This window comes from Rissa tridactyla, chromosome 1 (genome assembly GCF_028500815.1).
Source record: "Rissa tridactyla isolate bRisTri1 chromosome 1, bRisTri1.patW.cur.20221130, whole genome shotgun sequence".
Taxonomy (NCBI): Eukaryota; Metazoa; Chordata; class Aves; order Charadriiformes; family Laridae; genus Rissa; species Rissa tridactyla.
The window spans coordinates 181,800,001-182,041,070 of record NC_071466.1 but is presented as its reverse complement, the minus strand read 5'-3'; the positions used below and the strand labels follow the sequence as shown (position 1 = coordinate 182,041,070).

The 241,070-nt window shown below is 42.5% G+C and overlaps 3 protein-coding genes across 5 annotated transcripts; all 3 read left to right on the top strand.

The window, feature by feature from the left end:
* The first annotated feature begins 19,319 nt into the window (after window positions 1–19,319).
* LOC128909573 (mucin-1-like) lies at window positions 19,320–20,006 on the top strand. Its single transcript, XM_054201460.1, has one exon. It carries the CDS (start codon window positions 19,320–19,322, stop codon window positions 20,004–20,006), a length of 687 nt encoding a protein of 228 aa, XP_054057435.1.
* A 310-nt stretch (window positions 20,007–20,316) lies between these two features.
* LEMD3 (LEM domain containing 3) lies at window positions 20,317–73,920 on the top strand. Of its 2 annotated transcripts, XM_054191540.1 has the most exons (13): window positions 20,319–21,971; window positions 43,579–43,616; window positions 45,976–46,042; window positions 54,807–54,874; window positions 56,691–56,770; window positions 56,851–56,999; window positions 58,784–58,885; window positions 59,918–60,020; window positions 60,264–60,442; window positions 67,734–67,815; window positions 72,293–72,398; window positions 72,541–72,619; window positions 72,871–73,920. In XM_054191540.1, the coding sequence occupies exons 1-13, from the start codon at window positions 20,417–20,419 to the stop codon at window positions 73,032–73,034; spliced, it is 2,772 nt and encodes a 923-aa protein (XP_054047515.1). In that variant the 5' UTR covers window positions 20,319–20,416; the 3' UTR covers window positions 73,035–73,920. The 2 variants fall into 2 exon arrangements, 1 of the variants encoding a protein (XP_054047515.1); XR_008464874.1 differs by lacking the exons at window positions 72,293–72,398; window positions 72,541–72,619; window positions 72,871–73,920 and adding an exon at window positions 65,960–66,085 and having other exon boundaries at window positions 20,317–21,971; window positions 67,734–67,816.
* Window positions 73,921–76,077: 2,157 nt separating this feature from the next.
* On the top strand, window positions 76,078–164,551 carry MSRB3 (methionine sulfoxide reductase B3). Of its 2 annotated transcripts, none has more exons than XM_054191567.1 (7): window positions 76,078–76,323; window positions 95,997–96,030; window positions 109,722–109,830; window positions 111,630–111,707; window positions 122,656–122,684; window positions 156,683–156,780; window positions 161,834–164,551. In XM_054191567.1, exons 1-7 carry the CDS (start codon window positions 76,093–76,095, stop codon window positions 161,996–161,998), a joined length of 744 nt encoding a protein of 247 aa, XP_054047542.1. In that variant the 5' UTR covers window positions 76,078–76,092; the 3' UTR covers window positions 161,999–164,551. The 2 variants fall into 2 exon arrangements, with proteins under 2 accessions (XP_054047542.1, XP_054047532.1); XM_054191557.1 differs by having other exon boundaries at window positions 95,997–96,123.
* Window positions 164,552–241,070: the final 76,519 nt, after the last annotated feature.

Here is a 241,070-nt window from a genome sequence, read left to right as displayed (position 1 = left end):
GAACCATAGGGTTGGCAGGGACCTCTGGAGATCATCTAGTCCAACCCCCCTGCCAGAGCAGGGTCACCTAGAGCAGGTTGCACAGGAACGCGTCCAGGCGGGTTTTGAATGTCCCCAGAGTTGGAGACTCCACCACCTCTCTGGGCAGCCTGTGCCAGTGCTCTGCCACCCTCAAAGTAAAGAAATTCCTCCTCATGTTTAGGTGGAACTTCCTGTGCTCAAGTTTGTGCCCATTACCTCTTGTCCTGTCACTGGGCACCACTGAAAAGATCCTGGCCCCATCCTCCTGACACCCACCCTTTAAGTATTTATAAGTGTTGCTAAGGTTCCCCCTCAGTCGTCTTTTTTTCCAGACTGAAGAGACCCAAATTCCTCAGTGTTTCTTCATAAGAGAGGTGTTCCAGTCCCCTGATCATCTTGGTAGCTCTCTGCTGCACCCTCTCCAGCAGTTCCCTGTCCCCCTTGAACTGGGGAGCCCAGAACTGGACACGGAAACAAAGTTCATAGGAGACAGCCGCCTGGTACACGTGGTGTTTGGGCTAGGGGACCATCACCAAGATGGCACTTGGGTGCAGGGGGTCCTGGTGGCCAGCCGGGCCACAGAGCTAGCCACCAGCCCAACGGTGTAGCAGGGATGGCTCTTCCCACTTCCCCCAGCGAACTGCGCAGTCAATGGGACAAGGCCTTTCACCTTGCATTTGCCCGAAGGTCTCAGGAAACAGTGGAGAGACTCTGAAAAAACACTGAAGTGTTGCCATTTAGACAGAAATTAGAACTGACTCAATATAGAAACTTAGTAAAGCCGAAAGAATTTTCTATTCAAAAAGCTATTTAAACAGAATCATGCCTTTTAAAGGAAAAAATAGTTTCTCATTTTGCTGGTTTCTTTCATAAGAAAAAAGGCAAACTTTTTAAAAAACATCTAAAACTAAGCAGGATAGGAAAAGTCTGAGTAAAACCCCCAAGTTTCTATGTGTAATGTTCTGGAAGGAGCAGGAGGGTACTCTCTGCCTCTGAATGTTTCCTTGGATGCTGCTGTGCTCCAAACCATCCTGTTAGTGTGACTGCAAAAGTCGCCTCTGGATTAACTGCCTAAAACTGAATTCTTCAGGTCATGGAAAACAGCATGAAGTTGGTCTTGCTTTTCCAGACTGATCTATCGGAGCAGAGTTTGCCATGTCAGCTCACACACCTGGGAAAGGTGCTGAGCTGCGTCATTATTTTTCATTTTCATGTGTGAAGAGCGTAGTCAAAGTGGTAACAGTGATTCTTTTTAAGCAAAAAGTGTAAGGTTCAACACATGAAATAACTTTGCCCTCCTGATGACATGCTGTACTATGAGTTTTCCTCCATCTCCTTCTGAGGAACCTTCTGCCGCCATCGCTGGATGGCTTCACTAATCCCATATTGCTGTTCCTGTCCTGGAGCAGGCATCTGTCCCTCATTTCTGCTGTCCTGCCTCCTCAGGATTTTATTGAAAAATTTCCCAGAGCAGCATGCACGCGTACCAGAGAGAAACACGCACGCCCACATATTGTGTGTATGTATGTATATATGTATACATTCATAAATAAGCTGTAATTATGAAGCAGAACATTAAAATGACACATGTCCATTTCCTATATACAAGTACATGTAAGGCACCTGCTCACCTCCCAACACTTCCCAACACTTTTCCTCCCAGCTTCACTGCATTTTACAATGGGAAGCTGGGACACGGGGAGGCAGCGACTCACACAAGTTTACCCAAGGCACACATTTGCGGGCAAACATTGTCTGGGACACAGTTTCCTAAATCCTCAGTTGGATCCCAGGTAACTTGCACAGCCGGAAAAGCTTAGGCTCTGAAACCTGGAGTCAGCGTACGTACTCTAACAGAAACGCGCCCACTTCTAGATGCTTATTAGATAAGGGTGATTATTTACTATTTTTATTAGTTATTGTTATTTGTTTTGTGTAAAAAGCCATACACACTCACCTGTGCGTACCCCTGACTGACTACATCCAGTTCCAAGGATAACCGCGGGGGAGGCTGCTCTCGGATTGATGCTTCCCGCCTGCTGAGAGCCCTCAGCCGCTGCTTTCACCTCCTCCTGCCCGCTCCGGGAAGGCGGCTTCCCGGGAAAACGGCTGTCCCGGGAAAACGGCTGTCCCGGGAAAGCGACTCCCCTGGGAAAGGGGCTCCCCGGAAATGGGGCTCCCCGGGGAAGCGGCTCCCAGAGAAGGCGACTGCCCGGCAAAGCGGCCCGGCCACCCGGCCGCGGGCGGAGGGGCCCGGGGACGCCGTGAGACTGCCGGTGCGAGGGCGCCCTCTGCCGGCCGCAGCCGCCCCCTGCAAGCCCCGGCGGGGGGGGAAGGGGATGGGGCGGGGGGGGGATGCCGCTCACTGCTCTGTCTGTCGCGGACCTTCCTGAGTAATCGGCTAAGCAGGTAGAGAGATCAGCCTTCAATAGGTGTTCAAAGCAGGTCCCACGCCAAATAAAGTTACGTCATGGGGAGACTCGGGATAGCTGTAACAGAACAGATATTAATTATTTCGGAAATTTACTGCCCAGGGGTTTGATTTTAGAAAGCAGAAAAGTATTTTGATTTTCAGAATTAAATACGATTAATTTTTCTTTGCTTCAAAATATACAGGAAATTTTAATTTTGTGACTAAAGAGAAATGTAGTGGGGAAAAATAACATCAGAATTATAAAGCTTTTAGGAAGAGGTTAAAATGGGACCTTAATATAGGTAAGAATTATGTATATTCTAATACGATGATTTGCAATGTTATTTATCACTTAAAGGAGCTATCTTAAGATCTAGCAAAGGAAGGGAATTTAATAGCCAAGTAATAACCCTGGAACATCATTTCTGAAACTGTGATGGTAAACACTCCTGAGTAAGAAATGCAGTGGCGATCTGCAGAAATAAGTAGTAAGTAGCGACTGAAATACTGTCCAGTGGATACGTATTTGTATCTACAGACTACCTGTGCCCATATACGCATCCGTATATGTTTTCACACCCTGTGTCTCTTCTCCAGCGACATCTACCAAGGCTTAGGTGAGCCCCATGTTTGTGCTGAGACTGGCCTGTTGCACCGCAGCGTCTGTTCTCCCAGGTTTCTCTCTCCTGTAGTATTGTACAACAATGAGGTTCATTGAGGACAGGGTTTGCAAAGCTTGTGTTCGTACTGCCTGCTTGCACTCAACGTGAAGATCTAGGTAAAACCTTGTTATATTTCTCCTCGGTCTCTTATTTAAATGTATCCTTCTCCTACATATTTCCTTGAATAATAGTCAATTTTTAACTGAGATGAGAGCACTAGGGAGAGTGAATTGGAATATACTTGGAAAAGCAAACATTTTGTGGTTCTTTGTTGAATGAAATGGAAACCGTACATGAAAACAGATCTACATTTTGAATGTGACTTCAAGATTCACTCGCTTTCAGAGGAATGCTTCTAGAGTGGATTTGTGGCCTGCTCTGACATTCATTGCAACTGACAGCATCCCCCTGATGACAGCCTTGGAACGAATGAATGGATGGATGGATGGTTTGAATGATGATATATCTAGGGAGGGATATGGAAGTCAGTGCCTGGTGCCCTTTGATCATCAATAATATCAATAATATGGTGCCCTTTGATCATTAGTAATATAAGAAGATGGAGAAAAGGCATAAATAATAACAGCAATGGGAACAAATATGTCCTGAGGTGATAATTTTAATCCTGAAGGTTACACATGCTTCTTCCTCTCGGGTGTAAAGAAATAGTAAATATATATTTCACTTATTTGTTTCTTTGTGGTGAAGATTGGTAGATAATAATTAACAACTTCACAATTTAAACAAGGAAAAAGAGCTGACAGGAAAAAAAATCCCTGAACTATTCTTATTAGAAAAATCATTTTTGCTGGAATTAGAATATGGTGAAGTTTCTGAAATTTCAAATGGGAAATAAAGACTCCACCTTCAATTCTTCCGAACATAACACTTCAATTATTTATTTTAGAACATAGTCTATATTGTAGTATTAGAAACTATGTTAAAGCAACATTCTGAAGGTCATAACGTCACGTGCTCTAGAGGCAGGAGAGGTCTCCTATTTTATATTGCTTATATATATACAGTTCATTATCTGTTCTGTTTCTTTTCTTACAATATTCCCGGCTCATCCATTGGAGATCATGGAATTAATCTGGCTTTGAACCAGGCTGGGTACTGAAGAAGACAATTATTTTTAGATCCGTTACCTCATTTGTTGCTGAAGTTGAAAAGTATATAGCAAGAGAGACAGGAGTTTGCAGAAGTGAAAAAAGATCACATCACTAAAGAAGTTAGAGAGAGATGTCCTTGTCCTTGTTTCTGTCACATTCCTATGTGGCAATAGGCAAGCTACTTCATTCATTTTACGAGGTGGTCACCAACTTGTGTTCTTCATTTCTGAGTGCCTGACATCAGATCTTCAGTCTTGTCTGCAGAATTCCATAATCCAGGTAGGTTATCTCAGAGGTGATGCAAAAATGTATGGTTCTGTCTTTAAAGAGGACAGTAGAGCAGAGAAGATCAAGACCAGGTGATGAAGAATATGGAGAAAATTAAGTATCAACTAGACATTATTTGTTTTTTGCAACTGTATTATTAGCTACCCTCTTCTGATGCATGATCGTGTGTTACATGCACACGTCATTCTGGGAGTTTTAAAAGTTTTTGCATCATTGACTTTGCAATGTTTTAAATGCTGGCTGGGGGTGGGAGTGGGCTTTAAAACTTGTGTGACATTTCTCATCTTTTAAAAAAGTAGATCCAACCATTTTTTAAACTGCAGTAGCAAATCACACTGCTTCAATTAATTTTTTATTTTAATTGTCAGTATTTGAATAGACTGTAGTAAATTTAGACTTTAATGATTTCATTTTAAAAAGAAACAGCGTACACTAGCTATTTCATCAATTAGTCCCAAAACTGATCATGCCGTTAGCCTGAAGGCATCAGTTCCCAGCTTTCTCCTGGTGACATGACTTTCAGTTTTGCTTCACATTGCAGGTTCCATTACTGAAACTGGTTTTGTGTTTGACTGAGATGTGAACACTGATTTCAAAACTATCGGACCAAAGTGATTTTAAACAAAGTAGACTTTTGTTTGTTTGTTTTCTTGCATATTTTGCATTTATGAATCTTCTGTGATACATTTTAGTGAATGAGGAGAACATCACTGCCTCACCAAGGCATTTTGCCCTGGGCTGTTTGAGAGAGGATGGAACATTGCCTAGAAACAGCAGCCTTAGCTTAGGCAGGCGTTCCAGGATCTGGTGTCCCACACCAGTTCTTCTGCAGAAGAAGCAAAAATCCTGTTTAATTGTGCCATTCTGTTTACCAGAGTGGATTTCTGGGGTGAGACAAAGGGCAGCTCTTCACCCTGCTTTCACGGGGACAACGCTGGCCCAGGGGATGCTCTGTCCCAGGACTTGAACCGAGCATCTCCAGCAGCCGGGCAGCACTAGGTGGAGCGCCAGGACACCGGTCGCAGCAGGGACCAGGCCACCAAGAGGTCTCACTTTTGGGAAGCGCTGGAGGCTGCCAGGAGGCTGCTAAGCTGTTTTGGTCACTGGTTTTAGCCTGTTCTCAGACACAATGAATTCCAGAGTCTAACTGGCCGTTCTGAGGGTGAATGGAAATCTCCCAGTTTTGAATTGCCTTCTTTTACATGAGCATTCATTCCCTTGTTTTGCAGACTAGGGAAATCAAACATCCCTTATCCTTCTGCTCTCCGCAACTCAATGCTCTAAATTTTATCATGACTCGAGTCGCATGTCCCTTCCCTACAGTGCACAGTCTTGCTTTCTCTTTATATCAGATCTCTTCCATGTTCTTGGTCATTCTTTTTTCCCTTTCTCTGGTTACCTGCTACCTTTGCCATACTCCAGTCAGAGACACACTGGCAAGTGCTGTTGGCAGCATTCCAGCTGAGGCCACACCATTGTTGATTTTACTTGAGAGCCTTGTTTTATTTTTTTTTTTTTGCTTGGTTTCCTATGGAAACAACATCTATGCAGTTACAATGCCTGTGAACTCATTGGTTGTTTTCTACCAGTTTTGGACAGATAAGTATAGGTTTCAAAGCATATTTAATCTTATTGCAAGTAGTTAGCAGTAGAGCAGAAAAAAGAGGCATCCCCTAAAGTTCCTGTCTGTGAGAAGAGTGTAGTCTGTCCTCATGCATTTATTACATATAAGAGAATGACATGGAAAAGAGACCTTTTCCCCAGGTGTTCCCCCATACAGGGGAAACTCCAGTCGAAGATTACACCTTCTAAGAGAGAAAATCAATCAGTCACAAGATGCAAACTGTAGTAATACAGCCTATGTTAGATTCAGGGCTCTCTAAGATTGCCATTATTGTTCACTACCCTATTTCTGCATAAGTTAACTCTCTCATAGCTCTTTTTCAACAGTCTCAGTTGCTTACGTCTGTTTGGGACAAATCTTCTTAGATCTTATGAAGAGGTACTGGGATTTATTTTTTCCACTATAGCGGACATTGTTTTACGCTAAGCAACACTGAATTTAGTGTTGTTTTAGAGAGAAAGCTAGAAGGTCTTCGCAAAGTTAAAAATAAAAGGGAAGGAGGAGACAACAGTGGATGCAATTAAGTTTCTACTTTAGAAATGACACAGAACATGAAGAACAGCTGACAGAAATTCATCCTTTACAAAATTATTCTTGTTTTGTACCAAAGGAAGCCGTCCCTTTTATGAAAGTTATTTACCTGCAACATCAGCTTCAGAGGGTTTAACATCTGTATCTATTGGAGGAGATAATGGGCCAATTTGACAAATATTGCTCACTGAAAAGGAATGACATGTATGAGAGCTATATGATTTGTTGCTGAATGTGGCTGCCCACAAAGCTTTTGATGTGTATGTCATACACTGGAGATTAAAAGCTCAAATTCTGCGACTATGGGATCATGCAAGCTTCTTTGATAACTGATCAAGTGGTCTGTGACTCGCCTAGCAAGAAAGCTTTAAGCGCTTACAGAATCAAAGTTAAAACTAAAGATATCATTACAATTTCTCAGGGAAATAATCAAAAAAGCACATCAAAATCTTTTAGGAACATCCTTGTAAAGCTATAGCCAATGTCTGAAAAGACCATCAAAGTGCCTTAAGACCATCGGAGTGCCTTAATAGCAGAAAGACAAAATGTATATTGTCTATCCTGTGGTAGGGAAGAATAGACATGGGAGGGATTATAGATGCCATAGCATGAAATAATGCCTCGCATATGGAAAAGGATATGTGAATTGTAAAGTGGAAAAAAAAATCACTTTGGGCCATATGTTCCCCTCTGGCATCAAACTGCATGGGAGAACAAAATAATCCAAAAATCATGTGATTTTTGAAGCGCAGCCATTCAACTGTGTTCTCCTGCTGCCTTTGTACACTGTGCAGGGTGGGATCCAGACATGCTACATGAGAAGCTACACAACACTTTGAAGAGTGCTAAAGAAAGCGGAGCGTGGCCCCATTCATCTCCCAGTTCAAACCTTCCCCATGCTGGAACTGGCAAGGGAACAGAAGAGCAAGAGTGGGCAGGGCAGGGATCCTGATACTCAGTTCAGAGTTTCGGTACAAAATGAGTCAGGCACATGGGATGTCATCCTAGCCTAAATAAAGGCAGTGGCAAAACTGCCGTTGACCTAACAGGCACAGAATTTGTGTCTCATTATATATTTTTGTTGTCCCCATCTTCCTGGAACGACTGCACAACTGCTGCTGAGGCATCGCCCCGGGTCCCCATGCCACCGTACCACACAGCTCTCCCCACAGCATCTGCAGAATTGACAGGACATTTGAGTGCTTCATGTTTGGAGCAGGACTGCCTGGACCCTGCATTTCATGTGTGTGGATTTTGGATGGTGTCAGAAGTACGGCACTGCGGGGAGCTGCTCATTTGTCAGCTCTTTCCTTCCTGCCACTACTATTATTTTTTTTAAAGCAGCCTATTGGCCATGTTTTTACAGAAAAGGGAATACAGTTACTTTTCTCCTTGGAGCAAAACCCCTTGAATTCCTTAGTTTTGCTGCTTTCTTTACCATGCAGGTGGAGAGGTGGGAGCATACGCATGGGAAACCTGGAAGGAGTGCTTTGTAGGAGCTCCATTCAAAATCCATGTGTTTGCAGAAGAGAGGACACGTGGTATTTCTGCTTACACGGGAAGTAGGCAAAGGTATAACGACATATCCCAATATGATGGAAGCTGTGTAACATAACATCATTTAGAAATGTGTATATTGAGCTATAAATAAAGTTAGATAAAGGAAAAAAGTAACACACTGAGGTGATCTGAAACAACAGAAGACTATACCATGAAAATAATAAGCTTATAATTAGGGCCTCTTACATTCTCTAATTGCAGAATATTCCTTCCCCAGCAAATTATTTTCTACCACAGAAGTTTTAATTTCTCTGTTCCCTGGGCATTCAAGTTGCACTTCTTGTTTTCTAACTGCTAAGCCTAATTTCTTGCATATGAGGGAATAAAATCTTTGTTGACTTACAGCTGCCTCAGCATGGGGCGGACTAAGAGGTGGGTTTTGTGTGGGAGTGGGTACTGATAATCAAAAGATCTGGAGTGAGGGCAGAGGCTTTTCAGTCCCTTTGGCAATGAAGGGTAAAGGAGCTGAGGAACTGAATGCCAAGGGTTGTAATCCTCGACATGCAGGGAAGAAAGCTGAAATGCAATAACAGATGTAGAAGGACAGGGTGATGGCAAATTCAAAAAATATGCAAGGATCCAATCAGCAAGAGAATATGACATGCCTGGCATTAAACACAATAACTACAAACCTTTTTAATTGCATAATAGTTCTTCCATATTTTCTCAATGACACGTATGAAAATTATCTAATTAAAATAGGGTATTATGAGAAAATAAGAGACCTCTAAATCTTTACGGAAGGCTGGTGCTGCTTTTTCACTGAAAGCAGTAGGCATGCCAGAAGACTTCTGGGTTTGTGCCTATGGCAGGTAGTGACATTGGTTGCCTTAGTGACATACAAAAGGACTGTACTGTTCAGAGAGCTCAGCACCAGGATTTCTCTTCGTCATATTAATGCCTGGAGATGGAGGTTTGCTCAATAGCCAGGACCCAGAAATATTTTTACACAAGTGGCAGATTGTAGAGAACAAGGAAGAGCCTTTTTGGTTCCAAACTAGACCAGCAGCACCTGAAGCAGAGTGAGAACAGCAGCTCCGTAGCACGGTTGTTAATAGGTTAATGTTCTCCCTTACACACAGCATGTTCTCGAATCACATGGTTCCTGTAGTACTGAGTACCACAGTGAGTACCAAACAGGCAAACCAGAGTGGGTATGTTAAGACAAATAAATCCAATACAGAAACCCACAGAAGGAAGAGGTTCAGTGAAAGGAGTGATGGAGTATCTGGAATTTGTATGTATCCTCAGGAATCCATTCATTACCTAAGTTGCAGCACTACAGCATTACCAGATGTCAAAAGGAGAAGAAATAATGTGAGATTATGGAAAAGTTGGAATTAAAACATGAATTCTGAGAGCAACAGATGGATAATGAGAGTGTTAAAATGTATACATTATCTACAACATGTATTTAAAGACTTTTGTCTGGCATGAGTTCTTCAGAAAATCCTAATGACAACTGCAGATAGATGTAAAAGGGCCCAGACTTCCAAAGTTAACAGAATGCATGAGGGAACTTGTACAACCAATACAATGTCAATACAAATGATGTAAAACAGTGTAAAAAATGCTGAACTGTGCATAGTAAAATGTTCCCTAGGGAAGGAGTCCTGAAGCATGGCTTCAGTAAATGATAATTTAAATAGGAAATGCTCCAAAAAGTCAGTAAAAAAGCCATTGAAAGCAAAGCGATGTTATAAAAGAAAGCTAAAACCAAATTACAAGGCAGTGATATAAAATAAATATCACAGCATCGTGCAAAATATACACAAGCAATTGAAGCAACTATTGTTTTCATGGAACAATTCAGCTTCTTACATATATTTATATTCTTTTAGGTGATGAAAATAGGTCCAGATGTGTCTAAGAATGGCCACAGCATTGGCCTTGAGCTTAGGGTCCAGGAAACTTGCCTGGGTAAGAGCAAAACCAAAATCATGCTTAAGACCTATTGGATGTTATATTTTACTGAGACTGCACAATATTCTCAATGCCAGAAGGCTTAAAACATTTTACAAACAAAATTCAAACACCATTTCTAAATTGCATGTGGTCAGTTGCATATGTAAAATGTAGATTTAAGCATTAATTTGAAGGTATCAGCTTGGTCAATATGAGATACAGCTGCCTAATTAGCTGTTTGTAGATTTTCATATGGTTATAACAAATAACAGGTGTACACTAGGTTGCAAATGTGCATGTGTGATACTGAAAACTTTCATCCAAGTAATTAGTAATAACTATTACAGTTTTTTAGCTGGAAAAGTTTCCCTCCTGTATTTTTCTAGATGTTTTTCCAATTAATTTCATTTAGATTTGTGAATGATTAGCATTTTCAAAAATTGGTCTTACGTACATCTGAACTTGGGCACTCGGAAGATAAGGAAGACATTAGAAAAGGCTCGTTTGAAAACTTTGGTTTGTGTATCTTCCCCACTTTACCTCTCAAAGCTTGTAGCACAGTTAATTCCATTTCTCTGGGTGCCAACCCACAAAGTAAGGCCTGTACTCCTTTTTGTCCCCTCATAGCACCTTACCTCAACTGCTATATGTTTTCGTGCTTCTGCTGTAAACAAGGTTGTTGACTTTAAAATTATAATCTTCCTTTTACGATCTAAAACATTCTCATTGAGTTCTTCTACCTGTGGCTGTTTCAGCACATTTCTAAGAGTCTAATAATACGTGCCCACCTTGTTTCTGTTTATATTATGACATTTTAAATTACTTAGTCACATACTGCTTTTTTTTCCTCCAGCTTGAGTAGCAAACTGGCATTTCATTTTTTGACTGACTAACTCTGCAATACAGATAATTTTATTTTAGCACATCTTTTGTTTGTTTATAGCATATAGTAGAAGTAATCCGCCATTTACTTCATTAACATGCTCTTGCTATATAATTTGCAGCCTTATTATATCTAACAAAATACCATTCACGGTAACAAAGATATCATTCTGCAAAAAAATCCATCAGGAAGAGGACAAAGGATGGGCTGGGGAGAACACTGGAATGGAATTCCTCCTTCGCTCTTCTATAACTTTTTCCATCTTCAATAACTTTTTCCATCTTCATTCTTAAAGGACTTTTACAAAGATGAGTAATTATTTCCATTTGCCTATGGGAGAAACTGAGTCACCTGAGGAGGAAGTGATTTGCCACACAGCAAGTCAGTGGCAGAGCCAAGAGCAAAGAACAAGGATCTTCATTTCCTGACTGGTGCCCTCATGACATTAACTCAGTTTACAGCTCTGACACAGTCTTCTTCATGACCTTAGGTGAGTCATTTGGGTCCTTTATTCTGCTAACACTGAAGTGCATGTTTAATTTAAGCATTTTTTTTAAGATCACAACTGTCTGAAAACTCTCCACTAGGACATCGGCTGTATACATGGATGGTTCATTCTTTCTCACACGTTCTTTGCAGCGGACAATTTTTTGTTCAGAGCACTCTTCTATTAGGTAATATTTTATTTTTCCTGCCATGTTTATTTTTTCACAGAACATTTTCACAAGGACTGGTTTAAGCAGGGGAAACCTATGTCCACAGATGATAGAAAGTGATAAGTTAGAGCAGGCTCTATTCTGTTGCTCAGAGGGTACATAACCTGTGTGCTATGGGCCCCCAATTCTTCAGCTTTGCAAATGCCATTTTCTTTTTCCATAGACATCTGGAGCACAAGTGTCTGCGCTACAGATGAAGTCATGGTGCGGGTAAGAGAAGAGTTCACTCCTCCACCTACTGCTCCCTACACAGCATGGATGAATAGCTGAAAAAACCCACCTTCTTTCCCCCGCCCTACCTCATCCCATATGCACGTAAAGCTCTTCCAAACATTTCCGCTAGCATTCCTCGTGAGAGCACCTCTGCACGGTCCTACAAAGCCTCACGTGGGACAAAGCTGTCATTTCCGTATTTGCCTCTAAATTTGTTGTGTATTTTGCTATTACTGCTTTCTGCTGTTCCTTCTGCTTTCTTCTATTCCTTTTACTTTCTTTACTTCTTTTTAACACTCTTTCTCCTATTGCTAATGTGTCTTCTCCTTTTTTCATTTCTGCGTGGGTTTTTTTTTCCTTTTTATGCTTCTTTTCCACAGGAAAAGGAAGGTGTTCCACTCTAGCCCAACCCCAGTCATAGAGGCATGGAGAGGTGAGCGGGAGAGCTGGCAGAAAGCATCACTCTTGTCTGGCTATGCAGGGAGAGGACGAGGGTTTTGCTGTTGTGGGCATTTCCCAGAAGTGATATTGGAGCTGGTCCAATAGTTTACAGTAAAGGGACTACAGTTCTAATGCAAGTTCAGCAAGGGAAGGCCATTTTTTTTCAGGTACAATAACCAAGAGTGGCTTGTCAGATGTATCTCTGGTCTGAGAAATTAAACATCATCTTTGGACAGGATGCTACACGGTACATCCTGGATGTGAAGGATCCAGCTTTCATATGAAGTCTGACATAGAAGAGAAGAGGCAGATCTCTGGTCTGTAATGAACCTGCAGAGTGAAGAACAAAAGCCCCATAACTGGAGGACATTACCGTGGGGCAAGGGCATCAGCTTCTTGACATTCCTAGCTCCATTCTCCAACCAAGATGCTCATCAGTGTTGACAAAGGAGCCCGTTTCTGAAGAAGATTTGCTTGGATCTGGTCAATCTAAGAGGAGTAGCAGGGGGATAATGTGTATTGGGATTATAGCCACCCTTTCCTGAGCAGAGGGCAGACACCTTAGATGCCTTTCAAAGTGGTGAAACCTGGGCCTCTCCGCCACGCACTGCCTGAACACTGGGCACAGCAGTTCCCCACTGAATTATCAGGCATACTGAGTTCAGCACCTTTGAAGGAAGAATGTGGCCCACTGTTGGGCTTGCTGCCATGTCATGCTTCACAGAGTAGAAGTGAAGCAATGGGGCAGAAGCCATTGGCAGTTTGGGGAGGACGTCTAGGCAGTGGTGAAGGTAAACTTCCAGTGCATCATTCTCACAGAGGGAAATTAAGCACTACAATGTCATCTACCTGCAGCAGACAAGTGGAATGTGTGGTGCCTGCTGGACACTCCCATGATCATAAAATCATAGAATCATTTAGGTTGGAAAAGACCTTTCAGATCATCGAGTCCAACTGTTAACCTAACACTACCAAGTCCGCCACTAAACCATGTCCCTAAGTGCCACATCTTCATGTATTTTAAGTACCTCCAGGGATGGTGACTCAACCACTTCCCTGGGCAGCCTCTTCCAATGCTTCACAACCCTTTCAGTGAAGAAATATTTCCTAATATCCAATCTAAACCTCCCCTGGCACAACTTGAGGCTGTTTCCTCTTGTCCTATCACTTGTTACTTGGGAGAAGAGACCGATCCCACCTCACTACAACTCCTTTCAGGTAGTTGTAGAGAGCGATAAGGTCTCCCCTCAGCCTCCTTTTCTCCAGGCTAAACAACCCAAGTTCCCTCAGCCGCTCCTCATAAGTCTTGTTCTCTAGACCCCTCACCAGCTTTGTTGCCGTTCTCTGGACATGCTCCAGCACCTCAATGTCTTTCTTGTAATGAGGTGCCCAAAACTGAACACAGTACTCAAGGTGAGGCCTCACCAGTGCTGAGTACAGAGGGATGATGTGTGACACAGAAGCTTTGGTTCTGGTATGACCAAGCTGCCCATACATAGAGATGTGGATAACTTATCTGTAGGCCAAAAACTAGTTGTTGTGAACATTCCCTAAATGTACTCAGTTTTTATGAGAGAAAACAAAGTTCTAGAAATGTGGCATGTACTTTGAGTAGGAAATGTTAGTTCTTAGGGCCAGTGGGACTTTGTTCCCATTGTCTGTAAGTGGTTCTTATGGAAGTTCTTCCTCTATGGGAGAAATTTTCTACGTGAGTCAAGTTATTGACAGTGGAAATTGCACAGCATAAGGAAATCTTTTAAATATGCCAGGCCCACACCACTGAGCACTTGCAACAAAAGGATCGATTCAATACTCAATAAGAAGCTGAGAGCAGGAGAGACTGAGATGCTTGTGGCAGTCTGCGCTGCTGAGATGTACAAGTGCTTCCCGTAGGAACGTGGGATTTTCTAAGGGCTGCTGGCTTCCTGCTTATGTATCTTGCCTACAGTTCAGGTGGGAGGTAATGGAGCCAAGGGTGTCATCGAGAGACAGGGAACATCTTCTCTTATGTTTGCACAGTACCAGATGCCAGAGAGCAATTAAAACAGATGTGGTCTCCAAGTGCTAAATAAGCATAGATAACAACAATTCTTTGGAACACACTGAATTTAGATTTTGCAGCAGTCAAATGACATGGACGGAAAGCAGAATGGTGAGCCTATTCTGAACTTCTTTAATTTGATTATTTTTGTCTACTGTATGTATTTATACTCTGCTTATTTATTGAATGAACTGAAATTAGAGCTTTGGGGGACAAGAAATGCGTTACACAATTAGAATTAAATGAAAATGTAAAATGTAAACTTCATTTTTTCTGTTCCATGAATGATGGCTTTTCTTTTAAATGTTATTAGATGAATGAAGTAAACGTAAATTTTCAAGACATTAGCCTTGGATCAAAGTCGGATGTAATTGTAAACAGTGAGCTCTTTGTGGCTATGTCTGCACTGCTCTTCACACTGCAGCCAAACACTATCAAGGTCCCAGGCTAAAGTTCCATGTCTACGCCCATATTAAAGGTTTTTCAGGACATCACAAAAAAATCTCAACAGGTATATTTAACATGTCTGCATCGTGCATGGTGCTTACAGGTATTTCCTTAAACAATAAAGGTACAGGAATGCAGGAAATCAGGCATCTCCAGGTTTTCAGGGTTCTGTTGATTTCAGACAGACAGGATTGCTTCCCAGTATTCTGCTGCGGTTAAGGATGTATCTCTAGTTTTTATCATTCCTTAGACCTTGAAAATATTTGCAAAGGATACTTAATAATAGGAAAGTAGGCACTTAAAAGCCAGAATAGTGTAATGCCATGGCTTTTGGCCGTGCCTGTGCTGGTAGGGCATTACATATATGTAGAAGTACCTCTGCCAGTTCTGGGTCACAAATATTTGTTTTACCTAGCCAGAGTTCTGTATGTTAGGAGTAGTGAACCAATATGAAAAATACCCTGCCTGACCACCAAGCTCAGCTTCACTTTTCCCTTTTCAAATTTAAACAAAACACTCTGGATGTAATCTACTGCAAGACTTTAGAGAATGAATTACACAACTGATTTGTCACGCACTTAGAATTGTCTATTACAGCATGCAGCAGTCTTCTAGCAACAATTACTCCGCGAGATAAGACAACAGGGCAAGAAGGTTTCAGGGACCAACAGCTGAGTGACATTTTGATACTCTCCTGCTTATGAGATTTATCCATTCTTTATAAATAACTTCAGGATGGGCCTCTCAATCATAACACACATTAGCTTTTAGCCACTATTATTATTTCTTTGTTTCATTCCTAAAGCCCTTGTCTCTATTGTAGTTTATTTTCCTATTACCTTTTTTCTCCTTATTATTTTTTTTGTCACACTTTGTCATGAAATCTCTTGTCTTCCAATATCTGGCATTCTTAAGCTCAGTGCCTGGGGAGCTGGACAGCTTGGGCTCAGATTTTAAAATAAATATCTAGCCATTCTGGTTCCTGAGAAAAGAACTGAACACATAAAGCAAATTTTAGTGAAAGGCTCATACATAAGTAAACTCTCCTTTTTAAATAAACACAGTTTTTTAAGACAGTCTTAAGGATTTTGAGTTTCGTTTTGTGGATTTTTTTTCAACATACAGAGTCAGCAGTAATGCCTCCAACAGTCCCATTAAAATGGCCAGTGCCCAGGAAGACAGACATAATAAAGTGAGTCAGGAATTATATGACCCGATTAGGGATGAACTCCCAGTTGAGAACATGCTATTCTATGGATCGGCATAGGTTATAGGAAGGGCAAAGTATTAACTGCAGGAGGTGATTCTGTTGCCTTATGAAGTCTCAGACTTGTGAACTAAGATTGTTCATTCAGTGACAAGAACTGCACGGTCATAGCAGGTCATCACACACTGTGAAGTGCCGTGGGACGCTTAGACAAGAACTGTAATCTGGGAACGCATGGACTCTTTGCGGGACCTGGGGTATCTGGCACACTGCTCACGCTGTTGCAATATGCAAACAGTCCAGCACCACACGGGAAGTGGGAGCATTAGATACCTTGCGGGTGCCTACATCGTAGCCACAAATAAGCAGCAATGCAAAGGCAAGAGACGGCATAAGCCTTTTGAACATTAATAGGATGCCCTCGGGAAAGAAAAGCATATCAGCAAGAGATGTATCAGCAAAACACACAGGCTGTCATGCAGAATGGCATGGTCGATACATAAACACATGGTACGTATTAGTACTGTTAACACCACTCCTAACTTTAACAAAGATGGATTCACTCTCATTGAAAAAACCCACGTGGAAGTTGTAAGGAGGAGAAATAAGAACTTAAGAAAGGGACGTGCAAGTGAGTCTTTTCACACAGGACTTGCATGGTAGCGGCAACAGTAATATTTAAAAAATAGTTTTCTTAGTAAAAAGTCCGTTCAGTTTTACAAGTGGACAGTTATTTCATGTTCATCATGTAGTATTTGAAACAAGTAGATAAACCAGAGTAAATATGTTTAAAATTAGATTAATACAGTTTGTTTTCATAGTGAAGAATGATTTCTTCCTATGCATACTGTCTTAGGAGTAACTGTACTATTTCCTGGAGTCCTGCGATTGCATGATAATCTCCACTTTTATTAAAAAAGAAAGGATAGGTATATTCCTACTCTTCACTTACATTAACATCACATTCCTAAGAGAACGTGAATGTGATTTGAGCATACCTTAAGGCTCAAAAATCAAAAGGTACATAGAGACACCAGCACTCACAATATCACGAGTTTTACAAGAGGATCTTATTTCTTTTAGATGTGACTCATGATTTCTAAATGCTTCAATGAGTTTTATAGAGACTGGGTTGCATTAGTTGCTAGAGGAATTTGCAGCAAGAGACCCTAGAAAGGCAACTGTCATTCATACATTCTAAGAATTTACAAAAATGCATAAACATCACAGAAATTTGGAATCATGAAAGAAAGGTAAAAGAGGTATTAAGATACAACTTCAAATCCTAGTCCCAACAAAGTCGACAGAGGTACGGTTGCTAACTTCCAGAACACCTTTTTACCCAATGGAAGAACTGGCAGTTTCCTGAGAACACCAGTCCTTTAAGGATGAGAGGGAAAATACACACCAAAATGTCTTATTCAAAAAACAACCACCATTTTTTTTCCTGATGAAGAACAGCCTCCACACTCTCTGCAGACAATATTTACCTTTTTAAAAGCATCTACTTTCAGTATCCACTTAAAAATTTACTACATGGAGGTACTGGTACTAATGAGGCATTGATATTATTGATACTAATGTATACTATCAAAGAAAAGTGCAGATTTCGGATTGGTAGTGGAGTTATCCCTACTTCAGTATCAACCAGAAGACATATTTTTGAAACATTTCAAAATATTTTGGCACACAGATTCTCAAGCATGACTTGGAATATGCAGACTTTTCAGTCAGCCGTTCTGTGTATCTCCATGCTATAGTTTTGCAGGAGATGATTCAATTGTTAACAATTTACAGCATTTACTGCCTTCCTGCTGCTAGGTAAACAGTTTTATAAACTAACTCATGCCCTTGGTGTAATAAACAGACAGAACATGCAAGTTGCATTGGTGAGAACACAGGATCTTCAACTCTTGTAGGACAGCACATGTTCTCCTACTCCAAGAAAGGTGCCCAAGCAGGTGTTAGCCAGCAGTGTGCTTGTCAGAAGGGTATCTGGCCTGGGACTGACTGCTCTTAGTTTGGCCAGTGTCACAGGCAGACAGAGGTAAGGACTGAGCATGTGGGAGGGGGAACACACATTCAAACACGTACCCCAGATAGCTGATGCAAGGTGTGGGTTGCTTCTTGCTGAGGTGGAGGAGGAGTGGAATGTCAGAAGCACTTATCATGGCATTTGGGGTACCAATTACCTACTACAGATTGGGAGATAGGTCAGAGCAGGTGCATTTATGTTAGCGGTTCAATGTGTACCGGAGTTCATGTCAAGTGTAATCTTCCTTACAGCTGGAGTTCTCCGCGTGCACAACACCGCTGTACGTGAAATGGCTCCTGTGCCAGGGACACAGGTGCAGGCTGTGCACATTTGTGCCACGTAGAGTGCACCAGTAGCACAGACCTTTGTCTATTGCTTCTCTGCCTCAGAAGAGCTGTGTTAAAGGAGGCTTAGATGAACAACAGGATGGGTTCTGCATTCCCAGGTGTGGCTGGTCAGAAATGGAGGGTGGGGTACAGAAGTTAATCATCACCATTTATCACCATTGTCATGATGAAAAAGGGCTTCAAGCCACTTTTGTAGCTCTGTAGACTGGCTTGATCTTCAGCAGGTAGCTGCCTCACAGCTACCTCAACTCCTGCCCTGCAAACGTTCCTCAATAGCAACTTCAGTTTTGACATTAGCAGGGCACATCCACACTCTCCTCACTGCAGCAGACTGTGGGGGAAACGTACAACCGTTCCCGCAGTTGGATTTTGTTTCTGGACCACTTCTGCACATGGTGTTGTAAGGCCAGTCAAAGTTAGGTCAAAATGGAAACAGCCTCCTGCATTTATGAGGTGATAAGCAGTGAGTAAACACAGGGGTTTGTCATCTGGGGCGGATAGATAGAGACACACAGGTCAGGAGACTTTGAAGCCTCCGCATGAGGTTCTGAGGCCAAAGGGCCAGCACACACCTCACGCTGAGAAATGCCAATATGACATCTCCATGTATCGGCACAATCATTTTGACAAGTACACATTCCTGTATCTAGTTAGACTGTTCCAACTGTAATGCATTTCAAAGACTGTATTTTCTCAAAGAAGAGGAAAGTACATCCAGGCAATGACAACGTTCATGAGGGTGGTGCTCAGCCACCAACACTGAGGATGCAGCTTCCCAGAGCTTTCATTCTGTTACACTTCATCCCTCTCCTCGAAGCCGTGACGTCCTGATGCTGGAATTGACAGAGAAAAGTTCGCCCACCTCATCAGTGGATGCCACCTTGGGGAAGTGCCCAAGCACGATGCACACCTGGGCTCTGCGGATGTTTTCAGCCGTTGTTAGGCTGCATTTGCAACCTGGAAGTGGCGTTAAAGCACGTCTGGTGCTCGGTCCGAGTTGCGGACTGCTGTACGCCCGGCGGTGCCCTCCTCGCCCCCGATCACGGCCTCAGAACCCCCGCCCCAGGCCTGGCTGCGGAGACTGGGGGGGACACAGATTCAGGGCCGCCCCCGCTGCCTCAGAACCCCCGCCCAAGCCCGGCTGCGGAGGTGTGGGGGACACACGCCGAGCCGCCCTCGCCGCCTCAGAACCCCCGCCCCAAGCCCGGCGGTAGCCGAGGGGGACCCGCCAGGCCCGCCTCGGCGCCGCCTCAGACCCCACGCCCAGCGGCGGACGCGGGGGACGCGCCGGGCCACCCCGCCGCTTCAGAGCCCCGCTCCCCTCGGCCAAGCCCGGCTACGGGGGTAGGGGGGCACACACGCCGGGCCGCCCCCGCCGCCTCAGAACCCCCGCCCCAAGTCCGGAGGCGAAAGCCGGGGGCCCGCCGGGCCACCCCTGCGGCCTCAGACCCCCCCACCCCAGTCCGGCGGCGGCTGAGGGGGACCCGCCAGGCCGCCCTCACCGCCGACTCAAGCCTGGCGGTAGAAAGAGAAGGCGGCGGGCCGCCCCTGCCTCTATAACACCCGCCCCAAGCCCGGCAACGGAGAGGGGGGACCCGCCAGACTCCCCCCCCACCACCACCACACTTAGGGCGGGAGCTCTGAGACGGTGGGGGAACACACGCCGGGTCGCCGCCGCGCCAGGCCCCGCGCGGAGGAGCGGGGCGGGGACACCGTCTACCGTGAGGGGGGCAGCTGGAGCCACCGCGCGCGCGCGCCGGCCGCCCCCCACCTTTCCCCCCCGCGCGCCCCAGCCGTTACTGGTCGGCGGCGTGGGGGGAGGGGCGCCGGCGGGCGGTGCCGCGGGGTGACAGGCAGGTCTCGGCCACAGCCGAGTGCGCACGCGTCAGTTCCGGCGGGGAGCGCGGCGCGGCGCGTGGGTAGGAAACGCCGCGGCGGCGGCGGCGGGGGGGGGAGAGAGAGCGCGGAAAATGGCGACGGCCGCGCAGCTGACGGACGAGGAGCTGTTCTCGGAGCTGAAGCGGCTCGGGCTCTCTCCGGGGCCGGTCACCGAGGGCACCCGGCCCGTCTACCTGAAGAAGCTGAAGAAGCTGCGCGAGGATGAGCGGGCCGGAGCTCACGGCGGCGCCGCCAACAAGACCCGGAACAGCAACAACAATAACACGGCGGCTGGAGCGGCGGCGCTGGGCGGAGGCGGCGGCCCCGGGCGGGCGGCCCCGGGCGTGGGTGCGCGGCTGGTGGGCGCCGAGCCCCCCTACCTCCCTGGGGCTGCCGCCGGGAGCGGCCGGGGCCGCGCAGCACCCTCTGCCGGGGGCGGCAAAGTGCTGCTGGGCTTCAGCTCGGACGAGTCGGATGTGGAAACCAGTCCCCGGAGCCAGGCCGGCGCCGGCAGCAGGAGGGAGCGGGCTTCACCCCTCTCCCGCGGCCTGAGGCCCGCCGCCCCCTACGGCGCCTGCGGCGTGAGTAACAGCTCCCCCCCGGAGGAGGCGGCCCGGCGGAAGCCCAACGCCTGGTGGGGGGCGGCGGCCAGGAGACCGGCGGCGGCGGCTCAGGGTGTGAGGGAGCCCGGGGACGGCGCCGAGGAAGGAGGGGAGGAGGACGACGAAGAGGAGGAGGAAGAGGAGAGCGAGCAGCAGCGGTGGAAGAGCCGGACCGTGAACGGTAACCGGCTCCTCTCCTACGGCGGCAGCAGGGACAAGTACTCCGACTCGGAGGAGGAGGAGGAGGAGGTGGGGGCGAGGGCCAAGCAGCAGGTACCCAAGGAGGAGTCTGCAGTTCGCCGGCCCAGACGGAGCCTCAGCAAGTCTCCGGCTCCATTCATAACAAGCAAATGCGCTGCAGCCGGCGCTGGCGTGATGGAGACGGGCCAAGAAAGGGCTGGCGGAGGCTGTGGTGCTGGTGTAGTCGTAACGAATGACAGGGCGGCGGCGGCGGAGGCGGCTGCTGCCGGGAGTCTAGACAGGGGCAGAAATCAGGAGGAGGAGGAGGCGGCGGCGGTGGCGGCGGGGGGAGGAGGAGGATGTGAAAATCTGGACTCTAGTCCTCCCAGCCCCAGATACCGCCTTGGCCTACCTAAGAAATCCCCTGCAGTATTGTTGCTGCCACCATCGCTCACGGACGCGGACAGCAGTAAAATCACTGACCCTCCAGGCACCATTAGGAAAGCGACCAATAACCATGTTCTCAGCGGTGCTGCTGGTAGCTATAATGTTGAATCCAGGATCTATTCAGCTACTAATAGCCTTCCCCCGGGTGGAACCACCTCCTCCCTTAGACTCAACCACTCCAATCATACGGGTTCAAATCATACCTACCTGAAAAACACCTACAAGAAGAATCTCTCAGAGCCCGAGGAGGAGCTTCTGCAACAGTTCAAAAGAGAGGAGGTATCCACCACTGGAGGCTTCAGTGCACATTACCTGTCCATGTTCCTCTTAACTGCTGCATGCTTGTTCTTTCTGATACTGGGATTCACATACCTGAGAATGAGAGGTTCTGGAGTAGCTGAGGATGTGGGAGCCAACAGTAAGTATTAGGTGAAGGGTAAGAGCAGTTTCTTTCTGCAACTGGGTATACAACTGTTAATTCACCTTTGTGTTCCCAGACCTCCCTTACTGAGCAGTTCTGGGTTCCACCTTGGTATAATCTTTCTGTGTAGGATGGAGAACAGAGAATCTGTCTTTCCTTAAGTATATACCTTGCAAGCTGGTATAATAGGCTTGCAAAACATTTGAGGATGAACTCAAATCCTGTCATTACCTGCTGTAATTTGTTGATACCTTGTTTTCTAGCACGTTTTCTTGACAAAGCAATTTTATGTGTTTTGTTCAATATAGCAGATACATAGTTAGAGAATTGACGAAGTGAGGCTTTATGCTAATCTCACAGAAGTAATCATGCACATTTAGATATCTAGGATTTCTGCAGGGCTAAGATTTGACTGTAGTTGTTGGGTAATAAAGCAGGTCGTTTTCATTTATGTGTAGAGGCTTGAAAGGGATGATGTTAAGCACTACAACAAACTTTGCAGTGAGTGCTAAACCTGTTGTGTATTGTTTTCTAATAAGTGCTTTTGTTCTAAATTTAGCTGAGAGTATGTTTATACATGAAATACTGTTGTGCTTTAGTTTGAATTTCAGAGCATTCTTTTTCTTCAAATCCTGAATTACTTGGGAGCTTCTTTAATATGTGAAAGTAGCTTCTTGGAATGGATTTAGAAACTACCATTTTCTATTCACAAAGCATACGAAAATGGAAACGTACCACCTAAGGGTGGTGATTCATGCTAATTCAATTCTTGTCTGCTCTGAAATGGACAGAGGAGATTCTAACATCAGAAAGAAAAATCATGCTGTTGCTGTCTTAATTTCTCATTAGGAAAAATTATGCAAAAAGCTAGTTTTGGGATGTGAGAGCGTTAAAAGGTTCTTGTGGACTTGCATTTTTCTTGAAATGATTGAGGAAGGCGTGTGGGGTGTGTGTGCATGCATGTATTTCTTTGTGCAGATAGTAGAGGATTTATATACTCGTGTAGGCGCATATACAGTGCCTTGTAAGGAGTGATCCCACTGTTAGATTGGGATCTGCTAGATGTTACAGGGCAGAAATAGCAGTGTGGGCTGTTTTTTGGTTTTGCTTTTTTTTTTTTTTTTCTTCTTTCACCCTTTTGAATGCTATTCATTATGTTATGATAGCAGACTTGTTCTTAATTCTGTTGTGAGCTCTTTGGCTGGGAGAGTAAAGGATGTGGTGTTTAGGAAGGACAGTAGCATTAAGGACTTAAGCTTTTGCAATGGTTTCATTGGTGTCCACGTGGCTTCTAACTACTGCTCAGTCTTGTTTTTTGGGAAGGTGGTGAACATATGCAGGTGGCCTAAAATTAGATACAGTGTAGTGTGACGATTGGGACTACTCATATTCTGTGGTTAACTTCGGGCCATAACTGCTAGAGACATATAAATTTTCTTAGGTACTGATAAGCTGTATAATTCTACTAATGTGTATTAGATGGTTTGGTTTGTTTCCCCTAGTCTAGAAATCTGATTATTTTAATAGGGGAGAAGGTGTTTCAGCCTATTGTTACAAACTTTCTGACTGGTTGAGTTCAAACTCGCCTGCTGTGCTGATTGATAAAGGTGAATGTCTCAGATATGCAGATAGCAATAATACTGTGAAAAGAAATCTACTCTGAACTTTTTATCTTGGAAGAAAACTTTTTGAATGTGTGAACTTTCCTATAGAGCATGTGGGGTCACTCTGAGCATATTGCTCTTAAAAAGTTAACCCACTTGGAACTGATACACAGGGAAAATTGTTCTCTTCTGCCCTTTTGCTTAGGTTGGGCTGCCCAGCCAAAGTTCTGGTAGCCCAGTGTTGCTTGGTAGTTCAATTAAGCCAGTTCTTGGCCTGTTCTTATTCGTTCCATTTTCAGTGGAACTCCTGAAAGTGGCTTTTCTGAAGAATTGTTCTGGCAGTGGCACTCGCGTTTCATCTGTCCTCCTTCCTCACAGCCCCAGGCTTTGCAAAGTAACAAATGGGAACAGGGGGAAGAAGCAAACAGCAGGTTTTGTGGCTAGCTCCTTTGATAGGAAGAGGAGCATGCTGCTGCTTTTAAGTAATGTGGGAATGAGAAGGGAATTACCTTGCCCATATGCTCAGCACGTGGTCACTAAATTCTTCTTCCTCAAATGGGCATCAGAAATGAAAATATGGTAGGTCTGTAGAACAGGCAAGAACAGACAAGACAGGCCAATAAAGACTGCTACTGGGAAGGGAAAGAAACCTATCATCTCTTAGGTGCTTCCCTAAGCTTAAACATCATCTAAGTGAGTCCCTTGGCTCTTAAATGCTTATGTGGGTGTATTGTCTGTTTTCTTCATAGAAGCAGAGCTGATTCATACATTTTTTATTAAAAAATAATGGTGTATCTCAAGAAACAACATTTCCGTTAAGTGATTGGACACAGAGCTTTTTCTGTCTTTTAGATGGCTGTAGGTAAGATTCCGTTGGCTGAGAGTGATTTGATTGTGGAAAAACTCAGTTATTTTCAACTTCAAACTATTATCATAAAAGGCTTTAGGATTCAGTGGAGTTGCACTATACCCGTGTCCGTAATTACCATCATTACTGTGAGAAAACAAAGAAGTTATTTGGATATTTGGGTGACTTCTTGTTTTAACTTTGCAGGGAATGATGCACAATGACCTTAACATTGGTTGTCTTAATTGTTCATTACCTAAAATGAAATTCAATCAAAATAAAGTAGTGTTATGTGTGTGACATTGAAAAGTATTTATCACCAAGTACACCCAATATCAGCACTTGCAATATTTGTCAGGCTATCATCTGAAGAACAGAGGAGGTACGTGTAATGGGAGAGGCTTAAAGCTAGATGATGGGGTTGAATTTAGGCCAGATAAAATAATATAGATGAGAAGTGGTAAACAGGAAACTTCAGAAGAGTAATATCAGTTATACCATGCATAATGTTCAAATGATTTATTCAGAGCTCTAAAATAGCTATGAAGTGCTTTAGGTTTTTGCATATGTGGCATAAAATGTTCAAAGACGAATCAGAATTGGGCTAATTCTTCTGTATCTAACCTACATATAGTCACTCGAGGTAAGGCTTTTATGCATTTAGCTGTCTAAAATCCAGATAAATATCTATGGGACTTTTCCTAAAGCATCTTAAACCATTGAAATTAAACTGCTCCTTAACCTTACATGAAAGACCAACTAATGCATAAGCACCTATTGTGCTTGCTCTCTCTGACAGTGTTGTATGTGAAAAAGATCAGTTTGGGCTTGCTGCTAGTAACCTCATGCATGCGGGCTCTTGCTGTAAAGCATGTTTTCCTTGCACCTGCTCTCAAAATACCATGGAATTGTATCAACTTCTTGCCAAGCCAGCTTAGTATTTTGTCAGGAAGATAGTAGATTTGACTTCTTTCTACTTCCCTAGGGCTCTTCAAACCCTGAAGAGTTGTGTATCTCTCCCAGCTTCTTTGGTTTTGTTTTGTGATGTTACTCTGAGTATCTCAAGTGGCTGCTCCTGGGAGTTAGTTCTAAAATTATTTTTCATGGAAAGTTGATAATGATGTCAGATCAGTAGAGGTTGCTTTCAGGTCTGGTTTGCTTTCTGAAAGATGAGGGCACTAGTACAGGTGCTGTTTAAGGTTGTAATCTGAAATAGGTTGCATTTAAGTTACTCTCACTGCTTCTGCTCCAGTACTTTGCCCTGGAAGTGGTTGATGTAGCAAAACAACAACAAAAAATGTAATCTTGAAACTTTCAGGTAGGTCTTGTTTAGTATCTTATGCTTTTATTAGGAGAGGCTTTTCAAAGTGACATAACTTGCTAGTAATTTTGGTCTTTCTATGACACTTGTTACAAAACAACTGCTAGGCGGATAATCCTTACTATATTTGTTACAACTCGTGTTTTTTTTACTTCAGGGAGACTTATCCGTTGCATATATTTCAAGTGGAAGCTTACTCAAATCACAATTATAAGAGTTTAATTCTGTTCCATTATTGTTCCTTTGTTCTCGGCTTCTAAATCTCTCAGGCATTAAAACGTCTATGAAATTTTTATGCAAGGAATTTAATTTTTAAGAAGTTAGACTTGCTGTATAAAAGATGAGAAGATGACTGTTACGCTCACAGACCTGCAAATTACTATTAAAGTGCTGTGATATTTCACAGATAACTGTTACAAATCTGCTGGCCTTCTAAGATCACCTTCTCGGAAGAGTTTATTGTCTTGACAGTGTTGGCTTCAATGAAAGAAAATGAATATAGGATACGAAATATTTGTAGAAGAGAAGATAGTAAAGGGAGGAAGCAATATTAATTAAAAGATGGGGAGAGTTCCTGTGTTGTGTGGCTATTAATGTTGCTTGTTCTTTGCAAGCAATACTCTGACTTGTATTTGACAATATAACAACTTCTTTTATTGACATATTAGCATATAGCTCTGTTTCACTTTGTGTATTGCTTTAAACACTAGTTAGCAATTATTTCTCTTCTAGGTGATACAAAAGAAAATCCTGATGTGTATCTTAAAGACTAACTAAGCTCTCTTTTAGCTGATTTTTTGTGGTTTGTTGAGTTTTGGATCAAGATCAGTAGATCAGAAAAACCCTAGGCTGCCTTCATAAGGTAAAGCCAGACAGAATAATTATATTTCCTTAGGATTTTTGACACTTTAAAACTCTAGTCTTCCTTATGGTATATCAGCAATAACTCTTAAAAATGAGGAACAAATTTGTCCAAGACTTGAACCTAGGCAAGTCCAAATAATTGCACATAGTGCCTAGAAGATAATAAACAGTCTGTTTACCTTTGCAGCAGATCAGTAGTATAAATATGGAAATTACTCATCCATATTTGAAACAAAAATGGTGCAACTTGGGTCTGTTTTCTAAGGAGATAATGGTGTTTGATACTTTGTTCAGAATATTTAGAACTAACTTAGCATTCATACCTTAAATTTGCTGCTGTTTGCAGATGTGCACAAAACTTTCCATATGCCTTGACTTTAGATATTCTTACAATGACACTTTTTCAACATTACTGTTGTAAGCTATGCTTTTTTGTGAAGTAAGTCATGAGAAATCAGAACTAAAATTACTTGGCTGGGGGATCAGGGTTGCAGAAGAGCTCTGGCAGGATCTGTTTTCACTAGCTGTCAAAAACTAACCAAAAGCTTGCACTTCATTCCATAGTGCCGTGGTAGTTTTCCCAAAAGAAAATTTGGGTTCTGATGTGAGAAAATTAAGGGTGATCTAGGATCTCAAAGCAGATCTAGTTGCAACTTTTCCATGTTTACATTGCTTTGACTCCATGCAGGTATGGCCTCTTTGTACAGCTGACTGGTCAGATGAGACACCGCTTGAATGTTGTTTCACTATTTGTACAGTTTTTCGATACGGGCAAATGAAGGCTTTGGGTTCACACATCTCTAGTCTGAGGTGTTGCTAGCATTCTGTTGTAGAAACTTCAGGGATTCTGTAGAAGTCTGGCCATTCAGTAAGTTGCTCAGCCCAGCTGTGGGAGTTGAAGGGAAATGTAGGTAAAGGAGATGGAAGATTGAATCAAGTATACTTAGATTACTTGAGCACACCATGGCATGAATAAGAAATCTGTCTTCACCAAGAGGTACTGTTTGTAATTATGAAAAATAGTATGTCCTCAAACTGCTGTACTTTGTTTTTGGTGTCTCCTTTTCTCCAGTATCCTTATCATTGTCGCCTCTTTCCTGCTACTGTGCTGTACTTTCCACAGTGCAATTCAGTTCTGTCTTTCTGTTCTGCTGTGTCTTTACAGTCTTCAGTGGAGAGTGAGAGGGTCAGGACCAAGTGAGTGTGGATGCATGCTAAATTTGAAATGGGCAAATGTGGTGTGCCTGTTGGGCCTAGTTTGTTGGAGGAGACGTGCTGTTATGTCTGGTGTTTGCACGGATGAATTCTTTTTGCAGAGGAAAGGATCAAATTTTCTGCTTACTGAGGGTCATATTGTAACACAGGTATCTTGATTAAAGCTGCCTTTTTAGAGTCCTAAATTCCTTTAGCTACTTTAAATGAGCCTTGAGTGACAGACTGAATTGATATCAAAGGCTCTTTAATGTGGGGAGGAGAAAAGGTGGGGGCTTAAAAAGAAAGGTCTAACATTGAATTAAGTGGCATTAAAACTTATGAAGTAGTCTACAAGATCCATTGAATTCTAGTGATGCTGTGCCAGATAAGTAAGAAATAGGTCTGTTAACAAATGAAGGGTTGTAGGCCAATTCCTAGGTCAGTTTTTCCTGTCTTAGAAGGCTGTTTACTTAAAAATTGGAAGATGGCTTGTTAAAAAAAATTAATGTACAAATTAAAGCTTCCTTCATACTGCCTTTATTCACTTAAGTCTTACTACAGACTGTATATACAGGTCACATCCCCTTAACCTTTTCTTTATTGAAAAAGTACGAGAAACTTTTATACTTGGGACTCACAGCATCTTGGGTAAGTGCAACATCAGCCCATCCTGGCTATGCAGTCAACTGAACACAACTTCATCACAAGAGGACTGCTGGGATGAGTTGGATAAGTGTAGTGTTATTCCAGACTAGATCTTAATTTTCCTTTTCTCCACAGAAAAGTATTTCTTTGAAGGTCAGTTAAATCTCTGAGTTGCTTGTTGGAGAAGCTTCAGGCTGTCCGCTGACTTCATAACTGCTTATGTTAGTCTTTGGGTATTTTCAATAGGCTGTGTATCAAAGCCACTCACCTTAACCATCTGTCCGCTCAATACTCATCATTATACAATAAAACATTCCCCAGCACACTCATTCAGTAATACTTATCCCAGTGTCTGTTCAGTATCATCAAGCTGCACAACATGAGCCCCTCATGTCTAGTATGTCCATATCGCAGAGCACAACTTCATCAAACAAATTTTTGTGTGTGGATATTGTTGGTCATAGAGAACAGAAGTCCAGCTAGAACTAATCTGAAACCTGTCAATAGATATTGAGCAATGGAGCATTTACTATGAATGGGGAGTTTCAAATATCAGAAGGCAGAAGTGTGACTTTTTTTTTTTTTTGTTAGCGTTGCCTGAGACAGCTCTTGGTTATGGTGGTTTGCTGTTGTTTCTTTAATTCCCAGGATGTTTTCTGGTAAATGGTAAAACATTCATCATGAAATTTTCTGCTCATCTCTGGCATTTGACCTATATCTAAAACTTCAGTGGGCTGTTTGTTCTTTTTCAGGTGTCATGCTTCAGACAACCAAAGAGAGTATTTGTTAATTTTGTTGAGTGACAGATTGGGTGGTGCATGTGTGACAAACCCCTGAAAGGCCTCTTTCAGACCATGGAAATCCACAGTCAAACTGAATTATTGGGGAAGGGCCAGTCTTGCTTGTGCTGTTTCTCATTCTTGCAAATTCCTTGGAAAGAGTTTACTGTTACTTTGTAAATAAGAGAAAATGACTTATGAAATTCCTTGGTGGGATCTTGAAAAGGAGAATATGATGTCAGATTCATCCTAGTCTGTTTCTGTATTGTTTTGCACCTGATGTATGATCCAAGGAAGCTGCTGTAGGTGAGAGGTATAGTGAACTTCAAGGAAAAGGTTGAAAAGGCCCTTTTTTTTTTTTTCTTCTTTTTTTTGTTGCTGTCAAAGGGACTTTATGCTGTCCTGGAAAGACTTTGCCTAGCTAAGATAACGAGGTTAGAGATGGAGATCTCTTTCTGGAGAAGGAACTAGTCTCTCTTTTGGGTTTTGTTTCTCTTATGTGAAAGCATGTGAAGTACTGCTTATCCAAAAGCAGTTTTGGACAAAGATGTTCCTAAATCGCTGTGGGAAATAGGGCACCTGAGAACATATCTAAAGGATATGTTCATGTTTGGGTACTTTATATAATAGCAAACATGTTCATTTTGATATAAACTCAGAAAAAAATGGAGTGTTGAGAACAACTGAAAGTGCCATGCTGTTGTACTGTCTGTACCGAGTCTTTTGTAGTTTTTCGTTTCTCACTGAAAGCCGGAAATGCCAACCTAAGTACTCCTGAGAGCTCACTCATTCAGAATGGGCAGGTGTATATATACAGTCTGACTTGGTGATCCTAGGTGTATTATGACCAGTGTCGCTTAAGTTTGACTTCCATCAAAGGTACTCCTTGCAGAAACACTGTAGACATTTTTTAGCTTGTTCACATTGAGCACTAATGTGTCTGTGTATTTTGGAATTGGACAATGCAGTGGCTAATGTATTTTTTTGATTTATAACTTTTAATACGTTTTTTTCTCTTGACCTTCATATAAAGGTGCTGCTTATGAACTAAAAAATGTGCAGATTGAGTACAAGTGCACATGAAGTAGGGGGGCAAAAAACCCCAATGGGATATTAAATCCAGACTTGTGTTGTTCTGCTGTGTAGGATGCATAGTATTAAAATCATTCCTCTGGAGGGAGAGCACACTCAAGGGAAATCACATGAAAGTAGCAGCCCTGGGAAGGAGCTGTCTGGTGATTTGGGGACCAAAGGCCACAGAGGGTCTGCCTGTCCCTTCTGGAAGGGAATGAATTGGCATGTGATGTTCTTTGACATTCAGGGGATGGGAACGTACTGAGCTTCTTAAACAAACCTTGGCATCAGACGGCATCAGACTACATGTTCAGCTATGCTTCCTTAAGCATGAGAAATAGTTTGAGGAAGGAAAGTTAAGATCTTGTTTTGTAAACTTCGTTTTATAGTTTAAGCACTTAGCTTCATACTACTGTGTAGTGACTTACATACTAGAGAGTTCTCGTGTATCTACAAATAGCCAGTGGTGTGGTAAGGTTTTGTTCTCCGCAGTGTTTGAGATCTCAGTGAGAGTCACTTCTTCCTTTCCATCCCCTTTTTTTGCTGTTTCTGTGTGGCAGATGAGTTCCTTGCCAAGACAGGTTCTTTCTCCTCTCTAGATCCACCTGGATAAGGGAAGTGCACACAGTACTACTAGAAGATTCATCAGGTTAATCCATGAGATGATGATGCAACCCTTTAACTAATAGGTGTAACCTGTTTAATTAATAAACAATTGTGATAACAATATTGAAAGTCTTAGTTCAAGCAGACTCTTCAGCTGAGTATAGGAGCCAATGGCAAGGTATGTGTGTATATATATAAGGACAATGGTGATGTATGGCTGTGTGGTAGTCCAGTTGTTCCTTCAGATAATTTTTATTTGAACCAGACAGTTTATGCTATCGAACAAGTGCAGCTGGTATGGTAGACAGCCTGGAAGGTTACCCAACTCTTTAGAGTCTTAGTCCAGCTGAATAAAAATGGAAGTTACTGAATATTGCCTACTTTTATTAATTTCCAGTCAGGTGGTGCTATGTCTTACTGCTGAGCTCATAGAATCATAGAGTTGGAAGGGACCTCTGGAGATCATCTAGTCCAACCCCCCTGCCAGAGCAGGGTCACCTAGAGCAGGTTGCACAGGAACGCGTCCAGGTGGGTTTTGAATGTCCCCAGAGTTGGAGACTCCACCACCTCTCTGGGCAGCCTGTGCCAGTGCTCTGCCACCCTCAAAGTAAAGAAGTTCCTCCTCATGTTTAGGTGGAACTTCCTGTGCTCAAGTTTGTGCCCATTTACCTCTTGTCCTGTCCCCGGGCACCACTGAAAAGAGCCTGGCCCCATCCTCCTGACACCCACCCTTTAAGTATTTGTAAGTGTTGCTAAGGTCCCCGCTCAGTCGTCTTCTTTCCAGACTGAAGAGACCCAAATTCCTCAGTGTTTCTTCTTAAGAGAGGTGTTCCAGTCCCCTAATCATCTTGGTAGCTCTCTGCTGCACCCTCTCCAGCAGTTCCCTGTCCCCCTTGAACCGGGGAGCCCAGAACTGGACACAGTACTCCAGATGTGGCCTCACCAAGGCAGAGTAGAGGGGGAGGATGACCTCCCTCGACCTGCTGGCCACACTCTTCTTGATGCAGTGGCACCCCAGGATGCCACTGGCCTTTTTGGCCACAAGGGCACATTGCTGGCTCATGGTCATCCTGTTGTCCCCCAGGACTCCCAGGTCTCTTTCAGCTGAGCTGCTCTCCAGCAGGTCAGCCCCCAACCTGTCCTGGTGCATGGGGTTACTCCTCCCCGGGTGCAGCACCCTACGCTTGCCCTTGTTGAATTTCATAAGGTTCCTCTTTGCCCAACTCTCCAGCCTGTCTAGGTCTCTCTGTATGGCGGCACAGCCTTCTGCTGTGTCAGCCACCTCTCCCAGCTTTGTGTCATCAGCAAACTTGCTGAGGGTGCACTCTATCCCCTCATCCAGGTCATTGATGAATATACTGAAGAGGACTGGACCCAGTACTGACCCCTGGGGAACACCACTCGTCACTGACCTCCAACTAGACTCTGTGCCCCTAATCACTACCCTCTGAGCTCTGTCTTTCAACCAGTTATCTATCCACCTTACTGTCCATTCATCAAGCCCACTTTTCCTAAGCTTCCCTATGAGGATGCTGTGGGAGACCGTGTCGAATACCTTGCTGAAGTCAAGGTAGACAACATCCACCGCCCACCCCTCATCTATGCATCCAGTCATTCCATCATAGAAAGCTATCAGATTAGTCAGACCTGATTTCCCCTTGGTGAATCCATGTTGAGTACTTCTGATAGCTTTTTTTCCTCTACATGCTTTGAGATGACACCCAGAATGAGCTGTTCCATCATCTTTCCAGGGATGGAGGTGAGCCTGACCGGCCTGTAGTTCCTCAGGTCCTCCTTCTTGCCCTTTTTGAAGGCTGGAGTGACATTGGCTTTCCTCCAGTTGTCAGGCACCTTGCCTGCTATCCAGGATCTTTCGAAGATGATGGAGAGCGGCCCAGCAATGACTTCCGCCAGCTCCCTCAGCAGTCTTGGGTGCGTCCCATTGGGACCCTTGGACTTGCGGATACCTAATTGATCCCTCACTTGATCCTCCTCAACCAAGGGGAAGTCTTCCTCTTTCTCCAAAGTCTGGGACTCCTGAGGGCTGGGCCAAGCAGTAAAGACTGAAGCAAAGAAGGCATTCAGTAACTCTACCTTCTCCACATCCTCCGTCACCATGGCTCCTTTCTCATTCAGCAGGGGGCCCACAACTTCTCTAGTTTTCCTTTTGCCTCCAATATACTTGAAGAAGCCCTTCCTGTTGTGCTTGACATCCCTTGCCAGGTTTAATTCCAAGGAGGCCTTGGCTTTCCTCATTTCATCCCTGCACACTCTGGTGGCATTCTTGTAATCTTCCCAAGCAGTCAGTCCCTTCTTCCACGTACTGTAAACTTCCTTCTTCCACTTGAGCTTTTTCAGAAGCTCCCTGCTCAACCATGCAGGCCTCCTGCATCCCTTGCCCGATTTCTTGCTCTTGGGGATGCACTAATCCTGAGCTTGGAGAAAGTGGTGTTTGAATACCAACCAGCTCTCTTGAGCCCCCTCGCCTTCCCGAGCCCTAGCCCACGGGATCTCTCCAAGCAGATCTCTCCAAGCAACCCCCCAGATTCTATCCCCTCTATGTCTACATTAATGTCTGTGGAGCATATTCAGTACAAGAGCAGACTTAAGCAAGAGCACATTAAGCTACTAGCTTATTTACAATATCATTTTTCATGACCTGTATTTGTGGAAAGCTAAAATGATTCTTACAATAAATTATCCTTTTCTCTAGTTTTATTTCTACTAGTGTAAGGAAATATTTTATAGCAACAGAATTTACACACACACTCTTACATTATATTACAAAGCATATTGTATTTCAATGAAGAAACAGCTGTCTTTTTCTATTAGAAAAAAAAATGGCTCAGGAGAAGTGCATTTGCTATGCATTGTAAAAATTAGGTAATACTACATTCTTTGCACCCACATACTCTCCATTGTAGGCTACTGTTTATATGTAGGAAAAAGAAAGAAAAAAACCCCCACACTAAGACTGCTTTTATCAGCAGTTGCAAACATTGCCAGGGGAAGCATTAGACTTCAGACACCTACCAGCATTTTACAATGGGTAGAGAATACCTTCACTTGCAAAAGAATTGGAACAGGCTTCTGTAACAGCTCCTCTCCATTCTTCTATGCTCCCTCCCACATGTTTTAGCTCCTTGTACTTTATAAGGTCAAAAAACATCCACAACTTCAATAAATGAACACAAATAAAAAACAAAACCAAAGATATTCAGAAGCAGGGGAAACTCCATCTTGAAAACATGTCAGCACAAGCATCTCAATGCTAAATTAGGAAGTGGTCTGCTTTCCTCAAACTCTGAAGTTCAACATGGAAAGCAAACTCATGAAACAAGTGTTATTAAAACACAGAAAATTTAAGAATAAATGAGAGTCTGCAATTAAATATTAAATCTACCACCACTCTGCCAAGGGGCCTGGTCTGGACAGAAACACTCCTGTGATCTTGCACAAGCAGGAAGGATTCCTGTCTTGAAGGGTTTCCAATGTAAAAATACCCAGTTATAACCTCTTCTTCCAGATAGACTTCAATTACAAAGTATTAGTAATATACTACAATAGTATGAACAGTTTACAGCATCCAAAGATAACATTCAAAAGGAGAGTGCTGACAGGAGAACTGTTAAGAGACACTTAGTCATGGGAGCAAAGACATCAACAAAGTCAAGGTAAAGATCACACAGGGATTTTTCATATTTAAAACTGGGGTTCTGTTGTGCCTCTGCCCTTTTAATCATTCAGCACACGTTGGTCTATCACTACTTGCTGCAATAAGAACAGCAGAACTGCTGAACAGTGATCTGTACAAAGCCTGAACACAGCAGTAAAATTCTGAAAATAGGTGCACTAGTGTATCCTAGGGAGAAAAAAAAAAAGAGCTACTCTATGCAGGACATACACAGGTAGCTCCTAGTAGGTCTCTTCTCATAAGAAAGATGAGCTTTCACAGAGGAAGCAGCAGCCAGCTTACCAAAATTATCCATATTAGCTAAACAGAAGAAGGAAAACTGCCCACCACATATAGCAGAAGTTTGCAGAGCTCAAAACCAGGATGAGCAAGGCGTTCAACACAGTCTCCCACAGCATCCTCATAGGGAAGCTTAGGAAAAGTGGGCTTGATGAATGGACAGTAAGGTGGATAGATAACTGGTTGAAAGACAGAGCTCAGAGGGTAGTGATTAGGGGCACAGAGTCTAGTTGGAGGTCAGTGACGAGTGGTGTTCCCCAGGGGTCAGTACTGGGTCCGGTCCTCTTCAGTATATTCATCAATGACCTGGATGAGGGGATAGAGTGCACCCTCAGCAAGTTTGCTGATGACACAAAGCTGGGAGAGGTGGCTGACACAGCAGAAGGCTGTGCCGCCATACAGAGAGACCTAGACAGGCTGGAGAGTTGGGCAGAGAGGAACCTTATGAAATTCAACAAGGGCAAGTGTAGGGTGCTGCACCCGGGGAGGAGTAACCCCATGCACCAGGACAGGTTGGGGGCTGACCTGCTGGAGAGCAGCTCAGCTGAAAGAGACCTGGGAGTCCTGGGGGACAACAGGATGACCATGAGCCAGCAATGTGCCCTTGTGGCCAAAAAGGCCAGTGGCATCCTGGGGTGCCACTGCATCAAGAAGAGTGTGGCCAGCAGGTTGAGGGAGGTCATCCTCCCCCTCTACTCTGCCTTGGTGAGGCCGCACCTGGAGTACTGTGTCCAGTTCTGGGCTCCCCGGTTCAAGGGGGACAGGGAACTGCTGGAGAGGGTGCAGCAGAGAGCTACCAAGATGATTAGGGGACTGGAACACCTCTCTTAAGAAGAAACACTGAGGAATTTGGGTCTCTTCAGTCTGGAAAAAAAGACGACTGAGCGGGGACCTTAGCAACACTTATAAATACTTAAAGGGTGGGTGTCAGGAGGATGGGGCCAGGCTCTTTTCAGTGGTGCCCGGGGACAGGACAGGAGGTAAATGGGCACAAACTTGAGCACAGGAAGTTCCACCTAAACATGAGGAGGAACTTCTTTACTTTGAGGGTGGCAGAGCACTGGCACAGGCTGCCCAGAGAGGTGGTGGAGTCTCCAACTCTGGGGACATTCAAAACCCACCTGGACGCGTTCCTGTGCAACCTGCTCTAGGTGACCCTGCTCTGGCAGGGGGGTTGGACTAGATGATCTCCAGAGGTCCCTTCTGACTCTTACATTCTGTGATAGACTAGTTCCTGGGTGGATGTAGCAGCTGGAAGTGTTGTCGGGAGTGTTTGGTGGCTGGCACTTGACACTGCTGATGACATACCACACCTCCCCACAACCCTCCTGAGTTAGGGGTATGAAACACTACCTGACACTCTTCTACCTAAATTTCTCATCTGTCTATGGAATTGGTGACTTAAAATGGAGTATTATTTTCTCCCTCATACTGGTATTCTAAAGTTTGTTCTGTTTCTTGGTATGACTGCATTGGTTCTTGTTTGGACTCATTCACTTGTTCTTACATCTGTTGCCTACAGTTATTTTCACAGGCTCTTCTAGTAGAAAAAGTGAACTTTCAAGCTTTCTTCATACAGAAAGGCAGGTTGGACATTCTTCCTTTTGAAACACGTGGTGTCTGTACTATAGTTCTGTAGGGTTGTTTTTTTTTTTCTTCCCTGAGTCTTGCTATGGTTGATGGAGATACTTAGGAAACGGAAGACCAGAAAGAAGGACAGGCAGTCTCTTTGTTAATATTTGCAGGTGTTAGTCTGAGGTATCAGCTCTGTTTGAAATAGACACTTTAGTATAGTAGATTCTAGCTGGCAGCAGAATTCATGGAGTGAATGTGGCAGTAATATAGTGAAAATTTCCTCTGAAGTCAGCTCTAATGTCTTGGCAACTATTTCAGTTCTGGATTTATTTTATAAGGCTTTTTACTTAGAGGTGACATTCTTAAAAACTGAATTACAGCCAACTGTTCTGTTTCAGTTTTGCAGTACAAGGATATCTACAGGCACTACACAGATTAAAATATTTTTCTTTAATCTTTTAAGCACAAAACTTAAGGTTTCTGGGTTTGCAATCATTAATACAAGTACTATAGCGAAACTAATATTTTTACCCTGTGAAACTGAGTAATCTGATGAGAAGCTCTCCCAAAACACTAGGCTCTTCTTCAATGTGGACCAAATTTACATGACTCTCTCAAGAGCATCTTTAAACATTCAGGTCTATTCTAACCAGTATTTAAATAGGCAGGAGTAATTTGAGCATTTCTAGAAAGGCTGATACAGCTGAAATATGGAGAGGTGGCTTTTAAGAAGCAGTAGAGAACTCTGAAGAGAAATTCTGCTATTTCCCACCCTTTTACCTAAAATAACGAAGACTGCTATTTTCAGGGCTAATATAAAATGCGTCTGTACTGTCTGTCACAAATATGATAGTTTTAATTTTTTAGAGGAGGGTTTTGTAAAAAAGTGCTTATGAAATAGTTTGGTTATATGATCAACCCTTATATCACCTATTCACAAACAGAATGAATTCAAATGATATTGGGGTAAAATTATCCATAAAAGCTCTCTAAACTGAGACAGTTGAAAAACTGACTTGATGTTAAGGAAAGATTCATCTGTTTTTAGAATTCTCTAATCCTTGTGGCAGATTGTGCTGTTGTTCAAAATTGTCATGGCAAAGGACTATTCAAACTATATTGGTGTCCTGATTTAGAAATACAAAAATTTTATCCAAAGCAAACAAAGATGATATGTAGTGAAGGAATGGCTCAGCTTGGTATATGAGTTGGTGTCTTAATATCAAAGCACAGAGATTTAACCTACTGATTCGAAGTGGTTTCTACCTGAATTAGTGCAATCTGGAGATGCAGGTCATGCAAAACTGCTCGTTTGTTTTGAGCGTTGAGTAATCGCAGAGAGGAAAATAAAGACAGGATTATTTTATTTAAGACGTTTGAAAGATGGAGCTCTGGAATAACTTATTTCCTGTAATAACTTGTTTGTTTCTCTGGCATTTTAAGGTTTAGGAACTTTAAGAGAAAATGTTTTAGAATTGTCAGACACATACACAGTGTGTCACTGGGTAAAATCAGTACTTGACCCCAATTTACCAAAAAAAAAAAGTTACAGATCTGTTAGATGATGTTGAAAGTACTTGGATTGTAAAATTATTTAAAACTTGTTTCAAAGGTCATGTAGAAAAAAGCTGGGCTAAAGGCCCATTTTGGATAGCAGTGCTTCCAGTATTGTTACTTTCTCTGTTAACAATACATTATCCAGCTAATGGCTTTGGGGTTTTTTGATGAAGAAATATTCTAGTGTAGAGCATTATCCGCTTATTGAATACACCTTTACAGGACAAATTTTTGAAAAAATACTGCTTCTGTTTTGGGATTAGTCTGCTTGTGACATGGTGGGTGGGGAGGAGAAAAGTATTTCTCTGTTTGCAGGGAGAAACATTCTTGCTTCTGCATAAATTGCTAGCTTGGAAATGTGTGTTGCAGTGTACAGTCTCTGAATCTTGTGTGGATGATATTTAGCAGCTTTGGTATCATCACCTTGAGAAATGAAGTGCTTCAGGTTAAGCGGGATCCATGTTGTTTCTGCAGCTGTGGCTTTGCAGCAGCTCCTTGAAGTTGCGTTGGAAAGTTGCTTTTTTGTTTATAAAATCAAATTATCTGTATATTCAGAAATAGATTAGGGCATTACACTGATTCTGTTAAGAATGTTAGCTTTGTATTCAGTAGTGGTCAAGGAGGAAACACAATGGTAGGATTTTCTAATTTTGAGGAAGGTAATTGGGCACAAAGTATGTTTGAGAGGATATATTTGAGAATATCAGTATGGCACTAATAATCTATGGTGCTCCTTTATTTTTTTGAGTAGTGTCCAACTCTGGTCCCCAACTTCAGAAAGGAAAAAGCAGAGCTGCAGAAAGGTTCAGAGTGTAGTACGATCAAAAGCATAGTATGGCTTCCATAGCAAGGAGGAATAGGACTCTTTGAGTGTGGAAGAGTGAGGACTGAGGAAATGAAGTAAAGGCATGAGTATTATGGAGAAGGTGAATAGGATCTGATTACTCACTGTCTCCTCTGTCGCAAGGAGGAGTTTCTCAAGTTAAAAAGTGGCAAGTTCAGAGTAAGCGGGGAAACTGGTTTTTCACACCTGCACGTTTAAGTTGTGGAACTCTTTGTGACTCTTTGAAGCTAAAAGCTTGCTTGGGGTTACTGTAGGACTAGATAAATTGGTAGGGGAAAAATACAATGGAGTTGATAATTTAGAAGAAGAAATAGCCTGCCACTTCTGTCTGTCTCAGGAAGCTTCTGAGGTACAAATTTTTTTACGACCGGCAGAATATTCTGTTGAAGTATCAGCACGTATTTTATATTCTTGGTCTCTGACACAGTTTTTGCCACTGTTCTGTTGATTTCCCCCCTCTAGTTAAGGACGGGTGTCTCTGAAAAGAGTAAAACTTCTTGCTACTGCTGGAGGCAGGATTCTGGGCTAGCTGAATCCTTGGTTTGTCGTAGTGTGACTGTTCTTCATACTTCAGTTTCGATGTTGTCTGTTGAAGTGTATTGAATACTGAAACTGCAAGAATGGTAACACTGTTCAGGGTACATGGTAACATGTACCACAGCATCTAGGAGACAGCTGTAGTGGAAGCGTTAGCTACTTTTTTGGCATCATAATTTGATGACCAGAAGGTAACTGAATCCCTTATTTTGGTACCATGTTTGTGATATGGTTCTAACTTGTGTCCTAAGCAAAGGCATTTTTATTTGTGCATGTCTTCTTTATAGGTACGACTGCCTGTGAAGCTATGTCAGTCTTTGGAACTTGTCCCATTAAGACTCTATAAAAGCTGACTTGTGTGTTCACGAATGTCTGCAATTAGGCTGCAACTTTGTGTCTGTTAAAGCGCACTTTGAAGAAGAGGAGAAATCCCGCTTTGTGCTCCCTGCTTGTCTGTCTTACTGAAGAACTTTAAACCCTTGTAAATACTGTGTCTGTCTGCAATAGTTACCAATGTACTGGGGAGGAAAATGGGGTGGTGGGGTGGTGGTGAGTGATTTTATTGTTACTTTAAAGATGAAAGCCAGCAAAAATAAACCTTGTATGTTGACACGGACTGCATTTGTATTCCTAAAATTGAGCATCTCTGTGAGATGGCTTGATATGTGTATTTGTGTTGACAGCTTTGGCTGGAATGCTTTGGACCTGTGCTGTGACCCTTAGCTTTGTATTGGTGACTTTTTGTTACTGAGACTGAGCAGTTCTGTCATTCTGAGGAATTCTAGTAGTCTGTAAGTTGTCGTTTACAGCTTGTCCCAACAGTTATGTGTGTAAACTAGTTACTTCTAAGGGTTGTTAGTAGTCTTTTCAGTTAACCAAAACAGGATTTCTGTGCTGCTTTGACTTCTTTTGCAGCCTTTTCGGTAATCTTATTGTTGTGTTCTTGATTAACTAGCTGACTAATCTTTAAATAAGATCCCGTCTTAAAAATGGAATTTAAATAGCATATCCCTTCCTGTTCTGAAAGCAAGTTTCATGGGAGAATGATGTCTCTTAGTGTGCTTGCTTTTTGTTTTTTCCATGTCTGGCTGAAGAATCCTATTATCGTTACATCATTACACCTTGCCAGGAATAAAGCTCTTCTCCCAATGTATCAAACTTTTAAGCAGAATGTTTAGCTATTACAGTATTTTGGGGGAGTTGGCATGGTTCCCTTTCTGAAGTTTTTGAGGTTTTTCTTTCATGAAAATACTATTTTTTTTTATTTTTTTTTTTTGTATCTTGTAGCTAGTATTCGCATGTGGCCAGGTTGCATCTCTCCTTTTTTTGAAGGCAGTGAATGTGGTTGTCGGTTGGTTGGCTAATCTGGAGAGAAGGCCCCCTGGGATGACAGTCAGGAGATTCCTGTTTTAGAAAATTATCTCCATAGTTTTTAGCTTCATAGTATAAGTAGATGAGAATTTTTTCTTTGAAGTTCATAAAAATGTGAGCTTCAAGGCTAGTAATAGTTGCTGTATGGTAGAGATCTTGAACCCCTTTTGAGGAGGAGCCTTGGAAGTATGAGATGTTCCCATAAGAAACTCTTCTATTAGTAATTAGATATTAAATTAATGCATAGTTTTGTAGAACAAGAACTTGTTATTCTTAAAACTATACTTACGTATTTTAAGAACTGTCAGGAAACATTTTGAACCGATGTTGATGTAATATATCAAAATACCTTGGGCATGTTGGAGTAGGTGAAAACTTTGCATCTGTGGCTGAAGCAGGTGGGAGGATTTGGTAAGAGCTTAGATCCTGGACAAAAGAAAGAAGGGTGGATTGAGAACAGGAATTACTGCAGTAGTTAAGGAGTGGCCTTATTAATTCAAGTTAATCAAGGTTATGTGGTAAATAGATGCAGATTGATTAACAGTTGTTAATTGCATTGCAGCTGATAAATTGCTGCGGTTGCATTTAGCATACTTGCCTCTTAAGGCATCAGGCATCCTAAACTATATTAACATCTTACATAAAATGTATCTCACTTATTGGTTAACTTGCCATAAAATAGCTAACTTCAGAGGGATTTCATGGAAGTCCTATAGTGTGAGTTAAAATAATGAGTTACAAGGGCTAATTAAATTTTTGTGACATATAGTTTTGGAGGAGAGTCCCTTTTTTGGGTCACTTTTAACCACTGTATTTGTGAAGGAGAGGCAGACATTGACATCTAATCTGGATTGTTTCATAAATTCAATGTTTTAATGTATCCAAATATGAAGTTGCTCACATGTGAGATTGACTTTACACTGGGATTGTGATGCTGGGAAAGTCTGAGTATAACCACCACCATTGCCTTTACTTAATTGCAGTACTGTTCTAGCGTGTGTAGAATTGCAGATGACAGTTTTCAGTTTGCACCTTTGCAGGCATGGAAGTATTGTATTTGTTCCATGGCTTTCATCAGTGCTAAAATACATGTTTGTCAGGTATACTGAAATCTAAACGTTGTTGTGTCTCGTGCCCCACCCCCTTCCCCTCCCCTTCCCTGCCCCCTCCAATCTAAAACCATATAATCAAGATTTCATGTATGCTCAATAAGATTGACCTTGGGAAGAGACCATAATTACATAATTATCCTGTCTGGATAACTGACGATCAAACTGGGGGGTTGGCAGTCATCTAGAGCCTTGGCTGTGTTTCTCTAATCCTATTTTAGGCTATTTAGATTAAAAGTTTAGTGTACTGGGAATGTTCTGTAAAGTTGGGTAGCTCGGTAATCTAGTAGGCAATGTCTGAGAATTTGCACTTATCGAATGAAATCATGAAGGGCTTGGTTTACTAGAGTGCTTGAACAAACCTTCTGCTTCTATCAGTGTTAATTAATCTGATATCTGATTCAAGTATTCAGATGTCTGTGAAAACCAATCCCTGTGTTTGGGTGGTTTGGGGGTTTGTTTTGTTTTGGGGTGGGGGTTTTTTGTGGGTGGATTATTTGGTTTGGGGTTTTTTTTTAATTTTTTTTTTTTTCCGATTGCTGTGTCGGAGGAAGCTGAAGTGCTTATTGCTGTTAGGTAGGTAGCACACTTAACTGTCTCCTGAGCTTGGGCACATGGACAAAAGGTTGTTTGCAGAGTTTCAGGGGGTCAAGCTTTCTTCACCACTCAGAAAGCATCTTCATTGCCCCACCGTTTTATACATCATTTGTTGGTTGTAATTGTAGAAATGTGTTCCTTACCATTGTTACACGTAGGTAGTCATTCCCGCTTCAAACTTGCCCTCCAAAATTAAGGGGAAGTGGGTCAGCATCTGGCATCTGCGCTTTTAACATCAGTGCAATGCCATTTACAATCTAGACCTTCAATTTTGTGTCAGGTTTCCCAGGATACCTTTCTTACTTTTGCGTTTGTGCTTGGTGAACTGTGGTCAGTAGAAGCTTCGTTTTCTGTATGAATGGCACATAGAACTGCTAATTTCTGTGCAAGCTTAAACCACGGGTGAAACAAGAATTTGTCTTAGAAAGGCAAGACAATATGCTTTAATGGTGATTGCTTCCTGCCTTGGTAACTTTTTAGTTACCAGCTGGTCGGTCTTAAGTGGAAGCGTAGCACAAATTACTTGTCTGACTTCAGCTTCTCTTCCATGAAGAATATATTTTTGTAGCCAAGAAGAATATAACAGATGCGCTTGTAGGAGCTGTGGAAACTGTTCTATTTAGAAAGGAAGGAATGGTCATTTAGTCATATTGCACTTCTCACCTGAGCTCTCAATGTGTCATCTCTTGTCAAAAGAAAATGCTGATGAGTTCTACAACTTTGTGTTGGATGGATTATTGCTTAGTAAAAAAGGTAGGTTTACTTTTTTAAACTAGACACTAAAAGCTTCAAATTATGATTTCAATGCAATTGAGTCATTAAAGTAAGTTTGGCAAATGGCAAGCATAGTTTTGTTTGCATGCAAATAGCTGTGAAATTTGCAGATCTACAGGAGTCTGGTTTAACCTAAATGCTAATATAATGCAGTATCAAATGCGGAATTAAGTCAAAGGTTAATAGGTGCCTAATCGTTATTTGTCATATTATGGACTTCTTTGTTTTTATCTAAAGATTACAGTGTTGTCATAAAGCTACAGTGTTGCTATACCTTTTAGTATTTTCAGACCCTGGAATGAATGAACTTTTTTCTTTTTTTTTTTTTGACAGTCAAGAATTCCTTCAGTGAAGAATTACAAAAAATAACAGTAAGTAAAACCACTTAATATTGAGATTTTCAGTCTGTCAAATGATTGCATAAAAACAATATAGATCTGTTCAGAAGGATGCAGTTTCAGAATATTTTGCATGAGATGAGTGCATTTCTTGCAACTTCAATGTGTAATTTTTTGTTTTTCATCTTGGGCAATATAACTAGGATTGCACGATTTGTCTGTGGCATGCTGGTTGCTTTGTATGCTAAGAAAATGTTACATGATTTGTGTTGTAGAGCTATGAGGAAAAGTTGTGGTGGTGTAAGTTTTGAGGCTGAATTTATCAGTTTGTCTCATACTGTTGCCATTTGTTTTGTCAACCTTGAAAGGACAGCTGGTAAGAGATGATTGACTTGAAACCCCAGGATCTTATTTAGTGCCACAGAAGAGCAAGGGTTAGCCTCCTTCAGAAAATGGATTTAAAAGTTTGTCTTTTTCACTTTGATTCTATTCTGTTACTTGTTCCTAAATTCACTCTTTCAACTGGAATATTGGGATAACCATTTTTTGAGATGTCACTATTGAAGGTATCTGTAGTATCCTTAGTTCTTCAGCATGTGTTTTGGTGGTTCTCTCTTATGGCCTTCAGTCTTTCTGCCTGATCTGTAAACACAGTGATCTGCTTTTGCTAGGCACATATAAGCGAGTATTGAAAGTTAATTGTGTAGGGTTTTTTGTTGTGGGTTTTTTTTTTCCTTCTCTCCAAAAGTGAATAATTGCATATTTTAGGTAGGTAGCCTTGGCTAGTTACTTGGGAAGAAAACAAATCTTTTGAAAAAACTGAATTTTGTGGGGTAAATTCTGAGGATTATTTCAGAACGACTCAGTAGTACAGAGAGAATGCATTTTGTGCACTGGATTTGACAGCTTAAGAACCTGTTTCTTATGTTACTTTCCTATGTGTTTCTTCTGTATTGTTCCACAGTAATCCTGCTCCATACTTGATTGTTCATTAGCTATGAAGGTTATACTGTTCAGTTCCTTCCTTTACATGGTCTGACCATTAATTTAAGAAAAAAGAATTTGGTCACAAAAGTGTTTCACGTGTCGGTCTCAGTGTAGCTATTAGTGAAGTCGTGTGTGTGGTAGAGGACTGATTTTCCTCTTCTACCATGCCCGGTATTTTCCAGCCAGGAAATGTGTTAATAAGGTTGGTTAATTTCCTGGGAAGTACCAACTACATCAATTTAATCTCAATGATGATTTTTATAGGAGCAGAATAGGGAGAGGTGATGCTGGTTGATACCTTCTATGGGGATTAATTTGTCAAATGTTTGATCAATGAAAGAAGTATTCTGTTACTTGATAGTGGTTTTCTTATGGAAAAAAATTGGAGCATTGAAATTTTGAAATTATGTCAGACAGGGCTGGTGCATCAGGGAATTAAAATATATTTAGTCTTTTTCAATGTGAGTGTAATCAGCAGATGCACAAACTGAAAAATTAACTTTCGTTGCATATTTTCTGAGTAAAGGCTCTAGTCTTATCTCAGCATTTGATTCTGCTACAAGAGTCAGAGCCAACATAAAAACCAGACAAAAAACACGTTTTAGAATGGCCTTTAGTACTCATTGTATGTAATTGCAGGTTCCTCATCTTCATATTTTGAATAATTCATTCTAATATAAAATATTTCTGGATATATTTCAATGAAATTGCTCAATATTGTGATAAAAAAGTTTTAACTCTCCTTTAAGTAACAATTATATGACGTTTCATATTCATGCTTGTTTTGAGAATTAGATCTTTTAATACTAGTGGCATATGCAGGAACTATCAGTAAGATCATATTGTCCACAGCTTTCTGGGGTTTTTGTTAATTTTTTTGTTGTTTTGTTTTTTAATTAAGTTACCGTAGTTTCAAGGTAGACAGCAAAAATCTTACTTTGCTTGAATTTTATGTAGGAATATGACCAGCTGGTGCTTCAGTGTGGCTTGTATGAACTGTCAGTGCACATTTATTAAGAATAAAACTATTTTATTTTTACATGGTAGATATCAAAACAACCCCAACCAACCCACCAAACTTCTGTGTCATTGCACTGTTCTCTCAGTAGTATTAGAATAACTTTTTAAATTGCCAGCTGTAACTGTCAGATCCATCGGAGTCCAGGCTATGATCTAGTTTAGTTTCAGTCAAGGTCTGAAAAATCAATATTGTGAATACTTTGATTCAAAATCTATTTCTTGCGTCATTGTTCATGTGTGAAACACTACAGCTTTCCACCTGTACATGTGGAAAAAAAAAAACGTGTTGTCCCTCCCACGGTATATAAAGATTTTTGGGCTAAATAGAAGAAAATACATCTCTGTGAATGTTTGTTTTAACATTAACGTGTTTTTCTAATTCTAGGAAGATGAAATAAGTCTCATGATGAACAGCTTATATGCACTTCATGATAAATTGGCACAAGTAGCAGGTAACACTTTAAAAATATTGTGACTAAGTGTTATGGCAACAGCTACAAAGAAGTCTATGCTCAGATAGTGATTTGCAACAACTGGTATATGCTGGGGCACTGAGCCATTTAGAGTTCCATTTTGGGAAACTAGAAATCCCATTTCTACTTCATTTACACTGCCTATTTCACCAGTGTAGCACCTCCTATTGCAATGTTTTTTTTAGTTAACGGGATAGGCTCTTGAATATTGTGATCCTGTATGGTTTTTGATCTAATGTCTTAATGCTTTATTAGTCTGATTTAATTTAAAGGTTTAAATATGTTATATTTTGAGAGGAATATCTGTTTCTTTTAAAACTAGTTATTTCACTATAATGGAAAAATGTCTGAAAACCAAAATATTTTGCAACAATCAGAAAATGCTTACTAATACGATGAACAGTAGTGGTTGAAGAAGATTGCCTTGTTAGACGTAATAATCCAACTTAATCATACTAATTATGTAGTAATGAAAAGTGCTGTATATAGTAATGTGTCAGAGATGGTGTTTAGAATTAGTATTAAATATTGAATATTCAAAGTAGAAAAATACAGTCCTTTTGCCTAGAGTCATAATTTATACAGCTTTAACTGCACATATATTTACATGTCGCAATCAGGAAATAGTGAAGTTAAGACTGTGTTTATAGCTTTGGCATCTGGTGAACGTGAGTTACTGCAGAATCTATTTCATGACTGTTAAGCCTTTCCTATTTAATCCATAATGTGTTTAGGAGGCAGTGGTTCAGCTTTTGTTTTTTAACCCTTACTGTTCTTAGTGCCAGCTATTTGTTTTGCAACAGAAAGGTTCACCAAGAAGACTTTTCCACTATTATCAGATTGTACAGACATTTCTCAAACACTAAAAAAAATTGTGGAAACAACTCTTGTGTCAGCTACAAGGCTGACAATTTAGTATGTCAGGGTTATATAGGAAATCTGTGAGAAATTTGAGCAGCTCTGTAATACCTTTAAATTGCAAGAGTAATCTTAGAATCATAGAATTGTTTAGGTTGGAAAAGACCTTTAAGATCATAGAGTCCAACTGTTAACCTAACACTTCCAAGTCCGCCATTAAATCATGTCCATCAGTGCCACATCTACACATCTTTTAAATACCTCCAGGGATGGAGACTCAACCACTTCCCTGGGCAGCCTGTTCCAATGCTTGAAAACCCTTTTGGTGGAGAATTTTTTCCCTAATATCCAATCTAAACCTCCCCTTGTGCAACCTGAGGCTGTTTCCTTTTGTCCTATTGCTTGCTGCTTGAGAGAAGAGACCGACCCCCACCTCGCTACAACCTTCTTTTAGGGTAGTTGTAGAGAGTGATAAGGTCTCCCCTCAGCCTCCTTTTCTCCAGGCTAAACAACCCCAGTTTCCCTCAGCCGCTTGTCAGAGTTGTGCTCAAGACCCTTCACCGTCTTTGCCCTTCTTTGGATGCGCTTGCGCACCTCAGTGTCTTTCTTGTAGTGAGGAGCCCAAAACTGAACACAGTACTCGAGGTGGGGCCTCACCAGTGCCGAGTACAGGGGGACAATAATTTCCCTAGTCCTGCTGGCCATGCTATTTCTGATACAAGCCAGGATGCTGTTGGCCTTCTTGGCCACCTGGGCACACTGCCAGCTCGTGTTCAGTTTGTTGTTTACCGATACCCCCAGGTCCTTTTCTGCCAGCAGCTTTCCAGTTATCCTTCCCCAAGCCTGTAGCATTGCGTGGGGTTATTGTGACTCAAGTGCAGGACCCAGCACTTGGCCTTGTTGAACCTCATACCATTGGCCTTGGCCCATTGATCCAGCCTGTCCCGATCCCTCTGTAGAGCCTTCCTTCCATCAAGCAAATCGACAGTCCTGCGCAACTTGGTGTCATCTGCAAACTTACTGAGGGTGCACTCTATCCCCTCGTCCAGATCATTGATAAAGATACTAAAGAGAACTGGCCCCAATACTGAGCCCTGGGGAACACCACTTGTGACCGCCTGCCAACAGGATTTAACTCCATTCACCACAACTCTTTGGGCCTGACCATCCAGCCAGTTTTTTACCCAGCGAAGCATGCGCTCATCCAAGCCATGAGCGGCCAATTTTTCCAGCAGAATGCTGTGGGAAATGGTGTCAGAGGCTTTACTAAAGTCCAGATAGACAACATCCACAGCCTTTCCATCATTCACTAAGTGGGTCACTGTGTCATAGAAGATCAGGTTAGTGAAGCAGGACCTGCCTTTTTGTAAACGCATACTGACTAGGCCCGATCAGCTGGTTGTCCCATACAGGTACTCAAGATGATCTGCTCCATAACCTTCTGAGGCACTGAGGTCAGACTGACAGGCCTGTAGCTCCCTGGATCCTCCTTCCAGCCCTTCTTGTAGATGGGCATAATGTTTGCTAATTTCTGGTCAACTGTGACCTCCCTGGTTAACCAGGACTGATGATGAATGATGGAAAGTGGCTTGGTGAGCAATTCTGCCAGCTCCCTCAGTACCCTTGGGTGGATCCTATCCAGCCCCATAGACCTGTATGTGTCTAAGTGGTGTAGCAGGTCACTAACCATTTCCTCTTGGATCATGTGGGCTTGAATCTGCTCCATGTCCCAAAAGCTTCCTGAAGAAGCTTTTTGTTTCTAGAGCATTTACAATATCTGCATTGAATAAAACAGCTGTTTGGACGAAACCCACAAATTTCTTCGTGTTTGTATTATTCTTCAACCCAAAATACAGTGAAAGAATGATGGTTAACCAGAGTGCATGTAAAGTAGTAGTTACATCAGTCTTCATTTTGTTTCTTTCTGACTGGATGCCTTGCAGTGTTCATTTTTCGCAGTCAATTACATCTTGATATATTTTTATCTGTTTCAAACTATTTCATACTTAATAGATGGAGGGACTCTATCAGGGAGTGTAACGACAGGATGAGGGGTAATGGTTTGAAACTGAAGGAGGGTAGATTTAGATTGGATATTAGGAAGAAATTCTTTACTGTGAGGATGGTGAGGCAGTGGAACAGGTTGCCCAGGGAGGTTGTGGATGCCTCATCCCTGGAGGTGTTCAAGGCCAGGCTGGATGGGGCTTTGAGCAGCCTGGTCTAGTGGGAGGTGTCCCTGCCCATGGCAGGGGTGTTGGAACTAGATGATTTTTAAGGTCGCTTCCAACCCAAACCAGTCTATGATTCTATGGTAGTAGATATTTCTGTACTACATATCATTGGGGCCAAAAGATTATTTTTTTTTTTTCCGTGCCGGGTAGCCAATCTCTGGTGTGTAGGAATGTCTTACAAGACTCACAGCTGTGTACAGTAGAGCACTAACTTGTGTGAAGTGGAAGTAATGGGTTATGCTACTTCTCTCCTTCTTTTGAAAAGAAAATATAACAGCTTGCTATTCCCTTAGTGTCATCTGCCCCCCCAGTGGCCATACAGTAAACCTGGATAAAAAGGTTTGGCACCTCATTTCTACATCTGTGGAAGAAAGGGAGTTTCCTTCATTAGCTGGGGCTTACTTATGTGCATGTACACGTAGAAAAATGTTTACCTGTCTGCCTTACGAGAGGAATTTGTATGGTCCAAGATGACTGCTTTCTTCCCCAGGTGTCAAAGGTGCATTAATCTCTATTAATCTATTCCTGGCCAGGAGAATCTTCAGTACTTAATTTCAAAAAATATAGCTATACTTTCTGGTTAGATGATCCCCCAAACTGAAGCTGTACTGTGAGATTACCTGGTTGCTCATCAGAATAGCTTTCCTGTGGTCTGAAGAATGACCTAATTCATCTGTGCTTAGACAGAAGTTATCCTCAATGCCAAGTTTCTTCAGGTATGCAAGGAAGTCTGCCATTTTTAAATACCATATTGATGTAGACCTGGCACAATATCTGGAAGCTGTCTAAAAGTCATAGAACAGAGAAAGCTGCTAGAGAGATGCGGGATTTAAAAGTGTTGATCTTGTACACAGTGCACCACTTCAAAAGACAGAGAAGTAAAGGAATATAGTTTTAGTAAAAGTGATGCTTTTCAGGTCTCTCTGTCACATACTTGGAAAAGTTTCTCTCATTTCATACTTGGCTATGAATCGTTTGTTCATGTTATAACTATTAATATTAAAAAGGCAGGCTGGAAACTTGCAGTAGTCTGTTCTGTTAAGCTTTATTCAACATCTTGTCTACCATGAAGATGGTCACTTCAGAACTTGATTTCTAGACCTCTTTGTTTTATTAGATTTCTTACATTTTTACTGAGCTAGTTTCTTGCCTTGACAACTTCTATTGGAGAGCAGGGAATGGAGCTCTTATTTTAGAAGGTAAAACACTAAAAGTTGTTTGAAGGAAGAAAAAGTCAGGATAACAGTTTGTTAATTTTATTTGACTTAATATACTGTGTTCCAACTGTAGATGCCTGTTCTGTACTGTGGTGCTCTGATATGATGTAAAATTATTTAATTATCCTATATAAAAATAGATTGCCTTTTTAATGCATCACTGTTCTCAGAATTACTAGTCTGCCAAACCTATGATGAGTAATGCCTACCTCACAAGAAACTGAAGACAGAAGCAGTATCTACTTGTCCAGTTCCAAGTTGAAGTTTGTGTTCCTGTCTAATGGTTCAGCCTTTCTTCAGAGCAGCAACTTTTTATAGACAATATATATTTCAGTGCCTAACTCTTTCTCCTAAACCACAATATGTGCTTTATTTAAATTAGACTTCCTTCAGGCAAACGTTAATTACTGGATTTTTGGTCTTTCATGGAGAGACTTCAATAGGTCACGTCTATTTTCAGTCAGGCTTGCAAAATGAATAAACCTAACCGCTATATCCACAAGAAGCAGCCAGCTACCCATGAGTATGACCCTGCTTTCTTGTACCTAAAGAATTTTTATTTAGTTAGTCGTTTCTTTTGCTTGGCGTTTTCCCCAGAGCGGTGATCTGTCAGATTTAGATGGTTTCCTTCTGAGCTAATGGACAGCACAGGTCCTTGACATGGAGGTATGAATTAGACTTCCATACGTATTAAAGCTTACTGATAAATCCATGGCTGGAAGAAAATCCTGGTAAAACACTAGGTATTACTTAATAATAATTTCAGGTGTCAGCTACTGTATCTGACTGCTGTCACAGGCTCGCTGTTCAGTCATTCTCCTTAATCTTTATTTTTTTAGGTAATTGATACTGTCCTGTTTCCAACCAGTGATTTAAAGACTATTTAGCAAGTTCTGTTTTTCCACAGTGTTACTAAACTGTTAAATTTGCCTTTGTGAGATGAGGCATTCTTACTTGCTCTTATAACACTTCTCTGTTCCTGCTTTTCTTCAGCTACCCACTTTAGTGTCCTGCTGCAAGTAACCTGTAAAGTCAGTTTCAAATACTCTAGCCTGCATGGAAAAGCAGATCTGACTTATTTTCTGTATTGAAAGCAATTGTGAGAACAGATTTAAATGTTTCTTTGGAACTGAGACTTTAGTTGCTTTTTATTAGTATTTCTAGAAGAACTCAACTTCTTATATGGCTTGCCCAAGTCCACTAACATAAGCTGAAAGGTAATTTTGTTATCCTTGCTGGGATGTGTTGCTTCTTGCCTTCCTACTAAGGCAAGTAGAATGGTTCTCTGATTGCACTTGAAATTGCAGTGATCTGTGCCCAAGAAAAGTTTGAGCACAAAGATCCATGCTTTTTGTAAGCGTGCAATAGACATTTTAAGAGGGGCAATTTTTACAAAGAGCTCAGACATATCTTGTAGCAGACCTGTGCAAATTTTTTTATTCCTGGATATAGGGCCTCACATGGAACAGTTGGGAAACATTTTTGGCTCAGACTATGGAAAGTGGTTTTCCAAGCCAAGTGGTTAATGATTGCACCAAAGTTATTCAAAGTAAGCCTTCATTTGCAGAGCTATTAGCTAAAGCAGTGACTGAAATGGCATATAGGAATATCCTGCTGTTTGCTGTAAAACAGAAGGTTGTCTGACTTGTGAATTGCCTGACTTTCTGCAGGCTTTCAAATTCATGGGTTTCTCAGAAGAACGCTGTTAAATGGTTCTTAGCAATAGATGGCTTAGAATGAGAAACTGCCATTTCCAACAGCTTTTTGTACAGGACTGAAACTCTGTAACTCTGATTAGCTTGCTCATTTAAAGAGTGGGATGCAAGAAGAAAGTGGTATTTTATTTTATTTTTTTTTGCTCCAGCATTGCATGAGGGTAATTTGAACTGATGGCCCTTAGACATTGTCAGAGCCTAGACACCAATGGCATTTTTAACTGTTAAACTTGTTTAGAGGGAATATAGTCTGAAAAAAAAGATCAGAAGCAGGACTGTGAGGAAGCTGCGTGCTGGTTTTTGAAGATGAGATCAGAAGCTGTGAAGTCAGTGTGGTAGCTGCATACTGCATAAACGTAATTCCTGGAAGAAGGCAAATAAGATTAGAATTCAAAACTACTAAAGTAATCCAGTAGTCCCCCATCTAAGGGAGCTTTTGTCCTCATGTAAGAGGTAGTAATTCTCGTAAGATTTGAAAATCCAAAATGAATCCTGAAACTTATTTTTAAGAATTCATTTTTCATAATCTGATCTCCTGCTTATGTGTTTTGTTTGTTTTCGTTTCTGTGTATTAACCTCACCCTTTCTATTCTTTCTTATTTATTTCATGTATGGGCTTTCCTGCTTACCTAGATAATTAAAAAGCAAACAAAAGCTCCTAAGCAGAAGGGGCTTATCCCCCTGCTCTCACAAGCTTTTTTTGCTCAGTCAAATTATGACTAGCATGCTTTTTTGGTGTTAGGAAGACTTCAGGTCATGCCGAACAACAAAAAAGAGCTTAAATGCATGAATACCCATCAGACTTGCTCATGTCATGTCACTGAATACCTGATTGAGACTGTACATACAGCTTTTACAGAGTTATATTTTGGGGTTTTTGTATTTATTCCATCAGTTCTAGATTTAAAACAGTATGTTTACACCAGCGACTGTATGAGTATGATATATAGTTATCCCGATCTGCTGATCTTGAAACATGAAAACACTGGTGATTGCATATGTGAATTTACAGGTTGCAGAGTTTATGCTGCACGAAAAGAATGTCTGCCTAAATTACACACAGGAATAGCTCATAACTGCAATTCTCTTGCTGACTTCTAAATTCAGAGCATTTTTTGGCAAAGATGCTGTCACTTTTCAGCCATGATCTCTGAAGCTTTGCTGTTACAGTAGACTCGGGCACTTTGAAAGTCTAAGACGTTGCATGTTAATTATCAGGTCCGACAGTTTTTAAAGTAATGTCTTCTCTGCCCAGTGTTTCATTGAAAATACGCATGTGCACACAGGCTGAGTTCCAGCAGCACTTCTAGGCCAGATTAGCACATGAGCACTCTTAAAAACAGTGTTCTTATTTCTCTACAACCCATCAGTAAGAGAAGAGCATCCCTGTTATGCTGATGTGCTTGCAAGGCCAAATTCACTTAAATCTGTTGCAAGTGAATTGAACAAAACTTCGCTTTAGCAGTCTGAGAAGGACTTTTGCTTCATAGAAGCTCTTATTTCTTCGAAACTGCTACTGTGAATGAGACATGAAGATGCTTCTCCATAGCTTGCTAGTGTTCCCTAATTTTTGCTTAGATTGCCTCAAATGTTCTCGTTTGTGTAGGGAATTAATACTTGCAGTTGCTCCATATAAAGGGTATTCCAATGTGGAGTAATTCCAACTTTAAATACTTTATAAGCAAAGGTTTATATTTTGTATATGCACGAGTATTTTAAACGTTCATAGCCTTGCTCTGGCTTTGGGAATAAAACAGCTTGGCATAGATTCAGGACGGTATGGAAGGTGCAACCCTGAGCCAGTGAAAGACTGCATTTATTGTTTCCTATTTTACTGTTTTGGCACAGTAAAATCATAGTTACAGATGCTAATTTCTTTTTGCTTAAAGTAAGATCAGGAAAAAAGTGATTTGCCACTCCCTGATAGTTCTTCAGAAATGATGGCCTAGTCATAGATAAAACTGGTATTAGTCCTCTTCCTTTTCTGTGTGACTGTCTTGGTATGACTATCACTACTCTTTTTTCTTTTTTTTCTTTTCTTGAAAACGTTTAGTTTAGCAAAGAAAAATCAGAAAAATGATGGCACATGGCTGTGAGGACTGACTGTGCGTATAATACCTTATTTCCTGACTACTTTTGCATACTTTGCAAAAGAATTAGGAGGATGGTAAACCCACCAGTTTCAGGCCATGTTGGGATTTTTGTGCATGTTAAGGAAGGGGATCAGTTATTGTGATAACTTGAACCAATTTAGAATATACTAACTTCATAGTGCCTGAAATACTGTTATAGATATGTTGCAACTTGAACTAACTTGGTCTGTATAAAAGATAATACATGTTTCAGAGTAAATGGAAATTACTTGGAAGAAGTTGAGTCAGGGTACAGCAACTGTTTTTATGGTAACATCCTTTTGATAGTTCTTCATACTACCTTTTGTTCTACTTTCAGTGTAAATACCAAAATACACTTTCTGAGCAGTACATGAAGTTGTATTGATGTAACTTGTACATATCATTAGCTGTGACAATCTTCATTGGTTTTTTTGAAGGAGAAATTTGTCCGGAGACTTTTCCATATTTTTAGTGGAACTTGTGAGAATTATTGAGCTATTGCTACTTGTGCAGATTGTGTTAACCATGAGCTTGTATTTTGGTGATTTTATTTTATATAATGCAGTAATAAGTAGATCAAAATAAACAAAAACTTAATTTTTTACCAGGGGAACATGAATGTGGCAGCTCTATTCAAAGAAATCTTACCGTCCAGGAGGCAGCTGCATATTTAAAAGTAAGCAAACGAGGTATTTCTCATTGGTTCTATGGAAGATTTGTGCAAGTTACAATTTGTAAGGCCTGGTTTCATATTTAGTGTATTGACTAAAATATGACTTAGTAATGAATGTTATTTGGAAATGCTTGGAATTGATGTCTCTAACATGTGCTACTTGAGGTTTTTATTTGGGCATGCAGCAAGGTTTTAAGGGAGAGGGAAGGTGAAAGAAACTGGTTTAATAGCAATGAAAGTGTAGATAGTAGTGCTTCAATTACACGCAGTTTTTTCCCCTTCAGTTAAAACACCAGGGGCGTAATTTGAATTGATGGAGATAGTTGACCAACATGAAAATAGTAAATTTATCAAATTCAAATCTCTAGAATCTTCTCCAGAAATAACTGTACTATGTTTGAGACTTATTAGAAAAGTCTTACTTTCTTTGGGAGGAGAGGCTGACGTGTGGATCTATGCAGCGGGCCTGACAGCAGCAGCTGTATGGAGACACCATTCATTGATGCTTTAAATAGAAATGGTCAAAAAAGGCCTTTTTGTTAATTTGATAGGTAGGCAGTATTATGAAATCCCACTCTCTGCCGTCATTCCCCTGCCTCGTTCCCCAAATAAAAGATGACTCTTGCCTTGTCTTGACAGCTGTAGGCTTTATTTTAGCCCACGTTGGTGTACCCTTCAGTGGAAAACTACTTGAAGCTTTTAAAAGGATGAGAGTATAAGATTTCTTTGATTGTATGGGCGGGAATTAACCTGATGGGACTTTTAATATACAAATGTATAGAAATTTTATATTTTGGCAAATATTTTCATAGTAGACAAAAAGGGTCAATGCTAAGAGCATCTTGAAGAAGCTGCTAACACTGGTTTATGGTTTGGCAGTTATATTCTATATCTGTTTAAAAACAATGCATTGTGGGAAGACATTGGAAAAAATGAAGTTGATGACAGATAACTGATGGTCTTACCTATCTGTTGTGCTGAAAGAACCACAGTTGTTATCCTAACAACTGTTTTAGCTCTAATCAGAAGCTCAAAGGTCTATGAAAACTTGACACTTTTTACAAAGTCTCATTTAACCCTACAGTTCCTCATTTTGGGAGTATAAATATAACTCCTTTGCAGCATTTCATTGTTCAGTGATAAAACTTTATATTTTACTCTCAAAGTGAAAATAAAGCAGCGACCGTTTTTTCTTAAATGCTAATCCTTTAATTCTAGGCCAATTACAGTATTTGAGGTTCAAAGGAAAGATGGAGATAAATCTTTTTTGAGAGTATAATTTCAAAAACAATAGTAACTTCCATTTTTGCTTTTCTTTTTCCGCAAAAGAACATGCAAGGTGAACTATGGAGACAGCCTTAGCTCAGATAGCAGTGAATGTTCTCCTGTGATAGTTGATACCAACTATTTTTTTTTTAAAGTCAGTTTCCATATAGCAATATTAATTCTTGAACTACAAACACTGGATTATTTGCAAAATATCAGTTAAAATTTACTTACTCTTGAAATAGATTTTCAACGAGCACCGCCTAGTGGCTGAATTTTTTTTTCTTGCTGTAGGTTAGCATTGTTAATTAAACAGTGAATGTGACTTGACTTTTCAAACAGTCCTTAATTTGAGGAATGCTAGTAAGTCTGATAGCTGCTCATAGCGTGTATAGATTCACTTTGTGTAGTGAACATGTATGCAAAACCTGAACAATCAAGAACAAAACCACATAGTTTTGGCTACTAATCTGTGCAGTATCTGAATTTTATTGTGACATGGTAACTTTCTGGTTATTTATGAAATTACTCATTAACATTTGTCTCTTGACAGAATTTAGATCCAGAATATGAAAGTGTACTTAACAGAGCATTAGAATGGATCTTGAATAGTGCGGAAGATGTTGGCATAAAGTAAGTGGTCTTTATTTCTTAACTTAGTTTCTTCTAACAGAATGTATCCTTTTTCATAAATACCATATATTTTTGAATAGGTGTCTCAGCAGTGACCCTAATGAGATGGATGTCACTAATGTGACAGATGTGAAATATCTGGAATCCACTAGTCCAAAGATGTCTTTCAGGTGTCGTTTTCGCCGTGCGTTCGTTAATGTAACTCACAGATTATCAATATTGCTTTTGGGTAAGTTAATAAAAAAATATTTTTTTTTGTTATAACTTGTGTTTTTGTAAGTGCACAGGGAAAAGTAAACAGCATGTTTAGAGAAAGTTTTTATTCAACAATAAAACTTGGAGTTCCTATTGGTATTTTGGTTATAATGCAGTTTGTTTCCCACTTCTGTTGTACCACTGTATTTTCACATTGTTTGCTGTCATCTGTTGCTGTAGTCAGATGAACATATTCTTTCCCTGGGAACTCTTGTCGTCTTACCTGCCAAAGCAATACCTTCTGGCTTTCAAAAATTCCAGGTTGAAATGATTTGAAAAAGCAAAATGCTCAGTAAAAAGACATGATAGCCTTAATTTTGAGGATATTTCATTGTTGTTCAAGGAACTTTGGAAACATAACTACAGAAAAGATGGTTTTCCCAGTTTTAGGAAAAGTTGTATACTCAACATGGTTGTCACCAAAAAAATCTTACATTCCACAATATAATCTTAGAGGTATCTAATCCTTGAGTAAGACCAATTCATTTAGTCTTTGGTAGTTCTCTACTTAAGTTTCAAATTCTTTCAAGTTTATTTAATCCTTAACCATACTGAAAACTATGCAGTATAAAAATATGGTACAGCTGAGTGCAGGCACTTCACTCCTTTCCACGTGGCTGGTTAGAAATATTGAAGATGCAGAATTCATCTCATGCAGCTATTGAATATTTCATAAATTGTTTATCCCAATATCTTAAAAATCTCATGGTTATGAGCAAAAGACTTGAGACTTCATTACCAGCCTTTGATAAACCAAAAGAATTAAGGGCAAACTGTCTCAGATTGCTGTCTTTCTGATAATAGTTAGGAGGGTTGAATTGGGATGCGGAGATGAAGCTCAGTATCCAAGTCCATCACTGGTCTCATCAGTCATGCTGAGCAAATTGCTTTGTGTCTCGGCTGACTTGTCTGTAATTAAGGTTAATATGAAGGACCTTTTCAAAAATAAACCATTGTATAAGTGTTAGATATATTGTTGTTAACTAACACACATTTTGGCTAAAAATGGTGTCCCACAGTCTCTTTAATGTATCAGTTAATATTTCCTTGTCATCACTGATAGGGGTAACAAACTGTGTAACTATAACTTGTGTATGTGTAATTTGGTTTCTTTTTTTCCTGTTATGAGATCATGGGTGTAGTGGTGCCTTCAGCCTGAGACAGAAGAATGAATAAGATTTTTATTTTCAGCTTATGCTGCTGGCCTTCCTAACTAGATTGTCCTTTTTGGGAATAATCTTTAAGTAATAGAAAAAGAGTATGCAGTACTTTGTTGCAAGAAATGCAAATCTGTAGTTGAACTGAAGCAGTCCAAGTTAATTAGTTTTTACCAGTATATCTAAAGCATGTGACTTGTCTGTGAATTAGTGAATATTGTGCATTTTTAAATCTTAACATGTTCTGAATTGTCAGTTTATGTGACTCTTCATGACTTTGATTTTTTTCCAATATAATTCTTTTACTGTTTTTCTTCACAAATGGGTAAAATTTCAAACCACAGGCCTGGGATATGAGGCTATTGTTAAAACAATGAAATGCTTTTCTAAAGGTAACTGCTTTTCAAAGTTCTAAGAGTTCGTGTTGCTGTGTTAGTAAAATATGAAATATTGACAGTGAGTACAGTGTATTTCACTAGCTTTGAAATTTGAAGTACTTCAAAATGTTAGCTAGTCCAACCAACTTCTGAAGTATATGCTGTAAACTTTAAGTAACTAATGTTCTAATACGGTTTAAAGAGTATTATACATGTTAATGCAGGTATAGCAATGGTTTGGGGAGTCCTGCACTACATGAAGTACCGTTGGGCAAAAGAGGAAGAAGAAACAAGGCAGATGTATGATATGGTGGTAAAAATCATAGGTACGTCTTCTTGAGTCACATATGATGTATCTGTATCAGCTCTGTATAAGCTTTCAAAGTACTGGCGTTAATTCAATTATGTTTTCTGCCTGCCTAGTTGTCAGTCATCATGCTGTTAAAGTTCTTTGTCAAATGTGTGGTTCATGTGTTTTTTTTCTATTTTTGAATAATCATCTTTTAAGCTTTTGGTATAAAGACTGTAATTTGTGAATTACATCAACATGGCTATAATAAATTCCCATTGACTCAGTGGTATTTTATCTTACTATTGAAAACAAATATAAATGTGATGTTTGACTAAAAGTATGGTGACATGTTGCCTTCTGTATCTGGTTTTTCAGCTATCTTTAGCTAAAATATCCACTCTTAAAATATGTGTTAGCTCTCATTTGCATCCTTAATGGCTTTTCATAGAAAAAGCAGATTTTTAATTAGTCACTTTGAGGAGAGATTATAAATAGAAATTCTAAATTCTATTCTAAAATAGAATGCATAGTTGAGTTCTGAAATTCTGCCTTTCTACTTGAAGCCACAATGTTCTCAGTAGTTTGTGTTTGTAGTTTTAAGCTCTGATTTGGGCTGCATTTTTGTTTAAATTGTCTTATTACTTTCATCTATGGCAATAATCATAAATATAGAGATGGTAGACAAATCAGAGCTGTTTTCCTGTTTTTACCATTTCCCTACCTTTTTTGTTTGCAAATCAAATTTTGTTGCAAAGGGGGAAAGCACTTTATTTTGAAAAGTAGCTATATTTGCTAACAGTTAAAAGAACCAATCAAGAATAACTCTTTTCCTTTATTCCAATGTTACTTGGAATACTTGGTGGGCACTGTGTGTGCTTAGTTTTCTTGACTTGCCTTGCCTTGCCTTCAGCATGGTTAGGAGGAAAAATACTTCAAAATGCCAAAACCATCTTAACTACTGAAATTGGGAAGGGTCTTCGGAGTAGCTGTTCATTGTGAGAATCGATATTTTTCTTAATGTTTACATGAACTACATAGTTACCAGTTTCTCTTATGGTGTCCTCAGATGTTCTAAGAAGTCACAGTGAGGCATGTTCCGAAAACAAAGACTTGCAGCCTTACATGCCTATTTTACATGTGCGTGATTCTCTAATACCACTTCAGGACAGGTATGTTGTCACTAGAAGTACTGGATTTCCTTATGTGTAAGTAAGAAAAAACAATAAAAACAAATTGGTCAATTAACTAAGTTCATTTCAGTAGGTTGCATAGTGTAATATTTTTGAGATTCACATTGACACAGCTCGGGGCGGGGGAGGGGGAAGAAGACATTGGATTTTTCTTACATACTGGATGGCAGCTATGCAGGTTGTTATAATGCTAACTTTGTAATTCTTGCTTCAACTTTTAAGGAGGAAAATGAGGAAAGTCTGGAGTAGAGCAGTTGACTTTCTTGCAGCCAATGAATCCAGGGTTCGCACAGAGACACGACGAATAGGTGGTGCCGAGTTCTTGGTTTGGAAATGGATGCAACCTTCTGCAGCATGTGACAAAATTTTAGTAATACCATCGAAAGTGTGGCAAGGCCAAGGTATTGAAGTTTAATTATATTTTGCAAATACAGTTGTTTTAATTTATGCATCTAACTTCTACATGGTATTTTGTTGCTTGAACACAAAAGACTTGTTTTCTCTCATACCTTTAAGTATTGTTAGGAACTGTCAGTACTGTTTCTCCATCATCTTGTTCAATAGACTTACTTTTTCTGTGCATTCAGTGTCTGACTTCTTTTCAAGCAAAATGAGCTTTTTCTGTTTATAGCTACTGCAGAAATACCGCAGAGGGCATGTAGTCACAGAGTTGCTGGTTCTTTTTCATGAATTTAAAAAAAAATACTCTTTAGTTGGTCAAGTTCTGACATGTCTTATACTTATGGGAAGTAATGGAATTAGTTGAATTAGTTGTACCTGACAGCAGGTAAATTGGAGCTTGTTGACTTGAGTTTCCTACTGCTAAGTTATCAGTTGGGTACCTAAGGACAGAGTTTAGACGAAGAAATGTTTGTTTACTTTGAAAGGGAAACTGCTGGGACAAAAAACTCCTCCATCATCAGAACACGGATTTTGAGCATCTCCTAGTAGTGCTTCCTTTCTGTCATAAATTTTTTTCTACACTGTGCATTTATATTTCAAGCTCTGTGGAGCAGCAAAGCATTTGCATTAACAGAGGAGGCCGTTGTCATACATGGATTTTGCAGTGGTCTGTCACTTTTCAGCTTTATCATGGAGCCAAGTGGCAAGAATCCAGTGGGTTTGCAGTTGTCTGTCTGCAGTGGTCATCTTTTCCTAGTTCTTTTTCTTTCTTCCTTTCTTCATGTTAAGCTTCAGGTTTTGGAGCGGTGGGGGTTTTTTTGTCAACAAAGGATTGAAGCTATAAGACTTGAATTCTGGGTTGCAATAAAAAAGAATTATGATTTCTATCAATGTCTGAGTGTGAAGGTAAATGTTTAAAGTGAAATCTTAATTGCCAGTTGCTTAAATGTTGTGACTCTCTTAAAGAGTCCGTCTTGCCTTATGATATTCTGTAATGCTGTGTTGTCTTTCCAGTGGGACTGAAATAAATCCTGTGCAGAATCCTAGTTTATTTTGATGGTGAGGGAGTGGTTGCTTCTGTAGTTTTTAGTTCAGTTTTTTATATTGGATGTTATCAAGGTTGTACTGTGCATTACTTCTATGGCATTGAACTAAAAACTGAAAAAAGCCTGGTTAAAAATCAAATGGACTTTGTGCCCTTCCTAGTCCCACTTCAAGAAAGTAAAAGTTCCCACTGGCAAGCAATTGCACTCTCATCTATGTTCTTCTGGAATACGCCAATTTTGGTCTGAGTTTAACTAGTGCAAGTAGTGCTTCCTTCTCTTGCTCTTTACTGGTATACATTTTTATTTGTAAGAAACAATGTTTTTATTGTTTCCTCTAAAGAGGGTACAGTTTAAAGTAGCTCCTTCCAATGTGATTATTTGCTTTCCAAAGACAGACAGAAAGAGGAGCTTTGTGGCCTGGAACATTTATGCTGTAGCAAGCTTGGTCACCCAAGTAAAAGTACTGCTAACATTCCGGTTTTGTCCCAGGCCACTTGAATGTTTTCTTAAGTTCTATGTATGTCTTCAGCCCTCTGGTCTTAAATTTTTCTTTTCTGTAAGTTCAAAGCAAAACCAAACAATTCTCACTGTCAACTTGAAAAGCCAAATATTTTGAGGCACTTGCAGATACTTGGCATGTTATCTGATGAGGATCTTAATAGTCTTGGGACAGATTTCTTGCTTGTCTATGTAAAATGTTATGTTGGGATAACATTATATACTTCTCAAAGTTATGCTACTGGTTTTAGCATTACATTTCTCACTTTAAATCATTCATTGGAAATGAGGGCTGCTTTTTAAAAAAAAACCAACAAACAAAACCAACCTTGTGAACACTACTGCAGGCTTGAGGTTCTGCAGTCGTTGTCTTGCAGTAGTAGTGACATGGCATTCTGCTGTGAGAAGTGTATTACATGATTTCAGTTTCTTAAAATTTTAGTGAGTAGGATATGAATAGTAACATTGTTACAAGAGTTGCAGAGCCTTTTCTTTCTAGGACATTGTCCATTAGGGATGTGCAAGTGCTTTAGGTGCAGTGCAGAAATGGTGGGTTTTGTTAACAGCTGTCTCTGTGTCATCTCTGTAATACTGTCATGATTGATTTTCAAACACTTAAATGGAAATTATGTCTATTATAAAGCTGAATCTTCTATGTAGTTTATTGTTCAATACAGGCTGTGAAGCATGACACTCCACTTCTCATTTACTACTCATTTGCTCTCAGTTTTTCTTCTCCTGTTTGACTGCAATATAAATCACTAGTGTAGTAGCTACTGTTAGGTACTGTCTGAATTTGAGCATCTGATACCTACTTTAGCATATTGTGAATGTGGACAGAATAATTTTCTCTCTCAGCTGTGGCTTTTAGCTGTATTTTGACTAGAGTATGTACTTTAGACTCTACGCTTTCTATTGAATAGGATATATTAAGATCTATCCTGTTTCAGTTCTTTTAATAGCAGTTTTCCTAGTTTTCTTGTTATATTTGTAGTTCAGCAAACATCTTTGAAGAATTTAAATTGCATACTTCGATTCTAACAGAAGGGCATGGAAATAGGAGTGGCTGGAATGACGTAGGTCATTTGGGCTCTGTATGTCTTGGTAGTCAGCAGGAAAATGCAATTTTCATGTGCAAAGGCTCTTTGTGTTTTGCATTCCTCATTTTCATATAGCTGTTGGAAATATTTCAGTTACGTAAGTCTCATATTTTTGCACAGTTGTTTCTTTCCTGATGTTAGGAATTCTATATGTATGTGTCGCTTTCTTAATTTTTGGAAGTATAAATCAGCTGGGATTAAGTTAGTCCTCCAGTTCTGATGTTTGAATATAGAAGTTCATAAATCTAAAAACTCTTCAAGATTGCTAGATTCTGAACAAACTCAGTATATATAAAATCAGAATGGATTGTTGGTTTTGAATCTTGTGAATGAATTTCAAGTCACAGTTGGTTTGGTTTTTTTTAACCTTCTGAGATCTGATAGTGCTCTGTAGCAGAGACTAATACCTAGAGTATGTGCAATTGAAGAAGAAAGCCTCTTGACCTGTCACTATGTACTGGGATATTGATAGATGATGACCTGCATTTTAAATATGGGACCTGTAGCATGCATGAAGATTTAGGCGCTACTGTCTGTTAGCATCTAGAGTTCAACCATCACTGTGATATTTTGTCCGGTCCTTCAGGATGCAGCCTGTGTTTTGGCAGACAGTTTGGGAAGTCTGTGCTTCCTTTGAAATATTACCTGCTGGATACAGTAAACGTATCTGTCAAAAAAAAAAAAAAAAAGGGGGTATGTAAGCTCACTGTAGGATGATGGACAAATATAAGTGATGTTTTGAAAACAGTTGACAAGAGAATTGTCAATTGAAAAGCAATCTTGATCATACCTAAGCATATTTTAATTAAATCAATGTGTGTGTATGGGGGGGGGAATATTTCTAATGTGTTCAGTTTGTATTTGAAAGAACAGATACTATTGTCCTATCATGCCTTTTGATAACTGGAGCTATAAAGAAGAGTAGGTAGGCAGAGCTTCAGTGTAGCTAAGCTAACAGCAATAGCTAAATTTCCTTGATGGCTCTGCAGATGAGATAAAGAGGTTCTCTGAAGTACAACATCTAGGGTGATATTTCATCCTGTGGCATGGAAGATAACCTGTAACCTTGTAACACCCCTCCTCCTCGGCTTGTGAGAATATAATCCTTTCTCCAAGTAAAAAAAAAAAAAAAAAAGGCTCTATTCTTAACTGTTGCAAGAAAACTGTTGGATTTTATGCTTGTTGTAAAATGTTGTATCCATCCCATGCTGGTCTTTAATAGCTGAACTTGACCGTATTAAACCCCAAGTCAGTCACACTCTCCTCTCTTAATAACATTTAGTATTATTTTGATTTCAGTATCTTTCCTATTTACTGCAGAATGTCATGTTGTGTGAAAGTGCATAACTTCAGCATTTTCAACCAAACGTTTTATCTTTTTGTTCTTGCCTTTGATAAGAAGGATTAGTACTTAATAAATTACAATGATCTGTGGCTGAACATGAGTAAATCTGTTCTTCAGAAACATGGTTACCTGTATTTGATGCAAGTCTTCAACCATATCAGGTGCATCAAATCCACATCTAAAGATCTGTTGGGTTATTTTATAACCCATGGTGGTGATACTGGGGAATCCCTTTAGCAATAATACAGTAGTAATTCAAGAGGTACAAAAAGCTGTACTACAATTTCTTAAATGTTCATTTTGAAGTCTGTGCAAGAGCCACTTCTTCCATCATAGACATTTTCCAGTCACAGTGATAAAGAAGTGGTTGACAGCACATGCTTCTAGCTGCTGCTGTTCTTTGATTCTAGACTGATAACAGTCATATTCAGTTTAAGGTAATAAAACAAAGTACATCATGATTGAAATACAAAGTGGCTTCCTTTTTCTTGAAGGTGCTCACTAGTCCCCAAAGGGAATTTATGAAAGTCCTAAAAATTTTCTTGTTAGTGACTTATTGCACAAAGTTGTGCATCTGCTTTCCTATTTCATCTCCACCTTTTTTACCCTCGTCTTGTAAGTCTTACTGTTGAGACCTATTTAGGGAAAGAAACGTCATGTGAGGTGCTTAGTAAATTATGGTGTAGCTTAGACTGTTGTCCTGAAAGAATGTCTTAAGCCCTTATTGTGAGGAGAATATTTTGTATGCACCACATCAGTGTAATTTTTCAAATAATTAATATTGTAATCTGAATAGGTTTGTCACTTAAACTTGCTCTTTTGGGGGGAGGAGGAGAATTAATTGTTTTAGGTTTGTAATAAAATTTGAGACATCTGTTAACTGCGCTATTTTGAATTTTGCTGTGTAAATACAGCATTATTTTTAACTTGCCTCTGCCTTCCCTAGCCCCCCTTTTTGGTCTCACTTCTGGTATACATTTTAATGTTTATTTCTGTGCTAGCGTTAATTTTGTAGCTCACTGATTTCTGTGGCCATTTTTTTTCCTTATACATAAAAAGCTCCATCTAAATTGCAGAACTTTCTTTTAATTTACCATGGCTTTGAAATGTTTTTGAGGAAAAAGCAGAATTCATCTCTGTTTTCATGCGCTGCACTGCCCTGGGAGTACTTGCTCTACTAGTATGATGTTACATTAAGTTGGTAGCAGATTAGTTTTGTGCTGGTGGTGTGCTCTGGCTGAAGTAATCCCTGCAAGCACCTGAGATCTTTCAATCAAAAGGACATCAAGATTATTAGAAATTGGAGCAGGCAAAGCTTGTTTTTTATATGAATTCCCCATTTAGTTACTTTTGCATAGTTTAATGGTGTTTAGAGTTCGTAAACAGCTTGCAGAAATGTTGATCCTCTGGGCCTAGGGTCTCTGCAAATAACCTCGCCATTCTTTATCCTTGGATTAAAACCATGTGCTGAATAAACCTAGCTATTAACAATCAGCACATAATTTCCTCAACCCCACGCCTTTTCAGGTCCAGGTCCATGACTAGGCCACCCCAGATCACCTTCTCCAGTATGGTATGGTGCCCCAGTGTACAATATGCTGGTGACATTTCACCCCCCCCCTTGATCTGCTGGAGCCAACCTACATGAGTAAGGTAAGTCCATTTATTTTTCAATGTTGCTTAGTTCTGTAAAGTTTTTATTGTATACCCTGTATAATTTTTAATCAAGGGCAAAAAACTTTACAAAACCATGTGCTATTGAAAAAGGACTTGTCCTTAAACTACAGGCAGCTCAGAGATAGATGCAGTGTCACCAGCATATTTAGAAATCTATTCCCAAGACAAAACAGACAATTGTGACAGGTGTTGGTGACTCGGACTCTGTGTGTGTATATTCTAGTAAGAACACTTTTAGTTATTTGGGGGAACTTATGGTAGGTTCCATATTAGATTTGGAGGCCACCTTTTCTAATTTCTAGTTGGTAATTTATTTATTTATTTACTCAGAAATCCTCTGTGCTGTATCTGCAGGCAGTGATTTTTCTCTTGGTCAGTGCTTGTTTTTCACATGCGGTGTCTTCTGCATGACTGAGTTTCTTCTGCGTGACAGGGTTTTTTGCTTTGGTGACATACAGAAGAGCAGCAGTGTTTGTGTATTTTGGATATACTTGCAAGATTTTATGTTAAAAGGTCAGCAGTAACAAGCACAGACCTGTAGTGTCATCTGCCCAAAACTGAGACTTCTAACACTTGGAACATAACATCTTGAATCTGTCAAACTTGTCCAAAGTAGGGATTGTGAAGGAGAAGCATTAGCATCGGTTTAGAACATCATTGTCTTGTTGAGATTTTTAATCTTATGTTTATACTCTTGAATTTTCATCTCAAGTCTTCAAAGTAAAACCTCCTTCAAGCCTTGGAAGTTGTTTTACAAGGTTGTTCCCTTCCATTTCTGTTGCTGCTTTGTTGGCCTTTCTCAAGGCGTGGAACTACCTTGCCTGAATCTGAAGGGCTCCTTTATTCCTTTTCTCGTGGTGCAGTCTTCTGTTGCGACTCCCACAAGTTGAACTTCTGAACTTTAGATAAATATTTATTTCAGAACTTCAGAATGTATTTCATGGGATTGTTCAGCTTTGAAAGAGTTAGTCCATTATTTTTAATTTCCATTTTTCTTCTTGCATCTGTTCTCTCCTCTGGTGTGTTTCACTTCAGATTTTTGCAAGCTTATGGTCATGTGTGTAGAGCATTTAGGGTTACAAAAGCTCCATCCTTGTAGAGTGCTCCTTGACAGTTGTTACTGCAATACAGATGCAATACAACATCCATCTAAGCGTCTCCCTATTTCTTGGTCAGATGGGCAGTAAATTGCCCCCAAAGTGGAAGAAGTGAAAATTCATCAGGCGGTTTAAACTGAATGGCTAACCTGCAGCTTCAAAAATTTGCTCCAGATCCTAAGAATATCTGTCTTTTCATGGAAATGTAATACAAATACTTTCTCTTCAACTATATGATATTTTTTAAAATGTCCTGAATTCTTTCTATGTGCTCTGGCCTGGATGTAAGAGAGTGCATTATCTTTTTAAATGTAGAAGTTGTAAATCTAAAAAATTAAGTATGGTACATTTTCATCAGTGCAGTAGAAGACTGTGGGGAACTTAATTTCCTTGAAGCTTTTTCATGTATGAAGGAAAGTATTCTTTTGAGTAAAACCAGAAAGATATTAACGTATAAAGTTGTTGCTTGTTAACTAGATGGTATTATGCCTGTCAATAAATGCTATTACGTTTATTTTTCTTTGTAGCATTTCATCTAGATAGAAGAAATTCACCACCAAACAGCTTGACGCCATGTCTAAAGATTCGCAATATGTTTGATCCAGTTATGTAAGTAAAACCAGCTACGCACCTGTATTTCTGTATTCTTTTGGAAGGGCCCATTTCTTTCCTCTGAGAGGGGTTTGGCAGAAGTGAGTAAACATGAATACCTCAAAAGAAACAAATGCAAAAGAAACAAATGAGTTGTAAAAAAAAAAAATCTTCTTAACATCTATGAGAAGACATAAATAATCTTGCTGTCAGTCTTCTGTCCTTCATTGTCTTGCTTTGTATCTTTGGGTCACTTGAAGAGTGTGGCATTTAGTTAAACTACTCTGAGCAATGGCTGATCTTTCTCCATTCGTTAATTTTGTAAACGTTCAGTCATATCAGCTGACAGGGGAGATTCATGTGGCTTAACAACAGACCGTAAGTTTCTGAAGTATTGTTAAGTATTCTGGAGTATTTAGACTGCTCTAGAGTTTGCACAGTTTGTATTTAAAAGGCTGAATTTAAATAAGTTATTATTTTGGCAGTGTGACTGCCTAGTTTTGAAGCAAATGAGTTTTTTGCAGTGGGAAGGGTTTAAACCAATTACTGCAGAGTACTGGCTTCTAATGCTCGTATATAATTCTGAAGTATATACTGTGTATTAATAAGTAACAAACCTTGTTTCACATGCCAAGAGTTAAGGAAGAATAATTTTTTTTGTAGTCTTTTAAAGCTTCATCTATTGTCCTGTTAGTACCTCCACTGGCTGTGGACTAGATAATGTTAGGAGTTGGGGACTAACACATAGGTTATGCCAGGTAGTCCTTTCTAATCTTTGAAGCCTGGTTTGTTCAGTGCAAAGAGATATAGGATTTCCAATAACTCCTCTGAAGTAATTTATTCCTTGATGTGATTATATAAGGGAAAAACGAAGATGCTATGCTGTCTGACAGAGTAGAAGTGATGTGTTAATTGGGACTGAAGAATCTGAGAAGTTCAGTGGAAAATAAAAGCTGTTGATTAGAATAGGAAATAACAGGAAGTAGGAGACAACACCAGAATACGGACACAAGTGATTGCAAAGTTTGGATATATTTCTTCAATTCTTTCACTTCTGTTTCTAACCACACTTAATTATTTTAGTTCCTTGCCTTATTAATTGTAAAGCTGTTACCTAATTTAGCTGAGGACTCTGTTATCCATAGCATAGAGTAGTCTAAAACCTGCTTTCTCAATGGCTTTAGGACTTAACGACCATCATGGGCAGAGACCCCAACTATCGCTTCTTTCATAACATTCAGGTTGCAGTAGGGTGAGCAAGACTGAAATTCTAGGCATTGTTCATGAGGTGAACTGATCTTCCTGTAGGAGGTTGAAATAAAAGATGAGATTTTCTGAGAATTTTGGGTGAGATCAACACCCTTATTGTCACGTCCTTATTGTCCTTGCTACAAAGGAGACTCCATGAGGTATATTGGTTAGACTGAGTAATACTGAAATAAATCCATTAATGAAGCATCACTGCAGTATTTATTGGTATGCTGTATTGGTTGCTTTCTTGTTTCAAAATGTTAGCTCTTCAAAATGTCTGCTGTTAATGGAACTAGTAACTGAGATGTTATCTCCCTTTGATAGGCTATCTCTTTGCTGTAAACTTCAGTGTTTTTCAGTACTGACCTAGTCTGTGCCCAGCTAGTGCATATAAAAAAAAAATAAAAGAAAAATTATAGACTAGGAGTTGTTCTCTTTTGACGCTTCTCTTTAGTGTATACTTTGAGTCAGCTATTTGAACAGTGCAACTTCTAATAAATTTTTTTTTTTTTAGACCTTTTCTTTTGGAAGTTGACCTAACTCCATTACTGGCCTGCTGGACTATAGTCCTAGTGGGATACTTCATTCAATTCCATATTGCATGCCCCAGCCCATTCCTCTTCCATTAGCTGTCTTGCAGTGGACTGCTGCTTAAGGAAGTACTTTTTATCACACATTTGTAGTAATGTTAAAAAAAATGCAAAAAACAAACAAAAACCAACTGACCTCCAAAACACTCAGTGCAAGACAAACTACTTTATTCAACTGCTTTTATCAAAAGAGGAAGGTTTATGTTATTGTCCCGGATCTGAAAGGAATGAATGCCTTAGCGACTTCCTGAAACATAGAATGTACCAGTGTATGTGATTGGCACATAATGCTTTGACATTTGCTGTGGGTGCAAGGTATGTTTAACAAAATCAGGTTTTAGCTGCTCTTTAAGTCAAGCTATTGTATACTAACAATAAATGACTAAGTACTTTTCAGCAATATGCCAGTAGCTGGTAAAAGCAGCCATCCATAATAGAGGTCTTTTCTCTTGACCTGAGAATCATCTAGGGAATATACCAGTTATTTTGTATTTATCAGTGCTAACAGAATAAATAATCTTCTTTCTACTGCCAAAAATAATAAAACTTACCTGACATTGTGAACCCTCACACCACAGCAGCAGACCTAAACTTGGGTGTACGTTCTAGGCATTTACTATGCCAGACACAAACCTGTTTTTTAAAATACCAGTCTAGGCATCATTTGGACAAGCCCGTTTTAACATTTCTGCATCTACCACTAAGTCAGTAAAAAGAATGGCTCACAAAGCACAGGTAGCGTTTCCTGCAAGACTCACATTGATGGCTAATGGAACATACGTGTGCAGGATCAAGGATGGGCAAGTCATTCTGTTGGGAGCCTATTTCTTAACGGAAAATCCAAGTTAGTTGGTAACTCGTGATGTTTCGTGTCCCAGGTCTGCAAAACACAAAAAGCAGACTAGACTGAGAATGCACTTCTGCTTGATTTGTAAACAGGAAATGAGCACTTGGGAGTAATGGAGTGATGTCAGTGTTTGGGAAGAACAGACAGCAGAAAAGACGATTGCATACTCTTAACAATATGATCTCTTCTTTTGGTAACTGGCTTTCTGCTGGTGACAGTGTGCTTCTTGAGAAAACCTGGACATGAGTCCTGGGCTGGGAAGGAATGCACCAAAGTCAAGATCTGATAGAATCTTAAATAGTTTGGGTTGGAGGGGACCTTTAAAGCTCCTGGCTCTTGTGACTTGAAATTACTTTATTTCCCAAACATCCTGAGCATAGCATGTTATTTAGAAAATACTGTTGTTTACACTGTTAGAAAAGGGGAAGGAGACTTGTATATTCCCTTCATTTTGAGCTATCTAATAAAAAGAAAACTTTTTTTTTTTCTTCCAACCTGAGTAGGGTGCATCTTCTCCTAAATTTTGCAGGGTTTTAAATTGTAGGTGTTTTCCACTGGAAGGTCTCTCTCTCCTAGTAGGACCTTCATGTGGATCTTCTTTACATCCTTGTGTCCATCTCCCGCTTTTTTGTTTGTTTTTTTTATATACGATCTGCCTGTGTAAGGGGCATCAACTGGAAAGTCTGATCCTCTAACCAGTCAAGGTCAAATGACAGAAACAAATCTGACATTCCACGTTGCCAGAGTCCCTGAAGTGTTGTGTTAGTGTCCTGCTTGACAGATCTAAGTAACACCCTGACCAATTAAATTCCCTGTGTACAGTCCATCCCCCACTTACTTTTTCATAAATAAGGAGGAAGGTAGACCAAATATTTCAAGAATTTTGGCCTTACTTAAAGAAAACTCTTTAAAACTACCCAAAGCTCTTGATAGTATTATTGAAAGAGTAAGTTCATTGTTTGGTTTTTTTTTTGTGTAAAAACTATTCAGGCAGGCTTAAAGGTGAATTAAGGCTGTTGAAATTGTTTTCCCTTTGCTTAGACTTATTTTATTAGGACTAGATAGTTCTTGTAGTACCTTCACAAAAATACATGGACTTTGGCTTTCTCTGATGCTGTACCTAAAGATTGGTTAATCTTAACAATAAAATAATTTTTGTGAAAAGCCCCCAAAATTGGAATCTGATTTTAATAACTTCCATTTCTGGATCTAGATTGGCATGTTCTATCAGTATCCTATGGGAGGAATGCAATTTGATGCTTTGTTTGGGATAGCGAATAGGTATTTCGGCGATTACCAGTGTCTGAGTAGCTATAAAGCTCCTTCAGCCTGCTGAAGCTCTGCATGCAACGTTGCTTCTGTGACTGCTGGTAGGGGTGATGGAGTAAAGGGGCAGAGGCCTTTACGCTGTTGTCTTCCCCTGCTCTCCTTCCACTGCAGTAGGAGCAGCCTAGGAGTGGCCTTCTCCTTGGAACGACGGCCAGCCCCTCCGAGCAGCTGTGGGGACAGGAGTTATGACTGCTTGCCGTTTCAGACAGGAAGGTGATGGCAGGTTGCTGGAAGGGGAGAACAAACACCTTCAAATACAGAATTATTCCTTTTGATTCTTAGGGTTGAATTTTCTAAAGTGGAACATAGGATCCAATTTACTGCATATTCAATAGCTAAAGTACTAATTCTGTCCCAAAGGCATTTAACAGAAAATTATGTCAAGTTACAGAGAAACCAAACTTGGTGGGGAAGGATGAGATTGTTGTGAATGTTTTTAAAATAATGTGCTTAATTAAATCTTTCATTATTTGCGTAGGGAAATAGGTGATCACTGGCATCTAGCAATTCAAGAAGCAATCTTGGAGAAATGCAGTGATAATGACGGAATTGTTCATATTGCTGTTGACAAAAATTCACGTGAGGTGAGTGTCTTTACAGTAACATCTCCATGCTTTATTTTTATCTTTGTCTGTTGGATTTCTTAAAAAAAAAAAACCAAAAAAAACACCACAAAAAAAACCAACAAAAAAAACCCAAACCCACAACCTCTCTTTCTTCATGCAGGGTTGTGTATATGTGAAGTGTCTCTCTCCAGAGTATGCAGGAAAGGCTTTCAAGGCATTACATGGCTCTTGGTTTGATGGTAAGGAATGGGGGTTTATCACAAAACATGGGTAGAAATGACAGAAGATGGGTGCAGTTGGAGTTCTTTTAAATGGTGAAATGTTTTATATATAAAGTATTGAGCTGTAACAAAAACTGGATCTTTTTATTAGTCATCACCTGGAAAACTAATTTCAGTGTAATGCCATGTTTGTGTGTATTATGTCCTGAAGCAAAACGTAATAATACTGAACTAGAAGGTTTCTCTTTTCCTATTTCTTTGCCTCATAGGAAAGCTGGTAACGGTAAAATACCTGCGACTAGATCGGTATCACCATCGTTTTCCCCAGGCTCTTACTTGCAACACTCCACTGAAGCCATCAAACAAACACATGAACTCTATGTCACATCTGCGTCTTCGGACAGGCACAACTAATTCTCAGGGAAGTTCCTGAGAAGACTTTCTACAACTGCTAGGACTGTTACTTGCTACAGGAATTCTCCTGTTTGGCTGCCGTCTTCCTTTTTTAGTGCTTTTTGTATGTAATACTTTAATGAATTAAATAAAAGTTTGAACGTTCCAGAAATCTTGTTTCCAAAGGGACTTAGCAATGAGGCAGTAATACTGAGCTGACAAAAAAGAAAAAGAAAAAAAATTGCTTCAGGAAGTTTTCCGGGGCTGTAGTAAACCAATGCATTTAAGTTTTGCATGAGGAATACCGAATTCATTATACATTTGCAGATGTGGTGACCGTATTTTTGCACCAAGAAGTGTTTTTGATAATACAAAAGCATGGAGAAAAGAAGACTTCCTGTATTTCCATAGTTTTCCTGTGAAATAAATCTTGTGGGTATTTTGTACCAACCAACCTACAGTTCCTGATGGTGAATAAGTTAAAAAAAATAATTTCTTTTTCAGTCAATATTAGTTTTTTGTTGCTGTATAAGAATCTTTTTCTGCAGCTAGGGTATGGGGAAAGTTAATCTGGCATTGGTGGTTGCATATAAGTGTGAGGGAAAACGAACTGAATGCGGATGTACTAGGTTTTGTATATAAATGTAAATGCTGGTGGTGGCAAAAATGGTTGTGTTCTGTGAGGATGTCTGCATTGAAGCAGTGAATAAGCTTCCTATTTTATTCAAAACCTAATGTTTTATATGGTTTTGGCTGTACCATGACAAGAGGCCAAATACCTTAAAAGTGTTAGATACAGGTTAAATATCTTTTATAAGGTTTATATTAAAATACCTGACTATGATTTTATGTGAAAGGTCTGATACCAATTGTAATGAATTCAAATTTGCGAGCAATAAAGAAGCAATTGGCAGATACTGGAAAAATATTTTGTGAAAAGCTGTATTTATTATTACAATTGCCAGGGCTGTGACAAAATACCATTGGGATTAAGTGATTTTCCCAATACATTATACATTGTTTTAATGAACCAGTTACCCGTTAAAATTTTAAAAGGTACCTACTTCCTTGCAACAATTTTGGCTGATGTGAACTAGAAGTAAAACTGACGGTAAATCTTGTGATTCCAAGCTTTTAAATTTACTAACATTTACCTAGAAGTACAAAATTGTTGCTGAGAAGCTTAGTTGCAAATCGAAGATTATCGCCTTTACTAATCCCCACTCCTACAACAATTTTATCTAATTATCCAGCTAAATATCCTGTAGGAGGTGAGACTGGAAGCACACCAGTCCCACGAATTTTACTGAAACTCACTTTACTTTGTAGATATGATGGATTTGCAGCATGAACTTGCACAAATAATGCACGTTTTTCTTATGGTTAAGTAAACATGATGCACACTATTCTGCAACAGAAAATCCTATTGTGCCTTACCTTTGTGCTTTTGTGGGCACCATGTTTATTATTGGAGAGTTTGTTAACCGAAAAATTTTAAATCCTCAGTTTTATGTCTCAGATGCTAATGAATGAGTATATATAATATATAATCAGCCATGCAGAATTCTACTTACCAAGGACAAGTACATATTTTTGATGGGTAAGTAGATTGTGCCAGGTCTGGTAGATTTTGATGAGTTTTACTATATACATATATGTATAATATACATGTATATGTATTATATATATGTATATAAACTAATTTTGTTGTATTTGATGTGCATCATAGTGATTTGTTAACCTGACCTTAGTGACCCCATCTTGTGACCTGTTGCAAGAGTGAATGTAAAAATAGTTGTGGCATTTTAAAAGGTCGCCTTGATGCAAATGCATCTATCTTGCTTCTAAAATATATTTCTTGTAAACACTGTACATTTTATTATTGTAATATGTACTGTTACGCAGCTTATTTTACCTTAAACTGTTGACCAATATCCCTTCCTGCAAGACAGATGGGAATGTGTATAATACCTGAACATTTGAGAAAAATCAGATGTTTGTTGTAATTTGTCACCCTGTCCTGTAAAAACAAACAAAAAAACCAAAACAAACTCGAATTAAAGGTTTATTAGGGGTTTTTATATGTGTCTCACCTTCCACATATTTGGATGTTTCTCTGACTTGAATACTCTTCTCATCAGGGGCATGAGGGGGGAGGTTAATTCCTCGTAGCCACCGAACTTCTAATGTTGGTTGTGATTTGGAGCTGAACAGCTGGGACTGTGAGCTGAAATACACAGCTTCAGCTTCACTTAAATGAACTTTGTCCGGAATTTGTCCACAGGGAGCGCAGAGGCCTTACCGTGACTCTGGGGAGGCTGCGGTCTCTGATCTGTTATAACTGACAGGGTCTTACTTAGCCTTGTGTTTTCAGCTTATTTCTTGTACTTTGAGATAGAAAAAGTCCTCAAAGGGCTTTTGACAGAGTAACAGAAAACATACTTCCCCTCCCCCGCCCCGTCATTACATTTATGCTATGCTGTTTTAAAATTGTTTTACTGATGATTTGTGTTGGAGGGTTGTAGGGGAAGACCAAAGCAGGCTCTCTGAGCCTTTTATTTACATACATTTGTCCAGCTCACTTTGAGCTCTTCCCTGTGGAAGCTGAGCGGGAGGAGGGAAAATTTCGCTCTAATTCTGTCCGTGCTCCCCCCCGCCCCCGCCTTTTTATTTATATTTTTTTTTAATTTAAGATATCTAAGGGGGGCATTAAGAGCTGTCGTAACTCCGCTGCCCGTGACCAGTTTCGGTGGCTCACCCGGCTTCTGGCCGGCAGCGGCAGCCGCGGACCGCCGCCATGGCCGGGCTGTTCCCCCCCCGCCGCCCTCCCGCCGCGCTCCCCCCGGCCGCCCAGGTAGGACGGGGCCCCTCGGGCGGGGCGGGGGATGCCGGTGCTGCGTGCCCTCCTCTGCCCCGCACGAAAATAATTTTTTAAAAAGCCGAGAAGCCGCTCCCCGTCGATTAAAGGTCGGCGGGTGGCGGGACGGGACGGGCTGCCGGCCCTCCCCGCCGGCTGTCTGGACGCAGGCCGCCCGCCTGCAGCGGCGCCGGGGGCGGCCGCCTCCCAGCTCTGCCGGGCCGGGTGTCTCCCCGGCACCATGTTCATATTTGGCGTTGGCCGCCGGTGCCCAGGAATTTCCCGTCATGCTCCCCGGGCGGCGGGCCCGTCACCGCCATCCCGGGGGGCGGAGGGGGGGGACGGGACGGGACGCGGCCGCCCGCCCGCTCGCTCGCTCGCTCCCTCGGGCCTCCCCTCATGCGCGCTGCGCCGCCGCCGTCGCTCCTCTCCGCGCTCTGCCTGGCGCTGGCGGCCGCCGCAGGAGCCGCAGGTAGGACCCGGCCCTCCGTCTCCCCTCCGGCGCCGCGCCGCGGGGAGGGAGGGCGGGCCGGGGGCTGCGGCGGGGGCGCGGGCGAGGGGAGGAGCGGCCCCGGCGGCGCGGGGGGCCGGGCCGGGCCGGGCCGCACCTGCCGGGGCTGGGGCGGGCGAGGGGCCGGGTCCCCGCTGAGGTGGGAGACCCTGCGGGGAGCGGTGGGAGGGCTGGGGTCGGCGCTCGGGTTGATCCCCCTTTCCCGGAGCCCCTGGCAGGGTTTGTCCGCCCGCCCTCCTGCCCTCCATCCCGGCCGCCGCAGCGGCGGAACACCGGGACACGGCCCAGGCTCCGGCCGCCCTTTGCCCGCCGCTGCCGCCGCTTCTGCCTCGGAAACGAGGTAAATACTTTCTGGGATGGACGGCAGAAGAGTTGGCTCGGTGGAGCGGCGCCTGGCCCGCCGTTCTGCTGCCGTCGCCTGTTCGGTAAATTGTGCTTCGTCGGTCAAAAAAGGAGCTCAAACTTGGCGTACGCCCCCAGAACGGGGTCGCCCTTTTCCGAAGGGAGCTCGGTGCGCTGGCTCGCTGGGTTTGCCCTGGGTTGCGCTGCTGACAAACACGGTGGATGCAAAGTATATAATTTATTTCTTGCTGCCCCCTTTCCAAGTTAACGCAGCTGTACTTGGTGCCTCTTGGTATTCCTGGAAATAGGAATGAGACTCAGTTAAGCTTCCTGTAATCTTTGTCAGACTTGCTAGAAACGCTGGCTTTCCTGCTTGAGCTGAAACTCTAGTCGCCATCCCCTCGGAGTTAAGGTCTGTCTGAAGGCGCGGTGATCTTAAATAGCGGTAACCGTGTATTAAAAATACCAAACCTAACGATGGATCTTTACAGATAAGGCTGTATGTTATCTACGTATAGATAAGGTCTCTGGTTATCTAGCGATAAACATCGGATCCCTGTAAGAGTTCTGACCTTAAACACAGGTTTTAAGAAAGCACAGAGCCTTAGATTATGTATGTTATGCTTTTAGTTCTTTCTCTTTTAAGCTTCCCCTTGTTACTATGAAAATGGTTCTGAAACCGTGCTCTCTTGAAAGATAGATGTCGGAATGAGATACCTGCAATAGGCAGATACTTTGCCTTTCCGATACGGCTTGTTTATGGCAGGGGCAGTCTGTAACGGGGAGAGCCAGTTCCACTCCCACCGTGGCACAGCGCCAATTCATCCGAATCCAGCGTTTAACGCTCGGAATTTGCCCTGTTTGTGTTTCTTGCCCTCGCTGAATTGACACAAGTGCTTGCCCTCTTATTTGCTGATGATTCCCAACTTTTTATTGCACTGCTGCATGCCTTTGCAGTTCGTCATGATTCCTCGTCTGCCAAATTTGGTTGGTAACAGTGCCCTTTAAGTCTGATTCTGGAAGGAGTTTCCATGTGGCTTGTCATCTTAATCAGACGTTTGCTCATAGTTTCTAAAAGAATCGCCTGCCTTACTGTAGACATGGCTTATTTTAGAATAGTATTTCTTAATTGTCTTTTAAATTTTAAATAGGGAATTAAACATCGTGAACAGCTTAACAAGAGTTACTAAATAATCCTAGAATTCTGAGATGAAACAAGATTATTTTTTTTTTAAATAAAGTTCTGCGTTGATTTCTCTAACCCACCAAAGTTAGTGGAGTTAAGCCATATATAGTTCAGTCCAGAATGTGGTTGGTTAGTCCTTTTCCTGCCTGACGTTCCTTGGATCTTTGTAATACACATTTGGAAACACCTTTTAGGAGGAAAAGAAGTATTCTGTTTTTCCCCCAAAAGCAGAATCTTTAAAAATAGTGCCTTTGTATATGGGGTAACGTTTCTATATTTGGTAGCAAAGCCATATAAAGCAGTTGATCCTCGACAAAAATAAAGTCTTTTGACTGAGTGACCTTGCTTATTTTTCCAAGTGGTGGTGGTTATATGCTCTCACAGGAATTTGGTCAATACAGATTTTTATGTTTGTACATCCTGTAAGAATTCCTTACAGCTGTTCGATAAGGGAAACTTGCACATGGGGAAGATATTTGGTCCTTTTCCCTAATATTTATGAAGTTGTGGGAGGATCTTGTTTACCTACTCACCTTCTGTCAGCTTTGTAAGATGATACTTGTTTTGATATCGTTGGAGGTCCAGCCTATTTTATTACATTAGAAATGCGAGAAAATTAAGCTTCCCTTTTAGGTGGATTGTTGAATGTTCCTTTGTTACTTCTTTTAAAAGAGGGGGGAATAGGGGAGAGAAGAGATCGCTCTATTAAGGATTTAATCTTCTCAGCCAGAAGGTTAAGAAGTCTGCCCGTCTGCATCTGACTGGCATCGCTACAAGCCAGCGATGCAGCAAAGCCATCCAATTTTGAGATAGCTCTGTTGAGCTGCATAATTCAAGGGAGTGCGTCCTCATTAAGGAGCAACTCTTAAGCTACACGCAACATTGTACTAGTCATAGGTAGGGATATACAACCCTCTTTCCCCCTTCCTATTCTTTTTCTTTTTTTCATTAAAAGCTGCAGTTTTGGCAGTGCCCAGGCTATGAACTTAAGCTGTGGAGGCTTTAGCTGATGGAAAGGTGGGATAAACTATCAGCCTAATTATAGCTTGGTCTAGCCTTGATTTGTTTAAGGGTTCCTTTAGACAAAAGACCCCCAGAAAAATGGACCCTCAAATTCCTGGTGTATTTATGACAGTGTGTTTAGGAATTACTGTAGAATAAAGTCAGGTATGGATTTATCTTTCCCTGAGTAACTCCGAACTCGGTATGCTTATTTTGGATCAGACTCCAAGGCTAGATGGAAATAGGGTGTTTGTTGCTCTGGAATAATCATGTCCATACATGGAGTTATTTAGAGACTACTTTCTCTACACAAGCCACAGATCTTTAAAGCATAACAACAAAAAACCTGCCAGCTTTTGGGGTGGTTTTTTTTAGTGTTTCATAGAGTAAGAAGTGGCTACAGGTTAACTTTCCCTTCCCTCACTCTTGTTGCTTCTGTAGGATGGTGTTATTATCTTTTCGGATATTTCATTTGCCTCAGAAGGATCTTAGGTTCTCAGTGAACTATTAATATGTACTAGCTTAAAAAAAAAAAAAGGCACAAAACTAGAGATTTAAGTCCTCCTCCGTGGAAATTTGTGAATGTATAACCAACTAGCAGCGTTCTAAAAGTAATTTCCAACCAACCACTTAAGAAAAGGAAGGGAGCACGTATTGCATCATTAACTTCTACCAGAAGATGAAGAATGTCATTCTGGGTTTTAATGGGGATTTTTGTGTCCTTAATCTGTGAAGATGGTGATCCTTATGTTTTGTCTGAAAATAGGGTAGAAGAATTCTTTGGGAACTCCATTTATGGTGAGGTAACTGGAAATTATAATTTATCTGCTTAGCTCCAGCCTTCTGGTTCTCGTTTAGCAACCTCAATTCCAATAGCATTATCTGAAAACCACACAATCAAGCAACTGGTACTGGGAATAAAGAGGCTTTTCTCAGTAAGGACTTTAAGACCTGAGGAATTGAACGACACTAGCCCAAAATAGGCAAGAACAATGCTTAAACTTATAAGGTGCTAACACGGTTTTGCGGTCTTCACGGACTTAAGTTATAGTTCAGCATTGTTTTGTAATATGATTAATAGCACAAGAACTTCTTTTTTTAGGCTGAGCAGTGGAAATGATCTTTCCAGTAAGTTTTGCATTTAAACGTGATTCAGTTTTTGAGCGTTCCCCAGACGAAGTCTAAGGACGGGACTTCTGCAGAGCTCCCCAGTTCGCTCTTTCCTTTCAGTAGCATCCGAACGTCGTGATTAATGATTTCTTTGAAATGTGAGCAGCAGCTTAGCAAAACGTACATGGTGTGCTAACGCATTGTTTTGTTGGGAAGTGTTACCACATCCAAGAAATCTTAAGAGTAATGTAGTGCGTGGCATTTGGAAGTATTTCCCCAGGGGTCTCTTTAACACTGTGTGCTTCCAAACAGGGACAATGCCTTTGCGTTTCACCTGATGGAAAAAAAATCCCCACTACCAGGCAACAACAATAGCGCTGATGGAAAGTAGCTGCCAAATGCCACCACTTTCACTCCGACCGCACAATGAAAATGGAAAACAACCAAAACACAAGGAACCTTAGCAGCTTCCTGGGGAAGTGATCTGTGCCAGCCAAAAGAAAACAGCTCAGAAAGCGTTTGGTCTGGCTGAGGGATTGCCCTGTTCTTGTTCCTCTCTGTTCTCGGGGGAAATCCATGGGGGAGGCTGTGCCTCCAGCTGCACGCATGGAGTGTAGATGATTTTAACCACCACAGGAGGACCTGAGCGGTGGGTTGGCTGGGTGAGAGCCGCATGGATGTCCCTTTCAGTGCGTGCGGCGGGTGTTTGGCAGCATGGTCAGTCTGGCCTTGGGTTTCCTGCAGCTGGTTCAAGAGCAAGTGTTGGTTTGGTGTAAAGTTACTGTACTTGCTCAAATCGGCTAAGAAAAATGGTTAAGTTTGTACAAGCAGGCTTTGCCACCTGGGCCAGATTGTCACCATCCTGCTGCTGGAAGGAAGCTTGAAGTTAAACATGAAACCAATGCAGGTCTCTCTTTACATGTCCTGATGATGAGCAGCCACAGCTTATACTCAGTTCAGGTCGAAGTTGTACTAGTAAGTGATCCAGCCTGAATGATGCCAAAACCAAGGCTTGCAAGTCAGATTGGTCAGGCTTCTACCCCTTCACGCCAACGGCACTGTCAGTAGCCATAGCACGAGTTTGAGGGAGAGAAAGGGGGTAGGACAGGAACAGATGTATAGGCTGTCAGCCTGGCAACTGGTGGAAAAGTTGAGGTGGATCAGCCAGCTGTGTGAAGTTAAAGCCCTGAGATGCAAATTCAGAAACTCCACAAATAAAGTGATTAGGGTTTTCTATAGCTTTGTCATTTCTGCTTTTGAATGACTGCAGAAAAAGAAAATTGGCCCTGTTGGTCAAAGCCTTAGTATTTCACGGCTTGCTGTGGGAACCGCACTTTTAGACTGTATCCTCAATTTTTCCTATTGTTTTTTCAGGATTAAAATCAGTGTTTCATTAGGTCTTTGTATATACAGTGGAAAAATACTCTGTGCTGGCAGCACACCTTTTAACATCTCTTTTCATAAGAGAAACCAAATTGAATTGTCTGCACATTTTTTCTGCGTGCTCTTGCTTTTACTTAAAAGCAAGCACACATAAGGGACAAGATCTCCACCAACTTGTGTAGCAAATCAGTGGCTCACTCAGGAAGGGACCCACCAGATGCTGCTGGTTTCTAATCTTCTACAGAACCTGGCATCTCTCATCCGAAACCACAAGGCAGCTTTGCTACTCGCTTCTGAGCTTGATAGGGTGCTGGGTTGTACCAAACTATTTTAGTGGTCATTGAACCACATGGGGAAGGATTACAGCAGATACTTTGCAAGACCCTAAGACTCTGCCTGTGAAGCCCTTGAAAATGTGAAATGCAGTAACTGTCTGGGGGAAAACAAGCCTTTTTTGCTGCTCTGTTACATATAAATTACAGAGTAGTGCGTTTTTGTCTAACGACAGTCCAGTAATAACTATGACAGTAATATAGACAGTGTAGTAGCTGAGTGATGTAATGCTGTTTAAGACAAGATGCAGGTTTTCAGAGCATTATCCCATCTCCGCAGTCACTCTTGTAGACTAAACAAAGTTCTTAAAAAATTTTTGTGGGGATTTGGTTTTCTGAACTACTCTCTTTTTCAGTTTCTCCTCTAGACTTCCCTCACTTGTCTCTGTCCTACACCCCAAACCAGGAGGATATTCTAGCTGATACCTCACTGCTGCTGAGGAGCAGATTCCTCCCCAGCCCCCGCTATTATGTGTTATGCTTCTCTCTGTAATAAACTCCAGAATGTAATTTGCTTTTTTTTTTTTTTTTAATAGTTTGACACTGTTGGCTCAAATTTTTGTCACTGTAACCTTGACATTCTTTTCTGCAGTACTGCTGCTGGTCTGGTATCCTTCCTTTTGGTTTTGTGCGTTTGAGGATTTCATTTGAAGTTCAAATGTGGTTCTTTGTACTTGGCTGAATTGAATTTCATCTTACTGATTTTTGACCGTTTCTCCAATTTGTTAAGACCATCTTGAGTTCTGCTCAGCTCTTTAGAATCCTTCATAGTCCTTGTAGGTTGGTGTTGCTGCAGTTTGAGTTTGGGTTTTGCTGGGTTTTGACCCATGTCAGTAGGAGAAGTGCTGAATGAGTGTGTTTTTTCAAGCAGCTCTCTGTACCCGTGTTGTAGGACCTTGATCCAGAAGGTGCTTTTCCAGTTCACTCTGTCAAAAAGTATTTTATATTTGAGATCTGTTGGATTTACTGCTTTCCTCCTGCTTCTAAAATAGAAGGAAAGAAGGAAAATATGTTGGTTGATGGAGTTAGATTTTGGCAAGTCAATCTTGGCAGCTTATTGCTTTCTAATTTTCAGTTGCCTGTTTATGGATTGCTTAGTGATTTGTTTCAAAAGCTTTCTGGGTGTTGAAATTAGGCTTATGGCTGTGTAGTTCACCAGTTGCTCTCTTCTCCCTTTTTAAAAATGGACATTGTGAGCTTACTCCTGAGCTTTTGGAAAGGCAAAAGCCTTTTAAAAACCCTTCAAGGTGCTTGCTCCTTTCCAACAAACCCCAGCTTGTTTCCCAAACACTGTAGGATAAATTTCCTGACCTGTTGGAGGAGGAAGAGCAACCTCAGATGAAGGTGGCAGACACACAAGTTAGCTCCGTCATCTGGGAATACAGTGATTCAACATCAACGTGTCTAATTTCTGGTGGTCAGTTGATAGCACCTGAAGTGAGTTCCTAGGAGCGAGAAGGAAAGCTTGAAAGATTTTGGTAAAGTTCTCTCCTTCTCAGAAAAAAAAAAAAGGCAGCTTCAGCAGCTTCATTGAAAAGATAGTTCATTACAGATCCGAGGGACTGTCGTGCTCCACTGACAGTTTGTCTGCAGGGGAAGGTCTGTGCCACAGATTTCAATGGTTTGAAATGAGTCACTGCAACTATTTCATATGATTACCTTTGTTGTTTCTTAAATACTGCCATGGAAGTATATGGGGCAATCAACCTATTTCCTACCTGCTAATCTATTGTGTGTGTTGCTTTCTTTGTATTGGGTTACAAATAGTGAAATAGCAAAATTTGCAGATGGGCTTGACTGATCATAGCTTATGGTTTATTAATGGTCTTATTTGTTTTGCCTAGCAACTACATAAAATTTCCAGACATCTAGATAAGTTCTTTCTCTGAATATCTAAGTACACACATAAATGTAAGAGAATGAGCATCTTTCTGTACAAATATACCAATGCTATAAAAATAACATACCGAACAAATATATCAGAATTCTAAGCAGTAATTATTGTTGCAAAGAACCTAAAGGTGGACATAGAACTAGTATGTCCTTTGTTCGTTTTATTTCGATAAAGGGTGCTGGAGGCTTGCGCGCTTGGCACTGGGAGGAGAAGGGTCCTGTGCTGGGGACTGGGGATACCGTGGGGGCACGTCTGAGGCGCTGAGGAATTTCTCATGTGTTGGTGAGAGCAGTGTGAAATGTCAGGACCAAGAGGGGAATGAGGGACTCCCGATGTTTTAAGTGTAGGATTTCCTTTTTTGGAGTGCGAGTCCAAGTAGGACAGAAACAAACTGTATTTTGGGGCAAGGCTTAATGAAGTTCCTGACAACAGGCTTTGGCAGGACGGGGGCTGCCTGCGGGTGCCTCTGCTGAAGGAAGTGGAACAGATGTCACTTTTAAGAACAGATTATGCAAAGAAAACATCCAAATTTATCTTAGAATATTGAACCAGATGGGAAGCTGAACTACAAAGCCTTGAGACTAACAAAAGGCCGAGGGAAGAGGAGAATGAATTTGGCAGCTGCATTGATTCCCCCGTAACCCTCCAAAACGAGAGGTGAACTGAGCGGTGTGTCTGCCCTGTGAGCCAGCTCTGTGGGCACCCGCAGCCCTGGCCTCTGCTTTTGGGGGGGGCTCTGGCTCTGCGGGGCTGCTGCCAGCCCTGGAGTGTACATCTCGGGGGGGCTCTGGCAGGACTGTGGGGCTGCTGCCAGCCCTGGTATGTGCATTTGGGGGTCTCCAGAAGGACTGTGGGGCTGCTGCCAGCCCTGGTATGTGCATTTGGGGGTCTCCAGAAGGACTGTGGGGCTGCTGCCAGCCCTGGTGTGTGGATCTAGGGGGACTCCAGCAGGACTGCAGGGCTGCTCCCGGCCCCGCTGTGTAAACTTAGGGGGTATCCGGCAGGACTGCAGGGCTGCTGCCAGCCCCGGCATGTGCATTTGGGGGGCTCTGGCAGGACTGCGGGGCTGCTGCCGGCCCTGGCATCAGCAGGCAGCATCGCCCCTGCCCGCAGGTGGCTCACAGCTGAGGCAGCGGGAACTGACCCTGGAAATAACTCCAATATTAGCCGTGTCATACGCTCACTCTTAACAAAACAGGAGAAATTATTTCTGTTTTTTTCCCAAAGGTAGGTACTTCTTGCTGCGCAGAAATGTTTTGCATGGTTACTGTTGGCTACAAGTCCAGCTGGCAGGTATAGGATGAGTGTTGTTGTCTTTTGAATGCATTCAGGGTTGGGAAATGTGAATTGAAAAAGCTGTAAGATTTAATATCTTCAGTCAATTAAAAGAGGTGGAAGAGACACCTTCACATTCTGGTCATTTGAGAGAGAATTAAAGAGAAGGGAAATAATCAAAGCAGGTTTTAAAGTAATTCATTTAGCTAGAATTAATACTTCTTTTGTTCATTAATTGAAAAATAGCTTTAGGATGCCTAGAGGTGGAGATGCTTGTGCCCTGCTTCCAGTGTAAATATATTTAGCTAATTAAAAAACCCAAAATGCTATGTTTGTTGCACTGGAATGAAAATCGGAATTCAGCCACACAAATTCCAAGTAACATTTTCCATTTTAAAAAGTTTGTCTTCAGACATTTTCTCTTGTAAGAATGAAAAAGAGTCCTGAATAAATGTTTTTCTCCCAGTAATTGCCTAAAGACAGGTAGATGTACATATAATCCTGGTTATTAAATAGTGGCAGAAAGTTTCCTGTAAAGTTATATATTTCTTGCTAATCAACATACTTAATGATAGCCTAACCAAGTGAAGATTTGTTTTAAGAAAATGGTGTTACAGAAATTTAAATAGAAGTATTAGTTAAATTAATCCACCTTGGGCAGTGGTTTAAAATCAAATAGTCTTTATATTTGACTCAAATTTATTGCTGTTAGGACAGAAATAGTTTTCTTTTCTCTCTCACTTTTCAGTCATTGACATTCAGTATTAACTCATCTGATTGTGCTGTAAGTGCGAAGAATATTTAAAGCATAATGATAAATACTCTTTCCTTATTTGCTGTAGTGTCTTCTCACTGATATTCATAAAAATAAAAGTACATCTCTGACTAGGGAAGACTTATGAGTTTCTGTTTGACTTGATGGAATTTTATTTTGGTATGCATTAGTTGTTCTTTTAGTTATTTTTATTTTCAACTGCATAAAAGTTCTTTGGTTTCAGGATGGTTAATGTTACCATTACAGTGTGTGAGACATTTTTTAATGTTTTTTTTTTTGTGCAGTATGAGAATTTCTTCATGCTATAATTTTTTTAAACTATTTTTGGATAAAAGGCTGAGGCTTTCTTGTATATTCACAAGGCTGCTCCGCATACCATCATGACACAATCTAGGTGATCAAAGGTATATTTTTAAAGAGTGCTTTTATTCTGTTGACATATGCATAGACTTCTGCGTGCTGAGGATGTTATTTGAAGGCTGTTGCTTGAAGGATAACCCATGAGCAATATCTAATTTTATGAAAGGGACGTGGCTCCTCTCTGTGGTGATGAGCGGTATTGGTTTTTAGAGAAAGCCACGTAGAAAATTTCCATGTAAGGGAGACTGCTGGGGAGAGATTGGCAGCTATGATATCTTTGACTCGAAATGCTTTTCTAGTAGCTGAGATGATAAAAAAAGAAACAACCAACCCGAATTGGTCTGAAATGCAGTTATGCCAGCTAACAGAGAGATCATAACTAAATTTTATAAACCCCATGCCTTACTTACAAGCTTTTTTACAAAATATGAGACAATACTTAGGTCTCATTCACAGTCTGATCTAAAAAAAGTTATTTTCTCATGTAGTAAATTATAAAAACGCAGGGAGATAATTCAGCTTTCAAATGGTTTGTGCTGAAGAATTGAATGCTGAATGAAATGTCACAGGCTGATGTCAGGATAGGGGTCTTTTGCAGTAGAACTTTATTTCTCTAGTAGTTTATATGCACATTATGTGTCTGTAAATGTAGATAGATATTAGCACCAACCACTTTTTCAATTAAAAGAGTTTTAAATATCTTAAAAACCTGCTGACTGTAGACTCACTGATTGGTAATTTCTTATATACACAGTAATAACCCCGCGGCATTTCATCCCGCGGCTCCCTGCTGTGGCAGGGAGCATTGTTTCTTTGGGTTTTTTTATTCCCTGATACAGATTTTACTCTGAGAAGTCATTAAATAGGAGGCCAAAGCCATGACTGAAATCACCATTGTCTTTAGCTCTGATGTGTTCGGGGACCTTGTCTCCTTCAGTGGACTAGTAAGTGTCATTTCTACATTTCCTTACAGTGCCTCATAAAACAGGGTCATCAAATGCAGCTCATCTGCGGTGTTTCAGGATTCAGCTTCTTTGTGCAGCAGAAAAGGCAGCTTCCATCACCCCTCCCGCACTGCAGCCCCTCTGCGCTCAGCAAACTACTGCAGGGCAGGGTTTCACTTGTCTGTCTCATTTTAGGACAAGTGAGAGAATGCTCTTTTCAAGAGTTTTTGATGTTTAAGGTTGGAAGTCCTGTTAAGTCATACCATTTCTCAGCTGGAGGCTTTCTCTTTGCTTCATTTTTATGAGATATTCTACCTAAGAGGAATGGCCGGTATCACATATCTATTGTGTATCGTTAGCCAGGCAAATAAGCTTTGTAAGCCGAGGAAGAAGTCCACTCAGGTATGGAGCACTGTGTAACACAATTTAAAAGAACTCCAATTCCAAATGATGTATTTGTTTAGTCTTCAAAATTAGTCTTTTTTTTTTTTTTTCTTTGAGAAGTAAAAACTAGTACAAAGTTGTTTCAGAAAAGCAGAATAGAAATTCCTGTGGAAAGGCTTCTGTTCACTGCTAAAAAATAAAGTTGTGTTTCACCTTCTGATAAATGATGTATGGGATTTGTCCTGAAATTAAAAACAGAGAGAATAGAAAATTTGCTAGCTCTGCCTTGGTAAGCTTGACAGGGCAAATATTGGCGGAGAGGGAGAGCATACCTACTCAAATCGACCTGATAGTAAAAATAGGTATCATGTCTTCAGTGCTAGGGTAGCTCCATCCACAGCAGTAACACAGAAGTTTTTAAACTTTGTTTTTTCTTTTAGTACTGAAGATGATTTCTTTATTGGTGAGCAGCGCAAAAAGCTTTCAGGCTTGCCAGTAGGAATTGTTAAATTAAAAGGTTATTTCCAGAACACTTGTATCTCATCATCTGAGCACCAGAAGCAATTAAATCTTCACCACTGCACTGGAGACGACTGCCTGGAATGGAAAAGATTAGATATTTTTCAAGATGTTGAAAGGATCGTGATTCTCAGAAAAGACCCATTTAAGAATAGTTTATGACCATTGCAGTTATAAACTCACTGCCGTAAAAGGAATGGGCTGTATGTTGGCAGGCCACCAAGTCAGGGAAAATGAAAGTGCAGCTCAGTGCTATTTTGGTGCATCAGCTCTGGGAGGAGCAGGAATGGGTGGGGCGGGGGGGGGGGGGGAGGGGGGGGGAGGGAAATCCCAATTGACCTATATTTATTCTCCTTTGGGAAGTATTGCCAGTCATAACTATTGGGAAACGGTCTGCAAATGACAGATGTGCGAGTGCTTGCAAGGCTCAGGGCCTCGCTGGTTTCGGCCCTTATCCAAGGATGCTCTTTTGTCCCAGGCTTGGGACTCCTTACTTGTCTTGTCTCTTCCTCTCCTTGGGATCTCTCTGCTTTGTCTTATCTCTTTGCAGTTTCATCCGTTGCCCACAAGGCTTGCAGTGTTTCGTCTCTACACTAATGAAATCTCCTTCCATTTTACACCCCTCCGTAAAGACCAAGCCAGAGTCCCTGGAGCAAGGATCCTCTTCTGTGTTACTTAAAGGAGAATTAATTAACCCCCTCCTCCCCTTGTACTCAGTGTAGCACAGGTGTCCTCTTCATCACCACTGTATGAGCCATGTCCTTTGGCTGTTCAGAGGGGAACAGTACCACTGCCCTGCGGTGTATAAACGTTATGTAGTAAAATAAGGAGAATTCAGGCTCGCAGTTCTCCCTTTCATGGGAGCAGTTGCAGAACAGGGAGGCATTAATGCGCTTTTCCCTTTCTCACTTTTTAGGAGGGTACAACCTTTGAAAACACTTTTGTTTTGACTATCCTCTCGGTTATCTCAGGCCCCCGGACACACCTCTGGGCTTTAGTTACACCAGCCTCTTTGTTGTCAAACTGGTTTTTCACTAGCTGGAGAGAGAAGCAATGCAGCGGCCAGTCCAGCATACAAAATGGGGTATTCCTGTAAGGGATTGAGAGCTTCCCATCTTTGGCAGCTGACGATAGAGAGAATGTTAGCTCAATTTAGCTCTTTGTTCTCTGCTCAGATGTAGTGTTTTTCTAAGTATAAATAGTTCTTCTATTCTGGATAACTGTTCTAATATAAACGTAAACTCACAGACATACTGAGCTCTACCTCCTTACTTAGCATATTTTTTTCTCAACAATGGAAGTCAGTGAAATTATCCTGAACTGTGTGCTAAGGTTTCAGAATCTGGCTTATTTTCCAAGATTTTAATGGTTATTTTAGTGGAAAGATAATCAGTTTAGCCTGCGCGATAATCTAAAAATCTGTTGTGGAAATCTCATCTCTCTTAGATGGAGGAGCAAAGTTTGGCTAATAAAACTGGGACTAAAGGCTGCACTCCTAAAAAGATCTCTGATTCACCTCAGTGGGAGGCTTATACGCAGCCTAAGGATGGAATATGGAGGGTGATTAGTCCCTAAGGCTTTGCTTGTCACTGTATATCACAGAGTGGGACTCAGGGGGAGCAGGTGAGAGTATATACGTTCCTGCTATAGGGAGAGCAGTGCTTCCATGCTGTCTGATCCCTCCTCATCTGTTTTTCCTGCTTTCTTCTATTTCTTTGTCTGATCTCAACCTCAAGACTTCTCTTCTTTCTCCCCCACTCCAGCTGTTAAAATGATGAATACAGAAGATATTGCTACTGAAGCTTCCCAGCTAGAATATGAAAAAGATACAACCAATATCATTAATAGACTAGGCCATATTATCCCACTTCATGAGGGGTGAAGGGTCTGGAGCACAAGTCTTGTGAGGAGTGGCTGAGGGAGCTGGGGTTGTTTATCCTGGAGAAAAGGAGGCTGAGGGGAGACCTTATCGCTCTCTACAACTGCCTGAAAGGAGGCTGTAGCGAGGTGAGTGTCGGTCTCTTCTCCCAAGTAACGGGCGATAGAACAAGAGGAAACGGCCTCAAGTTGCACCAGGAGAGGTTTAGACTGGATATTAGGAAAAATTTCTTCACGGAAGGGGTTGTGAAGCATTGGTACGGGCTGCCCAGAGAAGTGGTTGAGTCACCATCCCTGGAGGTGTGTAAAAGATGGGTAGATGGTGGTGCTTAGAGATATGGTTTAGTGGTGGTTTTTGTCGGAGTTAGGTTGATGGTTGGACTCGATGATCTGTGAGGTCCCTTCCAACCTAGGTGATTCTATGATTCGTGTGATGAAGAGGGCTGGCATGTGGGCATGGTGAGGAAGCCGTGGGGCTCAGCGGTTGCCTGCTGAGCCCCTTCCAGCTTGATCAGCCACGGCGGATGCTGTGCTTGGTGTGCCCGGGCAGGCGCACACACACCCGCCCCAGCCCTGCCTGCTGATACTGCACTTCATGTCATGAGACATTGAATATACTCCTCTGTTAAGCACTTTTCTGTTCCTGCTGCAAATGGTCGTTCCTGTAAGTAAGGGCCATTAAAGCATCTGTAGGTGAATCTGACAGTATCCTAAATCATGTGCTAGCCAAACTGGTATTTGAAAATCTCTTATGTGTCAGACTGCAGGTTCTGTATTGCAGAAAGGTGTATGTTTTAGGTTTGGATTTCTATGATAAATACACTCATTTGCTATGGGAAGGGTGTAAAAACAAAATCCAGTGTAAGAGAATATGTAAAATTCAAGAAAGCAAAAAGGTTGTAACTTCACTGTTTATGCTCCTTTCTAATGGTAGTACTAACTTCAAGTTTAAAGCTTGACGTTTCCTGGTTTTCCTCTCAAATATTATGAGGTATGGCAGTAATTACCTCTTTTTATCAGGGCACAATGTAAACTTCCTAAAAGTAGACTGGATTGCCATTCAGTTTGCACATTCCAGCACAAACAGCTATGGAGAACATGCTTTAATCGAGAGTGTAAAAAGTGAAGTGGGAATTCAGGTCTAATACTTCTGACTTCTGTGGCTGTAACTGAGAAGCTAGTATTGTATGAGGAGGAGAAAAAAGTATAAAAGTATATGCAGACAGGAGTGCAAGTTAAATGCTACAGTTCTTTTGTAGACCCGTAAGGCTAACATAATTAAGTTTGGTGTTTTTTTTTTTTAAAGTGTTTTATGCCTCTTTGATAAACCTTTGAGAAGCTTATATTTATAATTATCTTTATGATGTTTGGCTGCACGTTGTTAGCTGTTAATGATGAAAGTATTTTACTCTCATCAGATAGTGAGCTTTTGCAAGGTATTTTAATAGCAGATCACAAAATTGTGAAGACACCTTGTTTGCATTATCAATGGATGTACAAACGCGTGAAAATCCAGAGCCTAATATCTCTCGTTAAAGGTGAATTTCCAAAGGTTTTGTCAATTACCTTTACAAATTACAAATTCATGCCGAACGCTTCAAATGCAGTACAATGCGTTGAAGCATGCAGTTGTCTAAAAATATAATTATAAAGCACAAATGCCTATTCACGGGGTATGTGGGTTTTGAGGGCTGAAGGCTTGTTGTTCTAGCAGGCTGTTGGGAGGGTAGGACAGAAGGGATGCATAGCCCAGGCAGTGCTGTGTGTATGTGTGTGAGGAGAAAGCTTAGTGCACTGCAAAGGGTGCTAGTTTCAGGATCAGATATCTTCTTGGATCACAAGGGGGAACCGGAACTCTTCCCTTCTTTCTCTGATAAATAATCAGCAGTCCTCATGCCCCTGCTGAGAACTTTTCCGGCGGTCCAGTCTCCTGCCACAGCTGGGAGCTCAGTGATGGTTATTGGATCAGACCCCATTAAACATCTCCTTATAAGCTATTAAACATTACCTTTACCCTACCCCCTCCCCTTAGCACACACCATGGCAAACCTAACATACCACAAACAGTAAAGTCCCTAAAAACTACCAAGTGCAATGTGGGGAGCAGGAGAGACCGAGGCCTTTGGTGTTAGGAGAGAATGTGTCACGGGAAAATGTCTAGGGAGTAAATAACTGTTTAGACACAGAAATCCATGATACACTGAAATTCCTGCTCATGCAGTTCTCTCTAGGCTGCACTTTCCGTTCCTGCAGTGCCCCGTGGTTGCTCTGTTCTGTCTGCTGAGTCTGACTGGCAGCAGCTTTAGGTGAGCAAAAGCCAAATAAAAAAATAAATCCAAATGCTAAAGCTGGAATAAATGTATACATTAAATATTCCTCTAAGGTTTATCAGTGAAACACTTGGTTATAGTTTGATTTATGTCAAAATAATTAAATAAATAAAACCTTTGCAAAACAACTGTTTGAACTTATTGCTGGACTGGAGAAACTTAACAAAACAAATAGTAATTAAAATTAAACTGTTAATGTAACACTTGAGTATAGAAGACTCACAGGCCTTTACTGTCTTCTAACTTCTGGCTGTTTGGTTTTCTCCAGTGTGGCAGTATTTTTCCTCTTGTGCTTTTTCCAGTGACATAGAAATTCCTGACATAAGAGCCTGGCTCTTTGGCTAGTGTGTACCTATCTCTAATTGTTTCCTGCCCTCAAAATGGGGCCGGAGACTTGGGGGTGGGGAAATTGGGGTGGAAAAAAAAAAAAAGTAGAAGCCTCACACCATGAAGGTCTCATTATTGGGGCAAGAAAAAAAAGACAGTTCCCTTAAGAATTTGTGTTATTTTTTAATTTACTAGTAAAGGGCTAAAACTTTGCATTTTCCTTGTGAGAGCTGGGACTCCCACGTAATTTTAGGAACTCCGGACCTGAGTTGTCAGGAAAAACACTGAATATGGAAAAACTTAAACCAATGTTATCAGCTCCCGAGACCCTTGATGTTTTCCTTACAGGTCTTAACAGCAAGATGTGATAATATCAGAATTTAATCTCTCAAGTTGTCCCTCTTCCAAAGAAATTTCTCTAGTTGCAGATAGAGGTTGAGAAAACATAACCTGAGTAGGTACAAAGTTCTTAATTTCCGAAGGACAAATTTGACAGACCCCCTATGTTACTTTCTAACAAATCATGTTTGCTTTGGGGCAATTATTTTGCAATTGACAGTATAGAATCTCTTGAAAGCTGGCAGTACTTTAACATATGTCAACATCCTAAAAGGAAGGCTTTCCTGGAGTTACAATGTGTATCATCCTAGCAAAAGGCTCCTGAAGCCCACCCAGTGATGCTGTTACTGCTATATTTGTCTGATCTATATTTGTAAGATTTACAGGCTACCTCTGAGGATAGTGTCCATCTTACGAGAGCCAGAGAGATGAGAGATCCACGCTGGCCCACGTTGTGCTAGGTTAAAGAGTGAAGTGTGGTGAAGGGGCTCCAAGAGGTCTGGTGACACTGGGGGACAACTGTGGAGGAGCCAGCGGTGTCCTGGGTGTTGCAGGCAGTGTAGCAAGCACCATGTGTTTAAAAAAAAAACCAAACACCAAAACCACCAACCCACCAAAACCCCAGAAGTAGTAGTGATGTATAAAAGTGATGTATACAGTGGGGTGCTGTGCCGGCATGGCTATGTCCCCTCAGGGATGAGGTAGCACCTCCAGCACCAGCACGGGGTCTTTGCTTAACCTGGAAAGGTCTGGGTGTGCACAGCACAGGAGTTTAAACCACCTGTAATGATATTTCCAGGATGGTGTTTTCCTCCCATGTTTCTTGTCGTGCTCTGGCTGTTCCCATTTGGTAAACTTGAGGCACAGACCCAGTTCCTGAAGCTGCTGAAGGCTCTGGCCAAGCTTGCGTCTGCTGCAGTAAGAGCAGGGGAAAGATCTTAACCTGTCGCAATGACATCACTGTCATTCTCCATCAGCCTGTTCTCTGTGCCTGTGCAGACAGGTGTGTGAAGCACCTCCAAACCAAATGCATTAATTGCGGGGAGAATTGACTTTGCTCTTCTCTTTACTGGTTCTTTACAAGCGGTTCTTAACCCTGGTCCGTAAGCACCCTGTGGCAAGGCTGGTGTTTGTGTGCCCGCGGTACCTGGCACTGGGAGCTCCCCTCTTACTTCAAGTTACTGGGCATCTCTGTAGCGTACAGAGTAAATAAAAATAGCAATCAAAACGTCAGCAATAAAAGAATAAAATGCTAACTGCAATAAAATACTTTCATGAATGCTCAGTTATGTTTTATTGGGCTTTCAGGACTTATATATCCTCTGAGTCTTTATGAATACTTGAGACTAAATAACAACATTTTGGTGAACGCTGAAATACTTGACATTTTCAAGAGGTCAGGATCTATTTTGCAGTCCTCGGGAATTTCAAACAATTTCCTTTAAACTGTTTACACTTGCGGGATTTAGGGTCCTGACGGAGGGGAGCAGGGAAGCGGTGTTGGTGTGGGAGGTCGCTCCAGGACCACGGAGGAACGTGTCTGTGGGCTGCGGGATGCAGGCGGGGAAGGTGCCACGGCGTGGACCCCCAGAACGGCTGTCGGGGCTCCTGCTCTGGAACAGCCGCTCCGCGCAGTCACGCCGACGAGGGTTTCGGGGGGGCCTCGTGGAAGGCTGCGCCCCCGCGGCCGGGGCACCCGAGCGGTGCGGGGCCGGGGCCGCCAGGCGGCGCCGGCGGGGGCGAGCGGGTGCCGCCGCCGCCGGAGCGGGACTTTGTCCGCCCTTCGCCCGCCGCCGGGGCGCGGAGAGCGGCGGGGGGGCGGGCGGTTCCCCGCGGGGCAGCCCCCTCCGCGCTACCTGCGGACCCCGCGTCTTTCGTTAGCCGGGAGTCCGCTCGGGAGGGGGTTTATTCGCCTTTCGTTTAAAAGCATCTCTGCAGTCACTCTTGGCAATGACATGTGCGTTTCTGCGAAGTGGCTCTCTCGGGCCGCCCGGCGCCCACTTTCCCCCCGCCGCACACCCCCCGCTGTCCCCCGCTGGCCGCCGCTCGTCGCAGCACAGAGGCGCTGTGAGAAGGCAGAGTTCAGGCACGTTAACGCGGGCACGTTTCCATCAGACGTGCTCCAGAGCAGTTTGGTACCATGCAGGGCTGGGCGCTGTGTGCTTGTTCTTCAGGATGGGACCGTGCTCAGCTTCTCCCCGGCTGGGTGAATGCCCGGGACAAACCCCGGCTCTGGGCTGTAGCACCCTGCCGCCCTTCTGCTGTGATTCAAAAACAGAAGGAGGGCAGCTGGGAGGAGGCTGGGAGTCCTGCCCTTCTGCTCATTAGCCACCCGGGGCTTAATCCTGCTTCCACCAGAGTCCATGAGAGCTTTGTTACTGATTTTGGTGGGGGTTGGCTCCGGTCCCCGATGCCACATAATCTTCTGAAGCAAAGAGGCAAAGCGGCTATGAATGGCTGGGCTATAAGGCAGCTGCATTTCCTCTTTCCTACGTGGGTAAATGAAACAATTAGTATTCATGCATTAAATCCTTCTAAAATAAAATCTTGCGACTGCCGTCTCTCCGTTTGCTATATTTAAACTGGCCGGAAGATTGTTTAAATATATCTCATGGACAGTTTACAATGAGAATTATTTCCTGCCTTTAAAAAAAAAGAAGTTGTGGTTTTAAGATATCTGGCTAGTTTATTACAATGAAATGTCACGTTTCTCAAGTCATCAAAAGAACAATTTTTAGCAATGACTGGTTTCCAGCATTCACCCTTCAGAAATGTTGCAGAGTGTGATTTTGCTTTCAATAAAATAAATAGAAAAGCCTTCATGTTTGATCTGCCGGGCATTCCTGGGTGTTCAAAGCAGGATTGCTGCTATCTAGCTGAGGTCCTGAGGTTTCTCCCTTAGAACCTCTGCACTTGTGTGACCATGTAGGTTGCCACCCTGAGTTGCTCCAAGTTAGGTATCTAAAGCAGCTGTTGTGAATGCTTCCTATGAAAATTACCCCTCCCTCTCACTTGGTAACATAGAAAGTTGTTTCACTGAATACTACGTAATATATATCAAAATATTAGGGGTGTGTGTCAGAATGGGCTAAACTTACTAAGAAAAGAAGTGCATTTAGAATTGTACTTCCATGTGGTGGTCTCATAGAATTGTAAGCATTGTTTTTTCTGTGAATGTATCTTAACATTTTTGATGTTTTAATTTGTTCTCATCTTTTTTTTTTTTTTTTTTTTTTTTTTTCTTCCCTACTCAGCTCTTGCCCCTGTTCTTTGCCTCTGGTTTTGTTGGTGAGGATATCACAGTGATGTCTGCATTCAACCTGCTGCATTTGGTGACAAAGAGCCAGCCAGTGGCCCTGCGAGCCTGTGGGCTTCCCTCAGGTTGAATGGGTGCTGCTTGTTGTGTCATGCGTAATGAAGGCCCTTTTAGGAATGGGTGTCTCTGCTGCAGGAAACTGGTGTGCTATGGGTTGCTCTGGTTTGTTTAAATTTTCCTTTGAACCAGAAGTTTGTTTGCTTTTTTTCTGGTAAAAGTCACTGGCTTGGGTGAGGGTTTTCATATCCTAGATTTTAGGATGCTCGGAAATGCTCTCCGGCTTCCTTGTCCAACATATTCTCTCTCTCAAATTTTATATTATTTTCCTCATTCTTCCCACAAACAGTGGAATGAAACTGAAAATCAGTTGTGTTCAATGCCATTTAAAAATTTTTTTAAAAGATGCATAACGGAATTTAGCATATGGATTGCTGTTAAATCATATAACTTAAAAATATTTTCCAGAATCTTTAGCAGTATACTATAGTTACACTCCATGTATCCCTTTTTACATTTTTATTATAAATAAAATATGTTGCACAAAAAAATACGTACAAAATATGTGCAGAATTTAAAATGTAATTCTTTCATTTGTCTGACAGCATATTCTTTAGTTATGGGACGCTTCTCTAAAGAAATAAATGGAAACATGCAATTTAATGCCCAGATGCAGCTGCAGTTTTCATATAATGTCCAGTTTCTGCCATTAGGTCTGTGAAGGGTGCCATAAGACCCCATCTTCATGAATTCGTTATATCATGAAAACCTTGAACCTAATGAGTATTTCGTGTTTCACTTCAACAGCAACAATATCTGTAATGTCTGCATAATAACATCAGCGTGCGTGGTTATGTAGGAGAAAATAAAAGCTGCGCTGCGTCAATTGTGAAGGTTACTAGGGATTTTCTTGACACCCAAATAAAAATGATACAATCCTGGCTGATCAGCGTTTGAAGCATCAAAAAAGAACTAGCTTGGGTGTTTGTACTACACTCACAACCAGTTCATAAGGGTGCAAAATGTTAGGAGCACTTTTTCCCAGATCTGGACTTAACAAGCATATGGGGGTGATGTTTTAAAGATTTTTTCGGTGATAAGACGTCAGTTTTCAAGCTGATGGATTTTTCTAAAGCTGATTACATTTTATTTGAACTAAATCTGAGTCCAATTTTTGCAACATTTGTGTTCTGTTTCCCCCCACATGTGCACAAAATTCCCATTAACCTAGATAGGAGCTGCAAACACATATTGAGGAAGAGAGAGAATAGCCCACATTGTGTCAGCCTGACCTTGGTTTCCTGTTATATTTGCTGCTGAGCCAGATTTAAAATCCTAAAAATATAGGGTAAGCAAATTTCCTTAGCCCTCATTATGCACCTTTTGATGCGTGCTCGTATTGCTGATGTCTGCCTTAAAACGGGGGCGCTCAATCTTCTGGCCATTTTGTTCCTGCTCTGAAAAGGAGATCTCAAAGTTGGTCAGCCAGAAACACGGCCCGTGGGAGGCTTTTTCTATCGCGTACCTGTTTGCGAAGCATTGGGTTAGCTATTGTGGCAAATTGTTTTTCTGGCAAAATCCAGTAGTCACATTTTGGAATAAAAACCTCTTAACACTACTTTTTATTCCTGTGCCTTTGATCTATAACTGTGCAAACATTAATAGACTGAGTTCCACTGACTGGCTACTTCTTTTATATACGTGTGCGCATATATATAAATATATATATTAATATATATATATGTATAAAATAAGCCCAAATTCATCTGCTAACAGTGGAATAATATACAATCACATATCTCACATATTTTAAGAGTAATCTAAATTCCCCAGATGCTTATAAATTAACGTAGGCTTGCTTTGCCTTCGGTTTGGTTTTTTGTGTGTGGTGTATTGAGGGGGTTGCAAGTAAGTGGTATAGCATGTATCAAATTAATCATGGGAATGAGATCTAGAGCCAACATCTGCTTAAATGCCACAATGCACTGTGACTTTAACTTTTGAACATGCAGAAAACGCCCCGAGTTCTCACGATTTTTTTACAACGTAACACTTTAAGTTAGTACTTTTCCCACCACTCGGTTCTGTGCGATTTGCAGCTCTGCATCCACGCCGCCATGCTGTGTGCCCGCTGAGTCTGGAATGGTGCAGAGTTTGGTCGTCTTCTGGTTGAAAGGCAAATTCCGTACAGAAAGAGATTTTCTAACCTTCTGGAACCTCTGCCCTCTTAGCATAAGGGAGCAAAGTGCCAGCACAGCTGTAAATCGGGCTTTGAAACACAGTTTTAAACTCCATGCAGTTAAATATTTGCAGGACAACAAATTAAAGTATCATTTCAATTTCTGTGCTTGGAATGGTACCTCTGACCTTCCTCTAAGCAACAAAGTAATACAGTGCAGTATTTACTTTATATTTAATATAAAGTTGTAGATGTAGATCAGAAATGAGTGGGTTTTTTTTCCAAAAGATAAATGAATGAAATAATGTTACGAGGTATCTTAGAATAGGGATGACCGTCTGTCTCTTCTTTGAAACACTATTTTTTAAGCACGTGCTGGTTACACTGGATCAGTTGTGCTAGTGAAGTGTTTTTACTTGCTCTTTCTCCATTTGTATATTAGTGCCTGTGGTGCAGATCTATTCTTCCAAATTGTATTTTAAAAAATATTTTTTTTTGTCTGAAGCTAGGGCTAAACGTTTCAATGTGTGCAAACCTAGTGCACTTTTTTTGCCCATAACATTTTTAATAGCTGCCATGGTAAAGTCAGAGTACGAGCAGGCACTCCCAGCAGATGGCACTAAGCATATGCTGTTTTGCACGCCTAGCACTATATGAAAAGCTTCCCCTTTAGGAGTCATTCATACACAAAGCACACCCTGAGACCTTATGAACATTTACAAGTATTCTAAGAAAAGCGTGAGTATTGAGAAAAATCACATCAATCTGTGCTCGTACGCAAACTGCCTTCACATTGGTTCAAGGTTTCTTCATGTCCAGTAATGATTACAGCTCCGGTGTGTCCGAAGCGTGATGTACGAGTGTTGCTCCTTGAGCCTGCTTCATTAGAGTTGAATTCTCTAAATTTCTTTGGAATTACATTTACATTTGGAAACGTAGGATGCACTCAGCACCTGCCAGGATTTCGTTCACAGAAATTAAACCTTTAAAAAAAACCCACAAACCAAAACCACAACAACCCCCCCAAAAAATTTAATGTAAAGCCTACTTCAGCTACTTTAGTGCATACCAGCAAGTAACTGATACAAGTAATGATTATGCAGATTCCATGTACATATGTTTTCTGTAGCAGACCACCAAGCTATAAAGTAAGAAGATAGGTTATTTTGCTTTGCTGTGTCTTTTAATTATTATGGGTTCTCATTTCTTAAAAAAAAATCCTTTATTTCTTTAACACCGTGAATGTTATGCTGCTTACATCACATTTTGCATGAGATAATTTGGCTTTTCCTTTCCTGTAGATCAAAGAAAATTATGGTGCTTGTAAAATTAAGTAAAAGTAATGATGAAGAAATTACAAGGGTAGACTTAGTGGTTTTTTTTTTCTGTATGAAATAATAAAGTCCTAGATAATATTAAATTGTTGTGAAGTCTTTAATTACTAAAATAACTACTAGTAGGAAACCATACTTTTCTGGGATTAGATTAAATTACAATACATCTGTATGAAGATGGTGCTGGGCATATGGTGTAAGTCTTTATTAAGTAAATGTCTACAGTATAGTTTCTCATAACTTGTTTTATTAAATCTTTGTTAATTCCAAGTTTCATTTAAGTGTCTTTCCATAAAATTGAAACGAATAGTTAGTGAACAAAAAAATTACGGCATCTCAAAATTGGATTTTTAGTAGTAATCTGTTAACCTAAAGGATTATTTTTAGGAGCAGATCTTGCAAACAGTTATTCATATGCATTTGTCCCTCTGAACTCTCAAACTGCTCACGTCAGTGAAATTATCTGTGTGCCTAGTGTTTGCCAGATCTGGCTTTAACAACGAAAGTCTGGACAAGACCTAGTCTGGTATGTTCAAAGTATGGTAGTTACTATGAAAACTGTGTGTAACTTCAGTATGTCTAAATGTTTCACATTGTATGTTTTCATGTTCAGAGATACAATTTCCATAATGTTTGTTACAACTTTCCCATAGCTTTCCGTAACGTGTGTCACCAAAGATGTACTATTACAGATGTCTCTTCACGTGGTCTGAAAGAAAATAAAAGTAAGATTGATACGTTGTATAGCAAAAACCACCGGTATGGCTATGGTTAAATGCCTGTCAATGTTTTCATTATAAATCCCTATTTTCTGGGGTTTATATCTTGAATGTAGAAATTTGCTCTGGGTTTAAATACAAGGTCTCAGCTGGATGTACGTGTTCCTCAGAACTGTTCAGGGGGCAAAAATTAAAACTCATTTCTATGAAGCTAAATTAAAAAAAAAGAAGAAGCAAATATCAATTTGGAACAAAATTAGATTTTTAAATTTAAAATACGGTCTTAAAAATTACCTAGTTTACTACCTCCCAGCAGTTATGAGGAATTGGATAAATGCTGGAAAAAAGTCTTGAAAACAAGCAGTATGTGAGCACACTAGTAAATCGCATGCAAAGCTGTTCATGTGTAGTTATTACATAAATGTCTGTGTGTATGTCTGCCTCCTAGTCATATGATAGTAGAATGCTGCGTTATCATAATAGAGCATAACATTATCATATTTTTTGAATGGCCTGAAAATGGGTTTTAAAAATTACTTTGGTGTAGTTGTCTTACTAGGAGTACATTCAATGCTGTGTTTGCTTAAAAAATTGTCCTGTATTGACAAATGTTTATTTTCTATAATAGTATTCAGTCTAGAATATCTTATTTAATACAGTTTAGCATAAAATTTGTTTGTAGATATCTCATTGAGAGTAATATTGTTATTGTGCTTGATGCTTGCAAAACTTGGGGTCATAAAGAAGACCAGAAACCCTTGGTTAATGTACCCTTTTTGTTTGCACCCTTGGGTTTGTATCCTATTTTGTCCCCCTTTTTATCTCCTCGTTCTGGCGTAGTTTTGCACTCTCCTTCATCTGCTCAACAGACAGGAGGTGCTCGTCCCTGCCTCGCCTGGGTGGAGGCTCCGCAGTGACTCTGTGGCACTGAGTAGCAGAGGGATGATGAGAAGTTTCTTGTGCTCCCAGCACCATGCACACAGCCAGTGCCTTAATGTGTTCCCTGACAGATCTCTTAAGGTCATTTGCTTTCCCTTCCTCCTCCCATAAAGGACCCACCACAAGCCATTTCTACCTTTCTCGCAGGAATGTTTTAATTCTGGGAGCTCATAAATTTCCTGCGTTCCATTCCTGTGCCCTCTGCAGCTCAGGCTTAACTGCGTTTTCTGCTCAAGTTGGCTATGGAAAAGATGAAGTTTCAGCACTAACTGTGTTTCTGTGTTTTAAAGGCTCCCATGAAAAACTACTCTCTTAGTTCTTAGACTCTCTGTGTATAACAGGAGGTTTGAGAAGTCCTTTAAGGACTGCCTTCACTTTTTTCCCTTCAATTAAAAGCAACCCCTGTCTTTGTCCTTACTCCGAGGAGTATATGATGAAGGTTGCAGACAAGAATATGATGTAAGGGAGAGACGGCAGCACACAGAAAGGAAGGAGATTTTGGAAGGATATTGCTAAGCTGACAGAAGGCAAGCAAGAAAAGGTGCAAGGTACAAATGTGAACCCTAAAGTCAGTGAGAGTATGTTTGGAAGTGATGGAAGAGATGATCCGGGGGATCACTTAGGGGACATGCGAGCTTGGAATTTGATGGTACATCGAATAGAGAGTGGACTGGGAGTCAGGCACCCGAGATATGGAAGTTAACATAATTTAGCTGTTAGGTTAACCACAGGTCGCTTACAGCACAGACCGTGATTAGGAGGAAACTAGGAGTAGAGAGAAATTGTGTCCCAGAGCAGAAAGTACAAAGCAGAAAATCTTCATTCTTAATTACAAGCTAAACGTCTGTCTCATCTCATGACTTCCTTCAAAAGAAGCTGTGTTGGGAAAGGACGCCTGTCTGGGGTACGAAGGTGCCCCCTGCTCCAGCTGGAGGAGAGGTTCTCGTGGGATGGTAGCTGCTGGCAGCCCAGGTCTGTCCCTGGCAGCTTTGTGCACCGCAGGTAAGAACTCCCTGCTCAACTCCCTGGCCCAGGTTGACTCCCAAGGAGGGCAGAGCAGGGGAAGGGCTCGACCAAGTCCTCTTGAAGCCCTTTTATAAGGCTTGACCCCATCTTCCTGACCCATAAAGCATGGCTGAATTTTATAGAAACATAGGGAAGTCCAGGAGGCCCACAAGGGAAAGAAGTTGGCAGCTACCAACCTTTATGGCTGTTTCTCTACCTTTAGTCCTGAAGCAGGTTGAGAGGGAAGGATGCTACAGTGTTTTCCCTGGTGGCTATAGCAGAACAACAGCTGGAGCACAATATGTTCCAGCTGTTCCTGTTCTTGTGCTGTGTAGGTCCCTTAGTGCTTGGAGATGGGGGATGAAAGGCCACGGAGCAGGCTGTGCCTGCTTGTGTCTTTGCTAAAAGGGTTCCTGCGCAGTTGGAGACAGAGTGAGTTTTGTAGGGGGTTAGATCGGGGCTGTTGCAGGGAACAGGAGAAGAGAGACCTCCCCCCCACCCTGTTCCTTTCCTCCACCCCCATCCCCAGTATAGATTGCGGCACCTTGATTCTTGAAACGCAGTGCTCATTTCACAGGCCACACATCACTATTGTGGAGGAAGCAGCAGGAGGATTTAGCAACAGCCTGAATGCCACAATAACCTACACACCACCGCGGTAACCGCTGGCAAATGCTGACTTTTTAATTGTTTCCGCTGCAGGGTTAAACCTTTATTAAAGCCGTGTGAATAAACTTATTTTGATGGCTTACTGAAATATTTTAAATGCAAAAGGTAGCATAAAGCACTCTTATTAAATTCAGCTTAATTCTGCTGTTATTAAAATGCCTTTCCATATGCTGTGTACCCTTTTGTTGATTCTGACAGAAATCTACTGACCAGATACAGAGTGCTCAGTGTCTCTGCCTTTCTTGTTTTTAATTTAAACAAATGTAGTGCCTGTGAAAGGTGCTAGGATCGTATCAGCAAAACAAAAGTCTCTTTATCTGTTAGGGGAGAGAGGAAGAGAAATCCATCATTATAAATGTTCCCTCCTCCGCTGCTGTACCAATAGATCTTGATCTTGTCTTGCCTGGTTTGCATCCAAGAGTAAGGCAAATAGGTCAGCTGCCCCGTGCACTCTGTCTTTGGCCATCTCAGCAGAAAGCCTAACAAAAGTGGCAGTTTATCATGTAATGAGCCTTTGCTCCACTTAATTGAAGGTGCTGCTATTCACCAGCCTCCGCTGAGCAGCCGTATGCCCCCATCACTATAGGACCGGTGAAGATGAGAGCTTGAAAACCCCCGGCCAGCGCAGGGTGGAGTTGGAGCCCTCGGTGGTTATAATTTGGAAAGGTTGTGACACCAAGATAGTGGCTGGTAGTGACATTTATTTCGTTAATGTGAGATAAGGAAGTAAAGTAGACGTCCCTGGAGAGGACAAATGGAGATACTTTTCTTTACCCCTTCCCCACTACACAAAACACTTCGATCTTTTTGTTAAATGTTTTTTACATTCACGGGGAGGGGAGGCAGCTTCCGATTTCTTTTTCAGCGAATGTCTCTTTGGCTTGCGTGACTCCCTCAGCCACGTAACCTGCCACAAAGATGCTTGCAGAGCTGAGGAAACAACAGGGCAGCTTCCGTTCCCATAGGTGCTGCCTGTACTGGGACCTGCCCATATCAGTACCACTTTCTTTGAAAAGAAAATGAGTGCACAGAGGAGATGCATTAGTTGGGAGTTCAGGGATTGTTTTTTTTAGTGCTTCAGAAGGTGAAAAAAATTAATGTGACAGCTCTGTTATTTGATTGTATGAGAAGCTTGTGCATTTGCAAAGGGGCTTGCCCTTCCCTTGCGGCTGTGTGACCCTCCTGGGTGTTAAGTAAATCACTTTTTTTAAAGACAGTTAATTTTTGGGTGGTATTCTTTTAAGATAGAACCTGGCATTTGACCCAAAATTTTAACTGTTGTCCTGGTACCCGGCTTTTGGATTTTCAACGCACAATATAGTGGAAATGGTCTTTGCCCCATTACTCCTAATGCTTGCATGAAACTGCAAATGGTATTTCAACAGCAGGTGGGAGTTAGCTACCTACAGCAAGAAAGCAAGGAGCCATCCCTCAGAGAAGAAACACAGATCTGTTTTTCAACATGTAAAACATTTACAGGGATTTTTAATGATGAAGTTTGGGTTTTACTTAAACTTGACCTCTCAACATTTCAGGGCTCTTTTGCAGCTTCTATCCTAGTCAGCAGCACGCTGAGGCGATTTAAAATGGCTTGTGATGAGATTATAAAAAGATATGTCATGTCAAATGCAGGTATTGTAAAAGAGTGTTTTCCAGCATACAAGCCAATAGGATGGTTTGCATAGATTTGCAGTTTCAAGAGTTGGGGTTTTTTTAACTAGATGAGCAGTTCTTGGCTTTTTGCAGTGAGAGGACGCAGCAGCATTCTCCCAAGGCGGCACTAGTGGCTGCAGAGAACAGACTGAACAGAAGCGAAATACAGAGTTGTACGTTTGCCTTTTCCTAAGCACAGAGAGAGAGAGAGAACTGTAAACAAGAGGCATAAACTGTGTAAATGAAATTTGAAATAATAAAAATGAGAGATTCCACTTTTAATAATACTGAGAGTTAGTGATAGCATATGTAAGGATATTTATTTAAAGAAATGTATGCAAGTATTTTTTAACCTTGCAGGATTCCTCTTAACGTCACTTTGAGATAATTCACCATCGATGACCAAGGTTATGACCCACTCGTGAGGGGACAGGCTTTGAGAAGGAGAGATGTGTACTTCAGAGCCAGATCCTGTAATCTGATTTACATTTGTAGACCCTTATGTAGTTGTTGGAGCTGTGCATATTCTCAAGGGTCTGCCCACACGGGTCACATTGCAGGATTGGGGCTGGGGTGGTATATGAATAGTAAAATGTGCTGGAAGGCCCCTAAAAAACTGCTTGGGTATATTAAAAGAAGTAGTACTGAAAACTAGAAGCCCAATTTATTATATGGCTGTGCTCTGCTGGAACATTTGATCTTGCTGTATTTAATTCAGGAAGTCTTAATGGTGGTATGTGCTCAGTGCATGACTGTAATGTCCATTAATGCTAGTGGAACATAAGCATACGTAGAAGGGGGAAAATGTATGCTGTGTCTTCCATGCAGTTGAAATGTTGAGTTAATTTCAGTGATAGGAAGCAACAAAACATAAGAGAAACTCATTAGAACGGTTCAAAAGACTATTTGAAGAAGGAAAGCCATCAGGCAAAATGCCACCGTATTTCAGGGCATGTCAGACACTAATCGCCACCCTCCGGCGCGCTGGAGCAGGTGAAGGGCTGAGTGGTGAGGAGTAATGGTCTGCTAACTTGTGTCCGTCTGTCTGGACGTATCTCGTTGTTAGCTTTCTTGTGATTGCTTATAGGGAAGGAAATGGCACACGCCTGCGTTATGAACCACAGATTTGAAAAGGTCAATTGAAATTAGAATTTATATGTGAGGTGAGATGCTTAATGTCTTCATTATCAGGTCAACACCCAGAAAATACTTTCTGTTCACTTCATTTGTACAGAGGAGGACGCCAGAGCTGAACTCTGAAATGCCCGTAGTCTGCGGGTGTATAGTAAATGGCAGCGTGCAATGCATTGCTTTTCAGAAAAGCCATTCCTAACCACAGGAACGCCATGAAGGCTCCGACAGCGTTTCTGTTGGTGTTTGTTTCACCCTCCTCTGCTTTTTTTTTTTATGTTTATGCACTAAGATTTGTGAGCCTGGCGCCTTTTCTTCGCGAAGCCTTCCATCCTGCTCCAGGATCTTAACAGCTTTTGGGACCGTTGTAACTGTTGGCAGAAGGCTGAAGGCAGGTGGCCTCAAGTGGAAACGCTGGTGCCTGTTTGTGGAACAGTTGCGTGCACACCGCTCTTCTAATGAGCACCGACCCCAACGAAGGCACTGAGGTCCGCTGATTAGAGAGATTTAATTTGGCATCTGATCCCACAGTGGAATGTAAAGGGAATTTTGTCTGCCCTTGTGTTCACTTCTCCTAACAGCGGTATCTAACTGAAATTAAGAACATAGCTGTCCCAGGCTCTTCTAAAAGTCATTGCTGAGAGCGTCACCTGCAAAGAACAAGTGAGATCCAATCCTAACATAGATCTAATGTATCCAGACTCTGTTATTCTCACAGTGTATTTAATTTAGTCTCACCTTAAATGGTAATAACACTGATGTCATGCTATTTGTAAAACTGATGACCTTTTTTCTCTTCTGCCTTGAACTGTATAATTTACAAATGAACTCCTGAGCTTGCCTTTATGCCTGAGATGCTGAAGAAGTTTGTTGCCTGTATGGGAACCCTTTCCGCAGCCCATACCTGGTCCCTTTTATGGAGAACCGGACTGAGGAAAGTGACCAGCTTTATTTTTTTTATTCTCAGCTTTAATAATGAGTTTGATAACAGCTGCATTACTGTTGGCAGTTTCTCTCATATTGGGTATATATTTGTATGGTTTTATGATGTCCCCTCCCAAGATACAGGCCATTGGCGTGAATGTAGCAGACATCTCATATATGTTGTAAAGGAACAGTTGAAAGAGTGGAAGCAGCCACTCTGGTACAGCAAGTTGAGCACTTTTGTCCCTCTTGCATATTATTTTTTTTCTAACTGAAGGACTGTATTCCTAGAATCTCATCCCGTACTTTTTAGGATTCACTGCATTTTATTGAGGCTTGTAGGCTATCCCTGTTTCAGACAACGTATCCTTATAGTATCCTCTGCAGTCAGGGGTGAGTCTTGCTTTCCATCCCTGGCTCTTTGGCAATATGGAAATCATGCAATCAATTTACCGAGCTATTTTTTTGTTGCTAGCAGTTAAATAATAAGTGCAATTAATTGAATAGGGCTGTTCTTGAATGCTGAGGGCTGGACCGAGAGATTTCTTTTATGATTTCTAGTGCAACTATAGCTTTTTGCTGTTGTATACTCCATTAAATTACAAACCCGGAGAGTCCTTTGTCGGCGTAGGTTGCAGTTTACCCCAGTGCAGTTTGGCAAAATTTCCCTGTAGACATAAATACTTGTCTGTACTGTAAAACACCCAGTTAATTATAAAAATCAATGGGAGAAAAAAACCTTTTATAAGATGCTCCCAACTTCTGATCTATGTTGTGGATCAAGTGGCATATAGAAATTTTCTTGGGCATATAGTGAGCCCATTGATTGAAGAAAACTAAATTTCTAGAAGAGATGAAAAAACTATTTAAGTAAAGAGGGGATAGTGACCACTCTTTAAAACATTCGGTATTTTCTCAGACTTTTTCCAAAGTGAAGTTATACTTGTTTTGCTTTTTTTTGCAACATCTAAAGCACAAATAGAATTATTTTAAAAAATAATTGGAAGATATTTTTAAAAGTGAAGCTGTGTTGGTTTATAAGATTCTTTGCTGCTCTCTGCGCTAGTTTTTAGTACTGAAATATGAGGTGAAAGACTGTCTCTCAGTTTCTTTCTGAGCTGCGTAATGCAACATAACAATAGCTATTTATATAATGCATATGCTTCCTTTCCCTGTTAGCTATACTTTGAAAGACTTATTAGTACTAGAGCCCAGCACATTCGGAGAATAAAAACCTCCAAAGTTTGACATCTTTAAATAAGCAACCAAATGTTATAAAGAACAAACCTCACTTACAGTTAGGAAACAATATTTACATTTAAGGTTGAAAAGCCAGGATGTAGGAAAATTTTGCTAATTTGGAAGGTGACCTTTAAGTGCACCAAAACCAAATAATTTGTAAGCTATGGCACAGGGCACATTCCTGCAAAATTTGTGTGAATACTGCTTTAGTGGTTCTTGAAAGACAAACAAAGAGACCTGGAATGAAATCTTTATCCCTCTCCCAAATAAGATTGAAGCTAACAAAGGCATACAGCAGCGCCCTTTTCAAAGCTTGCCATTAAAACGAAGGCTCTGCAGCACAACTAATGAGATGGCTCAGAGTGGAAAACAATCTGTTTTTAAGAATGTTTAGATCAAAAGTAATTTCTAATCTATGAAATAAAGTCGCTTTTCAATACCTTTCTTTCACTAGTAAAGCTTTTTATGTTTGCACTATTTACTTCAATCAGATGTTTTCAATTTTACTTTTTTTCTTCCTGAAAATACTTCCTAGGGTTAGTTGGTAGTGACCAACAGCATTATTCTTTTTCTCTCTCCCCTATTCACCCACCCCCACACATTAAAAAAATGAGAAAAGAAGAGGGGGAGGAAGAAAGAAACATCTTTTCTTAAATGATTTGCAAGCATCTGTGCTTTAAGCTACTTTTTATGAACACTCCTTAGTAATGACTCAAGGTAAAAAAGCAGAAAAGCATCCAATGTTAGGAAATTGCAATCCAATACCATGTAATTTAAACCTGCCATTGCCTCTCCTGTACTAAATGACATACAGATGGGTAGGTCTGTTCCCTCTACTTTGGGAACACAATTGGTCTTTTTATGCGTGTATATACATTACTAGCAAAAAATATTTTTGTTGGGGCTGTTTATTTCTAATTGTACCATATTTTAATTACTGTCATAATTAGAGTGCTTTTTCCCCTGCGTATTTTGTCAGCTAATTTTTGCAAGCAATTATCAAAGTTATCTGAATATTTGGCAGTTTCTGTTAACTACTTTGGGAGTTTTCATTCTCAAAAGCAACCTTATTGTTATTTTTTCTTTCCTGATGTGATGTGAATTTCTGCACTATACAAATATTTTTTTACAGTAATCCTTATGTACTCCCTGGATTTTCTGTATGAACTAAGCAAAACATAAGACGAGATTTTTCAAAGAAGGGCAATTTCAATAGAAACCCTAATTTTTACGACAAGTTTATTGTTGAACCTTGTACAGCTTTGTGCATAAAGAAATTACTTGCTCCTCAGGGCTCCTAGTCTAGTGCTTACAGTGTGAAACAATACAATGGTTAATGTTATAAAGCAAAAGGATGAGAATGTGACTAGAAGTTAAATCAACCTTATTGAAATTCTAAAGATTTAGAATTGTTTTTCATCTACTTTAAAGGCTAATGAAATTGTTGGAGGTTGTGGCTGAACATCATATGCCCATTACCGTAAGTCTCCAATATAGATGTCTTGTAAAGAACATTTCAGCTGTAGTTGGTTTTTTTGCAGATTTTTTTTTTTTAAACGTTCGGAAAAATGTTACTTTCTTGTGAATGATTGTATGCGCAACAGTTTAGCGTATAACACACTGAAGGGCTTTGGCTGTAGCACATTGTCACTGCTCCAGTGGAATCACCTGGCTCTCAAGCAAAATTCTTTTTTAAACTTGGATTTGAAGAAATAATCAGCTGCAGTTCAGCTGAGCCATTCTTCGTGCATTAGGGACCGGTCTGGTCATTGACAAGTGAATGCAGAAGCTATGCTGTGGCCGTCTGCCAAAGCAATTATTCAGGATTTAAGCTAAAAAGGCTCCTTCTCCCATATCCTCTCCCTTTGCAGGGTCATGTAGGGATAAAAAGGACTGTAAGGTGGTCTTTTCCCAGGAGGAGCTGAGGAAGCGGCTGACGCCCTTGCAGTACCATGTCACTCAGGAGAAGGGGACCGAAAGGTAAGGCAGGACGAAGGAGACGCAGTCCTGCACACACAGGCGTCTTTCTTTTCTCCCCCTCCTCTTCCTAGCGCTTCCTCACCTTCCCCACCAAGTTGCCTCTTTTTTTTTCCCCCCAGGATTTCTGCACTTGTTTACTAACCCCTACAAATTAACACCACTGCAAAGACAAGCATCTGCAGCACGGGGGCCGAGGCCAGGGGTCTTGTGTGACTTTTTCTTTTAATGAACACTGTATGTCTTATAAAGTCACCAGGCTCATGTTTAGAGTCTGTTTTTAGTTTACTACAAAATGTGTGGAAGTAATAGCGGTTTAGGTACACTTTTTTTGGAAGACATCGCAGTAAGCAGAACCACGAGAGAAATGGCCCCGTGCCAGGAGGCTGGAGTTTTGAAGGTGGCCATTGTAAGTATAGACGTTTTGGCTGCAGAAAGAAGGTAGCATAATTTAGTTCTTTTCCACCCCACTCCAATTTCTTTTTGAAGCACATGTGGAGAAGGTATTTATTGGCTCATTTGTGGTTGGAATGTCAAAAATTTTCAATAACTGCCCTCACATGGCTTTAGTCGCTGGAAGCCAGCTCCGAGTCCTGGAGGGGAAAAAAAAAAAAGGACTTGCTTCCAAGACTGTTTTTAGTGAATAAAGTCTCTCTCTCAGCTGATTCCAGTGTGAAGGTAACTTGCCAAGGCCTAGCTATTTTTTTTTTGTTGTCTAATTTATACCATCAAGCTTGGCGCGAGGCCCTGGCTTTACCTCTGCTTCCCAATGTCCTCATGATGTAACTGCGCCTTTTCCTTCACGACCCCAAGGGGCTCTCCGCGGCGGCACGTGGGGTGGCCGGTGGATTGGCGGCACCCTTCCCGACAGCGTGTACCTGTGGCCACCTTGGCTGGGGGTCCCCCTCTTCCTCCGCCCCGGCCCCCTTCATCCTCCCTCCGCCCCGGAGGGACGCTGGGCTCTGCCGGGAGGCCTGCCTTCCCCCCTCCCTGCTTCCCCCGGCCCTCCTCGCTCTTGTGTACGGGACCAACAACGTGATTTAATGCACACAAACAATCGGAGATTAGGTCATTCTTAAAAATCCTGTTTATAAAAAAAAAAAAAAAAAAATTGGACCTCATAAAAAGGGTGAAAGGATAATAAAAACAAGCTGCTGAGCACATAGGCTTTTTGTTGGGCTGGCGCAGCTGATTCGTATTAGATGAATGACCTCCTAGCCTTTTAGATTGTTAACTTAGAAAAATATTCCCTTAAAGCTGTAATATTGCTTTTCAACTAAAAATATAAGGCACACACAGCTTGAAATCGTGGAGCAATTATTTCATTTTCAGCTACAATGCTGCTATCGCCCCGACTGGCCGAGGCGGCCTGACCCAGCACCCCGGCCTGGCGAAGGGCAGCCGGCGCTGCAGGCCTCTGCCCCGGCCCCTCGGCCCACGCATCGCCGGCCACAGAGCTGGAGAAGGGCCTCGGGTCGAGCGACATGTCAGGCAATCCTTACGTTCCACTTGCCAAACAGGGGAAGATAAGAGTTTTCCACTTTTTGTTGTTGTTCTGTCCTTTGAACTGTGGGATGATTTGCTTCCTCTTGCATGATGCGTAACACCTGAGGCACACTAACCAGGACATCCCCCTTTTCCTCTGCCTGCTCTATCTGCTGCCTTTAATAAAAAGCAACTGCCAACTTCTACACCGTGGGCTTTTTCTGAAACTTTTTGTAAAGTCTTAGCTAATTTAATAATGAAAAACAATCCAAAATGCCTTTATTTATTTTTAAAATGTAGTATTGTTGTTTTCCCAGTGCCTTTGAGGGGGAGTACACACATCATAAAGCTCAAGGAATATACAAATGTGTTGTTTGTGGGACTCCTTTATTCAAGTGAGTATGCTAAATATAGTTTTGAGATTTCTGTCTCTTAGTTTATGTGCTGTGTTACCATGTAATCTTGTGTATATTCCAGTACTTACGTAATTGTATAGATCATTGTGAGATGACTTGTATTGTAAGATCATTTAAGTCAAATTGGTAAGAGATACAAGAGAAGCAATGTAAATAATAATGCTATAGTAAAACTCGTCTTGTATTAAAATAAAAAAATTTAGTAAATAAATAAGATGGTAAGATAACATGCAGGTAAAATAGGTAATTTGACAGAAAAAAAGTAATAATTCTTTTTTTTTTAAAATATGCAGCTGTGCCAAATAATTGAAACACAGTCTTTCACTGCGCTGATAGATATTGAGTTTTGGCTGTTAGCATTACTCACAAGTAGCTTTAAGATTTGGATCCCAGACAGCAATGCTTCACCCATGCTACAGCTTTGTATCCGATAATGGAGAAGAAAGTAGATGCTTTTTTAGAATTCAAGCAGTTAAGAAAACAAAACCCAGGAAAATTGCACTACGTATTGAATTTTCATGCATCTCAATTAGCACACATGGAGAGCTGGGTTAGGAACTGAAGCAAGGATTAAGAAAGAAATAATAATTTTTATGTCTTGCATGAAAAATACTCTTTAGAAGTACTGTGGGAATTACGGCCCTAAATTTGGTGCTAGAAGCAGTGCTGATTAAATTCTCTCAATCACTGCATTGTTCTGCGTGGATTCAGTTGTTGCTTATGTGTTTTTCTTATTTCTGACTGCTTGGGTTTGTTCTGGTGAAGAATTTCATTTTTTTTGGTTTTTTTCCCTCAGTTCACGCTGTCTCAGTCCCTCTCGCTTGAAGCGTTACCTTTTCAGCAGCATGAAGCAGGATGGTCAGGATAGCGCTAATAATAGAGAAAATTGGGTCAGTAATAGGTTACAAAGGAAAATAAAATTGATGTAGCTCCAGAATCACCAGATGTGGCAGTGATAGTTGTTCTCAAGAGACTGTCTGTAAAGATAAAAGAAGCACTTCATCTCTGTTAGGTTTGATTCCTCTGTTAGGAGGATTACCTGCAGAAACTTCAGTAATAACGTGAATCTTTTGAGTTGGAAAACTGATCGTTACGAACTCAGCCAAGGCAATATTCTCATGTCATGTGTTACTGTGGTGCTTGGCTTGGGAGTGCAAAGTGGGGATCCAAAGTCTCCATTACCTGGTTTTCTACTCTGCCATTTAGGCATTCCCCTGCTTACTGTAGCTAAATCTTTATGGGGGAAATCCTGGCTCTGTTGAAGTCAATTCAGATTTGGCAAATGAATACAATGGAGCCAGGATTTCACCTTCTACCTTCAAGACTGGCTTCCTTTCTATCGTCTGCTGGAGAAAGAGTAGGGTTTTTTTGTGGGGTGAGATTTGGACAGCAGTAGTTCACATAAATGAATGTGAACTAGTTTCCAGTTGCCTTCACAATCCATTTAATATGGGAAAAAACTGCAATATGAGACTTGCCTGCGATTATCTCAAGTGTGCAGTATGCTTTGGCGTAGTCTTGACTTTTTTGAGTTAACGAGTTGGATTTCTCTATGTGAAATGAACTATATGGTAATGTCCCTGTTTTCAGATTCTCTTTGAGACTTCCCATGTATTTTATGGGAGGAGAGAGGGGGAAAGAGGGAAGTTGGGTTTTATTTTTAATAAATCCCAGGCCACTGTGCACCTGAAAAAAAACCCCACCTTGCTGATTGTGTACCAAGGCTGAACTGGCCTTAGCCCAATCTCCCCAAAGTCTTCATGTTGCTTTGTGAGCTCTCGCCACCTCTGGTCTACATCAAATTCAGCCGGTTGTTCTGAAGTGGCTGGCAAGGGTGGGAACAAATGAAGAGGGTGATAGGGATCCTTCTTTTTTTGCTTATGACCCCTAAATATCAGTTTATGTCGTCTTCTTCAACTAGGGAAGATACTTTCCTGTATTTTGGTGACTGCTTCAGCCCAGACAGCGAGAAGGAAACATAGATAAGAGAATACGAAATGTATGCTATTTACTAAATTTTCCCCACAGAGTGTAGAGCACCAAAGTATTTTCTTAGGAGTAAGGTGGTAGTACAATACAAAGAAAGTCCATTACCCCATTTAAAAGACACGCAAGTGGTTTCTGTAGCGTTTCGTTGATTTTTTTTTTTTTTTTTTTTTAATTTCCAGCTAGTCATCTGAAACTTGCATTTCCATTTGTTTCTCGTTGGGTGTCCATTAATATTTTTTTTTCTTTGTGTCGCTGTAATCTGTAAATATATATATTTGGACTATAGACCTGTCAGTTTAACCGGGAAAGAGATTGGAGCTTCAGCAGTAATATTAACAAACTTCAACTTTTAACATTTCTGATTTACGTTGTTTCATTACCATGTGACACACAAGGTCAGGGAACACATGAATTTTACACTCCAGATGAAAGACCTGGTTTTTGGTACGTCTTTAAAACAGAACTCTGTCTCTATCACAGGAAAGATAAAAGAAACAATTAGGAATTTAACATCTCTTCATCTACCTACTTGTACTAGTGTTATGAGAAACCTCCCAAGCTTTATGGAGAACATGCTTTAACTTTTTCCACAATCAAAGATGCCTCACACATAAAATCCATAATCATGCTGTTGAATCTAATTATTCCATCTCTGAACTTTCACGCCAGACAGTCTCCTACATCTCAGTACAGCTGCCTACAGAAAGCAATAAATGAGAGAGACAATAAACTAATCTCAAGGACCTCCTTTTTCTGCAAGCCAGCCCTTGTGTGGTTTTGTGTTACACTTACTCCAATCTAGCTGCAGGCTTATGCTAAAGGAAGCAGCCCTGCACCCCCCACCTTTCTCTAGGGTGTTTTTTCATGGCTTCCCCTTTGCTGGACCTCACCTGGTGTGGCTGGAGCATGTCTTGACGCAGCACATTGATCCAATAGAAAAATAGTCTACCAACAAAAAAAACCTCATGCTTATCAACTATGCCTGCTCGTGTTAATTTTTTGTGAGCCACATTTATCATAGCTGGGCAAACTCAGCAGCAAGGTTGTGTGTTTCTGTGTCAGCTCAGAGAGACCCACCTACACCACTCGAATCCTCAGTGTATTCTGAGGGCTGAGTGTATTTGCAAGATTGCACCTACTTTAATTTTTCAAGGCATTTTCTTATACACTGTGCAAAAATAACATTCTGTCCACAGCCATGGCAAACGGAGGTTAGAACAGACCTTAGTGAAATCCACAGCTCACGCTATTGCCGTAGGAGAGGAGCCATTCCATATTTAATAAACCACGGTCATGTCCTTTACCATATGCAGGACTGTGTGAGAAAGGTGTGGTATAGATGGGAACTGGGAAGCCTGGGAGAATGATTTCCTTTTAAAAAAAGAAATATTATTGTTGTGTCAGTTTCCAGTTTTTAGGGCCAAGGAATGAATTGCCAAGTCTTCATAAATCACCCACTGCTGCCTTTATTGCTTCCTGGAAGGAATTTTTGGTAATGGTGTTGGCTCTTCTGAACATGCGCTAGGAGAAACAGCAACACCCTTATTCATGTCATGTTTTCATTTGATTTTCGTTGAACTATGTCAGGTCTTCTCAACATCTCTCAGACATCCAAAAGCAAATCATGAGAAACGCAAAGCATGGCTGGGCAGTACTGAAGTGCCATTAGCATTGTACCACTCTTGTCTTCACAACACAAGAGACGATTTGAGTCACCAGCCTAGATCTATACAAGGAGTTTCCTTGCCCCAGTGCTGAGTGCTTAATTAATGGTCTTTAAGCTTTCTTAATAATCTTTATATCCTTTGAGCAGGCCAAATGACAAATCAGCACTGGCTATCCAGCTAGGAGAGCCCATATGAAGTAACTGCTGTAGTGTCTCTAATAAGATCTAATAGAACTACTTGAGCAACTCTATCTGCCCTGACTGACTCTTTGTTTCCTCACAAAACTTTGTCAAAACCAGCATTTTGTTTGGAGTAAGCTGGCTCTTGCCAGGGTAGGAATCAGTCAGCGGGCAGTATTACCAAACAGTTCTCATCCAAACCCAGATTTTTACTAAGTCTTGTGTAGCCCCAAGAAGCTTGAGGATCTTAAAACTTGCAAGAGTTTCTGCAATTTTTTTGTGTCTGTCCCCTAGAAAAGGCTGATGGAGTTAAAAATGAGTGAAGTTGTTATCATCAAACATTGTTTCTTTTTGCTTCTTCATTTTTTGGTTGAAACCAGCCATTGTTTTGAGTCTGCCATGTCACTGCTGTATGACAAATTGTTACGCAGTCCTAATCATCTCACCAGAAATCAAGATAGCAGAGTGCTTGTCTTTCTCAGAACCATCTAGAATCTGGAGGTTTAACACATCTCTGAGGATGACCATCAATACAAATGCCGTATTTACTGCAGTCCCTGCAGTAAAGTTGCTTTGTGAATACAGCCCATGGCATCTTCCACATCTGAACGTACCTGAATGCGGCATCCACATCTAATCCTACCTGTGTACAGCTTATCACAGCTGTAGCACAGGGGCTGTCGCTGGAGCTTGACCTGGCGCTTACTGATTTCTGTGGTGGTTTGGAACAGGACTTTGTCCTCCTGGTCCTCAAGAGACCCGTGGAACAAGAACAGTACAATTCTGCCCTTGGGTGGAGCTGCTGGGCGGCTTTTGGGGAAAGGCTTCTTTCGCTGGATGCTTGGCAAGTGTGGCGTATAGAACCTGCAGTCATTATAGCAAATGATTCTGCACTCCTAATCAGCTCATGGGTAGTTTTTAATACCCTCTAACTGGCAACTTCTTGGCTGATGCTGAATGTTCATTTCACTAACCTCATATAAGTCATGAAGTCTGGAAAGATTTTTATGTTAAGGATTAGAAGAGGGAGAGCAAGTTTGGAAAACAAAAAACACTCCATCTCATTTTTTTCCTTGATCCACAAACCACCTGGTCTTGTTTTTTCAGTAGATCAGCTCTATTGTACCGGGCTGGTTGCTGCCCACAAATATAGCCAGGCACTGTCTGAATTACTGCAGGCCAAGGTTGCGCAAGGAGCAAGTCGGATGAGACTGCCAGCTACAAGCCAATACAGCAGCAAACCTGAGATTTCCTTTTTATTGTGTTCTCTGTGTCAGACCATCTGCAGCAGTGAAAACAAGGACAGGAATATGGGGGAATCTCACAGTTTGCTAGGCAGAGGACATTGCAACAAGTATCCTTTCCAAAAGGCAAGAGGTTGATGTAGATTTCCTAGAAGAGATGCATTAGAATTCAAAAAAGAAGGAAAACGGGACTTGAAATATAACGTTTTAAATATTTCAAGGTCTCATTGAGACAAGCCTGCAAAATTGTTTTGATTTACTTCTTGCTGAGCACTCCTGAACCGCAAATCCTTGCTGAATGTACTTAGAAGTAAGAGGAAATAAATGCAAAGATTTCCATGATCCTAGACAACTTTCACTGATTTTACTAAGAATTTCATTGATATTTTCACTGTAAGATTTTAATGTATTCTGTGTAAACTTTTAGGTCTGACATGTAATATCCCCTTTTTGAAATTCACATGGCTTTATATTGACTGTTCATCAATCACCCTGCTTGGAAGAGCTAATTTTCAGCTAGTCTTAACCTACCTTATGCTTTACTATGTGTATGTATGTACCTGAAGTAAAAACCAGGTAGGGTGGACTGTGGCTCTACAGAAGCTGCATGTTTCTATATTTATCTCTTTATAACCCTCACATTAAAAAAAACTCTGGACAGAACTCCTGCAGAGACTACTCATCAACTAACATGATATTAAAGTACTCATTTTGAATTTGGCTTTTCATCAATATGCAGAATAGAAATTCTTACAGCCTCCATCAACAGTGAATCAATCTTTTTTCTGTAGTCTAGGAATGTAAGGTTAAAAATACATCTTTAACCAGGCTTCCTTAGGAAGTAAGTACAGCATTGTGCTGTCTGTGTGTAAATCCTTTCTTAATAATAAAACTGTATCATTTAATCTACTTGCCAATTTCAGCCAAATTTGGCAGGGGAGTAGCTATTGAACCTCAAAGATATTAAGTTCTTAAAACTTTCATGAAATCAAGAGAGAGATCGCATTTAAGCCCTCTCTGAGGAGAGACCCGAACAAGAGTTCAACTATATTATTAGATTATATGAGATAATATTATTGTAAATAATATATATATTAATGTATTATAACAGAGAATCCACATGAGGGTGGAAGAGAGATCGAGGCATTATGAAAGTCCAGCTCTGGGAAGTACCTATGAGGAGTCTCACCTTATTAGACACCACAGGGTCTGTCCCCTGGCCACAATGCAGCAGTAAGCTCAGCTTTGCTCCTTCTGCTGCCCGAGGAACTACTTGGTTCTTAATGCTCCGGGGCTTCTCAAATTCCCTGATGATGGGGGCCTCATAGATTCCTAGATTGTTACATCAGGTATTATTTTTTACATTGGAATACTTCTTCATTTTTCTTTCTGGAAGCTTGCCTTGTTATTTGGAGCTTGGGCGCATGAATAAGATCCATTTCCAGTTAACGGTTTGCATTTTCAGAAGAGAAGGGCTATGTCCATACCCTGTAAGTAAAATGGACAAACACCTCTTCTCTGGCCTTAAAGGCAAGTGACACGACATGGCTTATGTATATTAGTCTAAATTTGTCTCCTCCGCAACAGTGCCCTGGTTGATCGTACTTGTGAGGAATGGTCCCTGGCCTGGGCCTCCCCTGCACCTTGCCTAGGGCCTGTCTAGGAGAGCGATAGTTCACATGGGTATGATATGGGCCAACACAATATCCAGGGACATGTTCACAACTGGGCATTTCTGTCCTGGCCTTCTTTAGCTTGCTAGCAATGCTGATACTCCAACTTGGTATTTTCTGTACTATTGAGGGCAAACGTAAAGAGTGATTTTATTCTGCTCAGTCTCCTGGGTCAGACATTGGTTGGTGTGGATTGCATCAGGAGCCTGCTAGATCCTTGTCTTTTCAGCAAACTGCCTATGCCAGTATGGAATGAAGCTCTTTGAAAATGAGGATGTACAAAGCCGTACCTATCATCTTTAGAAATGCAACAGATCTTTATTCAATCAAAATCCTTTTCAGAGAGAGTAGTATTTTGAATGTCTGCCCCTACTGTTGTCGTGTTTAGCATCCTTGAAGCAAAATCTTGCCAAGGAACAACCTGGTATAAACTGCTTATGGAAGGTGTAAGAAAGCCAAGAGGAGTCAATGACTCCTTCAGTGTTAAAACGAAAGGATCAGAACTGCAGAGGTTTCACCAGGTCCTTTCTGAGAGAGCTGTGGGGCTTTCAAAGGCTGTTCCCAATGTTGAGCTTCAACAAAACCTGAATAAACCTGACAAAGACTTCATCAAGAAGGGTGAAAGAAAAAGGCAATTGTAACGCAACAGCAGAGGTTCTGCAGCAAGTCTTCTCCGTCCCCTCCTTGCCAAAAGCCCACTTCACTGGCAAAGAACAGATCTGTGCTAGCTTCAGCTGTAGCGTGTGTGGTCACGCTGTAGTGTGTGGCATTGAACAACTTCAGTCATACTTTGGGTAGTTGAAATTCACACTATAGGAGCACATGGTGATTACCATTACTCCAGTTCTCTCTCAGGACTTGGCAGTCTGAGCATCTGGTTCACGGTGCCTTTTAAAAGGAAGGGGTCGAAATCCTGTGCCTCTCTGCAGTACAGAAAAAGTGACCATCATATATTTTATTGTTTGTGTTTGATTTAATTATTTCTGGGATCTTTAAAACTATTGCGGCACCTTGTCCTTAGCTAAACCTCTCCAGTAGCTCACTCCTTGCATATTGTGGGTTGGTAGTTGAGCTACCTGGCATTCGTATTTCCATGTGTTTGAGTCCTATCACAGTTGGAAATGGAAAGCACTTTATAAATATCCTCTTGCTCTCTTTATTCATATAGACTCCTTTCCAAAGATACTTATGAATGATTCCCTCACTTTCAGAGTACTCCTATGGGTCAAAAGTAGAGAAAATATGCACAAAGCCGTTCTTTGTTTGCGTGGGGTCCCCCCCCCTGCCCCCTGCCTCCGCCTTGGTGTAATAAATGATAAAAGAGAGTTTGTAAAGTTCTTGCCTGTCTCTGTAAGGTGCATCTTGTCTGGTAGGATGCTTAGGTTGGATACCAGAGTGTGTACAGTGATAACAAACAATGTACAGAGAAGTTTTTCTTTTTAGTTAATGTAGTTTTAAAAGTATAAAGGAGCTAGAGTGAATATTTTCGTGTGTAGCCTTTGGAACTTGCTTTCAGCGTTTTATTTATTCTATTTATTGGCCATTTTTTAGTTGCATATTTTTAACACCTATGTGCAAGTAGTTTCTGATACCTTTGTCTAGTGTACTGTCAAGAAAAAGATGGAAATACTGGAAGATCTAGGGGGAAAACGCTTGTTCCATTGAAATCACTGGAAGCTTAGTCAAGGTGACTGTGTTCTTGCAGAGTGCTTCCCTCTCATCTGCTAGTTGTTGCTTATTTGCAATGCCAAAGACATTTCATTATTTTCCTCCCTTTTTTCTGTGCCTTTCTAAGCTCTCTAGCAATTTCTATAATACTATGTCCTGAATTTTGCACTGTTTTCCCAAGGTGACATGGTGACCATAATGTAGGTGACCTTCCTCTTCTTGATGGCTCCTAGTGCTACCTCCCATGTTGTGTTTTCTTTCATAGCTATTCTACTGTTGCCAGACAAAGTTCTATTCATTTATCACCCGGTATCACTTTCCTGATTTGTGGTCCAGTAATTTATGACTGTTTGGAGCTTTGGTCTTCATTAGAGTGCCCAGTGACCCTTGTGACCCTCCTCCCCAAGTACACATTGTGGCCCACAGGCCAGTCTGTTGATGCTGCAAGTTGCAGCGCATACGTCCATGCCAAGCCACGCGGGCTGAGAACCAGGGTCTTTGACCAACTAATACAAGTATCTAGAATTTAGGCAGCAAGTTGATTGTGCAAGATAAACAGACACTGAGGGTAAGATTCATACGTTGTCTCTGACTATGTAGGTGGTGAGGTGTTGCGGATACAGGGGTGAGCAAGAGAGAGCAGTCTAGACAGATACACTGCAGCTTGAGGAGAAAATTGTAAATAAAATACTGAGTAAGAAGCTTTACCTGGAACTCAGTGGAATTCCCCCCATTTACCAGCACGCACTTTTCGCAAGGTGGGGACTTTATCCTGCTGGGTGTAAATACCAACCGAAATACACTGCCAAACAGGAGCATGGGCTGGTGGCCCGGGCAGTTACTGGTGGTGGTATTCGTGAAGGCACATCAACAACATACTTGCTTTCTACAGTGCTTTTGGTGGTGCTGTGTAAGTACCAATTAGGAAGATAAGTTATGCTTTTTCCCTTCCATCTTTTCACCACCTGAGAGTTATATTTAAGACATAAAAGGTTGTGAGCACTGGGGGGAAGGTGCAGAATGAGCAGGAAGGGAGAAGGGAATTGCTCCCTTTCTGATGGCTTTAACTGTAACTAATAGTGGGCACCTGTTCATTTTTTAAATCATAATTGATTTGATATTTTTTCACTGTAGCATAGATCTTTGGCACAGGATTACAATGCCAATTATATAACATATATAGAGTACATGTAAAACACATCTACACATACCTGCACGTACAAGCTTATAAAATAAAAGAAGACAAATCTGCAATTAGTTCTTGAGCTTCACTCATTTATTTTTGAAAGAAGAAGGACTGTAACTTCCCAAAATACATCCCCTCCTTGATGATATGTAAAAGGATCCAACATTGTACTTCCTTCTTAGAGTTTCTGGGGAAATGCGTTTTGCTGCCAACGTAACATCCTTTAACAGGTCTCCTGCTGGCCAGACCTTGTGTCCTGCTGCGACAGCCATGACCATGTGTACAACTGATTGTTAGTGGGCAATATAAATCTGATTGGAACATGCCTGTTAATTAGTTTGAGAGCTCGATATAGACAATGCTGTCTTACAGCAGATTGTGTAGATAGGCCTAGTCATAGGGTTAATTCTGCTTGACAGCACATCAGCAGCATCTTGAGAGTAATTACCCAACTTAAGTTTTCCCACAGTTGAATTGAGATCTTCAAAGGCTTCTACATTTACAAGTATTATTAACCTATATCTGAAACATGATGTTCCCACAAGGGCTAATTTTTTCTTCCTTTTATTAAATATACAGGTTATAGGGTTCATTTGCTAAGTGCTAAGTCCTTAGAAGAAAACACTACTTGTTAGAGAGAGAAAAATCTGCAGTGCACGACCAAAGCTAATGGTGCATAATGCACACATCATTGTCTTTTTGCAAAGACTTTAAAACAAGTTAAAATTTAGGTCTGGCTCCCTTCCTCTCTGCCTCTCTCCCACCCCCCGCTTTCCACTTTTAAGAAAATCAAACCACTTATTCCTATGTGCAGAGTGAGTAAATTGAAGACACACACAAACAAAACCCTCCTAGGATGTTGTACAATTAAGTACAGATCATTGGATACAATACATATGACATTAATGAAACGGTATCTGCTTCAAAAATAGATTGGAAACATTCATGAATAAATTAAATCCTCTTAATGACTTTTCAAAAATGAAAATGAATGAAAACAATATTTATTTCATAGGAACAACTGTGTGCCACAATTCACAGCATATAATTTAATCCTGTTTTAAATTTATATTCTATTTTCTGCATTCGTTTTGTCTTTTAAAATATCTTCTTTGTAGCTCTACATTGTAAAAAAACCCCAAAATATTAAGATAATAGTTATTATTTGGGTTCAAATGCCCTTGAATGCATTAAATATTAACGTACAGAGGTAGACAGACTTGTTAAAGACAATATTTGCCGGGTGGGATCAGTCTGACAAATGGCTTTTATGGCATAAAGCAGTTCTTGTAACTTACGTTCTTTTTATTTTCTTTTGCAGGTCAGAAACAAAGTTTGACTCCAATTCAGGTATGTTTAGATTTACAGTGTTTTGTTGAATGTACACTATTCAGGTTAATCTCAAAAGAGTAGTTTATCAGTTCAAGTTCAGTTCAGTTTTAAACAAACTGGGGTAGGTCAGTCTTAAAAAGGATCTTCATTTCTCACCCTCTGCAAACAGCATTATTGCTGTGTAACATTTGCTTTCATTCCTTTCATTAGTTCCTTTCTCTTTACATTTTCCCCAAAGATGATCAGGAAGATGTATCTTGCAACAGCCCTGTAACTGATCCAGAAAAATTATAGTACAAATAAATGATAATACAGACTAAAGCAAATGGAGGACTGAAGTGAAGTTTGAGAATGATCACTGTTTTAAAGGAGAATGTTTTTCTTCCTGGTGGACAAAGACATTTCATGGGAATTTGAAGTCAGTGCAGCCTATCTGTCAGGAAACAGATGATTTGTCATCAAATTTTCGTGACAGATGCATGTACACAACGCATGCCAGACCAGTCTGTAGAGCTCGCTTTAGGAGGTTTACCAAAAGGCAGTCTCTCTCAAGTTGTCTTTTTAAAGAATTTTAATGTGTTGTAGGGATTGGGAGGGAAGTGAAGGTCAGTCTAACAGGTTAATGTGTATCTAACAAGACAAAAATCACAGGGCAGCAAACAGGGGAACAGCTGGGGAAAAAACAGAGATCCTAACACCAGACTGTTATTTACTCAGTTAACTATTCCTGGGTGTTTCTTAAAGTTAAGCAATAGTAAATTAAGAATAGGCTGTTGTCCTGAAACTAGCTGAAATGTCCATTGCCTGAAAAAGTAATTCAAAATACATTTTTTGTTCAGATTAAAAACGCCGTTTTAAGCAGAAAACCTGATATTACTATGGCAATTTTATATCTAGGCCAATGTTATCTTCTATATGATTTGCTTAATGCAGTGATTATAATTGCTTACAATGATATGAATTTTACAATATATATTAATCAGGGTACTTATGAAAGAGCATGTTTCCTTTTATCCCAGTTACAACATGATTTGGGTTTGAAATGTGAGGTATTACGTTGCTTTTTCTTTCCACATTAGATTTTATCTTTGGAACTATATGGGAGTGAAATCTACAGCAGGAAGCATTTATATAGCCAATTCCTACATCTTGTATACTTGAGTCATCTTGCTTCTATTATGATTTTAGTCTGTGAGTTTGAGGTTACTTGCTTTAAATATTGCTTGAATGAACTCTGTGCTGAGATTGCTTCTTGGATCTTGACAAAACAGTTTCACATGGAGGAATAGCTTCACACATTGTCTGCTATCAGCCCCTTTCTTTTAGTAAAGTCATCAAAACTATGGTGTGGAGCAGAAAGTCAAATGTCTCATTTTTCAGTTGAGGGGAAAATGTTCTCTGCAGAACTTCAATTTGTTTGGTGGATTAAGCTACAAACAGTTTTTGACTTTCTCTTTTGACGCAGCTGTCCTGTTAGGTGCATTATTCTGCGTGCCGCTCCCCTTGACAGTGAAGGCAGGGGTATGGTATTTCCTAGAGAGCACAGAGTATCCATAAAAGTTTGGCACTATCGCAGCTATGGCAAATGCCTGTTCAGCAGATGTCACCAGGCCTCTGTGATGGGACTCTGTAGGGTGAGCATGAGCTCTTAAATGTCTCCTCTTCATCTGTGCAGGATGCACAGGCTTGGCTTTTCTTGAGCTTGGGTTCGTGTTCTGGGCAGAGTTGGTCTCTTATCTTTCACACAGGGGTGTTGGAAAGCCCAGCTGCCCAAAGACCAGAGGACTAGAGTTGCTCTCCCTGCCCTGCTCTTCCAAAGGCACTCCTTAGGCACAATTCTTACACAGTCAGAACTCTGGCCTTACAAAGGCCTGATGCAGTTCTCTCTCCCCAAGAGCACAGAGCACACAGAAGTTGCAAAAGGATTTGGAAGTAAAGACCATTTATAGGAGACCACACAAGAAATGCAGAAATGTAAATGAGCAGTAAAAGACACAAGATCTTCTGCGTCTTCACTTTTTTTGCTGCACCTAAATATTCTCTGGATGCACACCAGGGTTCTCTGCAATAAGTGATTAACGTTAATTTGCTGAGTGTCAGCATCAGCAGGTACCATGAACGTCAAAGTACTTCGTATACCATCAGGGATACAGTATGGGAATGTCTGGGGTTGAGGAATTTCTTAGATTTATTCCTCCTTTTTCTGCAGAGCCTGACTTTAATCTAATGCTTGTGATTGCTTTCCCCTAAATCCCTGGGGAAGTCTTTGGTTGGAATAGTTTCAGGCTTTCCTGTTGTGGGATCCTGGCCACCACCAAGGTGTTGAATGTTCTTCACCTGGTGATCCATTCTGGATCGCTGGTGTGTGTGGCTGGCCAGGCCAGCCTGGGCTCCTAGTCACATTTTATTCTTTGCCCCAAATGCTGTACTTGGAACTGAGAATTACCGAGGTTTAACTGTCTTATCAGTGCTGCCTCTTTCAGCACAGGTTTCAGGTAACAACCAAGGACAGATGTTAAAAGATAGTAGAAAAAACCAGATTAAGCACACAATTAAAATGGCATTTTAAGAAAAAAGAAATCACAGAAACTCCGTAACCTCAAAGTGCATTTCATGGCCAGCAACACCAAGGCCGAAAAAAAACCCCTTATCTTTATGAAAAGTACAGCTTATAGGGACAGTACTCAGTTCTTTCACCAAGAAGCTTTCCTTGATAGTCAGATAGTGCAAACACTTGGAGTTTATCTTTTGTTCCCAGCAGAGAAGTGGAGATACTGAGATCGAGTCAACACGTATCACCCAAAATAAAACATCGCTCTTTTTGTTTCCCCACCTAAGAGTTTGCCACCCCTTTCCAAAACCAGACAATAAGCCCAGACCTCCTGCTGCCTCTGAGTGAACAGAAGGGTGTAGGCAGGGAGTGGAAGGATGCGTTGGTGATGGGAGAGGCATCCTCGTAAAAAAAAAAAATCTTTCTCTGGTATGGGGTGTGTGTGTGCAGTGCCCTATGTAGCACCGTGTTCTGCAGGCCTTTGAAGTGTGTAAATGTAGTGTTGGTTTTAAAAGGGCTGCTGCCATTTGAAACCCATGACTCTATATTTATGCAACCTTGAGTTCCTTGGAGACACCTTAAGGTATTTTCATATCGCTCATTTCGTTTTGAATTCCCCAGACTGTGATTCCTGAGTAAACCAATGATCCTGCAAACTGGAACAAACACGCTTTGTTCTCATTTATCTCATGTTACTCAAAACAGTTCAAGTGCTAAACGTGAGAATGAGGTAATTTTATTCTAGAATGAATATTTTCTTCCAGGGAACTGTTCTACAACCTGTCGCGTGCTCTAAATTAACCCTAATGTTAATTCCAGTTAACTTGCAAGTCTAGATGTGCCCTTTTTAAGCATTTATCAATGCTTATTGTACTTGTATTTCCTAGAAATATGTGTGAAGTATGGAAGAATTAAAAAAAGTCTTTCTGAAGCAAGTACAAAGTCTGGAATACAGCTTTAAAAGTGCCCAGTAGGCTCACTGTAACTGTAACCCTGGAAATGTTGTTCAACACTGAAATATTAGGCAAACATTGTCAAAAGAAGATTAATTTGAACTTGAGCATTAACTTAAAAGAAGGCTGTAAAATTCCTATAGTGATGATCGGGATTTATCATATAAATAGCTATAACATCTGTAGGGGACACACATTCTTCATATCATGACTAACAGTTCCATCTGAGAAACCTCTTTTTCTCTGCTGATTCTTTTTAAGTCTATAGCTGGCAGAATTTCTGTCTCAGAGACCATGGGGTTAGCTTCATGCTGTTAGAAGATCTTATGAAATGAAACAATTTTGCTTTCCTGTCATAATATGATGAATTTCACTGGTACTGAAAATAGATTTTTTTTTTTTTTCTAAAAAAGTACTTGAAAGTGAAAAAGATTGTAGGAAAAATAGGTTTTTTTTCTCAAAATTTGTTGGGGAACAAAGTAAACCACAAAAACCACAGCAGAAACAATTTTGTTTTAATTATTAGCATTTTGGTAGCATCTAAAATGCTTGTTGTGCTATGTGCTTGGTTAGAAAATTTTAGAATTTAAGAATGCAAGAAATATTTTTTTAATTTGGAGAAAAATAGATCTCCATGATGCTGTTCCACAACAGGAAGAATTTGTAGGTCTCAAAAGCTGTCGCTGAACACTGTTAATCCCACTTTAGTAATAGAAAAATAAGCATAGAAAATGCAAACAACTGTCTCAGCATGCCCACTGGTCACCAGGGAAGGGTAATGGTGAGTTTCCTACTGCCTACTGGGAGGGCTGGAGTTTTCCTGGGGCATGTCCTGTAATATTTGGTGTATCCTGCATGCCACTGTGGAGGTGAGCCATGTGAGATTCAAGTGATAGTGTTGGCAGTGAAATAGTGAAGGGGAGAAATTTGAGTTTTGTTATGTGTTAAAAAGAAAGCACAAATCCCCGGACAATACATGTGGCCTCCAGTGGAGTTTCTTTTATATATATGTCACTCAGAGGGTGGAATGGAGGAAGTCAGAGAGTGCAGGATGCAATAAAGTGACAGTCATGGAAGCACTGTAGAAACACATCTGTGCACTGGCAGGAGAGAGAGGCGTGCCCAAGGGCGCACTGTGCCTTCAGCTGTGTTCTTCATCATTCACTGTGCCAGCTTCCCACTCCTCTCAAAAAGAGAGATGCATCTCCAAAACTCATTCTTCTGTCTCCCTGCTTGATTGCACTGTGCATCTATACAGATGAAACTAAATGTAGAGATTTTCTGTGTGATTTTTATATCACTGTTTGCGTCAATACTTTGGAAACATTCCAATTAGTGTCAGGAATTAAGCTATAATAGCTGCCTGTGCAGCTAGAGGCTGTCCTGAGGGACAGCTTCACACCAGCTTTTGTTGGATCCCTTCCGCCCCAGCAGTCAAATACAAAGCAAGTCAAGGAGCCCCCGACAGTTCCTGGAATTTCCTTCACCTGCCTTGTCTGGACTCATAGTGGCAGCCAGTGACTCCGCAGGTCATCTCTCCTCCTGCACATCACTTTTTCCAGCAGGATGAGTGCTTCCCCATGTCTTCAGCACTGCACAATGCTGGCACCCCTCTATCCCCATCAAAGTTCCCATCCGTTCTCACCTCTTGTATTTACTGCTGTCGTTCCCTCGATGTGGCCCCTACAATGTACTAACTTGCCAGGCTACATGATTCAGCACAGGTGCTAGGGAACAGTCAAGGAAAATTGTAAGGTTGGGGGTGGTCAGATGTTTTCCTCTCATAAATTCCTCTTGGCTACGCTTCCAGATGTTCAGCAATAGACTTTCCAAACTCTCGCTATCAGCCCTGATTTCCCCTAGCCTGTCATCAGTCCCATTGGATGAAAGTCATCAGTATTAAGAGCACTAGGAACTCTTTGGCCAAGTAAGAAAGAAATGAAAAACAAAAGGCATCTTGTAAGTGAGCATCTCTCACTGACACTTGTTAATAGGGAAACCCAAAGGAAACTTAACTTGCCTGAAACCTTAGGTCCCTGAAGCAGCAGGGCAGTTAGTAATGTTACCCATCAATTGATTGGATCATAGATCTAAGTACAGATTAATAAATCAATTCCTAAATTTTATTGGTGTCAGCTTCTTCACCCAAGTTTTGATAGAGTGTTTCTTAATTTCTTTTTATCCAGGCTGAGTAGTTTCAGAAACAGGGAAGAGAAGAGACATTTAGTGTTAATAACAAAATCCTATTGACAAGTTCACAGTCACACTACAACCATAGTATTTGATTAAAAAACATAACAAAAAAATACTTGCAGAGTCTGTAACAGGGAAAAGTAGCAACATGAACTGAGATACCAAAGAATAGGGATGCTTCACAGCTTTCTGGGTGAGACAAATGACCTCTCCAGAGTCTCTTCCAACTATGAGGAATTAATTCCTTCTTTGTGGCCGCCACCAGCACATGGATTCTTGAAAGGGTGCGTGAGCTGGCACAGAGAAACAGTGGGAGACAGCAACTACATAAACAGAACAGCAGCTCAGATTATCTTACTTGTTACTTGTCAGTGCTATTTTGTTCTTGGCATTAACAACTCCACAAGCAGATAATTAGGGACGCAATGGCTGGAGAGCATCGTCTGTTATATTTGTTCAGCAGTAAAACGAGCCTTTAGATCCAGATGCAAGCTGAACCATCTGTTGACTGGTTTTGGGGCCAAACTACAACTTGATTTGGAATATAGATGGCTGGCACATCTCACTGGTACACCCCTGCGAACTATGTGTTTGTAGCAGCACTGATCTGCAGCACTGATCACCACCCTGCTCTTATATCTCTTGTAAAAGATGGCAAAGTTGGTCAAATTATTTCAACATATACAACAATGTTTTATTTCTGGAGGGCTGATTAAAAACGTTGTAAGTGTGCAGGCAAGTTTGCTCATCTAGTATTTTTAAAGAAGGCAGTCAGCTGCCAGAGGACTCCAAATGTATAACTTTTCAAATTCTAATACTGGCTTTGCAGTTGCAGATGTCTTTTCCTCCCACTTTCTCTGTTCATCTTATTGTATCTCTGTTCATCTTATTTGTATCTGAGCTGGGCTATTCCTTCCTATCACTAGCATGATTCTTCTCAGTTGTGAAAGTATTTTAATAGGAAGCCATGAATATGATCCATGAATCTACCAATGGAGGCCAACAGCCTTGATGGGACTCGCAACAGCCTTAAATCTTTCTGTGTGAATAGTTTGTGTAATTTCTATTTTGCGGGGGGTTTTTTTGGGTACTATAATCCTCCCTCCAAAAAATCCTGTTCGTGTTCTCATTACTAGGGCAGCTACTTAAAGATGCTCTGCCCTTGTAAGCTCGCACACATGCTTACTGTGCCGCTCCTGCACCAAGCACTGCCCGTCAGCATGTGGTAAGAACTGTGTGTAAAAGCGCCTTCCTCGTGGAGTCAGGAATATAATATCAACAAAGACAAATACAATTTTCTATTTTTGTCTTGCATATATTTTAATAATCATTGCTGCTTCTTTCTTGCCTTGCTCTGAAGATCTGGCCGCGAAGGATTTTGCAATGTGTTTAAGTTGGTCCTGTAATGAAAATATTTAGATTTAGGTTTTCCATTTTATTATCATTAACGTAAGCAAATTCATCAGGTTTATTTAGGAGAAATTTTTTACCCTTCTTTCTAAGTACTAAAGACAATCTTTTCTATTTTTTATTTATTTGCAAATAGCTAAAAAAGGCTGCCTTTAAGAAACACTTTGGCAAGAGTAGTCTGAGAAGATATGAATAATATATAAATCATGATTTTATTACATGGAATTGGAAACTGTGGTACTCAGTTGAATTATAAACTATGAAGTAGGTGATTGGTTGAGGATTTTTTATTCATCATTAAGTATAGCTGCTTCCGATAGGTTTGGTCTATTGGGGAGTTAGCCTATTGTTAGTCAGCAAATTGCTCTTTCATGTTAGCAACATTCAGCAGCATAACATCTTTACTGTCCTGGAGGGCTGGATTTCTTAAATACAAAAACGTTGTGATTCTTGCTTAGAGCTGGTAATCATTGTGCAGTTTTTTACTGAGTAAGGCTACCTAATTACTTTTCAAGAGCTACTTGCATTGCAGTTTTGTTCACTGGATGAAGTAGATTTTTGGTGATACTCTTGAATTATCCTACACTTACAAACTTCATAAAGAGTTTTCTGTTCCTTTTAAATGAAAATTCATTCAGTCAAATTAACCCTGTTACAGACTAACTGTGATAATTAACTTTGCCATCATCCCATTTAATTAGCCAAAAATGGAGCATGTGCAAGAGAAGCCACAAGAATGGACAAGCAGGGAGGTTTCTGGTCACAGCTGTGGCTCATTGAGACGGTTATATAGCTCAAATGCAACTTACCCACACCACGTACAGCTCAAGTCAGTTGTATTGTTTCATTGCTTTATTAGTGCTCTATTCATTTAAACCATTAAATGGGGGGGGGGTGGAAAATTGCCTGTCTGCTTTGTAATTTGGAAGCTGAACTATAATTCATTTGTAAGTGGAGTGTTACGGCATTGTGCATCAGGTACATACTTCTGCAGAGGTCTGGAAGAATGGCAACATGGGGCACTGTTTAGCTCACTGCGTGGTGCCAGGAAACAAGAATTCTGTAGGATACAAGAATATTCCACATCTCTATCGTCTAGTGCAGAAGGTATCATCATCCATCTGGGTGTATATAGGTAGCTGGGATGTGCAGGGTTGGACATAATTTGGGTGGCTGCTTCATATTTTTAATGTTGCATGGGCATCTGCTGATTCTGTACCCTGTTCCAGCGTGTCTGACAGCTCTGTGACCTTGGACAAAGTACTTTTTCCCTATGCCTTTTTTCCTCCTGCCCATTGTCTGTCTAGTTTGTTTACATTGTGAGGCTTTTCAGGGAAAGAGCTGTCTCTTGCTATTGAGCATGTCCAAGACCTAGTGCAGTGGAAACACTTTCCCAGTTGAGATCACCTCTTGGGTCCACCATAAATCAAATCATGGGTGGCCTTTACAAAGTGTCTCCTTTTAGACTGAGCAAATGAAGTTCTGTTAGAAAGAGTCTCTGTAAAGCAACGTAAAAGGCAGCATGGTAAATGTATTCAACTGAATTAGAGTTTTTCACCCTGCCTACACAGTTACCCATACCACAAAATTTGTGTCAAGGGGCTCTCGGTTCTGTGCAGGAGAAATACAATTCATGCAAATAGTCTTTCCAGGTCCAGAATCTCTCACATAATTGAACTGTGTGATTCCTGCAGCAGAATGCATGACTGTAGCTATAGATAATGGCCTGAATTTGTTTGTTAAAGTCTAATACGTAATAATAATGGAGTTTAAATGACATGTAAATATGAGCTGACAGCTTAGGCATAAAGGACAGAAAATACTTATAGAATATAAAACTTCCAAAAGCTCTTGAAGACTAATATTCCTATTAGTGATATGGGTCTAAGAAGGCAGGTTTTTACATATTTATCATAGCGTCATTCACCTATGTATTAATTTCCAAAAAATACCCACTTGTATTTGCAAATGTGAATGATACTTAACACAGTGGGGCCTAGAGGATGTTAAATGTTCTGGTCAATGCCAGTCATGAAATCAGCTTGAAACTTGCAGGATTCTGAGCAGTGTGATCTCTTCTGTGGGCCGTGAGAACTGAACTCCATGCTTGTGGATCACTTCTATGGTGTTGTCCATTATGGTGGAAATAATACTGATTTTGAAGGGAAAAAGAGGTGAAATCATAAAGACAGTGCCCTGTGAATACTGAAGAGATCCTAATAGGATGTTTGTTAATATATACTGGTTTTGGTACAATCTGCTGCACTTTGAAGACAAATTGTTTTTCCCTCCTGAAAAAGTAGTCTCTCTTTCAGCTTTAGGTCCCTCCCAATATGCCTGAATTTACTCTGAATCAGTAAATTCCTTGTTTATTCTAGTTGAGTCTCTACTGCAGGAGACCACTCCACCCTTCAGGAAAGTTCACAAAAAGATCTTAAGTACTTCTATTCCCTTTTCATTCATTCCCACTCACCTGAAAATTCCTCTTGCTCTCTTTTCTGGTGACTAAGAAAAATTGTCATCTTTTATTTGGCTGGAGGCCGAAGAGCTGAGGAGGTTGGGGCCCTTTCTTCGTGTAGGCATTGGCTAAGGCTGTGCTGGGAAATCAAATGCTGACTCATTAGTTCCCAGACCCTTCTTTGGGTGGACCACTGCATCGATTGTCCTGTGAAAAGGCTTCCCTTGTTCCTCATAGCACTTTTTATTCTGCCTCTTTGAAAACAGACAAAGTCAAAGGAGAAGAGAGCAGAGTGCAAGGTGGCATCTGTGAGATACTAAAATCCAGTTCCTACTTGGTTTCTTGTGGAGAAGGGAGGTTCTCCTGTTCGTATGATGCCATACTGCATCACAGGAAGATGATGAAAAATGTAGCTCCTCAGCTGAGGAGCGTTCCCACTTTTTCATCCACAGAGTCTATCAGCTGTTCCATGTTGGCTTTCCAGTTTCACAGTAAAACCAAATCATATCAAATCAAAACCAAAACCAAATCAAATCAAACCTAACCTCCCTGTTTTTTGGCTGAGGGAGAACTGCTTACGATGCTTTCCTTCAGCCTCCCTGGCTCTCCCTTCCCACTCTGGGAGGAGTTCACAGCTTCAATAAGGACAGTGACAACTTAAGACAGCAATGGCATCATTTCAGTTGTGACAATGTGGAGGTGCTTGGCACTGCTGTGACCTGAACTAGAGCTGTGTAAAACTACTGGGACAAGCATCACACTGCCAGCCTCATCAGCCTCTGGGACAGAGGAGGGGGCAGGACCGTGGCATTCAGCGAGTGCCCCACCTCAGCTGCCATACACTACGTGTCGGATGGCTCCTTTGACTTCAATGGCTTATCTATGGGACAGTCTGCAGCCGAACAGCAGGCAAAGAGGACTACTGAGGTGGTTTTTGCCTGTGTGCCTTGAATTTAACAGGGCAGGATGATGATGGTCAATGTGTCCACTCTTTTTCTCATTATTTTCTCACTCCTATAAAGTGCATTTTTCTGTTTTGGTTTTAGGCAATGTCTCATTAAGCACAGTATCTTTTATGGCTGAGTGCATGTTGTTCAAAATTGCACATCTTCTGTTTTGGTTAGCATGGTTTACAGGGTTACGAATTTGAATAAGAAAGAGGCGCGAGCTGTTTTTGTTTCTTCCCTCTGCATTTGTCAAGGAGAAAAAAAACCCTTAATATCTTTTCTGTACAAGATTATGAGAATGATTCCATACAGTATTAGTTGAAACGGGAGGAAATCTGTTATTTGGAAAAAATTACCTGTTTCATGTCATTAGACTGTACAAACTAGCCAAGTGATAATTATTAATGACAGAAGATTCAATAAAGATTAAAACATTTCATGTTTTCCTTACATTGATGTAGTGCTGCAAATTTATGACCAGTAAGAAACCATATGAAGGATCTGATCTGTCAGCTTTTACAATTTCACATTTTAGTCTCTTATCAAAACCGATTTCAGGTTTTGTAGTACTAAAGTAAAGGGAAAAATGCAAGCTGCTTTTAATCAAACTGGAATGTTCAATGATCACCATCAAAATCTTTACAGTGTTGATCTGAGTATGAAGCAAAGAACATTAACTTGTCTTTTGTTTACTTAATTTAGTGGCAACCACAGCCTTTAAGATGTAATGGTAGACAAGTTTGTGTCATACCACTGCGACTGCCACTGTACATGTGAACACCCATCTGCTTAGGATTAAGTCCTAAGTCAAAACACCAATGAGGTCTAGTGCTGCCAGTTTAAGTCAGACACGATTTGCACTGAGTTTTATGCGGACAGTACGATCAGGTCTTAAGCCACACAACACTGAATTAAGTTACAAGGGCTGAAAGTATTTCTGCAAGGAAAGAATTGCATCCCTGTGTGATCTGATCAGGAGTCTTAGCAACCTTGTTTTCCATTGGGGCTGAATTACCTTTTTCTGATGTTTGTTTTGTCATGCCTGCCTGTTGTTCTTTACAGAGTAAGTGGTCCCAGCCTTTTCATCAGCTATGGTCCAGGTGTCTTAGTTCTGTATGCCCTTCTGCAAACACCATGCCTATGAAGATCCACATTCTCAGTGTTTAGTTGTTCTGAAGAAACCCTGGAGCATCTAATTTAGCACTAGTCTTTGCTCTTCTTTACTAGCTATAGCAACAGAGGTGCTTTGATTATTTGCACAATATCCTTTTCAGGTTATTTCTGTGTCTAGCTTTCACACAATCCCTGTATGTCTGTGGAGAAATGGTAGCATTTCATTTGGAAGGATATTTTATACCGGCTATTACCATATCAGGGGTGGGGGACCATCTTATCTAACTGTAACTATCTACCTTAACATAGCCCTCTGAGCTTCATCCAGAGTCAGCTGGAAGAAATAAACATCCTCAGAGGGGTTCATCCCTTCTGCTGGAGAAGTCTGTCTGGGGGTGCACTGAAAAAACAGTGCCCATCAACTTTAGAGTTAGGCATGTAACTTTGATGGGGATGAGTGGGTGTGATCCCCAGGTCACTTTCCACAGCTGCTGCTGTGGAGGCGTAGTGGAAAAAATTCGTAAATTTAAGAGGAGAGCTACACAATTACTCTCAAGTTTTTCTGCTAGGTGTCAGTAAAGCACCTGTACACACAGCTTGGGTGCAGCATATTTATGGGAAGGACAAGTTTACCTGTTTCTCCTTGTGTGCATTGTCATTTCCCTTTCCTTTTCTTAACTTTCTTCAAAAAACACAAATCTGCTTATGTGTCTCCAGTTATTGCCACTCCAGAGAATTGCAGCAATTTTCATTTCTTTCTCTTGAATTATGAGTAAGAATTGTCAGATGTGAAAAAGCTGACAAAACGCGTTTCTTAAATAGATCATTCACCACTGTTCATCCATTCATGGGCAGGAAGAGAAGTATGTAACTGAAAGAGAGATGGCCCAAGGCTAATGAGAGTGAATCAAAAATGTTGTAAACGTATTAAATTTAGCTTCAGACAGGGCTCAAATATTTAGCTGGTCTTTAGCATGTTTCAGAAAGCATGTGAAATTTTCAAAAAGCTTAGTAGGCAGAAATTTTGCTGAATTTATGGGGCTATTCTTGAGCTTTTAGAAAGTCAAAGTCTTTTTTAAAGTCTTTTTTAAAGTCTTTTTTAAAGACTTTTTTAACAAAGTCCGTGTTAACCATTTTAACCAAGTTAAGGACACCTGACACAATAAATGCAGATGCGAAAACTGAAAGGTGTATTTTTAAAACATTAAAACTCAGAAACAGAAGTGTTCTGTTTCTGCCTCGTACTTTTCAAGGAGGTGGTCATGAGAACAGAATTCCCCTGTTTATATTCTCATTAAAAATGTGCTTACCCATAAGATTTATGGTTTTTGAAAGTGCTCATATACTCACTTCCATACTATTATCTCCTCTTGAGTCAGTGATTTTTTTCCCTGCTACCACTCTATATTTAAGGCATTTAAAAGGAGTCCTAGGAATATGGATTTGCAGAGGAGTCGGATTTGGAACATCAATTGTCAGTGCCAATAGAATATCTGGAAACTGATTAAGACATGTTTAGGTTGAAGAGTGATGGAAAAAATCTGCATGTGAATAAAAAATCTGCTGCATAAAATACTGTGTTGAGGTTAGTAGGGCTCTGGAAACAAGTTTAAAAGCCAAGAGGGGAAGATATAGCATTTCACTGAAATGTGACACCTCCTTGCTTTCAAGGATAGTAAGAAATCCCTGATTAAATGAGTACTGTCGGAGTTGGATTTTAGGTCATGAGTTAGTATTAGTGTTAGACTGTGTGGCAAACTGCAGTTACATTGACCATTAACTGGCGTTGCTGGAGAAGAGAATTATAGGAGCTCTCTTTTTAAATTGTTCTATTTTCTTTACTATCTGCATGTCTGAGACTCTTCCCATGCCCCACAGGGATGGCAGATGTTGGGCATACCTGTATCTGTGTCGTTGTGGCAGTATAATTAAACAGGGCTGCATTTTACTGTTGAAGAACAGCATGATGTTGAAACTTATGCCAGCAGCTGCTTTCACTCCTCTGGTTCCAGGCATCACAGTATAGTCCATATAAAAAGTAGGTCCCTCTCCTAAAAAAAACCCACAGAAATGTACATAGCAGAACTCTAATCTTGACTCCCTTGCTCTAGTGTCTGTAAAAGTAATTTCTTCAATAATACATTAACATAAGTTTTCATGTTCCCTTTTGCCTTCTTACACAAGGAACGTCTATGCCCAAAGGACCTATTCCTGGCCAGGACTTGTAGCACACCAGTGAGACTCCCCAGGGGGATGTGTCCCCTCCTGGGCTCCTGTTTCTGTGAGGAGGGAGTGAGTACCTGACCACCTCCCCACCTCCTGTGAAGACTATCATAGAATCATAGAATGTGTTGGGTTGGAAGGGACCTTTAAACGTCATCTAGTCCAACCCCCCAGCAGTAAGCAGGGAAATCTTCAACTAGATCAGGTTGCTCAGAGCCTCATCAAGCCTGGCCTTGAATGTCTCCAGGGATGGGGCCTCCACCACCTCGCTGGGCAACCTGTTCCAGTGTCTCATGTAAAGTGTCTCTTTACAACACTCATTGTAAAGAACTTCTTCCTAATGACTAATCTAAACCTGCCCTGCTCTATTTTAAAACCATTGCCCCTCGTCCTATCGCTACATGCCCTTGCAAACAGCCCCTCCACTACTTTGTCCCTTTGGCACATCAACCGTACCACTCAGCTTAGTGTCGTCAGCAAACTTGCTGAGGGTACACTTGATCCCACTGTCTGTATAATTGATGAAGATGTTGAACAGCACTGGTCCCAGTACGGATCCCTGAGGGACACCACTTGTCACCCCTCTCCATCTGGACATTGAGCCATTGACCACCACCCTCTGGATGCGACCATCCAGCCAGTTCCTTATCGACCAAACAGTCCAGCCATCAAATCTGTATCTCTCCAACTTAGAAGGATGTTTTGGGGGACCATGTCAAAGGCCTTGCAGAAGTCCAGACAGATGATATCCGTAGCTCTCCCCTTGTCCACTGATGCAGTCACTCCGTTGTAGAAAGCCACCAGGTTGGTCAGGCAGGACTTGTGCCTGGTGAAGCCACGCTGGCTGTCTCGAATCACCTCCCTGTCTTCCCTGTGCCTTAGCATAGCTTCTAGTAGGATCTGTTCCATGATCTTCCCAGGCACAGAGGTGAGGCTGACAGGGTGGTAGTTCCCAGGGTCCTCCTTTCTACCCTTTTTAAAAATGGGTGTGATGTTTCCTTTTTTCCAGTCGCCAGGGACTTCACCCGACTGCCATGACTTTTCAAATATCATGGAGAGTGGCTTGGCAACTACATCAGCCAATTCCCTCAGGACTTTGGGGTGCATCTCATCAGGTCCTATAGACTTGTGTATATTAAGGTTCCTCAGGTGGTCGCAAACCTTGTCTTCACTTACAGTGGGAGAAACTTTGTCCCCCAGGTCCCCGTCTTGCGGTCCTATGCATAAGTCTAAGTTTGAGACCCATGTCATCATTCACTTAGGGTGCCTGCTAGTATGGCACCCAGAATGGCAAGGCTACTTGACTGCATCTGGGTGGGAGTGAGGACACAGACTTTCATCTAAATTCCCTTGGCCTTAAAATGATCTCATCTTCCTTCATCAGATCAAGAAAAGGGTGGACCATAGGGAGACTCTGTCCATCCCTCCCCACACTTCTTCCCACAGCAAAGGGGGTTATTGGGAAACTTCAGAAGCTGAAACTCATGAGATTTCCACTGGCACTTTGCCTCTGAGAATGTTTTTACTTATCCACAAATGATTGAGCTTTAATGAGTTTCTCATAATTTGTTCAAGCAGTAACAGTATGTTTCTTTCGTTCCTCTGCCAATGGCTCTTGCATATTTTTTGAAATTTTCATAAACTGTATTGGCCAGTGCCAGGCTTAAACCTCGCACAGATGCGGATGGACAATAACATTAAAATGTCTAAGTAATCAAATTTATTATAGCCTGCACTTCTGCTTTAGCATTTGGATGGGAGTGTGTTACTTCATCTTTACAAATATAAAGGTGCTCTGTTAAAGAAGCTGAAAGAATAAGGCAGAGCGTTCTTCACATTCATAAAGATTAATAAATGAGGAGCATTCAGTGTCATCTTCGGTGCAATGTAAAGAATAATATTACCTAAGTTATGCAGACATTCTACCTTTAATTCAGGCTGTATTTACAGAAACTTCCCGCCCGTATCTCATTAGTTCAATGTTATCATTTATTTGTGCAAGTCTGTTTTAAAACTAATGAATGATGGGGAATTAGAGAGCCACAGCAGTGATAGAAGGTATTTAAAAAACATTCAAAGCAAGAGTGAAGAATGCTATGCTCTCAGGAAACGAACTGATACTTACTGAAATCCATGCAAATATTTAAATGATCTAATGTAGATCAGTGAAGAAGAAAATAAGAAAAACAGTCTTATGCAATGGGCATAGGAAGGTAGATTGTTAAACACAGGGATAGCAGAAAGATACGCTAGTACAGAGCTGCAAATAAAATTATTGCTCACCCAGCTTACATGTTTGGATGGATGCATAGCCTTTGCCATACATTCTTACTGTAGAAAGAGGTAAAATGTTCAAATAGAGGAGGCTAAAGTTAGTCCCAGAGGCTGGGGTAGCCACAGCTAGAACTGTGAGAACAACAGGATTTTTTATTTGGGGACCAAACCCGTACATGGAAACAAGGCTGGGGACTTGTGTGTCTTGGAGAGTTTGCTTTAAGTTGGCAAGCAGAAATAAAAGCTTTTGGTTTATTTTCAATGTATTAAAGTGGGATGGGGTTCAAAATCCTCAGATATTTTAACATAAATTGATATTGGAAAGGAAACATTTCAAACAAAGGCTTGCCTTCAAAATGAAGAGTGGAAACCAGTTGAACTATTTGAATTTTGTCCAAATTCTCCAATTTTTCCAGCCAAAATTTCTTACAAAGTTTGAGGAATTTTTGGAAACTTTTCTAAACTTTTCTAGAGACTGCAGTTTAAGGCAATTTTATTTTTTAGAAAGAAATTAAAACCAAATTCCCAAACCTGACATCAGCTCAAAACTCAGGCCCCATTTAACTGGATGCTTAATTACTGGCACCCACAGGTTGGTTTCCTAGATTGCACAGTCAGCCGTCTGTGACAGCCTTTCTTTTCGGTGCTGCCCTGGTACAAAGCAGCGGAATCCCCTCTGTGACCCCTGGGGAATGCCAACAAAGGATGATCACTTTGTTTCAGGTCTTTCTAGAAAACGGCTCGTAGTTTTGCAAGTACTTTAGACTTAACATTTCTCAGGGGGTAGTTTAAAAAATGTGTTATTTGGAGTAACTGTGAAACAAATATTATACCTGCTGATAGCAGTGCTGGACACTGAAGTATAGAGGTTGAACACTGAAAGTTTTGCTATTGAGACTGCTTTGAATACAAGAGAGTAGGAATTCTTCCTCCTCCCCACTCTCCCCCCTGCCCCCCCTCAAAAATACACCAAATCAATGGGATGGTGCCTTGTGCAAATGAAACACCATCATGTTTCATGTCAAAATGTACAACCGTTTTAATCTGGCTGAAGGTGAGGCTCTGAAGCTGATGTCAGATATGGCCTCTACTGAAAATCTGCAGGTCATTAAGCCGCCTGCAGGGGAGGGAAGTACGTTTTTAAGGTCCATTTTGGAATGTGAGTCAGAGGTCCTTGGGTCTTCTAGTTCTTGCTCTAAAGCCAGAAGCTGCAAGGCTTGTTTGGGTTTTCCATGAGATGCTTTATGGACTGTTGCTTGTGGCACAGGAACCAAGTCATTTTTCAGAAACTGATTGTGCTGTTGGCTCCATGCATTTCCTGCGGAGATTTGGACCGTATTTTACCTCTAGTTGTTTTATAGGAAGGAATCCTATTGAGAACACCTGGAGTGATACAATTACAGCATGAGCATTTAAAACCATGGGTATGCCTCAGCTTCCTGGGGAGCTGCGAAGAAGTCAGGAAGTGCCCGAAGATTTTTTGGCCTGACTGGCAAGATTTTTTGACCCCCTGCAAGGGGTACTAGATGCCCTTTAAAGTTCAGGGGAAGTTTGAGCTTAGAACAGTCCCTGTTGGGCAACCGAAAGCAGACCTGTTTTGCTAAGGCTAAGAGTGCTCCACAGCCAGAATGTGTGTTAGTTTGGTTGCAATATGATAAACATGTGAAGGGTAGAGTGGGATAACCCAGCAACCTCTGGCATTCCAGTCCTTCCCTGTTCCTGCAACTTCCATTGTTGCGATGCTGCTAAATCTGCTTTGCCCGCTCAGAACTTAAGTAAACAGACATTGTACTTGTGGGCAGTTATGCAGCATTTAAAAAAAGGTCTGAGTTTGTTGAATAGAGTTGGATCAGTACTGGGGTGGCTTGGTGTCAAAGGTTAGATTTTGTTATATCCAAGATGGAGCTGGGAACTGACATACTGTAGCTTTTCTCCAGTGATCTGTTTTTTTAAGTGCTCACAGCATGCTTAGAGAATGGAAAGTACAGTATGTTTCAGTCCCCTTGCTGGAAAGTGCATCCTCTGCTACCTGCTCTCTAAGAAAAGATTTAGCCCCGATAATAACCCAGGTAATTTATTTTAAGTTCCAAATTCGCATACTTTGCCTTTTGTAATGCTGAGACAGGGGAGATCTTTGGAACAGAGGGATTACAGGCTTATTTGAATTATAAAGGCACTGACCTCAAGCAGCCTTTTAGTCAAATCTGTTGTTCATGTGGTCATCTTATAGTAACGTTTCTGTGATATTAGTGCAAAGATGTAGTGTGAGTGCTCAGTTCAGATATTACCTTATTCTAACAGTAGAGTTTCTGTCAGTCAGGGATATCACAGTAAATCATCCTTACACCCCTTGCCCTGTATTCTCACCTTCTGCCTTGCGTTCCCTCCAGTGATTGTTTAACCTCTCTGTTAACTGATTCAGCTTGCTAGCCCAGAAAAAAACCTGAATAATTTTCTGCTGGTTTAGTGAATGGAACTTTCTCCCCACAAATGGATAAGCACCAGAGCTGGTGAGTGGTGAGGAAGCAGCAGGACCAAGACAACCAAGAACAGGGGCAAGAGAAGGGCAGCAAGCTGTCGGATTGCTTCAGCCATCTTACGACACCTTCCCCTAACGCTGCTTCTCCATTTTGCATACAGATCTTAAAAGTTGATTAGAACAGAAGCCTCCCATGCATCTCCCATGGGACCTCCTGACCAGCAGGTTACTGGCTGTTCTGGGTTAAGTGGGTCTTTGGAGAAATGGAGACAGCCCTATGAAAACATTTGCTTCCAGCAAGTTAAGAATTTCATGTTTCTTTTGTTTAAAAACCTGTTTTCATGGAAGATTTCCTACTGAGCCCTTGTCAAGTTTTTGTATTTTGCCTTCTCTGGTGAAAGTTTCTGTAAGATTTTCCTTTTAGAATGAACTGCAAACTTGTCTTTCAAACCTAAACAAAATCTCTGTACAGCTCCTTCCAAAATGTAGTCTAATCAAGGCTACAGTTCCTTGACTTCCCACTCCCAAGCACGCACTGCCTGAGAGGAAGCTCAGACACCCAGTTCGCTGCCCTTTTGAGCGAAAAAGAAAAGAAAGAAATATTTCCTGTAGCATAAGGAAAAGCTAATGAAAAGAAGAAAGAAGGTGGAAAGACTGGAAATGAGAAGTTGGACACATAGAGTATAAAAAGCATTGAATCAAATTAAAATCTAATTAAAATCTCTACCTGCAGCTATTTTTCAACTTAGCTATTCTTGTTTACTGTCAGTTGGTGTGGACTATGTTTCTGCTGGCTAACATCTGTTTTGTTAACAATTCGTCTTCCAGTCAAGCCTGACCTACCTGTATCTCCCCACTTGATTCATCCTAGGGCTTTCTTGGCAGAAGTTTTGGCAGTAAGGAACCAAATAAGCAATTTTGTGTATGAGGTGTGAATTGACTCTGCTTCAGAATACCTCGCGAACTCATTTGGTGCTGTTCATGCAAGGTTTCAACAGAGTTTACTTTTGAAGTAAATATTAAAGTGAAATGAGGTACAGTGGTGTCTTTGAATGCAGAACATTATTTTATACCTCGTTAGGTCTATTTTTCCTACTAACACAGCAGTGGCAATTGCAGGACAAGTAAAAGACTGATGGGATGAACAAAAGCAGTGTTCCTTTCCTGAGCGTGCCAAATCTGTTTTGTAAATGTGGCATTAAAAAAAAAAAAAAAAGACGCCAAACCACACGGCAGAAGTCAGGCTTCCCAAGGAAACCTGCACTACAGCAGTTTGCACAAGCTTGTGCATCAATTTATTTAATGTTTCAGACCCTCCTTCCCCTTGACATCAGGAGGATCATTTGCCTGTGTACAGCTAATTTGCTGTTTGACTTAGAAGACTTCCTCAAGGAAAGATGCAAAATAGTAGAATTGTGGTTGGAATTTTTTTCTGCTTTCGAAAATGTGAAGTTTTTATAAATGTTGAAAACAATTTGATCCTGTTACTTAGCAAGGCCTTTATTATCTTCTCTTAAGTAATAACTCCAATGCTGGTTTTGGGCCCCGCTGGTCCCAGCACAAGCTTATGCCGCAACAATTATCATGGGGGAACTGTCCCAGGCACGTGTCTGCGATGCCCTGTGAGAATAAATTGTGTAGGGGAGGAAACTTATCCTTACTCACAGCTCCACACAAGCTGCTGACCCCATGTCCAGAAGATTTAAGAGCATTACAATAACTGATAGTATCAAGATTCCTTTTTTTAGGGGTATCGTATAGCGAATGGTTCAAGTGATATCTTCCATCACTACCTGCATGCCATCCCTGGCTGCAGTAAACCAGCATCAGAAAGGAGCCACAGAATGTGAGCTGTTCCACACAAAAATGTGCACAGCTTTCACAGATGCATCAATATTGTTGTAGATTTAGTGATGCTCTGTTTTGACCTAATAATGATACTGCCTTGGCTTTTGAATACCCATTCTTTTTTTCCTGTAGAAGAAGCTTTCTAATGCTACCCCTTCCTACAGTGTTTTTCTTGCCTGCAAGAGTAAGATTTAGCTGCTGATACAGGATTCTAAAAAGCTTGGGGGTAACAAAGTCAATTAAACATTCCTCTTCCAGCTGCTGCTGTTCACAACACTTTTGACAGTTAAAATATATCACACATTCTCTTGTCTGTTTAATATAAACAATTAGTATTTTAAGTGGAGTCCAGAATCAACCTCAAATAGGAGGATTCAGACAGGCAGTTCAGATAGGAAACTAAGCAGTATCCTAAATTTATATAAAAGTAGTTTGCAGTCAGGTCAGCCTATGCCTAGCATACTGTCTAATGCAGCACATTAGACTGTGGAAGCTGAGAGACCAATGGCTTATCTTTTGGGGATGAAGGTTTCATTTTTCATCTCAAAATTATTTTAGCACAACTTTTTTATCTGAAATTTTTAGTATGAAATACAAAATGAAGGGTAAAAAATAAAAATTAGAATAAAGTATTTTTGTTTTCATATAATGAATTCTTTGTATAATGGAACATTTTAGTTAACCCAAGACCAGTTTTGGAGGAAAGCTTGTTTAAAGAGAATTTTCTTTTTCTTTTTTTCCATTCTGGAATGAAGACATTTGAAATCACAAAACTCATTGGAAAAAAAAAAATCCGGCTTCTCTATGGGCTTACTTCCTTTGAGCTGAAGTAAACCTGAAGTAAAAGAAGGGCTTTAATGGAAACTTAATTTTTGTATAGAAGCAACATTGTGAGAATAGTAGTAATCTTTGCAGTTTTAGGAATTCTAACACGATCTCTACAAAGTGCAATTTGCTAAAATTTATTTCCGAAGTGAGAGAATTTGTAATAAAAAGGTTATAAACTGAAAAAGCTCCCCACTCCTTACAAAAGGCATCCAGGATGCAATACTGTACATACGTAAACCCCTTCTTTTTTGAGTCTAGACAATGCATGGCTCTGTAAGAGAGAGGAGGTAACGTTCTGTATAACATTGCTTCACAGAGGTGGTCTTGAAATTCTCTATACCTAAAGTCAAGGTCCTTGTGGGTGTGAGGATCTCTCTGGAAACCTCTCCGACAAGTTTTCCATGTCAAAAGCTAAGCGTGCACCTCAGTGTGAAGCTGGACCAGGACTAGCTATCATTTAGGACTGAACCCACTAAGGTACTAGCATGGGTAAAATATCTAATTGGAAGCATTTAGCCTCACTTCTGCTTGCTGGGGAAGGAGCTAAATTTTAGGTTATAAACTTCACATCAATGACTTTCGCTGTATTCCTCTGCAATGGTTAGTGGGTTGATTGCACTGGGTCTACAATAGTGCAAATAATGAATCATAAATAAACAACTTCCCAACTTTGCAAAAGGAAGCCAGGCAATTAATTTCTTTTAAATTTAGACTTCATCTAAAATGAAATAGTCCCCTCAGACCCCCACAGCAGCTTCTGCAGCCGTCAACTCAGTTTGCATCTTTAAAGAAAAAAAGGAGCAGGGCACAGGGAGTAAAAACGAAAACAGCTTCAGGTTGTTCAATTTCCTGTTTGTTTAAATTTGTCCTTCCTGACATACAGATTCATCACACTCCTTTCCTGGTGACTACTTCATTAGATTAGTTTAGTTAGGTATTCAGAGGGATTTTTATCTTCTGACTCATAAAATTCTTGTATTCCCCTAAGAATTTCCTGTGTCTGACTGGAATTTTATGTCTTTGTAGTTTTAGCTGGGCTCCTTGAAGAAGTTTCTTTTTAAATGACTGCTTTTGAGTCTCCAAATAGCGTCTGAGGAGCCAGCTCAGAGCCTGATTCCTGCTTTTCAGGAAACTGATCTGTGCCAGCACTTCACCTCTTAAAATTTTAATCAGAAAATTTTCTTAATCTTTTTAAACTCTTCCTTTCCTGACAGTATTTCCCCCTGCTGCCCATGCCCTTTCCAGGTGTCCACTTCAGAATATTTTTGTCCAATTCCGAAAATGCACCCCGGTGGCTTGGAGTGCAGCCTGCAAGCCTGTCCCATCAGGTTTTCATCACTCGCTTGCTATAAAGCAGAGAGCTAAGGTTACGAGTGTATTGGACCATTTAGTAGTTGATGAGAAATGCCTTTGTATATCCCTTCCCTGTCTTTTTTTAGTCCTTTCCGAGGAGGGTGAGAGCCGGGTTAGGCTGGAGCCCTGGCGTGTGCTTCTTTGAAGGGTTCAGTGAATTGAAGGTGATGCCTTTTGACACGTGAGCTCCAGAAATGTGTCAAGTGGCTGCAGTGCCAGCTCGGCCTGCCTGTGCTCCAGAGCTTCCTCTGCCTTCCTTCCCCTTGCCGGGCGCAACGATGGCCCTTTAGCGGCCCTCGGCCATCGGAGCTCCGTGGCACCTTTGAATGTCTTCCAACAGGAGGAAACATGACGGCAGAATGGCACCGTGCTTCTTTTCCATGAGTCTGGCTGAAAAAGCAAAACAAAACCACCTCATCACCCATTCCCGTTTTAGTGTCTTTCCTCCTGTCCCGGCTCACGGTGTTTGGCTGTGGCTGGAGCTCCTCGATAGGCACCCTGAAACACAGCTTTAAAACCACCGGCACGTGTATTTATTTGTAAGGTTACTTTCCCGGAGTATATTTGCAAGGTTACTTTCCCGGAGTATATTTGCTTATGAAATCAGCAGGTGGAGACAAGAACAAGGCTAAGCGGTGCTGCCGGGCCCTCCCGGCCACCCCCCTCCCTGAGGCGGCAGCCGGCGCTGAGGAGCCCAGCGCGGGCCAGGCTTCCTCCGCGGGGCGGGAGCGTCCCTGCGGCCCGGGTTCCTTCTCCTCCCCCGGTACTTCTCCTGACCCTCGGTGCTAACAGCCCTCCCGGACGCGGCGGGAAGGGGGGGACACATCCTATTGTCCCTCGAACGCCATGGTCTGCGGGCACTTAATCACAGAATCATCACAGAATGGCAGGGGTTGGAAGGGCCCTTCAGAGATCATCTAGTCCAACTCCCTGCCAGAGCAGGGTCACCTCGAGCAGGCTGGACAGGAACGCACCCAGGTGGGTTTTGAACATCTCCAGAGAAGGTGACTCCACCACCTCTGTGGGCAGCCTGTTCCAGTGCTCTGCCACCCTCAAAGTAAACAAGTTTTTCGTCATGTTGAGATGGAATTGCCTATGTTCTAGTTTGTGCCCATTGCCCCTTGTCCTGTCACCAGGCACCACTGAAAAGAGTCTGGCCCCATCCTCTTGACACCCGTCCTTTAGATATTTATAAGCATTGATAAGATCCCCTCTCAAGTCTTCTCCAGGCTAAACAGACCCAGGTGTCTCAGCCTTTCCTCATAAGAGACGTGCTCCATTCCCTTGATCATCTTCATAGCCCTGCGCTGGACTATCTCCAGCAGTTCCTTGTCTTTCTTGAACTGGAGACCCCAGAACTGGACACAGTGCTCCAGATGTGGCCTCACCAGGGCAGAGCAGGGAGGGAGGATGACCTTCCTTGCTCTTCTTCCTCTCCCTCCTCCCTCCAGGGTTTTCATTTGGGAAATACACCCACTTTCCATGTTCAGATGGTCAGAGCCGCCGGCATGCCCGACCACTGGCCCACACCTCGGGCTTGCTGTGGGAGGGCAGGGCAGTGGCCTTGCTGTGCTCAGGCTGCTGGGGCCACGCTAAGCACGGGCACCACACCATGGCCTGTGCCCCAGCAGCGTAGTCGGGACGTCTGCTCCACCTGGGCCGTGGGACCGCTGAATGCCCCAGAGGAGAAAGCCCAGGGAAACACAAACACAAAGCAGCCCTCAGTGTTACAGGAGAGAGTATCCAAAGAGTGGCCATAGCAGACGATGTGAATTGCAGCTACGTCTGGCCCAGTGCTGTGGGGCGCACTGTGTGATGGAGACAAAACCCCATGAGTACAGAGAGTTTTCTTTGAGATACTGGAATGGAGCTGTTAGAGGACTGCATGCCCGCTCCTAGCATCTTGCCTCGCTAGTGTTCTCTTGCACATTGGCCCATTTCCTTTTGCTGATTCTCTCTAAATCTCTTACTTCTCCTCTTGCGTATTGCATTAGTTTTCTTTTCCAAGCCAATTACTCCTTTTTATGTATTTTTTTACCTAGAATAGCATAAAAGAAAACAAGACCCTGAATGAGTTGGATGTTTATAAACCAGTGTTATTTGTCTGCAAGAACATGTAGTGAATATAATTGAGTTCCATTGTGACCACTCATACTGTGCCTAATTACAAATGCTCTTAGCTTAGGTTGAAAATGACTTCCATGTCTTGAGCAGTTTGTGTATGGTACATTTGTTTCGTTTAAATTATTTATTCAAGTAAAAAAATAATAGAAGGCTAACCCAGAAGAAAAAGAAGAAATAAAAGACACAGTCAGGTAAGGAATAGCACAGGCACAGGAGCAGAGAGACCTGTGCTGAGCTGATGTGCGCAGCAGCCATGTTAGCGCTTGCACAGTCTTTGGGTGATTCCAGAGGCAAGCTGGGCTTACCCCAGCAGAGCACTAAAAGAGAGCAGCTCCTCATGAGATCGTCTTCAAGTACTTGGCTGTTTCTTTCCTTGGACTGTGTCACCGGCTATGTAGTATGGCTGTGAAAAGTTTTCCTTTGAAATCTTTCTTGAAAGAAAATATGGGGTTTAGCAGAAAGGGCATGCTTTGCTTTAGAAACTGTAACAGAAAGCAAAACAGAAGGTGAACATTATAATCTGAAATGTGAACTTTTCCATTTCAATAGTTTCAGTTTTCAGAAGTTTTCAAAGTACAGCTGAAGTTTTCCACAGAAAACTTAAAGGAAAAGGAGTGTGTGGGAGCGTATGTGCACATGTATATTGTTTTTGTCAGGCTTTTCTGTGAAGAAAGGTCTTTATTTTCTAGTCAGCATTATTACCTACCTCCTTTTGTTTGCATAAGAGGTTGTTAAAAAGATTTAAACCTCCCCCCCAAACCAACACCAACTCCAAACAATCTAACTCCACAAATCATTCATTTTTCTTCTTTTAGGATTTTCTGCAGTGCCTGTAGCTGTTGTTCATGACAGCACGGTGTTCAACTGAGTGTTGTAGAGACAAAGCCTTAAGCAGAGGGCAATGTATAGTTACACTGGGTACCAGGTCCAGGGCGTCAGAAGTACCTCAGAAGTCTTTGCATGAAACTGCAGTGAGCAGCTTCTGCACTTCCCAGGTAAAGGAAGGCTTCATGGCAAGGTTCCTTGTAGGGTTTGACAAGCCTGTAGCTCATGAAGAGATGTTCCTGCACTGGCATGAAAATCCTGCCCTGGAAATGTGTCTTTTTAAGGACTAGTTTAGCGGATAAGCTGTAATATTAGGCAAAGAGCAGGATTTTGCTCTCCACTCCTTCATGGTGGCACCAGGAGCCATACCCCACCTTCCCGCAGAGTCTTGTCCTGTGGCCAGATGGCCCCTACAGCAGACCTGGTGGTTTGTGGCTCTCTCTTCACCCTGCTGTTCAGTACACTGTTCTGTCAACCTTTGGCAGACATTGACATCTGCTAACTGCCCTAGTCTTGTCCCAAATCATGACAAAAGTTTTCCTTGATGGCCAAGAAAATTATGTCCCTTAGTTATTTGTGACCAAGTTCCTCACCAAGACATCGCATTCAATATCTAAAGTAAACAGAAGAAAGGGGGCCTTTGTCTTTTTTTTTTTTTGTTTTAATCAGTGTAATAACTCTTTCCCTTGTTTCAGAACTTTACAACTGCAATGAGAGCCTGTTTGTCCAGCTGTAACGAGCAGGGTCCTTGTCTGCTAGAGCACTCAGTGCTGGAGGCACTGTAGAAGGACATTCAGTAGAAGGAATATAACTGCAAAAGGGAGATAGGACAGGCTGCGCTTTTTTGACTTTAAAAATACCTCTGTCAGAATTCCACCTCTGTAGTATCAGTTTTAGAGTGTGTGTAACTGAGTTCTGGCTGTTCTTTACAACCTTTATTTCCCAGACATGCATAACAATACTACAGGAAAATATTTCAACAAACAAATTGTGGATGTTCATTACTTGAAACACCCCATGACAAATTTTTCAAATATGTACTTCATCTGTGACTGCTGTTCATTTCAGTGACAGATGCTGATTATTACAAGGTTGCGTTTGCTGTTCTTTTTTTTTACTTTCTCTGTGAACACACTGCATTAGGATTCCAATTTTGTCAAATCACTTCCATCGTAAGGCCTGCCAGCTCTACTGCTATCCTGATTTACTCATCCTAATACGAAAGCTTCAATTATTTTAGTGAAGTGCACAGATAACTCACAGGTATAATGATTGAAAATATTTTGCAATATATGAATTTGCTTTACCAGTGCTGCTTTTGGAAGGAAAACAAAAACATTTATCGAAGTTGAATGCTTTGGACTGAGGTTACTAGGTCAACAGTAAATTTTAAAAACTATTTGAAACATTTCTTGATGGCATTTTAAAATTATAGCTTAAGGTTATACTGCTTCACACGATTCTGTTTGGTTCCTTTGATGCTGAAGATCTACAGCTGACTTATATGTAAGATATATTTTTAAAAACATTAGCCATGATTTAAAGTAACAAGAGACACTGTTCAGATGAGGAGAGAAACCCATCCTTTGGGAGGAAGTGAGTTAGGTTCAGTAGTTTTGTTGAACCTGAACCAAGAAAGAAACCATTAGTAACTCAATCTTTGTAAGAAGGCTTGAGGAAGATCCCAGCTCCTGCCTACCTGTTGATTTTAGGAGCAGCCCAGACGTTGGAGATGTTGGGAATGTTATAGAGGAAGGTTCTATGACAGGCAGCTTGTTTGTAGCAGTATTTTAGAGCATAGTGAAAGGACTAAGGAAGCAGCTAGGGCCATAGCGGTATTGTGATACAGTTATTAGTTGCTAAAGAGAGCAGGCCCTATGCTTTCATTGCTCAAGAGACATCAGGGGCACTCTTGTTCTGCAAAATTCAAAAGTCAAATGAAATTTTAGATGCGAAGTTTCAGATCTCCCTTAACAATCATTTTAAACAATATAACCTCGTCCCACTAAAGAAATAAATCTGGATTGCATATGCTGTTTCATAGTAAGTTGTTTTGATGCTCAGAGTGCTCTAGTGGAAGAAAACAAATACCACCTTTATTTATGGCTTTCAGTTTTGTATTTCCCAAGTGAGAAACATAAAGAAAAAAACAGATGATGATTGTCTCATAAAAGCTGCCATTAGAAGTTCAATTGTTTTGTAAAGTTCCCTTCCCACACTGTTCTGTCAGAGTGGTATTTACCTGCCGCGATAGCCCAACTTTACTGTTAGAGACCGGTAGCATGTTAGAGATAAGCCCTCTCTTTTATCTTTCCTTCCAAAATTAAGCTTCATTTTGTCTTTGTCTCCCCCCGCCCCCCGCAACCTAGCTACCACTCTGACGCTCTGCGTGTTCTGTTGAAAAACACTACCATGTCGTCCTTCTTATATCTGGACTGTTTTCTTGCCAGTGGAATACATATCTAATGTAAAGTCGTTTGCTGGTGAACAAGAAGGTTTCTGTGCCTGATTCTGTTTCTAGCTACATTTGGGTAAATTAGAGGAACCTCCACTGAAAGTAGTGTTACCTGATGGTAAAATATTTTTAAGTAAGAATATTTATTATGCATTCATCATCATGGAGATATTATGAAAAATAACCCAGGATGTTAGCCAGAAAAAGCCCTGTATCTGTACAGGCATTCTACGTAATAGCAATATGTCACTTTGTAGTTCTACCTTAAACTTGTATGTGAGAAGTTACAGCTGTGGATGCCTGTGTCTTTCAGATTCTGTTTCAATAAACCTGTGAGAAAGAAAAAAGTGAAGGCCCTTCAGCTTTACAGCAGTTTCAAAGCAGAAGCTTTATTACCTTTTTTTTAATCCTATACGCTTTAGGTTTTTACACAGACATAGCTTCTCAGTGAAGATAAATGATGAGACTCTACCTTAAAAAGCCTTTGGGTTTTCATTAATCCACATTAGGTTAAAAGGGAATCAGAATTCTAAAAATACAGCACATCAGAGAAACAAGGTATTTTTCAGGTCAAGGTCTTCTTTTCCATCTGGTGCCATTTGGTAGTTCTAACATCTTCCATCTCCCCCTGCTTCTCCATCTGTAAATAACTCACTGAAGTAAATGCTTGGAATAATTACAGCAAAGAATGATAAAATGCAGGTTGAACTTAATCTCTTTGGGATCTAAAATGAAAAACATAACTACAGACATCACAGTTATTGAAAAACTGTGGAGGTCTTCGGTCGGCAGGTGTATGAAATGGGAATAATGTCAGAGCATTAGATGCTTTGGGATTGCAATTGTGCTGTTCAAAAAAATGTCAAAAGGAATATTAGTTCATGAGAGGGGAAAAAATAGCCTAGCAGGACTGATTTTCAAAAGCAGCCTGCCGTTTTGTCTCTGCAAATAATTATAGACTTGTATTTTAACGGTTAGATGTCCAAGTGCTTGCATCCATTTATATGGAAGTTGGAGATCTAACTACAACAAAATGCGTGCAAACTTGCAAAACTGGAAAAGGAGGCTTGAGATGCTTCTAAAATTGATCAATCAATCAACAGCTGGACTGCTTTCCAAAAGTTTATGGGAAGAAAATGTCTTTCTTTTTTTGCATGAGGTCAGCACTGCCCCAAGAAAGAGCCCTGGAGTAGCCCACAAGATAAGGTGCTTTAGAACTTCCTGGGTAAAGGTGAAAGAAACAATCTGCTCCTGCTGGGCTTTCATGTCTCTACCAGGAATGCACAAAGGGCGCTGGACTGTAGGCACACTGTTTGCTGTCGCTGCCTTACTCAGCCATTACAACTGCTTTGGCACCTCAGTTTAAGAAGGAGACAAACTGTTAAGTTTGTCAGCTGTCCGGGACTGCTGCGTGCTGGCTGCCTGTGTTGTGGGGGTGCCCACCTTGTGCCACCTGCCTGCATAGGTGCCCACCTTAGGCTGCTCGTTAGTAATATGGACTCAATCAGGTACCTAGAATAGGCAGTCTGAAAGTGAGAAAGAATATGCCTCTTTTGAATGATCTGAAACCCTGCAAAAGCAGCATCCAGCATAGGTTACTGAAGCCAACTTTTCCCTTCCTCCCTGTTCTTCACTGTTGCTGCCCAGGGCAGTACCAAGCCATCTCTGCTCTGAAGAAAGCTTTCTTTGACTAAGAGGCATGAACCGTTGTTTCCTCTTTGCCAGAATAGGGACCATTATGAAAGACAAAAGATCTGGTTTTGGTGAGGGGGTGTGGGGTGAATTTTAGAACTGCTGTGCAGCTTCTACAAAATATTTGGGGGGTGTCCCAGAACGAGGGAGAATGGGACATGACTCAGTATGTGTGACACCCAGCAGCATAAGATCCTTTCTATTACTCATGCAGGATGGAGCGGAAAAGATCTGTCAGTAATGTTCAGTTTACACATGGTTTTCACTTAAGTACTTGACAGAAGGAAGTCTCGTTCCTTTATTTAGTGTATTTTAGATCCAAGAAAGGATACTTGCTGTGTATCTGAAAAACTATTCATCTCCGTGGCTGGCTCATTAACGTACCAGAAACTGGGCCTTACGACATAGCGGCCTGACTCCCATGTAAGAGGTCATCAGAGTGAGCACAAGTCCTCTCATTTTAAAGTCCTTTTATACTGCCAGTGTGATGCAAAGTGATCGTGAAAATAAGAATGAGCTCATTTTAAATGTCTGTAACGTGATAAAAATTGCTGACCGTTACTGTGTCATAACCTCCCTCAAACTAAACTTTACATTCAAGGATAAATGTATTCACAAATCTTAGCTGCTGTTCACACACACACACTCACAAAAAGTGCAAATGTCATTTGAAGTTGTTCATTCATCTGGGAGACTCCTCATTCATCTGGGAGACTCCTCCCACTCCCATCTTGTCTCCTGCAATTACCCTTTGCCTCTTTCCTCCAGCAGCTGTTTCTTCCTAGCTCTTATGTTTTACCATCCTTCGAAAGACGGTGGCCCAGCTCCTGCTGCCCATCGGATGTGGTGAGCTAGACCTGATGGAAAGCCATCACCCGGGGAGGGCTGAGTCTCGGCACCAGCGTTTGCACAGGGTTTCCTCCAGCGCTCAGTCTCTGCCGTGCTAAGGGTTACCATTTCTTTCCATCAGCTCAGCAGAAGAGATCTAAAATGGGCTTCTTCCTGGCTATTCCTGCCCTTTCAAGTAGCCAGCTAGCCTTTAAAGGCAGGCTGAAGCTTTAATGCACAGCTAACAGCAGTCTGAAATGTGGAGGGAGTCAGCTGTTTCACAGCCCTGCAGCAGGAGGGAGGCTGGTGCTCAGGGGGACAGGAGTGGAGGAGCAGCAGCCAGTGAGACAGCAGGAGAAGGAGCCTGTGGCTTGCAAAGTGGAGGCCGCTGCTGGGTCATTCACCACTTGCAAAGACATAAAGAGCATATGAAGAGTCCACAGGGGTCTGGTTGGCTGTCTACGTTGCTGGGAGTTGCCTGATGTGCAGGCAAGCAGACTGCTTCCACAGCTTGTTCCTGGCGGCTTTTGAAGTAGAGAAAATGGCCAGAGAAGGCTTAGCAAACTCTCAAATGGGCTTTCCCCTTTAGCTCAGGAAAGAGGAAATGAGACAGCAGAAGAGATTGTTTGTCCTGGTGAGTTTGGCTCATCAACTCAATGAGCAGTTCACTTGTCTTCCTCTCAAGGTCAGCAGAGTGACAGTGTGTCTCACTGTGCCCGTTAGGACCTTTTCTGTTGCAGGGTTTGCTCAGTTTTCAGTCGAGCCTCATGGAGTTACTGCTTCATCACAGTAATGCCGCTGTCTGGCCTGCCATGTCACTCAAGAAGAGATGGCTTGACTGAGAGTTAAAAGTCCACACTGTGGAGGCACAGTCTGTTTCCTAGTCCCTGTCTCGGGGACCATATGTGGCAGTGGTGGAGCCTTTGGAACATGTGTCACGTGTTGTATGAACTGACAGCCTAATCTGAAGTCACTCCAATTGGGTATAAAGGCTACTTTAGGAGGAGCCTGCCTGTTTATATAGGTTTCAGATGACTTCATTTTTCAAAAGTGCATGGAGTGCATCCAAAGCAAATAATTTTTCTGTGGTGAATGGGAAGACCAAAAGGAAAAGTCTGGAGAAAGGAGGATGGATGGTCTTTCTTTAATGTCAAAGCTGACATAAACACGTCTCCTCCAAACCCTTCTCACAAGATAATTTTCTCAGCGAGACACAGATTGCTTCAATCTCTGTGTAGCAGCCTTTGAAGCTTCCCCCTTATTGCTGTTATGGAGGAGGCAGGGTTGTCTTTGAGAATTTCTGCAGCACTGAAGTGTTCCTCCTCCAAAGGCCTTCACGCGATCGGGTATTTGGTTCCTACAAAAAGCTCCCGCTGTGGAACTTCTCTGCCGTCACACAAGGGCAAACTGATATGTCTGTTTTGCAAAATTATTAAATTAAAAAAAAAATAAAAAGGCTTCATTAAAAATATTCTGACCAGCTCTAAGTAAGGCCTCAATTTTCGTTAGACAGAGGCCCCGCTAAGAAGATGACGAATGGTGTTGGAAAGGAGCCACCAATTAGGAAACATCAATTTTTCTGTCAACAGGATAACCCCTTTTGCAAAACTTGTCATATGTTTATTCCTTTTCTGTTTGTGAAGGTATTTGTTTGGCAGGGATATTCTGCATGAGAGGAAGAGTTTATAAATTGTTTTTTTACGGTTGTCGTTGCTGCACGGTTTTGAGTTCCTGTCTTGTGGGATATTTTGCCTGTTCAGGGTTCTTGCTCCTCAGTCTGTCTCCTGTCTGTAACTCTTCCATTTGCAATACTTCTGGGGAAAAAAAATGACACTACTTACTTCTGCAGTGAGTTCTGGGGTGGAAACACGTGTGGTGGTAGTAGGCACCTTGGACTTGGGGCTTGCAGTGCCTTCAGGTTGCAGGCTTAGGAATGCTACTATATGAGTGTTCCCAAAAGGAAAATAAATGTGTTTCTGAGCATTTATTTCTTAAAAATTTATGCCTGTTACGCTTGCATCTTCGTAAGTGTTCTTCTATATTTAATGCTTTAAGATACAACTGAAGACGTACGTATTTTTTCGCAGTTTACACACTCCTTCACTGACATGTAGAAAACTTGAGAGCTTCCACACCTCCTTTTACTGTGTAGGAAATTTTACTCGCTTTACTTATGGGAAGCTGTATATGTCCTACATTCATCTGCATGCAGTGATTCACAGCTGCTGCTGTGTTTCTTAATAGCTTATTGCATGTCATTTTATGAAATCATCAGTGGCAAATGCTTAACAGATATTAGAAGAAGAAACAAGGAAGTTCGGTATACGTGGGCATATGTGGAATGCATAGAGAGCAAGAGCTGCCACTGCATGTTGTATTTGGCAAGAGACTGAATGAGGAGGACAGATAGCCAGTGGGATTTCAGATGGGCACTGGTAGATGTTGACATGACCTTAAAGCCTATCGGGTTCTTATGTGGGAACCCAGCTTCAGGAAATGGAGCGTATGATGACAGGTTTTTGAGGCGTGTCTGAGAAGTTACAGCTGTGTACTGGGCATCTACTGGGACACTGAATAGACCTGCGTTGTTTTTTGACGTGTGTTGTGGAGGGGGGGAGACTTGGCATGGAATAGTTAAAGAGTGGCGGGTCATTATTTAGATGATAGGTGGCCATTACTGGTAGATCAGGTGTACACCTCATCATCATCTGGTGTCAGGTCATGCTGCTTAGTGCTCAGCTAGCAGCTGTGTCAAACATATGTGTTAACGAGTGCAATTGTTTTGTCCTGGATACAGACCACATGCAGACCATCTACTAGTGTCTAATATGGGCATAGTTATGACTCCACCTGTCCATGGCTGACCTGAAGCGCTCATTACTGTTTTGAAATTAGACACAATAGTAGTCATCTCACTGCCTCTAATGTGTGATGGGTCAGTGTCTGAGCACATCCTTCTGGGTGTGACCATGCCTTGGTGAAGGCAGAGGTTAAGCCAGGTTTTGGGGCTCTAAATTGCAACTTATCAACTCTTTTTTAAAGTACTTGTACACTGCAAAAGCAAAACCACTTGTGTTCCATAAAGTCTTGCTGTTTGTCTTCATGGTGGAATTTGTGGTTTTTTAAACTGATGGTGATGCTGAATCAGGCTTACCTGAGCAACCACCTTTGTGCTTGAGCTAAACTGCTGTGACTGCTTGCGGTGGAGTGCAGGAATCTCTATTGAGATGGAAGATGGGCAGCTGGTGGCAGCTTAGTCCTTGCCTGTAAACAACTTTGGATTTAGGGTGGAAATTTTCCAAAGTACCTAAGTGATTTAGGATCCAAAATCTCCATTTCAGTTATTTCCAGGCTCTAGAGCAAGATAAAAAATTTTCAAAGTGTGATTCTGTCTTGCTTTTTACAATGCCATCTGCCACCAAGACACCCTCTTTTCTGACTTATCTTGTTCCTTTTCCCCAGGTTGGCCTTCCTTCTATGATGTGATCAGTCCTGATGTAGTTACTTTCAATGATGATTTCTCCTATGGGATGCATCGGATTGAAATATCCTGCAGTCAGGTTAGTTTATAGCGCACACAGACCATTCCGATGGCAAAGGCTGCAAAAATCATTACAGCGTGCTGTACTTTCCCTAAGATTTGCAAACCTTTCAGTTCCATTAAATAGCAATCATTATGAGAGAGCACAATGGGTCGTAGGTATAACAGCTGGGTGGAACGAGCTGAAGGCACAAAAGGCTCTTTGGAATGCACGTTGTTGTCTCGTGTGAGATTTAACAGAGCAGATGTAAATGGTTGGCCTCGGTGCTGAGTCTACAAAAATTATCTTCCTGAAGAGGGTTCCTTCAAAGGAGCTCCTGAGCCTGAGCCTGGCTGACTGACTCCACACGTGAGCAGTTGAGAGGGAACTCGAAAGCAGCGGAGCGACTGTCTGTGTGCTGATTCCATCACTGTGCATTACTGTGCAGCCATGCTAACTCATTCCCAACACTCATTCCCAGCGCAGTCCTAATGGCTACCTCAAACAATCCCATCTGCCATAATAATGAAGTCAGTAGTCATTCAAAACATGCCCAAATTTTCCGTTATCTGTCTTGTTCTACTTGTTCTTTCATCCTTTGTGCTGCCCTCCTCTCTGCAAAGGGACTGGCATAATCATTACCTAGCAAAGGAAGAAGCTGCAGAAGAATTGATGTTCAGCAGATGTACCCAGCAGCTTGCAGTCCTCTAGCTCCGTGTGCTCAAACTCCTCCTGAGAGAAGCAGCAGCTTCGTTTGGGCAGTGATAATTTGCTGTTCTCTTCCCAGACAGAATTGGTGGATGGATAGTTGATTTCATCCCTAACGATATACATCCTTACTAGTCAGTCAGTCCTCATATATAAATGCTCAGAGTGAATTAAGAAGGTTCTCAAAAAGAGGCAAGATTTTCTTTACAGAGAATCCATTAACTTCAGTCTGGGTAGAGGGTTTGGCCCAACGTGTTAATGGCCAAATCAGCTTCTCTGCTAGTATGTCATGTGTACCACATAATTCTGTAATTTTACATTGATGATACGTTTTAGAAGATCCATTTAACACTTTTGGGGAACATCCATTTTCCTAAATTCCCTAGTGAGGTAGCAATGGGACTGCAGACCAGGAATCTCGTGCCTCGCCTTTGATTACTGTCATAGTCAAAAATGCAACCTACTCTCTTCAGCTCTGCTTAGTAGGCCTGAATAGCGCTAAAATCAGTGTACTGCCAACCTGCTGAGTCTGTATCTGCTGACACCCTTCAAGAGATGGCCAGAGCTCCTGGTTTCACCTGAGAGAAGCCCAACGCAGCCTGTGGTTAGGCCAAGGAATCTGGGAATGTCATTTACCTGTTGCCAAACAAAACAGTGTTAGGAGACCTGAGACCAGCAGTATTAGCAGCAGTCACATGCAGACACCATAAAATTAAAGCAAAACCAAAAACCGAATATAAAGCATGAAGAAAAAAATGCAACTAAGGTTGCTATATAATCCAATGGCAACTTCCTACCAGCTACTCCAACTTCCTGGGGCAATAACCCCACAGATGATCAAGTCACGCAGGAAAATAGCTTGAGGAGTGGTGAGCATCTTTGCAGCCACCGCTCACCACAGTTAATACCACCACATTGTGTATCCATAACAAAACCATTTCCTCCTCTCCTCGGAGCCCTAGGAATGTGAATCACACATGCAGCTGCAAAAAAATGCAGTTTTACTGCAGCCTGGAAAGCAGTGGGATTGATATGGCAGGCCTTGATAGAACTGGAGGGACATACCCTCTCCCACACCCAAAATCTTATTAATCTTTTGCAGATGAAATAGTAGTTGATTTTTCTTTAAAAGTCCTTCCACCTGTCTGAGAGAATAAAAAAAACTCTTTTAATGTTCTCCATTATAGAAAGCAAACACTGGGGGAAAATTGCTGTAATGTTAATCAAAGTCATCCATGGGATTATCCTAGAAATAACTTTTACAGTTTTTGGAAACACATCATCCTGTGTGTATTCAAAAGGTCAATGATTAGTGACAGGTAGAAGTTAATTACAAATGCATTTGAGGAATACTGTGAAACTGGCTGCATCTCTCTTTTTTTTTCTCTTTCCTGCTCGAGAGTCCCTTCCCCTGAGGTCTCCCGAGCTATTATTTTTACCTGTACAAATCAATAGAATTCTGTAGTCACAGAAGTACTGTTTGCACATTGATAGCTCAGACTCAGCTACAGCAGCTGACTGCAAGCTGCTTTCCGTGCCTCCCAGCAGCATATTAGAACCAGGAGGCTTGGGAGATCCAAGCATACTGACAGTTAGCAGTGACTCCCCCTTTCCTGCTCCCAAACACATACTTCAAATGCTTTACTCTAACCGTTTCACCATCCCAGTGCGTTCTGCCCAATGTATTTATGTGCAAGGCCGCAACAGATGATTGTTTCTTTTTGGGAGGCTTTGCAGACATGTATATATGTCCTAGAAAAATGGTCGGCACCTATTATGTGTGGGGAGGACAGTAAAATCAATTCATCCTTTGTACTCTCAGTTGAGGGCCAGGTTTCTTATACTGTGATACGAAGGATTGAATTCTGTTTCTTTTCAGGGCAGATGAGTTATAGAGTCCTCTACAGAGAGAATCGCCACATAAATTTTTGGTGAGGGGTAATCTCAAAAGGTAACAAATTTTGCAGTAATCCAATCCTGGTGCGATTCTGCCATCACAAGAAGGTGTAATGAGACTACCTCGGACTCTCACACAGCTTCTCAGGTTTTGTGAGGAAAACCTTTTTGATAGATTGTCTTTGTAGTCTGTATTGAGTATATTACTCCTGCAGACTGTTTCTCTCTATGGTTTCTCTTGTTCTATCCAGTGGAGAGGGAGTGATTTATCCTTGGTTAAATGTTAATCTGGAAAAGATCTGTTTAACACTTCTAGCCAGGAGGTTTTGAAGCATTCTTAGTTGATATGAGATGATTTAATTATGATACTGAACATTTAGAAAAATATTCTCTCTGGGACACTTAAGTTTTTTTAGATTTTTTTTTTCACAAGGTATGGAAAAGCTTTATAATCAGGTGAAATGCCTCATTGTGAGAGACGCCACTCTGAGAAACAGCTCAGGTTTTCTGCCCAAACTGCCTAAAAAAGGCCTTCAATCTAAAGGGAAATGAAATAAGATAAGCAGTGGACAATGGAGGAAAGGGTGGCAAGACAGCAGTCTTTCAGGAACAAGACCTGAAGCTTTGTCTTCTGTAGTTCCCATGCAACTTTCCTTTGCCTTTTCCTTATTTGCCATGTTTTGTCTTCCTTCCTTACAAAGCCAAGCAGCTGCTGCTTAACCGAAAGTCATCCATGCCTTTTCCCATTGCCTGTGGGAGCTCGTCCTGCTGATACCATGGGCTAGAAGCGCCCTTGTTTGTTATTGGGGTCCTTGCTGGACTGCCATGGCTGTCCCAGCAACACTTCTGCAGGAGCAGGGAGCCTGCCTTGGGATGTGACTGCACAGGTGGGACCGACGGGGCAGGAGCACTATGGTTTCACATGCCTACCTGCCCTCCTCCCCAGGTCACTGAGGATTATTGTTTCAGCTGTCACTAAATGAGAAGAGTTTCTGTCCCTCCTAGCTGGCATGAGAGCCTCCCCCAGCCTTTCAGTCTGTTGAGAGAGTTTAACCTGAAGCCAAAGACTTTACCTGTTTCTACAGACAACCTTCCTATTGCTTTGGTGAATTAAAGGCCGTAACAGCTGGAGAACATTAGCAGCACATTAACTGCAGGGTAGAGATTTGCCATCACTAACTCATTCACAGTTTGGAATAATCAGTATTGTCTCTATGCGTTTGGGATACTATGAATTAATTAAATGTTAAGAATCATTTGCAGTCTTTAATTTTTGCTGTCTGACTGCGAGCCCATGAGCAGCTCTGTGATCTCAGTTACATCATTCTGGCTCTCACTGAGATCAGCTATTGACTTGAAAGGCCAAGGCTCTTTGGTAAAGCAGCATGACTTTCCTGTTCAAGATAAATATTTCTCCAGTGCAAGGTTTTATTTTTTTATTTCTCATGGCCGGCTGTAAAAATGAACTTGTGCAATTTAAGTGACTAATTACAAGAAGTTCTTGCTATCCAGATAAATTGTCGGTCATAACATGTAGTGCTCCTCATTTTTGAATAAGGATCAACTGGCTCAGCTTCTTCAAAATATTGTACTCTTCTGTAAAGCAAGTGACTGTTACCTTTCTTACAGAGAGAAGCAGTAGTGTTCACCCTGAATACCACTGCGAATATCTGAGGCTGATTCACACAAAAGTGTCAACAGACCATGTGTAGTTTCATATTCCTTACAAAAAGCAAATTCAGCATAATTTGTATTTATAATCACTCCCAGCTAAAGCTTATTCATTCCAAAATATTTTACATATCTTCACTACAGCTCTTATTCAGTCACCTGTCCCTGTCTCCTATAAACCACAGAAAGAGGTATGAGATGAGTAGTGGATGAGTTCCATCCCTTCCAGGGGGAAGGAGCAGAGGTGCACCCAGAAGGACCCTGATGCTCAGAAGACAGGAAAGAAAAAAAAATTAGTATGGGGGCATACTCCAAAGAATATCTTCACTGCGTTAGGTCCTTGCTGTTATCACCAAGGGGTTTAGTGTTTTCTTACTGAGGGGTGTAGCAGATGGCTGCAGGCTGAGGAGAGCCTGGAGCTCAGGCTGCCCCTTTCTGACACAGCTTTCCTTACAGTAGTAAGTGAAACGTGGGCAGTGCTGCCTTCACCACTGTGTTTTTATCTGAGCTCCTGCCATGAGATCATTACAGAGACAGGCAGCTTCTCAGAAATAGTGGTCCAACCACACATATGCAGAGGCACAACGGGAAACACCCAGGAAACTTGGCCTTGAAATCTTAGGCGCCCGTGGTATCTCAGAAGATCATCTTCCTGGATCACTGTTGCAAATACATGCAGGTTGTAAATCCCACTTGAAAGGGCAATGTAGACGCTAATGTGCTTCCTTGGAAGCGCCTGCTAGTCATTGCTTAACGCTGCAGTGATGCCATCAAGCTGCAAAGAGATACAGTGATACTCTATTGTATTTTGTTTCAGTGTGGTGCTCACCTGGGGCATATTTTTGACGATGGACCTCGCCCAACTGGCAAACGGTACTGCACAAACTCTGCTTCATTATCTTTCAAGCCAGCAGACAAGAACAACGCTGGAGAAGGCAGCAGTAACGCCAGTCCTGCCCAAACAGGCAAAGCTGAGCTGTAGGACAAAGCAAAGCCTGCAGAAAACTGCGCTGATCCCACACAGCTTACAAGGAATGTTTTCTAAGTTGCCTGCTCTCTTATATCCTAAGAATGTTTAAATGTATGAAAGCATTTTGCACCATCCTTCTTCTTCCTCACCTTTTCGGAACTGAAGCCTTGACAGCTGGTGCATTTACTATATAATTGGATTGAAAAATGTGTTGACTGACTCCACAGGTTTTCTTTTCCTTTCTTTTCTTTGAGATTGCTTTGGGGAATCCTTAAATCAAGAGGCTTCGGCATCATTACTTAGTTTCTGCTTAGTGCTGTGTTACTCTAGGTTTGAACACTATTCCTTTTTGTGGGGGAGATGGGACTTCCAGTCTATAGGAAACTTCTGGGCATAAGAAAATCCTGAATTCCTAGCACATCTCTGCTTTGTTCTGACTTGCGTGCGAGGCATGCAGCCTTTGGTCGTATGTATTCAGCCATTTCCCAGCATCAGCCACACCCTGTAAAAACTTGTAGTTATGGCTGTTCCTTCCCAACTGAGAGAGATGGATGAGATGTAAAGCCCATCCTTTGGCTAATTTACTGCCAAAATTTCAAGGGTGTGGTTGAAAGGTTGTAAACATTGTCTCAGCATCTATTTTTCCCCTTTGTTTGGTATTTAAATTGAGGTTTTAACTAGTAAGGCTCACTTTTACAGGCTACTAATGAGGCTTTGTCTTTTTGTGAGGCCTGTTCGGGTGACTGTAACTGGAATCTGAATTAAAGTTGAAATCTGCAGGGGGTAATTATATGGACAAGTGCAGAGATAAACTTGAGAAGTGAAGTAGATGAGGGATGACACCAGGCTCTTTATCTTGTCGGTTGCTACAAGAATTCAGAAACAGACAGTTTCTGCGAAAAAGGGAATTTATGAATGAATGCAGCAGAAAGAGAGAGACCCTCCTGAAGTATGCAATTTTAAAGATTAGCTGGTCTGGATGCATAATGCCCTACAAGGCCACAGCCTTTAATTTGTGCAATTGCAGTGTAGGACATGAGCGAGGGGCTTGGTTTAAGAAATGAATTTGAAAAAAGCCTGTCAGAGCTCCAGAAATTTTCAGTAGCAAATTTTGCTGTCCCATAAGATGTTTTTCACAGCGGCTTTTAGATTTTGTTGAATAACAGTTCGCCTAGATTGGTGCATAATACTGTTCTTTAAGCTATACTATACAGTATTTGCCAACACCACTTTGCCTTTAAGCATTGAGAGACTTAATGAACATAGGATTTACTTTTATTAGCAAGCTTTGTGAGTAACATATTTGGATCTAATTTTATTTCTAGTAGGAGCAAAGCAACCATGGATTTTTATGGAAGCAGGATTGAGGTTTTAATGCCAGTGATGATAAGCATATTATCTGAAGTACGAACATTCTTCAGTTAAAATATAGCTACTATAAAAGCATATGGAATGGTCAGAATTGCCTTTTTTTTTGCAACATAAGAAAGACATGAAAAAAGCATACAATACCTTAACATCGAATAGATGCAAATAAGGATGATAAATATTTAGATCTAAAACGTTCAGGCTGTGCTGTAGCGAGCACCTACTCACATGAGTATTCTCCCAGATGGCACAGAAGGAATTGCTCATTGGCTGCAGGAAAGGTTGTGCAGACTGACCTTTGGTGTTTCAAGGCGGTCGAGTCTCTCCTGGCCCCATTGGTTTTTAGCAATTTCTTCTAGAAGGACTGCTTTTATCCCTTGCTTTTATTTAAAGAAAAGAAGGTTTTCTCTACCACATTTTCTGACATAAACATAAAAAAGGCAGCATCTATAAAAATGTGGTACATAAATGTGGTTTAATTCCAAATTGCTGTTGGATTTAAGTGTTATCAAATTTCAGTATATTCCTGCCTTATGTTAAAGAAATATGTTACTTAAACTTCAGTACGCAGTAATGTATGCTGTCCTCCAGGAGATTTATTTTTGCAGGATATGGAGTGCAATGAAATGAGTCAATATGGTGAGGTGTATGTGATCTCTGGGAGTTAGACCATTTAACATAGGAAATGCATTGTTCTCTCTTGTGCGCAAACTATACCACAGCACAGTACAAGGTAAGACAGATTTCCTTTTATTGCTCTTAGAAGATGCTAGTAAGGGCTAGTATTGAACCCTCCTAATTTGGTTCAGCCTGGTTATGATCATGTCAGAGGAAACTTGGGAGCTGAGCACAATGTATAGAATAATAGGACAATATTTCTGTATGTTTAAATTTTGCACTTTCTGGATGCTCATAAGAACTGAATGCAAACTGTGTAGAAATAGCAAACTATATTTTCTAATATCTCTATTGTTACTCAGATGTTTAAATAGCATACCTTAAAATATCATGTAAGTCACACGTTATTTATATATGCTATATATATATAAAATTGCACATGTTTTATATATATATATGTACACACACATATATTATCCAAGTATAATTTTAGCCTTCAATACCTTTTTAATAACTGAAACCTTTCCTTAAGAGGGTTCAATACTTTTAAGAAATCGAATATACATTTTTCAAATTAAATTTGTTTTCATATATTTGTTGTACACAAATATAAAATAAACTTCTTTATAAATAATTCTGCTCTCCTTCCTTATTTATCTGGCTTTATGACAGGTTTTTGCGCCTCTAGCTGCAGCATGTCTTAGGGAACTGCTTTTGCTTTGCTTTCCCTTAACTCACTGTGAATGTTATATATCCAGCACTTTATCTCCAGCAGGTTTCTGGCAGGGGTGCAGCACTGCAGCGTACCAGGTGTCCTTGCACTTACCTGCTTTCAAGACAATATTGCAAGCATCCACGCCCAATAGAGAGGGGAAATGTTTAGAGAAAGGCTCAACTTCTACTTAGCAGAAGTTTTGGCCTCTTCCAAAAGATGCAGTGTGGGATGTGGTGAGTCGCAGGCATGCCATAGGAGCCTCGTGGCACCTGGGCTTAGTCTGCAGTGGAGGAATTTGGCTGGGAAGTTGGTTTCTGTCAAGGTTTCATCTTCAAGGATGCAGATTTGGAATGCCCTCCAGGCAGCAAGTTAATGCCGTTTGGTAGATCAGCTCTGCAGTGGGTTTTAAAAAATAGGCGTGAGGGAGGGGAAGAAGGGCATGAAGTTGTGCCTGACATGTGTACACCCCACCACTTCAAAACCAGAGAAATTTCTAGTCAGAGAGCCCTCCCTCCTGCTCCCCAGGGTGCCCTGGTCACAGGGTGGAAGAAGCAGTGGTGGCAGGATCAGCGACGCGAGGACGATTAACAAAATGCTTTGTGGTTCTCTTATTGTAGCTATATGGCTTCCATACAGCTTAACAATAAGCCTTTTTCACAAGCTGTATCAACTCTTATACACTAAAAAAATTCAGCGTGTGTATGTGAACTGGTTAAAACTGAGGCTTTACCATAGTGGCTATAGCATGTATTCCCCACGCGGACAGGGGTAGGCTGACATCTGGATTTGTGCAGCAAAGGCATCACTCCAAGAAAGGAGAGGGAGCTTGTTGGGAAGTAATGCATTGGCCTCTTCTTTGTACTCACAAGTGAGTAGTGTCTGAAGGCTCTGTCGTCTCTAAAAGTGAAGCGCACAGCCTGCCTCCAGTGGCCCAACACAAGGTAGTGACAATAATGACCCACAGGATAGGACCTGCCTAATGTACTAGTGTGAGGCATGAGACCTTATTGCCCTTTCAACAGCTGACAAAAGTGAAGCTTTCTGTGGCACTAGCTAAGCTCCTTTGTATTTCCTCTTCTTCCGTACCCCAAAAATGCCTCAGTTAAATAAGTGTCACTTAAGTGTGGGGTGACACTGAAGAACGCATTGTCACAAACATGATGCCAAGTGTGGATGTGGATGTTGGTACTCTATTGATTGTACTGGAAGGTCTCAGGCTTAATTCACTTAGCCTTGTTTTGCAGTCCATCTACCCAACTGAATTGGGTAAGCCATGAGGTTAGGCCTTCTCTGACAGAATATGTGATTTTTCTTATTGTTCAGTATGTTACAAAATGTCTGTGGTTAATGTCAGTGCATGGCCAGCAGTCCTCTGCTCCTTCGCTCGTGGTCTGGGAGGGCATGTGGCTACTTTACTGGTCCCCACTCAGAGTTTCAAAATCGTGCCCTCTCTCTTCCCATCCTTGAAGGAATTTAAGGATGAAAACAACACAGATGCTTGCACTTTCAGAATTAAAATCAGTGTGCTCTGTACCCACTTGTTTACAGAACAAATGGCAGAGTATTCAGTGGCACTAGAAGCAAATTCATCAGCTTCCAAATTCAGCAGAATAAGACAAAATGTTGCTTAGCTCATTGGCAAACTGAACTAATAGTTCTTGGCTTATTGACTATTAAAATGAGGCCACCTACAGGTCCCGCAATAAACCTGCAAAAATGTTTAATCCTGCATATTTGAAGAGCTGCATTCCAGTCTGGCTTGCTCCCGCTTTGTTATAAAGAGAAGTGATACACCACGGGACCTGACTACGGTTTTCAGATCAAAGCCATGACAGCAGTCAGCAACTGTATTATTTTTACAGTAACTTTTTTTTTTTAAAAAAGTACTTTTTTTTTTTTTTAAAGTGAGATAATACTTCCAAACGCACCCCAATCAGTGAAATCACTGAAATAATAGCCAAACTCAGAGCAGTGTAGGCATGTGGTGTTCTGAAATCCTTATACGGGCCACCGGTGTAATATTAAATACACAAAGCAAAAAGGTCTCAGTTATGTCCACATGTTTTTGGGATCAGGACCCACTTGAGCAGCCCAAATTAAGCAGGAATAGTACACTCGGAAACCTTCCCCAGAGACTTCCTAGGACTTGTAGCCAGCCTTCTCAGACCTTTTGCTTAGCCAACATAGGCCAGCAGAAAAATAGAAGCGGTTCCAGACAAGAAAAGAGAAAAGGCTTCCAGTTTCAAACTCCTGTTTTATTCACCTCTTGTTAGACAGCTTGCAAACACTGAAGACATTTCACTCTGCAAATGGCTTAGCCAGGGCATTCTCATTTGGTGCTCTTTATAGTTTCAGTACAGATGATACCTGCGGTCTGACTTCTTCTAGCCAGGAAATTTTACTGCCCTAATGCAACAGGTCTGTTTTCATCCCCTCCATTTTCAGTTGCTGCAAGGATTTTCTTCTCTTCTGTTTTTCAATAGCTGGCATTCCAGACAATGGTGTGGTTTTTTTTCTCTTCACTGTAGCCTAAAAACTGTCTGAACTGCGGCGTCACCTTGTCTTAAACTCCGTACGTCTCACTTCTTGTCTGCCCAGGTGGAAGGAATATCTGTTCCCCAAAATACAAGCAGTCACCTACTGGCAATATAAGAACCGTGACAAATCATGTGTGCCCACTTGCTGGGAAAAGTAGCAGTTCTTTGGAAAAGCAAATAAAATAGGTCTTTATTGTCCTATTAAAGTGGACAAGTTGATTTTGTGTGTGGGCTAGTTAATTTTCATGTTTTTCCAGGCCGCCCTAAAGCCCTTCTTCTTGCAGTCTGGGTATTGTCTCCTTCAGTTTACAACTTTATTATTGTATGTTTCATACAAACACGAACATCTGGAGAACATCCTCAGGTGTAACTGCTGGGCAGTGCAGAAAATATCTGGCGTGATCTGAAACAGGTTTTTCTTCCCATGAAAGTACGCCCCTGGGACTGGGAAACTTAGAAGGTCTGTAATGGCGTAGAGATCCTTTCACCTCCAGAACACCACTCCACATTTGGCCTGGGTCTTTAACCGCCAGCATCCATTTCTTAGCTGTTCACAGGTTTTTTGTGAAATTAGTTGGTGCTGGTACAGCTTCACAGAAATCACTGTGGCAGTAGCCCCGAGAGCCTCGGTGATGCTGCAACTGGTGAGGAGATTGAATCCGGCGCTGTAAGAGCAGTCGGTTTCTCTCCAGAGAGCGGTCAGGAGATGGGAGAGTACATGGAGGGTGGGGAAGGGGAAAGAGGAATCTGCATTTTGCCCCTTGCTGTTTGCCCCACCTGTTCATCTTAAATCACATGGATTTCCATCATTGTGAGATCACACTTAAGTCAGGACAATTAAAATAATACAGGCTTCTGAAACCCTGAAAAATAGGCCCTCGTTCTTAACTTCATTCCAGTATCTGTCTAACAGCACTGACTTCAGTGAAACAAAGCTCCTATAAATCTGAGGGGATGGAAAGGTCCGCTGAGAAAGATTCCCCAACGTACTTGAGATAAAATATTTTCAAGACTCGTTAAAATCTTTCATAGGAATAGGATGACTTTGGAAAATCCTACTCCTCCAAATAACTAGTACAGGGAATAGGAAGCCTAAAAACCATGGACCAAATTCTCAAAAGAAAGGTGTGTACCAGCTGAAGCACAGCACTGCTGACCCCTCAGCGAGACAGTCCCCAGCTGCCTCGCTGCATGCATCGTTACTGCTCCGTTTTCACACCTTTTTCTTGATGTGCTGCAGAAGATACTTGCAATCACAGTGTTTTCATACACCTTTACTGCTTCAGCCCACTTGTATAGGAATTTGAGAAAGGTGATCATTTTATCTTATTTCTAGTTTAAACAATTTCTAGGAAAAAAAAAATCTGAACAGGGTTTGGTTTTTTTTTTTTCCCCAAAGCTGAGAAAATTCTAAGCAATCTCTAGAATTTGTTTTCTCCATGTTGTCAACTTCAGCTTTGTGGGCTACCACCAGTCACAGCAGTCACCAATGACCATGAATTCAGTATTCTCTGTTGATAAATTACAATTTTATCTTTGTTTGGCTAGGGCTTTTAGTAGCCTGCCAACTCAAAACCATTGCCTAATATATCATTAGAGGGCAAATATGTTCCCGTGTATGTCTGTGGTGTGTAAGCAGCTCCTACCAAAGCCTGGGCATTCCAGCATCCTGCTGAGGAAGGAAAGCAGTGCCCCAAATCATTTAGACTGCAGATTTTTCTTTTCAAATAAAATATTTTGTGTGTTTCAAGGTCAGACACTTGGGGCTGTTCAGGTCACAAGACGCCAGAGGCTGTTTACTTTGGAAAACAAGGACAGCTGTGGTGGGAGGTGCTTTTAGCAACACCCAAATCTAGCGATTTAAACCAAACAGCAGTCTGGCCAAAGGGCAGCTTCACTCATCCTTGCTGACACCGTGACATAGAGGGAGAGTGCCCAAGACCTGACTGACGTACATGCAACAGGAATAATATTTGGTATTCTCGCTTATGAACTCAAATACCTCGAAGCCTGTGGGAAATCCTCAGATGAGAGGAATAAATATTTTGCATTGACTGCAGTCAATGTTTACAGTGGAAAGTGATTTCTTGAAAGGCTGAGACAGTGCCCAGTAGTGGGTTGCATCTAAAAGCGTTTTGGTCATAGTAGAGCAGCACTTTTCCTACACCCAGATGCCAAGTGGGATGGGAGGTTTTCGTCTTCCCTTTGGGTATTTTATTTCATCTTTCAGTTGGGTCAGCTATTCAGACTATGGAGATCTGTCCAAGCCAGGTTTCCTTCTAGGTCATTAGTGGAAAACCAGAAGAAATGAATCTTTGAGAAGCTGATGTAAAGTGACAAGAAAAAAAAAAAGTGTGAAAGGTTCCTACTATTAGTACAAATGGAGGCACTTTTATATTCCATTTTGCTTCCTTTCGAACTGCATTGCAGGGCTGAGGCTGATTGAGCAGGACGCACAGCTTGGCTTTTCCTTGCACACGGTCCAAGCCCGCACTTCCGAAGAGTCCAGGACTTGCCATAGCTGAGCAGGGCTCGGCTGAAAAGGCATGGTCTCCTAGACCTTATTGAATCCGCTCTGGAGAAACCATGTGTCTCCGGCCATTTCCATCCCTATCTGGGTGGCCATGCAAGAGTTTATAACGCTGTTTAAAAATGTATGTGACTTTCTGTAGATGGATTTTTTTTCATCCTAGCTTTTTCACCACAAACCAAAATTGCCATAGATAACTACTTTCCCTCTGTGAAGACATTTGTTTCCTGTTGACATTTAATTAGGAGATAACTTCTGTGTGTCAAGTTAGAGGGCAAAAAATAAAAGTCAATTTTAGATGATTCAGCCCATTCTTAACCAGCAAAATGGTGTTTAGAAATGTTAAAGTGCAATAAAAATCCACATCTATGTGGACTCACTGAGAGTTTCACAACAGCAGTGAGGATAGGGCACAGAGCTTCCTATTTCAAATGTCTTCAAAACATCCCTTCAAAGAATCTCTATTAGGTGTTAGGAGTGTAGAGCCTGTGGCATCCAGTTACACAGTTTTGACCATTTAAGAGAGGTGAATAAAATAGGGTCGGTTTCAGAAGCGTACTGTGAATGGATTACTGTTTTAGCCCTGAAAATACACATTTCTTCCAGCAGTATAAAGGGGAGGGGAGCGTTTATGCCACCAGTGTAGGAAACACACATCTCTCTTCTCCAATGACTAAACTAGACTAATGAGAGCTATCAAACTTGCTAATGAGTGAGGGAAAGCCTTTCAATGCCTCGCACTGGTAAAACCTAAGTGTTTGCTGTAGCGTTACTTCCGATTGACACCAATGTGAATAAGAGGCAAATTGGGGCAGCATCAAATGCAATGCAATAGTCCAGGTGCTCTTACTGGCAGCGAGTGAATGTGGAGGAGCAAGTCCAGGAACCCCAGGAGAGAACCACGTAAATTGCCAAAGGCACGCTCCGTTACCTTGAGCCTTACCTAGTAGATACATTTCCGAATTAACTACAACTTAAACCACTGATGTTCCAGAAAAAGGAATATGAATTCTGCTGCTTTCTGTAAAGGAGGAAAAAAGGGCAAAGTGATAGAGCTGAGCCACTGGTCCAGGGGACCGTCCTCGAGCCGCGCCAGATCGGCAGGCAGGCACGAGGACAGGTGGGGAAACCGCTGTCACAGGCAGATCCCAAAGGCGAGTCGCCGACTTCTGCTTTCCAAATGCATGCGCTGTCCTGGGCGATGCGTAGTCTTGATGTGTTTGCCATTATGCAAAGAAAGATCTGAACTCTATTCCACGCAATCAAACAGCTTGTCCTTGTCGAGATCCGAGGGCCGGGCAGTCAGCTGTCAGAGGCCTGTGAAGAGTAAACCCTGGGATTGTTTACAAGATGATACTTCGAGATGCCTTCGAATCAGCTGAGGCAACCACTGAATTTAAAAGCCAGACGTTAGCTAAGAATATTTATATTTTGAGAGTAACAGGATAACTTAGGACAAAATGCTCGCCTGCAGCTCACAAAGCGTTTTCATGCCCAAGATTGTATTACAGTTCAGAAAATTCACGGCAAAGTCTCCAGGTTTGTTTGAAGACATGCATGAAGAATTATATGGTGAAACGTTTCATTCTGGCTGTGAAAAAAGTTAATTCAAAACAACTAAAACGTCAGCCATAAAGATGTACAACATTTTTCAGGAAGCCTTGTCCACCCTGAACAAATGTTTTCATAAAAAACAGCCTGCCCGTAATAATCACTGTTATTGAAAAGACATCCCAAGGTTGCTGTATGGAAATATGTTAAATACGTTCTGAAATTCAATCTAATATAATTTCAACATTAGAGCTCATTCATAATCCTGTATTAAAAGCCTATGCAATTTTCATGAAATATGTCTGTCTGTGTAATCATGAATGCTGAATATTGTCATGGCTTTCCAGGAATTTTCAACCTCAATGCAGAGGAAAGAAAACTCTTCCAACTGGACTTTTACACCACTGAGAAGAAATAACAATAACAGCTCTAAACTTAAAATAAACATTTCTGGAAAAATACTATCTTTTAAAAGAAGCCGTAGTCTGAATTTCAAGCTACTAGTAATACGATGCAAGGGCTTCGAGTGTGCCTATGGTTACAGCCCTTTGCTTTGTGCAGTACTGGGGACAAACAGATCCAGTAGGAAGGAATCTATTTACTCACGCCTAGATTTAGAAAGCAACTCCTTCAGATGGAGTTGGCCTAAACCCCGTAAGTATTTCTGGTTTGAACCCCCAGATTTACAACTGGATGCAGCTGTTTCTCTGGTTATCAAGTCAAGTCATGCCAAGTCTTGCTAATTCTGAACTACAGCCCAGCACCACAAGTGCACGCAGCATCACGGGGGTGGAAAGGTAAAGAGAAAATCTTCAGCCTCACCATAGATCTGACGTGCTCATGTGAGTACACTAGCTGCTCATCATGAATTTCTTTGCGTTTGTAATTTTATAAAAGAATCAAACCCTATAAAGTAGTACTTGCAGGCAGAAAGAGGTGAGGAGTGGGAAAATTCTGCTTCTCTCTCTAATGTTCCTATTCACTGATGGCTCTTTGATATTTTTCCTTTTTATGAGCAACCTTTTTTTATTAGTGGAATATTGCTGGTTCCATGGCATGACTTTAAAATGATAGGAAAAATTATACAACTGGAATCTCAATTATTCAGCACAGCCATTTTAATCCTTCGTGTTATTTGATCCAGTACAAGGTAATATACGTCTTATTTCCAATTAGAATACAATTCTCACTATATTCATCATCTATCGATGTCTGCTTTTCCATTTGCCAGAGACATGAAAGTCTGTGATTCAAAGGGTGCCATTCAGACTACCCTGCTTGTGGACAATTACGGAGTGTCAGCGGGGCTGTGTGGAGGTTTGATGCCTGTAGCCCCGGGCGGCTGGGAGCTGCTGTGTGCTTTCTTTCCTGCAGAGTTTCTCACCAGCTGACGGCGTATTGCAGAAATGGTTTCTCTGTGCCTCCACAGCCCTATGCCGTTTGTATGAGCCATGTCGCAGAGCACGTTTGTTTGAGACTGCTCAACTGCATGTGGCAAAAAGATCACTTCTCATGGCCTTAATCCTGCAAATGCCCTTGCAGTGCTGTGTGCTCTGTGACCCTGTCCTAGGGGCAAGGTGCACAATGCACCATGGATGGAGAGGAAAGGAGAGCCCCATGGAGAGGAGAGGAGAGGAAAGGAGAGCCCCATGGAGAGGAGAGGAGAGGAGAGGAGAGGAGAGGAGAGGAGAGGAGAGGAGAGGAGAGGAGAGGAGAGGAGAGGAGAGGAGAGGAGAGGAGGAGAGGAGGAATGCGAGTGGGAATTGGAGTGAGAATAGGAACGGAAATGATGTTGGGTGAAACAAGAGTGTGGCTCCGGCCCATCACTGGCTGCCTCTTGCTGGGTGATGCTGGTCCTGCACCCCTCCTTCTGCCCCCACCCCCACGTCCTAGCACTACCTTCTGCTGGTAGTTTTATACCAGCGTTGAGCTCGTTTAGCTTTCTGAAGCCACAGAAAACTAACCCAGCAAAAAGAAGCAGGTAATTTGGACTGCTGCGGTGAACTGACCTACAGAGGGGTGAGATGAGCACTTGATCTGGTAGCCAGGTGCAGAGGGAAAGAGGAGCAGGGACTGGGAGGACTGGAGGAGGAGATGGTGGGAACAACATGTCACCCCCTAATGGGAGTGATGAGTTGCTGTGGTGTAGCATGTAACTTCACCTTTTTGCCACTCTTTCCCCATCTATATTAATAGCTAACAAACCCCTTCTAATGCTTGCAAAATATCTTGAAAGATATCTTGAAAGCTTCCAGTGAATGAAAAGCTGATGTTGACTGCAAAGCTGAATGCCCCTTCCATGAGCTGGAGCAAGACACGTGCACTCAAGACGTATCCCAGCTCCATAGTATCAGGTTAATATGATGTGAAAACTCTTCAATATTCTTCTGGCTTCAACCATTCACGCCTGGATGGTGCTGCCTCGAGGGGGCCACGTCACACAAGGACTCCCAAAAGCCATAGCCGGGCAATGATTTGCACTATAAACTCCCTGTGGTCCAGCCCTCCCCTTGTGTAGCCCATAGTTACTTAGGAACCTGGGTGGGTTTCAGCATCGATCTTGTGGGCATTTGCCTCCGTCCTCTGCTCACAGGAAAGACAAAGCCTGCCATCTACTTGGGAAAACTTCGGAAATTTGTCCTTCTGAGTTAATAGATGTGTATCCAGCTTCAGTTGGCCAAGAAGCATGGAAGAGGCCTTTACCCCACAAAACTGTGACAGCCACCTTGATGCACTTTGGAGATTTCAGGCAGACTGTCCACCCCTCAGATCTTAGGGTCCCTTTGAAAGTAGGTTAATCCTTGGTCTTTTGGTAGCATAAGTATGCTATGGAAAAAGAGAAGAAAAGGCAAAGACCAAAGCTCGGCAGCAAAGTGCTCACAGACACATCTTGGGTTTGGAGAAGAGAGGCTGCATGCACAATGCGCCTGTGAATTTAGAGGTGGAAGGCAGATGACTCCAGATGGTGGCAGGATTCCTGTGATGTTTCCCTGGAATTAGAGGTTGGCCCACACTCATTTCTTTGTTTTTCCAATGTGCTGAACTCCAAGCACGATGCACACAGCTGAGGGCAAAGCTATAGTGTTGAAATGGACTGGTTTTTTCCAGGTCAGTGGGTTAACTTGACTTATGGAACCCTCCCAAAAAGCTACTCCAAAGCCCCTTAGACCTGATGCACTGGTGGCAAACAGTGGCCCTGGGGGGGACCAGGTCTAAATGGAGAAATCACACACATGCCCACCTCTCTGTGCACAGTGGGCTTCATTCTCACACTTCCAAATTGGCAGGCTGCTTCCCTACTGCGTATGGAGCTGTCAAAGTGAAATTTTAACTGTTTCCATCTTAAACCTGGCTTCTTTGTCTGTGTCCAAAGTGTCCTGGCAGATGACCACGTTGCTGTAAGATGATGTTGAGAAGATGGGTAGGGAACAGTGGTTCACTGCTTCTTATGGCACAAGAACTAGAAGGGACCCAGTGAAATTTCCAGGCAGGAGGTTTAGCGGAAGCAAGAGGCAGAACCTTTCTGTACAACACGGAGTTACTCTGTGGGACTCAGTGCTGCAGGATGTTATGGGATGGACAAGCACATATGATTCCAAGGGATTAGGCAAAATTATGGAAATACAGCTATATACTATTTAAAACCAATGATACAGGCACAAACATGAGCTCAGGGGTATCCTAATCCATTTGTTACTGGAAGCTGTGAGTCTATAGTGGAAGTAGAGTTATAACTTTCTAACAGATGTTCTTTAAGAGGCCACCACTGGCACTGATGGGAGAAAGGAGGCTGAGCAAGGTGGCCCTGAGCAGCTACTTGTCAAGTGTGAACACGCGCAGCCCACCCAGGTGTCCTGCATGTGTGTACAGATGTGGACATGCGCAGGCTCACCCTCGCTTGCCCTGCAGTAACTCTGCCCGTCCCAGACCACAGTCTACTGCATGTTTGTGAAGAGCCAGGGTGAGAACATGGTGGCCTTGTCCTTTGCACTGTCTTTCACCACCGGAGAGGAAGGTAATTCTGTAAGACGCTGAGCGCTGTTGGCCCAGGGCAAGCGCTTGTGAGCTCTGTGCGAGCCTTGCTTTGCCTGTTTTTATAAATGAATATTTTTATTCCAGGTGGCAGATGTTTGAACCAATCCAAATGCCTGATGCTTTGCAAAGGTGTGGAAGGGCATGAGCCCACAGCTCTGAATTTCTGTAATGATTTTCCAGGGCTCTCTTTAAAAACTGTCCCCTCGCTAATCTCAACAGATAGCGAGCTCTAAGGGTTATGCTAACACTGGAAAAAATTTTAATATCTCTAGAGACACCTTCTTGCAGGGGCTTTTACAAGTTGATCAAAAAGCAGATCTATAAATTTTCACATAAATATCTGAAAAGCATTATAGTGAAAATACTCTTTTTTTACTCTAGTGGTAGGGAAAAGGGCCTTAATGGCTGTAACATTACATAGCATTGGCATCCTGCACATTGTGATTACGAGGCAGAGGAACTCCAGACTTTGGCACCATAAAGCTTTTCTGGGTGCAGCTCCACGTTTACACAGGGAACACCTGAGGTTTAACTTACGGTTGTACTGACCAGGAACAAGAAATTTTCCTACGATGATGTAGCCAGGCTATGTGCAGCCTCCTTAAGGCTGTGGAGAGCAGCCACTTCATTTCAAAGGTAAATGAGCACAGCCCTTAAAATTGCAAATCCTCCAAAACCCTCTGCCCGGCCTCTGAAGGTGAAGGCATCGAGCTGCCATGTGCTGCTGCTTCTGCAGGACAAGTGATCGCTGCTGCTCAAGACATCCTTTGGAAAGGCTGCCCAAGAACAGATGTCCCGGGAAGGGGTACTAAGAAGGACTGTATTTGTAAAGGTGTTCAGCATTTCGCTTTTTGCAGAGAGCTGGGGGGGTTGCTCTAAGGGTAAGTGTTTCTTAGTGAGGACCAGAGGAAGAGGATTCCCTGGGTTAGACAGGGAACAGGGATGAGCAGCGGTGGGGAGAGGGCAGTGATCTCCTACAGGATTTGGTACTTAACTCGTGGGCCTGGACCTGGTGCTCGGCTCTCACACCTCTATGAGATACAGTGCATTGTGAAGCAGAAGGACTTCAAAACATGTTTCAAATTATTTAATCTCAAAATGTTAGCAAATGCAGATGCTCTTGGGCATTGAGATGAATCTGTAAGATTGGGGAGGAACAGAGGGAGAAAGGAAGAAAATTAAAAGCCACGGGAACAGATAGACTCATACCATTTATGTAGGAGGAAACTGAGGCACAGAAGCAGTTACGAACCATCTGAGGCCAGTCAGACAGTAATGCTGAGAGGGGCGGAATCTTTAACTCGCCGTCCTTGCTTTGCTGCATGACCATGTGTAGGTCATGGGAGGGAAGGCCCTCCACTCCCGGCTCTGGACACTGGTCTCGCTTGCCCTCTACGCGAGGTTGAGCAAGTGGATGCAGCCTGAGCTTAGAGGAAGGGTGAGGAGGGAGGTTGCGAGGGGAGAAGTGTGTGTCACTGGTGACAGCAGTGGTGGGTGGTGGGGTGACTTTGGGTTTCTAAGGGGAGTACATCTGTGGCGGGTAGCAGAAGTTACCAGAGGTAACTATTCCAGAGGGGACCATCAAACTGCTGCCATCATGAGCTGTGACTTAATAGCAATAAGAGTTTTATTTCTCACCCAGCAGCCCCAGGTAGGCATCCAAGGGGTTGAAAAAGAGCAATATCTTGACTGTGAAGCCTTTCCACCTCCTGGTTCGTGGCCTTTCCCCGCCAGGCAGGCGTCCCTCTGCCTGTCCACTGCATTTGTGCTCAGATGTTGGCAGGGTCTGTTGGCTGGTCTGGGGTCACCAGGCTGCAAAGAAACACGCTCTGTTGGGTCCGGAGCTCTGTGCTCGCTTTCATCACATGGATATGCGTCAGCGTGTCACTTTAAAGTAGTTCAAGTAAGAGAGATGGGGAGACAGATGAGGAGGAGGGAGGCAGGAAACATGTCATAAATCCACAGCGAGAGGGACTCTGAAGTAAGAGAATTAAAGACTCTGGAAAACACATAAAAATCTGCCATAGAAAGGGCACTGTCAATGCATCCTGTCAGTGCAGTTTGCTTTTTATTTCCTAGTGTGCAATATGATATAAAAAACGTTCACCTTTACTGGATGATCCATGAAGGCCCGTATTTCACATGAGATTTATTTTTCAAATGAATAGACTTGGCATTTCCAGACACTGGTGGATATCAGTCGCCGTCCTATAAAACGAGGCCACCAGCACCTGCGGTCTCCCAGGAACTGTCTCTTCCAAGTCCTGTTCCTCACACAAGGGCCGCTTCGTTGTTTCTACTTTTTGTTTAAGTAGAGCTGAACTGAGGAATGTGGAGTTAAGTAAAAAATAATGGAGAAAGATCAGACTGAAATAATTCTCCCCCCCAAAAAAAATCCCACTCATGCAATTATCAGATATGTGAGGCTTTGCACTTTCTCATGTTGCTATTGTAAAAAGGGAGAGAAAATTTGAATCCACTCAAGTATTACAGAGAGCCTCAAATACTACAAAGGGTTTCTGCAGACGGCTGTCCCACTGCAGGGATCTGAAATTCCCTCAACACCCAGAATATTAAGCAATCTGGGGCTTGTACTTTTAGACCAAGATTTGAGAGAAGGGAACATCCTGGCTTGCCTAAAAATGGATGGTGAAAGGAAAAATCGCCAACGTGGCAACCACCAGCCTCTCTGGCAGCCAACTGTATTCTCGTTCAGCCATCCTGGCTGCTTTCGTGGGACTTAACATGTTCAACGCGGGGAAAAGGTCTCCACGCTCTGTCTGAAAGGCTCAGTGATGCTAGTGAGCAACGAGGAAGAGGACTGACACTGTGCAACCAACTTTAAGCATGACGAAAAATAATTTCTCTACAAAAAGTGGATGAGCTGGGACATCTCCATCTGAGGGGGAATTCCTCTGGACAGCCGGTGTGCCTCTCACCGCTCCTCCTCGTCTCAATCCTTGGCCACACTGCGTAGTAGCGAGGACACCTACAAGTCATTTTGGTGGCAGTTGATTGCACTGGGGATGAATCTGCATGGCTTTAATCCACTGCATCTGCAAGTTACTCTCACAGACCGAAGTGCTATGCCATGGGGATGTAAGGAAGGAAGAGCACGTCGCGCTTGGGCTTCCCTGTGGGAACCCACCAGCCAGACAAGCACACAGCTCCCTTCCATCAGCCACCCATCTGACCTTTCTCTTCTCCTCCTAGCATGGTTTGAGAGCTATTGCTGCTGAGGCTGCGTTTTCATTTCTTTGGTTTCATTGCTAGCCTATGCGTAACGTATTAATGGTGTGAAATGGAGAGGAAGGAAATAGAGGGGAAGCACAAGGAGCAAAGTAAACATCTTCAGGGAGGTAGAGACCGCACAGAGAAATGCTCACTCGCCCTTTTGAACCAGGAATTTAATGTCCTTCTGCTTTGCATGACAGTCCCACATGTGGCACTGCCCTTTCGGGCTTTGCCAGGAGCCAGGGAGGTTGCAGAGCCCTGAGTTGGGCTCCCAGGCACCCATCCTTTGTCACACCCAGCCACGTAGGACCCGCTTTCAGCTCTGAGGTGTTTGAAAAGCACAGACGCACTTCTCTCCAGGTGAGCAGGCTGCTACGTGTCGGGACTTCGTCTGTTTTTTCCCCAGTGATGGGATCTTAGGAGGAGCTGTTTTCTGCATGCGATGGCTCGAATCCTGATGGAAGTCAGAGTAGGTGAGGCAGCTTTGGCTTACAGCCTTCTGGGCACCAAGATGATGTCCATCCCACAAAATCCTAAAGTGCTGGGGGAGCAGGCACGGTGTAACAGCCCCCGTTGTTATATGCCAGACCAGCAAAGCAAGGTCTGTGCGTGCAGAAGGACCCACAGGATCTCCAACCTCTGTCACAGCAAAGGGCAAGGTCCCAGATGAAATTCCATTTGGGACAGCTGGCAACCCCACAAGCGCGCAGCTTGTGGGCAAGCACCTCCAGGGGATGCATGGCACAACCGCACCGCAGCCCTCACGTCCCTGCCGCGGCATCTTGCCTGGGGAGGGATGCTCGTGCAGCGAGCCTGCGGTCCTCTGCTTCTGCTGGGAGAGTCACTGAGGTCCCACCTTGGGAGGATCTGGTTGCAGGCTGGACGTATTAAGAGGGCAGGGGTACTTAGTGCATGCCTTTGAGGTCCTCACAGCTTCTCCTCACCCCATCCACCCACTCCAGGCAACAGGAGTCTTTCAGGACTGTTGCACAAATGCAGCTGTAGCCAGGAAATGGAGCTGAACAGTAAAAAAACCCACAGGGCTCCTCATTGCCAACCAGAAACACGGCCCAACTGCTTTCTAGGTTGGGTGGGACCCTGGGTCTCCAAATGTGAAAGAGCTGTGAGGAGCCCAAGGTGGCTCAGGGCTGAAGTGCCTGGAGGCTAAAGCTGGCTCTGCTCCTCCTGGGACTGGACCCCGATCTGCCATACAAACCACGGGGCCTGGGGCTGCACGGCTGCTGCATGACAACTGATGGGGAAGAAAGAAGCAACATGATATTATTTATTTGCCTGTTAATCAAGAAAGTGGGTAGCTTCAGTGACCATCAGCAGAGTAACCAGGTACAGTGTGGCCACGTGTCCATGGCCTCACCCAGGTTCATTCTGCTTTTCCTTTTCCTTGGGGTAGTTTTCTTTGCTCCACACGCAGAGCTGTGCTTGCAGGGAAATGCTGTAGCCTGCAAGGGTACACAATGATCCCGGCCACTCTCGGTGGGAGCTCAAAGCTGCTTACTCCTTTGCCAAAGCTAGAACTGCCCTAAAGGTGCTGTGATGAGCCCTCCTGCCTGCCGGCAACACCCATCAAGAGTGCTGCAATGTTGAGAAGACTCCATTTTTGCTGCATCCCAGCTGGAGGCCAGACAAGCAGCAGCAACACTTCTAAAAGTGTTGCTGCTCACCTCGAGTGCTGTGTTCAGTTCTGGGCCCCTCTGTACAAGAGGACATGGAAGCGCTGGAGCGTGTCCAGAGGAGAGCTACCAGGCTGGTGAGGGGTCTGGAGACCAGGTCAAATGAGGAGAGGCTGAGGGAGCTGGGCATGTTTAGCTTGGAGAAGAGGAGGCTGAGGGGAGACCTCATTGCCCTCTACAACTACCTGAAAGGAGGTTGGAGAGAGGTGGGTGTTGGCCTCTTCTCCCAGGTGAATAATGACAGGACCAGAGGAAACAGTCTGAAGTTGGGGCAGGGGAGGTTTAGATTAGATATTAGGAAGAATTACTTTACTGAAAGAGTGGTCAGGCACTGGAACAGCCTGCCCAGGGAGGTGGTTGAGTCACCATCCCTGGAGGTGTTTAAGAAATGTGTAGATTTGGCACTTCAGGGCATTCTCTAGTGGCAGAGATTGTAGGTTGTTTGTTTGTGTGGGGTTTTTGGGGGTTTTGGGTTTTTTTGGTGTGTGTATGGTTGGACTCAATGATCTCAAAGGTCCTTTCCAACCATGAAGATTCTATGATTCTGAAAATCATCTTTTCCTTCAGCCGGAGGCATAGATCATCATTTGCCTATTTTCGCTTATTTTCTGGTTCCTTTAACCTCTAATTTTGCTGTGGCTACAGAAGTGCATCTGCTTCAGTGTTTTCTGGACAAGCTGTGCTCCCTCTACGGGAGAGAGATGGGAGATCTCGCGTGCAGCCGGCCTCTTTCCAGCATCTTAAAAGCTGCTTAGCCAAACTTTTGCCCTGATTTTGTTTTCTTCAGATTTGGTGATCTGATTGTCAAGGCAGCAGTAGGTTGCTGGTGCACCTGTGCTTTGGAGAGGAGCACCGGCCAAGTCTAGTGTATGGGGGCCATGGGGTCTGCGATGGGCATGAGCAGCACCACCGGTGCCTTGTCCTGGGCCAGCCCCTGCGTGGGGCAGCCTGGAGCTGGTGGCTGCCATCCGGAATGGCAGAAATCAGCCCTGGGGTGCGAGCAGGCTGTGGGGCTGCGGATGGGGAGGCACATGGCAGGTAGCCGAGGTGGAAAGCACAACCTCAGCGGATGCTCATGGCTGAAAGATGAAGGTTTCTTCCTGGCGAAACAGCCACGGGAGTCATACGCGGAAAGAGAGGGTGGTCTGGTGCAGGGACCACAGTGCAGAGCCTTTGGGGACACGGGGGCAGCGGCCACCCTGGGGCCCCCCAGCCCAGTGGGCAGCCACGGCAAGTCCCCCATGCTGCTGCTGGCCGGGGACAGGGTTGTTGGACATGAAGCACATAGGAAAAAAAGGATTTTTTGGAAACAAGTGCAGAAACGTGTGCCTCCATCACTGGCGTCACCTCCTAATCCAGCCACCCCAAGGCACCACGTGGTTTTTGGTTGTAATGTGCACTAAGCAGCATATATGGATGTCCTTATGTATGTGTGCCTGGTCCGTGGCTCCAGTGCAAGAGGGTCTGCGGGCAGAAAAGGAGGAGTTAAGCTGTATAGCTCCAACCATGCGGCATCCTCCGGGATGGGCTGCCAGGGGGCAGGAGGAGTGGGAGGGGGGCTGTTCCCATGTGGGGCTGGAGCAGCTGTGGCCAAGGGTCCCTCCGAGGGTCCTGCAGGGTTGGGGGGAGGGAGGGGGCGCTTTGCCGACTCCAGCCCCCTGCCCCTTGGCATGCAGCCCAGTCCCAAGAAATATAAACCAAAGAAGCATAAACAGATGATCACATGAAAAATATATCATGATTAGCCAGATAGATCCCAAATGTTTGTTCTGTAAACTGCAGCAGGCAGCACAAGTGTTCGCTGCAGCTGTAGTTTCTCATCTTATTTGTGTAAGTGTGCCATTAAGCTTAGACACGGGCAAAATAATCTTTCCTTGATTCTCACTTAAGAAGCTGCTTTAAAGATATATTATATCAATGTTTGATTCGACCCTTTTGCAACTGGTATTATACCATAAACTGATTCTCACTTAATAGAAAAATCTTTGCACATTTTTTCTCCTGGGTTACTTCCTTTTCCCTCTGAAGCCAGTAAAGTGGTTTGTTTTGTGAATGAAAGCTGGATGCCTTTAGCAAGATGGCATTAACACTGACCTCTGCTCATGCATTGAATTCCTGCCCAGCGGGGGGTGAGGTTGGAGGAAGGGGTTAGTTCATTGATGGTCAGAACCTGCTGGGCGCAGGGCTGTCAACCTGCCTGGAAAGGGAACCGCTCAGAGGGCTTTCCCCTTTCTTGGATTAGCCCAATGAAGCCATCCTTCTCTCCCTTCGTTTTTAACCATCTGCTGGAAAGATGGCTCTGATTCATCTCAGCTTGGTAGAGACTTTTTTTAATATATAAAATGGCAATAAATTGGGGGGAGGGATACACTTTAATTTTCCTATTGCTACTGCCTGTATCAGAGAAGACTATCTGAATTTCACAGCATGAAACATTTAGCAAGGACAATGCAAAGAAATCAAAACCAAACTCCTCCAGCCATTTCCCAAGAAATTCAGCGTGTTTTATGCTCTTTGGATCCTAAAACGCATCCTGGAAGAGGGATAATCTGTAAAAGAAAAAATTTGTGAAGCTGATTGCCAACAGCATCTTCCGACAGCTAGTGCACGCGAGCTGTTCTGAGGGAGATGGGTCTGCAGTTTCCACTGCTACTGGACTTTGAAAAGGTATTGTGTAAAAATAGCAACTTTTCATTTGATAGTTTTATCTGCTGACTCTGGTGATAAAACCTGCGGTCTGCTTTTTTAGAGCTGGAGAGGACCCAGAGTGCAAGTCAAAACCAAGAAGGTTCACACAGCATGACTGGAAAACACGCTGCAGGTTTCTCTCCTTTTTAACTTCTTAGTCCTTCAGAGGCAAGGCAGCATTTGAAAAATCGGCTGCGCCTGCACTCATTTTTACACCGTCAACAGATTCATTAACTAATCCTCCTTCTCTTCCTCATTTTTCCCCTGCCCCTGTGGCTAACAAGTTGCTTCAGCTGCAGGCGGAGGCACGACCGTACTGAAAGCAGAGCAAGATGTCCGTAGCTGAAGTTGAACTGTAGCCATAGCAATTCGAAACACAGCATCTTATTTTAGGTCTCACATCAGTGTCAATCAAGAAGAAATCCATTGAAGAAGAAATCCATTAAAGTCAGTGGAATTGCAACAGCACAAGGTTGGTTTCATTGAGATTAGGCTCTAACTTTGGTGTCTGTTTTATTTGTAAATTGAGCAGATAGAAGCCACTGGGAGATCATTAAATCGGAATTCAGCAATTTTCATTTCCAGTTGTTTTATTGAGTAAAACCATACTTTGTTATCCTTGCCAGAGTCTACAAGAACTAGTTTGAACTACTCTCACCAGCTAAGACAACACTTCTTCTCTATAAGGTGAGCATGTTGAATAAAGCTTATCGATGTAGTTGTTTCTTTTTCTTTTAATTCACCTCCTGACCTTTTAAAATCACTTTACTTAACAAAGGACAATAGGGCCAATCCAACTCCCATTAAAGTCAGCAGGAGTCTTTTCATTGACTTCAGCTGAAGTTGGGCTGGGCCCAATAAGACTAACTTTAAGAGTTAAAAATAGCAACTCAAATAGAGCTTTTTCTTGCCCCCTGTGGCTTGATAACTGACCTCCCATCCTGTTCACTGGGGCAGGATTGGGCCCATAAAAAAAAAAAAAAGCCAAGTACAACTATTACGGGCCCAATCCCATAGCTCAAAGCTTATAAAGAATTTGCATTTCCTCTTTTTAATAACACAGGAATATTTGAGAAGTATTCATGACTTTACAAACGGGGAACTGCTTCCAGCTGAACAGATTGGATTCATCTTTGGGTTGCTTTGTGCCCCAGAGTTTTCCCTTTGTAAAACAGGACGATGTCGGGGGCAAGGGGCTCAAAGATGACCTCAGGCACCTCCTTTGCTCTTCGGCTTTCCTGCTCCATCTTCCCACACAAACACCATCCCGCTCCTTTGCCGGTACCTTGCCAGGTCACCCCAGCTCCCACCCTCTGCACCGTTTGCTCTCCCTGCGTGTCCTGAAGTGAGCAGAGCAGGGCCCGGGGGGGTTCAGCCGGGGCAGGGTGGTGGTGCGGTTGCCTGTTGGTTTGATGGGAGGAGGCATACTGCATTTTGTTCTCTATTACACCTTCGGCCTGAGACACTAAACCTGTGTTTTCTAAATAATGCTTAAAATACAGCCTAACACGGGGAAAGTTCCACCAACTGCACAAACTCTCAGTTTGTTCTGTGATGTGGATTTTCCAGTGGCTCTGGGGGTGACACAAAGCTGATGTTTTTCTCTTTATTGGTTTTTCATGATGCTCTTTTTCCCTTTCTTTCTAATTACCTTACAACAAATCTATGTGGAAGACTCCATCTCTAGCACGCTGAATTGTTTCACCACCAAGAGAAGAAAGGTCATTTGGCAGCTCTTTGAATTGCTGTTAAAATTACCACCTACCGTAAGTGCTTGTATGTTTTATTCTGGAGACCCTAGATCACAAATTTTCTTTAGGTTAAAAATAAATCCACTCGCTGGCATCTGCGGAGAACATTTTCCGATGTCAGAAAACTACCCCGCCGTCAGAATAATTTGTAGCAGCCACCCAGGGGAAGGTGGGCTTGACGCCGCGGCCACGCTGCGAAGCAGGACGCAGCGCCACTGCACAGCGGCAGATGCTGCGCTTCGCTCGCCCTGGTGTCATGAACCCTTCTCCTTTTTCAGCAGAATCTAAATTTACCCAAGCCCCTTAAATATAGATATGCAGTATATTAGAAAGAGCTCTCAGATATCCTCGGCGTCTCCCCGCGCTAGGAGGAAGAGCCCCCCTGACTCCTGACACCGTCAGCCGTGGTATTCTCCGTGCTCGCCCAAATGTGCTGCAGCATCAACATCAGTCACTTCAAAGAGCTCTTTCATGTACCACATATTTTTTTATCCAGAAGGCCCAAGCGAAAGGCGGATCTGGCTGAAACTGGCTTTATTCGGCTCGCCACTTGTGTGGCCCCTTGGAAAGGTCTCAGAAGAGTGAACAAACTTTCCGTGCGCTTTCAGTGAGCAGGTGTAAGATATAAAGCTTTTACTGTCACCTGTTGTTAGCAGTGCAAGGTAATTAATGGCTTTGTGTTGCTCTCAGGTACTTCACTACAGAGTGAAGGATTCCTCCCCCGCCTTCACTACAGAGAAGCCCTGGTTCCTCAGGTGGGACAGTGTGTGGAGATGGGCAGTTTCCATTCCTCTCTGCCGAGGCTCCCGCTCGTGTCTCGGGAGGGAGCCTGCCGACCGTTCCGCAGCAGGGCATGCCACAGTGGGATGGGAAGCATGGCCGGCTTCACAGTTGACCACCCCAGCCACTGCAGAAATGTGGGCTGCCCCTGATGGTGCCCACCTCACTGCAAGCTGCTGGGACCGTGCCTGACTTTATCATATGGGGGATGCTCTGAGGAGCTGCCTGTGGAGGGGTCAGCTCTCCCGGGAGCAACGTTTCGATAAGGACAACCTGACCGCATTTCAGGAGCCTGCGTGGACGGAAGCCCGGGGAGATGTGCATACCTGTCCCACCAGCTCACCCTTCCCAGCCTTGTGGGTGCTCATGCAGTGAGGGATGCCGCTCTCTGTCCCTTCCAAGCCCCTGTGCAATGGCTGGAGGAGCCAGCCCAGCGGTGCCCCTTTTTGGGAAAACTTTGATTCTGTGTGGCCCGGACACAAGTGGTGGAGCAGGCTCACAGGAACCTGCCTACACTACACAGCAAAATCCTCTATTTGTGCTATCGGATCCTTACTGTTGCCACACATTCAGCATTGTAGGGCTTTTCTGCCCAGTTCTTACTAACTTTAGGCAAGAGGCACCTAATTCAAGACCTTAACCACTGTAAGCCCCTTCTATATCAGGTTCACTGTCTGAAGGAGCCATTGCTCTCTGCTAAGGCAGAGGGATCCCACTAGAAATAGGCATCTGATTTGGGCAGTTAAGTGCCTAAAGTCAGTTGGGATAAACCCAGGGTACATCCTCAAAAACCACTACCCGAGCCTTTACCCAACTTCTTAGTCTCCTGAAAACATGAGACCTGATTAAAAATAACAGCTCACTTTTTTGGGAACCTTCTGATAAAAATCATGAGAGCTGATGACACTGTTTAGCATTCAAGTGCCACCTAAAGCAACATTTGTTCTTAACGATTTATGTAGATGCAAATATTCTGGCAAATCCTCTGCTCTTGGATCTCTGCAGGGAGAGGCAAGCCAGATACCGCTCTCTACTGTTAACCAGAAGCCAGAGGAGAAGGGAAGGCACATACCAGATTTACTGCATATACATTTGTTGGCCAAACAAGGCAGGAAGCCAACAGCCTATTCCATGCAGCAACCATGGCTTCATCTTGCTTTTGCAGCCAAATGGGAATGGCGAGGCATATGGCAGGAGGTTATATTTTGCACACTTGATTCCTTTTACAAGGTTCAAAGTTTTTTGTTTACACGCTCAAAGAGCAGAGGCCAAGTCTTCATGCTCATTAGTACTTGGGTACAACTAGCAAGAAAGTTTGGTTTTCTCATCTAAAAAGGATTTGTCTGTAGCCAGTCACTTATAAAAGACTTTCGAGATCCTTTTTTTCCATTTCTCTGTTCTTTGAATATTAAGCGGCAAGTAGAAACCGATCCCCTAGAGGATATAATACTTTCTGCTGCCACGGACTGTCGTGTACTTACCAAAAACATTGATTTCCTTTGGCCCCAAAGATATTGCTGTTCTTCTGATTGATTGAATGTGGCTTCATATTTCCAAAATACACAAAGGTGGGACAACCACAAATGTATAATTAATGAATTGTTCTGGCCATATTTACTACAGAAGTTACCTGAGCCTTGGCTGGAAAACATATCCATTCTGGTCTGGGCCAAGTGCATGCCAACATGTAGTATATTTTCATTAAGTTACATGGTATGAATGTTTTTAAGAATCACTTGTGTTCTTCCAGTCTGCCTGCCAGAAGTGTTGCCCAAATCCATTCCCTATTTAATCGTGAAGGAATGCTGTTCAAAAGATTTGGGGTCAGAAGTGCTCAATAAATCAATCCAGATACACTCCTAATGAGTGGTGAATTAAACAGCATTTGTTTTAAGATCAGAGGTCCTCTTGGGAGATTATTTTTTATTGCAAGCAGAATTGCTCACTTGCAGGTATCAAGAAGCTGGGAATTAAGACCTGTTGGGAAGGTCCACAAAAGAATCTGGATCTTCTTTACTGAAAGCATGTGATTATGTTCAGACAAAAAAGTCAAATAGGTGAGACTCATGTCCTCCACTGCACTACCCAGTTTCCTGAATCAAGGAGGAAGAAAAATTTTGTAGCTTCAGCTGGGATGAAGCTATTCTGCATTTATATAACCAGATTCTTATTTGTGCAGACCACAACGTGGGTATTCAGAACAAGGAGTGTGGAGAACGTAGTTGAGGTTGGAAAGGAGACGTTTGGAGTCCACACTGGCCAGTGGGAATGGGAGCTCGCTGACCGCTGGATCCCTGTGGAGGAGGTTGTCCTCTGCAGGGCTGGGTTCTTCCATCTCCCAGGGAAGGAGGGCAGGAGACACCAGGACTTTTTGCCATCTTGAAGGACAATGTGCAAAACATCAGGCAAGATGTTTGAAAGGGAAAGGATTTTCCTTGCTTGCAATGTCTTGTTTACTTCTAGCCTTCTATGTTTTTGAGAATTGGTGTTTTTTCAGAGCATTAGAAATTAACAATTCCAGCTTTCTGGCCACTCTCTAACTTCCCATCGGCCACCCTTCCCTGAGCAGGCCATCAGGCTCACTTGCACATGGAGGTAGCAAGTGGATATAAAATGTCCCCATGCAGCCGAAGTAGCATCATGTGGTGCTTTCCATGGAAGCAAGTGAGCGCTCTCAAGCAAGCAGGAGAGGGTCAGGTCCCACAGCAATACCTAGGGAGCCACACTCCATTCTAGGAGGAATTAAGAAACCCATGCATACGAAAGGACCTGACCATACATTGTCCTTCTATGTTATCAGGAAAAGTGTAGCCAATTCCACCTGGTGTCTGGAGAAACACAGGTCCTTTCTCTTTGCACGTTATTATGTTTTTGTCACACATTATTTATTACAACTTCATTTAATTAGAGTTTAAACAGATAGGCTGACATTCCCTTTCCTGTCATAGTTCCACACTTGGACAGAAATATGCCACAACACAGTAGTGTAACACACAATCATGGGGACACACACACACACACACACACACACACACACACACAGGTGAAATGACTTCCAGGTGAAGGATGGGGATGCAGAAATTTGAAATATCCTCATAAGGAATATGGGCTTTGAAGCTACAGTTTCCACAGAATATTTAGCAATCCATGCTCTGGAACTGAATTGTTAAATTTAAAAAAGGTTTTTTTAAAAAAGTGACTTAAGTCTAGTGTGGGTCAAAACTTGGCATTTTCTTTCTGTGGGAAATCCTTAAATTTCCAGACAGTTTTCATTCTGGATTGGAAAAAAGCCTAAAAAAGTTTTACCTTTCCTGTGGAAATGGAATTCTGAAAATGTTTTGTTCTGGGAAGCTCAAAATATTGTTTTTCACTTTTTCTGAAACCAAGTGCACCAGACATATGCTTACCATTGGCGGGGGTTGTCTTCTCAGATGGCTGCCAAGGCAGAAGTGCAGTGGTGTCAGAGGTGGCTCCTCAGCATCCCCTGGACTGTTCCTGCGATGTGTGGTGCATAGAAACCCCTCGGTCCCACCCTTCCTTGGGCCTCCAGACCTGCCGCATCCCCAGCTGTGGAGAAGAGCCTGAGAGCTGCAGCTCTTGATGCAGAGCTGTGCTGCCCGTCAGGTGCTGCCGGGCGACACCGAGCCTGCAAGACTCCCAAGAAAGCTTTAGTCTGGGGACGGCAAAAGTTTCCAGAATCAAAAATATTTTCATGAAACATAACGGTTTTGACATATCACCATTAGTCAATTACCAATTCCTGACTAGTTAGGAACCATGTTGGTTTGGTGGGCAGTGAAGCACGTTACACATCTTGGACATTTGTAGTGGTTCTCATGCTGCTTACCAGTGGGAAAGACATATCAAAGACACCAACCTGTGCAGGAAGTAAGAATGAGCTTCAAAAGCTCTGAGGTGATCCTACGGATATATACGAGCCCAAGGAATGTCACTGATGGAAGTATGAATGTGCAGCTCGTATGGGACAGGAGAAGGGATGAAGATCTAAAACATGGTCTGGGGCAACCGCATTAGCATTTAGGTTATTTGTGGTGGTTAGGCACCTACATCTTTTCACTGTTCTAGATGTCACCTCCTTTTGAAAACGGGATTTGGACTCATAAGTTATCTGGGCACTTTTAATAGTTTTATCTCAAATTAATAACTCTTCTAGGAGTGACTTCGGTATTTGCACATTCCCTGTTTTACAGTGGATGTTATTTATCCCCGCATGTGTCAGTTCACAAGGACAGACCATTCAGAAAAAGACGTGGCTTATTATATAGCAGTGATGGATGGTTTCTTTATAGAAACCACTTGCATGTGAGAGAACAACTGTTGTGTATTAAATATGTTCCCCTGTATCGTGCGTAGAATTCATACCTGTCATTGAAGAAAAAAATCCAAAGAGAGAGGGAAAGAGCAAGCAAGCTCATGAAATTACATGAGATATCCACATAAATACCAAGGGATACACCAGGTTTTTTTGTTAGGACAACAAGCACCTATGGAAGTCATGATGATGTGGTGCTTGAGATATTTGGCACATGGGTTGGTGTGCCTGGGACATTTGTTCCTGCCTGGTGTGCCCGGGACTTTTTGTTCCTGTACTGAAGAAGGAGGATGAAAACTCTGCATATTGAGGAGTTAGTTACTCATAAAGCATTAATAGCTGGAGAGGTGCCAAATCATTATTGTTTTTTCTGGAAAGGGTATTAAGTATTATTCAACAAGATAAGATTTTCTTTCCATGTGTCCATACCAGCTCAATATTGGAAGATGAAACACATACCTAGGGGATTACAGGCCCAGAAAACACCTTTTCCAGGAAAATGAGCTGAGTGAATCACTTCAGACAAAAATGTGTTGAAATGTTAAACAAGTGCTCTCTTGATTTAATGTTCTTGTTAATTATAAAAAAAGCTCTATGAAAATGGAGACAAGTTAAGACTGATATTGGTTTATAGAACTAGTATTTTTAAGGGAAACAATGAAAATGGCACATGACGTCAAACTATTCTGAAAAAGGAGTAGAAAACATGCTAGGAAAAAACTGGTCCTGTATTATTTTCCAGTGACTGAACATTCAGAATTGTCATAGCCTCGTGGTTTCTGCTATGGGCCAGCTAACAAAGACACAGCTTAGTAGATGTCTGGCTGGCAGAGTTGTTTTCAAACTTGGGGCCAGACAGGGTTTCTCTGGACAGGTCTTGAACCTCAGAGATGGCACATCTTGGCCATACCTTCAAAATGAGACTCATCCCAATGTGGAGATGCCCCAGAGACCCTCCATGGCATGCAAGCCTTTAGCTTACAATGCAAGTGAGCTTAGATGATCACACAGGCTCTATCCAGTGTCCCTTATTTAGTCTTTTAAAATTATTATTAGGGTCCTTCACATGATGATTCTGTTCCCTGAATTCAGTGCACCCACGAGGTAGGGGGGAGTGGGAGGATTCTCCGTTTCCTTCCCTTCTCCCACAAGCTCCCTGCATGCATACGTGTGTGTGTATATATGTATTTATTTTTTTTTTCACATGCATATGCACAAAGTGGGGGCTGGGAGCCTTAAAAGGGCAAGAGCTCGATGCTGGTGGCTGTCAACAGGACCGGGAGAAGAACACCTGAGCTGGGAGAGCTCCAGACAGACCTCTGCCACTGGCGGAGGAGAGTGAGGAGCCGACTGCACCAGCTGGGATTTCTTTGCCAGTTACAACCAAATTTGGGAATTCGTTTTGTAAAAAATCCTTATGTTTAAAAGTTGAGAGAAATGGAGTGCTTGTGTCCCAGAAGCTCATGGGGCCAGCAGAGGTAGGAAGGAAAGCAAGATTTGGGCTCAGTGAGTATGAGGAAAGGGGGAGAGTTTCTGGGAAGGAATATCTGACCACCCAGGTATGTTTCTGAGAGACACAGTCATGTTTCTGCTCCTTATTTAAAAGAGCTGAAGTACTTTGGGGCTTTTTTGGACAGTGAGGGGGTGGTAGAGAAGACGTGATGAAGAACAAGACTGAGGGCAGCGAGTATCTGTCAAGACACTGTTAGGCTGAATCTAATAAAAGTAGCAGCATAGATATCTCAGGCCTTTCTGCCAAGCCATAAGGGTGTGATTACTTTGCTTGGAATATGCTGTAATCTTCCCTGAATCCACACATATTTCAGGTGCAGGAGAGCAACTTTCTCCATAGTTTTCTCTGAGTCTGGGCAGTTTCACCAGATTTTCCAAGCTGATGCTTTATTGTATTTCCCTTCTCTGTTTCAGCTCTTTTTGTAAAGCTCTTTTATTTAAGCCCTCGTAAACTCTGGTAAGTAGAGAAGTTAGTCCATCCTGCTCCTTGCCATGGGGCATTTAGTTTCCCGTGTCTCTGGACAGCAAGTGTAAGTTGGTGACACTGAATTTTGCCAGCAGGAAACCAAACCCATCCCATCAAACTGCCGGTAAATAATTGCCAGAGGACTGCATGAATATTCAAGCATATATGGGCATCTTTAGCATGTAGTCCTTTAATCCAGGGAAATAAGCCAACACCACCACAAGTACACTACATAAAGGAGTATGGTTTTGGTCTACATATACTTATAGGGTATGTACAGGCATGTATTTAGAGAGAGAGAGAGACAGGGAGAGGGCAAGAGTAAACTCATCTGTGGAAAGCCAAATAAGGCAAGATAAGAAACGCAAAAGCCCCATTACACAGGCTTGTGCTGGCTGGTGGCACAGCAATTCCATCCCAGCTGAGGCTGCGGGGGGCGCGCAGGCAGCTTCAGCAGCGGGACCATCCTGTCGACTTCCCGTTAAAAGTCGCCCCCCAAAAAGGCACAAGCAGGTCACGAAATCATTGCTACCAGCAGAAGACACCCTTCCCTTGGCTGAGATGCTGGGCACTGATGTGGCAAGGCACCTTCCCAAGGAGCCGCGGATGGTGTCCTGCCCTTTCCAGCCCTCCTTCCCTTGGGGAACGTCTCTGCTGCCACTCGGCTGCAGGCAAACTCAGGCAGCGCAGGCCTCAGCCGCTCGCTTGGCTCCACATGGCTCTGATTTCCAATTCTGCACAAGCAACAGCCACCAGCCCTGGAAGCCAATTAGAAAGTCTGTAAAATGCCACCGGTTACAAGGCAGTTTTCTGCTGAGTGCATGGCCTGGTACTGATCACTATGGGCTCTAAGCCCAGGCTTTTCTTCTTCTGCTTCAATTACAGGGCCTTCAAAGCGTCTTGTGTTTTCAGTTGCGATTGTCATCACACTTCAATGCAGTATGTGCCATGGCACGTGCGCGAGCACAGCTGGGTTTCTATACAAAACCAAAGATATTTGCTTTACAGGCCTGTACATACAGTCCCCACAATCTGCCAACAGCCAAATGTGTTGGGCTACCATTTCTAGTGGAGGATCAAAGAGTATATTTAAATGCTTCTAATTCAACATCCAAGTAACTACAGACAGTCGCAGGCAATGGGGGCGGCAGGGGAGTTGGCGAGAGGAAAGGAGGTATTAAAAGAGCATGTTTGCCGGGCATACATGTGCAAATTTGTCTGGCTGTGCGAGCCTGCCAGGTGGGACATACGCTTTTTGAGTGCTGTGCCCAGAAGGGTGTTCCCACTGCCCGGGCTATGAGCCCTGGTGCCAAGCCACAGACCCGGGCAGGGTGCCCCGTGCTGCGTGCAGGAGAGCCCATGCCATCTGACTGCCAGGAAAGGGCAATTGAACACATCTCCAAAGTCACCCTGCAGCACTCAGATGTCCAGGGTGGGCAACCCCTGGACCTGTTGCACCTCCTCCTGCCCCAACACAGGCCAGGGCAGCTTTGTCCATGCGGTGAAGACCTGTCTTCCCATTCCTGCCATATGTGGGGACTAGTTTGGGCCTTGACAGTGAAAAAGGAGTACATTTCTGGTCATCTGATGGGAATCAGCTCTCTTTCTTGCTCTGTGGTTTCTCTCCAAGCAATGAGAAAGTTTCGACAGAAGCCAGGAAGACCCAAGACATAAAAGCAAGCAGGTACTTAGGTGAGAGAGGCTGGAAGCTTTTGTCTGCTCATCTTGCAGTCTTTCCTCTTTATGGCTTTGTGTCAGGAGAGGGAAAATCTGCTTCTTGTGCAGTAAACAACAGAAAAAGCACCTGACAATGATGACTGGAGCAGATCCAAAAAAGCATCACATGGAACAGCCTGGAAGCAGCTCCATCTCCTCCCCTGACCCAGCGAGGATGTCGCACGGGGAGGTAATGATCCTGAAAATTACCTCTTTGTTGCATTCTTTTAATGTCACCCTTTCACTTCTATAAAATAAAGTATGTGTAATGGCTTTCACCTTGACAAACTTGTTTTATTTTTTATAATACAACAAAAGACGTATAACTACGAGTGCATACTACAGCAAAATGTACAGTATGTGTTTATTGGTATTTACTGGTATAACTTATCTAAAAGTTAAAAAATTAATTGAACTCCCCAAATTTTAGTGTATGGCATGTTTCAACGGTCCTGACCCAGTGCTGGGAAAGCCGCACAGACCCCAGCTCCGGCTGCAGGTGTGTCCTCGAGGAGGGGACTCTGGATCCTGAGTTATGGAGATGTTTCGGTGCAGGTGCTGAGCTGGCGTCTTCATGGCACAAAACTGCAGCAGGCTGGGAGCCATCACCACAGCTGGAGCAGGTGATATAGCGAGGGGACACCCGCAGCAGTGGCAGAGTAGGAGCCCTCCGAGCCATGGCTGGGGTTGTCCTTGGTGGTTGCTATCAGCCTGTGATGGATGTGGCTGCTCCCCGGCAGAGCTACACGGAGCGGCTCTGCTCTGCTGTTCTTGAACAGATTTAATATGCTATCCCTGGTTTAGCTGAGCACAGAGCGCCTGCCTTAAGTTTGGTTTTTCTTGGGTTTGCTTGGTTTGTGCTATGCCTGTGATGTTCTTTAAAAAGTCTTTTTCGATGGATGTGTACAGTAGCAATTTACCAGATCAGAAAGGATTTACTTTCTTTTTTCTTTAATGTATTTTAAAAACAAAATGTATCTTTTTTCTTTTCCAGGGTTAACATAAGAGACCCGATCTTGTAATAACCCTGTTTCCTGGGAATGATGCAGAACAATGGACAGAGGTATGGAATAATTCTTTCCATACAGGAGTTATAGGCTGATTTCATTGCCGGTAGAAAATACAAGGACTGTAGCAATTATCATAGCTTTAACCACTTCTCCATGGTTTGTGGATTTTCCTCTGATCTAGAATACTGTACGGGTAGCTGGGAAGTTGCAGCCAGCTACAGTACCTGTCAGTTTGAATTCCAGCAAACAAGTCGTACCAGATTTACAGTGTCCTGGTAAATGACTCCTTTTACAGAATATCTGTGTTCATCAAGTAGGGTATAATATCAGTCAAAAGTAAATTCACTCTATTTTCCAGACAATAGGACTTATCCAGAAGCTAGAAAGAGAGTGAGAAGGTGGTCAGTCACCTAAATATTGGAGCTTTCTCTCTTTGGCCCGCCAACAAGCTTATGGGTTATCTTTTCATGTACTGTTCATTCTGACTCACTAAAAATTTGGATAAAATAGTCAGAAATACACCAAATTGACTCCATAGAGAGCTGGTGGCTCTCGGCAAGTACCAGTGAGCAGCTGGCTGGTTTGAAAAGAGTGTATTTGTAATGGTGATACCCCCTCCTTTCTCTGGGCTGTGGGTACACCCAGAGTCCCCAGCCAAGCCTGCGGTCCTGTGCTGCCTGCACAGGCAGAGGCAATCCTGTCCCACAGCGCTACAATGCAGAAAATTGGAATAATATCTTGTAGCCAGGATGGGATGAACCAAAACTCCTCCAGATAGTTGGCTGATTAACTGCACTGAAGCCAACATCAATTAAAATACAACCAAAACATCTGTTGCAAGCTGGGCTTGCGGATCTTCAGAAGTAGCTTTGTTCCTCTACCCGGAGATGTTCAGAGTGTGTAGGCAGCCTCTCTTCCCTCCTGCAGATGGACATTTGGGATCAGGAAAGCAGAAGATTTAATAAAAACAGTACCAGGTGGTGCCCCACTGCATCCATGGGCTCAAAGGGCCACTTGTGAAGGTGACATTGCCCAAGGCTGGACCCAGGGGTTCTCCTTCTGCTTTTGTTTCCCCACCCATTAGTGATGGGCAACTTCTCCACAATCACATCTATTTTCCTGATTTGTTTTGTTGTGACTGGCAAAGAAACAGTAAAATCAGCTGCGGTAAAACAAAATTTTATCTTAGTGGCAGGGAGAGAGAAAGCTGGTCACACTTCATTAGCAAAGCTTGATTGATTAGAAGAAATGAATTATTTCTCTCTGTCCCACTGCACTGTCTCCTGACGTGCCAAAGCAAAGAGTTGCAGAAGACAAAGCTCCTCCAGGTTTTCCTCCTGGTGCTGTTGAAGAAAGGCCTGATACCACACCAGGAAGGAGGCTGGGGACAGGTGTGCAAGGTGTGCGCGTGAGTATGTGAGATGTGAGTGTGCAAGGTGGGGGGAGGGGGTGTGCAAGGTGTGTACACATAAGAATAAGAGATGCATTTGCCTGCAAGATGCACGTGAACATGAGTGCATCGCAGCGGCAGGGGCTGCTGCGGGACAGGCGGCTGCATCCAGGGCCTGGGGACAGGGCAGGGTGTGGGGCGGCCGAGCTGCCCCTTGGTGTGGGAGAAGCATCTTCCGAGGCAGCGGGGCCACTCACGCCCTCTTCTCCACCTCCCGCAGCTCCTCACGGCTGGTTTTCATCTCACATTGTGCAGCTGGACTCCTGGGAGTCACCTTTTTAAAGATGCATGATGATGAATCAGCTGTAAATTAAGCACCCTGTTAGGATATGATCATAGGGACTAAATAAATGACTTCTCAGTTGGTCCTCTGAAAGTAAATTAGTTAGTTAACTTAGGATATTTTAAAACAAATCCTTATTGGTTAATGACCAGATTTGGTTTGCTCCAGTCATCACCAATTGCTGGAATAGAAAAAAAAAACCTTTAAAGATATGAGTCATGAGAAGAGCTGGGTTATATCACTAACACATAGTTGACAATATTTCCTGCATCGGTTCACAAACCGCCAGGATGTCCCTGGTGAACTATACACAGTCCATCGTGCTCTCGGGGGGAATATGTGTGCCGTCAGTCATTGGCAGCATAGCGGGGAAACCAACAATGAAATAAAAGCCTCGGCGCACCCAACGGAGGTTGCGGGATGCTAGAAAACTCCACAAACAGCTGAAATGCTGCCGCTGAGCAGATGATCCAGAAACTGAATAAGGCACTGGGACGCAGAAGGCTGGCTCGTTTGTGTGAAATCCTGTGCTAGCCCCTGGAAAGACCTCCTATGTCCTATGGAAAGGGCACGTTTGGTAAGAGGAGAAACTGTGGGCTCATGTCAGCATTTGAGATTTATAAACAGAGATTTGGGAGAGAAGAATTCAGACTCCACTTAAATGCCTTGAACTAGAATAGATTTCTGGAGAGAGAGAGAGAAAGAATAAGGGGAAAAGTTGAACTCTTTAATAGAGCTACAGTAACTTTGTAGTGAACTGCTTGTCTCCACTTTTTTAAAAAGCACTGTTTGCAAGGGTAAATTTGTTTTCCTACAGTGACACACAGCGAACATACAATATTCCAAAGGTTACCTACTGACTGATAAAAAGTGGAAGTTATGTGTCATTGAAAATTACATATTTGTACATATGTTTAACGTTCCTTTAGCAGAACAAAAATTGTGATGAAGAAAGTGTGACTCAGTTTATGATGAACTTACTAGTCCAATAACATTAGCCTCTATATACCCCTGGTGCTTTGCAAGAGTTTTGGTCCCTTGGTCTCCAGAATTAACCATGATTGGACCCCTTGACCCAGCCACCTTCCAGGATGCCCTTGGATCTTGTTGCAACGGGCAGCTGTGCCACGCCACGGGAGCTAACCCCTCTGAGGAGACTAACTAGAAAGCAGATCCTTTTTTATGATAGTCTTTCTGTTTAGAAAAGCAGGTTTGCATCTCCTGTGTAACACAAAGAAATAATGGGGGAAAGTTCCACCTTTTTTCTTCTGGCAGATACAATAAATGAAATTAATTGATAAGATTTAAAAAATATTCATAAAAGTTATCCCACGCGGTTCCTTCAGTACTGCACATTAATAACATTAATAATGGTAATATTTTGTGTAGTTCCTCTCCAAGACTCTTGTCCTTTTCAGTAAGGTATCTACATATGTCTTTGCTGATGGAGAGCTTAAAACACTTGATTCTCCACCCAAACCTTTAAAACCCAGAAAGTGAACATAGCCACATCTGCACCAACTGTGCCCCACATGAAAGCCCACAATTGTTTGACTCCATTGCAAATGAAATCTTACTCACAGGAATGTTCATGAGAAAGTGAACAGGAAGGTTCACTCAGCTCCACCTTTTAAATGAAGACTGACAGCAGATATGAAAATGGCTTTTGTTTTCAATTTCATTCCATATGGTTATGGAGTGGCTGCAGGATCAAGCTATTTGTATCTGAAAGGGAACATTCTTTCTGTAGATATGAAACATCCAAGTATTTGCAAAACTTAAATTTTAAGAGAAGTGAATAATACTGGTTTTACTACCTTTTCAGCTGTCCTGGAAATAGAGACCATCCTGCATTAATGAGTTCCATTTCAGAAGTCTTTTTTGTTTTGAAAAGCAGATGCAGAAGTTCAACCTATAGCCTTTCCAGATAAGAGAAGGAAGCATGCTTTTATGCACACAAATATAACATTCTGTCAATAATTTGCATATGGATACTTTGCATGCATAATTACATGCCTGTGTCATTGCTGGTGTATTTTGATGTCAGCTATCCAATACTTAGTTACCACCCAAGTGCATTTATCTTTGCACTGTATCATTATTTTCAAGCTCATCCTAATTGAAATCCTATAAATATGATTGTTAAAAAATGTATTTTATTAAACAAACTGCTGTACTCTAGAGGAAAATACAGTCGGCTCTGGGATGAGACGCTTGGTTCTGCAGAGATAATGAAAAAAATCTTATCTAAATTCAACTGGATTAAGATAAAGGTATGTCAGTAAATTGAATGCAACATCCAAGACTGGACCTCTGACAAGAAGATTTATGCAATTTGATGAAGTTTGCTATTTAATGGAAAGGAAAAGCTATTTGCAATTTAGCATGAAGCGGGAAAAGCCCTTTACCTCAGAGTCACTCTCCGGCCAGACCGTGCTCCCAGCCTCCAGATTCTCCCACTTCATCTCCTCCCCCTCCCCTCCCCTGCCCACCTTTTCCTCTTTCTCCACAGTCTTTTCACCTAGGGGGCCAGAGGGAGCTTCCAAACTTTCCTGTCTCCCCTGGAAGCTGGTCTTGGGGCTTTTTGTGATGGGGGGCAGGAGAGGGAGAAACATGGGTGGCGAAGGGTGGTGGGAAGCTGTCAACCATGACCATGATGCTGAGGGCCTTGGGCATCCCAGGATGGGGCAGGATGAGGAGAAGTGCACCCAGGGCTGCAAGATGCTGTGAAGCTGCTCCCTGCCCTTGGGGACACATAGAGAGGCTGTATGGGTCTGCTGGAGGTGAGACAAGGGGAAGGGAAGGCTGGGATGTTCCTGGGTTATCACGTGCATTGGTGCATCTTTCTGTGCAGAGAGGCAAGAAAGGAGTGAGGAACGCGCAAGGTGATGACTGTCAACGTGATGAAAGGAAGGATGTTGGGAGGCATGCTACCGTGCCAGGACCCAGGATGAGCAGCCAGACCAGGAGTTCATATCAGACGGTGACTTTCATGACAGAAATGTTGGGTGTTAGGAGCTGGCTGCAGTACAACATCGCACAGATGGAGCCGGCAGTGAGTGGTGCAGAAGGGAGACCGAGGCAGCGCCAGCGGTCGGCGCCAGCTCCAGAAGGACCTTTCTGTTCTCACCCTCAGTCCGTCAGGACTAAATACACCATGTGAAAATGTGAAAGAACGGTATCTGTTCATCTGTCACACAGCCAGGATCCAGCCCAGCCAGACTTCTGGGTGGCTGCAAGCGGCAGCCCAGCGAGGCAGATATCCCTGTCTCAGCCCAGACCCGCGCCAGCCTCTTTCCCCTGGCTAAGTGCAAACCTCTGAGAAGTTTCGTGTGGCTTTCCCTGGAGAGGGTCCATCGGGTGGTCCCAGCGCTTGGCTGGAGCAGATAACGGTGTCTGGAAAGACCGTTGTTATCTCTAGTGCCGTCTGGAGGCCGGGGCTCCCTTCCTGTCTGGCCTCCGCACCGCGCTCGGCACTGTCTGCTCACAGCCACCACTGCCACCGGCCTCGCAAATCCCTCACTCAAAACTACCCTCACATCTGCTTTCTTCACCGTTTTTCTCTTCTTTTAAAAAGCAAGGTGGCATAAATTCACTCTCGTAATATGCGTCAAGTGAAGACCATCTGCGGTACAACGCACTCCCTTTACGTGAGGGGTGGAAACAGCTTTGACATGAGGTAAAACGATACCCATGGGAGAGGGAGATCCACGTCCCCCTCCCCGCCCCCTGCCCATCCCACAAAAGCACTGGCAGGCTCCGCAGCCAAGGGCTGGCCCATGTGGACATGTGGACCCTGCGTTTTTGTGCTCTGAGGACGGCAAGAGGACATATGCCACGTCCAAAAATGGCTTCCATCGGTGTGGCGTGTACAGTCCTGAGTGAAGGGCCGGGCGACCCAGGCCCTGCCTGCCTCTGGCCCTGCGTCCTGGTGACAGTGGTACAGGGCCTTTCTCCTCCCTCTTTGCTGACACCGTAGTGCCTTTGGAGAACATATGCCTTGGAGGTGTCTTGCAAGGGCTGATATTAGCTCCACCTGAGGAAAGTATTTTCAGCACTCAGTTTCCGAAAAATTTGGTTTCTTGGCCTTTTTGTGTTGCCGGAGGCAGGCTGCAAGGCTGTCCCCGCTCCTGGTGGGGTGTGGGTGGACAGAGCTCCTCTTCCCAGGGCTGCCGGAGCATGGCTCCCTTGACTGACTGCAGTCATGACACCTACGCCAGGACCCTCCAGCAAACAGCCTGGGCGCAACAAATCACGGCATTTGTCTTGTATAAAAGTAGGTGCCTGGCCAGCTCCAAGTCGCCCAAGCTCCCTATACAAACAATGCCGAGAAAAAAAATAATACTTTGAGAGGTGCCCAGCAATCCCCAGGCTCCAGTTGTGCCCTCTCACCCAGGACCTCAACAAGCTCCAGGCCATGATGGAATCCTGACTGCAACTGAAGTCAGTAGGTTAGCCATGGGCTTCAGCAGGACCAGGAGGACACCAGGGCAGTGGATGTGGCTTCTCATGGTGCATATTTCTCATGGCACACGGGAGATGAGTGGCAAAGAATATGCAGATTTGAGTCGTGCATGCTGCTAAAATACTCACCACCAAATACGAGCGTCTGCACAGAGAGTATTGTCATCTGCACAGTTTGCTGGTGCTCATAGCCACTGTCAGCACCCCTTCCTTTCTGTTATTACTTGCTATATTACTTTATTCTTGTAACGCTGCTCCTTACAGAAATCTCCCTAATCCATTTCAGGCGGGCAATGGGTACCGGCACCCTCTCGCATTGCTGGGTTGTGCTAGTTCCTGAGGATTACAAATGAAGGCCATCTGTAGTCCCTACTATTTGTGGAGATGAAAAGGAGCTTAACTTAATGTACTTTGGCAGAGTAATAGGGAAACATCAATCACAGGGTGACATGTTAGTTCATATGCACCAATAGGCTCATGTTTGTAGCTGGACACATTAAGTGGATCTGTTTCTTTAAAGACGAGTCCATCACTTACAGACAGGCATTCAGAGCTCTAGCATACAGGACACTTTTAAGAGATACTTGATAAAGAGCTTGAAAATGTGAGCAGTGACATGAAGCTAAACTCTGGCTCCTTTTCTTCAGATTCCCTATTAATATGAGCCTCATAAAGTTGAAATTGGGGTCACTTGGACAGTTATTTTAGCTAAAACAGATGGAGCTGTGGTGGCTGCTCCTAAAGAAGCAACTTTTACCATAACTTACCACACACTGTCTCTGGGATAAATATATTTTCCTGTACTACATCATTTGGGATCATGTGGTAATTGCTGGACCAACGCTGATTTTTTAATGGCAACCATGCTAATAATTTCCATTAAAAAACTATTCTGAGATAGTTCACGGCAGTGAAGAAAAAAAGTATTTTCCTCGCAAATGCCAGAATCAAACAGTTTCTTAATTTATTACAAGAGCATAAAAATTGAGCATCCTCTGAATTACTATGTTCCCCATGTAACAAAATATTCTCCATGAAGAGGGATTACTAGACCCCCTGAACTTCCCTTGTAAGTAGAGCACAGCTGTGCGAACAATTCGCAATGAATAATTTATTGGATGAAGTTCAGCACTTTTTTGACTTGTGAACCCTTCAGGAGCGGCTCAGGACTTCCTGGTTATTGATTGTTATGCAAATTTTTTTACAAATTTCTTCAGTAATGCCGTCTTCAAGTGGTTCATGAAAAATTCATTCCCATTACTTAAATTTAAAATTCGTTCTGCATCACGTCAGCAGCGCAACTCAGATGAGGTGACTTCTGTCCCTCGAAGTGATGACACTTAAAATTATAGATTAATTCCTATTTTCTGCTATTGGACATGCGATTTCTACAGGAACAAAATACTTGACACGCGTAGGAACTCGTTAGCTGAGAAGCAAAGTTGCTACTTGTTATCACTACATTTAGTCACGTATTAGCCACAGAGCAACCAGGACTGGGGCCCCCCTCCAGCAGATGCAAAAAGGAGGCAATGGGAAGTCCATTTCCCAAAGAGATTATAGCTGCAACCAGGACCACAGGTGAGGAGGTGAGGAGGGAATGATAGCAGGAAACATCATATTAGGCTATTATGGTTTTGAAAGTTGGTAACATAAGAGGGGGATAAGTTATAAAGAGAGAAAAACGAAGAGAAGAAAAGGTGTATCAGAGGCAGAGGCATGGGGTAAGAGGACCAGATGTGAAGTGAAGGTAAGGTAAAGAGGTCATGATGGAAAGGGAAGGATGATTTCTCTTCCCACCTAAGCATCAGCCATTACTTGCCAAAATCAAGCGTGCAATGGGAACTGCCTCTTTAAAAGTTGTTTTCGTCTGGGGTTCAGGAAAGGGAAAACCCAACAGCCCCCAGCGCTGCCAGGAACAGCCCGGGCAGGTGCTGCGGGAAGTGCCCCACAGATTTGCTAATGCATCTCAGACATGAGTCAAAAAATCCCGGCCTTCATTACTCTTGCAGTTCCTCAAGCAAGTCATGCTATTTGTACTGAATAGTGCCAAGTTCTGCAATGAGAAAAAGATGTACGTTAGCCCAGAGAATTCAAGCCCGCTTTGGTTTAAAGCAGAAATGAAAGGAGCCACATTTGTGATTGAAACCCAGTCAGCTCTTGATCACCTGGGAGCAGCGCATCCAGGTTGTGGATTAGCTGTGCCCTGATAAAAATATTCCCAGCCATCTTTCCCCCTCCCTGCCCCTTGATGTTCATTCTTCATCATAGCTTCATTTTTCAAAGCTAAATATACTAAATATGTTCTTACAGTCCAATTTACATATGTTCTCTATTAGTCTATTGAGAATAACATTGAGAGTTGACTGGACATGGAAAAAATGCAGATGACTTCAGTGGACAGTACCAGTGACTTTTTCCTTAGTGCACATGGAGGTAACAGCTAGATATAAACCGCAACTGATTTCTATTAGCTGGCTGAAAAGCGGTGCGAGGACTTATTAGACTTCCACATGCCCAACTGTCAGCTAAGAAATCACTTTTCATTGAGGGAGGCTTGCAAGACTGTGCATTCTGAGCCCACCATAGGAGGATGACGGGATGCACTTACAGTTCATTTCTCTGTGGTTTTCTTCCAAAAGTCTTGTTGCAATGGGCACATAGTACAAAGCAGGCAACCGCTAACCTGCATCTGGTAGACCCCAGGGAGGTGGTGTTGGTGCTCTTTGAAGCTACCAAAGGCAAATAACCGCAGGGGGAACCTCGCCAGCTGGGTGGTGAGGACAGTGATAGCAGTCATCACGTTGCTCCCACCAGGATGCTGACTCATGATGAAGGGCACAGCAGGAATCAAAAAGACATAACCAGGTCCCTGTCCTCACATCCACACTCATGTGGGGCTCTGGGAAGGGCTAAGGATGGGTGGTGTGGAGTGGCCTACCGAGGGCCAGCCAACATCGGAAATCTAGCCAAAAAAAGCAGGCTGTGAAAAGGAATTGGAAAAGGAGGCACATCTTTAACTGAAGGCCTGTTTTCAAGGCAAACCCAAACTGTTTTAGATCAACTGAATCACAGTATTTAACAAAGAGTGAATGTGGATCTAAATAAGACACCAGATATGTAGCAAGGATACATTTTCCAGATGCAGTAATGTGACATCAATCAGAAATCTATCAAAAAATGTCAAAACCTGATAAAAGGAAGAAGCTGCTATAGGTCTTAGGAACACAGGCAAATGATAAAATTGTATCCAGCAATGCTGGCTTTTTAAAAGCAATGTTTTATTGTTTCTGGAGAAGATCTGGAAGCCCTCTCTGATTTGGGCTGCGATTTAATAATGGAGTTAACGCATGTTTGGGCTGTCACAGGACCAAAATGTCAGAAATGAAGTGTGTCTATTCCTCTGTTGGGGTCCCTACGCTGCACTGGGCGTCCTTGGAGCACAGCGTGGCCACTGCGGTGAAAAACTGATAGTTATAAAAGGCGAAAGTTTTCTGATTGGTCAGGTTGGGTGAGGCTTTGAGCAACCTGGTCTAGTTGGAGGTGTTCCTGCCCATGGCAGGGGAGTTGGAACTAAATGATCTTTAATGTCCCTTCCAACTCTAACCATTCTATGATTCTATTCTATGATTCCACAAGAAACTAGAAACATGAACAATATACTTTCCAACTAGTTCATAAATATTCAAAAAAAGTGCCCCTGTTCTGTCCCATTACCAGTATGGCAGGTCTGTCCTCCATTAGCATTACAGGAGTTAAAAATAAGATTAATCTGATTTAGCCTCCCAAGTAATGCTATGAAACTCACTTTCTGGTGTCCCCTCCCTCCTGCTCATCCTTGTGCGCTCAGGTCTCCGGCCAGGGCTGGGAAGGGATGAAGCTGTGACCCACTGGCTGCCGGATGCGGTTCCTGCTCCCCTGCTTTCCCTCTCCTCTGACTGTGAGAGCAAGCATTCAGTGCTGGGCTGACACCCTCACCCTTTTGTTATGCCAGGCCCTGTACTGGCCCCAGGAGCTACGTTATAAGGTAAGAGTGTCTGCTGCCTTTTTCAGTTCATTAATTCTGATAAGCACCGCAATGAAGAAACCCAGAAAATGGAGTAAGATTTTCAGAAGCTGGGATATCTGCTGTATTTTGTTCTAGAACAGGTCTAAGCAACACAACTGAATGACCATAGTTATGCTCCTAACATGTCTCAAATATCAGTCTTAATCCCTTCTACTGAGTTTTCAAGTGATATGATTTACCTGACATGTGCCACAAGCTAAGGTCAGTTTACCCGTGGTTCAGCTGATGTATCTGATGTATCCAAACTCTTCATTACTGAGTCTTTCAGCCCAGTGGAACAGATTGGGTGCCTGATCCATCAACATTTTTTCTAGTCAATCTGTCATGAGCGAGATAAGACTTTGAGAAGGAGAGAGCAAAAATGAGAAAGGAAGGAGAATGGTAAAAGGTGAAAGATGGTATAAGAAGGAAAGGACACCTTTCAGGAAACAAGCAGATATATTTAAGTCAAAGGAAAATTTTGGCACAAGGACAAATGGACATTAGTGGGTCATGAAAAATGCAGTCTGGAAATAGGAAGAAGGAAAATCAGAACAGCAGAGAGATGAGGTTCTGAATAGACTTTTGTAGGAATAACAGGAGCAAATAACCTATTTTTTTTTCTTTTATGCGGGAGTTGCTTTTTTAAGAGGGAGAGGGTTTTAAGAAGGAGTTTATGAAAGGGATTTAATGCGATTGCCTATGATACTGGGAGACTAGACTAGTGACCCAGGAGTCCCTTTTCAGGAGTCTGATGCTTTATGAATAGTGCTTAATGGTAGGAAGGAAATAAGAGGAGAAAGAGTCAGAATTAGGTAGTGGATATTGTTCTCTTGAACAGAAAGAAACAACATTTGGGCCTATTGAGGCTTATCTTGTGTTTAAAACACAATGACTAAAACTGTTAAGGACTGATTTCTGCTCTCTTTTCAAATGCATATTTCTTTACCTGTGAAAGGTGCAACCACCAGAATCTCTTTTGCTTTGGGGCAGTAAATGATGTGTTCCCAGTACAGCCCGTGTAAACAATCTGTTTTAGAAATGAGGGGGATCCAGCAGTCATCTTCATTCTGGACAGAAACCTACAGATACAGAGATTTCTTATTGCCAGTACTAGATCGATACAGTATCACTTGGAGAGGCAGGAATCCACAGAATGCATAGAGCATACAATCCACCTTTGTTTCAAAATCTAATTTTACCACGGGATGTGCTTATTGCAGTGACTTTGAGCTGATCTTGTACTTCACAAGAGGCAGAACTTTCTTTGCTTCTTTGATGTTCTTTTATTTCCCTTTTCCTACCAATGACAGTGGTGAAAACTTTTTCTTTTTTTCCTCAGATACAGTTGCATATGTTGGGCCTTTCACTGCTTCAGGAGACCAGGGGCAATGACCAGGTGCAAAGCCACCCTGCACAGTCATGGCTTTGTCCCCTTCCCTGGGGCAGCTCTCCCACTGCATTGGGGCCACCTCTGTCCTGGGAGGACAGAGGGAGTGAAACTTGCCCCTGAAGAAAGGGGTGATTTATGGAGAGATTATGGTGAAACCCACCCACAAAAAAAGGCCAAACCCAGACCTGAGAGCGGCAGGGTATGGTAAGTGCCCTGTGCCAGGCTCGCCGGGCTGCCCTGCCCTGGGTCACTGGAGGTGGGACTGGGCAGAGGAGGTCCCGATGAGGTGGTCAGTCTGCTGCCCCTTATGGCTGGTCCACCACGGCTATAGCCAGCAAAAGTCCACAAAGAGCAAGAGATGGGCTATGGCACTGTGTGGCAAATAAATGGCATTGGCACAGCTGCAGCCACTCTCAAAGGTGTGTGGGGAGAGGCTTGTGCCATCATGAAGCCAGGTCATGCACCACATGCAGAGGCACACGCAAGCTAGCAATGCTGATGCCAGCAGAGGGGCTAATCTCCCACATGCACACACCCCCCCACCCCGCAATTTACTCATGCCTGAAGTGAAAGCCTAGCCTGGGGGGCAGCCTGCAAAGCCTCATAAGTACATAAACACACCAAAGGCTTTAAGACAAACCACTCACATCCCAACGGCTGTTCCCCAGCGAGGTCCGTGGGGAAGCGCTGCAGGCTGGTGAGAGTCCTGGTGTTGCTTGCCTGCAGGAGGAACTGGACATCAGTTCAATCCATGAAAATCTCAGATTTCATCAGAAATCCTTGTTATTATTTGGTTCCCAACTTTTGAAATATACAATCCAATTACACAAAGTTGTCACCTGTAATATCGTGTCTCTCCATTCTCACCCTTGTCTTCTTAGTCTCACCCTTGTCTTCCCCCCCCCCGACAGCAAAAGCTGTGCTTAAAAATCCAAGGGAATAAGTGTCTCTAGGCGGGAGGCTGCTGAAATAACTTGAAATTTATTTCTCATCATTTTTTCTTAAAGGAAAAAAGAAGACATCTTCCCCAGACACTGGGAGAAATCAGACTTGTCAGTTTGACTTCACTGAAGGGGAAAGACTCCAAAACTCCTTTAAGGAATCAAATAGGGAACACTTGGAAAAGCAGAGCTTGATTAAAGACAGCTAACATCAATTCAGGGAAAGGAGATCATGCCTAACTAATTTGTTGGAATTCTTTGAGGAAATTACTGCCCTGGTAAGGAAGGGGAAAGGATATTATAGACTCCGTTTTTCAGAAAGCATTTGACAACATTCTCCACTGTTGGTTAAAATGTCTAAGGTCTGAAGTCATGGAATAGAAGGACAATGAGCATATTGGACTGAAAACTGGCGAAAGAGGAGGAAAGAAAGGGTAACTATGAATGGGAGCCTTTCATTTTAAAGAGAGGATTGTAAGAAGGATCAGGGAAAAAACCACATTTTGAGTTTGAAAACAAGATTTCCCAAGGTTACTGAAGACACTCCTGAACCTTGGGAAATACAATTAATAATGAGGAGCTGTGCAGACAGATGGAGAAAGGAATGTTTTGTGTTACCACGGTATCTTGGAGAGCAGATAGAAAGGGGAAGATTTTCTTGACTGCTCTGCTAAAGCATATCTGTCACGGTTTGAGTGATAATATGTGTTAAATTCCACAGACACAGGAAAAGACAGAGAATTTCACACTGCAGAAACTAAAGGTGGCCCACCTTTCCCTTCTTCACGTTAATGATTACTCCCATGCACTCTAAGCTTTCTTTTTTTAAGAATGATTTTATGACATGCAATTGCACACAAATGTTATTACTTAGGGTCTTCCCGTGAGGCAACAATTTAACTTCAGGTTAGTCTTATCTCATTAAATAGCATAGGAAAAATAGTTCTGCTTTGAGTCTTTACTTTGAGAAAAAAAGCCACAACCAACTGCTGCTGTTTCACACTAAGGGCTTGTCTATAATTGTGTACACTGAAGCATGTGTTGAAACACATTTTAACCAGTAGATGTGATAACCCTGTCCCACGCGGTGTAAGCTAAATCATAAAAAGCTGCTGTCATTCCTGAATTAGAGTACATGTCTATTCTGACCTTGAGGCACGGGACCAGGGAGAGGATTCAGCCTGGTGTGTTCACATAGCTGCCTCTGGGCCATCAGCATCCACCAGCTGCAGGCATCCACGCTGGTCAAGCTCAGGCTGCTTACATACCACATTTGCCCTTGTAGCCAGAAACGTCTTGGGGAGAGTCCTGCAGCGTTGACACCGCTGCAAGGGGCTACCAGAAAGGGGTAGCCCTGGTTAGCCAGCCCTGGCTAACAGCTAGCAGCCCTGCCTTTGGCCCTGTGTACAGTGAACCACCGGCACTAAGGCTTGCAGAGCAGCCTCCTTCACTAGGAGTTTATTCTAAAGTGCGCACACAGTCCCTGCTGCGGGTATGGTCTTCCCCAGGAGAGAGGGAAGGGAGCAGTAGAAGGACTCCCATGCCTTAAGCGGCTGTGCAGTTCACCAGGGGATGCCTGCCGGGTTACTTAAACTTTCTATTCCCACCTTTCCAGTGTGGCTCACCCCATCTGATGCTTTGCCCAAAGAAAAAGCAAGCTGATACTTGTGTTTAGCTGTCAGGTATCGTCCCTTGAACACATTTTCTGTAGACCATTTGAAAGCCATTCTTTTGCTTAACGCCACCTTTGCTGCTAGGATATTATGGGCAGGAGCACTTCACTCTGCTGATTACACCGTGCTTGGAGAGGAAGCAATAACTTAAGTGGTGTGATTACAAGACTGCTTCTGATGGGCGTTAATGTACATGGGAGAAGGTACCTTCTTCTATCAGTAAAAGCATTAAGTTAGGAAGCTTTGTCATGCGCAGAGAATTTATTTTAGTAATAGAGCCTTATAAGCCTCCATTTTTCTACACAAGTTGATTTAGTGTGTGCCCTTGGAACCAGCGTGTCGTCTTCTGTGTCCTCTCTTTCTAGTTTGATGTATAAAAGACACTAGTGAATTTTGCTTTGTTTTGTTTGTTTTGTAGATACCGAACTGACCAGAAGGAAACAGGATATGCAACAGTGGCATTACACCAGGAAAACGTGTAATTTCATCAGCATGTCTTACTGCTTGTCTTCTTGGGTAGGTCTTTTTCCTCTTGTCTGCAGCCTTTTCTTGACTGTGCCTGTCTGGGGATATTTATATACCTCTAGGATGGAATTTGCCATGAAAAGAAGTATTTCCCTGCTCCTCCCCTCCCTCCCTGGCTACATTTTGCACTTGTTTGAAGCATTGAACACCCTTGGCTCCCCGTTCTCACTCTAGTGGCTGGTGGTGACTTCTAGTACATTTGTATTTTTTGCTCATTTACTCGTTTTCAGAAATATTCCTTCCCTTCTTCTTTCTAATTTGAAGCATCATTGACTTCCACAAGCTTCAAGCTGACCTTTCTGTCCTGCACACCAACACGGTTTTCTTCATCACTCAGAGCAGAAATAGTAGGAGTCAGAGACATGACCCTTTTGGGCACCAAAATGCAGCTTTGTTTGCAATACGATGGATCTCTCAATGTCAGTTCCCTTATAAGCCAAAAAAGTAAGCAATGTAGGAAATAAATTACTACATACAATTTGGTAATATCTGGAAGTAGAAATAGCAGATACATATTTTATTTTTACTCAGCACCTTTTTCTGCTAGGAGAAAGGCTGGACTAGAGAAATTCTGAACATTAATCCCATAACCTTTGGAACACCATCTCGTCTCAGCTTTTCCTCTCTATATTAATTTTCTTCCGATGCTTTTTTGGCAGTCTTTGCAGTATTTTCCCCTCAGATGATACTGCGACTCCAAGCATCTTATGGGGAGGGGGGAAACCTTTTCAAAGACAACTCTAATCTACTCTAAGCAGATCTCCCTAAACTATTCCCTATTAATTTCTTCTTTGTCAGAAGGTCTCTTCTGCATGCCCTTGGGCTGATTATTAATAGACACAATAACAAATTTATAATCCCACTCTAATTATTTTTTCTTTTCAGGCAAGGGAAGGGGAGAGCATTGTGTATTTTTGAACCTTAACTGTTGTCCCTCCTCTTATCAGGTTAATTGGGCTGTGGTAATGTCTGACTGGATATCCTGCCCAGAGGTGATTTAAAAATGGCAAATGTCATGATTTTTTTTACTTAATGTTGGAATGTCAGCCTTCTTGTATAAATTATGGTGGTTGGTCTTGTCTCAGTGACATAGGTATTTCTTTAACATGTATTCTTGGATAAATACCTACACAGCTATCAAGAACAAGGACTACGTGATTTCACAACAACAAAGAAAATAATCTTTTACCAGCCTTATCGCCCTGGCGCTGTAAAAACCCATTGGTAGCCGGCCAGGTTTAAAGATGTCACCATCATGCTTGCTACTTCCACTTAGCTCTGCAGAGCTCTGCCTGGCATCTTTTCAAAACAAATCTTGGAAAGCGCACAGAGAAATGCTTTCTTGCTGGAGCCCTCTAGGTCCTCCTAACTACACAGTGGCTGCCAATTGCAGCTAACAGGGCTCTCGCTCTTTTTTTTCCCCCTTTTCCCCCCCCTCATTTTAAGTATCATTTGTCCCAGCCCAGAACGGCTTGCCTCTGCCCGTCCCGGCCCCAGCTGTGGGATGCGGCATGGGAAGAGGCAGTTTCGGGATGGGGGCTGGCACGGGGTGGCAGCAAATGTAGTTCCCACGGCTCAGGGCATTCTGCGAGGGTTAGCGCCTACGGTGTTGACAACCTGTAAAACTCAAAGTCCTTAAGCTAAGCAAACTGATAAGCAGTGAACATGGCAAGACAAAATAAGAAAGCAGGAGTAGTGATTAAAGAGGTGGAAAGGCCGCTTTTGTAATGGGGGTGTCACGAGGAAGGAAAGAGGTTTCAGTCTCAGAGAGGTCATTTCTTGGCTCTCTGGAGGGCAGGTAGCAAAAGGACGGTCTCTTCCTCCAGGGCAGCAGCCTCAGAAAGGGTTCTGTATGGTGAGGACCTGACAGGCAGGAGGTAAGAGCAGGCACCTTCATGGACATTCAGGGGTTGCTGTTGGCCGAGCTCAGCAACACTTCAGCTCTGCTGACACACACGTAGTGCAGGATCCGGCACTCACCGGGTCTGGCAGCAGATGGACAGCTGACATTTAAACACTAACTAGGGTGGGACTCTGAGCCACAGACTTCATTTTTCCTGTCAGAGGCCATTGCTAAATGATTTGACAGCTTTTAATTTCATAGCACCGATAAGCATTTTGTACAATACTCAATTAAATATCTTTCATGATACTTGAGTTTGTTGCTGACAGATTACCTCTTCTTCAGCAATGGAGGTCCGTACTCCGTGTTTCAGGTTTGGCTGTCTTCTCTATTTTGCATCAGAGAAAGTCAACCAGGAGAAAAATGTTGCAGAGACTTAAAGGAGATCACACACGTAGATTTTGCTGGGAACTGAGAAGGCAACTGCTTTGTCCTTGGTCAAGCAGGACAGTTCTCAGCACGGCCAGAGTACCTTATGGTATCACAGCTCTTGTGGATGTGGCCCACTCATTATTTTGCCTGTATTCAATAAACTGCTGTTAATACCATCCAAATAAATTCAGGGAGCTTTGGATGCAACATAATATGAGATAGATATAGAGCATTCCCTTTTTCATCAGGGAATCTGAGAGCTCTTTGTTATGATTTCAGAGAATTAAAGCTTCACAGTATTTCCAAATTATACCTGGAGGAATTATTTCCCATAAGCTGAGGGAGCAGAAAGATGGATGTCCCTTCCTCATGCGAGGGTTGGGATAATGGATCCAGTGACTCGGCGGCTGGGGCTACCACAAGAGTCTCCTTGTTCTCGTGTCCACCGGCTCTCGGGTGGCGACCAGCCCTGGGTAGCAGCCACCCTCTGATGCGCCCTGAGAGATGCAGAGTGTACTCAGGAGCACTAGCCGAAGCCTGGAAAAGGGATCTGGAGAGAAACAGGGGAGACTAACAAAATGGTAGGAGCTGCCGTGTTTTGTGAGTTGTTTTAAATAAAGAATCCATTTTAATCCTACTGGCCTCTTGCCTGCTTGCTTCATTCAACATAAAACACACTCTCCAGAAAATGGTTTTACATAGCCCAGCCAAGTTTCTGGTAGAGCGCAGACCCCAGACATCCATAATTCATGAGCAAGGAAGGGTGTGGATATTTTGTGGGAACCGGACCCTCCGTGAACAAGATCATTTTCATTTGCTGATTATGTCGTGTAAACAATATGCTTTTAGGATTCAGAGGAAAAGAACTGTGCATCCAGCAAAGTCAAACTGTTGATTCGTATGCTGGAAGGAAATTAAATTAACCTGAAGCCTTTGAGTCAACAATAAATATTACAAGGAGGAGTATGTTGTGCTTCGAAGTACACTTTACCAAGTTTTAATTTCTGCTATATATCTTTTACTTGTTGAACAACCCACATGCTGTTCAGCTTGCAAAATACTTGCACTTTTCATTATTGTGGCTTAGATTTGCAATGTCGTGGCAAGGTTTGAGTGTTTGACAGTAAGTAAATTGAAATGTCTCGCCAATTTATGCATGAAAGAATGGTATGGTGAAAAGGGCATGGTGGATAGCCATTGGTTTTCCTCACACTTATGGTTTTTGATCCCAGATGCTAAAATCTTATTCCTAAAATACATAAATGATACCTAAAATCCCTGTAATCCATAGAATATATTTTATTGTACATAGCTGATTCTCAACACCATAACTAATTGCCAAGTATAGGTATCAAGTGTGCTGCATTTACACCTTCAAAGCTCTAGGTGTTGGATCCACAAAAGCACATGAATATGAAGTTTTTACCCTAACTCCACTAAGCATTTAAATCTCAAACCGTCATTCCCAAAGCTTATTTCTCAGCTCTCACCTAAACCTCAAAAAGAAGGCAGGGTCTGTGACTACTGAAACTCTGCCCTTCACGTCTCTCCTGCCGTTCCTAGAGGATGCCTCTGACATGGGTAACCAAAGGAGGGGATGTCTCCCTGCAGCCTTCTTCCCAAGAAGTAGGAGGCCATATCCTGGCTGCAGCCACCCATCCTTGCAGAGCTCGCCCCACAGGTCCGGCCCCAGGCTACGCTACCCCGAGGCTCAATCACCTCAGCAATACCGGTAACATGCAGGTGACCCAGTGAACTCAGGTGACTGTCACTCCATGAATCAAAAGCTGACATAGCTGAGAGGCAGCAATCTCCCATGATGTTTCAGAGGCAGAATATCTGCACATCCTGTTTTCTTAATATCCATAGCATGACTGATACAAAATAAATATAGGAGCAGCTTCATTTTATACTTCAGGGTATCGTGTGTGCTTCTCCAAATAGAGCCAAGTTTTTCTACAGAGGCAATTGTGTTAGGCGCTTGGGAAGACCCTTAGATAGCTCTAGCTGTCTACCAAGTACATGGATTTACACTGAGAAATGCTGATGCCTCACCTGAAAATGCCTTATTGAATGTGAATGCAAAACCCACTGGCTGGCTCACGTCCACAGGCAGTATTTGGCTATAAAGAAATCATCTACTTCTCATACAAGAAACCCTGACAGACTGTCGGGATTGCCTACGGAGAGACCGTCAGAGCAGCGCTTAAACCCCGGCATGTGGTTTTGTGGTCATTTTGCGCCAGGCAGAGCCGCTGACCTGCCTGGCCTGCGATGGCAGGTGCTGTCAGAGAGGTGGACCCAGGGTGCAAGCCCTCCTCTGACAGCAGCATCGCCTTATGCTGATTCAAGGGGACGGTGAACTTCCATCCTTAGGACTCAACACTTTACTTTCCAGAAACTGTATCCGGACAGAGAGAGACATCGTCCACCCCACCTTATGGAAATGGAGCAACAAACTTGATTCATTCCAGGGTCTTGATAGAGACTAGCCATGACAGAAGCCAAAAATGTTTTGGGTGCCACCAGGTTTATTGTGAGTAACCACAGTGCATAGCTTACTGGAATGGAACGACACCGTGACAGGCTGTAAATTTTGTTGGACCTCTACATGCTTAGCTTCCCTGATAGCCATCCATCCTTGGGGTTACCGGAAATATTTCAGCAGCACTCATTGAGTGTTATCCTAAGGATCCTCACGACAGCAGGAGAAGTGGGGCCATGGGAGTTGACATCTCCTGAGCCGCAGGGCATCAAACTGGGATCTCATTCTCGAGTCGCTCCCTTGGCCAGCGCAGGGCGTGTGGCAAGGCACACTCATGGCCACAGGGACCCTGCTTCCTACAGCAGGAGATTTATTCCTTTCCCATTGTGTTGGAGACTTCCCTTCCTCTTTGGTGGTAGGACATAGGGTGAGCAGTAAAAGCTACCTGAGCAAAGGGAACTAGAACGCTCAGAAAAACATATTTACAATGGGATGCTCCGAGGGTCAGCATTTTGAGATACAGATATGCAGAAAAAGAATTTAAGAAGGACAAACACAGCCATGTATGAAAGGCGGATTATTTATAAAACAGGCATTAGGAGCTCTGTGGTTGGGAGTTAAGGAGATTACAACCACATGAGAAGGCTAACCTACGCCTGTAAGAGCCAACAGCCATTTATTCAAACAGAATAAGAAAATGAGCTTCAGCTCTCTCCAGTCTGAAGCCATTGTATTCACCAGCAAACTCCTGGGTGAGGGAGATAAATTGAAACAGAAAAGACAGCAAGGGAAAAAAAACCCTATACCTTACACAGACACGCACATAGAGCAGGGGTAGAAGTGGTGATTTAAGTCATGCTTGATGCCTGCGGTGCCTTATTACACGCCAGCTAATGGGGAAATGAGGGGAGAGAGGGAGAGAGAGAGAGAGAGAGAGAAATAAGGTGCCCGATTCATTGGCCCAGCTGCAGGGAAAGGACTCCCCCACCTGAGGGAACAGGAAATTCATTTTTAAGACTGCATTGGGGATCATTCAGCTGGTTTTAACCCCAGTCCTTTGGGTATTTAAACTGCTCCTAGACTGGACATTAAACCTTATATGGAAAAGACAAATCTCAAATTTTCAGGCGGTAGAAAAGAAGCATATGAATTTTCACAAGATAGGGATATAGGTTGTACCTGGAAATATGTGTATGCTGGCACCAACACTAAATACGCCTGCACAAATGGGGGAATTGTATGGAGTGACCTATTTTGCATTCAGAAGTGTGAAATTTCCAGCTTGCCTCAATAAGAGTGTGCTCTGTAAGTGTATTGCAGAGGTCTGGGACCAAGAGCTGTGCACAGCATGGTGTACGGGGTCAGCAGTAGAAAGTTGGCTCTCGACCCTTGTGGCTTGGCCTGACCTAGAGCTGACTTGGCCCTCATGAAACTCAGGATGTTGTGAGCATCCCGGCCCCGTGGTCCCCCCACGGCACTTGATAATTTGTGCTCTGTGCAGGGCGGGGGGGTGTCAAGGCAGGGGGTGGAGGCTTAGCCAGAAGTACATGTAGGAGGGAGCCAGGATGCCTGGATCTGACCGCTTGCTTCAAAAATTTGCTTCAGTCTCGGCTTCTACGGCTCTCACTTTTATAGCTCAAATCCCCAAAGTCCCAGCTCCATATTTACTCCTTCCTTGGCAAAACCATGATCAAATTAGTGGAAGTTTTGACTGAGGAGAAGCAAATTTATACCCTGGTCCTTGGCAACCTGAGGATATATATGTGCTGGTGTGAGGAAGGGGAGGGGGAAAGGGGACAAAAGGATCATTCACAGTTACTCCCAGCCCTGGTCCCACACTCCTGGCGGTACAAGGACTAGTCCAGCCAGCAGCCTCCACCTCACCGTGACCACAGACCCACAGACTGCCCTGAGGCCGGCAACCTGGGTGGTTTGGCCAAGAGGATGTACGCACATTTGGTGCCAAGGTCTATCTGTCCGGCACCAATCCCCTCCCCATTACCACGCAAAGGAGGTGGCTCTGGAGGCAGCCACCTTCCCAAAGCCGCTTCCCAACCTTCCCCTGCCTCATGGCACCATGTACCTGTCCCAGCTTTCAAACAGCCAGGCTGGCACAGGGTGGCCCTTGTCTACTGGGGACAGATGGTCCAGCCACATGGGGCAGCCCCGAGCCCAACAGGTTGGATGGTCTTGGCTGTGCCTGCCGACCATCTCTCACACCCAAGCTGGCTCTGGCAGCACCAACCATCTGGGGGTAATCCCAGCTTAAAATCCCCATAGCAGGCCCTGTGGCACAATGGGCATGTCCTCTGTCACCTGAAATTGGAAGGAGAAACAAAGAAACTCTCCTGTCGTTTAAGTACAACCCACATTTCCTCAGGTCAAGCATGGTCAGCGAAGCAAAGAGGAGCCATTTGAAAGCTGAAACGCTGCATGCAACTGAAATCTGTGGTTTTTTCAGCCTGGGAGCTGAGGGTTTCTAAGAAGTGTGTAAAAAGTGATGAAGCAAAGCAAGTTCATACGCGCTGCACAGCCATCTACGCCTGTGACATTTCTAAAGGAGTTCGCACATCCGATGGAAAATATTTGGGGATCCGCAGATTGCAATGAGCTAAATGGACTCTCAGCCTTCGTTAGCATGAGGCCGGGCTGCTCGGGGCAAGGTATAAGAAGCGCTTTGTGCATTGAGGCGTGTTTGGGCCAGTCGTCAGACCCCAACATTTGCAGTATCGTGGCAACCAGTGTATCACTTGCATCAACCTGTACGGCACTCTGCTGGGTCCCAATACACAAACCTCACACAAATATTTCAACATGTTTGGAGCCAAACTCTAGTCAATATATGAAGTCATTTCACTGCAGCTTTTGGCCAATAGGAAAAAATTCCTTACTAACTTATTTTCAGAGGTTAAAAATAGCATTTGTGTGTGTGTGTGTGTGAGGTTAGTAAAAACAGAAATGAGAAAGACAGAAGTGAGGGTATATGCCGTTAGTATTTCTGAGACACCTGGAGCTGGTCCCCAGCCGGGTGGAGGGGGTCTGCCTTTCCTTTTCTTTGGACAAGCACCCTTTGTTTGGTGGGGCCAGATCAGGAATGGAGAGCAGAGGGCTTGTCCCGCCAGCCCCCCAGCTTCACCCCTCTTCTCTCCATGAGCATGGAGCACAAGCTTCTGTTCTACTTCGCAGGGATGGCCCACCATGGAGACCTTAGAGGACCTTAGAGTACTTAAGGACCATAGAGTCCTTGAAGAGAAGCCAAAGCAAGGAAAGGACTACCAGAGTGGTGTCACAGTGTCAGCGGGGTGTCCCCGTGCACAGGCATGGAGTTGCTTGTGCTCCCTGGGGCAGGAGAAGCAGATGCCTCTGCCTTGCCCCTGCCCACTTGTGGGGTGCTCTGGCACCCCAGCTGTGCCCAGTGCACATGGGACAGCTAGGGCAGGCCCATGGTTCCACCAGCAGCAAACACCTTCATGTGGGAATAGCACAGAGGCCTCCAGGCAATAAATTTCCTGAAGGAAGATTACACTTTTTGGCAGCCCACTTTTTGATGTTGCACCTCCCCTGTGGCACTCTGCTTTCACTTACTGTGTGCAGCGTATGATGTGGATTTTCATATAACATTGGTGCGCTCGGTCTTGGAGTTGTGCAGCGCCAGATGCTGCCCGTGGGCCCTCACATCTGGTGGAGGTACAGCGGCAAGGTCTGCGGGGGCTACTCTCCTGCAGATGCGCTCAAGCTCTCGCAGGGTGCGAAACCACTCTTAAGGACAAGATTGTCTTATGAGCCACCCCTTGATCCCATCTGCAATCCCCCAGCCCTCAGTACGGCAACTGCTCTGTTCGCTCATGGCTAAAATAATACTGGGGTAATATTGCTGTGCTTATTCCTGCCTTTAATGTGATGGCTGTCTGCGTGTGTGATTGCATCCCAAAGCATTTCTCTGATCTCAGGGGTCTGCAAATGTTTAAGTTAACAATGAAAATAAAATATTTTCCTTATCAAAAGCTTGCCTTTCTCATGAACTGTGCTGGTGTGTCAGAGGGAGACGTGGAAATCCTCGCTTTCTCTGGTTTCTGTCTGGTCTTCACCCCACTCCTGCCAGGCCCCCTTTCCCCTTCTCTCCCCCTCCCTGGCTGCCTGTCCTCGCTTCAGCCTCTTGCCCCTACTCCAGCCTCATTCTTCCTTCTCAGGGAAGGAGGGAGGCATGAGGAAAATGATGTCCTGGCTCCTGTACCGAGCAGTTCCTCAGTCAGCCTCCACCGTACCACAACTATGCTGGTCCTTCCACCTGTGTACCACAGGTTTTCTCCAAACCTGTGGGCAGTAGGATTGCCAAACTTTGGCTACAGGGTAGGGGGTGGAGGGAAGGAGCAGCATCCCGATGCTGTCCTCCCCTATCACCAGCCAGGACAGTGGTTCCGAGTCTCCAGGAAATACCTTTACTCCTGGGAAGGTACGAGAAAGCTAATGTTAAACCATGACTTTTCATTTGTCTTTCAAAGTCCACATTCTCAATGCCAAACCGTTGTCCTCCATAGAAAAATGAGAAGAAAGGACCTGTGGCCCCGTCCAGAAGACAACCTATTAGATGTGCTTAGATTTCTAGGCTCCAGCTCATGTGAGCAGTATGTAAGCTATCAGTGTGTAACCACAGTGTATTTCAGAAGAGGCAGAGTTACACTGCTGTACAAACAGCAAGTGCATTCATTCATCCCATCATATAATAGGTAGAATGAACAGTTTGCTGTTGGCTTTTATCAACAGTGGATAATGGTGGTGTTGAGATGCAGGTCTGTAATCTCTGACAAGAACTACAGCACTAGTGGGAGTACTTATACCGAGTGTGATTCATGAAAAGAGGCCACTGCATGAAGGGTGGAACAATTTGCATCTCCCCTAAAGGGCTACCAGGTGTGTGAATTTTAATTTTGGAGATTAATAGCAGGGGAAAGTCATGGGGTTCTTTCTAGACTAAAGTCAGGAGCACATGGGGACAACTCAGTGCACAGCATAGGGTGATTTTCCATGGGAGCTGATGTGACAGTTTTTCACTTCAGGTCCTGCAAGAAGATCTTTAACTGATCTCACTCACCCTGCTGGCCCATTGCCCCTAGGTTAAGGAAATCAGGAAGCAAAATGAATGTTGCAAGGGCTGTTCTATGCTCCTCATCTTTGATAACCATGCTTCCTCTTCTTTGCACTGGAAATGAGAAGAAAGTTGTCTTTGATCATGTTCTGTTCTAATCTACTGTGCCCTGGTTTGAGTTATGCTTCTCTGTCTAGAAGCTGCTTGAAGCAATAAAGTGGAGGGGAGGCAAAAATGGCCATGACTTGCCTATGGCTGACTTTATTTAGTGAAAAAAATCCCCAAAGCTTGCCAAAACATTCTCATCTACCTTAACAGCAACAATCCTGGCCTTCCAGGGCTTTTCGTCATATCACATGTACTCCCACCTTCTCCTCTACTTGCCACAGTAGAAAGGGACCCACCCGTGTCAGACCTGCTCCTCAGGATGTCAAAATGTAATTGTATTTGCACTCCTAAGAAGTTTCTTCCTGCAGTCTGTCAACTCTGGAATCCTTGGGAAAGAAAGATCAATTTAAAATTTTGAATTATGTACTAACTAAAATATTTCCTAGGTCTTTTGTCCCAAAAATATTTGAATAGAAAAATTTTACCAGCTACATCTCTTTAGCTCCACTCACACAAATGCACACTCCACCAAAAAGACAAAAAGAGACATTAAATTCCCCAACCGTTACCATAATTATCCTTGTATCCAGCAGCAAACAGGTGAGATTTGTATGCACTTAAAAGATCCAGAGGTGGGTAAACATTTGGAAAGTGTCTACCTGAGGTAAAAGTTGAACTCAACTTAGGAGCTGAGTTCCTCTGATTTCCAGTGAAACTGGACTCAGAGATTTGAACATCCTTGAGAGTAAGACTGAGGGTTCAGCTGTTCTTATGCATACCTCATATACCTCATATCTCAATGACAGCATGTTGAGCCAGACCCCCTCCGCAGTAACCAGAGCTGTGCTCATGTGTTTCATCCACTGGCTCTGCTGGGCAGGTTGCAACCTCCTGCAGAGCAGCTGTAAGACATAGCTTAGGAGAGAAGACTCTGGAGAGCTTCTCCTTCTCCTGTCTCAGCTCCTTTACATTTCTGGGGAACCTCCAGATTGGTACAAAGCTCCTCTTTCAACTAGAAAATAGTACGTTGACATGGACCACCTTTGTGCAGACAAACTGAGGGGCTGGGTTTTATCTCTCTAGCTCTTGGCCATGCACTTACACACTAGCTTCCTTCCACCTTTCTCCCCAGTGGATATTTTGTGTGAGATTTACTATCTCTTTTTAGTTATGCACTGAGGCTCCCTTTTCCTGAGGAATTTCTGAGGAAATTTGAGGTAACATTTGTGAATTCCCTAAACACATTCTTCTCTTCCACATGGAAATTCTTGGTGTCTCAGGCAGGTCAAGGTTTCTGAGGTTTGCTTGCTTCTAATGATCTATTCCTGGCTTTGTCAGTGAGCCTGAAGCTTCCTTCCCATCCTTATAATGGCAAATGTGGGTAGCTAATCTTTGGGGAAATACCTATCATACTTCTTCAGTTCCTTGTGCTAGTATGTTCGTTTAGTCTCCCTGGTGGTAAATATCAAAACCTTAGTCTTGCTGTTGAGTCCATCTAGGTTGGAAACAGTGCTACTAATCCTTTGCTGTCACAGTGTCTTTCAAATCTCCCCCAAATATCTCCTTTCTGCTGTAGGCTGTCAGAAGTAGAGGAAATCTCTAACTGCTTCTGCTCATCCAAAGCTCTTGGAAGTCCATGGAAAGGCTGCTGTTGATTCTTTATGGGGTTGAAGCTTGGCCTTGAAGCTTCAACAAGCATATGCACGTCTCCTGTTTACTGCAGGGAAAACCAGCTGACAGACCATATGAAGGGTATGGAAACAACTCTTCAGTATCACAGAGCAGCGCAGCTTCTGCAAAGAGCCCTTTCCACAGGAAGGCAAAATACTTCACAGGGTGGCAGCAAAATGCGTGTGGGTACGTTGTTGTGTCCTTTTTGGGAAGCAGAGTCATGGCAACAGCCCATTTGCAAACAGAACTCTTACGGGCAGGCAGGAAAAACAGAGTCGGAGCCTCATTTGGTGGAAACTGGCATTGCTTGACTGATGCCACCAAAGGTCTGTTGGTTTACATCACCTGAGAAAGACCAGGTACGTCCTGGAGAAACTGCACACATGCCTTCTAAAGGGGGAGGACCATGTCTTCTTGGGGTTTGGTTCATATCTGGAATTTCCTTAAATTCCACTCATATGAAACAAATAACTCAGAGCTCATTATTTCTTTAATCAGACACTAAAGTCCCTGTTTATTTAATGCTCTGCAGAGATAATCAGAACTAATCATCACATGTAATACAAATAAAGGCATTCCTCTCTTAATAGTAGGAGCAGATCTAAGCCAGTTGTTCTCCAACTGAACTCAGCTGGACTAAGATGAGTTTTCTGTATTTGTAGTGATTGTTATTCTGTCACTAAAGGGATAATGGGAGGAGATACTCTGTTTTACAAGGCAATAATTGGGTTTGCAAGGGTTTGCAAGGGAATAAACCATGAAGATGAAGTCTGAGTCATTTTTCTCAGGGAGGGGAGTGGATTATTCCTGATGAAGATGAGGAATTTTTTCTGTTCTACAAGAAGGGGAACAAAAACACTTATATTATCAATAAAAACTATAATCACTCCTTCCAGTCGTGCCCTACCCTCAGATGCATCTCTCTTGGCATAACCCGTACTTTCCACTCTTGAACAAAAATGAGGAATCTCTCCAGTAGCAATCCCAGTTCCATCCCCTCCATATGGCTGATTTAGCCAAACGTTGCACGGAATAAATATGATCTTTCCTGTCTTTTCCCTTTATGCTCGTAGCTGTCTAAAGCCAAGCTGAGCTGTCAGCTTCACCACTGAGTGACCAGAGCACCCGTGACAGCCAGGAGAGCACTGAGTTGTTCAGGACCCCAGCTGACACTCAAAACTGGTGAAAGGCATTACAGCTACTGGGGGAGGCAAGGAGAAAGTTAGATCAAATGGAGACAACATTTGTATAAATAAACATGGGAAAAACCCAACTGTTTTGTTGCTACAGAGATACACAGAGGAAAAACTCTGTTTACTGAAGTAAACCTAGAGAGAGAAATTCAAATGCCCATATAGAATGCTGTCCTCTTCTCAAATACTGCCATTGGTCACGATGCTACAGTATCATCATGGAAGTGGTAGCTTTTCAGGTGTAGCACTAGAAAAATGGAATATGTATTTCTTAATAGGTGGAAAGATTTCCTGGCTCACATATGGATCAAAGGCAGAGAAGGCTTCAGTGTATAACCTTAGTCTTTGTGTTGATAACCTTGGGAGCCTGACTGCCCAGTGCTTTGTGTATGCATCGTGAACAGGGTGTAGGGAATATTGCTATTGTCACTCGATGGAGCCACAAGTACCTTCACTGACTTAAAAGACATAAAAAACTTAAAATGTCTCAAGAGATTCAATACCTCAGAAGTAAAGACACAGATATAGAGAATATAGAAATCTGCAAAATGAAAAGCTGCTGCAAACTTTTATGAGGACAGGCAAACCTTCCAATGAAGAATTTATTTCAGCAGAATCAAATAATCATATCATTACCTGCAACGTCTGAAAATGGCTGCAAGTAAAGGAGATGTGCCACCAGTGTGGTTCAGGTAATGCACGGGCAACGGGGACGGTGGAGAAATCACTTTCTGTCTCTGCTGGATCTGTGGAAGGTGATCTGTATCACACTCCAGTACATATATAAACACAGCTCTCTCTCTTCTTTTACGTAGATTGTAGTTGATGCCATACACTTAGTTTTCACCCACCAAGTTAAATATTTGTCAAAGAGCCCTGAAGGAAATATACTGTAAATATACTGTAACTGCCTTGTTATTCCCTTTCTAGTACATTGACATACAAGAAAGGGAAGGTAAATTGGAGGTAAGATGAAAGGCAGATGAAATGGTTATTATAAATGCATTCTATATCAGAGACAACTCAGCTACAGATGACTGTAATGCCAGTAAATGCAATTCTACAGCTATAAAAAGCTGCTGTGCTTTTTTTTTTTCAAAAGAGCCTGCATGCATCTTCCAAAATTACAAAGCAGCACCCCTGAATTTCAGAGGTTGTACTGTAACACATTTATTTATTCTTTAAATGTTTAAAATGGTGGTAAAAGACACCTACCCAAAAACTCTAGGCCTAGTATTCAGTTGAACAAATGTTGACTTTTATACATTACCCATCCAAAACTGAGCTTGTCAACTGGATTCCCTTTACGGTCAAAAAAGTGAGAGAGACACTTCCACAGTATAATTTATCTCACCCTGAAGCACATGTGTAACACAGGTCAGATAAATCATACCCTACCCATTTGTTTCCACTGACTGTAAAGTGGATCTGAAGCTATGTCTACATCAGACATCATGGGAGCAGCACGAGCAGCTCTGCAGTGCAAAGCAGCTGGTGCAAAGGACCTGACATCCACATTTGGGGGGTTTATTTTGGACTAGCTCGAGTCTGCACCGATGCTCCTCTGGGAATAATTTCCTGGCTTAGCTTTCATCCAAAAGGAATCCAGTGGGCACACTCTGAGAGGACTCCACGATGCAAACAAAGTGTGAAAAATGGTGGCAATGAGGAGATTCACTTCAGAAGTACTATCCAGATCCAGCTTGAAACACTGACATAGCTGCACCCTCAAGTACTTGCTAATTATTCCAGCAGTCAGCAAATCAGGCATTTACAATTAGGTGACATGAGTTTCATCCTACTTGTCTCTAACACATCATAAAATATCTCAATAGCCTCTTCATAGAAAACAGTGATCAACCAGCAAACCAATGTAACTGTATAAATTTAATCTCCAGGACCAAGAACCTCTTCTGCATTTTTTTCTGAAAAGCAGAACCTGACAATATTCTCTGAAAGGCAGTGCCCCTGCAATATTCTGTTTTGGAAGAAGAAAGTCCTGAAGCAGCTCTCTGCTTCATATAGATCAAATGCAATTAGCCTGAACCCCCCACAAAAGACAACAGTAGCAATGTGTGCCTTCATAAAGACCAGTAAATACATCTCGTACATCTAGTGGTTTACCTAAAGCTCATATTTTCATAGGCAATGTGCACTACTGCACATACATGGGGTTTACTTATGGGGTGGGCTCAAAGGACCTCAAAGCAAAAAGAAGGATTTCCCAACTAGGCATGGACTTTCTGAGATACCAGCAAGGCTAATGCTACATACATAGGAAAGAGACTCCATTTACAATTCAGTTCCTATGTAAATTTTTGGATGTATGGCTCCTTTTACGTCTAGCCCTTGCATCCATTCCCCATATATTTACACCTCCAATTTAACACCATTGCAGAACTGCCTATGGCATACATGTGGAACGGCACAACGCAGAGATGGCTGTGCTTTTTTTCCCTTTAATGGGACACAAGCTGCAAGTAAGCTATATAGGCTTATAGGCTGTTCATGCCATTATATATTGCCTATTCTGTATATGTGTGTATGGAGTACTATCACCTCACCATCCAACAACAGCCTGGCACGCAATTACTGCTTGATTCTTACTGCATCTTTATAAGAAGCCTTTCTATAAAGACCTTTTCTACTATGCTTTGCTCACGCTGTTGAAAAGCTGGCCTTTAAAATTTGACACAGATGTGCAGCTGTGGTCCTAAAGTGACCATTTTGATTTTTGGCTGCTGCCATTTCTCCCTCTTTTCCAACCAGCTGGTAAGTACCCTTAGTATGTGCTGTGTTTCTCCTAGCTCTTTCTCCTTATGATTTCTTAGGAGTTAGCACTTTTGTACAGAGGCAATGTGTCTGTATCCTTTGCATAGAGTACCAGTGGGGCACCACCCAAGGAATGACAGATATCTTCTTCATGAAAGAGGTCTTTGGGGATTGCAATGAGAGAGCTTGTGATTCCAAGGTGCTGTCAGCTGCCTGAACCACCACAACTGCACTGGCGTAAGGAAATTAGCCATGTAAAGAATGCAGTCAGCTTCTCCTTTGCTTTCTGGCCAACTATAAGTGGGCAGATATACCTCTAACTTGAAATATGTTCCACACCTCCCCAGATATTTCGCAGGAAGCTGCTCATCGGGGAGCCCAGAGACAGCTGCAGAAGCACGCTGTGGAGGGGTGCAGTGTGGGCGATGATCCTGGCCGCCAAGGTGACTCCCGGCAGGCACCTCTCTGCCTTTTTAATCTCTCTTTCTTTAAATGCCAGTCCTGAAGGTAGCTGGTTTTCAGGAGTGCAGGTGATTTTTCAGGAGCACAGCACAAAGGCTCCCTGTTGCTTCAACAGGAGGAACGCTTGCGAGGAAATGGGACGTGGGGGGACTTCAGCAATTTTTCTTTCCTTTGGGGCCTCCACTTGGCAGGTTTTCTTCCAGTGTCCAGGTACTCCCCATCTCTCTTGGTCACCCTCTGGAGAAATGCTGAACACCTGCCATTTCTATTAACTTGAGAGGGAGTTGCAGGCACTCAGCAGCTCTCAGCCGTGACTCATGGACATCCATGGGTGCTGCGGGCACTTTGTACCTCACAGCTGGTGTGAAGGGGATCAGGCCCTGGGAGAGGCTCCGGGAAAGTCCGTGGCAAGCTGTAGGACACATGTACTTCTGTGAAAGAAACTAAAACTGGGCTTTTCCAAAAAATACATGTGCAACTGAGGCTCCAGGGATGCTGAAGTATTAAGGAGCTTGTAGTACTTTCTTGAAATTCACACCATTCTGTTGACGTAAAAAAGGTCCCCTGCGTATGAATTTTAAGAGACCTGACTGTGCTCTTCAGAAGGAGAAAACACACAATGCCATAAGTAAACATATAAATCAGTTAGAGAACCTAGAGATTAAGGATTAGGTTCATAAAGCTTTATGTCCCATATATGGAAAGTGCCAAAAGTTGCTCTTAATGACTTTGGAAAAGGTATGCGCTTTTTCTGTAGTCCTAGCTCTCTTTCCCCTTGTTAGCAAATGGTTTCATTCTACACTTGAAAAACTCACAAGCCAAAAAAAAAGGGGAGAAAAAAAGGTGAGTGGAATTTAACCAAAAAAATAATAAAAGTCATTCGTGGTTCAAGTGCTCAGCCTAAGCTATATTTATTCAGTTGACATTTTTTCCAAAAAGACCAATGCGTAAATTAATGTGCACATGGGCAGGTCTGAATTATACCCTGGCCATTTATAGTATGCAAGGTTTTATGTGACTTTTTACTCTCTTGTTCAATAAAACAATAAGTAGTTATGCAGCAGCCAGAGGAGCCAGTGATTCATTTACTTCCACGGGATGCCAAGAACCTTCTTAAGGAAATACACTCACCAATATGTAATGAAAACCTTTTGTACTTTCTGTGGTGCTTCAAGGATTAATAGAATTTCCAAAGACAGGAGATGAATGAGAGACAGTAGCAAGCGCCGCAGAGGCCAGGTTTGGCCCAGAGGTGACCACATGCAACTCAGCCTTCTCTGAAGCTTCACAGCAAGCATGCTTTGCTCACGCTATGGTCAATACAATCAAATGCCACTTGTCCCTAGACAATTCGTCCTGCACAGGCTCTTTGATTCTGCTCCTTTGGCCAATTTTGTTAATGTTGTCGGAACTGTAGAGTAAAAGCCTGCAAATCAACTCTGAGACGTTTAATAAAGTGCGCTCTGCGTGCTTGTCTTCCTTTCTGCCAGACACCAAGTTTCCCGTTGCGTGATTTTAGCAAGCGGAGAAGAGGCAGTTGAATTCTGGGCTGAAATCAAGTGGGACTCTAGGCCACTAAATCACAGAATCACAGAATCTTCATGGTTGGAAAGGACCCTTAAGATCATCGAGTCCAACCAAACAACCTACAATCTCTGCCACTAGAGCATGCCCTATTAAGATTTTCTTGATCTGCGAGGGAAACAAGGACTCAGCCTCACAAAAACAAGCAGACTGGTGAGAATTGCTCAAGAGGAAGTCACAGTGAGCTGTGCTGCTGGGTAAATCCATGCTGAATGCGCTTGCAGGATAGCACACCCGTCTCAACGTGGGTTGAAAACATGGGTTAAAAACAGGTCTGGAACAAATCCATGGAAGTCGATGGATGGCTACTCCACAATGACTGTCTGGATGGACATTCAAGGTCAGGTTGGAGGGGCTCCTGAGCAACCTGGTCTAGTTGAAGACCATGTTCCTGCTCATTGCAGGGGCATTGGACTAGGTGACTTTTACAGGTCCCTTCCAACCCAAACTATTCTATGATTCTATGAAACCTGCCCATAAGATGTCCTTCAGCCACTGCCTGGAACTGCAGAGGTTTCATTTCTTATGATGTCATGAAGAACCCTTTGCTGGCCATTGCCAGGTAAGATGTTCAGCAGTGTGATGTGCTGCAGCAGTTCTCCTGCTCTTAAGCAACAAATGCGGGGTAGGGCTGTCATGGCTGAATATTCTGACTTTTCTGACTTCTGTTTAATCACAGCTCTTGGCTGCAGCGGAGGACACTGAGGGAAACTTGCTGGTGTTATCATTATACCAAACAAAACCTGAAATGTGTTTATTTAGGGATGCTGAAGGGAAGATGAGAATGGATCAGTGTAAAGATACAACCTGCCCACCCTGAAGAGCAAGACAATCAAATAGATTGCTGCCTACGGTAATCAGGAGACAAAAGAGTCTCTACCCACTTACTCTCCTGTGTGCCTATGTGGGCAACACTCTGTTGTACCTGATGTGGCTTGGCAAGACTACAAAGTACCTAGGTATGAGAGCCAGAGCTGAGGGATTCCCGGCCCCTAGTCCTGCATGCAAGACAAGACGGCTTTCCAGTCTCCTGCTTGCTTTCTTTCCTTTAGAAGTGCTCATTCCTGGTGGAATGAACCAAGACTTAGGAATTCCTCAATATTTTTGGACTCCGCATATTTCCAAATGGACTTGGAAAAATAAAGCAGCCTTCAGGTGACAAATCAAAGATTAACTTAGGTAACAAACCAAACCCAGTCACCTCCGATCGTATATGCAAACAGTAACTTATCCCACATTAAATCCTAGATGTCAGAAAGTAACTGTCACAATCCAAGCATGCTGCAACTCCCTTGGAGACCTGAGTAATAAATCTGCATCTTTTGCAAGAGATGAAGCATTATCATACCCCAGAGACTGACTGGCTCTGCTCTCATGAAAGTCAAACAGGGAGCCAGTGACCCTGGAAAAAGTCTCATACTGGACATTAACAAACAGCCAGTAACATACCTATAAGACTTGTTTAATGCTTACTGATAAATGCTAATATATATGGCTAGCAAATTCTCTGAAAGGAATCCAGACCTTGAATGGACTGTTTCCTGTAGAGACAGTCTGACTGGGATTTTCATTCATAGACCTTTGAGGTTATTCCAATACGTCTGACAGTGCTATACACACCAGAGCTTCATTCTTCCCTCTCCTACACCATGTATATCAGAAGTAACTTCCAGACACAAGGAATTCTCACCAAGGAAGTGTTGATAAGTTGGTATGAAAAAACGTTTTTTTGTCAAAATTAAGTCCTTTTTTTTCTGAGTTTTCACCTGTTTCAGATTATTTTTAATGGAAAATGCATTTGTTTAAAAATGTTTCTGCTTTTCATGCTTATGGTAAAATATTTTAAAATTAGAATTTTGTCTACAAGCCAAAAAATTAAAGAAAAATCTGTTTAAGAAACTGTGCAATGTTCATGATTCTTTCTCAAACTTTTGGCAAGGGATCTTGAAATCAACAAAAATATTAAATTGGTTTCTTGTTCTTTCAATTGACTTTTCAAATTCTTTCATCAAGTTGTAAGCTTGCTGAAATTAAAAAAAAAAGTTTTAATGATATTACACAGATAGCATTTCGGTTTACCCACATATTTTTAGATTTGCTCATGACTTACCTCTTACTTCATAATATCATAGAAGTCCCCGTTGTCCCCATTGGTAATTTATCAGTCTCACAGAGGATGGGAGAGGCAAGTGGACTCAGAGCACTAGAGGCTGGTGGCCTTCAAGGCGAGCAGTTTTTGATCTATTTTTTGCTTTTTTCTTATGATGAGGGATAGACCAAAACTGACAGTTTTGCCATTGAAGCGATTGCGAGATCCACTCGACAAATCTTCAGCTGATCCCACGGTGCTGGTGGCATTGGTGTTGATGTGTAGCCCTTAGGGGATTTCAGTATAACTTGGATTCTCTACATGGCAACTGGCGTCCTGTGGATTTAATGTAAGCTTTGTACCATGTTATTTGAGAACATTTCTGGGGCTGCCCATCAGGCTTTGACCCATGGTAGGAGGACATTTACTCTGAGATCTTCCCTGAAATGCCACTTCATTCATGACAAGGCAAATATTCTCTTGCTCTTAATGCTGTGGTCAAGGTCTTTCAGTATGGCCTTATAGCCTAACAGATACATCTTATTCTGGTAACGCTCATACTACTGCAAGTCACAGAACTGAATAATTCAAATAGGAAGGGACCTCATCAGGTCACCTAGTCCAACCTCCCAGTCAAACCTGGGTCAGCAGTGAATTCAGACCTGATCGCTCAGGGCTTTGTCCCATTAGGTCTTGAAAACCTCCAACTACAGAGACTTCACAGCTTCTCTGGACAGCCTCTACCAGTGCTTGACTCTATTGACAAATGGATGTAATTATTCATCTAGCCAGGAAAGTGGCTCATCAATAACCATGATCTATTCTTAAGGGAAATTTTTAACTTGTGAACTCTATACCATACCCTGTTGCCTCTCATTTTCTGGGAATCCTTTGGCATTTAAAGGGGATGTGGAGCATTTGGATTATGGCCTGGAGAGGAAATGGCTGAAGAGCATCTTGCAATTTGATCATTTGCTGGACTTTGCAGGTATCTGGGGGGGAGAAGCAGGGAACATAATTGAAGCTGGGACATAAAAGTGGCCGTAGCATTACATGGTGTATCACCTTCTATAGCTACCTTCTATAAAGTGCTATGAATACTTTGTTAATGTTCATTTTGGGAAAGATCAATTGGCTTTCAGCAAGTTTTCTCTTTTCTTTTGACTAGGAGCTTTGTGTTTCCATGGGCTGTTACTGTATGTTTGGGTTCAAGTCATCTTCTTTTGGGGCCACTACTGACATTCTTATACCCTGAGAACAACCATTTGTAATTCTCTCCTCTCTATCACAGTTCCTTAAGGCAAGTGCAAAGGTACAGTGATTATTAGCACACTTTTTACTGAAGGCAAAACTCCAGCTATTTTAAAACACGTGTACATTTCACCCAGTCCTCAAGAAATCACCTCTTCTTGTGGAGAACTTGCCAGCTGCAGCCCATCTTGAAGCTCCTTTTTTTGAGAAAGGTAGTGATTCTTCCACCTCAAGGGATGTTGGTTCAGATGCTGTTCCATCATTTGGTCTTTCTTTGGAGTCAATATCATGCATGAGAAGCTGTAAATTGTTTCCTGCTTATGTAAGATCAAAATCTCCGAGCTACTTTGCTTGTGTTGGACCTCTTGGCAGCTAGTGATATATCTGATTATGGATGGTTGCTTCCACAGCCAGGGACATTGCTGTTTTAATTGAAGTTGCTCTCCGGTGGTTCCGGTCCTTTCAGAGTGCTGGGATACACTCCTGGTGATGGCTGCTTGGACTCGTCACTGAGGACTCTGAAATATGGGTTAGCTTTGCTGTCTGTGTTCTTTAAAGTATAGCCAGCTGGGGAGATGACTATAAAATATAAGGTTGAGTATATTGACAATACTCGTCTTGTATTTCATGTGGACACTGCAAGTTCAGTCTGAGCTGTGGAGGAATGTCTGAATGTTATTGCTTTTTGGCTGCATTAGGAGTGTCTTGTCCTCAACTTTGGAAAGACAGAAATATTGTTGCTGGATATACTATCTTATTGGCTAGAAGGGACTTATCTGGAGACTGTGAATCAGGTTAATAATACTGGCATAATTTTTAATATCTCCTTGCACTTGGAAAGCCTTGAGTTGGCTATAGAGTTAAAACGTGATTTCCAGCTATGTGCTTTGCACAAGTAATTCTCCCATTTATCTCGCGACAGCCTGGAGAATCATGAGCCTGAGACTGGATTTTTGTACTTCTTTATCTTGCTGGCTTATAACTTATTTACGGTACTCATGGTCTTCCTGTCCTGGGACAATATTCAGTCTAATAGTGTCTTTTTTATCCTGGGTACCTTTTAAGATACCGTGAAGCTTATGTGAGCCTTAATGCTGTGTAAATCTCCAGTCTAAAAGTAGCTTGGTTTTATTCAGGCTTGTGAATCAACTTGACCACCATTTAGTATGTTTTGCAGTCACAAGCCCTTTGGCATATCAGTAATCTTCCAAGATCCCAATAGTGTGTGATTTCCTCTTTCTGAAATCTCGCTTGTTTTGTCTCCCTCTCACATCAAGAAAGGCTTAAAATGCGGGGTCTTTTTCTTTCTCAGTGGTGAAATTTTTATGACTGCTGTTGCTGTTTAATCATTTATTTCTATTGTTTTTATTTATACATCTGCTTTGGCATTTTTTTGAGGTTGGAGTGTCCTATAATTACGACAAAATTGGTGTGGGAACTGTTACTGAGTGCCTTCCTGAGTTTTGGAGGGGACAAGTTTGCAGCACTTTTTAATACTGTTACTTCAATGCTTTATTTGTTTAACATTCACTTGTAAGTATTAAGTCCGGCTTTGTCTTGTTCCTATTTGGGTGGGGGCTCTATATACCTCAGTGATTTCTCAGGGTATACTTATTCTTGCCTGACTGAACACATCTTTACAGACCTTTTCATACAGTTGCACTCGTAGAGTTTTACTATAATGGTATTATTGCACCTTCTTTTCTCCCTTTCATGGAACCTTTTTTCTAGAGTGTTTTTTGTTGTGTTTTTTTTTTTTTAAATCATTCACTAACACCTGCATCATCTCCTGACAAAAGGCATATGCCCATTGTCACCTCTTCTCCAGCCTGAGCAAAGTCTACCTGCTTTTTCCCTGTAGGTCATGGGCCCTGACCTTTATATCAATTACGTTGCTGGATTTCAGGCTGCCCTGGTTTATCACTAGCTCTTCTGAACCAAGGGGCCCAGAACAAAACAGACTACATGAGTTACGCTCTTGGAGTCAGTGGGACTGCTGGTGTGACTAAGTGCTCACCAACATGAGCCAGGGTCTCATGCCTGAGTCCTGAGCTGTGAAAAGGGGAATGCTTTATGTCACTGATTTACTCAGGTTCCCTCGGAACGTGTCCAAAAATAGCGATTTGCTTTTTTGCACAAAGCATCCTGTCATGCACTCATGATTAATTTATATACCATCATTGCCTGGTCTCTTCGTTACTGCCTTCTAGCCGGGGTTCTCTCGTTGGATACGGTATCTCTGCCTGTATTATTTCCCCCTAACCGCCTGTCTACTAGAGTAATAACTACAAATAAGTGATATTGCCCATATTGGCAATCCTGAAAGAAAACTCGGCTTTTGTTTTTCCTCAGAAGCCTCCTCCGCATGCGGAGGTCGGCTTTATGTGCTCAAACACGTTTTACAGGGAAGGCAGTGGGGGCAGCAGGGGATTTGCTCCCAGGTACTTGGGAAGCTGCACATCAAACCCTCTGCTGAGAATTACCCCCTTCACCATGAGCATTTCACGATGTGATAACGCATGGGCTTACTACCTGCAAAAGTCACCAATGATGCCGGGCCAAACCAGCCTCCCGAGAAGGAGCAGTGGTAATTTCCTCAGTGACTTCAATGCGAATGGGAGCAGGCCTTTCTCTACTCAAATGGTTTTCTTCTCCTAATGCCATATTCTCCCTACACTATTTTGCTCTAAATATAACAAAAGGCTCCCTGTTGCTACGAGTAGCACCACTCTGAATAGAAAGTGCTGTTAGTCTTGTTTCTTTTGGCTGCATCGGTTGTGCTCCCTTGTATTACTGCTCTCCACGACTTGTGTATGTATTATTCCTTGACTCGTTATGTGGAAGCACCAGGGGAGGTGCAGAGGCCCAATGTGATCCCCAGATGTCCACAGTTCCCCCTGTGGCTCCCCTCTGCTCCGCTGATGACCTGCAGAGCCAGTTGAAGAAAGCCACCCTGGTCCCTTGGGCTGCCACCATCCCTCCCCACCAGCCACCATGCAGATCAGAAGTGACCATCAGATGTCTGGCCGGTGGCCAGCACTGTGCTCGGTTGAGCAATATTTGGGAGCTCTTGTGTGTTGTTTATTGCAATTACCGCTGGGCAAACCCCACAGAGTTTGGTTTGTTTGAGCTACTACAATCAAAGCTGCAGGGTTCAGTTTTCAGAGGTTAGCGCTTGAGCAACCTCTATATATTTACTTGGAGGTTCAAGATCTATTAAAGGGAACCATTCTGCTCTTTTGTCTCCTGTAAGCTGTATCACATTTGGCAAGAATGAAAGTACAATGGTTTCTTTGTATGTAATATATTGCCTAAAAAAAGGTATGTGACTGGAATGAGAGAGGTGCTGGCTGCAGTTACTGCCCGACTGGAGAGGTACGTACTTTCTCTGATGCAGAACAATTGTGCAAGCTGCAGAAATGGTACAAATCAGTTGACTTATTGCACATGAAAGTAAAGTTTGTACTCACAACTCTTTACTCACGTGGCAAATAACATCCCGCTAAAAAGAAAGAACTTTACAAATCCAGTGCACATGCCATTATCTATTGTGGCTTTCTTTTTATCTTTATTCCCCTGTCTCCACATTTCTTATTTTATTCTGGATAGTGAAAATCAAAATCAGCCTCACTTATTACAAATAGCTTTGTGAAAGGTCCTAATGCTTAGGGTTCACAAGACCATACCCATTTGTTTCCAATTTTTTTTTCACCTGTAAAACCAAGAAACAGTTGATTTTAAAAGTTTAAAACATAATTTCTTGTGAAATGCACATTCAACAGCGTCTCCCAATAGTCTTGACTAAGAAGATCTGAATGAGAGCCATACAGATGGGGAAACCTTTTTCATGTTGCATTTCCACACACAATCATAGGACACAGGATCCTGGGCCTGGGATAACTGATTCTATTTATAAAGGATAGACAGAGCATGGGACAGAACTGGATTATCTCAGTTTGTCAAAAAAGGACCACTTACTCATGTTAAAAAACCTACTATTTGAAACACTACTCTTTCCAGTATTAATAAAAAGCATGAGTTATAACTAGACAAAAAGTTCTAGCACATGATTGATTGTGTCGTTTCTCGAAAGTGATTCTCCTACAGCAGCTGTAAGCTGTAGGTCACTAGTTTTGTCCTGGTAGACTTATAAAATCATGCAGTAGTTGAGCCATGACTGTCCTACTCCAAACTGAAACGACCTTTTCCTTTCATGCTGAGCACTAGAATTGTCCTTTTCAGCATGAGTCCCACCAAAATCATTTTTATCAACTGCACCAATTCAGAAAACAGATGGTATGCATTTTGTCTAAACGTAGAACATATCTATATAAACCAAAGTTAAAATCAGTATGGAAGAATATTAAAATCGCATTAATTAGAGGCAGAGGCTCTTCTAAATAATGATGACACCGGGATTTAATGTAGTCTATGAATTACGTTTTAACTTCTTATCTTTATTTCATCCAGTTCCAGTCTCCCTGGAACTTAGTGTCTCAAGGGCACAAACTCTGAACTATATCTGTAATATCTCCATTTATCTTTTGGGAAATTTCTAGTCATTTTGGAAGAGGGGAAGCAAAGAAAACCAATTCATTTTGATTGAAATAAGAAACATACCTTGTTGAACACTTATTTCTTTTACAGTTTGAGTTACTTTCAGAACCTCAACATTTTAAATAATGACATAAACTTTATGGCCACATCTTTGTTGAACATTGATTACAATTCATTATTTCTGAGTTGATGAGTCCGTAAAATTTCTTTTCTCAATGTGGGTGTTTGGGTTCCTCTTTCACTCTTGATATCTTCCTGGAAACTTTATTCACCTTTAAAATTCAACCAGTCATTTCACCCCAACTTTCTTATGGATTTGTTCCTAGAATAATTTGATTCTGATCTGGTGCTTGGACTGAAGTAAAAAGTTATTTTCCAGGCTACAGAATTTCTGTGACTGTAACATATGATCCATGCATTTTCTACTCAATGTTTAAGACTTTCTAAATTCTATCAGTATCAGTTCCTTTGCATTTTCCCATATCAACCCTCGTTGGTGTCTAGTTTTGCAACATCGCATTGCACAGTTTACGGATGGCAAGGTCTGTATGTAACATGTATTCATGAGTGGTGGTTCTTCTTAGTGATTTTAGATTGCCAAACAAAACCAGCACAGTGTGATCCACAATAGTAGTCAATATTCAGATTTGTAGGTGACTCTAATTGCAGATATAATTATCTCTGCCTGTGTACTGGCTGTCTTGCAGCAAACCCTTCACAAGCATTTGTGTCACCTACTTACTGCAGATACAAATATAATTGCCCTTTGTTGGATAAGTCAGGTCTTTATTTACCACGGCAGTATGCCACTTTCCTAGAAACTTCCTAAAAATACCCTTTACTGGTCAAGCAGCACAACAGAATCTGTGAATTTGACTTGACTCTTTCTCAACCATTTAAAACTCCTGGGATCATATTCTGACTTCAGAAAAAACAGTTGAAAAAAGCTGCGGTCAAATTCTTCATATTTTCATCTTGTTCTGAATAATGGCTTCATAGGACAAGTTCTTGTTGGCAAGATAAATATATTGTACTTAGCATTTTTATTAGAATCTTCCTGTTTTCTCCCTTCTTCTGAGAGTTCTGAAAACGAAGTATGTCACCACCATTCCTTGTGGTCTTTTGAAGAGTATCAACAGCTCCGTGATGACATGGGGAAACATGGGGCCGTTCAGATTTGTCTCAAGTCTTTTTCCAATTAGTGAATCCAGACTGTGTGAAAGCTTCCTCTGTGCGCTTCATCAAAAGTAGTTTGCAAAACGGTAGCAACAAAGTACATCACCCCCATTAGCATTGGCAAAATAGGTCCACTGAAAATCACGAAACTGGGATAAGCATAAAGGCAGTCTTGTTTTTTCGAAGTCATGCACAGGGAGAGCCCTAAGTCACAGTTGATGAGGTGTTTAATAGTGTCAGACAATTAACATTTGGTTCTTGTTGCAGACGACACTGGAGACATGTCAATCCTGAAACCAGCTAAATTTGATCCACTTGTTGTTGAAGGTCTAGCCTCCTCCTTTTTAATCAGCCATGGTTCAAGTGATTCCATTTTTACACTTTTAAAATCTACACTTTGGGATTTTTCATTTCAGTCAGTCACTGGTCGCTTAGTCAGAATGGCATGGGATTAAAGAATTAGACCCACACAATACCGAAACATGTAGCTGGCCCCTGGCTTTTGTGTAGCCCCTTGTTCTGCCTAAAAGGGTCTACAATGCGGCAGATGGGAGAAAGGAAACAGCCTTCACCTGATCTGTTCAGTGCACAGAAAACAATGGCTTTTATGCTTTGCTTATATAACCCCTGCTTTCCTGCCTCAGCCAGGGATCCTGACAAGGACAACAAGACAAATACGATGCCAGTTGGCGGCCCCTTGACCCCCAGGGCTAATTGCGCTGGGGTCAGAGACTCCATGATGTCTGTCCTCTCCCCGTCTTTTCTGCAAGGAGCTCATGGAAAACCCACAGGACAGGGAAAGAAGCAGAACCACAGAGGAAGCTCTGGAAACCATCCCAACATAGCGCAGTTGGGATCTGCGCCCATCTCAGATGCCCAGCAAGACCAGGATGTTCCTCTGTCATGTGCAGAAACTTATCCACAAGACACGGAGCAGCCTGAGCTCTTCCAAAGAGCAGCTTCCTCTTGCCCAGCAATGCTGGGACCATGCTAGGGAGAAACCAGGGCCCTTCAGTCTACCCAGCATCAGCCACACGATGTGCCCAGGAGGAAGTGGAGGGCTGCAGACCTGAAGCCCATGAGATCAGGTCGGTTCTTTGCTTGTCCATCTCTGCTCTCCTTCCCTCCCCACTGGAGCGCAGAGCATCTCTCCGTAGGCACCATACTCATAGCCACAGCGAGAAGGGATGAGGAGTCCTCGAGCAGCAGGCGAGAAAGGCGGCTGGTAGCTTTTGGTAGTGGGAAGCAGCCAGCCGGGCTGCTGAAGGAGCAGCAGGAGCTTACCCTCAAGCTGGTACAGAGTTTCCTTCCACACTAAGGGAGTTCCTGCTTGCAGAGACATTTCTTTCCCAGGGAATAAAGGAGTCAGTACTCATCATATGAAGAGATGCTGAATGCAATCTTGTCTAACAAAAACTTTGTAATGACTAGACAGCCAGAACCATTGGAAGGGGACGTTAATCTAACACTGAAGAGGGCAAACAGTGAACTACTAGGGAACTGTTCCTGATGTAATACTGCGTGTAAAAAATATACACATTGTTATACATAGCTACATATATGGACATAGACATCTAAATAAACGTGTGTATGTGTGTATGTTGGCTAATTCCAGTCTCCTTCTCAAAACCAACAAAAAAAAAAAAAAAGCTGAGTAAAGCCTTGGCTTGTTAGGAACCGTAATGATAGAAATGTGAAATCCACAAAATAGACGGAGTAAAAGACGGTTCCATCTTCTATTTGAATCAGAGACTTTCTTCTATGCTGAAAAGGATTCCTGTTACAGTCTTAGATTAATACAATAACTGAATAAGGCCATATCTACATGCACTTCTAGATTGAGCATTGCTAGAGACCAGCTTGGTTGTAGACCACTAGAGTTGCAGAAGGCAGCATTACCTGGTCTATGAAACAACTGACAGAAAACCCTGAGAAATTTTTGTTCCCTTTCACCAATAAGGGAATGAATGAGACACAGAAAAGAAGCAGCAGAACACAGTCATTCAAGAGGTCATTCAGTCAGTCACGGTCTGTAGGTGAAAATCTGTGGAGGACACAAGATGATACGTGGACTTTTTTTTGAAAGGTGAGCTGACGGACAAGAGTCTGGTCACATAGCGAGGAATCCCAGAGACAGTGAGTGTGGGTTGGTGTGACAGCTCATCCAGCCCCCCAGCCCCTGCTTACCTCTTGGAGGCCCTCCTGAAGGAGGATGGATTATGGGTGCGGCTGAGTAGTGATATGATCTGGCTGTTCTGGTGGGCTAGACCTGGCCTGTGGGTCCCCTTTTGGCCACCTCTGGGGTACAGGATCCTTTGAGGTCCATGCAAGCCCTGCAAGTCTCTGAATTTTCAGTAAAGCACCCAACATGACATATCACACAGAATCACAGAATTGTAGGGGTTGGAAGGGACCTTCAGAGATCATCTAGTCCAACCCCCCTGCCAAAGTAGGTTCACCTAAAGCAGGCTGGACAGGAACACATCCAGGAGGGTTTTGAATATCTCCAGGCAAGAAGACTCCACAACCTCTCTGGGCAGCCTTTAGATATTTATAAGCACTGATGAGATCCCCTCTCAGTCTTCTCTTCTCCAGGCCAAACAGACCCAGGTTTCTCACTCTTTCCTCATGAGAGACATGCTCTCTTCCCTTGATGAGTTAGATCTATCAGAATGCCGCTGGGAGTGATTGCTGTAGACAGGTGCAAGGGTGTGAAGAGGACACAAACCTTGTTGCCATCATCCAGCATTGCTCAAAGGAAGTGGAGACAACAGGGTGTAAATATCTGCCCCAGTACATTAATGCTTACACCATAGGTACCCATGGTACCAGCGTCTCAGAAACAGTGCAAAGGTAAGTGATTTTTCTAATGCACGTGAGGCAACCCAGGACTTCTGTGATTTCATTTTCACTTCTACTAATGGCAGTAATCACAAAATCTTGTCTGCTAGAGCACTTCCTAGAGTAAAACAAATCTTAACCCAGAATTGTTTCCTAACAGTTATTAGATACTTGGTGTTAATAATTACTAGATGCTTTGATCAGACAATGTAAGAGTGAAACCTACTGTATAAGTAAATAGTAACAGATGTCTTACCTGGGCATACCACTAAAGGCTACAAGTAAAAATAGGGCCCTTCCACAGAGATTTAAACAAGGAAATGAGACTAAAGCAGACTCATAATAAAGGAGTTTTTTGCCTTTTTTTTTTTTAAATATTGTTGAAAAAAAGGCTGTTGTCACATCAGGAGCAAGTGGCTCAGGTCACTTAGTTTACTCTATAGGGGATTTCTATGATGTTATAAAGTGCCTCCTTATCATATCACCGTGTGCAAGATTAGGCATCAGATCGAAACATGGTTATATCAGTTACCTGGCTGTAAACTGCTGTAAATGGATATCTCTTGAGAGCAAGGGGCATGTCTGTTGCAGGGGAAACTACTAACAAGAGGTTGTGAGGAGCACTTGGCAGGTACCTTTACATTCTTCATTCTGTTGCTTGACTTCCCTTCTGAAAACCTGCTCTTCGATTCCTGTGGCATGTAAATGACACCACCTTACGCTCCTGCACACTTTCCTTCCTCGCCAGCATGGTAAGTCCTATCGTCCACATATAACCAAGTCACCCTGCCCCTGGCCCTGGCTACCTGGGAAGCCTTGCTGGTTATTTCACAGCCAGCAATGATGTGTGAGATTAAAAAATGTGCTTGAAGAAGTTGGACGACATCCCCTCTGTCCCCAGCTGCAGACTGTGGGGAACTCAAAGTGCTTTTGGTGGCCAAAAGCTACGAAAAAGCATTTATTACCCTTCCATGGGCTTTTGTCTGCAGTGTACAAGTGATGAGGAAGACGTGGGCTTCCATGAGCTATAGCACACACGTGTGCTGTGCACATACACACAAATAATGATAACAATGTGTATATGGTACATGTAAATACCGCACACTTCTTTGAGACCAAGCAGTATATGAGATGGTCGTGATCAACCCTAAGCCTTAGCATATGTTTCAATTTTTAATTCATTCCAAAGCAAAAAGGAGATCTAGACAGAAAAATGCTGTAAAGATGTTCCTGTTTCTTATCTTCAGGGAGTGGGATACCAGTACAGAAGCAAAACTGGACTCTACTCTCGGCTTTCACAGTAATTTACTGTGCAGCCTTGGGAAAGCTGCGCAGTAAGTCCCCTCACCTTTTTGGGCCTGTTCTCTCCCACAGTCTTTGACGTGTCTGTAAAACACAAGCTTTTCCCAGCAGAGGCTCTGTGCTCCCACTGTATATTACAATTCCTGGTGATCTTGTTGGCATTTCGTGGTACAAACAGAGTAATTTGACCCAGAGTAGCTCAGCAGGGTGTCTGTTCACAAATGCCTGTGTAGTTCACGTAGGTAGGAGCTTCATCCATGAAAGAAAAGTTTAGGATGAGATTACTTCGCACAAAAACAAAATTCTCACCTCCGCTCCAATCCCTTTGTACAAAAGGGTTGCATTGGAGCAAAGGGGATCTGACTGGCTTGGGAAAGAGTTGTTCTGGGTCAGGAAGCACGGAGACAACCCCGTGGGAGCACCAGTGCCAAGGGCACACTGGAGAGAGAGGAGGTGATGGAGGACTGTAAAGAGAAGGGGGCCGCAGCTGTGAGGATTTCAGCAGCCTTTCAACCTCTTGCATCCACTGGGAAAGCTGCTACCGCCCCTTAGGAACGCACCTGGTGCCACGTAGATTATGCCAGCTTAACTCTGCTGTCCCCAGAGCAGCCCAGCAGCGAAAGGGTACAGAAAGAGCACGTCAAAAAAGCTTTTGTCAGCTGTGCGCTGTGCTGTTTAGAAGATGGGTCTTACTATCCAAGCACCTGCAATATTCAAAAAATAATCTAGGGAAGCAATAAATTTAAAATATCCCCCAAAAGCCTAGGGTTTAACAAATATATGGTCTAGTTCTCCTCTTTTACCGCTTCCTGTGTGGCTGCAGTGAGGCCCTTGGAGTTAATCCCAAGCACAGTCTCCATCAGGTAGACAGCAAATACAAAGCAACACAGAAAGACAAAGCCCTTACACAGTTGAAAATG

Excerpts from the sequence above, each read along its gene's own strand:
- LEMD3 (XM_054191540.1), top strand. The coding sequence starts at position 20,417 with ATGGCGACGGCCGCGCAGCTGACGGACGAGGAGCTGTTCTCGGAGCTG. Across the intron at positions 46,043-54,806 it reads TAAATTGGCACAAGTAGCAG|GGGAACATGAATGTGGCAGC; the intron begins GTAACACTTTAA and ends ATTTTTTACCAG. Across the intron at positions 67,816-72,292 it reads AATATGTTTGATCCAGTTAT|GGAAATAGGTGATCACTGGC; the intron begins GTAAGTAAAACC and ends TTATTTGCGTAG.
- MSRB3 (XM_054191557.1), top strand. The coding sequence starts at position 76,093 with ATGTTCATATTTGGCGTTGGCCGCCGGTGCCCAGGAATTTCCCGTCAT. Across the intron at positions 96,124-109,721 it reads AGCCTGTGGGCTTCCCTCAG|GGTCATGTAGGGATAAAAAG; the intron begins GTTGAATGGGTG and ends CTCCCTTTGCAG. Across the intron at positions 111,708-122,655 it reads TGTGGGACTCCTTTATTCAA|GTCAGAAACAAAGTTTGACT; the intron begins GTGAGTATGCTA and ends TTTCTTTTGCAG.
- LOC128909573 (XM_054201460.1), top strand. The coding sequence starts at position 19,320 with ATGCCACCTTGGGGAAGTGCCCAAGCACGATGCACACCTGGGCTCTGC.